This window comes from Phlebotomus papatasi, chromosome 3, assembly GCF_024763615.1.
Source record: "Phlebotomus papatasi isolate M1 chromosome 3, Ppap_2.1, whole genome shotgun sequence".
Lineage (NCBI taxonomy): Eukaryota > Metazoa > Arthropoda > Insecta > Diptera > Psychodidae > Phlebotomus > Phlebotomus papatasi.
In genome coordinates, this window is record NC_077224.1 from 89,496,192 (window position 1) to 89,784,549 (window position 288,358).

General features: G+C 32.9%; 5 protein-coding genes and 1 long non-coding RNA gene across 18 annotated transcripts; 3 read left to right on the plus strand and 3 right to left on the minus strand.

Annotated features, from left to right (window-relative positions):
• Positions 1 to 5,395: 5,395 nt before the first annotated feature.
• Positions 5,396 to 24,272, minus strand: LOC129806309 (ATP-binding cassette sub-family G member 4). 3 transcript variants are annotated; one of them, XM_055854785.1, is made up of 12 exons: positions 24,001 to 24,265; positions 20,574 to 20,762; positions 20,174 to 20,473; positions 9,346 to 9,653; positions 9,137 to 9,282; positions 8,830 to 9,068; positions 7,597 to 7,964; positions 7,281 to 7,326; positions 6,406 to 6,506; positions 6,179 to 6,334; positions 5,903 to 6,108; positions 5,396 to 5,843 (listed from the first exon to the last, which is right to left on the minus strand). In XM_055854785.1, exons 3-12 carry the CDS (start codon positions 20,448 to 20,450, stop codon positions 5,702 to 5,704), a joined length of 1,989 nt encoding a protein of 662 aa, XP_055710760.1. In that variant the 5' UTR covers positions 20,451 to 20,473; positions 20,574 to 20,762; positions 24,001 to 24,265; the 3' UTR covers positions 5,396 to 5,701. The 3 variants fall into 3 exon arrangements, with proteins under 3 accessions (XP_055710760.1, XP_055710762.1, XP_055710763.1); XM_055854787.1 differs by having other exon boundaries at positions 20,560 to 20,762; positions 24,001 to 24,227; XM_055854788.1 differs by lacking the exon at positions 20,574 to 20,762 and having other exon boundaries at positions 24,001 to 24,272.
• A 4,904-nt stretch (positions 24,273 to 29,176) lies between these two features.
• On the plus strand, positions 29,177 to 63,408 carry LOC129806315 (stress-activated protein kinase JNK). 5 transcript variants are annotated; one of them, XM_055854806.1, is made up of 9 exons: positions 29,183 to 29,343; positions 40,298 to 40,351; positions 41,396 to 41,558; positions 48,363 to 48,492; positions 52,191 to 52,388; positions 52,466 to 52,730; positions 56,794 to 57,077; positions 57,165 to 57,245; positions 57,425 to 63,408. In XM_055854806.1, exons 3-9 carry the CDS (start codon positions 41,446 to 41,448, stop codon positions 57,476 to 57,478), a joined length of 1,125 nt encoding a protein of 374 aa, XP_055710781.1. In that variant the 5' UTR covers positions 29,183 to 29,343; positions 40,298 to 40,351; positions 41,396 to 41,445; the 3' UTR covers positions 57,479 to 63,408. The 5 variants fall into 5 exon arrangements, with proteins under 5 accessions (XP_055710779.1, XP_055710781.1, XP_055710780.1 ...); XM_055854807.1 differs by lacking the exon at positions 29,183 to 29,343 and adding an exon at positions 34,733 to 35,123; XM_055854804.1 differs by lacking the exon at positions 57,425 to 63,408 and having other exon boundaries at positions 29,177 to 29,343; positions 57,165 to 57,399.
• Positions 63,409 to 65,091: 1,683 nt separating this feature from the next.
• Positions 65,092 to 77,928, minus strand: LOC129806681 (annulin). 2 transcript variants are annotated; one of them, XM_055855450.1, is made up of 4 exons: positions 77,140 to 77,928; positions 70,067 to 70,573; positions 69,609 to 69,992; positions 65,092 to 67,511 (listed from the first exon to the last, which is right to left on the minus strand). In XM_055855450.1, exons 1-4 carry the CDS (start codon positions 77,273 to 77,275, stop codon positions 66,208 to 66,210), a joined length of 2,331 nt encoding a protein of 776 aa, XP_055711425.1. In that variant the 5' UTR covers positions 77,276 to 77,928; the 3' UTR covers positions 65,092 to 66,207. The 2 variants fall into 2 exon arrangements, with proteins under 2 accessions (XP_055711425.1, XP_055711426.1); XM_055855451.1 differs by lacking the exon at positions 77,140 to 77,928 and adding an exon at positions 72,934 to 73,216.
• Positions 77,929 to 80,653: 2,725 nt separating this feature from the next.
• Positions 80,654 to 223,252, minus strand: LOC129805240 (uncharacterized). 2 transcript variants are annotated; one of them, XR_008752065.1, is made up of 5 exons: positions 223,208 to 223,252; positions 190,099 to 190,143; positions 131,832 to 131,929; positions 97,175 to 97,314; positions 80,654 to 80,700 (listed from the first exon to the last, which is right to left on the minus strand). It is a non-coding gene; the product is annotated as an uncharacterized LOC129805240 (long non-coding RNA). The 2 variants fall into 2 exon arrangements; XR_008752064.1 differs by lacking the exon at positions 80,654 to 80,700 and having other exon boundaries at positions 97,098 to 97,314.
• Positions 82,028 to 115,621, plus strand: LOC129805238 (serine/threonine-protein phosphatase 6 regulatory ankyrin repeat subunit A). 4 transcript variants are annotated; one of them, XM_055853014.1, is made up of 15 exons: positions 82,028 to 83,510; positions 86,765 to 86,866; positions 97,135 to 97,236; positions 99,935 to 100,051; positions 104,054 to 104,146; positions 106,067 to 106,576; positions 106,635 to 106,937; positions 106,997 to 108,961; positions 109,096 to 109,302; positions 109,441 to 110,134; positions 110,310 to 110,399; positions 113,387 to 113,598; positions 114,058 to 114,186; positions 114,659 to 114,788; positions 114,981 to 115,621. In XM_055853014.1, the coding sequence occupies exons 1-15, from the start codon at positions 83,148 to 83,150 to the stop codon at positions 115,250 to 115,252; spliced, it is 5,289 nt and encodes a 1,762-aa protein (XP_055708989.1). In that variant the 5' UTR covers positions 82,028 to 83,147; the 3' UTR covers positions 115,253 to 115,621. The 4 variants fall into 4 exon arrangements, with proteins under 4 accessions (XP_055708989.1, XP_055708990.1, XP_055708991.1 ...); XM_055853015.1 differs by having other exon boundaries at positions 114,659 to 114,770; XM_055853016.1 differs by lacking the exons at positions 110,310 to 110,399; positions 113,387 to 113,598 and adding an exon at positions 113,647 to 113,876.
• LOC129805239 (T-box protein H15-like) lies at positions 160,117 to 229,497 on the plus strand. 2 transcript variants are annotated; one of them, XM_055853018.1, is made up of 7 exons: positions 160,146 to 160,912; positions 165,866 to 166,035; positions 166,125 to 166,255; positions 208,138 to 208,423; positions 208,684 to 208,719; positions 215,032 to 215,276; positions 226,543 to 229,497. In XM_055853018.1, the coding sequence occupies exons 1-7, from the start codon at positions 160,786 to 160,788 to the stop codon at positions 226,964 to 226,966; spliced, it is 1,419 nt and encodes a 472-aa protein (XP_055708993.1). In that variant the 5' UTR covers positions 160,146 to 160,785; the 3' UTR covers positions 226,967 to 229,497. The 2 variants fall into 2 exon arrangements, with proteins under 2 accessions (XP_055708994.1, XP_055708993.1); XM_055853019.1 differs by lacking the exon at positions 208,684 to 208,719 and having other exon boundaries at positions 160,117 to 160,912.
• Positions 229,498 to 288,358: the final 58,861 nt, after the last annotated feature.

The window sequence follows — 288,358 nt, forward strand, 5'->3', positions numbered from 1 at the left end:
GTTGATAGAAAAAATTAATTATTTCTGAGACGTTACAGTAGTGTTTTTTTTAGTAAAATCTCCTAACTTACTTTTTTGTGTACAGCCCAAAAAATGTGTGTGAAATGTGAATTAAAACAAGAACAACAATTGATGAATTTTAATGCTTAATTAATACTAAACTATTTTTAAAGCTTCTTGGTATATTTGTAAACAAATGCCGAAGGAAACTCGTAAAGTGCTCGAACTCGTAAAAAATAGCTAATTAAACTCTCTCAGACTTTTGAAAATACCTTTAAAATGAGTCATAAATGAGCTTTCGAATATGCTATCTGAAATCAAATTCTAGAATGCAACCAGTTACAACTGGTTACTGGTTACTTCTATTTCGTTTGTTGATTGCCTGGTCAGTTGGAAATTTAGCCATAGACGATAAAAATTATCTCGTACAACACTCCATTTTGTATTAACCCGAGACACTTCCTTTTTTTAAGCAGTGAGGCAAAATTATCATTATAAAATTATTAATAAGTAACCAGTTAAATACTTACCTGGCTAAATTTCAGTTTATTTCATATCTTTTAGATCTACAGATCTTTTCTTAAGACTATATTAAAACTTTTGAATCTCTTGAAGACTCCTCTCTCTTGGTTACTCTCTTGAATTTGGAATCTCGGGTGGGAATGATAACTCCTCGACACTAACGAATCGATATTATCGATAAATCTTTTTCTATTAGAATAAGTGTAAGTCGATTTTTTCCGCATTGTATCGAAAATATGTTATCACGTCACCCATTTACCGTTGACGTCCCATAATGGCAAGAACGAATAAGAGGGCTATTCCATTAAAAATGTTATTTCTTGTAGGGGAAAGTGCCCATGCTTTACACGGTTCCAAGCTTTACAATGATTAAATTTTTCGTATGTTTTTCAATAAACGTGACTCATCTTTTCTATATTTTAAAAACTAGCGGAAAGTGTCGTTTTGAAAATATGTTGCGGAGTCGTATTTTTTCTGAAACATAGGAAAAATTTAGTCATTGTAAAGCTTAGAATCGTGCAAAGCATGGGCAATTTCCCCTATTTGTTTTTCACACATTGTTTTCACATATTGGCATCTCATTTATGTATTACAGTATCAAAGAAAATTTAATTTTAACTCTTTTCATTTTATTACTGAAATAATATCAATACCTCTTTCTATTCCAAAACCCAATTTCAGGAAATTTAATGAGATTAAAGAAAATATCAACAATTTTCTGAAGATCTTCATAAATCTAAAAACTCAAAAAGTGTGTCTTGAAAAGCGAGAAATACAATTACAGTGGGACCTCAATAGAGTCAACTAATTATTTCCAGTCCTGATGACTATTGGATTCGTTGACATTATTGGTGTCTGGAAAAATAAATTAAAATGAAAAATTTTGATAAATGGTATTATTTTATGTTTGTACTAGATCATTGATTAATGCAACACAATAGTAGAATATTTTATTTAATTAATCCATAAATTCTACTCCCTCTGGGCCTTGACACTCTCTTCCCTGTGAATATTATACCGGAAAGTTAATTATTTCCAAAGTTATAGGGTTATTAAATCTTAAAAATACTATACTCAGTAGTTAAGATCTCGGCTTGAAATCGCTCTCTTGTAAAGTTGGCCATTCTCGACTTATTCGTTTTATATTCTAAGCCGTCGATATTAGGTTTATAAATATTTTAAAGAATAGGAAGGGAGGTGTTTACGTCGAAAAAATTACGGTTTCCTCAATAATTTTTGAAAGACAAACTATATCATTCCAATACCATCCGTGACTAATATTGACCCAGTCTCCCCTACTTAAATTTTCTATAGGATGAAATGATGGATTATACTAAGTGCTCTCCTTTCGAGTTTGAGCAAGAATAAACGCCTTGTGAATAACTTTCCCATTAATTTTGTGTTATTCCAACAGTTCCATACATTTTCATTTAAAAATGGGACATTTTTTACTCTCTTCATGTTCAAATGTGATAAGAGAAAAAATGAAAAATAGAGAAATTATTGCTTTAGTGAAGCATTTTTTTTTGTATAGGCTTTGAAAGTCTTTGGATTATGTTGTGTATGATCTCCCTAACATAAGATTTCTTTGTTGTATTGTCTAGCACTTAAAATTGTCACTTTTATGCCTTGTGCTACTATTGTTTAAATAGAATGTAGGAAAGGCATCCAACACCTTACAAATTTTCTCTTGAAAGCAGGTACGGGAGAGCCGATATATTTGAGACTCTTTTTTATGTTTTGACTTTAAGGCATTATTACCAAAACCCAGTCTCTATTAGTGAAAATGACAAAAACTCTTTTAGTGATTTTCTCATATTTAATTAAAGAATAATCCACAGCGTCTCAAAAATGCAGGCTCTCCCCTATAAGAATAATTCACTCATAAGATCTTTTTAAAAAGAAATAAGACTTTTATCGCCTAAACCAATTAACATTTCCTTACACCAGATAATTTTATTGAAAGCTTCCTACAGATTGTCCAATATGAACTAGTTCAGCTATGTGAAATAATAAATTTTGATAAAAAATATCCTTATTTGTGCATTTCCGGAAGACCTTGTAAATATTGAACGTTAAATAATTTCTTCACAGGTGTTTGTTTCTTTCCTTAGCAATTAAACAGCTATTCTGCAACAAAATAGAACTATTACTTTTACTGTTTTACCATATGCATAAAATCTAACAAGATTTGCGAATGAAGAGGATTTTTTCTTCAATTTACATACTTGAATTGAAAAAATGCAATAATTTATGCATTCAAAATTGTATTGTTTAAACGTATACATAGCACAGATATAATATGAGAAAATTTCTATTAGAAATAGTTTTTGTGGGATATTAAAATCACTGTGAGCAATTAGTGTTAGTTAATGCAAAAGTTCACTAATAATTTCTACTATTCTACAACTTCAAAAAGTTCAAAGCACAATTAATGCATGTATTGCAATAAATAGGTTAATGAGCTTTTGTGTATTATTTCATTCATTTTTTTCCTTGAAAATTTGATGTGTTGGATGAGTAAGTTTTCTAATATGTTAATGAAATAAATGCTTTTCATGAGAGTTTTCGTGGAATTTTACTTCACAATGAACTAATCAACTATATGATAATTTGTAATAATAAGAAGACATTGTTGCAATAATTATTTAAAGAAATACATATCCAAGGAATATGTTTATCATTCACGGAACTTACGCAGTTAGGACTTTTCCATTCGCTATTGATTCTCTGGTATACTTTTTTATGGGAAAATATTGTTATGAAACTCCACTTAAGGTGAAGTTCAATGCAATGTAAACATAAGTTATTTTCATATTTAATGTTTAAATTTTACTGCAATTACTCGTTTGTGGACAAAATCAATTGTTTCTTTAAGTTATTTGAGCGACACTGTTTAAAATAAATACTTTCAGTTGACTAATTGAATTAAGCTTTTACTGTTTGAATAGTAGAGATTATAAATTATCACACACATTCAGTGATATCGCCGCGATGTATGTGAAAATTTTAAGTAAGCTCAACTAGAGCTTTTTGTTAACCCTTACCTTACGAACTTTAAGTTAAATGATTCCGATAAAAGAATATTAAGAGGTCTGCATCTTTTATAAATAGTAATAACAAAAATACTGTAGACTCCGTAATAATCAGTTGTTTTATAACTTATTTTTGGAATTCTTATCTGTATCTTTTTCTATTTTGTTTTATTTTCTTTTTAATTTTCAATATTTTGGGTAAATTTTTCCTACTTGTACACATTAAGGAGGGCATCTAAAACCACGCCCGTGAAAAAAAGGCTAAGCCATCTCAGAACTAAATCATATGTCTTTACACAAAGAAACAAACAGTAGAGTTACAACAACTTTATTACCGAGATGAATTAACTCGAAAAATATCGATGTTAATACTCTTTTTCTTCGTAAACTTTAGTTAATAAAGTTAAAACAACTCTACGAGTGAGTTGAATTAACTCGTCAGAAATCGATGTAGTTATTACACCTTTTCGATGTAAAATTTCGTTGTAAAACCTTAAATGGTTTCGTTTTAATCAGTCAAGAAGATTTTCGTCTGACAAAGTTCATATGGAAAAAATTGAAACAAATGTTCTGGATATTACACGTAAATAGAAGTAAAATTTACTCTAAAATATAATTAATAGAAAATCATAACGAAAAAGAGTTTTAATTTAACATAGTAAATTCTACTCGTTTATTTTTCTGAGTGTATGAATGTATGAGATGAATAGAAAAAAATAGATTATGCCACACTTGAAGACAAAACCTAATACAAATAAGTGCAATCTCTTTATTGTGTCTTTTAGCTCCACCGAAAACCAAATATTTTCACTGTAATCCCGTATAATTTTACGACCCTAGTAACAAATTATAATAAAAATAATAAGAAAAGGAATTTTATATGTAGGCCATCTGACGGATGATGTTGGATTCAAATCTTCCGGTGTTCTTCAGATGCAACTTTTTTATCAATTTAAAAAACAACACAAATTTTTCTCCAAAGCTTTCGACCCTTGATATGGAGCTTCCTCAGTAGGTCAATTATAATCTTTTAGAAACAAGAAGTTCAAAAAGTACTAGTGGTGATATATTGATGTAAACAGACTTTGACGTGTGAGTGATTGATGTGAGCAGACATTTGAGTAAAAGATTCTATTTGATCTACTAAGAGAGACCCATACCAAGGGTTGATAGCTTTGTAGAAAACATTTTAGTTCTTTCAATTGAGAAAAAGGAGCTGCTTTTAAAGAATACCGGAAGCTTTGAATCCAAAAAAGGAATTACTTGTTTCTTCATGACTTCTGGTATCACGATATTAAACAGACACGATGACGTCGTCACTAAACTTACCTCTATTTTTATTGAAGCCATACGAATACTAGTCAAAATCCAGTCATTCTGCTGATGTAGCATTCAACATGTAAGGGAAAATGCCAATGCTTTCCACGGTCCCATGCTTCATAATAATTAATTTTTTCACATGTTTTACAATAAATGTGACGCATCACACCCACATTTTAAAAAACTAGGGAACAATGTCTTGTTTTTAAATATATTTCTAAAAGTCACATTTATTCAGAAGCATAAGGAAAATTTAGTCATTATGAAGCTTGAGACCGCGCAAAGCATGGTAACATTCATCTAAAAATTATATCTTTATAACGTAATTTCTTGTCTCAAGTCACACAGTGCCATTTGGGAATTGCGACCCTATAACCGTTCCATTGAAACAGCAGTGATGTAAAAAAAATTATAAGCATCGCAAGGGGCGTGGATTATTTATTTAAATGCGATGTTTTGTTTGATTATTACCAGCTTTCAACAGTAGAGCAAGTTTTTTATTAAAACCATCTATAGTATTTGAATATTGAAATATAAAAATTTATTTTTTGACGATCAGGCACATCAGACACAAAACCAATGTAATTTAAAAAATTTTGGGTGGACGTTATTCTTTAGGCAAGAATATTCATTCGTTATTCTTTAGGCAAAAAATTTCTCGAGATTTGTCTTTAATTATTTGGAAGAAAAGGAAATAATTTCTTATGCGATTTTCCCTAAAATTTTTTTATTTCTTAAAACTACCAAAAAATATTTATCTATAAAATTTAACAATATAGCAATAACATAGTTATATATTTGTGCAGGTAATATTTAAAACTTAATTATCTCACAGCCCTTAGTTTGGCTCTTAGGAGTACATATGCCAAAATTCTGAATAAAATCATATTAATACAGAGAGCATACACATCAGTCCAGAATTGATCACCCTCCATTGAAATTTCATGGAGAAATCTTTTTGGGTATCTGTAAAGGAAATTTTTATATTAATCACTTTCACTAATTTATCTGAATTATTATTTTACTTGAAGTGACAATAGGGTTTGGCTTCACAGACTAGCGTTGCGCGATTTTCTCCGTAAATTGCACCAACATATCCTTCTAGGCCATATCTCAGATATGATATATAGCTTCCCCATTTGAGATATGGAGGTAGATCACGAAGTGTTACACCGAATCCTGCAAACATCATCATTGGAATTGAAGAGACTGGTGCAATAAATGTCCCATTCTGATAAATTAGAAAGAGAATTTTAATAATATTCAATTGCACTGATGACATTGTAAATTTTAATACTGACCACAACGTTAAACCAAGCACCGACCATTAGTCCAATACTTTGTGCAACAAAGGCCACCAATAGGGAAATGGTGAAAAACATTGCAAATCGGAAAACTTCAGGTGGTTGGTAACTCAAGAAGTACACAATTACTGTGTAAATGAAACAGCAGAACGTCTACAAAAAGTTGTTAAAAAATAATTTTTTTTTTGATTGCACGTGGATAATACTTTAGCTCTAAAACTTACCGCCATCGGGATATCCAGTAACGTTACAGATGTGTAATATGACTTTAGGGAATAATATCTATTGAAATGCTCCTTCCTGAGAATTGCCATTTCTGTAGGGACTGTAAAACAATTTAACAAATATATTTATTAATTTATGCTATGTTAAAAGCAAAATAACATATATTGTCACATTTTTAACGAAATCGTCAAAAGATTTAATTGTATAAATAATGCTCCTATTAAAAAAATCAAGAACAATAAATAGAACTCATTAATGAAAATTAAAATAGCTGCCTTATAAAACCAAGTATTAAGACAAGCCTTTAGTGCACTTTTAAGAGACAAAGTGAGAAATTTCTGTTGAATTTCCTATAGACGCTTTTAAGATTCTTAAGAGTGCGCCACTTTACTTAGAATAATCTTAGTGATGGAACCAAGAGCGTTATAAGCAAATAAAAAGATTTTTGATTCTGTAATGTCTTACTTAGGGGAATCTACAAGACTATATTAAGAAAAAATTGCTTCTTGGGTAGGAATATATTTTATATTAATATTACCCTGTCACAATTTACCCCATGTCTATTAATATTTGTTTCAGATTTTATGATAAGACCCACAAATTCATCCTCGAAAAATGTATTTTTCTTCGAGATAGAGGAATATGATTTTTAAGAAAAATGTATGCGTTGATTAGAAACTTCTTAATCCTTTTAGAAGACCATATAAAACAAATAAAACATTCGTCTTGTCACATTTTGCCCCATGTTTCACTAACAATTACGATTTTCTTGGATTAATAAAATAATTCATAAATATATTTCGAGAATTAAAAAAAGCGGTGATTCTTTGACGGTAAATGTAATTTTTTTGAATTTGAAATAAACTATACTTACATGTTAATACAGTCAACATCATTGTTGTCATGGAATGATGCATGAGCTGCAAAAAAATAAATAATATCAAAAGTGTTTCGAAGCAGATTTCAGGATGATTGTCATATTTGAAAAGAGATAAGTCAAATAAAATTTTAGAGACCCACGTAAATCCTCGTATTAATTGAAATTTTTATAATCTGTGGAAATGAATGATAATTTTGGACGAAGAATGTTGCTCTGTCAAGTTCAAGTTATCTGTTTATTTATTCCCTTATCAATATGTGAGATTGTGTGCCTCTAAAATGGTCTAACAATAAAACTGAGATTTACTCACATTGGCAAACATAAGATTGTAATTGTCCAGGACTCTGGAACCTTCATTGCCACCTTCTATGAACAGGAAGCCCAACATAACAGCAACAATAATATTGACACCAATCCTAAGATGTGTGAGCGTTGTATCTCTCTTGCCGCGGATTATTCCTCTTCTCATGAGAGTCTTGAGCTGATTCCATTGATTAGTGGCCTGAAGAATTGTGTTTTCCTTGGCAGGTCTCTGAAGTGGATACTTCATTCTAAGTGTCTCCAATTTGAGAACTTTTGAGGGATCTCCAAACCAATCCATGCATTCTCCATTGCCCATCCCGGCAACCATATGCTGAATCTTATCATCACCATGCTCTCCACAGGCCAGCTCAATGACTAACAAGAAAAAGAGCAGAAAGAAGAGAAAGAAGAAATAGAGAGATTGTATTGCGAATAAAGGTCAAGAATTGTTTCTCAAAATTCGCATCTAATCGCGGGATATTCTTTTTGTTTTAATAAACAAAAATGTGGAAGTGCGAATTGTAAGATGTGATATAATGTGGCAATGAAAATTTTCACCAACAAATTTTATTCCCCATTTATTGTAATTTCTGATAAATCAGAAATGATGAGTTTATTTTAGCTCACGTTAAGTGGGATTCTTATTAAGAGAATAAAAAAAGCTCATTAAAATTCTGTTCGACGTTCAAGCTGAAGAAAGTAGCTAATGATATGTCACATAAGTAAAATCTTTATTCGAGCATTAAACTAAAAATTGGCCATAAAAGATGTGAAAAAGAATACTGGAAAAGGAGCATTCATTTAACAAAATGATAAAGACATTAAATATTAAGATATCAACTGATTGAAAAACAAAAATTCAATAAAATTTTATAAACAACTTTTGTCTTTTCAAGGCCTTTCGTTCGCATTATCAATAATCAAATTTGGATAATTATCTTAAGAGTGACAACCAAAAATATATCCATTTTAGGAAAAATCAACCATTATTATTTGAAATTGAGAGCTTCGCTTTAATCAACTTGGCCATCCCAAAGACTCGTCAAAATAATGTATTCAAAGTTTTATGTTCTTTTCCTAATATTCGGAAACCAATTCGTGCTTATTCTTATTCTGAGACCATTCCGATTAATTCAATTTTCTTAGGGATTGCAATGTAGATGATACAATAAAAAACACACTTAAACGGGTTGATAATTTCTCCCATTAAATTTCTTTAAAAAATCCCAAAAATACTCACTGTAGTCAGCTGGATTGTGATACTTTGGACATGGAAGATTAATTGATTGCAGGTATGGCACGAGATTGCCGGTGCTACCTTGATAGAGGCACTCGCCAAGTGAAAGCACGTATACTTGATCGAATTCGGCAAAGAGTTTAGCGGATGGCTGGTGAATTGTGCAAATAATTGTACGTCCTTGACCAGCAAGTTGTTTCAGTAGATCAACAACTTGTGTGCAAGAAAAGCTATCGAGTCCACTGTAAGGCATAAAAAAAAAGTGCCATTAAGATAGTCATTCAAGGCAACTCAATACTGCTATTCTTACGTTGTTGGCTCATCGAGGAACATAATTGTTGGATTACTGATTAATTCCAGAGCTATTGAAAGACGCTTCTTCTGTCCACCAGACAAACGACCAGCGAGGGTAAATTGATGCTCATAGAGACCAAGAACCGTCAGAATGTCTTCGATCTAAAAGGAAAATTTTCAATAAATCTGAAAGAAAATTTAAGAGAAAATAAAAAGAAAAATTACCCGGGCATCTTTCTCCTGAATAGGATAGTGTGGTCCCAATTTGAAATCAGCAGCTATTCTCATATTTTCCAGGACGGTTAATAGTTCCTGTAGATGATCATCCTGCGTTATGTAGCATGTCATTTTCCGGAATGCATTCAAATTTCTGATACGCCCATTCACATAAATAGCCCCATTGACATTGCTCTTTTTGTAGCCGGAAAGGACATCCAGGAGGGTACTTTTGCCCGCCCCAGATGGCCCCATGATGGCAATTAATTGTCCACCGGGAAATTTTCCATTGACTTTGTGAAGAATCTCTTTTTTTCCTGCAATTTGTAGAACAAGAACATTAAATTCGATTTGCTAATTAAATATTCTTAAAGTAAATATTTGTGGAATATATTCTTAAATAAAAAAGAATATGTTTGTTTTAGTTCTTTAACAAATATTTTAAAAAGAACATTACGTTGTAGAGCGTGTGGCCTATTCGAAACATGTCAACCCAGTCGACGGCCACAACCCACCAATCCTAATCCTTTATTCCTTTGACACGCCCAACCCCTACCATCCTCATGGGTGCTGAAAGGTTGCTTTGGGGCTCTTACTGTTAGGTAAATGTCCTCAGTCTTCAGTGAGTGAGCATCAGTCGCCGTGGACGGTTCACTCTCATGAAGTGAAAAATGGGTGGCACCTTCAGTTCTCCAATTTCCCTCTAAGTTTGTATTCTTCTATTTAAGTGAGCCCCATCTGGGCTTACAAATTCAGAAGTGGGATCCCCAATCCCCAAAAGTGGATCGCGAAAAGAACAGTTGAATTAATTGTTACAGTTGTTGTATTGAGACTTTAATTAATCTTGCATTGTGGTCGAGATGTGTAAAGTTCAGTGATACTACGAGAACAAAGAAGATAAGATGGAGCATTCCTGTCGAGGAAAGTCTGCAGATGACTGGGGAGTCCAGCGGGATCACTAAGCCAACGCGGAGGAGACATCGTATTGTGGTGCCAGGAGATTGTGGAGCCTTAAGATAAGAGCGAGGAATTCTTTAAGAAAGTAATTGTGAGGATGGAGGTCTTAGTACAGAGAGATCATCGGAGAAAGATTTTCAGATAAGTCCATTCCAATTAAATTTCTAGAAAAAGTTATTTATATTGAGCAATCGTAGCTACAGATATAATGAGTGCCAATTTCATAGAAGTATATATAATATCAATCAAATATTTGACGTGTTATCATCAAAGGAAAAGTGAGGGATGATTTGCTGGGAAATTTGTGCAAACGATAACTAAAAATTATAAATATCATCTTGAATGTGTTTTAAATTTACTATGGATCTAAATCTAAATCATGACCACAAATGAAAAGTTCGTTAGTGATAATTTCGGATACAAGTCCTCCATAACTTCATTATTTAGTTGCATCTGTGTTATAGTCTTCAAAATCACTATTAGTCCCATTTTGATAGACAATTGTTTTCACGTCCCATGATGACCACATCTTTACGGAAATACATAGTGATCAATTTAATAGAAAAGGTATTAATCTACATTTGAGACAACTATTTTAATAGATCGAACGCGAGTTTTTCATGATTTACCAAGAACCACGTTTAGTGCGCAACTCAGTAAATTTATGATCGAGATCAGAGGATGTTAGCAAAATAATTTAAAAGTCTGTAGGGCTATGCAAGGGAGTTATTTCGTAGGATTATGCAGGTTAAATTAAAATATTAATTGAGCAAAAGTATTCTGCGGAACATTGGCAAATACGCTTTTCGAGGCGATCACGTACTTACCACCCTGTCGATGACGAATAAATATTGGAAAATTTAAGAGGTCAACGAAAAGCGAAAATTTCATCTAGTAATAAGATTATAACATTTCGGATTAGACATAGAATAATTGCAAATGGAACTTAGAAGCTGTGTCGATGAATGATCTGTGTGATTGTTGTGTGATAGAGGGCCCTCGAAAGCGTGTGTGAATGAGATTTTTCATTGCAGTTGTAAATTGAATCAAAATTGGGAATTTGGAAGAATTCGTAAAGACTTTATCTTAGGAGAAATCATAATTTTAGTTGTATAAGCAACATAAGTTGAAGAGTAGGACACATTTGAAAGCGAAGATGAACCGCAATTATAAATTTCAGAGGTTTATATTGATATCCATAAGTGATAAGACGTTTGATATTACATACGTATCTTCAGAAAGTTTACGCGATCAAGGATCAATATCACATATGCTTAACGAACATTAATGCGGTCACGGAATTGAAGGACATATTAAAATATTAAAAATTGGAATTCATAATGATAATGTTGAAATATAAGAAGAAAGGAAAGAAAATGATAAAGATGAGTAATCCATTTTCGAAAGTATGGGAATAACCCAAAAAAATGCTGGTAGAGAAGGGTACAAACTTAGGTTTATGATAGGGGCTGTAAAATATTGAAATATTTTTGCAGACAAAGGGACCCGACACGTCGGCAAACTTAATGTTATATTGAAAGGATGCGTTAGAGGAAATGGTCTAAATGAGTTTTTCAATTGCTTAGACCCAAAAAGAAATGCGTCTGGGTTAAGGGGCGAAAAACAACACCTCATTCAGGGATCATAAAATAAATGCAAGAGGATCGATAAGCAAATTAGGGAAACCCGAACGAACATATTGCAGGGACTCATTAGTTCAAAACCTCTCAAGAGAATTTGGGATTTTTTCAAATAGACATGTCGGCAGCATTGCAATTATTACAGAAAGGTTTTTTTTCAATTTTACAATATGTACCACTCATTAGGCGGGTCTTGGGATTTCCGAGATGGTCAGATACTCGGGTTGAAAACTTATCCCTTGCAATAAAACCCTCATAAATAGATATGTGTAATGCTTTTAAAATGTATACAGCTGCATACCACATTTTTCACAAATTGTAAAATATATTAGACATCGGATAATTTATTAACTAATTGAAGGATCTTCGAAAGAACATTATGTCGTGACGCCATGCCGAAGGAACTTCCCCAACTACATACATTTGGATCTGGTCAATCAAAAAAAAGGAATATTTTAGAATAAAAGGGGTAACTCAAACTTTAAGTAAACGGATTTCAGATAATTTAATATCAAGAATATTCTTAAGACGGCAGATATATGATAAATAAATAAGACGGGTAATTCAACGGTTATATAAGTCGAATTCAGTAACAATTAGATATTATTTTGAAAAAGTCTTAATATTAGTATAGTCTATTTAGAATTCTTAATACATACGGGAATACAGGGCTACGTAACATAAAGACACTAAATCGCGTGTAGATTTAGGTTGAGTACGATAGGGAATATAATCACACATAACCATATCGACGTTTATTTTAGAAAACATTTGCGGCATAGAAATTTACTTCAGTTGTGCAACACTCGCGCAGAAAATATAGTAGTTTATTGATTGGGAAAGGCTTTGTCGAACCATCTACATCAACAGAAGATCGTAACGTACAGGCGATATATGGAAATACTACAGATGGACTGTTCGTATTTTGAAAATGACTCCTTAGAGACTTATAGATCAATATTGCGAGAGAAGGAATTATCTAAATGGGAGGAATAGGAACACGCTGTCATTCGGAACATTAATGGCCTCTACACACTATAATAAATGTTCGTCAATATTTGCCATATTGAAGTAAATTGTTGATGCCAGGGAAAACCGTCAAAATTTCTTCAATAATGTAAAAGACATATATCACTTTCTCTAGCGTGTGGATCTCATAACAGTCACTGAATGAATTCTTCGTTTTGAATTTTTTTCAATCATAATTTGTTTACATGGCACAGTGAAATTACATGAAAAGGAAGTTTGTCCTGGATTTTACATGAAGAGAGAGAAAGAGGTGATCAAGTAGAGAACATGTATGATCTTCCACGAAGCTGGAGCAAATATGCGAAACCTATTTGTAAGACCGTCGGGTTATGCTTACCGTGTTATGCAAGATAATAAAGTAACTAGAAATTCTTTTCCGGCAAAGATGCGTATGACAATTGTACAGAAATGGTTAATCCAGGATAATCTAGGTTTTGAGAGATATAATATGTGATAGATGCGGATGGGTTAAACGTTAAAGAAATCCGAAAATTTTGGGAGTTATCTAAGAATATCTCAATATGACGTGTAAGCAATCTAGCATCAAAGCATTTATTGCGGCATCTGAGGATTCATTAAATTAGACAGATCTTGAAGGAAAAGAAGGTTATTTTTGATGGTCGGTTTTAAAATAGTCAAAGGACTTTTACAATATCTCGGGGATATCGAGTAAAACAGTTAATGTAAGAGAATCCCGACGTCTATCGCATGTTGTAATTCAACTTATGATTAATCGCATGTTGTAATTCACTAGAATTTAGTAAATGGAAAGTAAAGTATAGTTCAAAATAAACGCGTTAATTCAAGATTCGGTGTTAAGAATTTCAAATCTGTGAATCAGTGATATTTTATTACACTTTATGGGATGAATATTTTTAGTATTCAGAAATCAAATCATATTAAAGGTACACATTTTTAGGATCACGGGATAATGAGGGAAAAACCTTTTTCAGCTGTCGAAAGTGCACAGGTAGAAAGTAGGACAACATATTCATTTAGGTTGACGGTTGAAATATTCAAACTTTGAGTTGAAAGTAGTATCGCACGGATTCGCAAATAGATGGCGTTGTGTATGAACTAAACAGATTCTATGGAATCCAATAGGAGTACAGAAAAAAATAGAATGCTGAAGGGGTTTCACACTGAGGTTTTAAGGGAGATGGTGTACGAAGTAATAACAGTCGTTACTATAACACGAGATAGATGACACATAGGGGTACTATGGAAAAAGAAATCATAATTGTGAAAATTTTTAGACAACGTCATATTGTGTATATAGACATAGTGCGGACAAGATCATAATAGAATTAGACATGAACCAACTACCACAACGTATACGTTCGGAGGTCTAAAGCCAACATTATGTAGAATAATTTCCCACGCAAACTAACTTTTGTTTTGTAGGCGTGCTTCTGATGTTTCAATGAGAATGAGTGAGATCTAGGTATGTTCGTCTCTCTCACTCTCATATGAGATTTCGAAGGCATGTTTGCGGGACAAGGGTTGTTGTGCTCTGGACATAAGGGAACGGCATCAAGAAAACAATGGAATCTTCAACAGTATTTACGAAAAAATTAGTAAATGGGACTTCTACAAGATTTGACTGTCATGTATGAAAGGAGCAAACGAATATAATGAAACATATTTCGTGAAACACCTAGAAAGAAGAAACGGGAAGACAGGAATAGAGAAAGGGTGGAGTCAACGGGTTTTATCCAAGCAAGTAGAATTGATTGGAAGAAGATTAGGTGTTGAGACAGAAATTAAAGATGATGGAAAGTACTCTCTCTCTCGTAGAGTTCGAGCATTTGAAAATTTCAAGTTGAAACATATTTCACACCACGATAGATAGCAAATTACGCGAGAATCAGGACTCTGAATCAAGACGAGGCTTGTTGGAACTAAATGACCACTAATACTAAATTAAAATGATAGCATCACGTATAGTATTATGTTACACAAGACTGCGAAGGGATTATAAATTTCAACTTATCAATGATAGGCTATTTAATATTATAAGTAGGAAACGGTACTGAGGGGTATATTCAAAGAATAGGAGCGATACGTTATAAACTCTAAAGCACACGGTCGGTAAAAGATTCGCATGACGAAAACGGTAATCATGGGATAGTGGTATGATCAAATTCCTAGGTCCAGAGGTACGATCCAATTACAACAAAGCGGACAGAATCTGGCCAGGTGTATGATGCATATAATCACTACATCCCAAAGTTAGGGAACAGGGAACGAAAGCGCCGAATGCACCGAGTTAGTTCCTGAAGGAGGAAAAGAAGACTTCACATTGGAAACCAACAGGATCAGTATTCGACAGAGAGCACATTCTACAATACAGCGAACTTCTACTACACGGATGACATCTAATTCGAATGCAAGACAACAGAAATGTAACCAGTAGGACCGTTAAAGGATCCTTATCAGAGAAATGAACTACAACAGAAGAGACTAAATGAAAGAGTCGACAACACTAAACACTGAAGATATCAAGTTAATATGCGACAGGAGTTTCACGGGGTACAAAGGCATGGGGCAGTAGTATTCTGGATGCTGAAGATAATCGCGACAAAGAGTTTGTGACTAGAAATCACTGAAGTTGTTCACTTCAAAGACGTAATGCTCCCAATAGGTCACACTATTGGCAGGCTTCTACATGGATACTTCTGGTTGGATCAAAGGAAATTCAGTCAGAATAGCACCGAGGAATTTGATATTGGAGGAGTAATCAAAGTGATAAAACTGAACTGAGGTCAACGTCATGATCATGATCCAAAAGGAATTGCCATGAATATGCAGACAACAATACCAAAACAACAGAGCTCTGTGAAAGTAATTGTTAAAGGACAGTTGACGGATAAGTTAGCGTTGCAGATGTTTTTGAGGAAGTCAATCACAGAAACTTAGTGATTGGGAAAATGCCACAGGAAAGGACAAGATGTCCGTATACACAGGGGTACTGTGTGAGGAATGCGCATTGAGGAACGAGACTAGCTTGACCTACGTGGACTGTGGGTTTTCGGCCAGTGATGTGCGGAAGTGTCCACTCCTAATGCAGTGATTGGCTCCAACAGGTGCTGTGGGTTTTTTGGCTCTTCACGGGTATTTTAGGCGATCTCCAAATCTCTAGAATGCCCACGTCAAAGAATGTGATTTGCCCAAACAGCTACTCTGTTGGCTCGCGCTTCTCACGGGCACTTTCTCAATCATTGAGTCCGGGGAGTGTCACCCCTACAAATGAAGTGAGTAGCTATAACACGTTCCCATGTTGTAGCTTCTCGCGGGGCCTCCATTTCTGGTCGGTGGCAGACCAGGTCACAGCGCCTAGTAGTTAATAGGACTGTGGGATTAAGCTTGCTTAATCATTCGATCCATGGTGATAAGTGGATTCGAGCGCTCTATGTAACACGGAACTTAAAGGTTAATTCGCCTTCCTGGTATACTGGATTCCTAGGTGTTGTGGTGCTATGGGCTAAAGGAGCAGGTTGGTAGCATACGGTCCTGGCCTGGGGCTCCTACCATTCACCACGCTGCCAAGGGACGGCAGCTTTGTCAGGATTGGCCGAATTGTAGAGCGTGTGGCCTATTCGAAACATGTCAACCCAGTCGACGGCCACAACCCACCAATCCTAATCCTTTATTCCTTTGACACGCCCAACCCCTACCATCCTCATGGGTGCTGAAAGGTTGCTTTGGGGCTCTTACTGTTAGGTAAATGTCCTCAGTCTTCAGTGAGTGAGCATCAGTCGCCGTGGACGGTTCACTCTCATGAAGTGAAAAATGGGTGGCACCTTCAGTTCTCCAATTTCCCTCTAAGTTTGTATTCTTCTATTTAAGTGAGCCCCATCTGGGCTTACAACGTACTACTCTTTTAGAATAAAAATTTTCTCATAAGGGGAGACTAAAGGTCCAAAAATACCCAGATATATAAATAAATGTGACACACAACAATTGCTTACGGTGCAATGCCAAGTATAGCATTTAGAATATTTCATTCATTTTATTTTATTTATTTATTTTATTTTTAATTCATTTAACTTTTCAGACACAAATCTCTTGAAAGCATGTTGTAGAAAGGGAAAGAAAGTAATTAGCGTCCACCGCCGTCTTACAGTTAGTGACCAACCTCCAGAGCAGAAAGATGGAAAAGTTCTTTCGCAGGTTGTATATATGTCAGGAGAAAGACCATTAAGTGTGCAGGGTACGCGTTTCAATATTTGCACATGGAGTTAAAAAGTAAGATATTAAAAAAAAGAGTTCAAGATGCCAAAAAGGCTCGAATAAGCCACTGACTCTTCTTTATTTTAAACCTAAAACATCTTATCAACAAAATTATCTGCCAAACTCCGAAATTTTATCTGAAAATTTAGATATTTTATAATTAATTTAGATATTATAATTATTTTGAATGTTGCTAAATTTAAATATCTTGTCCTTGAATCATCTCTAATAATGTTTTCTCAATGTCATGCAAAAGACAACGAAAAAAAGAAAGATCATATTTTTTATCCAATTTGGTCAAGTCTTTGGAAAGGTCTTTGAATCCGCTTCGGATAGATAATGCATCGATAATAAATTTTTATCTGAAATTCAATTGTATTATTCCTGATCTATTTTTGGCAATCTTTTGTGTAATCTGTTCAAATTGGTTGTAATCCGATAAACATCAAAGGAAATAATTCATATATGTAATATACTTTGGGAAACACTGGAACTTATAAGCATTATGCATTAGGGTAAAGTGATATAATTTGGAATTAGAGTTACAAGTTGGACAATTCGCCGGTACAAGTTGGACATGGCTTTTTTCTTGATAAATACAGTACAAAATTTGTTTTTAAGCACAAGTAACCAAATTATAAAACTAAAGCATTAAAAATATACAAATAAAAATGAAGTACTAAATTTATCAAGAAAAAAGCCCTGTTTAACTTGTTCCATTATCCAACTTGTACCACTTTACCCTACCTATCAGTTAGGACCGCTAAATAATTTAATAAATTTAAGATCTAAATAAATTATGCCAAACTTAGGGTATGCACTTATGCAGCCAAGCATTCCGCAAAGCTAGCACGCTTTGTCATTCCTGTTTATATGTTTTACATTAATGATCTTCTTCTTATTGCGCCTAAGAAACTCAATTCATCTATCTAAACATAATGATTTTTTGGGGGAATTAATTAAATTTTGAAGACAAGTTTCTAACAAAAAATTCATTGTTCACTTGAAAAACCAAAAAAAAAATAAAAAAAATAAAAGAAAATACTGGTAAACGTCAATAGCAAAAACGATCGTGCAATCTTTTTAGTTAAGACCAAGATTGTACTCTGGACTTTAAACTTTTATAGCGAATTATTGACAAATTGTAAAGTGGTATTTCTCATATGGGTATGCCTCAATCGTGCCTCTGTCAACTATTATGAGTATATTACGTATGATACATTATCGCCAATGAACTTTTATCTCACTCGAAAAATTTAAACTGTGTATTTATGGAATAATTTTCAAGTAAACACCATTTAGTTTTGAATTCTTCATACTTTTATAGAAATAAATTTCTCTGCTTTTTACACTGATTTTAAAATAAACAAGAACTTTAATCACAATCAATGATCGTTTGCTTTTCTTCGATTATTTTTTTTCTGTGGACAGAAAAGTACATACATTCACTGAATTGATTATTGGGTGAAAATTTTGAACAAAGAGACGTGGTGGAATGATCTAATCTTAGAAATTCATAATCACAAAAGTATTAATTGATAAGTCAAAAGTGCTGATATAGGACTTTGTTGGAGCTTCTGTTGAACAAAGAATTTAAGTGATTTAATGGAGAATATTGGACTTTGTGAGGAATTTTCGTCACAGTTCATTTTGATGAATCATGATGGATTATTCTTTTTTATTGCTCGAACTCTACAGCGAGAGGCCAGAGTAGTATATATAATTCCACTATTTTTAAAAGTCACAGAATTTATCTGTCCGAAGTGTTCAGATGTTCAGTCTCCTATTTTAATGGAATTTTACGAATAATGACATCACTATCCTTCTCTGTCCGTCTGGTGGTGACCACGACTAGAGGTCAAACGACTTAAGACATCGACTTAGGGGAAACTGGGACACCACCAAACACTGCGATTTTTTAATAAAATATTCGATTTCAGAGGATAAGACTTATAGAAATTTATAGTCATTATAGGGATGCTTGTCCACTGAAGAAATGGTCGAGATAGTCCAAGTAGTTTAGAAATAAAAATTAGTATTTGGTGCTACCACGTGTTTTGTAGTGCCTCAGTTTCCCTTACAGGATTTTTGGGAACCCAATTTATCTAAAATTGTCTCAATAATATAACCTTAATTGTCCTTCAATCCCATATAATATTTTTCCTGAATATTTTGAAACGATTATATTGACTTTCACAATTTGTGGATATATTTAAAAATTGTCTAAGTTGATATTTCATCCATAAATGGCAAAGTTATTGAAAAACTCCTTCAAACAAATATTCAAAGTTAAGTAAAAAAGCTCTTGGATGAGTTTTAGTTAATTTAAAGGTTATCTTATTAAATGTAATTTTGAACTGAACAAATTTATTTGAAATTCAGTTATATCGTAATTTCGTCCGGGCGCTTCAGGAAAACTCAGAGAACTACTAGTAAGTCCCCATTTATGTCAACATTTATTCAGTGTTATTTATCTTATTTATCGTCATAAATAATTTTAAATACGAGAATAGAAATTTATTAAGACCGATTTGGCTTAAAGACAATATTGTTAACCGCAATAATAATTTTTATTATTGTTTTAAAATTAATTTGAGTCAATTTTGTGTAACAAGTTCGGCTTTTCCAATCTGAATAAAACAAACTTTAAAAGCTTATTAATGATAAATTATGTGAATCATCACAAAATTGTGATAGCAGCGTTATGCCCTAGACACACTTACGACTTAAGCCGAGAGACGACTTAGTGGAAAATTATGGAAATGTAGTTTGACCTTTATTTCTAATATATTTACGCTAAGCCGCCTCTCGGCTAATCCTCAGGTCTGCCAAAGCCCTCAGACTGATACTAGTAATATTCGTCAATACAAATAAAAAGGTACTAATTTTTAAAGATAATTGCATAGTTACAAATTCGAGCATGTTGCAAATCTACGAAGCTTTGTCACCCCTTTTTTAAATTTCTCACTGTTACTAACCTTGTCGGAATCCTACGTTGACACAGTAGGTGATATCTTTAAATTGGATGTCCACGGGATCTCTAACTGGAAGATTTGAGAATGATTTCAATTCCACAATTCCATTTTCATTTTGATTATTTCCCGTATTATTTGAATGTTGAATAGTTCCATTTGGATCACTTCCTTTGTCATATGGAATTGTGGTGGATTTGTACACTGGAGGTGCATCAGCAGCTGATGGTGTATTTGTTAGAGCAAATTCAGCTCTAAGTCCTTCTTGCACAAGATCATTCATCTTTCGGTGACACTGCAGAATTTCTGCAAGACAGAACAGCAATTTCTTAGGAAAATTGTCCACTTCACAAAAAGAAAAGCGAAAACAAATTTTGCAAAATTCTTATCACTTTAGTTTCTTTACCGCGATTGCAGTTGCACGCGACCAGCACGATCGAAGTCTTAAGTTGAACTGAGACAAGGCACTGATAATGGGCAAAGTGAACAGTGGGAGTGAAAACCCCGTCAATATTTTATCAATATCTGATAATTTCCTTTTTTCTTAGCTGTCTTGATAATAAAGTCTTAAATATGAATTTGTTGTTGCAAAGCACTTTGATGTATTGGCGGGAAACAAGTAGGAAAGAAAGAAATACACTTTATATAAGCTTGTTTTATAGGAATAGATCAACGTATGACCTTGGTTGTACGGTCTCCTGATTTGAATTATTGCTAATTCATCTTTTTCACATTCTTTGTTTTAGACAGGGATCAATGGAACTAATGCCCTACTTTTGACGTAGACTCAACTGAGACCAATGGTCAAACCTGCCCTCAACTTCCTGCATAAAATTCTTATGAATCGCACGATTTAACGATATGATCGAACTTTGAACTTCTCAGAAAATTGATATCACTTGGTGAGAATTGTGGATATAAACAATTCAAAGGTATTAGATATGGAATTGATTCTTATCTATGGTGTTGTTGAACAACGCTTTTCTAATGAAAAAATAATAGCAGAGTATCATTCGCGAAATGCTCGAAATCACAAGGGTTCCGAGAATTTTTCTGCATTCTTTGTTTTTGTTTTTTGGTGTACCGGTATATAACCGATTCTAAATTCAAACTGGTTAATAAGTCGTATTATACAGGCTTCAGATAAAAGATTTAACTATATAGCCTAAACTCTGTCAATCAATCGAGATTTGAAGTGAAACTGTCACGTAGGACTAGGTTTATAAGTGGCCCAGACACAATTACGACTTAAGCCGTGAGATTGTTTAACAATTATAATCAAAAAATGATTTGACTATTTTCCCATCCATTTCCCACTAAATATACCGTTTTTGACTTAGACTGAGATATGGATTAGTCAGAAACTGGTAGAAATGTAATCTTATCATTATTTCGAATATAATTACGTTAAGCCGTCTCTCGGCTTTAGTCGTAAGTGCGTCTTGGGCATAATATTTTGAAAACTTTGAGAGCTGGAGGCTGGACAAAAGCTCTTGTCTAACGAAAGCTTTACAGTGTGCCCGAAATTGTGCATAACTAATATCACTAACACATTATAATGAAAGATTATTAGTAACCAGTTTATTACGATTTTATATTAGGGTGGAATAACCGGCTATCGCCATGTTTAGGAAAAAATTAAATTCATTTAAACATAACTTTTGAATCCTTGTTACAAGATAAGTCAAATTTGACACAAAGTTACTTAGATGTATTGGCTCTAGATACGTGAAAACAATAATCCTAGAACATAACGCTGGGCTACTTAAAAAACTGATTTTTATTAATAATGCAAAAATAACCATTTGGTCGCCACTTTTTACCACTTTTCGCCAGTTTTGTAAAATTTGTAACCACTTCTCGCCACCCACTTGAAAAGAACCACACTCGGTTATTTTAGGCAATGCTATGAAAAGAATACATTCACCATTTCTCTTTCCTTGTGATCACTTTATTATTACTCTCTTTAAATGATTTTTCTTCACTTTTATTTGAGAAATCAAATTATGGGGCTTTTGCAGAAAGTAAACAATGCAGATTTGACAACTGAGAATGTACGAAGTGAAGTTAGCGTCGCCTATTGAAAAGATATGGTGACAGGTGGTAAAATGAATTCCAGAATATTACCACTTCTCGCCATGCCTCATTTTTATACAAAAATAATATAAAATGAAATATTAATTGACTAAATACAAATTTTATGTATTCCACAAGTGCAATTAAATATTCAATAGACAAATTATTTACCCAAATAGGTATTTTTGGCCTGATGAAAATTTGACGACACTTAGTACATTTATTAAGAGATGTTGGATTCGATGCACTTGCTTAAAATATTGCTCTAAAAAGTGATTAAAATCGTGAATCGAAAACGAATAATTATTATTTTTCGATTCTATGCGTAGAAGCAGAAACAATACAAAAAAAATTGCGACTCATTTATTTCATAAATTGCGAAAAATAGCGATTTCAATGTAAGTGGCGAGAAGTGGGGCACTGGCGAGAACTGGTGATTCCACCCTATATTTAGAACAATTTTAAACTTTTTGAAATCATGAGATTTTTTGCAAGGAATCAAGTTTTTACCAAAGTAATTTCAATATAAAGGTTTTAACCATAAACTATCACAATTCAAAGTTTAAAATGCAGTTTTTTGCCAAAAGCCAGTAAATCAGGAGGATCACTTATTAAAGTGAAGGATTCCGTCCAAATCGGTTGATTCCCCCGGTGTATTCTAATGTTTGAAATGTGTGCATAATTCTGTAAGGATAGGGAAAAGCGTGCTACCTTCGAATGACTCAACCTTCGGAAAACTCATTTTTTTTAGGTTTTTAATGGATTTGACCCATGGCTTTTTTCAGAAAATATAAAGCATTGGACTGGCAATTAAAAACATATTGAAAAAAATGAGTTGTTCGAAACCTGAGTCCTCCGTAGGTAGCGTACTTCCGCCTATATACTTTACGTCCTTTTCAAATCTCCTTCAGTACAACGAGTGAAACATTAAATTACTTTATCAATTTTCAATTGAAATTCTCAATAGTTAACAGTAACTCAATAATTTGGTTGATACTATGATATCTAACTCAAAATTAATCAATTATACATATCTACTGCTCTCACTATCAAAGTTCGAGCAATAAAAATTCCTTTCACAGGAAAATATCTTGTGAAAACACGCAAAACTTTAAAATAATATATGTTTTTGTAATCATTTTCATTAAATCTTTGACGTCACTTCTAGTAATCTTGTAATCTTGTAAAAAAATATTTTAGAATAAGAATAATTTAAAAAATTTAGCACAAAGTGCCAAGGTAGTGTTTCCATCTTTTTGAGGTCTTCCATGATAATCATTTTAATGTGGAACACAGAAAAAGTGAATAAAGAAGTACCCACGATTGTACTTAGTAATTATCAGTAATTTCTTTTACACTAAAATCATAGAGATTGCACAGTAATCTTCTTAGAATCATTCAGCGAATTTATTAAATATCTATTGCAGCTCGATTATGACACAGCGTTTAAATTGAACTTCCTTTAAAACAGAATTTAGCATTGAAACATTAGCACAGAATTTTATGTGATCGTATTAAAAATTTGCAAAAACAAAATGAAACATTTTCGTCGAATAAACTTCTTATCGTATTCTATTCTGAATAGAAACACATAATTGCAGCTCGTTTGAAACTCATATGAATATTCAGTAGTAGGTTCTGTTTAAAAATTTCCATCTTTTTTATGTTACTTCACAGCTGAATAAGTAATTAAAGAAAAAAAGCACAATTCTGTATATCACTAAAAAAATTGCTAATTTAATCGTTTTTCCACTTACATTTCACAAATTTAACCACAATATTTCTTCCTATCACCAAATATAACTTTTATTGTAAACTAATGCAATTTAAAATAGCTCAACTGGAGTTTAGTAACTTTGTTTGGTAAATTTTGGTGTTCATCGTACGAAATTTCAAGTGCGAATGAAGAAATACAACTTCGCGGGACACAAGTTGAAGGCAAACTGGAAAACGAACGTTGCGCGATCATGGGCTTTTCTTGATTATTTTCCTCACAACAGAATGCCTCATCGACACCTACCGATTGCACTACATCATGTCAGTTCCCCATCGAAAGTCCACCGAACAAAGTAATGGGAATAAAATGTGACGAGTCGACATTCTCTTTGTAAGAAATGGTTTATTTGATTTTTAACATTTGCAGGTACACTCAGAAAAAAATCTTTTCATTACTTAAACTATCTACAAATACCTAAAATAAACCTACATCCAGCTTCCAATTCATTTGCAATATCTATCAAATATTCAAGAAGATGAGCTACATAAAATCTCAAATAGTCATGAATAGCCATTATTCATGAAATTTGCCCGTATTATTGCAACATTGATTAATAAACATAAAGTTGATTACATACTGAACTTTACATACAACTTGTAGAGGTAATGAACAAATATATTATACTCCGCAGAATAACTAATACATTAGAAACGCAGATTATTTTTAAAATAATTATTCAATGTAGATTTTCCTGTTTAAAAAAAATCCAATTGATTATCATTTTAATAGGGGAGATGGGGGGACGTTTGAAATACCTCAGACTTTTTTTTATCAAGATCTAAATTAATGTATTGTGCACTAAATTTTATTTGTACTTACAAAAAATTATTTGTAAAAATATTCTTGTATCAGACGTAGCAGATATCTTTTTGTTGGTCCTTTCTTTCCCACAACCCTGTTGTGAATTTTCGGAATTTTCCAACATTTGCTGAGGATCAGGATACCACTAAAAGATTTAATATTTAATAAGAAATAATTTAATAAAGACGGTAATTAAAATATCAGAATAAATAAACAATAAAAATATCATAATAAAGTTTTTAATTAATAATATAATAATAATAAATATTGAAAAAATGAGTAAAATAAATAAAAAATAATAAAAAATAAAAAATCATAAAGTAATTTAAGAAAAATAATATAATAAAGTAAAGAAGTAATTAATGTGGTTAGTGAAAACGTTGGAATGATCATCAACATTGTAATTTCGATCAGTAAAAAATTTATAATTTGATTTTAATGCTTCCCGAAATCTCTTAAGCAGGGTAAAACCATGAAATCAAAATTTACGTTATTTTCCTTCACAAACCAAATAGTTTTTAAAACAAATTACCATAATTATTTTTAAATAAATAATTTTAAATAATAATTTTTAATATTGTATTGTAATTTTAATAAACAATTTTAATATGGCTCCTGTACAGCGTACACCTTTTGAATAAGGAAAATTTCATGAAATCCAAATATATATCCTTTTCTTTCTGAAACGTTTTGAATGTCTATCCCACTCTTTCGTACCCTTCTTCTTCTTCTAAATAAAGTCTAAAAGTTTTGACTCTAATTTATCTATGTCATCTGATATTAATGATACTGTAGAAAATTAAGTCCATTTATATTGATATAACGATAAAATTTGTTTCCCTACCAACTAAATTCAATTATTTTGCTGAACAAAATTCATATTCTTTTACTGACTAAAATAAACATTTTTAATTGTTTGGGGTTGAATTTACTGATCGAAATTGTTATTTTACTGATTAAGTTATTGTTATTTGTTCGAAAAATCTATTATTTTAGTAATCGAAATTGATTTTCTACTGAACAAATTCGACTAAACTCCATTGTTATAGTAATTAAATTTTGTTTACCTGACCAATTTAAATTTCTTATGACGCCGGCACACCTTTTAGATCAGGAAAATTTCTTGACTTCGAAATTTGCATGCTTTTCTATCTATTGGATATGTCTATCTCACTCTTTCGTATTCTTCTTCTTATTTTGAATGTCACAATGAATTCAAATTAGCTCAATCAAATTTGGAATGCACAAGAATGAGATAGGCATAAACAAAATGTGTGAGAAAGAAAATTATTTCAATTTTGATTTCATGAAATTTTCCTGATCTAAAAAGCATGCCGAGCCATTATTCTCACTTTGAATTAATATCAGACAATTTGGATTTCTGCTGGCCATCTTTACCAAAATACTGCCCCATACAGCCAAATATTGATTTCATCTCTGACATTTATATTAATTCAATTTTTCTCTTGATTCTAAAATCTTCTTTAAAATTACTTACCATTACATTACTTAAATAGCCCCGCGCTTTTCTCATTTTGAGCAAAACAATTTAGTGCAACTATATTTTTGCTGTTTCTTTGAAATGAAAAGTGGGAAGAATATTTTCTTATCACAATCGTCAAAATTAATTCTTTTTGCCTCACACCACACATTGAGTAATGGAATTTTAATTCATTGACCCGCAATCAGTGTTGATAAGCTAGACTTGCTGAAACTTCTCTAGTTTTCACAACTATATTTACTTTATTGATGCCTGTTAGTTACAATCTTTCGTACATAATATATGTATATTGCGATGCTGCACTTTTTGTTGGGGTAGAGTTTCGGAATTTACATTACATTTTTCTCTCAATAAACAATTGCTGTTCCTACCATCGCATTTTTGGGTTATCAATTACGTCAAGAACAAATGATATGGCTAAGAAATTTCACAATTTTTAGTTTGATAGCTTTAATTAGACTTTTTTTTAATTCTTGGTGAGAGTTCAGCATTCAACTGGAGTTTTCCTATTTAACCCTCTCACGACAAGAGGGTTATCACATGCCTCATAAAAAACATATAGCTTTCTTATAGCGCAAAAAATACCCAGGTAAATACTAAACAACTCAGGAACATACTGAAATAACTATATACTAAAACCGTGTAAATATTTGACACAAAATATTTAATAAATGATACAGGAAACATTTAAACTTAATTTAAACAAAAGGTTAAAACACATTTTGTAAATTTTTCATCGTAAAATCATGATTAAAATTTTGTAAAAAACATTAATAAAATTTTTCTATGCGCGCATGAAATAAATTAACACAAGAAAAAATGTCTTTTCTGTTTTATTATTTAGTTCAGAAAAAGCTCAGGTATTTCTTATAAAAATAGTGAGAACTCTGAGTCTTAAATACACGATTTATTCGAGTGAATTAAAACTTTGAACGTATAAGGAGATGTATGGAAGCTAATTATGGTAAAAATCTAAAGACTAGGGTCTCCTTTATTTTTTAAATATCGAATTTCAAATTTTTTGTCTGGTTACTTTTTATCCAAGACTTAAGAGCCACAAATGGATCATGAGAGAAAAGTATGTCCATATTGTTGCAAATTCACGGCTTGTGCAGGAAAAACTCTTCAATATAGACATAAATTTATATAATGTGTAGAGACCAAATAATAATCAGTAATAATAATGCAATTCTCAGTCAAAATTTCTCGAAAAATGTTAACTAATAAGGAATTATAGAAGCTCAGCCATATGTCTAAGTCTTAGGTCTAAAGCCTGTATTATGAATAGTGTGTTGATGTGTTCCCGAAGCAGGTCCAGGCACCGCGACCGGTCAGTTTATTATACCCACCGTACTATGATGCATTAAATAATATTTTTCACTGTACAAATTAGCAGTCAAAAATTAGATTTGACCAGCAAAAAGTTAAATTTGACCAGTATGCAATTCAGAAATTTGAAAGCAATGTCTTTTTTGTACAAGTTTTAGCAAAAAAATAAAGAACTTACCCAAGAAGCACTTTTGTAATAAAGTCCTGCGGAATTCTCTAAATAATGCGTTATAGTAAGAAAATCGCTATAATTGTGCTTGGTTCCTCCAATGAGATTGCTGAAAGCAAAGTTGTGCATACTTAAGAGATTTAAAAGCTTTTACAGGAATTTGAACACAAAATTCTCATGAAAGTTTTTCAAAGGTGCACTAAAAGACTTGTCAAAATTTGAATTCTATAAAGCAAATATTTTGCTTCTTGGGTAGATAAATCCAAACAATTTTGTAAATTTTGTAAGCATATTAGAAGAAACACATTGAATTGAAATTGAAATTGAAAAATATTGAGAATTTTCCCGATCAAAACTTAATATTTCTAGTCAAATATAATTTTTTACTCCTTTTTGTTTCTAGTTGTAAAATTTTAAGGAAACTCAAGAAGAAATTGTTTTACTTAGAATTTAAGAATATTGTTGTAGGAGGAAGTGAGGTACCTTTTAAATAAAATATCTTTGAAATTAGGCTATTTTCTCCTATTTTTAAATGGAACTGGGTCTTAATAATTTAGCTTCATAGAAAAATTCCCGATTTCACAGGTAATCCATTTCAAAGCTGCCTCACTACTCCCTATAGAAATATTTTAATTACAAATTAATTACATTTTTTATAAAATATTTAATATTTATCTACATATTTCGTATATTGCATCTTATTTTCTTAATTATCTTTTTTGGGAATGATTTTAAGACTGCAGCAGATTGGTAAGTATTATGGCAAAAATCATAAGTCAAAATTAAAATTTATAGTGAAATCTTATTGTCAGAAAGAAAATTAGTATCTTTACGAAATCGTACAGCATCTTTTTATAGTAAGAACTTTATTAATAATCATGTTTTAATTTTTGTTTAATAAAATTTATGATGTCCTGTGCGCAATAAAATTGATTGGAATTGAAGTGATTAAGAGAACATTCTTTATTAACTAATATAAGATCAGTATTTTAAAAGATCTGATTGCTTTGTGATCAGAATAATAATGGGTTAAGCAATATTGTGCAATAAAACGTTCTTTTAAATTTAAAAGTTTGAACTTACCGATCAAAATACTTGTATGCTAATAAAATAGTTTATATTTATAATGTATTTTGAAATATAGAGAAGGAGAGTAATCAAGGTAAGAACAGAGGGTTAAATGAAGGTTAATCAAAAGTCAAGAGTCAAGAAAATAATGAAATCACATTAACAATTGTAATAGATAAAGGGTCGTTCAGATTCTTATAAGAGATTTTGCAAGAAATGCATGCCAGTGGCTCTGGCATGCAAGTTAACCAAAAAGTGACTTTAACAGGTTTCTTTTATGGTTCTTTCGCAGCGCGGAGACCGAACCGAACGTCAATGGACGTGACAAATTCCATTTCTGTCAATCAATGCGTTCATGTTTTGTGTGGCAAATTTTTTGCATTTTGGTGTGATTTAAAGTGAAATAAGTCGTGAAATTGAACTTTGTTGTGTTCTGAGTCTTGCTTGCTCTATGGGTATGTATTAAAAATAAGTCAAATGGATTATTTTAGTTAAAAAAAAATTGCCTGTACAATGTCTTCTGGATATATAGAGGATTTCAGCTGTCACAATTTCACATTTCATTGCGAAAATTCAGGATATTATCCTTATTTTGCTACTTTTAACTACTTTGACCTTTGGCAAACTTTTGCGAGTACATATTTATGTATTTTCGTATTGATTTTTCAATAAAAAATAAGTTTTGAGAACATAAAATTGGTTAGGGGAGGGTGAGTAATTAGAATGAGATATTGATACTTCAGTGCATTATGGTTAATTTTTCCGACAAAATTTCTTATTAAATTAGCGTATTTAGAAGGGTTTAGAATTTTTATAACAAAGAGGTGCATAGTTTATAAAACTTCTCGAATGAAAATTTAGAAGAAAAATATCTTTTTTCTGTATTATCTGGTGGGTAAAAATGTTTCTTGTGGTCGGTGTGTCATCGATTTATGCGAAAAGAGACATTTAAGCAACTTTCCGGTTGGACTATTCACCAAAAGTTGTTCATAAACAGCATTTTGTCCCTGGTTTGGCTAAGGCCGGACTTTGGCTCAAATCCCGGCCAGTGGTTGTCGCGGAAATGCAAGAAGTTTATTCTTAAGAAGGGGTTGCAAGTCGGGAATATGTGTCATGGAGAGAGTCGTCGGCTCCTACCAGTGCTGCTCCCTTTTTGTATCCCAGCTGAAAGCTACTGATAAGCTTGTATCAGCTTATGGGAGCTGTGATTCTTTAAGAGCAAGTTCAAATAGTGCGCAAACTTTATAGAAACAGAATGTATCCTCTGTAAAGTACATTGTTACATTATTTTAAAAACACCTTTAAAAATAATGATAAAAAATGTAAAACGAGTACCTATGTGAGGAGACTTACCAAGCCTGAATCAATGAAAATTAAATAGTGATTTCAACGAATAAAAAGTTTTTCAAAGAGTTCAAAGTAGGATATCTAGAAATCAAGATCGATTTCTGAGAACTAGATCTTTCTAACTAGATCTTTCTTCTTTTCACTTTGTCTTTTACATTCTCACACAATAATTGACACTCAAAGACTTGCTGCAAGTCAGTCACTGAACAAATGACTCCAGAAATTTAAGGAATTATTTTTCATCTTATCAGTCGCGGTGATTTCTGGTGGCTTGTAGTATTTTAAATTTGGCAAGGAGGAGCAAAAGATCTGAAGACTACTCTGTGAAATTAAATCTTACGAGAACGAATCCATGAGAGACATCTCCATCAACTTCCTGGACAGTGTGTCAAACTCAATCACTGACTATAATAAGATCATCCTCTGATAAGCCTTTCCCGGATGGTCCAAAAATATTTTGTAATTGTGCAGAATCAACAGAACATAAATTTTCGTATCCAATTTGCCCAAGGTTATTCCGTGCAGAACAAACAAAATTTCACAAGAATTATACTTAATATTAATAAAATTTAATAAATATAAAATAAATGAGGGCATTTACTTACTAAAAATATGTAAAATCTTCTCTAAATTTCACTTCGAGGGTACAAATCGACAGCTCTAGAGATGTCGATAAATTAGTGGCGAGAATTATCGACACTAGCGATGGGACAATTAGAGAGAGTTATAATGTCACCCCTGACTTCGACTCCTAATGACATCTTATATGTTATGTGGTTACTGTAGCTTTAGACCGGCAATTTTGTCATAATTTATTTGTGAAATCACACGACTGACAATAAGCAACTTAGTTATCCCACTGGTGATGAGGATCCATTATAAGACAGTCTGTGATATGATTTTCATAGAGTAGTTCCCAGATCCAAGGGTTAGGCTTGGGGGTTGTGATTTGTCTGAGAAAATCCGATAATAAGGAATGACAAAAAGATGGCATAAAACGGTCTTTTTAAATTCAAAGAATTGAAACCTCTGATGTGACTTACAAAAGCCAACTTTATGGCCGGTCGGGTTTATTTTAGAAACACCTCATATTTTTGGAATCAGGATTTTTCAAAAGAAATACCCCGTGAATAAGAGTTCGATCGAAGGTGATTGTACAAATTAAATCATTACAATAGCTGTGATTGTGCAAGAATCACAGCAAAAAGGGTGAGACTCCATCGATCTGCGCCTTCTCACAGAGAGTCGCCACGTTGATGTGTGTGGGTGGGCGTGGTGTATTTATTGATCACCCGGTCACCCCTTGTTTAGGACTCATGTATTCCGGAGAATATTCGCCGAATACACAAAACACAGCCGCAGAAACGCAAACATTTTCACCCATAAGCACTGACTGTCATAACCACTTTCGCCCCAAGCTGCAGCCGTGAGTGCCTTCCTTTAGATTTTAACCCCAGCTTTCACTCCAATCCCCTACACGAAATCGCGCAGACATCATTTCTCAGAACTAGCAAACTCTTGCCGAAAATACAAATTAATTTTATGGGAATTTTCTTCAGTAAGGGTACATTTGAGTTTGGATACTCAGAGAAATCAGGGTAGGGTTGTACAATTTTTTTATATTACATGCAATATTTAATAGATAATAGAGACTTAAAATTAATTTGTTATTATCCACGACTTTAGATTGACGGTTACGCCAAACCGGCCGAATTACATCTCAATATCCAATAAGATTTCTCGTATCGACTTGAATTAAATTCACTTTATCACAATTTGCCACAAAACTGTGAAAGCGTATTTAAATGATTTTTAAGTACAGACAAACTGTAAACTTCTGTGAAATACATTCGGTAGAAGGCGAAATGTTGTTCATACGAAATCTCTGTGACTTATAAAAAACAGCATGAAACTGAATGAAAAGTTTAGCAAAGAACAACTAAAGAAAGAATTGGACCAAGCTTTTCTTTCAGATTATCCAGAAGAAACAAGTAATGGAAAAAGTTTCTGAAGGCTGGATTCATGTTAAAACTGAAGTTGCATTATATTCTTTTCAAAATCATCTTTGGTCCCTGTTTGCTCTTAGTATCCTCTTGGCTAGCAAATATTTCATGAAGTTTATTTTTAGACACCACAGAAAGTTAAACACGGTTTGAAATATTAAAATAATGCACTTAACCTTTTAAAACAGTTATCCGGCCTAAGTTCTAAATGAATCCTTACACTGCGTTGAAAATCTATGAGACTATATTCGGATTTTGGGACAGTCCAATCCAGAAGTGTGCAAGAACCGTTTGAAACCGAACAAACGTCAACTGAAACTTGTAAGTCAATGATCAAAATGCTACCTGAACAATTGTTCAGGTAGCGTATTGAATAAGTTTAATCTTATTTTGACATTTATTCGGTTTCAACGGTTCTTGCACACCCCTGGTCCAATCAATCAAATATTATTTTAATATTTGATATTATAATATGACCAAACGAGAAAGATTGAACTTGCTGTTTACAACGATAAAATTAGGATACAATGTAATTTAAACCGATGTAAAGAGCCTCAATGAACATAAATGGGATAATTAGGAACTTACCCTAATTATTTGGCATTTAATAAATCAATTGGTAGAGTTCCAGCTCTATAATACAAGTGCTCCAGGCCATGTTCCAAAATCCTTCCAATAAATAAATTTTTATAAGGTAGAATGAGATAGATTCACGCATGCATTACATTTCGAAAGGGCCCCGGACAAAATCCCAAATGCGTCAGAATCCCAAAAAGCGAAAATCTAGAATAGGTCAAAATCTCGAAAAGTCAAAATTCCGAATGAGTCAAAATTTCGAATGAACCAAAATTCTTTCTTTTGACTCTTTCGGGAATTTGTCTTTGTCAGGATTTCTGCCCATTCGAAATTTTGACTTTTCAGGATTTGTGCCCAATTGTTATCTTGGATTTAGGGAGTTTGGCCCATTCGGGATTTTGTTTCAGAAATTTTGGCCTTACGAGATTTTGTTGTTCGAGATTTTGGATTTCAGAATTTTGACTTATGAGATTTTGGCTTTCGGGGTTTCGATCCATTCGGGATTTTGTCTCTTCGGAATTTTGTATCTTTGGTTTGGCTTTCGGAATTGTGACTTTCAGAATTTTGGCTGGCACCGTTTTGAAAATATAAATTTTTGGGATAAAAATTATCCAAGAATTGTGCTTCACATTTTCAGAACGTCCATGCCCAAAATAAAGCATTGGGGCTTGGTTGATTTGAATATGGTTTATAATCATTTAGCACAAGAGTCTTTTGAATAAAAGTTCAGGTGTCAGGTGCATGATCGACGACTCAGAATACAAGTCGAACAACTCAATTTTTTACAAAATTAGTTTTATTTGCTTTCTGGATACTTCTTTATACTTTTTACTAGGAAGTCCAAGCATGAATTAATTTCAGATGGTATTAACCTAAAACATGTTTATCAAACTTTTATTCCTGAGTGTAATAAAGCACAATTTACATTAAGAATAAAATTACTTCCATACATATTTTGTTTTTCAGCTCTTGGAAAAACCTTTTTTTTCAGTCCCCTTGAAAGTAGACCGATATAAAATAACAATTTCGGAGATTGCAATATTACACCTATTTGGGAAATTGATTAAATTTGCGCGTGTGTTAGAAAAGATGAGGGGTAGTCAATGTAGGAGAAATAATCTCAAAACTATTAAAGAATACGACAAAGAATCCTTGTGTTACAGCACAGAACCCCCTGGAATGCTTTTTTGGCACCCTCTGGATTTAATGTTGATGGCAAGTGGAGGCACTGAGCCAACCAGAGCATTTCCTTTCTATGCCTTTTCCATTTCTCAATTCAGATGATTTTGGGGAATGATTTAGTGAAAATTCTACTTTTTGGCCTTTAAGTTTGGTATATATGTTGTTTAACTTGGAAGATTACAAGACGACAAAAAGGTTGTGCATAAAATTTGTATATTGAACATTGTATGTTGGTAGTCCCACCGGTTCTATCAATTTCTGTTGTAGATGAACCGCCGTTCCATTTTATATTTATAGGCAATATATAATGTGTATGGTCTCAGGGTGTAAGTGATGTGGAAGAGTAGATTTTACCACCCTGTTTGGAAAATCGATCGACCCCTCTGACGTCATCCCCCGGTGAATGATGATAAAAATCACACGATTTATATAACACCGGAATTGTCTAGTGACGCATGCGTCGCTTTTCACTCTCTCTCTTATTCTCTCCCTCTCTTGGGAAATTTTCCTCCCCCTGGAAAATGTGCATCAGTGTATTTGTACTAAAGCAGAATCTGTGAATAACTTTTATACCCTATTTACAATAGTGTCTGTTAGACATAAAAGAGAATTCTAGTAATAATAATCGAGAGAATATGGCCCAAAATAAGTAGAATCTTGAGAGAATAATGTAAAAGAGAGAGAGAGAGAGATGGTTGGGCTCAAGTAGGGGGTTGTTAGATGAAAATTATATATAGTGTTTGGCTGCGTTATGAAAGGGAGGAAAATTGTAGTGTGGAAATTGTGTGAAAAGCGTCGTCGTGTGTTAAAGTGAATTATTTTCTTGTGTGATTCGAATGTTTCGGAATTTGCCGCTCTATTCCGGCAATTTATTGCTAACTTTGGACTATTTCACACAATATTTTGTGAAAATCTAACGTGCTGTAAGTTTTAGTTAGTGAAAAATCCTTTCTGTTGAAATCAACTTTAAATGGTGCATAGGTCGCAATATAGGATATAAACTGTAAAGAAAACTCTTTTCCTGTTACCTTCCATAAAAAAATCATTTTTTAGTGCATTAATTCCACAAGCGTGCCGAAAAAGGATATATTTATTGTGGATTTGTGAAAAAAAAAATATTGCAGAAAGTGAGTTAAACTATATTTTGTTGTGCTAGAATGTCGAAACTATTTTAATGGAATGTGAATACTAAAAGAAAATACAAAAATATGAATTTTAAAATAATTTCGTAGTACTGCAGAAAATGTTAGAAAATGGAGTAAAATCTGCCTCAGAGACATTTTGAGTGAAATCCTGTTTGAAAAATTAACTACCAAATAAGTAGCAATCAAAAGGACTAAAAGTGTTTTAAGGGGAGGGAGTTCATGTCTTAAAATTGAGAGCTTCTTCAATAAATCAGTCGTATTTCCACAAAAAAGACAAAGCTTAACCTCAGATATATAGCTACGTATATATACACTGAGAGAAAAAAGTTTCCAACTTAATAATTTCTTCTTGATTTCTTCGAAAGTTTAAAAATCTTAAGGTTCATTTGTTCTTAAGCGTAATACGTAATTAATTTAATCAAATATTTTAACACCATCGTGTACTCTAATTCACTAGATCTTGAAAGCGTTTTAAGAATTTAAAGTTTTAATCAGCCATAAAACATCATGGGATTAAAATGTTTAATGAGATTCACTATATAATTACCTTTAAATACTGTATTAGGTGTGATTCATCCATAATAACACATTTTAATCTAAGTAAAATTCCATCATAGGTATATTTAACAACCCTATGTTGTTTTCATATGGCTTGTTATAATAATATTAACAATAACATTTTTAGTAGCAATATGACAATGTCATATGACATATGACCAATTTCAATTTTTATATGTACTAAATTCAGAAGAATTAATCGAAAATCTGATTTATAGAACTCCTTATAATGTCCTTTCGATGACTATAGAACTTTAATGTTGTTTAACGACTCATCGAATACCGTAAAATTAATCAAGAATCGTCGTGATCTTAAATATTAAGGCCGTAGATAGAGTTGAATTTAACGTAAGGCAACAGTAGTTAAAGATAGGGCGGTATTTAAAAGTTTAATTGATCCAAGGGCCTCTCTATCTAAATTCATTTTTCTATACGTTTTTGCATAGAAGCACTTTAACGTAATGCCAGGTGTTTTCCTAAAGATAATTGACTTATCAGTCTGATATTATTCTGAAATTGTGCATTAAAAACTGTCAAAAAATACATGTTTCATAATATTCGCCGAAATTAGACAAGAACTACGAGCAAAATTGTTTAAGTCACGGTGAAATATCTTCAAAAATTGTTGCAAGAAAAATGCGAAAAATAGCTTCACCTTTTTATTAGGCATAGACCCCTGGATTGATCCGCTCTTGTTAATCGATATATGTCGCACTTCACTTGAATATGAGTAAATGAGGTAAAATAAAAAAAAATATATTTAAAAAAAACTCTTAGTTTCTGATTTTAACTGCTCGAACTGCAAGAGAGAGCAGTTTTCACAATCGATTTTTAAACGTAGGGCATTGGAAGTTTTAAAGTAGGGCATTGCCCGTCAATATCCCCGTCCCCAGCGTTACGGTAATTAAGCCTCTTTCTTAATTTCCAAATTTCGAAAAATTCGGCGGTAAAAGATCAGTCCAAACTATCATACATTAAGGATTTAGGATCAAAAATTAGCGTTTCTTGACATTTCAAGAAGTACCCAAAAACACCCGAAGTAATGCTTTTTATTTTCAACACTGGTGCTGATGTCGCCTCATTTCCGTAATTTCACTAAACCTCATGAATTTAGAAGATCAGCCTCATCCTCCAAATTTTGGGCTGATTCCTAAGCCGATGCATATGTTTATTTTGGGCTTACAATGGGATATTTTACTACTTTATCCTTTAATAAATTATAGTTTTAGATTTTAAATTTTTTTTAGGTGACCATATTTCCCAAAATACTGCTAACCTTCTATTGTACGTATTTAATTTTGCAAAAATATCTTTTCTTGCTATCAGTCGGAATCTTACCAAGGTTAAATTGAATAAAATATCAAAGAAGATTGAATAAAAAAAGCGACATAAGGACTCTATTTCCGATAAGCATTATTTGTTTAAAAATAATAATTTGGGCTAAAGGTTTCAACAAAATGCTAGTGAATTCACATAAATATAGGAACAGTTTTCAACGACACTTCCGGGAGAAAACAGTACCCTCAAAGGGAGGGAAATATTATCAGTTTCAGTTATTTCTTTAAAATTAATTTACATTCATAATAAAAATGTTTTTTTTTTCGAAAATAAAATCATCTAACACTTTTGTTATGAAAAAAAAGCAGGAAAGCAATTAAAATTGTGAATGTACTGCTTTACAGTTTCCACTAATTGCTGGCCAATCAATCAGAAACTAATTTAACTTAATTCAAAGGAAGTTTTTACTTAGTTTTCAATTTTAAAAATAGAATTTTTGCGACGATCTGTTTACCCTTATAAACAGACCATTAATAGCGATATGTTTTTCTGGTATTGCCCGATTTTATGCCAAAAAGTACTATGTCGTCACTTGTAGGAATTGATAATGGGACTTTTTAATTTCTTTTTAGTTTTGTATAAAATAACACAGATTTAGGAAAGTGATCTTGATTAATTTAAATATTTTTTGGCGACATATCTACAGGTGTTGCCCGATTTTAAGCCTTAAAAAGTACTATTTCTTCCCTTTCAAAAATGATGAAAGCACACAGATTTAAGAAATTAAATTATACTTAATTTAAACAGTTCTTATGCTACCAATAAGTCATTTTGAACAAACTTTATTCTTTTTTACGGAACAAAATTTAATTTTCAAAAAAAATATTTTAGGAACTTGATTATTTCTCTCAGTGTATTTATTATACGTATTCAAAACACGAAATATGGTGAAAGAGATTTTCCGTGTAGTAGCCCAATGAAGAGGAAGGATTAAAATAACGCTTTATTGGTCAAATTTAGCTCTAGTGTGTCCTCATCCTCCTGGTGTACACCACTCTTGTCTCAGTGTTCTTATAATATTTGAATATTTGGAATATTGACTTGCGCAAATGAATATAGAGAATATATAGTACCCAAGTGTTTGCATTTCTTTTCACTCCAACGTTTAATAGGATAGCATTTTTCTCATGCAGAATATCATCACCATGTAGACGCATAACCATAATTCCTACTTTTTATGTCTCCTCCTCTAATGTTTTCGCTGGTTCCAAGAGATATAGTCAATTCGAGAATAAAATCCTCGTACATTTATCAAAATCTCAGTCACTCGCATTCACTTAACATCATGTGCATTCACATAACTTTACATTTTCACACAAATCTGCGGTTGTTTCCAGTAATTGCTTCTAGTTTTTGCATTTAATATGTACGGTATGAAAATATTTTTTTTTTCAAATGTAAAAAAATATCGATTGAACATTCACAATAGCCCTTGTACTTTCTCGTATGTATATAGCCAACACCACCAAGAACAACATGGGGATTTCTTGTCATTTTCCCATTTTTCTGCTTCTCCATTGAAGCTTTTTTTATACTAACTACATTTCCTTCCACTGGAAATTTGCTATATATTTTATTGATTGCTCTGCGGAATGTGAATAGTTTACAAACTTTGAAAGGAGTAAAGTTCAATACTACCCGATCTAGAGGAAAAATTTAACTTTAATATCTTTTTACTTAAACATAACCAAGGGCATGAGCATATAATCAATTCTTACTTTTTAGTATTAGCAATGTTCTCTTTTTAATGTGATAGTAATAATAATTTTGTTGAATATTGCATGATCTCTTTAATGTAAATATGTCCGCCGCCGTCTTAGCTCTGCTGGATAGTTACAGAAGTGAAAGGACTGAAATGCTTCTTCGCTGCAGTATAAAAATTGATTAAGTGCAATATAAATTTACAAACATTTTGCATAAAAAATTGTCTAACATAACGCAAAGGAAAAGGAATACGGAGTTATACCTATTAAACTATTAAAAGTTAAAACATATAATCAACAAAAACTCAGATTAAGTTTTCTTTTTAATGAATATTTGAATATAAAATTTAGGAGGCTCTCTAAATCCGGAGAGAAGTATCATGGAAAGCAGTAGAGCGAAATGATTCTTATATGAATATCCTGAAAGAAATTTCAAGTGAAATAATAAATAAGAAACTTTGTCTATATCATTGATAAATAATAGATTAGGAAATACACAAAAAAAACATAATCAAATTAAAAATAGCTTAATAGAAACACATTTCAAAATGTTTTAACATAGGTTAAAAGTATAAGGACAAATAAAAATATAAATTCGATAAATGTATATCATTTACGGGTACTTTCCCGATTCATTGCCAATTAAATCCGATGCTGTCGGGTTCGACATATCAAAATCTTTCTAAAATAAAAATTTTAAGCAAATCGATTGGTAAATAGACCCTCCAAAGAATACTCCTTTTCGAACATAGATGTTTAAGGACGAAATATTCACTTTGACGATCTCCAAAACATAAAGCACCAAAACATAAACATAATTGAACAAAAAAGAACGTTTCCCGTATAAAAACTATTTAACTTCAAAGCATGCGTTATATATTTTTGAAAAGCTTATTTTATTAGTATTTATTTGAACTTATTACCTTCTTCAATCTAGTTTTGGTTTCCAAAATCTCGGATTTTTTTCTTAAGACCCGCAATCATGGCTTTGACAATGTCATTTTCACGAGTTCTGACTACCTTTTTCCGCTTCTGAGTGAAACTTTTGATGTTCTTGGTTGGTTTAGCATTCTTTCTCATGTCTTTCTACAAAATACCCCAGTATCTCTCAATTAGCCGAATTTCTGGGCTACTTGGTAGGATGCATTGACTTATAGGGGGGTCGTCGAAAACCGTAAGTCGATATCTTTACCCTTTGGTCTTTAGCCGTGTCAAGTTGCTCTTCGAGTTCGAGCATTAAAAAAGAAATGTTTTTCAATTAAAAAAAAATAAAACATTTTTCGCGAACTCCTCTTTCAATTTTACTATATAAAAATTTTTAAACACCATATTTTTAAGTTCAACAACTTAAAAAGTAGTTTATCTTTTTAAACCATATTAAAAACTTTATCACAGCATACGGAAGAGTTCTTATTGTTTGATTAGCTGATATATTTCACATTCTTCGTTAAAGGATCTTATTTAAAAAATAAATAAAATTTTTAAATTTTTGTGATTATGTATTGTTTCATCTGTTGAATTTATTGTTTATTTATTGTTATTTTTATTTTATTTCAGTAAACAGTGTCACCCAAAGCATTCAGAAAATACTATGGGATATAGCACATTATGGTAAGTTTATCAACCATTCTTTTTAATATATTTTTTTCTAATGTCATAAGAGTAACACAAACAAATTGTAGAACATGTTTTCAATCTTAGTATTTCTCTCATCTCAATTGCTACATCACTTGATAGCATTTTGCGATAAAAGGTAATGAAAAAAATAACAATAGCTAATATTTCTTTTGTCCCGGCCGGTCTAAATAAATGAATCATCAAATATCGGGCGATTGACCGGAATTCTCAATCACTTATAGACTACATTTAATTAGGAACTCTGTGATAATATTTACTAAGCATTTATTTTTAGTATGTTCATAGCAATTGTTTTAATTTGTTAGACTTTTGGGGGTTTAATTTCCTTATGATTTTCCTTTCTATTAATAGCTGGCGGAGTTGTGTAACTTTATAAAAGATATCTTAAACACAATAAATCGTTGTTGATGTTTGTGTGATTGATAACGCGGAGTGGCACGTTGTGCTTAGGAGACGAATTACTCATCACAACTACGTCACGATACAATGACGATTGCAAGGTGAATCAGTCTATTTGTGAATGAACTAAGACGATTTGTCGGGTAGTAGTGTTATCAAGTTTGAATTTTTTTTCTCATTCCAACTTCGCAAGCCCTAGAGTGCGGACGCAATTTTGATAGTGAATACAATTTAACTTTTTCTTAGTTGTTCTTGCCATTAAACTTCACGAATAGTTCTGAAGAAGTCAACAACAAAGCCAAAATTATATATATTAGAATAAATTTGCGAATATTAAGATCTAGCCATACGCAGCCATCATAAGTTAAAATTATAACAGACAGAATAGAAACTTGAAGAGAATTCGTAGACACAATGACTCAGATTAACCGCGCGGTAAGTTCTGTTTTCCGCCAAAAGTTCCAACAACATTATTTACATTAAGATTCTTCTGCGGTGATTCTGTACATTAAGTGAAAAGTGAAATTTATGGTAGTAGCATCTGCCACATTGAAAGCAATTTAGGAAGGTTTTCTGTTAAAATTTTCTAATGAAATATCTCATTTGGTATATTTGCAGACAATAATAAGATTTAATATCGAATCAGCATTGTATTTCGTGACTTCAACATGAGTTCACGTCACGCTCTTTACACCGTCGAGGTGGGTGATACTAAATTCACAATCCTGAAGAGATATCAGAATTTAAAGCCCATAGGTTCTGGAGCCCAGGGGATAGTTTGGTGAGTGCAGCTTAACTAATTACAAATTTAAACATTTAGTTAGAGGATTATTTCCAGCAAATTTTACTTCTGCTTTAGCTCTTGTGCCTAACACATTTCTTTTATTTCCTTTTAACAATTTTTAAACAAAATTCGATAAAATTTAATACCTATCTGAAATCATGCAAGTTTGAATATTTAACGGAATTAAATTGCAAAGTTCTCTAAAACCATTTGCTTAAGGTATAGCTCGAATAAGAAATTCTATTTTAAAGTTATACATTTTCTCTAATTATTAGAATTTCTCTGAACATCCAAGCTTCTAATCAAGATTAAACTTATCAAAAGCATTCTTCAAAGTAATTTCTAATTCATAATTAGATCCTGAAATTTTACCTGATGTATGAGGCATTTAAAGTGAACTTAAGATGAAGATCTTATGAATAAAATTATCTTAAAAGCCTGTTTAGGCAAAGAATTATTTCAAAATGCACCTTACTGAACTACCTGTTTACAATTACGGCTTAACGCAATTATATACAATTCATTTTATAATTATAAACAAAATAATGATTAGATTACATTTTCATCAAATTCTGACTGTCTCTCAGCTTGTCCAGAACATTAGTATTGGAAAATTTCTCTAGTATTTTGCTTCTGAGATAAAATCACTCCTACCATCTCTTATAATACTTCATAAGTATATCTTAAACAAAAGCAATCAATTTGCTATCGCTAACTACTTGGCCACTGTAGCTCTAATAAGATCCGAACGGACAGATAGATTAACAGCGTGTTATTATTTCTCAGAAACCGCTTAATTCACAAAGATAATGCTAAAAAAAGAAATGATCATTAAGGGACTTATGCTCTTTGTATTTAGGAATGTTGCGAATTTGTATAAAGAAACATAGGGGGAAGTGGGGCACCTTTAAATTGGGAACGATTTCAAATTGGACTTTTTCTCCTATTTTGTAATGAAACTTAACCTTATCATAATAAATTTAGCTCCATAAACCAATTACAAAGGTAGATTACATTTTAATAAGGCTCAGTTCATTCAGTTCATTTAAATATGAGAGGCTTTAAAGTTATTTAGTACATCGAGAAAACTAAATAGTAAAGTTTGCCATCCTCCATACAACATTTTTAATAGCCGGATAGTAAGAAGAGTCACCCAGTATACAGTATATTAGATCGGATAGTCAAAAATTAGTAAATATATGCGCTCGTCTTTACGATTTACCATCTTATAGATAGTAAATTCTACTATGGAGTCTCCTATGAATAGTATATTCTATTGTCTTCCTTTAGATTTTACCTCAAGCCTCCCTTATATTCTAATATCCAGATTGTGTATCCAGTAATTGAATTTTACTAACCGGATATTAGAATATATAATCTTGGAAAAATCTCTTTTTTTTATTAATTTTTCATCACAATTTGGGCCTTGTGGCTTTTTATAGTTAGTACTTTCTGGATTCCTACACATTATGGTTCCATGTCCAAATTACTATCCCCTGTTAAATTCTACTGTCTTCAAGTTGAATTTTAATATCTAATATCCGGCTAGTAAAATCTACTATTCGGTTATTAGAATCTAGGAGAGGCTTGAGGTGAGGCTTACAGAGGATAGTAAACTTACCATCCGGCTATAAGGGGTAACTCATTTCGCAGAACTCGAACCAATCTGGCTAGTGATTCCTTGGGAAACCCACGGTACTCATGGGAAACTTAGGGAACCCACGGGGAACTCATGGAGAACTCGAAGGGCTCTTACATTTCTCCAAGGTACTCACGGGACGCCCGTGGAATGAATATACGCTTTTCAGGGAACTCAAACTCAGGGAGCTCTCCGGAAACCCGGAGAAACCGAGAACCTATACATTTTTTAGAGAACTTTTCGGAAACTCGGATAAACTCACAATTTTTTAAGGAACTCACTGGGAACTCAGGGAACCCGTATATTTCCTCAGGGAATCGGGAACTCGAGCCACTCTAAATGCTTGTGAATAACCCCCTGTCCGGCTATAAGAATCCAATATCGACAGGATAGTAAATTCTTAAAGTTCAAGTTAGTAGATTCTAAAAGAGAATATCTGTAAAAGCTGGTATTTTCTATTATCTTATGAGGCAGTGGAACTTAGAGAGATGATTTGTGGAAATGAAAATGTGAAAGCCGTGAACAAGTTTCGAATTAAAACAGCCTCGTTCGCCTCGTTTAAATGATCCTTGTTGGAAAAGTCCGGTATAGCAGCCAAAATAAAAACTGAGTACTAGTTTTTACGCATCTTAGTTTCGTGATTTATTTGATCACTTCCTCAGGCTCTGTACAACGGAATTACGCGAAACATTGATCAGAAAATTTTTGAAGTGACAAACATCTTGAACTTTAAACGGAAAAAATCTCAATTACAATAATTTACAATTAAATTTCAAACGGAAAAATTCTTCAATTACATTTCAAAGTCATTTTTTGTTAAAAAATTGATGGCCTAGTTAGTATAGTTTCCAGAAAAAATTGCGGTTTGTTAAATCTTTTGTATGGTCCTTAAATCATTAAAATCTTTGAAATAAATCTTTGAAATTATTGGTTCATTAAAGTTCAACTGTGTTCACCCAGAATATACCCTTATATCTTTTAAAATTGTTCTTATATTCGCTCATATCAGACATCAGACCATATAAATGTTATTGAAGAATTTTACGAGAAAAGTCAAAATAGCGTTTTTGGCTTGGATAATCGTATGGAGTTAAATTAGAGCTTAACGTCAATAAAAGAGGACTTTTATTCCCTCGTCTTAGTTATGATTTTCTTCATTTACTCTGAGAAAATACGTCTTTCCTTAATGTTTTTTTTTACAAAATTCGGCTGCTATGGTGCTTCTTTGTGACAATTTTACAAATTTAAGATATTTAATCCCTTTAATTACCAAATTTGTCAAAAAAAAATCACGTACTCTAAAAACAAAAAGCTTTGTTAAGCAGACAAACTTATCTTGTTAAAATTTCGTCAAAGGGATGTTATTTATCAATTTGATTAAATTTTTTCTCATATTTTACAAGAAAAAATATACTTTTGACAAACTTTTAACAAGATCCAGTTGGCCGATGATTTGGCAAACCTTTTTCTTATTCTGTATGGATAAACATCCTTTTGAAAACCATTTTTTGTTAATTTGACAAACCTTTTTTTAAGAATAGAAGAAAACCAAATAAATTTTTAGAAAATTCATATTTCTGTATTTTTTAATAAATATTCAAACTTGCTCACTGTTAAACCTTAAATTTCTTTTTGAATAATGTAATTTTGTAAAATATATGGTTATTTTAATAGAAATTTCAAAGACGTCATTCCTTTTGTATATTTTCATAATATCATATGTATGTATTATTCATTTTTTTTTAAATTAGTTACTTGCGTATTTTTTTTTATTTTGCAATGTTTTAACCCTAATTTTAAAACACTTAGCAGTTTTTTCTGACTACTAAGAAAAAAACATCACTCATCATATTGTTGTTTAATAAAATAGTTAGCAAAGGAAATTAGTTTGTTTGCATGTAAGCATGATAACAAATTTGTAATCACCAATTCTATGATTTATTCATTCACTACTATTAGCAGTTTTTCTTTATTCTTTTTTATTAATGTTGTATTTGCACAATTATTTTAATTTTTAGTACTTAAATGTGTCGTGGGTGTAGTTGAGCTTCTGTTCAAAAATCGTATTGATTAAAGCCGTGAGAAAGAAAAGAAAACTACAGCAATAATCTCTAGAGACAAAAGGCTATTGAGAGCCTAAATATAAAAGTGCTTGCCAAAAAATAAAACAAACGGCTAGAAAATTACCAAAAGAGAGACAGGGATCATCTCTTTCTTGAATTATAAAAAAAAAGTCGGATTCAACGTGAGAAGTTGAAATATCGTAGGACTTTTGCTTAATTTCTTATTCACAATCACAATTATACTTGTGCTGTAGTGGATGTGCAAAATGAGCAGAGAAATCGTATTTCAAAGATATCAATTTGGCGATACTGAATTTGAAGTACCCAATCGGTACGTCGGACTAACTGCTAGAGGCTTGGGGGCACAAGGGACTGTTTGGTGAGTACAAATTACCTTATCTTAGTACTTCCATTAAAACGAAGTCTATAAGAAGAGGAGAAGGAATTTTATCTGATTAAATATGTTGAATAATATTAAGTTACTAACGTTATATACATATTAAAATGCAAATTATTAAGTAAAAGGCCTGGAAATTACTTTCCATATCGTCGGAAAAAGAAAAAATATATATATTACCAAAATTAACTAAGGTTGAGGAAGAAAAAAGTGATAAGTTTTCGTCTTTAAGGGCCTATTTAAGCGAAGGTATTTCAAAACGTACCGCACTGACCGACTAGACTTGGGAAGTTCCCCTAGATGGTTCGTTTCCGGGATAAATATACGATGAGATCATTAGGAGTCTTGACTAATCTCCCTGCCGTCTATTATAATGCCCCGAAGTGTGTCTTGGCTAAAACAGAAAGTTTGTGAGGCTTTCTGCATTGTTTTATAAGAAAACATTGTCACGTTATGAAAAGAAGTATTTTTTTTAAAGGAAAAATATCAGGTAACGTAGAATTTCAGACAAATAAAGTTCTTTTCAAACTTGATAATAATTCGAATAATCTACGAAATATTCTGGAATTATATAATTATTAAATTCTTACTAGATTATCAAAATTTTACCCGTTAATGCGGAATTCCACACTGTTCAGAATTTTGAATCCTTACTAGATAAATCGAGCAGAGAACTAATGTAGAATGCCCATTCATTCGAATTTCATAACATCGGTCGCAGGATTTCATGACCAAATAAAAAAAAAATGTTTTAGCTTTTTATAGTATGTTTTGATTAAATTTTTCTATAAATTGCGAATAACGATAGGAAACAAATTTTTAAAGTGCTATTTGAATGATAACACTGAAGACACTTAAGGAATCCCCAGTTCAAGTATTCGTAATTCCACAGAAAAAAATATTTCGTAAAATTGTTCGTAAATGTTTGTGAATTCCTATTGGGGCATTACGAAATACTCGTAAATCGTATAACCTACAAATAAGTTCGTAAAGGTTTATGCTTGTTTCACAAACATTTGTTCGTAAAATGATCAGTTGACGAGCATTTTTCGTTCTTTTAAAAATATTTGTTCGTAAATGTTCGTAAACACACAAAAAAAGTTTGTAAAATTTTGTCATTTGTTCGTACATTTTTGCCAGACAAACAAAAATAGTAAATGTTTGTAAGCGAACAAAAAATGCTTATCAAATGATCATGTATGAACAATGTTTATGAAAAAAGTACAAACTTTTACGAACTTGTTTGTGAGTTATACGATTTACGAGCATTTCGTAAGTCCCCAGAAGAAATTCAAAAATATTTACCGACAATTTTACAAAATATTTTTTTCAGTGTATATAAATTTTTATCTCTGAAGAAATATCAGGAAATCCAGCTCTAAGTAGAGTTGAAATATTTAATTATAATAAATTATTTAGAAATTACTCTTTGTGAAAGCAGTCGGAAGCGACAATTTTCCAATTATTTGTTGAAGACACTTCACTTTCTTTAATTTCCAATCGCATTAATTCCACAAACTAAACAATTGATTTTTAAAAACACAATTCGGAGTATAAAGTTTTTAAATTTTGCTTTATTTGCCGCACGGAAAAACTCATTATGGGATTCTTATTTCGAAAAGGTGATTTCGTATCAAAATTCCCTCGTTTAAATAGGCCGTAACGTACAATTTTCATACACTTTGTTTAATTTCGTCTTTGGACATTTCCTTTTTAACATTTTTCATCTTCGATACAATTAGAGGAAAGTGTATATGATTTGTACTATCCAAAGCTTCGTGATGACTAAATTTTTCCTATGTTTCTGAATGTATGGGACTCCGCAATATATTTAAAAAATGGGCACTTTCCCCTAGTTTTTAAACTATGGGTGCGAATTATAGAAAAAATTAGTTATTAAGAAGCTTGGGATCCTACGAAGCATGGACACTTTCCCTTAATCCCCTGACATTTTTCAAGTTTAAAACAAAAGAATATCCGCAACGCTCGTACTTGCAATGGGATCAGGTTTCTTTATTAATTCTCTTATTTCAATATTTTATACAAAATATTTCGGTAATGAAATTTTCGGAAATCAAAATTCTATTAAAAATACATTAAAAAAAAAATGACCAAAGATGAGATTTTAGACAAATAACATTTGGAGACGAAAATTTCGCAAATCGAGAAAGAGGCCTCTACCCTAATTAAAAAACTCAAGATTCCTTAATGGAATCGCTTTCTAACACATGAATTGTGAATTAATCAAAAATAAACAAAGTTAATACAATGCCTAAAGAGAATATTAAAAATCGTCTATAAATTTTTATAATCCGCTGTTACTTACAAGTCTCACCAAGTGCTTCCCTCCATATAATCAAATTTAACTCCTGGAAAAACCTACCGATTATTCAGTGTTGCGTGTAGAATTTTACACGATTAGGTTTGAGGGTGGGTAGTTTTGTAAGCCCTGTGTCAAAATGTATGTTTCCATACTTTGTTCCAATTCCATAGGAGTAGATAGACAAGCAAGTGGCATTCCTTTTGATCTGTTCAAGCTTTTGGTGTTGCTATATACTAAACCTTTCCAGCATGCAATTTTCTGTGACTTTTTTTTTGCCATTATTTTTCCAGCATTATTGCACATAATGTAGAAAATTGAATTACATAAATTGGGGTTCTACTTTGTCATGGATTACATATTTTGTGATTTATTGTTGCAGCGCTGCTTACGATACAGTGACCCAGCAAAATGTGGCGATCAAAAAGCTGTCGAGACCATTTCAGAATGTCACACATGCCAAAAGAGCCTACAGGGAGTTCAAACTTATGAAATTAGTCAATCACAAAAATGTAAGTTATTTTCTTAAGCTAGGCTTTTTTGCGTTTTGAAATGGGGCATTTGATTTAATTTAGAGCTAGCTGGCGAGGAAATTTTATTGGGTTAGTAGCGGATTTTTTAAGAAAGAAAAATTAAATTAAAAAAAAATCCAAGAATGTTACTGAAAGATTGAATACAGTCAGTTATCAATCCCTTTACCAACTAACACCTTGGTTAAATATTTAACAAGAAGTTTAATAAAAAACTAATTAATATTTATATTCATCAATTTAAAACATGCTCCTTTCCCTTCAAAACTTAAACCATGCTAGATTCGCTTTCAATATTCAGGTTAGAAAAAGTGAAAAGTGATTTTCCATTAAAATTGGTATACATTTTTTGCTCAATATATCCGGAAAAAAATAATCTCAGAAGATAAGAATCCCTGAGAATACTTGTAATCGTTATTCTAATGAAATTAAATTGTATTCTCGGTCTTTTGTGGATAATTTTGAGTCAAGAAACACGGTATAGACCTTTTTTAAAACTTCTCTATTTCCTCCTGTACGACGTTTCGGAGATTGGTTGTCTCCTTCCTCAGGTATGGGTAGGTATGGGGAAGCTTTTATCAGGTTTCTGGGGAATTACTCTGACAATTACATACACTTGGACTTCACAAGACACTTTCTGGGACGATGTCACCATTTGGACGGTTTGACGCGGAGGTTCTGCGTCAAACCGTCCAAATGGTGACATCGTCCCAGAAAGTGTCTTGTGAAGTCCAAGTGTATGTAATTGTCAGAGTAATTCCCCAGAAACCTGATAAAAGCTTCCCCATACCTACCCATACCTGAGGAAGGAGACAACCAATCTCCGAAACGTCGTACAGGAGGAAATAGAGAAGTTTTAAAAAAGGTCTATACCGTGTTTCTTGACTCAAAGTTATTCTAATGCTTATGTTTCGGAAAGTTATTCCCACTAGTATAGAAAGGAGAATTTTGGGACGGAGGTAGTTTAGGACACCAAAGATTTTTCTTTAATAACTAGGGTAAAGCGGGGTAATTTGGAATTTTGAGATTTTTTCACTGTTTCAAATGGGCAAAGAGAAAAAAAACCACGAAGAAATACAAGACTTCAAATTCGATAGTATATTTCTTCGTTGCTTTTTCCTTTTCCCATCTAAAACTGTTATACGGGTTTCAGACCTATGGCTTAGCCATATGGCTTTACTTTTCTAATTTCTTCTCAGTCAAGATTTTTTTCGAAGATTTTGAATTAGGATTGAATTATTAAAGGCGAATGATCTATTAAATTCTGAAGAGTCACTTTAATTGCTTGCTATTAAATATTTTGATATCTTCGGGAACTAGACAGAACGTCTGGTCTGAAGACAATTGCAGGACATCTCACTGTTCCAAATTAGACTAGACATCATTCCAAATTACCCCATATTAGCCTAAAATTTTGGTAAATTCATTTAAAATAAATGAAACTAAACCATAACGCTATTGTCGGCAGAGTTAAGATGTAATTTGACTAATAGAATTGATATCCCCGGTTTCATTGTTCAAAAAAGTATATAGGTAATAACTAATAAGTAGGTGAGATTCTTCTAGAGGTAAAATTCCGTAAAGAACATTCTTTTTTCTGTCCCAGTGTACCCCAATTTAGGGATGTTATACGGATTTCTGACTAGAAGCTTAGCCCAGTTCCAGAAGCTCTTGAAATTCTAATAAAGAATTTTCGTAATAGGGAAAATGGGCCACCTTTAAATTGGGGTACCTTTGAAATTGGTCTTTTTTATCCTTTATTTTACTAAACCTTACCATGATATAATTCAGCTTCACAAACCTATGTTGAAGCTAAATTACAACATTGTAAAGCTCAGTTCCATTTAAAATTAGGTGAAGAAAGCCAAGAAGAAAGCCTTACTTCAAAGTTTCTTCAATTCGAAGGTATCCCACTTCTCCCTATATCAAGATCTAATGGATCATTTACTTTTAACATCCAATACAGGAGCAAGGAAGGAACCTCCTGGCGTATTTAGAGTTATTCTTAGAGCTAAATGGGTGCTCCTGGACAATCTCACGGATTGATTAATCGTTTATTATTATTATAATAATTAATACAATCCCAGGTCATTTTTTCCAAAAGCCTTGTCTTATAAGAAATGAGTTCATTGCCCATAAGAAATAAGCTATCATACTAAACCTTTGGTCTGAAACTCGCATTATAAACAAAATGACAGATTTAACATTTTTGTCTTTACAAAAAACCTATTTATTTTCACTGTTCCATCGGGTCTTTTTAATAAAGTCCCTACCACTGAATATACTATGTGACATATAAAAATCTAACACACTTTCTTAGATTGTTAGAATATCTTAAACAATTTATAGGTGACCTAAAAGTAGCGAACAAGTAATATTATATATTAATGATGAGCCGCTTTTTCTTAATGGAATCTCGGGCTTAAGTTATCTATCTAATTTACTTTCATCTCTTTAAATCCCTTTCCTCAACGTTCCAATGCAAGACCCTGAATTTTCTTCAGGCACCTTCGTTTATAGTTCTATCAGAAAGTCTACGTCCCTCCACAATACTTTGAAAGCTATCCTGACTCTGCTGAACTTTCTTTATTCGTGTTAACACGAGGAAGGAAGTTCTTTTCTTATAGCTCCCCATGAAAGGTAGTGTTACTTACTCGATCTTTATGTGTAATTCCCTTGGTTGGAGGAGTTTAATCTCTGTAGCCTCGCGATCTTATGATTTCGATCAATAGAATTTTCATGACCATAGATGAAGATGGGAACTAACTCAGCTTTAAAACCGATAAGCCGAAGAAGTAATCTAGGTTGTCAAAACTATCAAAAATGTGTAAAATCTTGAAAAATATTTCTAAAAACAATTTTTGTAATTTATATCAGGAAATTTAGTAAATTCTCTTTACAAATGCATTGCAATCTCAAAATCGCAAAAAGAAAATTAGCCCCTTGTAATTTCAGCGGAGCGATATTAAATCGGACAATACTACTATAATAACTTTATTGAAAATATTGTATTTCGTGCCAAAAAGACCATTTACGATAAGCTTTATTTTTCTATATTTGAAAATAAAACTGAACCATAGCGACTGCTCAGAATAAGAAACGAATAACTCGCAGTAGACAAATTTTACAGAAGAGCGATTTGAAGCTCAGATTTTACATGCAGACTATAGGATTTTTGAGATTTACAAACTCTCTTTCAAAATAATTATGTTTCAAGTATAATATTCACAGGGAAGGCAGAGGGTATAAAGAAGTATCCAAAAAGTGAATAAAACGATTTTTGTGAAAAATCGAGTTTTTCGACTTATATTCTGAATCGTCGATAACACGATATTCGATTGCTGCGAAAGTCGACTTGTAGGGGATCTCTTCGAAGACTCTGAATGGCTAACTTTAACCGTATGGCCTCTAGTTTTTATAACAGTCAGACGAACAGAATTAATCGTATTGTTATTTTTCACAAAGCGTCTGTTTGGGAAGGATATGTAAATAATTGTAGCCTTGGGTGGTAGTTGGTGAAAATTGCAACGTATATAGAAAAATGTAGGAAATCCTTATTGGCTTCCTTCTGCGGATTTTGAACAATAAAATGCGCTATCTCCGTCTCAAAATTAGCAACTGGTCTATTTAATATTTTCCATCATATGGAAAAAATACCAATGAATTACTATCACTTCCAGATCATTGGTCTGCTAAATGCATTCACGCCACAGCGCACACTTGAAGAATTTCAAGATGTCTATTTGGTCATGGAACTTATGGACGCAAACCTGTGTCAGGTTATCCAGATGGACTTGGATCATGAACGAATGTCATATCTACTATATCAAATGCTGTGTGGGATAAAACATCTCCACTCGGCGGGAATAATTCACAGAGTAAATAATAATGATTGGAATTGAGGTAGGAAGTGGATGTGACATTTAATAAACCTTTTTGTGGTTTTTTTTTGCAGGATTTGAAACCATCCAACATTGTGGTAAAGTCCGATTGTACATTAAAAATCTTAGACTTTGGATTGGCTCGCACAGCTGGTACAACATTCATGATGACACCGTACGTTGTCACACGATACTATCGAGCACCAGAAGTGATTCTTGGCATGGGATATCATGAGAATGTGGACATTTGGTCCGTTGGCTGTATAATGGGTGAGATGATTCGTGGTGGGGTTTTATTTCCGGGAACAGACCACATTGATCAGTGGAATAAGATTATTGGTGAGTTTACTTTTTAAATCTTTTCCCCTGTATTTTATTGAAAAGGTTTGTAACTTGTAACGCTTTTTGTATTAAGTTCGTTAAATGAATGTTCTCTTGACAGCTTGCCAAAGCTTTTCATTACGTTGCATGGAAGAAAATCCTGGCAACAAACAACGTTATAAACCTTTTCTTTCAGAGTTCTGAATGACGTTTTTCTGTGATTTCGCTGCGATAGTTGAACTCAAGACTCTAAAACCATATATAAATTCAAACACGATTATTAGTTTGTGGATTGAAAACATTGAGTGAAAAATATAAAAAAAAACGAGCAGTAGATATTAAATTTTGCTTAGTAAAAAATCCAAATATTTAAAAAAAATGGTCTAATACGATTGCAGAAAACAAAAGCAATTTATATAGTCATTTTCCAAAATTCGCATGATAATTTCACTGCTTTCAGATCCCTAGGTTATATGAAAAAATAAATTCCCAAGCGCACTGTCCATCAGTGAATGCCCCTAAGGAACTTCTTGCGAAAGAGCAAAAGTCCTTGCAGACAGATTCAAAAAGCCACCCAACCCCTATTTCTTTATTATCCTACCTACTTTTCAAGTTTTCCTGATTAATCCTTGAATGTTCTTCAAAACTAGGAAAAGATTGGCATATGGGGTCATGTGAATCCCATAGGATCAAGCAACGTCATGCAACCAAAAAAAAAAGAATAAATTAGTTTAGGGCTCGAAATATTCTCGTAAAGTCATCCGGGCTTCTACGCACAGAAACCAGCTTATTTATTAATTCTCCAATAAATAAGAAAACCTCTTGATATCAGTTAACTTACTAATAAATTAATTACTTATTACAATCGCCGTTAAAAAACCTTTATTCTGTATCAATAAATGTCCTTTTCTCCTTGTAAAGATCTAGATATTTTAGTAACTGATAAAATTTATAACTTGCAAACATGCTTTTCTAGAGCAGATTTTTAGAAAACCTTTTTTAGAATGATTTTTACAAACTTAAAGAAAACCTGAAAATCTGTAACTTCAAAGAATAAAAAATAATGATTGCTTCAGAGCCCCGAAATGTTAATATTAAAAGCCCTTATGAATTTTCTTAAAACTATTTAGTACTGTCTACTGACGGTGAACACAGGAAATATACTGAATTATTTTAGTCAGAAATTAATAGAACCTTCAGACGTCATTTTCTGACTTTGAGCCTAAGTTTTATCTGACTTATTAACTATTACAAATTAGCTGGTATCTTGTACATAGTGCCCTAGTCGCTATTTTTTCCATAGTCTACTGGATAAGAGAAGAATCACATTGACAGTAAAGTGCTCACCGTATTTCGTTAATTTACGCATTTTCATTGCAATTTTTACGCAAATTCTCGATTACCGTATTACCTTATCTCATACTCGGTGGCACTAGGTGAAAATAGTATAAGAAAATTAAAGAAATAAAATGAAAATTCGATAAACGGTGAGCAAAAAAAAACTGTACGATTAATTTCTCGTACAGTTTATTTTTCTCACCGTTTATCGCATTTTCGTTTTATTTCTTCAATTTTCTTATACTATTTTCACCTAGTGCCACCGAGTATGAGATAAGGTAATACGGTAATTGAGAATTTGCATAAGAATTGCAATAAAAATGCGTAAATTAACGAAATAGGGTGAGGCTACGGCGAGCATTTTATTGTCAATGTGATTCTGCCCTAAGGGAAGTTTTTCGAAATAAAACAACTGTAAAAACACACAATCCTTTGACTACATTTAATTTTTTTTTAAGAATTATTATTAGAAAAATCTAGAAAATTGTAAGGAAATTAAAGAGGCAATGTATATGGCTTGTTCTATGGAAAACATTCCTTAGACATTCTCTACAAATCAATTGACACGATCGAAACTAAAAACAAATTATAAAGAACGAATGATAAGTTTTTTTTTAAATAATTTTACACATTTCTTGAGACCATTCATCCAAAATGATTAAACTCATTTTTATTGAATTTGAATGACCTATCAACCTCTCGCAATCATCCTTAATTGACTCACAACCGGCAAGACAGGCTCCCAGCTCCCAGGTCCAGGAAAAACACCAGAAGTCCTCTTGTAGACTATTTTTACTTCACTAACATATTTCTACTCATTCTACTTCATTTTCCTTTAATTCCTGTAGCCAGATGGGACACTTTAGATACCGAGGATAAGGAGGTCCTTATCCACAAGATCACCCTCAGCTAAATCAAGGTGTATCTTTCAGAAATCGCCTACGTAAATACCGAAACTCAACTCAAAATTATCTGAACTCAAGTGTTAAATATTGCACTCTTTTATGACTGCAACCGTAAGAGGAAATGGGGCACATTTGGAATTTTTATAATTTCTAATTTATAATTTTAATAACGTTTCACGCTTGTCAGGAATTCCAATACCTTTCCAAAAAGCTTATAATAATACTATTCGGTTGAGAAATGCACTCACTAGTGTCTTTTAAACATTTTACCTTGGAAATTTGCTATTAGATTCAATGGTATTTTCCTATAAGGACGAATATCTGTCCAGGTTAATTAAAACATATCTAAAATTGAAAAAAAATGCGCAACGCGTTTTCGAGTAATCTCAAAAAGTTGGTTTTGAAAGGAAAGGCAAGGAGTGGAGGTATATTGATGGTCTTAGGGGCAACGGATGGCAGTCCCCCGAAAATCCCAAGGGTTCCAAGTCTCTAAGTATAACCGTTTGAGCTCTAAGCGTCGTAACGGCCGAACGAACTAAGGGACAAACAGCTGGACATTATTTCTCAGAAATCGTCTGGAACGCGAAGATATGCTGAGAAAAGTGGTCTCCGGGTGGAAGGTGATAATTTTGGGGGTGAAAAAATTGATGGATTGCTACTTTCTTTGAAATTCCAGCAGTACAAAAACAATTAAAAAATTCTTGGATAGCGTAAGAGAAATATAACAGGTTAAGTTATTGAATCAGCATCATCATCATTTTCAATCGGTTATCTCTATTGGGGAATTGAATATAAATGTATTATTATTATTATCGTTATTGTTATTGTTATTGAATATAAATCAGATATCAAATAGATTATAGATATACAGAAATATTTAAATAAAATATTCAAACAGATTCCAATCACATCCTTTAATACATTTTTTTATTAAATTTATAATACCCAGCTTTGCGATTTAATCAAATAAATAATGAAAAATCATAATTTTTTGGTTTTGAAAGGTTAAGCGTAAATTTCACGACGAATTTGATAAGAATATGAAGAGCAGATTCATTTAGAACTCAAAGTTCTAGCGTGGTATAATTATCAAGGCGTATTTTCTTTCGATTAGAGAGAAAAATGTTCTTCGGCAAACTTGTAAAGCGGTTAATTTCTTAAGAGATTGTACTGGTTAGAAATACAGTGCGACTCCAATAGATTCAACATATTTGATTCTTATATATCTGTAACGGAGTTATCACATAAATTGGTGAGAAAATTGTGGCGCAGAAACTACCCGAATGATTGCAATAAAGTAGTACCTAATGAAAATTTAATGAGCAAATTTTGTTCATAAATTTGCTCACTTCTCATTAATTTGCTCATTAATTCCCAATCGTATTTATGCTATTCTAATCTATTTAAACCAATTTTTGTAACTCGAGTCCACTTTTTTGTCACTAAATGAATCGATTTCTAAAAGCTCTTGACGAAAATTGCTCATTAGGACACATATCAGAAATAATTAATGTGAATCACATTAAAATTTTAATGTGAAATTCTCTAGTGTGATGCCACGGTAATATTCTAAGTTATTAATATTGTTCTAGTTACTATTTCACTCGTTAAAATACGTATCAGATTTTTACTTATCAAGAGTGGCTTAAAAACGTTTTCTTATTTAAATTTGATTTGACTGTTCTTTTTAAGTTTATTAAGTTGAACTATTGAAGCGACACGCAGAAAAGCCTCAGTATTAATTTAGTTTCTGAAGCCTAAAGCCAGTTTGTAGTGTAGAGACTTTAGGATTTAGAAGTATTTTGCAAAGGGACTGATATTGTTGATTTTCTGTGCAGAACAACTGGGCACACCTTCAGCATCATTTATGGCGCGCCTTCAGCCGACTGTTCGCAATTACGTGGAGAATCGACCACGATACACTGGCTATCAGTTCGATAAGCTCTTCCCGGATGTCCTCTTTCCGAGTGACTCAAGTGAACACAGTCGCTTGAGGGCGAGTCAGGCTCGAGATCTCCTCAGCAAGATGCTTGTCGTTGATCCTGAGCACAGAATTTCAGTTGATCAAGCTTTAGTCCATAGTTACATTAATGTCTGGTATGATGAGAGTGAGGTGAATGCGGTGAGTACAATATCTTTAATCTCTTTCATTCGTTTATTTTTTTTTTATCGAAAAAATTGAGCGTGATGGTAAATTTTTTGTAATTAGCCGGCTCCTGGTCCATATGATCACAGTGTCGATGAACGTGAGCACACTGTTGAGCAATGGAAGGAACTCATTTATCAGGAGGTAATGGAATATGAAGCACGCAGTAATAATGCAGATACTACCGATGGTAATCCACGGTAGAGGGAAATTATATACAAAGGAGTGACACAGTAGTGATGACAATTTGTCCGTGTCCTCTAGCAATAGTAATAAAAGATTTAAGTGTACATAATAAGTTTTTTTTTGGATTATTCATAAAGAATCATGGATCAGAAGCAAAACACACAAGGAAAAAAGATCTTGGTGAAACTTAAGAGGGCATTTGGCGGAGAGGCAAACAAGACACGTAAAGCTATTGTATTTTAAATTATAAATTACCACCTAAAGTAAGTTTATTAATTGTAAAAACAAAAAAGAAAAAAAAACAAAAGAAAACAAAGAATTCAGAAGCGACTTCACTTTGTTTTCAGTCATCCAAGAAGTTTGAACAAAATGCAATGGTTTCACGTTTGAAACACAAGAATAGGACATTTAATTAAAAAAGATGAAAAGTTAAGAACGATCTTTTCCAGCAGACTATTGTTAATCATTTTGGAATTTCTTCAGATGGGCGTAATTTTCTTTTATAAAAAAAGTACTATATTTTGCAAGAAGATAGTGTTGATTTTCCTGAGAAAGATGCATCGGAAAAAACAAGCCACGCCTTCTGCAATGGCTATGGGTTATCAAAAAATAAATTTTTGTTTTGCCAATGCACTGTTCAAGAAGCCGATAATATACAAATATCTGGAACGGCTATTTCTATTAACTTCCTCAAAGGTAAAGAAAGTAGTCCTGCCCATTGATAATTTAACCACGCCTTTTAGAAAACTTACAAGGGCGTATACTTCATATTATTAAGCCCCACCCTTTTTCTGCATTGTTCCTAAGCAAATTTCTTATTTTTATTCGTATTGTCGTAAAACTGTTTGAAATAAAGAATAACAAAAAACGCCACGCCCCTTCTGAAACTCCGCCTTTAGAATTTTTATCCTCGTTAGAAAAGAATGGAGAATAAGACAAATAAGTTGATTCCTCGCCCCTTCTGATGCCCCGCCCAGTTGTACTTATTCAAAGTCACTAATATTAGGACCCCTGTGAATCAGTGAAGGTCTCAGGTTTAAGACTGATCAACTTCAGATTTTCTTTCTATTGTACCCTCGGTTTTGCATACGTCCAGTGCTTAAATGAAAATAATACTGATAAATTATTTCCATTTACATTAATTATTTTGTGGAGGTGTGGTCTATTTCTTCATCAGTAGGGGACCTTTTGAACTACGTTTAATATTACACTATCACCAAGAATATTAAGCCTGAGCAGTATTCTAACCCTTCATTATTCAGTTTTGAAAAAGAAAAAAGATACCTTTTTGAAAGGGGCGTGGCCTAAAATTATACTCTATTGAAGCTTGCTTGGGACATTCAGTAAAATTTTCCCGCAAAGTATAAGACGTAAGATAAGAAACTACGCTCATCTGAAGTTACACCATTATTTTATTTACAACAAAAGATTAAAAAAAAACTCAAAAAGTCAAATAGTAATATTTAAAATACCAATAGAATTCCTGATGAAAATAAAAAAAGTATACTTCTTTGGTGAATAGAAAAGTAATTTAAAATAAAAAAAATCAGTGCAATAGAAAAGGATGAAAAATCAATAATTGATAATAAGATTAACACACAGTTTGTATTAATGAAGATGAAAATAATTATAAATGTGATTTTATAGTGCAACAGTGATTATAGTAAGAAAAAAAAGATAAATAAAAAGTATCTGCGGTGAATGACGGAAATCAGCAACTTTTAATAAATTCTCAAATTAGAGCAAAAAAAAATAAAAGGTGAATTCCATAGACAGTAAAAAACAATTCAAATCTTTCGTAAAAAAAATACTAAGGATAAAAAAATGTAGTCCTATTTTGAGGAAAGGATTTACTTACTTTAAATATTCATATTGTGGCATTTGCATGGTGAGGAATTTGTACTGATTGCATTTTGGTGAAGAAAATTTTAGGTATGTCCTGGTCACATTGTCCAAAATATATTTGGATCATGTGGACTGAGCATAAAACTGAACGATTGATTTTAATTGAGGCCAATACGACAATCAGGCGTCCAAATAATTCAATATGGCCACGAAATATTTGAAAAAAATATGAAATTCTTAGCCCAGAATGAGAACACAATTAATGAGTATTCAGTCTTATACAAAATAAAAAGCAAGAAAAATACTTTACAAGATATAGTAGCTTCAATTCTGGAAATCCGATCAAGATGGATATCAAGTGATAAACAAAAATTTTGGTATTTCAATGTTATGAAATAATAAAATATTCGTTTTAGAATTGTCATTCGAAGATGATCGAGGAAAGTTCGAATTATTAAAAAACAATTCTAATGATAAATGAAAAACTAGTTTTTTTTCAGATTCCATAAACAATCATTTTGAAGAGTACTTTAGTCCATTGTCGTAACTGATGGATATCAAATATTATCCAAAAATAACCATTTTTTTATCTTTTTGTAGTAACTTACTTCAGAATTAAGCTTAATTTCTTACGTACTGTAATAACTTTCCCGATGTCATTATAATTTATACCGTACCAATTCGAAGGTCTATTGAGGAGAACTTACCTTAAAAACTCGTTAGAAGTTCGAAAATTTAAACCGACGAGTTGCACGGAAGTGAATAAATTCATGAAAATTTAAGTGATTTGCTATCTTGATAGTCCACTAAACAAAAATTCACTTTTTGCAAGTATAACCAGTGTTGTCTAAGTTGTTGACTATTAAAGTGTTAAGAGTTCCGAAAATTTGAAATGGAAGAACAGCAAGCGCTGATGTGGCGAATATGTTAACCTCTACTTTAGACTTCCAATAGATTTTCGAATAGGTTTTGCTTGGGTTTGTAGTCGCTTTGTGGAGATTATTACTGAACAGAGCCATCCTGAAACAAAATCGAAATACTTCGAATTGTAAAATGAAGTTCGAACAGCCGGGAGAGTCAATTTATTTTAAAATAATTCGAAGCAAAAAATATCAGTAATTAATTTTTTATTTCTTTTGGTTTTAGTAAAACAAAAATTAGTGAAAAATTATGCAAACTACTAAAAATAAAGGAAATATTTTAAATTGAATATTCTATTGTTAGGGCTCAAGAGAAAAACATTTTAACTTCAATTTTTAACTTCCGGAAGATCTTCTAATGGATGTGACAATGTTTGTGAATTTTTGAAAATTTATTGTAAGATTACTAAATGGAATTATATAAAAAAATCAGCATTTGTAAAATTTCTCAATTTTCATTTTGTTAAATCAAATAAAGAAGACTTCTTCTGATTTTGATACTCAGTTTTATCTCTCTATTTACTGTTTGAACTCAAAGAAAGAACAATATAAATATAATCTGAACCTTTTTATAAACTGTTTCCTGTTTTTTTTTTTCTTTTGTATAATATTTATCTGTTCTTGGAATTAATTCACTTGAAATTAAACAATCTGATCTTAAGCTGACTTAGTGTACTTTTCTAAAATAGACAAAGAAATGAAATAAGATAAGCCGAAACAGAAGACACTTCAAATTATAAACATTCTCTGCGAATATCATAATTTGCTGACAAATTATCAAAACTTTTCTTCTCGAATGTCAATATTATAAGATTTTTGATAAAATTAACTTTACTTTCTGTTGATATTAGACTTTGTGCTGGTACTGATCCGGCTTAGTTCAGACATTCATAAATAAAATTGTGAATGAAATTAGAAAAATAAAATTGTGAATTGAAAAATGTAATTTTCTAAATAAAAAAAATATTTCTATTATCTATCAAAGTAATGATTTCCTATTAAATTCAATCAGTTTATTTATAATAATTCGAAAAAACATAAACACAATAAAATGAGAAAATTCGTTTCAAGGTTTCCGATTTTTTACTGAGGCAACATTTTTGCTTTCGTATTTGCAACTCCCAAAATATTTGAAATTGCTTTATTGGAAATTTTTGTGGTATATTCTTATGGTGCCTATATACTAGATTCAATTTTCATTAAAAACTGTCTTGTAAAAAAAAAAGAAATTGACGTTTCTGTCCACAATGTTAAGGGAAATTTTCTTTTAAAAAGCAATTTTTTGAAATTTCTCCTAGCGGGTAGAGGCATGGTTAATATATTTGTCAATTTAGTCAATAAAAAATTGACTTTTTGTGCTTGTAACTCAAGAAACCATCTTAAGTAACTTATAACCGATATTTTTCAGGTTATGCGTACTGAAATCCAAATTAATTTTCAAATTGATACAAAGCAATTTTCAAGATTTTCGTTTTCTAAATATTTTGAGTTACTCTTTCAAAAATTTCTATTCTTAAATTTTTTTATACATTCTTAAATTTTGGATACACCGAAATTCTTAAATTTCCTTGATCTCTTGATCTCAATCTGAATTTCAAAATTGAAGCTATAAATTCAACAAAAAAAAATGTAAAGAGAATAACAAAAAAAAGAAGACAAACAAAAATTAATTTACAAGATTTAGTAAACTTAATTGTTGTTTTAATGTTTTTGTAGAAGAAACTCATGACAAAAAGAGTGAAAGAGAATGCGTCTCCTGGTGACAGGGGACTCAACTGGATTTATAAATTAAATAAATTATACAATATAATAATTTTTAGATATTTGTAGCCATACAACAAAAAAAAACTTAGTATAGTAATAACTTATACTAAAAGAAAAGAAAAATGAAGAAAAAAAAAGATAATGACTAGCCACATACAATAAATAATTTTAGGTGAGATGAGAGAAGAAATCATATTAATTCATAAACAGGTATCTGATATGTTTCCTCATATTATTGGGCATTAGATAATAACAAAATACAACACAATTTAGTGGGTGTATTTGCATAATTTTATTTTGTGAGTAGACTATGTGTTTGACTTCTTTGTGAAGTCCCCAAAAATAATTATGAAAGACGTAATAATTCTTTTTTTTTTTTTTGTAAAAGAAATAGACAATTTTGAAAGAATCTCAATTTAATTCGATAACATTTTTCTACTGATGATTTTACTTAGGAGAAAAGGAAATATTAAAGAGAATGCATTATTAATTTTTTTAACATGAAGAACCTGTTGTAAATAGTAATGGAGAAATATGGCAAAAAATTCTAATTGCATTTACACTTAAACTGCTTACTTACTCAACATGTGAACCTTTTCATTACAAAACAAGACATAGATTCCTAGCAAATATTTAAAAAAAAAAGAAGTATTTAGTTTTGAGAAAGAGAAAACAAAGGAAAAATAACAAAAATTGGAAGGGATACAGTTTTTTAATAGTACTGTAAAGTCTTCCTTCTCCACAGAAAAAAATGAAATAAATAAATAAATATTTACGTTAGTATTTCGTCTGGAAAATGGGTCAATATAATAAAGATCATAGTGAAAATCTAATAAACAATGCATAAGTATCTTAATATGAGAAGTAAATCACAAAAGATTATAGGAAAAAAAATACAATGACAGAACAGTCACGTAAAACACGATAGTGAAGAAGAAAAAGTAATGAAAAAAAATTTATATAAAGGAAACATAAAAATATTTAATAAACGTCCAATTATAGATGAGAAAAAGAAATAAAGAAAAAGCTTCATCCACAGACATTACATACAATGGAGAGAGTAATGTAACAAAAAAAAGAAAAAAAAACAACAAAATAATAAATTGCAAAATTTGAAATAGCAAGTATTTTTAAATATTCTCAGCTGATTGACTTTACTAATAAATTTTAACACGTGAGAAATCCTTAAATCTAGCGAAAGTACACTTTCACAATTTAAATTCTTCTTCCTCAATTTATTTCTTCAACTTCTCTAAATCTGTTTTCATAAATTACTTCAAAATGTAGGAGTTTGTGTAAATTGAGATTTTGGAATAGATGAGCAAATATTTTTCTTTAATTTCCTTTTATTAGAAACACTGGCTTATGTTGAAAACAAAAAAAAACAATGTTGAGAAAATTTAGAATACCTCAATATTTCTTTTTTTTTTAATTTGAAACTTACTACTTTTAATGATACAGTAATTCTTATTATAAATTTACAAGTTTAAGGAAAAGATGAAGGAAGTCATAAAAAAATACTTGAGATTGTATGTGAATAAATAAAAGAATGAAAACTTGATGAAAATATTCTTAAGATTTCAGTAGAACAATTTTTGTAGTTTTCAATGGTTCTTTTCGACTTGTCTTCCCTTTGGAGTTTCTCAATTGGGGAAAGTACTCTACCTCTGAACGTTTATGCATTCGAATAATGGGAATTTCTTTTATTTTTCTTAAGGCACTTAAGAGAATTATCAATGATTGATAATAAGCTAACTAGTGTTTAAAAGAAATGTGTAAGTCTCTTAAGAAAAATAAAAGAAAATCACATTATTCGAAGGCATGAACGTTCGAAGGGAGAGTACTTCCCCTACCGGCTCAACTATCTTTGATATTACCTGTAGTCCTTTGAAAATTGTAGCTTTTGGAATTAGTTTAAAGCCTTCAATTTATTGGGTCTTTGTTTTTTATCTCCCTTGCATACCTGAAGATGAGCTATGTCTCAAATTTTATGAGACAAACTCCTCAATACTGAGTTTCCCAAAGTACATAAAACTTTAATTTTTTAGGTAATTAATTTGAATATTAAAATTTTTTAATTCTCTTCCAATTCACCTATTTTTATTAACTTTTATTCAGGAAAAATTCTTATTGAAATATCATGAAATTTTCATTGTTTATATTTTATAAAATTAGACATTGAATATAATATAAATTTGATTTTTGTTTGCACATTTTGTGGGAAAATATGTCCTCTAGATATTTTTTTAAATTTACGAAAGCCCGAAATACAGCAAATCAAAACATAATACCCCATGTCTGGTACTTATTTTCCCTAGAATTTTTGAGAATTGTCACAAAATAACCTTTTAGATAACGGTTTCGATAAATGTCTTTCCTTACAAAATAGAGGAAAATTACTTTCACAAAGTTGTAGAGCGGTAAATTTCCTATAAAAGTGCGCTAATTAGAAATTTCTAAGTTGCTCGATAGCTTGTAAAAAGGATAGGTTCCGTTTTGTGACTTTTTGCCCCAGTCTCTCTATATAGTCTCTCAAATCTGAATCCTTAATTTTGAGGTTATCTTAAAAAATCGTGTACTGTTAAATACCATAAATGCGGTACTCAGAGTACTTTGTACCCAGAGAGTAACTTTCTTCTCTTGCCTTTTGTAATCTTTTCTTTAATTCTAACACTTAAAGATTATCTTCAGACCATCTTCAAGTGCGCTTAAGGTCACTGGACAAACAAAACAAAGTTCATGTTGACGTTTGAGACATTTTTTCAAAATTCTTTCAGGAAGAATTCAGCAATAACGCGGACGAAACTATATAAGTGAAAATGTATTTTAGGCTTTCAAAACTGAAACCGATCTTTGGATGCCTTTTGTCTTGAAGAAGCTCCGGCTGTGAACACTATTATTATGGGTATTATTATATTTTTATGAATAATTTTTAATATTATTCTAATAATCAGTTTTTCATACTAAAGTGTACTACTTTAAGAAAAAATTTACCTTTTTTATTTTTAAATAATTTTCCATTAAAAAAAATTTGAGTTAAAAAGATCATTAGTTTTAGTACAATTTTTGTGTTTTTAAAACTTATTTGTAACTACCTGTTGCGAGACCCCTGAACTTATGAATTTGTTTCCTGAAAAGGTGTTAAATGCTTACGACAATAACTCATGCAAATGACGAAATGCAACTATCATTGGCGATCATGCTGATAATGATATCGTTTTTTTTGGAATATAATTTGATTTTAATTTATTTATTTGTTTTTGGAAAAACATCACAGTAAGTCTAACGCAATTTTTAATTTCTATATAAAACATTTTTATTGCAAACTTTTATAATTTCTTACATAAAAAATCGACATACCTATTTATAAAGCTTAAAACTTATATAATTTTAGTTACGTTTAATGGCCTTTATTAGATTTTTTTATTATTATTTATTTACTATAAATAGCATTATAGGCTTATTTTGGCAGAGATTTTTAAAGCAAATATTAAAGAGAGATTCTTCTAAACGCTTGAACTTGTAATCTCTTATTAAACACAGAAACCTAAGGTTTGTTAATAAAGTTTGTCAAATGGAGTTTCTCTTATTATAAAATAATACAGTTTTCTTTTTTAAATGATGCTAAATTTTTTTTAATGATGCCCATCGATACAGCAAAACTCTTTGGAAAATAAAGAAGAAACTCCAATTAATAAAATTTGACAAACTTTCTTTATGAGTCTCTGTGCTTAATAAGCGACCACAGCTTCACAAAAAATGTTTATCACCCTGTTTGTTAAGTTTTGTCAAAACCTACGACAAAACTTTTTGATAGTCCAAGATGAACAACATTCTTTTGACAAATTTCTAACAAAAATCTTTACAAACCTTTTTATCAAGGCGGGAATTCGGTCTGTTTTATGTTCTTCATTGAGAAAAAAAGAGGGTGCGATTAACATTTTTTCCTCAGAAATTTAACACTTTTAGGTGTAAAAATATATCAACATTTTTAATGTTAATTTTACACATTATTAAGGGTAAAATTAACATGAAAAGGGTACCTTTAACCCCTAATACATCTAAAAAGGGTAATATTTACACTGATTTTGGATCAATACTGCAGGGTAAAATAAACATTTCCGGAATGTTATTTTAACGTTTTTGGATTTATCTCAGTGAGTTTATTTTCGAGAGGAGAATTCCTGAAAAGTAGTGCTTAACATATTTCTGATCATTGTTCACCGGGATATTTAATGCCCTGAAGAAGATCCCATTCAGAATGGAAACTCATAAACCAGGCCGAATTCCCGATTTGATGTATTGAATTCCACACGGTCGACATCCAGAAGAGAATCAATTTTTTTATTTTAGCACAAATTCCTTAAATCTTACGCACTTGGTTTAAAAGTTTATGGGATAACATCCCTTCTGGCCACAACCTCGTTCATCCTTGGATGATGTCCATTAATGAGGTCCTCTGGTCGGGGTTGAATTTCAAAGGCCAGGAACCCATCGACATCGTCCAGTTCTTTGGAAGTGAATTTGGCAGCAAGTGTTCCTCTTCCAGCAAATGGCGGGATGTATTTGAATGTGGCTGCAGCTGTTCCATCAACAGGCACCTCAGCGATCTTGAACTCAAGAGCCCCATCGAGTCCTGTGCCTTCAACGTGGAACACCCCTTTCTTCAGGGGCATTGGCAAGGGATTCTTCAGTCGAATGATCACACTCACAGTTTCCCGAGATACTGGAGTGCCCTGGAAACTGATCTTGATATCTGGCTTCCGGACTCTAAAGTCATCTTGAGCGAAGTAGTCATAGTCCGTATCCTTGACTGAAGCCAGGCAGGAGATGTTGAAGGCTGACTGATCAAGGAGTTTCCCATAGTATTCGCTGAATTGCACCTCATCCCGAACAATTTCCGTAGCGCCCGGCTTCAGCTCTCGCTCAAAGTGCACCACCTTAATCTGTTCCCTATTCTTCCCTGTGTACAGAACTGTATCAATATGCAAGCTACCCTCCACACGATGACTCTTGCTCGTAGATCGATTTGTCACCTCCAAAACCACCGTGAAATTCTGCCCTATGACAATATCATCACGCAGTTCAAAGTTGAAGTGAACATCATTGAAATCCTCATTGAGGTAGTAGCGGGAATAAACGCTGTTAGCCTGTCGAAGAGCCTTGAGCATCGTAGCACGTTCCTCATTTGATTTCTCATCGAATTTGTAAGATTTCGTTATATCCTCCCGTTTCCACTCTCCCACTGCTTTCGTGCTGATAAAATGCCCAATTCCCAGGGTATCCTTCCGGATCAACTTCAGGGGTTGATTGACTCCCGCATAGCGCCAAAAGAGCTTATCTGCATTGACTTCCGAGTATACAAAGTCACAATCGTAAGGCTTAGTGATCTCTCCCATCTTGACAGCCTTCACTGGAGTCGGACCACAGCGATACATCTGGTCAGAAAGTTCCTGCGGGGTAGCATCTACCACTTGCCATCCCCCATAGGAACCCGCAGCACCGTAGCCCAAATCAGAACGATCCATCCAAACCTCATTCCAAACATGGTAATTCCAGATGGAGTCAGAATTGAGCTCTTCCATCACCTTCCCTTCCTCATTCACAAAATAATCCACCGTCATGGAAGAGTGAGTATCATGAGCTGAGGCATAGTTCGTTATAATTCTACTGGGGATTCCCAAAGCCCGTGCAACTGCAATCAAACAGGGCATATAATGTACTAACTCTAAAAGGCATAGACGATCCGATTGGGGTGAAATACTCTTGAATTGTCAGGGATTGTCATCTTAGAGAGATCGTCCGGGAAGCAGCATTTGGCAGGGAAAGCTATCCCTTATGGCGTCTACACATTAGTAGAAATTTTTTAAAAAAAATGCTTTTTTAAAGAAAATTTCCCCTATCCTTGTAGACAGAAACGTCAGAAAAAAGGCATTAAAAAAATCTACTAGTGTGTAATAAATAAAGAATAATAAAGAGTAATAAAGAGATTCCAGATTATTCCAAAATGAGGTAAGCCTTCTTTTCAAATGGGATCAGATTGCCGGGCTCCTCGTGGGTTTTTGGTATGCTTTCTGGATTTTTGCTTCCCAAGAAGAGGGGGAGGGCTTTACGGTAGCTTACACGAATTGAATCACCTTTATCTGGGCTGTTTAATCTTATTAGCTTCTAAAAAGCCCAAAAGCACTTAATTTTGGATTAAAATAGATTTTTAGGAAACGCTGTAAAAAAAACTCCACAAATTGGGCTTCTGGATAGCTTTCGGAGAAGCTCTTAATCAATTTTTCAATTTGAATTTATCACTACTACTACTACTGCTTTTGAACTTGGTCTTGAAAGCAGAGATTTGACAGAGGTTACCAAAGAAGCCAACGTTTGTGTAATAGCGGCCACTGCCGTCTTAGCGTTGGTAATCAACCTCCAGAGTAAAATGGTAGGAAACTATCTCAGGTTGTATGGGCTATCACTTTTCCCAAAGAAATTTACACTGTGGTCTTAAAAGAGCCTTTAAAAAATATCTGAAGCTTTCCACATCTGCCCAAAATAATCAAAATCGGTTTAGCATTGAATTTTTCAGCAAATTTATAAAAGAAACTTTGCAGAAATGTTTTAGAAAATCGTAAAGAGCATTTTTCATTCAATTTTTCATTGTTTTCAGTTATTTTCTTCTAGTAAAAGTCTTTTTAGTGTCTTTAGCAAGCTTTTGACTTACGAAAACCGAGACTATCATCAAAATTTTACGTATAAATTGGATATTATTTAAACATTTTTTCTTTATTGTAATATTACAAATTTTATTTGTATTTTTGGCCAATTTCCTCACTAAGAAAAACCAATTTAAAATAGTTTATTTAAAAATTTTTATGAAAATGTTTTTGTTTTTTAAATATAATTTGTGATCATTAAAATCGGATTAGAAATAAATAAATGGTGAATTTTAAACAAAAAAACTCGGAGAAAACTTCTAAATGAGGTTTCAAAGAAAAATTGATGCTTTTTTCATCTCTTTTCTTTATAAATAAAAAGCTAATATCCATTCTTTTAAAAACTAATGAAAACTGTTTATCAGCCATCCGAACTATACTTTAAATAAATCATCAAAATCGAATCTAATAGGATTTATGCCGATTTTTCAAGTAAAATCTAAAAGAATTTTTGGACTTCCAATATTTCTTTTGTGACATTACTCTTAAACACTCAATTGTATCCAAGGAAAGCTACTTAAAGCTATGGGAACCTTTTTGTATATTTGTTTAAATCCATCCTAATTGTCAAAACCGGTACAGAAATGGATCTGGGATCTGAAGAACAGAATTTTTTCAAAGAATAATGGGAAAAGATTTTGTTTTTTATCTTCTAAAAATGTTTCTTTGGGGAATAATGCTCCAAAAAAGTCACAAATACCCTACTGAACTATTGTAAACTCCCGAGAATCATTAAAAAAAATAAAGAATATATGCAGGACCTCGGGAATCCAAGAAAAATGGTCAATAATCCTTGAAAATCTAAAGAACCCATGAACGGAAAAGCGGATGATTTTTACCTCTCATCCCTCTGACGATTTCCAAGAGTACCCAATTGATTCCCTAAGTAGCCTAGCTTGATTACCACTGATTGATTCTTCATACTTTTAATAGAATTAGGTAACTTGTTCAATTTTTCAAGACCTTTCATTTCAATCTTTCCTGAATAAAATCTGTTGATAAGAACCGATGATAGGGCAGGGTAAAAAAAAACATTTCGAACAAAATTTGGAATTTGCAACAACAATACAAAATCATTTTGCACTTACTTGTCGTGAGTACTCCTGCGAAAATCCAGCACTGCCCAAATTTCACGGGCTTCCTTTTCTTGTAGAACTTCTGGAGAATCTCCACAGATCCCACCCATTTAGTCGGAGCTGTTCCCCCTGAGAAATCCTCACTCCAATTCCCCAGAACGACCCCATCGTCATCCGGAGAGTTGACTGCAGCTGAAAGGGCTCTTGAGACACGAATTGCATTTCCTCGATGAATACCACTAACTTTTCCCACTTCTGCAATCACCAGCAAAGCACACTCCAGCACGTATCTATCGAACTGCCCGAGTTTCCATACAGATGGTCTTAAGCGATTGTAGGAGCCTCGCCAGATGAGTGTAGCATCAGATAGAACATATTCCTCAAGAAGATGAGTATCTACAGACGATAATAACGTCTGATCATGCAGAGGAAACCCCATTCAATCCGTTGGAGATCAAATTGCGACTTACCTGGCATGTAAACATCATCATCCGGGCACCAAGGATTGAAGAGAATGGCAATGGGATGGCGGAAAGTGAAGACACGGGATCCTCCAGAATTCAGCCTCGTGTCGATGTCTACGCGCCAAAAAGTGACTGGAGCTGAAGCTGGTGCTTTGACCAATACCTCCAGAATATCCCCACTAATCTTCGACACTGCTGCTCCCCATTCATGAACATCGCCCAGGTCAGTCTCCCTGAACTTGAGGGCAGATCCGTGGGTGTGACCCGGCCGAGTTTCATCGTGAATGGTGAAGGCAAAGCTGAGACTATCTCGAGATCGATCGAATGGTCGATGGCAAGCAATTTTCAGCCGAAAAGCCTGACCACGGCGGACGACAAGCTGAGCAGATTCACCTGGCACAGCATCACGTTGCATTAGCTCAAAGCGCCTGGTGCGATGATCCGTGCCATTTTGCTCCAGGCACAAATCCACATGACGCACCGTCAAGACATCGCCTCCGTCCCCAGGTGAATCTGCAATTAGCATAAAATGCCTTTCTTCAATCAATTGGCAAACAATAACACGATTATGCAATTCCCAACTACACTTTTAGCGCTATTTATACATCTTCTGAACAAATAATCAACAGATTGACGGTTGCTGGCGAAGATATTGAGAAGCCATGTCCTTGGGGATTTCTCAAATTCTGCCTCCAAGCCATCCAAGAGGCGATCAACTAACGCCTTTACTAACGCATTCTATTAAATTAGATTAGATATTTACGTAATACGAAAGGTACAAAGATTTGGTTGCTACTGCAGGATAAGGATAAGGAAGTTCATTAGAACTAGAGAGTGGCTGTTCTCCTGCCAAAGAATCTATAATACTTAAAATCAAAATGTGGGTTCAGTCTCAATTTAAATTTTTGTTTTATTTCTAATCAGATGCTACATGTTATTATACCCATTTACTGGATCACAGTTGCAATTTCTGCAGACTTACCCTTTACTAAAATATGTATAATTATTTAACTACTTTTAAAAATAGTTCGAATAGAGATTGATCAAAATAATTTTTACTGATTAAAAAAGGTGGCAAAATGTCCCATACTTTACGAAATGCTAAATCTGTTTATCAATTAACAACCGATTTAAATCGGTTCATTACCGGTTCGGAATCGATTGAAACTGGTTCAGTTGAGACTTGTCAGAAATTCCTAGACCTTTCCAACGATCGCAAACACGATACCATTCGGTTGAGCAATACGCACTTTAGAGCCTCTCAAACCTTTGGCCTAATTAATGGTATTTTCTCTGTTTTGATACCAATTACAAGGCATATTCCCTATCATGTGACTCGTTTATCTTTTGTAATAATATTTCATAATATAAATTTAAAAAAAATATAAAGCACATATAGAAAATAGTAAAAATATAACATACTTATTTTTCATAAGATTTTAGAAAGGTTATTCAAGACTGGTTGTCGATATCTCTTACCGTTTGCCCTCTACATCGGTAAAAAGACCAAAAATCTGCGAAAAATAATATTTTAAAAAATATTACCTGTGCTTTATAGATTTATTACTGATTAAGATAGTTACAATCGGGTTTGAAATTTTTAAACCTCTTCAATAAATGCAAATTCGGTAAAATCAATTCAGAAAAATAAGCCACCCAGAGTGCTTGAATAATTTAGAATCGTAATTTTTCCGATGAATTGAAAAACAGAACTAGAACGCTAAACAATTTGTCAGTTTTTGTAAATTATTTGCATCATCGAGAGTGTAATGAAACAATTTCAGTAAAATTTACTAAAGTTACTAATTTTAAAATGAATAAGTACTTGGAAGAAAAACACTATTCATTAAGTATGCAAAGATAATTCTACAAATTTGATAAATTCAGTTGCAGTGTCCGATGTTTCGCTCAAAGTGGGCGATATTGCAAGCTGTCCGAAATAATAACTCATTACTGAATTGACTTTCTTTTTATTCTAAAATTCGAAAATCTAGAAATATTTAAAACAATTATTCAGATGTCTTGAATAAGAATACTCGTTATGCTGGCATGAAACTACTTCATGCTATTCTTAAGTTATTTGTGATTTTATTAATAATAATAGTCCTAGCTCCTAGTTGATCTATACCTTTAAGGCGTTTAAGGCTTATTATCTTTCATTCCTGTTTCCAGATATGAATATGATAGAGGAGCAATTTAAATAAACGTGGCATTAGATAATTGAATAATTGTTCCAAGCTTGGAAATTACACGCCCCTTTTATTTAACTATATTTATAAACAAAGCCTTTGGTGCTTGAATTCCTCAGTGTAAAATTTGCCAAAACTTTTGGAAATTTATCTTACAATCTCTATTTATTTACTACTGTTTTTTCCACAACATTAACTTCAATGGTAATTTTATTTAATCACCAGAAGCACTTTATGTAGCCTTTAGTGTGTCCCCGGACATCCGACATTTCATTTAAAATTTATTTTATGAAAAGCAAAAAAATCTAATATTTGCCCTACTTTGTAATTGATATTGACGCAGATGCTAATAAAATCAAACCACAGGAGAGCACTTTTCATCTGTGAAGTCCCTCAAAAAGCTTCTTGTGCGAAAGGTGATGAGTGAGATATTTCAAAACTATCAGTCAGTGCTGACAGTTTTAGCTTAGATGCCAATTTATGAATCAGTTTTATATATTTCAATCTTTTCATGGATATTAAAAATAGACACAATTAAATTCATTCATACGGATTTGGAGTGAGAGGCGTATGCATGTAGGAGGCATTTGCCTCTGCAATTGATTTACAAAGACGCTTTTGCTGGAAAATGTCATGCAGAAAAGCGAATATCTGGTAAAACAGAAACTAAATTGTAATATTTACAGTATCGAGACACTGGTAGCCGGACATTTGTCCGTCCTATTCCATAAACTCTCGGTCGACGACGACGAAATCTTCTTGGAATTAAACCACTGAACCAATTGCCAGCAGCATACATTTAGACCGATTAATCACTTCACGAATTTCCCTCCTAAGAAAATGGATAATGTTTGGAAGAAGCTAACTTTGGAATTTGAATCACTTCGGAAGCTTCACTGATTTTTTTTTTAATTTGTTCTACTCTCGAGCACTTCTTTACACTGTAAACGCCAAACGAAGACTGATCGTGGAACTACTTACTAGCAATCTACTAAAAGGCAGTCCGTTGGAGATCAATTGATGGGATGGGGATTTAGCTGAAGCCAACGCGAAATGACTCTCTGCGTGACAATGTGGAGGAATTAGTTAGAAAATAGCAAGAATATCCTTGATTACATCCACATTACTTCTCAGTATTTACGCTGTTATTTTAAATTTACTCATAATTGCACACTGCACAAGTTTCCTTAGTTGAAGATGCAAAGTACTCAGACGAATCATTTTAATGAGAAATGTAAACCATATGGGATATTCCATAATGAGTATACCTGCTCGCTTAATCACTCAATTAAATTTCTCCGATTTAAGTGCTCAGTCTTAAAAAAAAGAGAACTAAATGCAATTTATATAGTTATTGAGCTAAAATATCCTTTAAATTATTTGAAATTTTAGAAGAGAAATTGTGCATTTTGCTCTCTCAAATGTAATATGGAATTCCAATAAAATTTGATCCGAATTTAGAAAAAATAAATAAATTTAAAAATTGTGGTTATTTTTTTTCCATAATTGTCAGAATGTAAAGATCCATGATTTATATCATTACTATTATTATTTGTAACATTATAAATCAATTATCAACCAAAAGATCTTAGAGTCTTCGAACTGATTAGGAATTGAACAAGATTGAGCACTTAGCGAATTTTCGAATATTTTTCTTCTTGTATTCAAAAAAAAAATGCTAACCTCTAAATTTTATAAAATAAAGAGGGCTTGAAGAATAAGTTAAATATTTATTGTAAACATTTAAAATTTCCTATTCTGAGTAGAGAAGGCTAATATTGCATCTTATTAGAATATCAGCTCATTTTTCTTTTAGAAATTTGATAAATTTAAGAATCCTGGTAACCCTAGTCACAACCAGCTTTTAATAGGTTGTAGACGCGATTGTGGCTACAAGAAGTGAAAAAAAATCTGTGTCTGATGCTCTGGAATTTCAAAATACAAAGTTTCTGGACAGATAAAAAAAATATAAAACAATTTTCAAATGTTTAAAGATATTTGTAAAATTAAAAGCAATTTAACGTTTTGAAATTAAAGATTTCAGCAATTTGATAAATATTTGCAAATTTTTGCCTTTGTTTTTAAATTAAACATCTTTAATACAAATTACAGTACAGTTTTAGTGTATAATATAGAAATTATAAGCTTAAAAATTTATATTATTACGTAAAAAATATTTAAATAAAACGTAAAAAATAAAAAGTTATTTTAGAGATTTATTTAAAATATTTTTTATTATTATTCAATTTTTTTTTTCAAAAATTTCATTTTGAATCTGCAATGTTGAATCTGCAAAATTATTAAGAATAGAGTATATAGCCCAGAAAATTTTGCTACAAAGGATCAGGCATAGGAAATATTTCCATAGAATTTCTAATTAAGGGACTTAAGCCTCAAAATAAAAGGTGTGATTAGAAAAGGAATCACACCCAAAAATAACTGGGTTGATCATTTTCTGGAATATTTTCCGCAGTAAATACTCTCGAGGAACAGCCTGTGCCTATTCTTTACCCTTATCACCAAATATCTCAAAAATTAAATGAAAAATCTTTGTATTAATTTGACATAATCCTTGAGACTTTAATAAATTTTATAGGCGAGACTGGGGCAAAATTTATCAAAACAGATAAAGGAAGAGTAAGTCAGTCGATTTATAATGAGTATATTTTCTTGTACGACGTTTACTGCTCTACAGACTACTTTCCCCTATCTTCAAGAAAAATGTGCTTTTCAAGCCATTTACTAAAAGTCGAATTTATGGAGCTTCTCAAAATTGTTAGGCTAAATTTTGTTTGACCACGAAAATGCAAAGATATAAAATTGACTATTTTTTCTCTATTTTAACACCTTATAATTGCTTTAATTAAGTTAATTAGTATTGATATATTTTGTGCAATAGAGGAAAGTCGGCATGCTTAAGACACTTTTTTATGTTTTAACTTTACGGTAATATTTCTAAAACTCAAAAAATTATCTTAAAATTTTGCATAGTGCTTAGTATACTCATTATTATAAAATTAATTAGTGTTTTTCTCATAATTATTTAAATAATCAAGGAATAATCCACCGCGCCTCGAAGACTCTCCTCTACGGGCTTCAGATCTAATGTTCGGTACAGATCTATGGCTTCAGCCAAGAGACGGCCAAAATGATGAACAGACTATATTCCATCAGTTTCTCACAAAGCCGTTTCTCGGCTTAAGATTTAAGTCCTTTTATGAAGTAAGGTTTAGCCATATAAAGATGATTTAACGACTAAGAGTTGTAGAACGACTTAAGGGTTTGGAAATGCAGTCCGAAAATTCAAAGCAACATTTTGATATTATAATACGATCATCAGGCTTATAACATACTGGACACGTTAGTCAGGATGAAAGAGCAAACAATTAGGACTAATAAGGAAAAAACCCATAAACTGTCACAGAGAAACGAAACACTTAGAGCAACAATCTCCTGGTCACTTCCCAGATCAGTAAAATTACTTATTATTTAAGATTTTGAGACATTTGAGCACTAGTCTAAACCTCTAGCCTGAAGTAATTTTGTTTTCCACACTCTTTTCTTGTACCTCTTAAAACTAATTTTTGCACGTTTTAAGGAGTTTCATGAAAATTATCCTTGGTATAAATTTTACGTTTTTGCCTCTTTAATTTTAGAAAATATTGAATTTTGAAATATTTAATGTGATAGATTATGCTCCAGTCTCCTCTATTTAAAAGATCAAATTCTTTAACAAATTCTTTAGGTATTCGTCATTACTAATATTAATAAACTCTGATTATCTTCTAAAAAAATATTTTTAACTTACATAATGTAATCTTCAATAAAATCGGAACTTGCACAATTATTTACATAATTTTCAAATTTTTAAAATAGAAAAGAATTCCTAAATTTAATTGCAAATGAAAATTTAAAGAATTAAACTAATAGAGGGAAGTGAGGCACCTTTGATTTGGAGCACTATTAAAATAAGCCTTTTTGTTTTATTTTTAAATTGAACTGAGCCTTATCATAACGTAATATAGCTTCATAATTGGTTTGTGTAGCTAAATTATATCATGGTATGGTCCAGTTCCATTCAAATATAGGAGAAAAATCCTATTTTAAAGTTGCCCCAATTTAAAGATGTCGCAATTCAAAGATGTCGCAATTCAAAGATGCTCTACTTCTCCCTATCGTAAGGTGTAGCTATCCTAAATACAATCCATGAGTTTTTCTGTTCTAAAGTTTGACGTACTCCAGAGATAATGTTGAAATAATTCTCTACATTTCTGTGGCACAGAAACCTTTGGCACTATTCCAAATTAAAATTTCCTAACAGCTTGATTCTTCTCTTCCAACAGTTACTGCTGAGCATAAATCAAAATTTTGAACCATTAAATCTATTTTACTAACTCCAATCAGTTTTTTTTATTGGTTCATTTGGAGAAAATGCAATTTTCCAAGTTGCAAAAACACCTCCTGCTTGCTCGTAAATACCTAAAATAATTTATTGTGAGAGGCATTCCACAGTGTCTTGCATCTCTTTAACGCTAATAAAATATTTTACAAGTTCATTGACGAGGTCAGTATGGTGTTGAAATGGAAACCCACTGCGTGAATCAAAAAAAATCGTCAGATTTCAATGAGGTCATAAATGATTCTCTACTCTCTTATTCATTCTCCGGGAATTTCATCTTGAGAACCATATCAATGAGCAATTTCATCTGGCACCATTAAATCAGAGTTCACAGACGATAGGGTGATGGACTCAAATTTTGTGAATTTAATCAATTAAGCAATGTTCAACTTGTGTACTAGGAAGGAGAATTATTCATACTCCTTTTTCTCGAGAATTTTGCAAATTTACAATGACGTACTATTTGATAACCAAATATTTAGTCAACGCACCTAATTGGTCAATACTGTTGGCGGACAAATGCGCTGGAGGAAGTGATATATCCGCTGATTTTCCTTCATTTGGTGACCAACACTTCTTAAAAGATGAACCACATTTACACTTGCAGCATGAAAAAATATTTCCCATTCTTCTTTTTTTTCTATTTTTTTCCTATTCACAGATTGAGAGATTTTATGAGTTTTTCACAATGAACACAGCCCAAATGGAAGATGATGCTTTTTTTCTTACAGCTGTTTTACCAGTCTACAAATAGATTCTTATATTTTTTTGCAGCTAATTCTTCCAGAAAATTACAATTGGAATATAGCTTTTAATGTCTATCACCTTGAAGCAGGTTTCGCACTAAAGCACCATAATGTAAATTGCTCTATGTTAATAAGCAATTCAACTGCCAATCAATTATGTGCCTTATGACGCAACACGTGTTAGAAGACCACTTTAGAAACATTGAACTTCACTTTCACTACCGTCTGTGAGTACTTTAACTAAACATTAGTTTTTTGTTGGCAAGAAATATGACACCGAATTGTGATATTTTGTATCTTAATAGCTCCTCTCCCACACGCAGAATTACACCATTTAATTCGATTCTCTTGTAAATTATGGAGCTAAAGTCAATAGAAACCGGTTTTCATTCAGTTTTTTTTATATTGAATGCGTTTTCTCTGGGTTTTCTCAAGGAGCCAACTCTTCACAGTGTATTCTTAACAGATTTGTCTGAGACGAAGGATGGCGCGCAACTAAAGTATCTGCCTCGAAGCACTTAACCTGATACTCACACTGAACTCGCTCTGTTAACTTTTCGAGTGATTTTCAAACATGAAGGAGGGAGTAAGAAACGATATTGCAAAATTATCAACAAATAACTATTCATTTACTATATCAAAAAACTGTGAAAGCAAAGCCAGTGTTTGATCTTCTCCTTGGAAAATTGCTCATAGATAACCGCTGCACTTAAATACAAAATAATGTCATAATTGCATTAGGAACTTATCATATAAGAATCAAAGTGCACAAGAAAGCTCTTCTGTATGCAGATCAGTTCAAGCATTGATAATTAAATTGATTTCAATTGAAATTCACATGTGTTTGTACATTAAAACATTACAGTTCTCGCAAAAATAATAAATCCAGTCATGACATTGATAGAAATTAAAGAATTTTAAATCAAAAACCGATTAACTTCGTATTACTAACATTCATTTAACTTGAACAAAACTTATAAAATAGAAATAAATATTTACAGTACCTACAATTTAAATAACAACTATTTGGGTTACGTTTATAGATTTTAATCAATATTAAAACATTAGCATAGGAACTCTAAAACACACACATTCAAATAAAACTAAAAATAAAACGTTGCTTTCGTAGGCTTGCAGAGTAAATAATACCCGGACGCTTCTTTGCTTTTGGCATTTAAGTACTTTCCCATTTAAGAAACCCTAATTGCAGTATTCAAAAGGTTAATAGATAATTTTGTTAGCTTTCTAAATCTATCAAAATTAGGATAATCTAATGAAAAAGTTGCTATACAGGGCAATTCTTTGCATATAGCACTTTCTTAGGTAATAATTTTCAGCTAAAGAAACCTTTCACTGGTAAAAATAAAAGGGTCAAATTGACCTTTTTCCAAAGGATGGATCATATTTGACTCTTTGAAAGGGTCACCAGGTACCCTTCGAAAGGGTCACGGTTTTGACATCTATTTAATTCCGGAATAAACGAATAAAAAAACAATGAAAAAGTGATCTTTGGTGTTCGCTCAGATGAGAGAAATATGATATCAGTAATAAGTTTACAATAAAACATGATTATTCGTGATAAATGTGCACACTAAATTTCAAGAGATACAAAAGTGAACCTTTCAAAGGGTCAAATACGATCCATCCTTTCGAAAAGGGTCAATTTGACCCTTTTATTTTTACCAGTGTTATCAGATTTTTTAGAATGCTTCTAGATAATTTACTGAGCTTTACTTATTGAGCTTCGAGTAACTTTGACACCCCCCCCCCCTGTTCGTAAACTTTTCTTCCTTTCTTTATTTCTAGAACTTAAAGATGCTCTTTACCGATCAGACATGGTATCTCTAATTCCTTTATCAAGGAATCTTTAAGATTACTTCAATGAATCTGACCAACGTATGGCTTAAGTCACACATTTCCTGAAAAAAAAAATGTCAAATTAACTAAAGAAGTATGGAAAAATATACAAAATATGTTCGAAGTCAGAATATGTACGAAGCCTGATAGCTTTCCCTATTTAAAACATTTTCATATAATTTTCATAATACCAAATCTATCGAGAATCTGAAAACTCTATGAAATTTTGATTTACGGTAATTTATCTTGTAAAACATCTTTTTCAAAATTGGAGTGAAAAATTGAATTAAAAATGAATTTTACATAATATTGCTCTATGGAAATTACAATTGGCTAACTCATTTTGAGCAATAGTTATCCAAAGTTAATGCCTGTACAAAAAGGATTTTTTTTTTTAATTTTCTATTCATCTGAGCAATAATATACATTTTTTTTTTGTATTTTTGTCTTTCAAAATATGTTTTTCTTATGAATTGGCTCTCTGTCATTCTAAATGATGGACAATTTTTCCTGAAATAACAATGACAAAGGATCAACTTGCTTACCTTTGAAAACCTATTTTTAAATAAAATTGAGCTTTCTCGTGATATAATTTAGTTGCATAAACAGATTGAGAAGCTAAATTGTATCACGGTAAGACTTAATTATATTTAAAAATAGGTGAAAAATCCCAATTTCAGAGGTGCCCCATTTTCAAAGGTGCCCCACTTCCCCCTAACAAACCTATTTTGTGCCCCTTTACTAAACAAAAAAAGTTGCGAAATCAATTGGAAAAAGAGTAAAATTTAGAAAAATACCAGCAAAAACTCTTAGTGTGTTGTAATATCTGAAAATTTATTGATTTTTTTATGAGTGCATAAAAGTCAAAAAAGTCAAAATCGCAAAAAGAACTTTATTAGCCCCTTGTAATTTTCAAAGAGCGATAAATTATATAAATAAGGGTGAATAAGTGCTTTTTTACAAATTTACAACTCACAGATAACAAAAAATTTTCTAATGAGTCCTTATTAATAATATTTACATAGATAGATTGAGAAACGGAGTGTATATGAGTTAGCAGGCGATTAAACATCTAGGCTCTTTTGTGCCGCTTGATCTACCTGATAATCTCTACTCCAATTCTGTTAAAAATTCAGGTTATAAATAGTATTTAATAAAGACTTAAATTCTAAGACCAAAATAAAGAACTAGTTCACTGAAATTTCAAGCTATTAACGCGTCAAACTTCTTATTTTCTTAAAATAATTCCCAGGAGATCTCACAGGTGCTTGAAATTATCAAGATACTCACAATTTAAAGGGTATAGCATAGCATTTTTTTTCTCTAAATGAGGAATATTTTTGTAGGGTGTTCAATAAGGATAATAAAAACTATATTTGACTCACCAATTTAACAGAAATGGTGCATGTTCTAAGATGTTTGAATCGGCGAGTAATACCATGAGAGTACCTGCAAAAGAATCACACTTAGTATAACCATTTGAAAATTTATCACCACAGAAACAAATATTTCGCAAAATTCTTCGTAAATGTTTGTAAATTCCTACTGACACCTTACGAAATGCTTGTAACGTGTGTTACCAACAAAAAAATCGTAAAGGCTTGTACTTTTTCACAAACATTGTTCGCAACACTATTACTTGAAGGAGGTTTAAAGTTTTAAATTTAAAAAGTTGATTTTTAAAATACAAATATTATATTTCCCATTTCTTATTAAAAATTGTTCAACTAATTATAATTCCAAAATAAAAATAATTCAATAGTATTTAATTTAATAACTTTACTATATTGACAGCATTTTTTATGAAAAAAAATCAGACGAACCTATTATTTTTGCAGCGACTGTAAGTATTCTTGAAGAAGACATACGCACAGCATATAAACGGCAGAGGATAAAATTATGACTGGTGAGAGTTATAATTAATACACTCAACGGCTGATATTTGAATCCATCGTGTGAAGGCCCCATAATGTTAGCAAAGACACAAACCGCAGTGGAAAGGTATTAGAATCCCAGTATACAACGGAAATAAAAAATAAAGCTTTTTCTCATTCTCTTTTCTTTTGCATTCCATTCAAAAGCTGCCGCACTATATATAGCACATTGGAAATGAAAGACTGGAAGTCTTCATCTTAAAAATTTGTTGTTTACCGGCTGAAAAGCCGTTGTGAAATGAGGAGGAAAATAGGAGAAATATACCTTTCTATGGTGAAGAGCCCCTTTTCCGATACAAACTTTCTTCGATTAAACAAAATAATAGCAACAGTGAAATTTACTCGGCAACCATGAATATCACGCTAAGAGCTTTTTGCGTTACATTTGGCGTCGTTGGTTCTAAATTTGCAGAAAAGTGGAGCAGTGGTGTGAAGGTGGTCAGTTCTTGGTGAGTTCTTTGGTGGAGAAAGGGAGATTAATGGGTTTCACCTGGTGCGGTCAGTGCATTTTGTAAGTGAGGCAATCGATATGTGGAGTCCTGCATTCCTGAGACGCTCCCTTTCCACCTTCTTGGGGAACACGTGCAAAGAAATTACCATGTTGGCCAAGGAGTAAGTGAGAAAGCCCACAACCAGAGAACTGTGAGTGACTTTGGACTCCCGGAGGAGGATTTGCTGAAGAAGAAAAGCCCTTAGTGATGGAAAGTGCGCAGGCTTTTCCACATAATGTGTGTATTGGTTCCAGTTGGTAATGTCTTGAGCAGCGCAAAAATCAGAGACCAAAGAGTCCAAAAATCCTTGTTCATATTTCCACCAGCCTCAGATTACTTTGAGGCAGCAAAGTGAAAAGTATCAAAGTGGATAAAACTCTGGGGACTTTTCACTCCTTTTTCCCATACAACAATTCAGTTTAATCTTCCATTAGTTTCCTTTTTCAAAGTGTTCTCGTCTTTTTTTTTGCTTTTCTATACCAAAATATAACCCTTTCATTGAGGATTTGGGATTAATTCTGCAGCTTAAACTATCTTTTTCTACATCGCAGTGGTAGTTTATAAAATTTCTAGTGGAAATCCTCGAAAAAATTGTTCAATAATCCTGAAACTGTGCATATCCTATGTGGAATTTAGAAAAAAGTGCCTTTAAACCACAACTCAAGGAAAATTCTTCAATTTGTGAAACTTTAGTGAATATATCTGCCTTCCACCAACCCAGAAAACCACTTCAAGTGCCCGGAATTTTCTTGGATAAGTCTATTATTGCAAAAGGATTTGTGAAAGGATATTGCAAAGTGTTACAAAATAAAGAAATAAGTGCAAAGGAATTTTTTCAAAAATTATGAATTCTTTAGAAGAATCCAATTGATCTGTGTTGGACATTTTCGATCTCAAGTGATAACCGCTAGTTCACTTTACGTAAGAAATATTATTGAAAAGATACAGAAAAAAATGTGTTTAATTTATTAAGTGTAATAGATATTTTAGTGGAAAAATTAGTAAAAACAAATTATACAATTAAAAAAAATTGTGAGGAAAAAATCAACTTTTTGATAGTGCTTTCTGGATTAATTTTCATTCTGTGGAGGCGTTTTTCAATTTTTTTTTAATAAAAAAAATCTTCAGGAATTGATTTTATCGAATAAATCAGTATAGGTGTGTGTGTGTGATCCACTTTGGATTTAGTAGAATTCAAACCTCAAGGATACCTGCCGAAATTAGATGGAAATGGCACCGCAACCAAGAATAACGCCAATAAAAGCATACCACAACAGAAGCCATCAGCCCTTTAGTAGCCCCTATCAGCAAATATATTAAGTGGCCAAGGAATTAAAAATGTGGCAACATCCATACGAAAAAAGCGCGTGTTGGTGTTCGAGGCTAAAATATTTGCTGTTTTATGCAAATGATGTAAAGTCATAAACACTTTGAGTATCAGGCCGCGGAAAAACATAGTTTTCCATTGACAATGTCACAACCGGGCGGAAAGAAGGGTGGTGGCCCAAAGGGGGCGGCCAAGAGGGCTGCAGCAGCAGCCAAAGTCGACGATGACTCTGCTGCTGCCCCCACGGCCAAGGCTCCAGACGCTGATGCCTCGAAGGAGGATGCAGCGTCAGATGGTGATAAACGTGATAAGGGTAGTGAGGGAGATGCTCCTGCCAAGCCCCAAAGTGCAGGAGCCTCCACCAGAGATGCCGCGACAAAGGTACTCAATCTTGCCCTCAAGGGCGAGTGGACACCCGTAGAGCAAACCCTCAAGGCCCTGGAGAAGTCCATCGCAAACGCTGGGGAGGACGCAAATACAACACCATTGGCTGGCGTCATGGATCCCGTAAGTAAATTCCAAATCATAAAAATTTTTTCGGCTACCAAAAACGAATAAACGACCTAAAAATTGCAAAGTCAAAAATTCTAAAACCACCGCAATCTCATTAACATTAAATACATAATGTAATTCTCGCCCAGCTGAGTAATTTTATTGCTAGGCATAAAACAAATAGAAAAAAACAGCAATCAATTTCTAAATAGAACAGAGAAGTATTACGGGAGAGTGAGGTTACTCTTGATGATGAAATTATATGGCTGTCTGCTAAAAGTTCAACAAATGAAAGCTTTCCCTGTATTGTCTAGGGAAATTTTCTTAAGAACATTAGAAAATTTTCTTTAGAAGTGTATAACAGATGAGATCAATTGTAAAGAAGGTATCTCAAAATGATCCCCATTATAGACCAGTGAGTCTTGGATAATCTCCCTTGATGGTTTAATCCTGAGATAAAAACTAGTTATTATCTGTTATAATCTCCTAAAATTAATCTCGGCTAAATCAGAAAGTCTGGAAGATTTTCTATTTCGAAAAGCAAAGTATTTCATGTTTTTTATTTATTTTTTACGTATTATAACTAGTTGACAAATTTATGCAAAAAAAATGCAAAAATAAACCTGGATAGAATTCAATGGGATATTTTTACTCTGAAAAAAAAAGAAGATGATTTACCAGAACCGACCTCACTAGATAAATGGCAGAAACCCTTGATCACAGACCATTATATGCCAACTCATATAATCAAGTATAAGTAAATATAAATAAATTACCCAGATGGACATTTTGCTCTTATAAGAGGAAAAAGGCTCTAGAGAGCGCAATTGTATTTTATTTGGGTTCGTTGGAAAGGTCTTGGAATTCCTGACAATTCTGAACTAATTCCAATTGGTTATAAACGGATAATGAACAGGTAATGAACAGGTTATGAACCGATAACTGATTTTTATTCGAAATTCAATTATATTACTCCTAAGCTATTTTGGGCAATCTTTCTATTGATTTCTAATTCGGTTTAAATCGGTTATAAACTTGTAAATGGTATATGATTCGAAAGTACTTTCGAGGTATAGCTTATAGCACCTTAATCACGAATTCGAGCATTTCGCAAAGCATAGGACGATTTGCTATCCCTTATTTCAGAGGTGTGCAAGAAACCGTTGAAAGCGAATTAACGTCAAATGAACCATGTACGTCAATGGTCAAAACGCTACTATAACAAACTTATTTTGACGTTAATTCGGTTTCAACGGTTTCTTGCACACACCTCTGCCTTATTTGGTTAATTTGGTTTACTTAACGATGAATTCGTAAAAGAAATTTTGAAAGCTTTCCGACTTTGAATAGGGAAATGATTGTGCCGAAAAAATAGATATAAACGACAAGTTTAAATTCAAGATGGAACTTTTATCTACTAGGGGAAAGTTCTCATGCTTCGTACGATCCCAAGCTTCGTAATGACTAAATTTTTTCCTGTGCTTTTGAATAAATGTAACTCCACAATATATTTTGAAAACTGGGCATTTTCCTATAGTTTTTAAAAGAAGCGTGCGTTGAATCACATTTATTGAGAAACTCATACGGGCTGCAGACCTAAGGTTTAGCAATATGGATTAACAGATCTACTTTCTTATTAGTCAAGATTTTTTAGAAAAATTTAATTTAGGATTCGACTATTATGGGCAAATGATCTATTCGATTCTGGAAAACCAACAAAATTGGTTGTTATTTGCGGTTTCGAGACTTTCGGAAAATGGGCTAGTCTGAAGACCGCTTTAGGAAAAATTTGGTCATTATAAACCTTGGGATCGTATAAAGCATGGGAACCTTCCCCTAAAGAATTTTTAATTAAAATTTAGCAAATTTTTTCATCGAAATAAATTAAATTCTAAAAAGTTAAGTTTAAGTTTCATAATTTTCGCACAGAGACCTGTACATAGGCTCATCCTTAAATTCCTAGATATTATTCACATATAATTAGACATTACATCCTATAAAATATTAGGTGTGATTCTTACACAATCACATCTTATTTGTTCTACCCCATTCTCTGATTATCTAGAGCCAAGAAACATTCAAATCTGCGAATTTCTCGAGTGAACTAAATTTTTCTTATATTTTAATTCTCAAGCTTTTGGAAGAAATGCTCTTTGAAGTCATAACACAAATTCATATCTAATTAAACCCCGCTGTCCTGTATATAACAGGCGATTTGTAGTAAAATAAGAATTAAGGGAAACACTCGCGAAGGTCATGCCTTTTTCGTGCGTAAGCTAATAATAAAGCTCTGTGCAACTTTTCCTCCATTTACCTTAATCATTTGCAACAATCTTTGACATCCACGTAAGATTACAATTTTTTAGAGGTTTTCACCTAGCAAAAAGAATAAGGTGTGTTTGGCGTACGCAAAAAAAAAGTTTTCATGCTAAGGACTTTCCTTGCATGATATAAAATGTATAATTAACAGGTATATTTAATACCATTTCTCGGTGCAACATCTCATACAATATACCATATAATTTTTGAGTAAATATTGAGAATGGGTGAGAAAAGAAAACTGCACCAAAATAAATCTTCCAAGTAATTAAATAAATACTCTTTTCCTGTGAAACACGAAAATGTCAAATTCCTTTGGAACACTCACACCACAAAAATAAAACAACATTATTCTTACTTTTAAATCCAATGGACGTGTGGTGATGAAGTAAAATTAGATTTTATACTAGGAAAGTTAAAGAAAAAAATCTACACCTTTTGTTCAAAGGTGTAATTGCAACACGTGACTTTTAGCTTTATATGCTACCATAATTGCGACAGTGGTTTTAATTGCAATAAGGAGAGCGTGTCTTTGCAGCACAACGGCCTATTTTTAATCGCACAAGAAAATAACTACAATAACCAACAATCCTTTCATACATCCTTATCAAACGTCATCTCTTGAAAACATTTTCAAATAAAATGTTTTATTTTTTATTGATTTGCGGTTTTTCCTAACTAAAATAACATATAAAAAAAAACATAAAAATTTAGCTATTAAAACATATTTTCTTTTAATTAAGACTTTTCTTGCGAAATTATTTATTTTAGCAATTTCAATATTGCATATAAAGGAAATGTATTCAACCAAAATTTATTGATTTTTCTGAGATTGCGTTGCTCGGATTTACAGTGACGCGATAAATAGAGAAAAGGACAAATATTTTTAACTTAACAGAAAATTTAAATTCAGCACAAAAATAATTACTAATATATTTATTTTTGCGTAGACGACTGGAATGACACCGTTGATGATGGCAGTTAAGGACAATCGTACGTCGATCTTGGATCGTTTGATCGATTTGGGTTCAGATGTTGGAGCCAGAAATAACGTGAGTATTTAAATATTTTAAGTCGACTAACATTGGGTTATTTGTTATCGTTGTTATATTTAATAAAAAAATACTCGACTGGTACCGATATATGTACCTAAATGTCGCTGAACTTATATGTATTTCGACTTTCGCAAAAACAAAATGGCTGCTTCGTAGATCTACTATTTCTTTTTATAAAGATATTTTTTATTGAATAATTAAACAAAGAGTACAAATATTTTTGAATAGCATAGCACCATTAGAAAGGTCTTCGAATTCTCTACTACAAACTTATGCGTTTTTCCTTAATTTGACCTTGACGTTATTCTAGCGACAATTTGAAGCATAGACTAACATTTTCCGTGAAATCATATTGAAGAGCAAATTTGCGAATCTTAATTCTTTCGGGTCTGGGATTTGCGTTTATCTTACTTTTTGGCATTAAAAAAAAATTAATTAGATTAAACGAACTAAATTGAATTTCTTGTTCAAAAGAAGAACAATAGTGTCAATTTAAAAGAATTGGATAGTCATATGCAAAACGTCGGAAAAAGAAAGGGATGTGAATTTTAATTTTATAAAATTTTCCTAAAATTAAACCAATTGTGAAGCTAAATTATATTATGACAAAGCTCAGTTTCATTTTAAAAATATGAAAAACGTCATATTGCAAAGGTACCACAATTCAAAGGTATTCCATTTACCCCTACATAGGATAACAAAATAATGAGACTGTATAGGAATGAACTTATAAATATTATAAAAATTATAAATTAAGTATTTTTATTCTATTTTCTTCTAGTTTTCTAGTTTTTTCTTGTTTCTAGTTTTTTATTATAATGTTTTTATAAAAATAAGTACACTTTTTATAACTTTTCTTGCGCATTTGATTTACTATTTAAAGTGAAATTGAAAAAAAAGAACTCATAGATAACCTATATCCGTTTTATTTTTAAAAATTAATTGAACCAGTCTACCTCTAGGTCGGTACCGGCCAAATACGAAAACCAAAATTGTGAAGAAACAAAATCTCGAATGATTCGAAATCCCGAAGAGCCAAATTCCGAGCGCCAGAATTACGAAAGCCTGAATCCTAAAAGAGTCAAAATCCTGAAAGGGATGAAATTATACGGAGGATGATGTGTAAAATAATTTCCCAAAATACTGAAAATTCCCTTTTTCCTCCAGCAAGCGCGAGTGGTATCGTGATAATACCTATGACACTTTTAAAAATTCTGGATTTTTGCGTTCAGGAATTTATTTGGCTTTTCGGAATTTGACTTTTCAGGATTTTGTTCCATTTCGAATATTGACGTTCGGAATTTTTGCTTGGAATTTTGGCTATCGAGGGTTTTACTCTGAATACTCTTTTAGGTGCATATTCTCATTAGATTTTTTTTATGTTTTTTTATTCTTTTTAAATTTCTCTGCTTTAACAACTTTTAAATAGATTTTAATTTCTCTTTTTAGAGCACATTATTGTTTGATTATTATAAAAACTTGCGTTATTGGGAAGAATTTTAAAGCTTTAACCAATAAGAGAACGTAATGGAAGTAAAACTTTTTATAGAATTAAATATTCAAATACATGTAAAAAACTTAAGAGTTCAAATTTAGAACTGTATTTAAAACTTTAATTTAGGTGAATTAGTATTTAAATTTTTGCCGTAAAATAGTAAAAATAATTTTCCTCATAAATTATCTTTTGTGAAATATATACAAAGTCGTTAGGTAAATTCAAACTGAAAGGAAAAGTGTCAAAAAAATGATTATCTTTAGTACATCTTAAATTTTAGATAAGGATAAATGCAAAAACGTCGCAAAATATGTTCGTTCAACAATTGAATTCATCATCAGCTGACATAGATTTTTTCTCAGGGTACACAGAGAAAAATTACCCTCTAGATTCAAGAAAAAAATACTCTAAATAAGGCTTCGATTTTGCTCCAAGCAATTTTTTGCTTAAATTTTGCTTAAATTAAGAAAAAATTTCTATAAGAGCATTTTCTTAAATTTTAGAGTACGATGGTTTTGAAATTCAGTATCTTTGAATCTAGACTCTTTTACTCTTAAATTTAGAGAAAAATAGTTTTGAATTTGTAGCAAAAATGGTTTTGATTTTAGAGTATCATGGTTTTGATTTTAGAGTATTGTGGTTTTGACTTTAGAGTATTGTGGTTTTGATTTTAGAAAATTATGGGTTTGATTTTAGAAACTTATGGGTTTGATTTTAGAGTATTGTGGTTTTAATTTTAGAGTATTGTGGTTTTGATTTTAGAGTATTGTGGTTTTGATTTTAGAAACTTATGGTTTTGATTTTAGAGTATTGTGGTTTTAATTTTAGAAACTTATGGGTTTGATTTTAGAAACTTATGGTTTTGATTTTAGAAACTTATGGGTTTGATTTTAGAAACTTATGGGTTTGATTTTAGAAACTTATGGTTTTGATTTTAGAGTATTGTGGTTTTGATTTTAGAAACTTATGGGTTTGATTTTAGAAACTTATGGTTTTGATTTTAGAGTATCGCGGTTTTGATTTTAGAGTGTCATGGTTTTGATTTTAGAAACTTATGGTTTTGATTTTAGAGTATCATGGTTTTGATTTTAGAGTATTGTGGTTTTGATTTTAGAGTACCATGGTTTTGATTTTAGAGTATCATGATTTTGATTTTAGAGTTTAAAGTCAAAACCATGAAACTCTAAAATCAAATCCTCAATACTCTAAAATAAAAACCATGATACTCTAAAATCAAAACCATAAGTTTCTAAAATCAAAACGACAATACTCTAAAACCAAAACCACAATACTCTAACATCAAACCCATAAGTTTCTAAAATCAAACCCATAAGTTTCTAAAATCAAAACCACAATACTCTAAAATCAAAACCACCGTACTCTAAAATCAAAACCACAATACTCTAAAATTAAAACCACAATACTCTAAAATCAAAACCATGATACTCTAAAATCAAAACCATAAGTTTCTAAAATCAAACCCATATGTTTCTAAAATGAAACCCATAAGTTTCTAAAATCAAAACCACAATAGTCTAAAATCAAAACCATAAGTTTCTAAAATCAAACCCATAAGTTTCTAAAATCAAAACCATGATACTCTAAAATCAAAACCATACGTTTCTAAAATCAAACCCATAAGTTTCTAAAATCAAAACCATGATACTCTAAAATCAAAACCATAAGTTTCTAAAATCAAAACCACAATACTCTAAAATTAAAACCACAATACTCTAAAATCAAAACCATAAGTTTCTAAAATCAAACCCATGAGTTTCTAAAATCAAAACCACAATACTCTAAAATCAAAACCATGATACTCTAAAATCAAAACCATAAGTTTCTAAAATCAAACCCATAAGTTTCTAAAATCAAACCCATAAGTTTCTAAAATCAAAACCACAATAGTCTAAAATCAAAACCATAAGTTTCTAAAATCAAACCCATAAGTTTCTAAAATCAAAACCATGATACTCTAAAATCAAAACCATACGTTTCTAAAATCAAACCCATAAGTTTCTAAAATCAAAACCATGATACTCTAAAATCAAAACCATAAGTTTCTAAAATCAAAACCACAATACTCTAAAATTAAAACCACAATACTCTAAAATCAAAACCATAAGTTTCTAAAATCAAACCCATGAGTTTCTAAAATCAAAACCACAATACTCTAAAATCAAAACCATGATACTCTAAAATCAAAACCATAAGTTTCTAAAATCAAACCCATAAGTTTCTAAAATCAAAACCATAAGTTTCTAAAATCAAAACCACAATACTCTAAAATCAAAACCACAATACTCTAAAATTAAAACCACAATACTCTAAAATCAAACCCATGAGTTTCTAAAATCAAACCCATAAGTTTCTAAAATCAAACCCATAAGTTTCTAAAATCAAACCCATAAGTTTCTAAAATCAAAACCATAAGTTTCTAAAATAAAAACCACAATGCTCTAAAATCAAAACCACAATACTCTAAAATTAGAACCACAATACTCTAAAATCAAAACCATGAGTTTCTAAAATCAAACCCATAAGTTTCTAAAATCAAACCCATAAGTTTCTAAAATCAAACCCATAAGTTTCTAAAATCAAAACCATTAGTTCCTAAAATCAAAACAACAATACTCTAAAATTAAGACCACAATACTCTAAAATCAAAACCACAATACTCTAAAATCAAAGCCATGATACTCTAAAATCAAAGCCATGATACTCTAAAATCAAGACCATAATAGTCTAATAGAATTCAAAACTACTATACTCTTATTTTGAAACCATGATTTCGCTAAAATCAAAACCACAATAGTCTTAACTCGAATCCTCTATACTCTAAAATCAAAACAATGACCTTCTAACTTTGAAACTTCTGTATGCTCTATCAGTGTTCAAAACTGCGATTCGCTAAATTCAAACCCACTGTTCTCCTATTATTAAGCACAATTTATTCTATTTTTTAAACTATCATACTCTTTTAGAGAAATTCAAGCGCAAAATATCTCAATTATAGGGGAAAATAGTTTGAAATTCTTGTACTCTTGATTCAAAACCACGTTTCTTAATTTTTTCTAACTCAAAATTTTTCTCTGTGTATGAAAAAGAAAATCGTTGAATAGGGGACAAAAGAACTTGAAATGGGGGTTTTTGGCTACGTCACATGAAAAACACTACACATTTTAATATTAACTTTACGACACATTGACCCAGAAATTTAACAAATGATACCCATACATTCATCAGACTCACAAGATATCACACACTCCACAATTTAGGAGGAGCTTAGCATAGAATTTTCCTAGAAAACAAAACCATCTCAAAGGTGGTAGGAGTTTAAAGTGCATTACATGAAGCAATTGTTGGCAATATCCTTAAAGCTTTATCCCTTTCTCATGCTCACGCGGGAATATGTTGTAACCACTACGGGCTAATATATATTTTTCAGTACACTTTTTTTTTTCAATAGACTTTCTTTTATTCTTTTTTCTTGACCAGCCTCGCCGGTATAGACCCTGACCTCAATTTCATGAACCCCCGCACCGAATAGTGAGAAAATACACACACGAAAAGAAAGTCAAGAGGCATATCTTTGCTGTAAATCTCAAGACTTGACCGTCGACCAAGTGCGGCCAAGGGGGTGAGAATTAGAATTGAAGTTGGAGGGAAATAATTTTCATAACTTCATTCAATTTCTTTTTCATACGTTTCCATTTTCTTTCTCCTGTCCGTAAACGAGTATTTAAAGAAAAAGTAAAACAGACCAATTCTTATGCGCCAGAGGTATGCTATCTTGCCATATGATCTATGTATAAGAAATCTGAATCTCATCATACTAACCCCTAACCACCTTTTCTCTTGTACAAAGTGAATGAAGTATAAAAGAAAGTGTTGTATATTCGCGGAAATTATGATACAGAAGAAGTGAGATTTTCATCAGTCGCAAGTTCTTCTGAATAAATTATCATGAAATTAACCCATATTTGATATTCATCACCAATGAATTTCCATAGAACTTAAATGATTCACCCATTTCGGCCAATTCAATTGGTGCTCGCACCTAAGGAGAGTGCCTATTAAATATCAAATAAAATTTCATTAGACTCCTCGTAATTAACCCTTACCTATCCAAATGATCTTATATAGAGTGATGCCTTTGCAAAAGCCCATAAGAATTAAGAGCGACAAAAGTAAAAGTAAGTCACTCTTTGCGGAATGCTCGAATTCTATAAGTTCCATTCTACAGTCTAAAAACGGAAAAGTTATAATTGTATTATATACTCCTTCATAAATAAGCAAGATTTCAATATTAGTTCTTCTTAATATAAATGTTCTGTTATGTATATTGCTGAACTTCACATAATTATTAGTAAAACTGTTATAATTTTATGTAGGACACACAAAATTATCACAATGAAATAATAAATTGTTCAGGATTTCGGAACAGGAAGGTATAGCGGTTTATGGTAGATATTGATCATACGATATTACATGAGCGTATCTCCAATCACACAATAAATCGAGTCGGTTGAGTGAACTGGTAAAAATAAAAAGGGTCAAATTGGATCATTTTTTTGTATTTTCCTTGTACAGAGGACAAATTGTCCTATGAAATATTAATAAATTGAATTGAATTGAATTGAATCATATTTGTATGCACATTTCATAATTTTTCTCATCTGAGAGAACACAAAAGATGACTTTTCCATCACAAAAACTACACTTTTAAAGGATTCTCGGTAATTCATTTATTTTTACCAGTGCAAAGTGAATTTCATACTACAGATTACACCAGCTCATGGGGTTGTCCGAAAACCCCAAGCCGATATCTTTAACCGTTTAGCTTCTACATCTCATAGCAAGTGAATGAATAAACAAATAGCATTACGTATTTTGAGCAAAACGTCAAATTTGCAATATTATGATAAAATATGATTCCCCGGAGAAAGCATAAACTTCCAAGCTTCGAAAATAGAAGGATTGTACATATCATTCTCATTGTGGAGTTCGAGCAATAAAAAGAATAAGCCTCGTAAAATTGTCTTCGCAGGAGGAAATTAATATATGGAAAATATACATAAATACCAATAATTGAGAAGGTTACCTCCACATCGTGGAAGTGTGACCTCCAAGGAGCTTTCACACACATAAAAAATCACTCCTGATAACGCAAAGGCCATCGTGAATGAGTTCAGAGAGGACTCCCTTAGCACCTCTCATGTCCCGAGGTTCATGAAAAAACAACAGGAAAATTATATTGCACTCATTTTCAAATTAATTAACTGGGCAGGTGAAGGTTAACCGTCATTGAAGCATCACTACAACATATAATAGAGCTTTTATTTTACACGAACTTTATTGCAGTAAATTGATGTTGTCCATCAATGAATATTTTCATATAGCACAAATAATCGGAGATAAATAAATTCTTAATTGGAAAATTTACTTTTTGTATAGAACTTCATTCCAAAACTTCTATTTTGCAAAAAAGCAAAAGAAACTCATTTAGAGCTTGGTTCAAGGCTCAATTCGGATCAGTACATAATTTTCAGGGAACAAAGAACACAAATAAATTGCTTCTTTTGTCAGAGAAAATTTTCATTACGCATTTTTTGGATTTTCCCAATGAATTGTTATGAGAAAAGACTCTTAAGAATGATTACAAATGATGTGGAAACATAGAAAATTTTCCAATTTATCGCCTGTAATTTTTGATAAATCACCCAAAAAAAAACACATAAGGAGAGAAAAACATTAGACAAAGGAAAGGAACCCATGAGCAAAAGCCTAAATATTTCTATGATGAAAATCTAACACTCACCAAAAATTCCATTAACCTACCCCTCATTGGGGATATTGGTGCGCGTTGGTATAAATGCGATTTTAATTAGTTACTTTTATGAGTTGTTGAAAAATGCTCGATGATGAATTTGCACTTTTTCGTCCCTTTTCTCTATAAGGATAAAAATTTCTGAGAAGAAGAAAATTACATATATCACTCTATCAAGCACCCAACTCTACTACCATGGCGGTACTTTTCCTGTCTATGAATGGTATAAATTTTCTCTTTCCGTTCTTGCCCATACCAAATAAAATAAGCCAACAACTTGCTGCTGTCTCCAATAAATTGCAACTTTTTTAATTAAAATTCTGACTATCGCGGTAAATTCTGAATGTCTGCCCTACCAACTATTTCTTCATTTGAAAAATACAACACTTCACATGGTTGAGAAAGTGTTTGGTTTGATAGTACTCTATTCTTGGCTGTTCTAACTTAAATGCTTTATAATCACAGCTTTTGTGCGGCGAAGAAAATTTGGATTTTGTTGGATTTTTGGTGTTATTTACATGAAAAAAAAATCCATTATAATTGTCCGGAAATTGTATAGCGAAAATTCAGAAATCTTAGAAATCTTCCAAGAAATCCTGAAATAGTTGAGCAAAACTCGAAAAACATGATAAAAGTATGCAGACAGATATAAAGGAATGCGTTACCTTTAGAATAATCTACATTCTTAGACATAAAATTGAATAACAATTAGAATCTAAAACACAATCGTTTATGATGGCGCTGGCACACCTTTTCAGTTGAGTAAAATTCAATCGTTTGAAATTTTACCTCTCACTCTTTCAGACTAAAATAAGATATGTTTATCTCTTTCTCTCAAATAAAATTTGAAATTGAAATTTCAATTTTCATTTGACAGAAAGAGATAAACATATCTTATTTTAGTTTGAAAGAGTAAGAGGTGAAATTTCAATCGATTGAATTTTATTCAATTGAAAAGGTGTGCCAGCGCCATAAAGAAAGAAATCTTATGAATTCTGTCATCATTAAAATTTGAAAGCTTTCCATATTAAGCTTTCTCGATGTTACAGCCCGTAAGGCATTTAAATCCGTATAAAAAACGGTCAGAGTGTTCTTTTAAACCTCCTGACTTTGGGATCGGATGGAAAATTTGTTCTCTCTTTAGCTCTTCCATGCTTCATCAGAGTAAAAGATTTACTTTTCCCTCTAGAGCTTTTAACTCTTAAGTGGTCTTCAGACTCGAGGATCAGCCCAGTTCCCGAAGGTCTCAAAATTTTAAATAGAAACCAATTTAATTGGTGCTTCAGAATCTAATAGAACATTTGCCCTTATTAATTCAATTTTAAGTAATTAAAAAAAATCTTGACTGATAATAAATTATAGCAGTTAAGCCATATGGCTAAGCTTTAGGTCTGAAATCCGTATTATACGGACTACTCTAATTTATCAATAAAGATTTTTAAGGACAAATGATATATTGGATTCTGAAAAAGAAATAAAATTGGTGGATATTTGAGATTTTGTGACCACCAAGAAACAGGGCTAAATCTCTAGTCTCAAGACCACTTTACTAATGTGTCTTTCCCAGAGGGATGATATGTTTTTCTTTAACTCTTATAACAATTGTACAGTACATCTTCTTTTACTTACGGTTTTTAAAAGGAATAAATGCAGACGAAGACCGGAAGATCTTGAGAACGCATTTTTAAACTTCGTTAATTTGTCATAGGTAGGATCAAGGTTAAGGGGTTACGTGGGTCACGCAGACTAAAATAAACAGTATATTTTATTAACATCTTTTTTTTTTCAACATAAAAAAAATAATTTGAGATTATAGGCATATAAATGTATAATATTTTAACTTCATTTTCTGAAGTTTTCTTTTAAAAATTTTAAAAATTCTAAAGAGAAGTCTGTAACTCCATTTACTAAAATTTTGTCAAAAGGATATTTTTAATTAATCCAATTTTTAAAATCTTATGAACCCTAAAACTGAAGGTTTTAGTTTAATTGACACGATGCTTTATACCAAAAGTTCTAACAAGTCTGACGTTGACTGCAAAGAATCCTTACTACCATAGGATTATCAGCACCTATCAATTTTATTCTGGTGTGCCCTCCATCACACTGTATAGCCAAATGGATGTGGTGCATTTGGTTAGAGAGGAAAAGTCTGGCATACGGAAATTGCATGTTTCTCCATGTGGTTCACCGATTTTCACATATAATTAGGCTAATGGTGTGGCTTTGAAAGGTGGGCGCGAGCTCAAGAAGCAAAGGAGAAAAATATAAAGATCAAAATAGATGAAAATTGACTTTATGTAGTATGACTCTGACCAAATCAGTTTTAGGTAATTCAAGAAATATATTACAGAACGTGATAATAAATTAGAAATAACTTATATTGTTCGAACTGCATAGAAGGTTCGATATAGAGGAAAGTACGTTCATGCTTTCCAATGGCATTAAAATCATCTTTCAAATTATGCATTGTTCTCCGTTTCATTTCGGTTGCGAACTTTTAAGCATTCCAATTCCTCAATCTCTAAAAAAAATAATGCAATCTTTACCTCTGACTTTAATGTTTCAATCACGTAGAAAATTGTATAGCAAGTGTTCTTGAAAAAATTATGAGCCTCAAACCTTGAGTCCTGCAATTTGCCAAGACACCCCCTAAGTTTGTCATGTTAAGTAGGTGGTGCAGAGTGAGTCCTCAACTTATCATCACATGATCTCATTAAAATTTAATATGACTTCTTGTAATGTGAATTGTCACACATTTGCTGGAAGCGACACAAACACTTTACTAATTAAATAATGACACAATGTCACGATAATGGGCAATTTTAATTATTTTTATATTGTATAACATTAATTATGACGTTTTCTTCTTTTTAAGGATTTGCGTGCAAATATCTCTCTTGTTCTAATTCCCTTTTTTTATTCTGTCTATTCATCTAGGATAATTACAATGTTCTGCATATTGCTGCTATGTACTCACGTGAGGATGTTGTTAAACTACTGCTGAACAAACGTGGTGTTGATCCATTCTCAACAGGAGGAGTAAGTTTTTGCACTATATTTTCTCTTCCATTTGTACATCCAAATGCCAAGTATAGATTCACCAAAGTATATCAGTGTCTGCAATATAAAAAGAAATCACACTCCAATATATATAGTTATATTAAGATTTAGTGAATATATGAAAGATATATTTGCTAACAACGCGTGACACCTTAGTAACACCCCAAAGGTTTTACTTATTTATTCGATAATGATAAGATTTTTGACCTATTTTTACCATTTTCTTAGAGCGTACCTCCTGTTTTCAATGCACTGACAGTGAGGAATTCATAAAGTCAAATTGTATCGTGAAGGATTTCGATAAATTTACGATGACTATTATTGAGAAAATATTCCATGGCACTTAATATTTGAAGTAAACAATGAGTGATAAATATATATATCAACATAGATGTCTGTAGTAGCTGTATATAATATGAAGACTTTTTTTTTGCAAAGGAATATATTTTTACATATTCACACGTTACCTTCATATCTCTATCAATAAAGAACACCTCTGCACACCCCAAGAATTCAAATATAATTTAGTTGATATCTTGGATTCTAACGCAGAAACATACAAATTTTGCTCTCTGTGACTATCACGATTAAATAAAGCCAAACTAGTAAAGTATTAAATTTAATTAATTTTGAAGGTAAATTTAATATTTCTTTTCCTTTGGAAATGCACCAGTAATTACCCCTTTCGTATAAAAAATTTCATTAAGTCATCAAGTTAATCCATATACACAAGGAACAATAAAATATTTTCCTCCTTCAATGTCATTCAATCATAAAATTATCATTAATATTTATTGATGAGCATAATCAACCCATTTCTTCGGATTGCAAAACCAATTGAATAATAACGTAAACAAAATATTTGATCAGTAAACTATTTTATTCAATGGAAATAATTTTTTTTGTTAATGATAAAATTTAATACTTAAGAATTTGTAGCAAGGAACACGTGAAAGCTGTAACAAAATGTGAAATTTTAATTGTTTGTTATTTTATGGAATTAATTAAGACTTTACTACTTACGTTTAAATAATTCAGTGCAACCTTTAAAGATTGAGCTGTCATAAAGGATTTGAATCTCAAAAATCGGAACAAGTTAGATGTTTTCAAGATGTTACTTTTAGTTCTTATAACTAATAAAAGAGTTTTCCACCGTTTTGCTCTGAAGTTTTGATACCAATGCGAAAGTAGTCAGTAATAAAGAAAATTAAGTTATACGGCGATTTTTCAATATTTAGTAGATCAATTTCCAAAGCAAACCGTCTTTTAAGAGGTTATGTTGGTCAAATAGACTGGAAAGCACTACATTTTCTCTATTTTTTTTTCAAAATAATAAATTTTGATTTTAATTTAAATTCTTAAGCATGTAAAAGTGCAATATTTTAATAGATTGAGAAGCTTAATTACACTATAATATGACTTAGCTCCACTTAAACATAGGAGAATAATCCAAATTTTAAAGGTGCCCCACTTCCCCTTAACATTGCTAAACCTCTTATTGTGATCTTAAAAGAATGTGACGGTTGATAAAAACTCGTATCACCCATAAAAGTGTAACTGTCATTTAAAAATTTCAGAATCGACAGTCGATACGGTCGATACTATCAAAAAGACAAAATTTCTCTGAATATATTCATATGAGATCAAAAAACTTAATATTTTCTGTTAGCTAATGACTTTATTTTTTTTATTTTTTTAGTTTTTTATTTGCAATTATATTTGAAATTTTGATGGATTTTTATATAAAAATACAATTTTTGGGGTATTTTATAACACGTTTTGTTTTGTAAAATAAGTTATGATCAACGTAAATAAAATTCTACGGTTCAAGTACGAGTTTAACTTATCAGCTGACAGAAAATATTTAGTTCTTAGTGTCAAATAAATATATCCTGAAAAATTTTGTGACGAAAAAATAGTTTTTTTTTATTTCAGAAAATATAGTTAAAATGTTGTAGATTTACATACTTAAAGCTTGATTGAAAGATGTTGTTTTATTATCTTGAAAAAGAATGTCAAGGAAATATGCTGTTTGTTTTCAGTTTACGGTGATCCACGTAACCCCTTAAGAAATTAGAACAGTTAAGCCATAAAGATAAACCTTAAGTCTGAAAACCGTATAAGACGGAGATGGACGAAATAAACAAATAGTTTTCACATTAGTATCTTGTTGTATTTTTGAAGGATATATAGAGAGATAAACACCTCTCTATCTTAAGGTTCTTTAGCTGAATTCTTTAATCAGCTAGACAAGCTAACCTACATTTATTTTATTACCAAATTAAACTCCATCCACTATTTTGGTTTTATTGCTCGAACTTATGCATACAGTAGACTCTCGCTCAATCGGCTCTTTTTCAATCGAGCGAAAAAAATTTGTTGACAATTTTCACGTTTAATTATGAAGCAAATTTGCTCAAATTCGCTGTAATTTCTCTTATTTAATTATGATTTTTTATAATTTAGCGCTTTTTGTGGAATTTACAATGACTTTTACGCCAAATCTATCGATAATTTTGATGACATTTTGCCTCATTATGTCCGATTGAGAGAGAGTCTACTGTAATCCATAAATTTATTGAAATTATAGAAAATAATGTTTAAAGTTATACCTAATTGGCTGTGATTACAATCATTTTTCATTATTAAATTATTATAATTTCTTTGGTAATTTCAGTCTCGTCAACAAACTCCCGTACATTTGGTGGCTAGCCGACAAACAGGAACAGCGACCAGTATCTTAAGAGCACTCTTGGCTGCAGCTGGAAAGGATATTCGACTGAAAGCTGACGGAGTGAGTTCTTGTGCAAAATACAAAAAGGACTTTGCCTTGGTGGTTTAGCTTCCTGGGAGTTGGGTAAACAATTGGGGGAAACAGAATTGCGTGCAATAGTACACTTTTCACTTTACAAAATAATTCCAGATTTCGTTTACGGTGCTTATAAACAAAGACAAAGGGGAAGACGGTTGTCCCGAAAATATTATAATTTTCCTTGACTGGAGGAAAAGTCAATATACACTGGGGGACAAAATTAAAAGAACATCTCACAGAATTCTATTTTCACTGCGATCATTGGCTATATTGCCAGTCAATATTGAAATTTTAATACCTCTTCACCAAACCTCCAAGTTTTCCACAAGCCTTTCTTCAAGTCGAAGATTACTTTATTTTATGGCATATTTCAACGCTCGTGTATTGAATATCAATGGCCAAACATTGGGGTATATCGTATTGAATTTTGCATAACATTGAATGATAAATTGCTATAAAGTAAAATACACCACGAATTGTACTATGGAAAGTTTGGCCCGAATACAGTTTCATTCGTTCGATAGTGATTTATTTTTCGTAGTTAATTTATAACATTTTCATTCTCAATTTTGATAATTGTCCTGGGATTAAAGTTTGCAATGGAAAAGTACTGCCAACAATGGATGAGTCCTAGCACGACATAATCAAAGTTAAGTAAAGATTTGATTAGCGTGAGTAAATTCACACGAGACTGAACAATAAACACACCCCAGAGGTGAAATTTAGGTCTTGTTTGCAAAAATTACTCATGAGACTTGCGAGGGTGAACGTGTGAAAGAGCTTTGCATTTGGCGCTGCTTTTTTTTTGGAATTACATACATACATATATTTTTATTTATTGCTCAAACTCTGAGATTTTACAAAATTATGTGTATAGTCCCACGGCTGTTCTATGCCTCAAACATACCCAATCGCCAGATAAATTATTAGTATAGAGGAAACTGGGGCAGTAGTAAACATGAGACAGCAGTAGACACTTCTATTTTTTTAAATTAAATATTAGACATCAGAGGACCAGGTCAATATGAAATTATAGATACTATAGACATCCTTGTCCATTGAAGAAATACTCAACATAATTCCAAGTAATGTAGTCGTAAAAATCAGTGTTTATAACTACCCCATACTGAATTCCTAAATAGTGGTGTTTTATCTGTATATTGTTTATGGGCTTCATAAATCTACGTAGGGCCCTGTGCAGACCTGAATGGAAATATTTATTAAAATATATTTCCTTTAATTTTCTACCAAGCCCAAGTTCAAGTCAAATGTAGCAACATTTAACTTGAATTAGTAATGAGGTCAAGAAGACGTAGTTCGCACGTAATTGAAGTTACTCTGGCATCTGTTTAATCCTAAACTTTAAAATTACGACGTTTTTACTAAAACTAGTCACTTCAGAACTGAAAATATCATTAATATTTCGAGAGTTTTATTTAGGAAATTTTTGATTGAAATAAAAATTATCATTGGTATCCTCAGAAAAATTAGTTGAATTTTTAAGCTTTTTTGTCACTATCGTTCATAGAGGCAAAAAACAAACCGAATTAGAAACTCTTAAATTTTGCAACGTTAGATGTAAGGCGTTTCACCGATTTTGTTTATCGATTTTAATTTTTAATGTTGATTTTCAGTCAGTTAAAAGTGTCTCGTCCTTGAAAGGCTAAACATCCAAATTGATGAATATCTTAAGAAAAATAATTTTTAAAATAAAATAATAAAAATCGTGTTTAAAAAACCTTAGAATATAAAAATAAATCAAAGAATAAATACAAGTAATTTAAATTTAAAACAGAGATGGTTCTATTCGCGACTGTTCTTTTTCTAATTTAAAAATGTATCAAAATATTTTTTATTACATAATTTATTTAAAAATAGATAATCCTAGAATTTTTAGTATCTATTTTTTTTAATAACTTACCTATTTATTAGATTTGTTCACTGAAATTGAATGATTGAATATTACACGGTCATCATAAGTGAAACCATATCTGTTTTGAATTACAACTATTTATCGTTTTATTATCAATATTTTCTTTTAATTTTTTTCTTGTCTAATCTTTATCTTTCAAATATTTAATAGTTTTAATTGTTGGTTTATTTGAACTACACGTAATTTTGTTTTTTGGCGTTTATATTATATCAAGATTTAAAATCGGTTATAATCCGGTAATTTAATGGTCTCGAAATTATAATTTCTCGAGCACTCTGCGAATTAACCTTAATCATTAGTTTTTCACGTGAAATTTCAATGCATGTAAATATACTGAAAAGAGATACAAGAAACTTTTATCAATTCGTTAATAATTTTTGTGAGTTAGATCAATACTTGTAGCTCTATCAATTTCTCGTACAATGAATCAACAATTTTATTCCGGGGTTAGTTCTATCTCTGTCTCTTGCTTTATAGCCCCCAAGAAGTAGTACGAATATATTTGAAATCAGTAAATATTATGGAAAAATACTCATCCATTGCATATTTTGGAGGGGGGTGAGGCCAACATAAAAAACAGTCAAAGGTCTCACGATGGAGCTCATATAGTACTTTGTTGAGGGTTGATGTTAGGGGATGAGCACGAAAAAAAGGAAAACAACGATAGAAAAGAACTTATAATACAATTGCAATCGTTTGTAAAATTATGAGACAATTTTGGAAGAAGTGGCTGCGCATTTTTTCCCAATATATATATTTGGAAAAGCTCTTATACTGGGTAGTCGATCACTAGGCGACGAATGATAAACAAATGGATTATTTATAGGCTTTTATGGTGCATTTAGAGTAAAATATTATGAATATAGATGAGAGAGACATGCGAAAAGTCAGGGATAGCTTTGTCTAAGCTTATAGGACTTGTGATTCTTTCGGCGCAAATTCGGTTTATACATAAACTTGATATTATCCCTTGAACTAGATTAAAATTTTGTTTAATGTTTTACGTAAAGTATATACGTATTGGGAAGCTTACATTATAAATAAATAGAAAGTTAGGTTAATAAAAAACGAACAGTTTTTTTTTTCAAAGAGTCGGCCGGACGTATTTCTCAACTGATCATTTTCGGAATTCGAAATGTTCAATAATATAAAGGACAAATCGTCGCCATGATCACTAAATCACTTATAATTTAGGTCCTTTTCATATTAACTATACAGGTCATCTATGTAAGCTCCACAGCTAATCACTGTAAAATACCGTAAGTCTACGTGATGGTCTTTACCGATCCGATCTACCACGTCTGATCGGTGAGAACCGTTCTTAAACATTAGAATTAGAGAAAAACTTACGTACAGGAGGGTTCCAAAGTCACCTGGACTTACGGTATTCCTGTTAGCGATACATATGGTTACCAAGATAGCCCTAAATGAGAGTAGTACGCTCTAAGGAGATGTTTCCATCATCAATTAAATTTTCTAATGATTTTAATTCACCACGAGAACCAATATTTGTCTTACATCCCTGAATGTTTGAGATCGATCAGGGGTGCTTGACTAAACCGAACGATTGCAATAGCTGTGATCACAATAGAATCAAATCTAAAAAAAAACAACCCTTTGATAGTGAAGACCCTGAACAGATTCACGCGCTGTAAATCCTCTCAGTGTAAAGATGGACGTGAAACACAGAAGACATGTCCTCTTACGCGGAAAAACAAAAACTTTGGCGGGCTGCTCGGAGTCAGGCTGGGCGACAGGCGCAACAGACAGCGGCCAAGCAGGGAGATTCTGGTGTCAGTCCAGTCAGTGCGTCCCTTGTGACCATTGATCGGTTGCAACCTATCCCAGATGACAGTGTCCAACTAATTCGGCAGGAGATATCGAATTTGGGGGAAGTTAGTTTGAATCTGGGTAGTGGTGGGATCCCAGGAGGTGGTCGAATCGCCACAAAGTCCTCCCTGCAGAAATTAGCCAATCGTTTTGCCGAAATCAAAAGAAAACGTGAGGCAACGTCCTGGCATTCAGTAATTCGCAATGCTCTCGATTTGCAGAAAGGAAAGGTACCTTTGCTCCTCGCCGTGGAGGCTGGTAACCAGTCCATGTGCAGAGAACTGTTGTCTGCTCAAACTGCTGAACAGTTGAAGGTGAGTATCTCTGACAATTTCTCACTGTAAATTGGGGTTTCTTCTGCAAAACTTGGTTGTTAACTATTCGATTTTATTGGCAGTCAACACGAAAAGTCCTTTACAGATAAATCTATATACGACGGTTCCATCCTATTCTAATCTATCACAGAATGTCTATGATATTACCATGTTTTGAATAGTTTCAAAATAGTTTTGATTTTAAACTCGAAACTTCTTTTTAAAAAATATTTAATCAATCTTTATCAAACGTATGGTTAAAAAATGGAACAGAAATACCAGTACTTCGGAAGTATTTTAAAAATCAGAAATTGTTTTCGAGACTTTTTGCACTTCCTATATTTAAAAAAAAAAGCGTGGAAAAACATCACAGGTTTTGAGAAATGCTCGAATTCGTGCCTTCTCAAAAGTACTTTCGCATCATTTACTGTTCTCCAATTCAAAACCGATGTAAACCGACTCATAAATCACTCAAAATATTCCCCAAAATAATTTTAGGAGTACAATAATAGAACTGATTTTCGGACAAAAATTACTTATCGGTTCATAGTTCATAACCAGTTCATTGCTAGTTCACAACCGATTATAACCGCTTTAAAATTTACTCAAAACATTGCCCAAATAACCTTAAGAGTAATATAATTAAATTTCGAATAAAAATTAGTTAACGTTCATGGACCGGTTTATTATCGGTTCAAGACCGATTTTAACTAGTTCATTTTTATCGAAAATTCCAAGACCTTTCCAACGAGCCCAAAAACGATACCATTCGGATGAGAATTAGTTTTCTAGAGCTTTTTCAACTCTTGACCTTGAAAAATCATTATTAGAAATGATTCAACGAGATTTTCGTATAAGGACGAAGTTATTTAAATTTTTATTCAGTATAAAATGGAAGAAAAACCTTATACAAGAAAATTAATATTTAGTTGTTGTATCATCAGAGATCTAACAACATATTTTTGAAAGCTCCTACATTTTCTCATAATTATTGATAAATATTCAATAAAAAATAAATTCTTACAAAAACCCTTATAATTTTCAAACAAAAAAATAAACAATATAATTTAAAAATAATAAATTTCTCTAAGTTTATTTTGAATAAATGATATTACTAGGTCCACAGACATATTTCTCGGAATAAAGCTATTCAAAAAGGATTTAGAATAATATTGAATGGAACCATCGATATATTGGTGAGCTTTTGCCAATATGGAAAAACCCTCAATGGTAAAATATCACCAAAAGTTCAATAAAACTGCCAGAGTCGAAAGCTTTCAACCATCGAATTGTATCCTAATGTAATGTGTTGAATATTATTTTGTAAACAGACCATAGAAACGACTTTCCTGACCTAAAGACGTGACTGATGTAATACAGAATATAGTAAAATTGATTTGCAATCCATTGCAATAATTGCTTTAGTGGAAAATTCCTCTAATCATAGCGACAACCAATTCCGGAGGAATTTCTTGTGTTTAGGAAAGTTTTGTGAATAGGAACTTTTGCTGAAAAGTGTAAGATATTTTCCTACAAGAATTTATCAAAGTAATTTGTGAAATTTCCACTGTGAAAAGTCTTATTAATTTCCCACTCTCCACTTCCCCAAAAAAGCCCTATCAAATAATGAAATTGTTGTATGTTCAAAGTTGCAAATTGTGGTTGTTTGTGGAATTTAACTTCAATGAATGTTTCCTTCAGAGAAGTGTTTTTCCACCCCTTCATCGATATTTTCACGTGTTGCAGAACTTTTCCGCACCTCATACCACATTATCAAACCACATTCTCAGCCCAAAGCTCAAAGTTACTGTGCCAAAGGACAAACTAGTTACTGGTTTTACGGAGTTAGCTCGTACAACACACCCATCTTAATCCGATACACTTTTTCTCCTCTGAATTTGTACATTTTCCTTTTTAAAGGCGACAACAGCCAATGGCGATACAGCGCTTCATTTGGCCGCTCGACGAAGAGATGTTGACATGGTGCGGATCCTTGTGGACTACGGTACCAATGTGGATACGAGGAATGGTGATGGACAAACTGCCCTCCATATTGCTGCCGCCGAGGGAGATGAAGCCCTCGTGAAGTATTTCTATGGTGTTCGAGCATCAGCCTCAATCACGGACAATCAGGATCGTACACCAATGCACTTAGCTGCCGAATATGGACATGCGAATATTATTGAGATATTAGCTGATAAGTTCCGTGCCAGCATTTATGAGCGCACAAAGGATGGCAGCACGCTGATGCACATAGCATCCCTCAATGGTCATGCCGAATGTGCCACAATGTTGTTCAAGAAGGGGGTGTATTTGCATATGCCAAACAAAAACGGTGCCAGAAGTATTCACACAGCAGCTCGTTACGGACACGTAGGGATCATCAACACCCTCCTGCAGAAGGGAGAAAAAGTCGATGTCACCACAAATGTTAGTTATAGTCATTGTTTCCTATTTCCATCCAATACATAAGCTTCCCTCTTTCTAGGATAACTACACAGCGTTGCACATTGCTGTGGAGTCTGCAAAACCTGCTGTTGTGGAGACACTTCTTGGGTACGGGGCTGAAGTTCATGTCTGTGGGGGTCGCCTTAGAGAGACACCACTGCATATTGCAGCCCGAGTCAAAGATGGCGATAGATGTGCTTTGATGCTACTGAAGTCAGGTGCAGCACCTAATCAAACTACCGATGATGGTCAGACCCCTGTCCATGTCGCAGCCAAGCACGGGAACTTAGGAGCATTGATGTTCCTATTGGAAGACGGAGGTGATCCTTTGTACAAATCACTGGTAAGAAACTGAAACCCAAATCATCCATATGTTTCAAAAACGGTATGTATCCTTCACAGACTGGAGATACCCCTCTTCACCTGGCCTGCCGAAACTGCCATCCAATGATAGTGCAACATCTAATTGAGAATGTCAAGGATAAGCATGGTGCAGAAACAGCTACCAACTACATAAACTCTGTTAATGAGGATGGAGCCACTGCCCTTCACTACATTTGCCATGTGCTAAAAGAAGAGGTTAAGATACCGCAATCTGATAGGGAAATTGTGCGACTTCTCTTGGAAAATGGTGCAGATGTTGGCCTAGTCACCAAATCAGCAAATGAGACAGCCTTCCATTACTGTGCTGTGGCGGGAAACAATGATGTCTTGAGTGAAATGATAAGTCACATGTCTCCTACGGATATTTCCAAAGCCCTCAACAAACAATCTTCCGTTGGCTGGACTCCACTCCTTATAGCATCCCATCGGGGACATATGGAACTGGTGAACACCCTCCTGGCCAATCATGCTCGAGTTGATGTCTTTGACATTGAGGGTCGTTCTGCCCTACATTTAGCCGCTGAACGTGGTTACGAGCAAGTTTGCGATGCCCTACTCACGAACAAGGCCTTCATCAATTCAAAGTCACGTGTTGGTCGTACAGCCCTTCATCTGGCGGCCATGAATGGCTTCACGCACCTCGTGAAATTCCTCATTCGTGACCACAATGCCGTGATAGACATTTTGACGCTGAGGAAGCAAACTCCATTGCATCTGGCAGCGGGAAATGGACAAATTGAGGTGTGCAAGTTGCTGCTGGAGCTTGGCGCCAATATCGATGCCACAGATGATTTGGGTCAGAAACCCATACACGTAGCAGCTCAGAATAACTTCTCCGAAGTGGCCAAACTCTTCCTCCAGGCCCATCCAAATCTCGTAAATGCAACCAGTAAGGATGGGAATACATGTGCTCACATAGCTGCCATTCAGGGATCTGTGAAGGTGATTGAGGAACTCATGAAGTTCGATCGGCAAGGTGTAATATCGGCACGGAACAAAGTCACTGATGCCACACCACTTCAGCTGGCAGCTGAAGGTGGTCACGCAGATGTAGTTAAGGCACTTGTTCGTGCGGGAGCTTCGTGTACAGATGAAAATAAAGCCGGTTTCACGGCAGTTCACCTGGCAGCCCAGAATGGTCATGGGCAGGTTCTCGACGTCATGAGGAGTTCTAATACACTCAGGATATCCAGCAAGAAACTCGGCCTTACTCCACTCCACGTTGCAGCATTCTACGGTCAACAGGACACCGTTCGGGAGCTGTTGCTGAATGTTCCAGCCACGGTCAAATCAGACCCACCTAGCGGAAATTCTCTAGTTCCAGAATTGGGGACAGAATCCGGCATGACTCCCCTTCATCTGGCTTCATACTCTGGGAATGAAAACGTCGTACGACTCCTGCTGAATTCAGCTGGAGTTCAAGTAGATGCAGCTACAACTGAAAATGGCTACAACGCCCTCCATTTGGCCTGCTTCGGGGGACATATGAGCGTTGTAGGCCTGCTTCTCAGTCGCAGTGCTGAACTGCTTCAGAGTACAGATCGGCATGGGCGAACAGGGCTTCATATAGCATCGATGAATGGACGGTATCAGATGGTTGAGGTGCTTCTGGGTCAGGGAGCCGAAATAAACGTCAATGACAAGAACGGATGGTCACCACTTCACAATGCCGCCAAGGCGGGACATTTGGATGTCGTTAGGTTGCTGTGTGAATCCGGAGCTTCGCCAAAAAATGAAACAAATTACGGCTGTGCCCCAATTTGGTTTGCCGCTTCTGAGGGACACAATGATGTACTGAAGTATCTCATGCACAAAGAACATGATACCTATTCCCTCATGGAGGACAAGAGATTCGTCTTCAACTTAATGGTCGTATCTAAGTCCAACAACAACAAATCAATTGAAGAATTTGTTCTTGTTTCCCCTGCACCAGTTGACACAGCCGCCAAATTATCCAACATCTATATAAATTTGTCAACAAAAGTAAGACAACCGGAACATAAGCATTAGTGCTTTTATGCTAAGATGTGGACGACGAAATGTAATGTTCACTTCCTGGTGTAAAGGTATTAGGGGCATAGGGCATAAACATAGGATTAACGAATTGTTCTTTGCAGGAGAAAGAGAGAGCAAAAGACTTAATAGCAGCTGGAAAGCAATGTGAAGCTATGGCCACGGAATTGTTGGCTCTAGCAGCTGGAGCTGATTCTGCTGGAAAAATTTTAACTGCCATTGATCGGAGAAACGTCGAATTTTTAGATGTCCTCATTGAGAATGAACAGAAGGAAGTGATAGCTCATACTGTTGTTCAGAGATATCTTCAGGTAAACGATAGGTAAATGTAGGCAAAAAATCACACGATTAGAAGTTCACACTCCAGTATTTAGCATTGAACGCTTGTTGTATGCTTGAAATTAGGATCTCAACTTTGATTGAGTCTACTAACTTTTGAACTTTTGCAGGAACTGTGGCGAGGAAGCCTCAATTGGGCAGGATGGAAAATGATGTTACTTCTTGTGGCATTTATAGTCATCCCACCTGTCTGGATAATGTTCACCCTGCCACTTGGACATAAATACAACAAGATTCCAATTATTAAATTTATGTCATACCTCACATCGCACATCTTCCTCATGCTTCACCTAATGGTCGTAGGGATAACCCCAATATACCCTGTTGTACGGCCTAATCTTGCACCCTATTGGTACGAATGGGGACTCCTAGTAATGTTGAGTGGACTTCTTCTATTCGAACTCACCAATCCCAGTGACAAATCAGGCCTAGGCTCTATTAAGATCTTAGTGCTACTGTTCGGAATGGCCGGGGTAGCGGTACATGTAGCAGGGATGATCTGGGTAGAGAAGACTTACTGGCCTACTCTCATGTACTGCCGGAATCAGTGTTTCGCTCTCTCCTTCCTCCTGGCCTGTGTTCAAATTCTGGATTTTTTATCATTTCACCATTTGTTCGGACCATGGGCCATCATCATTGGCAACCTCCTACAAGATCTTGCACGCTTCCTTGCCGTCTTGGCGATCTTCGTATTTGGATTCTCCATGCACATTGTGGCATTAAATCAATCATTTCATAACCTAACGCCAGCAGAGATCAGAAGACTGCCTAGAACCACTAGGGATGCTGGATACTTTAGCGATGGTAAGTTGGATACTTCAATTCCCAACAATGTTTCCCAATCAATGCCGCAATTATTGATCAATAACATGAGAACCAGCAAAACTTTCTTACAGCCAACTAACCATTGTAACTATATTGCAATTCTTTCCTCCAGATACTTTAAATTCTTATTCCACTTCTCTATATATTTTGTTAGATTATGTAGGAGCAACTGTGAGGACCAAACTCAAATATCGCGAAGATCGTTCGTATTACACGGACTATCGACGCAAACATTCCACAGAATGTAAGTTGGATTCCTTCTAAATTGTGTGTCTTATTGCATCAATTCAAAATGGAATGGCAAAAGGCTAAAACTCACACTTTGTCTTGTTTGAAAAAAAAAAAAGAAAAATAGTGGAAATGCCATGGAAAGTCCAGCTAGAAAAGTGCCGTCTGGTTTGCCGCCTGTTATCTCTCTCTATCTGTCTGTTTAATGTCTTTATCCTCTATATTTTCTAAACGGTCCTCTAAGAGTACCTCAATGTTTCTCAGTGTTCTGCATTTTATGTTGACTTGATTATGCATTACTGTCTCTGTGTTTCTATATGTGATATTCTGTCTATGCTGAATGATAAACCCATCAATTGTTTTAACTTTTTTATCAGAGTCAAAGCATATTGTGAGATAAGCATCTTCTCTTGAATCTTGAATCCAATTCCATTAACTTATAAGGCTCAATCCGAGACATCTAGCTAATTAATTCTAATTGATTTTTAAGATTTAAAAAACTATATTCAAAATTTTATATTTAACTTCTTGGTGGTACATTTAGTTCAACATTAGTTACACGAAATTAGCTGTCCATATTTAGTTAATAAAATTGTTTGAAATTTTCTTTAAGATAAATTAACAATTTTTCAATGTCATACGTTTAAATATAGGTTTTAAGGCATATTAAGGCTTATTTTAATTATATTTCTGTATCCCTTCGCTAAAAACTTACAGTAACAACAATACGTAGTCTTCGAGCCCGTTGCGTCTTTAACCCAACTCTGTTCCTTTGCGGTTGTCTCCGTCCCCCATACACCCCCCCCCTCCTCTTGTCAAATGATAGCCTCATGCCACAAATTTTTTTAATTTTTTCTTAAGTTTATTTATTAATTGCATAATGTACTGCAAACTACTCGATTGTATGAGTGGCATATACGACCTATTGAACCGGGATTTCTGCCGTTTATCTGGGGATGCCGGTAATGGTAAGACGGCGGCAGACGCAACCATGTTACAGAGTGGGAATAAAAAATTAACTATCAATATATTATTTAAATCCAAATTAAATTAAATTAAATTAAATTAAAATAATCTGCTATCAAACATTATTAAATTTTAATTCAATGTTAAATTGAATTTAATGTAATCGTCATGTATCATATCAAATTTTTAATGTTCAAATCTAAAGAAAACTATGACTAAAAATCAAATGGGCTTATTTATTAAATGTTCAGAAAATCACTGTTTTGAAGACCTTTCAGGATATATTTTCCATCCTATATATCGTCTTTTAGAATCCTATAAGTCAATCATTATAAAGTCATGGATTTATAAACTTTTCTAATATCAATAAAAAAAAATCCTTTTAATTAAAAAAAAAACACATAATAAGGGACTTAAGACTGTCTAAAATCTCAAACCCTTTTTATTAGCCTTTTATAAGACAGATTAAAAACTTTTAGACGTATTAATTCAAGATAGCTGTTCTGCTTTTTGTGGAAAAGTAAAACAATCCGTTTAATTCTCTTATCCAAAAGCAAAGCTAAGCTAGTTAATTAAGTTAAATTAAGCTAGTTCTTGAATTGAGCATTAATGGCAAAATAATTGTAACACTCCACTGCAAAAAATCTGGTACAATTGGGTTTTATTGGCAGAATCACAAAAGACAAAACCAAATATGAAGGTGTTTTAACTCACTATTCTTCATATTCAATAGAAAATATTTTAATTTTTCCTTTAGTTCATAGAAGGTGATCGCTGCATTCGACTTATCACCAAAAGCGTTCTCTGATAATATAGTTTTTGACATAAAACCAATCACATGTCAGTGTGCTACTTTATTCACCGCCGTGCTGCTGTGAAGAACGCCCAGCCATGAATGTTTAAGCCCCCCTCAAGATCCATCCATGGACCATATACAATTCATAATGTTTTTGTATTGCCATTCAGAAAACTTGGTACGTGTATTTATTAAATGCAAAAGTGTCAGATTGACATTTTTAAATTGTTGCATTGAGCATGTTGGTGTTTCACACAAAAAAAGTATAATATTATTGAAAAACAAAAAAGACAAACTTGATAACTGTGGCATGGAGAAAAGAAAAATGCTTCTGCCTCTTTGATGTTGATACACTTGATCTGACTTTCAGTTACACTTGTCCGTTATTTTGATTATTTAAACTGTGTACTTGAGAGAAATTTGTGCTGTCATGCTTCTTTTCTCCATAAATTTTTTCCTTTTTTCTTGTGTTTCGAAATAATGTATACAGAAATGCTCGATTAATGTGTTAAGTTGATTTAGAGGCTGTGTGCTGTTGCTGCTGAGGAATGTCTAAATCAAGAAATGAAGATACATCATTGAATGATCACAGGCGTGTGTTTTATGTTACTACACGGTGTGCGAGTGTCCTTTTCTTAAAAGCAACATAGAATCACTTTTGTTTTAGAGACATGTGACTACTGTTTTACCAAAAACGAAGTATATTTAAAAACGGAAAGTTCAGAAATCAAATGCAAACTGAAAATTCGAAGACAGAAACTTTAAAGACGAATAGTTCAGAGACGAAAAGTTCAAAGACAAAAAATTCAATGTAGAAAATTTGACAAGTCCAATGCATCAAAGACTAAAAAAAGTACAGAGGCGTATAGTTCAAAGGTAAAATGTGTCATAGATTAAAAATTCGAAGATGAAGACTTCAAAGACGAAAAGTTGACAGATCAAATGTATCACAGACTGATAACTCTAAGATAAAAACCTTAAAGACGAAAGGTTCAAAGACAGAATATTCAAAAGCGAAAATTCATAAATATCACGTTTAAATACAAAGTATATAAAAACGAAATTTCGAAAACCCTAAAAAAAACATGTTAACAAAACAAAAGTTATTTTATGTGCACAAATAGCTGCAAAATCTATACAATATCTGCCTGAACTTTAGCGCAAATCTCATCGCATCGCAGGAGAAGAAAATTTGTCAGAGGAAATTATCCAATAGATATACTAATAGAGAATTTCTTTAGCCAAAATGACACCTTGGGTGGCATTTGAACGACTGTTTTTCGCCGTCTTTGGCCAAACAACACCGGATGACATCAATCCTATGCGCGGTACCCGGCCAGAATGGACAGAGAATCTGTTTAAGCTCGTTTTTGGCGTATATTTGCTGGTCTCGGTAGTTGTTTTGATTAATCTCCTAATTGCTATGATGTCGGACACTTATCAGCGAATCCAGGTAATTAATGGTGGATCATCCGCCCGTGTTCTCCTCTTATCATTGCAGTTCGCATGAATCCCATCCTATCGTTTGAACTCCTATTCTTTGCCGTGTTTGGCCAAACAACCACTGATCAGACACAAGTTGACCGTATACCACCAAATACGGTCAAAACCCAACCCTATTGGACTGAGTATCTATTCAAGATTGTCTTCGGCATTTATATGTTGGTGTCCGTGGTTGTACTAATCAACCTCCTCATTGCTATGATGTCTGATACTTATCAGAGGATTCAGGTATTTGAATAAGCACAATTTTTCCAACACCTCTCTACACTACGGATCTTCATCAAAGTATCTCTCACTGTTTCAATTGAAGAGAGTATCTTTAATTTTTGTACATAAGTTACTTTCTTATTTGTGATTTTTTTTTTGCGGAAAATTTCTGATCTTCAATACAACTGGATTTCTTTTGCAGGCACAATCTGACATTGAATGGAAATTCGGTCTATCTAAACTAATTAGAAACATGCATAGAACGACTACAGCTCCTTCCCCACTGAATCTCATCACCACATGGTTTATGTGGATTGTAGAGCAAATTAAGGTACATTACTTCAATGACGCTTTAATCAACAAGTGTCGTATAGTATTTTATTTAATTAATTAAAAATCTGTGTAATATTCTTAATTTTTTCTATATTCTAATTTAGTATATTATTCATATAAAAACTAATTTCTTAGCTTTGTAGCTTTAAATTTTCAAAACGCGTAACGGGCACTTGTTGGAAGGAATATAGAGTGGAGTCATCACTTATGGACGTTATAAATATATGGATAGCAAGGAAAAATCTTAAGTTCTTATCTAAAACAGATTTTGAAAAATCATAAAATTATTAGTTTATGTTGTGATTAATAATGTTGTGATTTTTCGAAATCTGTTTTAGGTAGGAACTGAAGAATTTTACAAACTGTCTATAAGTGTATAACATCCGTAAGTGATGACTCCACCCTACGATTTTCAATAAAAAAAAAAGAAAAGCTTAAAATAATGCTAAATACTCTTTTTGTGCTTTCAGGCTAGAATGACGAAGAGAAAGCGACCAAGTCTCGTCCAGATCATGGGACAAATGAGGCAAGCAAGTCCACGATCGAAAGCTGGTGCCAAGTGGCTGTCGAAAGTAAAGAAAGGTCAGGTGGCTCCAAAAGGTTTGATATCAGCGCATGAGCTTTTATATATTGGTTATTTTTAAGACAATCTTAGATGATTAGTTGATGAGAAAAGTGGAAATTGTAGAGACTTTGGGTGCAGCTTCGTAGATAGAACAACATTACGAATTCAATTTTAAACATCATAATTATTCGGAATATTAATGTATGATCTGTTCTTCCTATATTTAGACTCAGTGGCACTTTCTGTGGTGCACCTGTCCTCACCTCTGGGATCGCAGGTGAGCTTCAGTCAAATGAATCAGAATCGTATCGAAAATGTGGCCGATTGGGAGGCAATTTCGAAGAAGTACAGAGCTCTTGTTGGAGACAAATCCGAAGATTCGGGATCAATGCGTGATTCCGAAGCTGATAACAATTCAAATGTCACCGAAGCTCCTCCTGCAGCTGCAGCAGCTGCTCAAATGGGCAACAATATCAATGCTGCACAGAATCAAGTGTAAAATTATAGATATTGTGTGTATTAGTTAATTAAAATTGAGAAAAAAGTGAAAAGTGCAATTGAAATAATTAAAAAAAAACAAATATAATTTGTTAGAAATTTAATAAGAAAAAAAGTGTAGATTTTAAGAAAATGTGTGGGCCTTCTGAAATGTTTGTGCTTTAGTTATAACAATATATTCTAAATGTGTAAAAACTGGTAAAATCAAATTTATTATACCTGTATAGATCAAATCCAATGAAAATTCTTTTGTAATACTCTGTATGAGTTTGTATTTATGATATAAAAATGCACAGTTTAGCTAAATTTATTATATTATAATTAGATGAATAAGAAAAAAATCGATTATGGAATATACAATTGTTTTGTAAATAAATAATCATATAGAGAAAATTTATATGAATTTTACCTTGGAATGTTCAAAAACTTTTACTACAGCCTGTTCGAACAAGAAAGCTTCTATCCGAGACACTCTCTAGTGCGGACACATGATTAATGCCTACAAAAGTATTCGATGTGTTGGTTCGAATTAGTACTTTATGAGGAATTCGTTGGAATTTTGAACCAATTTATCACCCAAGCGCCTTTTGCTTTTGACCATAAAAATTCAAGATGTTCAGAATCACCGCGGGTGATCTTCATGCTCATCCAGGTGAATTTAACTCCCGACTTTCATCCTGGAACTATTACTCGAGAGTCCTCCATGGAAATCAATCTACTAATATGAAATTTGAGAGTTATTTAGAATAACAATTGGAATTTTGTAAATACGCAGTCAATAATCCCTGACATGGGAAATTTTTCACTCAGAAAAGTGAAAGAGAAAATGGAGAATTGTGGTTTATTTTATTTTCTGTAGCATCTCACACGCATTGTACTCTCTAATATCTCGAATATTATCACGCGGTGTATTTTGACTGCCGGACAAATGAGTGCCATTTATTTGGTGGGAATTCTTGGTTTTTTGGGTGCATTTTTATCCCTCATCCACCGCAGTGTGATTAGGACACTCATTATAGTGTTTGGCCTCTTGATTAAATGGGGCCCAACATGACTAATTACCAAATGAGTGGCGTGAAGGATCGTGTCTTCATGACTGTGAATCACGCTTTTAACGATTTATTATAAATAATTACCTCACAAAATTTGCTCTTTAACACCACACTACAATATCTACCTTGAGAATAAATTGTCTCAAAGATACAGAAATATATTTTAAAATTTATACAAGAAATTTTATGCACGAAATAAACCCCACAGCAACATGCTGTTCTTCCAAAGTTTGCAGAAATTACAATTTTTTAAAAAGTAAAATGCAGAAAAAGATTATTTTGAGAGGGCTTTACCCTTATGCAACTAAATTAATTATGGTTTTTTACACAAATTTGAAATCAAAGATTTAGGGGCAGTTGAGGTTACATTGACATACATTTTCTTATCGTATATTTCTATAGAAAACTGAGCCGTAATATAATATAAAGATAGACAAAACAATTGTGGATATCAATTAATATATGATTAGGCTCAGCTTCTTATCAATGTAGCCCCACAGCTCAAAGTAGCCCCACCTCCCCCCTACTAAAAAGAGAAAATTGAGACAAAATAAGGCAAACCCAAAATTTCAAAGCTATACATAATCTGCAAAGTAAAAGAAAATCATCTAAGAAAGTCATCTATTTTCTTCATGGGAAACCTTCAAGAACTTGGTCAAGTATCCAAAGTTCTAAGGCACTCGTTCAATAAAATTGACAAAATGTAGAAAATCAAACGTATTTTTAGCCCTCTTTTAAAAAAAAATTTTCTTGCAAGATATATAATTTTTTTAACCAATTTATTTCCCGAAATTTATTGATTAATGGCTCATGCACACCTTTTAGATCAGAAAAATTTTATAAAGTCGAAATTCACATCCTTTTCTATCTTAAATTGTATATGTCTATCCAACTCTTTTCCACTCTTCTTCTTCTTCTTCTTTTAAACATCACACCAAATTAAATTTTAGCTCAGTCCAATTCCGGGTCCGAAAGTGTGGGACAGAATACAAACCTTTTTAGAAAGAAAGAGACGCGAATTTTGCTTTCACGAAAGTCTACCAATCTAAAGGGTGTGCTGTGGAAGCATTAGTGAACATTTTCTAAATTTAGATCCGCAAGCACAAATCCATTCATTTTAGGTTTTTACAAAGAGTTTTTTTTTTTCAAAAACCCATGGTTTTTGGGTGTATACTAACGTAAAATTTAAAAAATTATCGGTACCTACTTAATCGATTCATTACCGATGAAGACCACTGCAGCCTGAATCGAAATTTCAAGACCTTTCCAAAAAATCCAAATTTAGCAAAATCGATTAAAACTGGGCCTTCCCAAAGTGATTGAAATTGACCTTCAATGATTGAAAATGGTGATTTTTCCAGTAATAGGTATGTATGGACGAAATATTTTCCTAGGCTGCTTCTAAAACGTATCCGAATAAAAGAAATTAGTGGAGTCGCTTTCGAAATAAACCAGAAACATGGTTTTGAAGGGGTTGGAAGGGGGTGCGAGGAAAAAGAAAAAAACACCTGGACATAATGTTTTTTTTTTTTTATTGGGGGTCATCGAAGACCAGATTTGGATATCTTTTACCGATTACACTCTAGTCTAGAGCAAAGCGGTAAAAAATTGCAAAAAGCGTATTATATGTATAACTGCTCTCTCTTTGAGTTCGTGCAGTAAAATGTTTCTTCCTTTACTTTTCAAAGGCAGCACTCATCTACCCTTTCTAAATAGGATACAGAATAGTAATACCAACCCACTTGCAAGTTGCCTGAAATTTGAAGCTAGTTTCTCATACTCGCACTTAAATTTATATGGGAATTTTTTTGCACTCGCTACCGTTATGCTAAATATTTATAAAGTGAGAAGTTTTCCCGTATTATAAGATACCTTTCTGTATGGAGGGATAAATATACTAAATTTTAGTTTAAATAATTTTTTTCCTCGGAGCACTGTGAGCTGAGTCCGAGATCAATTTAGGAATTGGCTTCAAATAACTCCATATAAAAGGCCAACTTGCCAGGCGCTTGACTAATACTATGCCAATAAGAAATTAAAAAAATCCTGAGCATTTTTTTTTAGTACATGACTGTTCTCATATGATTCTGCGTAATCTACTTTCTTTCTGTGAGTACCTGTAACGCTTGTTTGGTGGTTTTAGAACACTACAAGGATTGAGGAATACAGTTGTGATTCATGTACTAAATAGCCATGTACTAAAAAAATGTAAAAGAAAAGGATTCTTCTTTTCAATTTTTCATTGGAACAGCACCATAATATTGGTGGTTGTATCTGAATTTTCAACAACTTTTTGGAAAATTATTTCTGCAGTACAATTTGTATTCTCAAAAATCAGCTTTGAATGATCTAGGAATTATCAACAGGGATATTGATGGATAAAGGATAGGAATGGCCAAAATATTTTTTATTCATAAAAGAAGTTTTTAATTTTCTTGACCAATTCTTAATACACTTTTGTCGTATGTCGTATATTATAATCTTTTATAGCCACGCGTAAGGTAAAGTACCCTGTAGTCGGCCGGTTTCTCAACTCGGCCAGTGCGACTATTTATTCAATTTACTTAGATTTGTTATAATATGGTCTTACCGATTTAACATTATAAGGTGTATTATATTATATATAACGTAAATCAGAAAAAATTTCATAGAAGTTGACTATAAAACGTTAAAAAACTGGTTAAATAATTCAACTGGCCGAGTTGAGAAACCGGCCGACTAGAGGGTACTTTACCTTATATAAAATTGAATAGGAATTATGTCAGTCACGTCAAGTGACTACAAAATTTTTATCAGGAGTGACATGATAACTTCTTTGTTAATAATTCCTTCTTTAATATAAATATTTATCAGAAGTCGTATTTTATTTGAAAAACGGTACGTACAATTAAATGTTCAATAATGTTTAAAAATGGTTATTAACCTAATTTTACAGATACTAAATTAACGATAGTATAAAATATTTTTCTTTTGTTACTAAAATAAAGAATAATGCAGTATAGACCAAGTAAAAAACAAAAAGTCTTATAAGTTTGTCTGTGTGACATCAGAAACCTTATACACAGCCCTACTAAGAAGCCAAAATTTTCACCAATGAGAAGGGAAAACACATGTAGAATTGTACACTTTGCATGTCTGAAGCAATTTATCAAATGCAAATTAAATTGCTCGATTATCAACGCATTATATAGGCGCGCATAATTAGCAATCTCAAAATGGTAGAGCAGAGTCTCTTCCTCCCAAAGCTCCAACATCGTATATATAGATTGAGCATATAGGATTGGTGGTAACATGTGCAGAGGTTTAAAGTCAATTCTTTGGCTTCTTCATAGAGTAAAATTTTGTTCTTTGATTTCATTCATCCATTTGCTCAATTGCAATCATAATTGCAATGGAGTGTGTGTGAATGGGCAATATTAAAAGGAAATGGGGAGAAAATATTGCAATGAAAATAAAACACCTAAGTAGTGAAGAATGAAGTGAAGCTGCAAATTATAAAATAATATACTCTCAACACTATAATTTTTTTTTCTATTCTTGCAAATTTCCTGCTCATCACTGACCTCAAAGTGATCACTATGCAAACTCTATGGGGATCGCTAATACTCTAATACAAACCAATCCAAGAGATGAGTATCGATAGGGAAAAGATTTATCTCTTATTTTACTGAATTCAGTGCTTGAGAGATTAACATGGACTGCGAGAAGATCGCAATCACAATCCACATAATAGCTATGCTCACAACTTTGGATCCACATACGTACAAAATGCGATAGTGATCTCTGTGGCAAATCATGGGCCACGGAAGAACCGCTAATCCAGAGCTACTGTCTGTCCACTGCTGGATCAAAGAATCTCATCGAGAGATATCTTGTCACAGTTCTTTTGCTTTTCTCCTCACATGGCTTTTCCCATTGCTGCCCACTTTGTCGATTCCCCGAAGGCAATTTGAGCCATGTCTGCCACTATCTCGGAGATGTCATCTCGTTGCACTATATAAATTTCTCTAGGATAATGCGTATACCATTTAAGAAATATCAAAGACAACCACAAAGACCCCACCTGAGGCACTACTTTGAAGTATTTATGTATTCGTCATAGATCACGCGTGAATGAATACCTCCAAGCATGTTAAAGTCGATAAAAATATTTTAAATAGCTACATATTGTCATATTTTTTAAATATTTTGTAATCTCTATCCGCTTAATTATAGCGTGAGATACCTTTTTATATTGTTTCAATATCTTGACGAAATTTCGGCAAATTCAACCATATTGCTTTCCTAGCAAAATAACAATAAATTAATTTATACTATCCAGAGCAGGGGAGTGACATTAGCTCTGAAAAATGCGACCAGTTTTAGTGTAATTTTTTTCCTGTTTTCATACACATTTCTCGAGATATCTCCCAAACTACGTAGGTTGCCAATTTGGGGTTTTCGGTTGACCATTCGATATTAAATTGGCTTGTATTTAGTATTTGTATTTTTTGATAATTTATTCCACAATGACAGAAAACACCGAATAAACTCCAAAGTTTTTTTGGCACGCTAGATGGGAAACATAGGAAACGTAATGCCCCTGGCCTAGAGCATTTTAAACTCAATTAAATTGTGTCTATTGTCTTCGGCACACCGTTTGGATCAGGAAAATTTCGAAATCAAAATTGACATCCCTTTCCCTCTTTTACGTTTTCCATGCTATCTCATCCTTAGGTACTTCCAATTCGATTGAGCTAAATTGAATTTGTTGTGATGTTTAAAAGAAGAAGAAGAGTGTGAGACAATGAGCTAGAGATATGCAAATCGTATGAGAAAGAAAGGGATTCCAATTTTGATTGTATGAAAATTTCCTAAACTAAAAGGTGTGCCAGAGCCATATGTCTCCGACACAGCTTTTAGATCGGGGAAAATTTCATGAAGTCAAAATTAGTATCCCTTTCTTCTCAAAAGTTCTGCATTATGTATATCCTACTCTTCCACACTCTTCTTTTGCTTTCGGACATCGCACTAAATTAAATTTAGCTCAACCCAATTTTATGTTCGAAAGAATGGGATACCTTATGCAAATAACTTAAGAAAGAAAGCTACATAAATTTTAATTTCATGAAATCTTCCTGAACTAAAAGGTGTGCCTAAACCATTAGAAGCAAAATATCAAAATACGAAAATATAATTTTTGCAACATTCTATAAAGACCTCAAGGGCCTCAAGGAGATTCGTATTCAAGACACTTTCATCATAGCCCGAGTATCATTAAACCATTGAATGCTAATATTATTAATATTTTCACTTGGCAAATTTTCCATTTTAAATAAATAATATAAAGAGGCAATTTTAAAATCTTTTATTAGGTTTCACCAAAGAAATACTTTTAAATTTGCATATCATCGGTTGTATCGGCAATTGTGATAACTGCATTTACTTTGTGTCTGCTTTAGGTACATGACTTAGGTATCGTTGCGTGTTATTTGCAATAAATGCAGACACAAAGCAAATTCAGTTAACACAGTTGCTAATCCAATCGACGCGAATATATATTTTGTAAATTTATTTATTTATAAATTACATCTGCAAAATTTTCGTCAATAGAAGAATCATGGTTTTATTGACCATTAATATTAATCGATCCTAGAGTTATTCGTTCATTTGATTTTACTTTTATTGAACTGCCTTAGGAGTGTCAAAGAAGAGATTCTTCCATTCTTTTTTATGATGTTTCGTTTAAGATTTAATGAAATGTTTCTATATTAAGGTGCATAATATCATGAAATAAGATTAATTGAGGCGATTGTACAAATAATAATAAAAGTTGAATCACCCGTTTGAAAATTGGTAACAGTGGAGTAATCACGTATGGACGATAAATAGCTTTTTGCAGAAATCTTAAGTTCCGAATCCAAAAGAATTTGAATGATTTTTTTTTCGCATTATACAAAATTAATAAAATAAAATTTCAGTTCATGACTATTCTCACCAAATTTGTTCGTGTGACAATTCTCACTTGTGTACAGAATCTGCCCCCATGTTTCCAATTAATCTTTTTGTTTTTTAAATTAATTTTGTGAAAATTACATCGACTAATGGTAGCTTGGGATAAAATGCAAATTAACGTCGGGAAAACACTCTTCTAAATGATCCATTTGTCACAATATTGTCATCAGTGCATTGATGATTTTCTCAGGTTGATACCCACACTGTTTTATCCGCAATTCCCTTTTGTCATGCCGTTCATTCTGCAGCAATCCCTCTTTCGCACTATATTCGCAAATTGGATGCTGAGCATCCGCTCTGTAAAACGATTTGACCGCGGCGCGATGAAGGTGTGAAGCAAAGCTACGCCGACCTGTAATCAGGCCGCGTTAATAGGCGACTTCATCGCCAGCAGCTAATTACCTTCTGGTGTTGCTCTGGCGTCGATGGGAAGCGGGCTGAACCCCAGAAGAAGGGGAGCCCTCTCCTCGGCAAATTCTTCTTTTCATGGGATTTCACCTTCATTTTATTGCAATTTGCGTATAATCATTTCACGGCTGCTCCAACGAAATCGCCGTGTGAGGACAGAGTCCGATGGTGCCCTCAGAGAGTGCGGTAAAATTATTGTTATTTGGTGTATTAAGGCGATGATCAATTAGGAGGATTTATCATTGAACCTCTCGATATTTAAGGGATGTTTAATTAGCATTCTTAATAGTCGACTTCCATCGTGCATTGTGGTATAAAGGATGATCCTACAGAATCTTTTCCCATATGATCTCAATTTAAGTCATGTATCAATTCATGCCAATACTACAAACTCCCCAAGGAGCATATAATTCTCTGAAAGATCTTCCGAAAAAGTTATAGAGTTGCAGAATAAGGCTAGCGAATAAATTCCGTAAAGCTCTAAAACAAGACATAGGATACCTACTCCTTGATTTTCAGGAACGTAAATGCAGGTGACTTTACACTCCGCGCATGATTTTGCACAAGCTTTGCTTTAAAGTCACCGGCATCTACGTAATCTCATAATGTTTAAAGTTAATCACATCAACGTAATTAACCTTCAAACGACCTTTCTCAAATATGAATCGAAACCGATAAAACTTTCATGGGAAAATAAGAAGATATTCGGTACGGGGTAAGGGTTTAAGGTTCCTGTTCGCTCAGACAAAGAGATATTATACGGTTCGAAAAATCTGTAGTAAGGACAAATCCAATGATCGCCAGTGGAAATTTTGTTTCACCTCAACAAGAAAAAAATCTGCTTTCGGTTTGAGCTTTCGGTTTGAATGTGGAACTCGAACAATGACAGAAAAATTTTACAATTTTACCTGAAATTTCATTAGTGCTACATTTTTATGCTGACGCTTCTTTGATAAACTCTCTTTTCTACAGTTTCTGAAAGAAGCAACTCAATTGATAACCAACAGAAACTAGGGGAACGTCTTTATAAGGTTTTGCGAAGAATTGAGAACACTCAGATCAGGAACAATTTCGGAATAGTACAAGTTATTGAAAATCTTTATAAACACTTGAGAAACCTTTGAAATTTTTCGGATCCCTTGCATGGAAACCCAGAAAGAACGCTTGGGAACAGTTAGCTTCGGAACCCATAGTTTTTTTTTTGGAAATCACACTCCTAACCCCTACAATAGGGGAACGAGAGGAACTCTATTACGCTCTGCAAATGCCATATGACAACTTTGATTCGAATGTCAGAAGAGCGTTTTCGAAAAAGTGACTCTCGTAAGGTCCCTAGTTCAAGCCTGGGTGGAGGTGGAAATTTCTTCTTTTACGTATCAGGGTGAAATTTAAAACACAAATACTTTTGAACTCCTTACTTTTGAAAACACAAGTTCTTTTGAACTCCTGTTCAAAACACACTCTTATTAACGAAACTTTTCGTCGCTTAAATCAGCAATTGTCGTCACTCCTTTTAGGCAGCTTTTCAAGAGACGAAATTTTCAATTCAGCTTTATTTTCTTAAAAATGATCACTGTAGTATACTAATAAATTTTAAGTTAACTGTGGAAAGTGATCTAATAGCTGAGACATAGAGATATATCGTCAGTTGCATCGAAACTTGTCGTAGCTGATTGTTTTTTTGTGTCAGCATTTGATACAAGAGGTGCTATTTGTCTTGTCATTTACATCACATGTAATTGCAAAACAAATGCAAATATCGATGGCTCCATTCCACACAACTCTATCTCGGAATGTACAACTTTTCGAATCATTTGATGTTTGCGATTTCCTACGCTGCCTGTGTAATTTTTTTCGCTACAAGAACGCCCGGATGACCAACAAATTTTCACCAGTTGTGCATCTCGGTCCTAGGAACAACATATCTCCCGGAGTAATAGTTCTAAGTCGACTTAGAATAGTTCGGAATGGAGCTGTCGATTTGATAACGGTCGATGCAACCGACGATATGTCAATAGAAATATAACATGATTTTATCGTAACTTCCATTACCTGTAACTTCTATTTATAAAGAATTTTAAAATGTTAAATTAAATTGTTCTCCAAATTGGGAGCAATTTTTGTCAAAAACTGCATTTTTATAGGAAATTTCCTGCAGTGCTATAGGTAGAACTGTCAAAATTCTGTCAAGAATGTAATTTTTAAGAAAAATATCTCCCAATGTGTAGAGGCCTTAACAGTGATCGTCTTTATTTGACAAAAATACCTTATTGATATTCGTATAAGCTGTTTCTTGAGTAGGAGTCCTGTTGAATATTAATATGTGCGTTGCGTTGCATGTTTTATTTTAAGTCTTATATAATTTTCTTTTTGTCACGCGAGCTTAATAAATAAAATTACAAATATGTCATATATGAATGTATATATCAAAATCGTAAAAATGAAGTTACGACAAATGCTGATTTAGCTGACGTATTAGAGAACTAATATGTTTTCGGTTTTATAAGTACAGGTAATACGCTACTTGGGATCACGCACCAAGCACGATGGCAATTCGATCGCTGCATGCGCTGCACGGCTATCGGCGCATGAATTAGAACGCGCGCAGATTGGAGGGGGCGTGTCAATCGGTTGCCGACAAAGCGGTCGGTCATTCGCAATGAGAAGGAATTGCAGTGCAAAATGCATCCAAAATGCGCCGCCACAATGGTGAGCTAAATGATGAAAGGGCAAGAAAAAAAGGCGAGCAAGAAACCTGAGGAATCAGCCACCAGCCTCAACACATCGCTCTCACTTTGGCGCATCGTAATGTGACAGATGAGGTGATGGGGAGACCCGAGGGGGGAGGTACGTAAAAGACTTCGAGAAGACAAAGTGAGGAAAATTACGCGCCAGCCGTTCACTTTATGCCCCTCAGATAAGGGACATTAAAATTAATTAGCCCCGGTCTGCCTATTGGGGGATAGGCCCTTTTTTGCGCTTCTTTTGACGGTTTTTCCTCTGATGCGTCCGCTGACATGGCGATTTAACCCCCTCACGGATACTCAATCACAATACTGAAGCCTCATTAGCGAATGTCCAGCTGCACGGAGATAAATTTCATCCTATTCTACTCAATTAAATTTTTTATCATTTATTCTCTGGAAAAATCTGTACGACTAGATTCCGGACATATCCAAATTCGAACTTTTATAAGAATTTTCTTTTTGTTCTAAAAATTTTAAATATTTTTTTATAGGATTATAATAGAAAGATTTCAAAAATAAAAGAATTTCTTTTGATAATTTCAAGATCCTAGCATACTTTTTGAATCAAGAAAATTTTATGAAACCCAAATTCAATTCAATTCAATTTAATTGAAAATTCAATTCAATTAAAATTCGCATCTCTTTCATCCATAAATGTTTTACATACGTCTATCCCACTCTTTCTCACTCAAAATTAAATTGAACCTAATTGAATTTGCTGTGATATTCAAAAGAAGAAGAAGAGTATGAAACAGTGAAATAGACACATAGAAAACATTTGAGAAAGAAAAAGATATGAATTTTGAAAAATTAGAATACAAAGTTATTATTATTTGAAAATAGTTTTAACAATCTTTTTTTCTATTATATCAAATATGAGAATGAAAATTATTAATAAAAAATGTATAAATCTTATATTGTTCACAACGAATTGTTTTCTGGGTGGAGCATTACTAAAATTCGCAAAATTTTCGAAGAAATATATTCCACATTTGAGATATGTTCAAATATTATACAAAAAAAATCTGTTTTTTGGGTAAATAAATTTTTATATGTTAGTTGTAACCCTTCGTATTACGACTGTAGAAAATATTCTTTCTCAGAAATAAAATAGAAAAATTATGATTTTTAATAGTAGTATAGGTTCCAGCTTTTATGTAGTCTTTGCAACCTGTTGTACAATATATTATGTACATCCTCCAACATAAAACCATTAATATTTAAAAAAAAAAAGAGGAAACCATAAGAAAAAAAAAGAAGACCTTTTCCAAGTGATATTCTATTCGCAAGATGAACAGAACTCCATCACCTTGTGTTCTGGCAGCAGAATAATTTGCACCATTCGTAATCAGATCAACAAGTTCTTATGGAGAGGGAGGAGTAGACGGTTCTGGAAAACGTGGTTATATGTTTCTATGCGGTCTCGTGGGTAGTCTCTTATTTTTCCTTTTCATTACTTTAGCTCGCTGTAGAAAATTTTTGCATCATATATTTATTTCCGTTTGCAGCCACCTTTCAACTCTTATCAAGATCACTATGCTCGCAAATTTCTCTTTGAATTCCGCCGATTGCATCCGCATCACAATAGCCTTCCAGTGCTTAGATCAGTGTTCTCACAACGAGCCTCCATTAATACGCCCTCTTTTCACCCCCCGTTTCGCGGATTTAAAGCGAACAAGATATTCATGTGACTGAGCCCCATTTCAATGATTATCCTGGTATATGCTTATGTTAAGGCATATAGAAAAACATGTTATCGCACATATTAATTTCTCAGATGATTTACGCAACTTTAAACACCGCTAAAAGTGAAGCATGTAAGCACACCAAGAATGTACGTACACGGTTATTCAATTATTTTAAAACTCAAATTCATTTAATAAAGGGGTTATACGAAGTTGAATAAATTATTATTATTATTATTATTTAAATAAATATGCCCAAGGAGTCTTAATTAAGTTAATACGGCACTAGTTTAACAATAGAAAAGCATCATAAGAAAATTAAGACTATCTATGATGCAGATGTCACTGGTTCAAGCGACGAACCGTTTCTAGAACTTGGGAAAAAATTGTTAAACTTATAACATCATTCCTGGATCATCTGGTCAGGCACTATCACTAGACACAACGGAACTTCATAAAGAATGCATGAAAGAAGGATCCCTATTAATGGTCAGTCCATTAATAGACTGATTTATCCTTCCAATATGAGAACCATTCAAAACGAACGCATGAATGAATAAAACACTCGACACGATTTATAAAAATTAATCTTGAACACCTGGATTTTATTCAAAAAGAGTTTTATTAAAATTTTTCAAAATAATTACCGTATAGAGATGAGGGTGACTGCCCCTGCTTTTAGTAAGCTATTCTCCAATTCTAGAATTTAACCGATTTAAACGATCAGACATTTTCGATAGATTTGGTGAAGAGCATCTTTATTTGCTAGAATTAGAAAATAAAGCTTACAAACAACAGGATGGTAGGGTAGATGACCCATTTAAAACCATTCCCCCTTCAATTCTACTTCTGTTAAATTGATATGTTTACTTTTAGTTATTTCAATTCAATTTCAATTTCAATTTATTGATAGCACACAAAAAATAGGGTAGTTCTCTCTTACAAATTTGTGGCAGGTGAAACTAAAAAAAAAGTAAGAAAAAAATTAACAAAAACAAAGATAATACAACAGAAAGAGAAAAAGGAAAGAGAAAAGTGAAGTACATTAAAAACTAAAACTAAAGAGAAAGAAGTTGCCCACCATGTTCACTCTGAATATAATCCCGAATTGCATCCGGAGATCTTCGATTTTGTGGCGCAAGAGAGCTGTAGATTTGTATTTCAATATTGAATTTTTTACTTACCAAAAATATTTTACATGGTATTAAATAGATCATCTAGCCTAAAGACTCGTAAGGTAAGATTACATTAAGAATAAAAATTCATAATATTCTATGATATTTTAAAATGCTGTAAACAGGTATCAAAAATTATTTTCATAGCCTGAAAGATTTTTTTTAAAAAAATTACAATAGCAGAGATTTTAGTCTCTTTGGTTTATGCCATGGCTAATCATTTTACATATTTTTAATGTTCTTTTAAGCTTAATATTTTACTTTTTTGTAACATCAAATATAATTTAGGATAAAAATTTGTATGTTTCCGCTTTGCTTAAGTTTTTATTCTGTTTTCCGATCTTGAAATTTCAATTTTTTTTTCATTTCATTGAAGGGATTTCGTTTTTAATATATTTTATATCTAAATTTCCCTTTCAAAATAAAAACCTTAACTGATCTTTCATCGATTTAATGTTACAAACAAGCAGTGTTAACATATTCCGAATGCAATGGTACTCCCGGTACTCCCTAAATTGCAAAAGTGAAGAATAACCCTATGCATTGAGATATATTACAAAAGAAAGGTGTTTTTCTACCTTGTGGATTTTCCTGTTCTAGGATCTCATCTTTAGCTCTTTTCAGACACCTTGAGAGCCCCAAGAGATTTCATGCGATGCCACATTTTGTGCACCATTCAATACAATGGCAAGAAGATACCCCAAGGGTGTGGGGGTGGTCAGAAATTTCTCGTATTTAAAATGCAATATTTCATTCATTCAAATTACACAAACTCGTGAAGGTGATACCTGTGCGTTTTAAAGACCATCAAACACGAAAGTTTTCTCCAATGGGAAAAATCTGTAGGTAATCATACGTGCCCATGTCTGTTTGTGCTGAAAAATTGAAAAGTCACAGAAGACCAATTTATCAGATTTTCACTCCAACCCCTAAAAAAGTCATCCTACATATTGGCGAAGAAGAACCCCTCTTTGGCTGTACAATTTATTCCTCATCGGAAATTTAGGAGTCACAATATGCAAACACAATATCATTTGTGATGGCCAAAAACTTGGCATAATTCGACCATTTCTATTCAAATGTCCACTTCAATAACGACAGCAATAAGATTTCTGGCTCTTACACCGAAACATACCGATGACCAACAATTTAACCCACAGACTCAAGCCAGAGGGGGAGAAACTTCATATAACATAACAACAATAATGCTATCTCTGGTACACCGAGATAAATTTTGTTGGAATTTTGTAACAATTTATGCATATGATTTTTGTGCTCCAAAAACTATCAGAAGATTGTAGAAAATACTAATTTCCATAAGAAATTTTATTTTTTTTAATTAAAAACAGCGAACAAGATTTTAGGGTATTCAAAATTATATCAGCTCTTTTCAGTACTCAATTAGGTCGCAGAGTTCAAGTGCCTCGAGTTCAAATCCTCTTTAACTCATCAGAACCTTTTCTAACTGTTGAAGATGTTCGAATTACATTCAGTCAGCTTTTCTTAAAGCTGAAACTTGGCTAAAATGTCAGAAAGATTTTTATTGCTCGACCTCAACCTAAATTTCCACCTTCCCCTCGTCCAAACTCGGAGACCACTCAACAGGCTGTTTGTCCGTCCGTCTATCTGCCCGCGCGGTTGTCCCCAGCTCCAGAGGCCAAACGGTAAGAGATAGAGACTCTGGACCTTCGGGGAAACCCCAAAAAGCTGTCCCAAGAATAGTTAACATGACCCTCATTTCCCCCACTACTCCCTTTTCGCTTTTTTGGAATTGATCAAAAACGCGTCGCGATATTTTTTCCATTTTTGGATATGTTTAAGATATGAACCAGGCGGACATTTCGTCTTCATACGAAAATACCATTGAATCATTCCTAATAACGCCTTTTTTAACCCTTTATAAGAGATTGGAACAACGGTGTCACATAAAGAAAATAATTTTTCCTGACTACCTAAAGTTATTTTTTTATTATGTCTGCACATAATTGTAAAGTAGAAGGTTGAAGTAATCTAGAATATTTTTTGCAAGTCTCTGGTTATTTGCTATGTAGTAAATATTTAAGATAAAAAATGGCGAATTTTTGAATTCTCAAATTTAATCGATTTTATTTATTTTTTATACTTCCAAATTTTTTAAGTAAAGCCCTTTTGGCAATAAAAACTACAATACTCATACGTAACATTTTTCATTAAAGCGAAAAATATTATTTATTGGTATTGTCAGAAAAATTACTTAAATTTTTGGGCTATTTTTGTCCATATCGTTCATAGAAGCACAAAATACATCGATTCAAACTCTGTTGGACTTTCCAAGGTTAGATGTAAGACTTATCATTGATTATGTTTCTAAGTTTAATTTGTTGTTGATTTTCAGTCCGTAAAAAGGGTAAAAAGTGTCTCGTCGTTAAAGGGCTAAGGTCAAAGTTTGAAAGGCTCTAAAGAGCGCATTTCTAATGTAATAGTATCTTTTTTTGGGATCGTTAGAAGGAAGGGTCTTGGGATTTCCGACAAAACTGAACCAATCCTTTCTGAACCTTATTTGGGGCAGTTTCAGACATGTATGACTAATTCCGAAAAAAGTCGTACATTTTCTCATACAAAATGTACTAGAAAACGTACGATTCTTTTCGGAACGGAGGGAATTTAAAATTTGACTTATAACTGAGATTATTATTATTAATCGCGTCGAGGCCAAAAATTAAGTTTGTCTCGCCCAAAAACGAGCCACGTCAATGGCAAGTGGACTTGCCGAATTCACGTGTTCGCCGTATTCGCGTGTTCTTTCGACATTCAATTTAAACCTCGTGGTGGAAGGATCAGTCAGTCCCCGGAGACTGTCCGGGAGCACCGATTTAGTTCCGATGAAAGTTCTAAACACGCTTGGAGGTTCTTGAAATTTAGTTTCTTGATATTTCCCTACCTCCGCTTATAATGTTCAGGTTATACTTCTATTTCTAAACGAATTAAAAATTTTCTTTATGGAAGTTAGTAGTTTCTACTGTACACTTTCCTCTGTGTACCAGAACACAACATATGAAATGGAATAAATTTCACATGATATCGTTTTTCCACTTCTCAGAGCCACCCACAAATCTCTGGTTGTCCAGAAGTACTGGGTAACTTTTTTTGGGTGGTGATCCAAGAAATACACCCTCCTGAACTCGGTCTCGTTGTGTGACCGATGGTAGAAAAAAAAACCATTTTGCAATATATATCAAATGATAAATTTCATATCTCACTCTGGGAGATTATATAGCATTTTACAGTGGTAAATGTCCAGCAAGTTTATTCCTCGTGAGAAGGCAAGAAATTTCATAAATAGGGGGTTGGAAGAGACCGAGAAGCACCCCTTTTTTGTCCTGATTCGATTATTGCTGAGCAGAAAATATGATTTGGTCGGCAAATTTGAAAAAAGATATGCGGAGATGGCAAAGGGAATGGTCATGAGATTTAGTGCAGAAATGTAAATGGAATATGACATTTTCTGCTATGCTCTGCTCAATGCTTTTTACAACTCACCTTGATTCCTTCCTTTATGCCGCCGAAGAGACACCTCCCTCCTGGGTTAACTTCTTTACAAATGGCGCATAAATAAGGCATGCAATACTCCGAAAAGCCTGGAAAATAAATGATACCACAGATAAGCAATACGTCATATTTAGAGAAAAAGGATAAAAATTTTGTTGAATTGAAATTCCATGTCAATATCATCATTAATTATGGCAGCGAAAAAAATCGTTTCCAGAGAATTTCAAATGGAAAACAACTAAAGTGCTTCTCATGCCGCGTTAAAGCAATTCATGATTTCTCAAGTGTCTAAGAATGGACGTATTATAGAAAAATTCTTGAAATAAGGATTAAGTATTTGGTGATCAATCAAGATTACAAATTGCTTGTGGCGCATGTTAAATAGCCAGTAGCTCCGGCACTACAAAAGTCACCAATAATAATTGTTGGCAGCAAATAACGAAAAGTGACTATCTCAAGAAAAAAACGTCCCTATTCTGCCTTCTGGCTCATCCTTTTTTTATCCCATTAGACTATGAAGTTTATTTCAAAATATTTTGGTATCTCTGCAGTTGGTCTAGTGATACCTTTGCTATTGTCCAAATCGCTTCTTTGCCTTTCAATGTAAACAAGTTTCTTCTCCTTTGATAATTCCAGACAAAAGGACACTATTTCTTTTACTTTTTTTCATATTTCTATGCGACTTCTCAGATAATAAATGTTAAAAGGTAGAGTGAGAGGAAGAATCTCAAGCAAAGGTGTGCACATTTCCAATGTCCACAACTATTTTGAACCCTCAAAATGGGGCGTGCTAACAAAATTGAACAAAACCCTATTTATGTCAAAAGAAAACCACAAGTTATAGGAAATGGAGTTCCATTGAAAAAAGAATCGATGGCGAAAAAAGTCACATGTAATTATTCTGGGAAAAAGTGTCACCCATGTCACCACAAGTTACTATTGGAGAATATGGCTGCACCTACATCTGAAATTTTAAAATTAGGACATAAAAATTATTAAAAGCAAGTTAGTGGAATTGGTAATAAAAATAAGAAATTATTGATTTTTTTTAATTAATTTAACATTATCGTTCTATTTATGATGTAAACTATTTGTTTCTGGATTTCAACTATCTAATTTCTATAAGTTCAAAAGTTTAATAGCAAGAAGTTGAAATTAGATCAGCAAAATATTAAATTTTGTCAGCATAAAACCCAATATTAAATTTTGAACAATAAAAATTTTATCAAAAAAGAGAACACATTAAATTAATTACCAATTAAAATTTACTTTAAGTTACTTCTCGAATTTGATTTAATACCTCCTACCCACCTTTTAGATCGGTAAAATTTCATGAAATCAAAATTCGCGTCCCTCTCCTTAAGAGATTTGCATAGTCTCTCACATTCTTTCAGATGTAAAATTCGGTTGAACAAAATCTAATTTAGTGCGATTTTTAAAAGAAAAAGGAAAGTGAAAAGAATATGACAAACATATAAAAATCGTTTGAGAAAAAAAGGAATATGAATTTTGGTTTTGCGAAATTTTCCTGATCGAAAATGTAAAAGCCATAAGTGTATAAATTTAATTTTAATTACACGAATTCAAAAAGAGAGCAATATAATATCAGCGTTTTCAAGGTCTTACCACTCTAGATAGAACATCAATGGATGAGACAATCTTTATTTAATTAGTTTATTTAGTTTAGGCATATTGAAAAGACCTTGAAATTTCTGATAAAACTGAACTGGTTCTAATCGGGTATCAACCGGTAATGAACCGATTCATAACCGATAACTAATTTTTATTCGGAATTCAATTGTATTACTCCTGAGGTGTGTTTGGAAAAATGTTGTGAGTAATTTATAAATCGGTTCAAATTGGTTGAGTACCGGTAGTGAACCAGTTATAAACCAATAAATAATTTTCTTCTATTACTCTTAAAAATATATTAGGAGATCTTTTAAATGAGTTATGAAAAGGGTTAATTCGGTTAAGAACCTGTGATCTGTAAATGATGTGAAAGTACTTTTGACGTATAGCAATCTAAGTCACGAATTCGAGCACTCTCGCAAAGCCTAGAACACTTTGCTACCCCTTTTTATTTAATTTTCGGTTATTATGTTCTGGAGGTAGTCCAAAAGAGATCACCCTGCAGAGCCTATTTCTTAACATTTAACATTTCAGTCGAATTGATTAAAGGACAATGGGCAAAAGTGGTATATAGTGTGTCCACCATCAATAAGACCTACATCATTGAATAGGAATTGGTATAGGTAACAAAAAAGTTTCAAGAAGCGTTTTCCGAAAGTACATTTAAATAATATCGTTTCGAACTCTACTGAAGTCAGGGAATTAAATTCAAATTTTACATTTGTTGTCTTCACGACAATGTTAAGAGCGTCTAATCCCATGAATATGAACATTAAAATAAACAAACATTTTCATCAAGCTAAGTAGAGAAAAAATGAGTAAGAATGGAAATGATGAAGTGCCAAACGATTGAGAAATGCCCACACAGTTATCATCCTCCTACGTGATCATTCCAAGGAGTATCGCATTTCTCAAGAAATGTCTCTTATTTGCAACTGCAATAAAACTCTGATTTTCTAACCAATCCCAAGCAGCTTCCTATACCACTAAATAGGAAACCTGTCTTAAGAAAGTAGTTTGAGACTATAAGTTAGACCATGTATGGCAATTGGAGCAACAAAGTATCAGAAAAAGACTTAGTGTGTGGTCCAGAAGGATGTGGAGTGTCGAGTGCCGGTCATAATGATTCAATTCCCGCCTCTTGGTGATGTTTTCTCATTCTTAATGTTCATTCTCAAAAATGTATTATATATGGCAGTAATGTGTGACTATCCCTCATCTTAAGCGAAATTGTTATGAAAAGAAGGCATTACAGTGTGAGGCATTAGTAACAATATCTTCAATGGACAAACTTTTTGTCGTTCCAATTTTTTTTTCCTTAATAATCTTTTGCTGCCTTTTCAGAGCATCTTTCGAATGGGCATTTGTTGTGCCAACAAGAAATCGTATTAAATCACCAAAATAGCTCTCATTTCGGAAGTGAAACCAAGAGATTTTTGTTCAAAAGTCATGTGTGGCAAGTCAAAAAAAATTGTGAAAAGGAGCATGTCTTCAGGTTTTTTTTTTGCTCTATTCTGTGACTCAGAAAGCATAGCTATAAAACATAAGAACTCAATGGTCAATTAGAAGAGAAATCTGCAAATCTTCTGGGTGGTCTTAAAGATTTTTTTTTTCAATCTATATTCTCTCCAAACAAAGTCCTTTTGCAGAAATATTGATTGCGTTTATATGTTAAGAGTAATCTGGATTGATTTTAAAAATAATAAACGAAAAATCAAGCAACAGTCTATCAAAAGTATGTCTTTGATTTTTAAAATCCACAAAATTAATTATAATTATGAACAAAAAAATATGGAATTGTATTTTATGTGTATTTCAAATCTTAATAAAAGAATGTTCTGGAAAGCAATGGAACGTAAGAAAATTTTTCTTTTGGGAAAATACTCAGGGTTTCGTCAAGAAAATAAATTAATTGGACAATATGGTATTAAACAAATACTTTGACATTTAATGAAAACATTTGTAATAACTTTCGATTATTACTATATACATATTAATATAGAAGAGTGTAGGGGAAGCTCGCTACATTCGGATGATACAAGATTCGAACACCTCTTTTCTTCAACATGTTTTTAATTAAGTTGATTCATTATAATATTGTATTTTAAAAACTAATCCCAATGTTTCAAATTTCCTTAAAAAAAAAGAGCCAGGGGTCAAATATATAAGAAACATTGAAAAAGAATTCAGTTTTCCAATGCTTGAAATGTCCGAACAAGGCGGGTTTTCCCCTACATGTTCAATAATTCCTATAAACTCATTGAACAAAAATTTAAACCGGTAACACTTTCAGTCCAAAATTGATAATAAACCAAGATTGTTAAGCGTATAAATGTATTCATTTTCTCTCTTTGCAAGCAATTTACAGAGATATTGCTCTGTCTTTGATGAAATTGAGAGGGTTGGGTTTCATAACAAATTCAGGAAGCATCATAAGTGTTGTTGAATATTACAAATTCAATGCCATACATTTGATATTGCTAGGGACTGCCTATGGAGATTTGCCATCATCGAAGACAACCCTCAAATAATTCCAGAACTAAACTCTTGAATACCATATCTCTCTGAGGGATTGACATTAATTCAGATGAGTTTTCCATTTGGAGCACAGCCACTTAATAATTTGAAATTCGGGGCACAGGAATTGCAATAGAAAACATATGCTCAATGCTGTAATTGAATTTTCCACTATTTCAGCAATATTTAGTTTAAATCCCTACATTGGCACAGTAACTGCCAGTGCTGTAATTTTTTTTCAGGAAAATCGTATTGTTTATTTTAGGGTCAATGAGAGGAAATTTATCACCCTTCCACAAATCAACTACGAATATGCAAATGAGCTGGGAAAATTCAAAACTAAATGTTTACACATGCCAAAATATCTCAAATATTTTAATCTCTCCCCATATCCCAACAAACTGTTTCATTTGTCTATGCAAATAGTGAGATTTCTCATTTGGTGGCATATTTATTAATTTCAATTCAAATGCTAATTTTTAGGCATAACAATATTTTTCTGAGTGAAAATTCTCAATATTTCTAAAAGTTGAATTTTCTGTTCAATCTTTCCTGGTGCGAAATATTTTTTTTTGTGATTAATTACACTAACAGGAAAAGAATTTATCACTCAAATGCAAAGAGTTATTTTAAAATTCGCATAAAGTTTACACCTGAGACCATATATTTAGTAAAAAATGTTCATAGTCTATTTCTCAGAGACGTTTCTTGATTATGTCTTTGCCGCTGGTTTTACATAGAAAAGAAGAGCTTAAAAACTTTATAACTCAAACTCGTCAAGATATTAACAGGAACAGTTATAATGTAATTCATAAAAATCAATTTTGAATAGGTAATGATTATGAATAATATAGTATAGAATCTATAGGGGAACGTACTCTCCCCTCGAACGTTCATACCTTGGAATAAAGTGACTTTTTTTTATATTTTTCCTAAAAAAAAATTAAACATAATTATCACATAATTATCAATACTTGATAATAAGCAAACTAATATTTAATAAAAATGTGTGACTCTCCTAGGAAAAATTAAAGAAAATTCACGTTATTCGAGGGCATGAACCTTTGAAGGCAGAGTACTTTCCCCTATGTATAATCACATATTAGCTTTAGATTATTCAACTTATTGGATCCTTTATAAGGTAGTTTTATTGATTAAAGAAATGGTTCCTAAAATCTGTAATATATTTTTTTTTAATATTTCAATTGACAGTTTCCTTTTTGTTTCAAAAAATGGACAAATGTGTTCAATATATCTCAGCAGGGGAATTATCTACTTGTTTAATATTTTTATCTCTTCGATATTTATTAGAAGACAAGTTAAATTTACTAATATTGTAAGGGGGAAGAAAAAAAGTAAAAAATACACTCTACTGTTTAAATTTAAAAACAGAGTTTCCAAAACGAGTAAAACTGATGGTAATAATAACACCTTTTAGAAAATGAAATATCGAAAGTTTAACACGCCTGTTGAATTAACAATGCATTACCTTGCCGTTAAGTAAATTAATATTGTAAAATTAATGCACACTTTACTTTCACCTCAATGCTGTCCCCTTACTAGACTTTCCCTTATACTTTTATAAATACTTTTTCGGACAGTCAGCAAAGTGTCACACCTTTCCTTTTTATGTCATTTCAAGAGCAACCCACATTTTTATCCTCAACAATTCTTCTCCTCGAGGATTTTCCATGGGGTGGATATTACCATCGTCAGGAGGAGTGAGGTATAAATTGAAGAAATGAGAAAAAGTAATGGAGAGAAAAAAAGCTTTAAGAAAAAGCTCAGGTGTATTTGGTATTTTTATTAAGACAGTTTAACCCCCAAAGTAGATTTGGATGAAAAAGAATGAAGGAAACTTTCCTCTCTACCTCTTGATTATCCCACCCACAATATACGTGAAATGCCAGGGAAGAAAAAAAACGCACGGCAAGAAGAAACTTTCGAAGGAAGATGGACAAATTACTGGGAATCCTGTAGGAGTCCTCGCGTTCTCGACATAATCCACATTTAAGTCTAAGAAAATTGTTAGTTAATCCACCCTCAAGTCTCATGAAACCGAGAAATTGGATAAAATGCAGACAGTTATGACTGAGAGTTAGTAAAATATCCCAATGACAAAAAAAATCTTCTGAACAAATCCAATTTGATATGAATACCCAAATACTCTGAAGATTTACCTTTTTGCTGGCGATTCGACAAAACTTTTGCTGACCATACTAAATAAACTTCTTACACTAAAAAGTAAGGGATTTGTCAAACTGAAGGTAAGATAAGTCTAAATGTAACACTTGGATCCACACCAAGCATGCGTAAAATTGACACCTTAAGAAATCTTGTGCAAAATCTAAGCTTAAGCACGTGAAGTTTTAATAATAAAGTTATAGAAATTACGCCATGTTTAAGAAAAACTTTCAACCCCAAAATCAAATAGATAACTCGAATTTTCATAATTTTATGGAAAATCTATCATCACTTGTTAAATATTAGGTTTCATCACTTCCGAATGAAGTAAATTTAAGGTAATTAAAATTAATCTAATGACAATGGGAAACTCATATGCAATCAGAATTGCTCGATTTCCCGGTTCCCTTGGGCCTAGTGAGCCCTCTAAGTTCCCCATAAGTTCCCTGGGTATTCCGAAAATAAATTAACCATTGTCTATAATAACGTGATATAACAGTGAACTGAAGATATAATTCAGGAATAAAACTAACCAAGATCGAAGACATCGCTAAGAAATAATGACATTGTTAAAACGGTGGCGGCCAAAATTCTGAACGCTAAAATCCCAAATACCAAAATCCCGAATGACAAAATTTCGAAAAGCCAATATCCCGAATGGCTCAAAACCAAGAGAAGCCAAAATCCCAAACGCCAAAATCCCGAAAACCAAAATCTCGAAAAGTCAAAATCCCAAAATGAGAAAATACTGAAAGTCAAAAATCCGGAAAACCCCGAAAAGACGATAATATCACAGAGATCTTATTCTTATGGATTTCACCAGCTTCTTCCTTCACATTCCTTCAGGACTGGTCAGATCCTGCTTCCTCCAAGAGATGAATTTCATGAAATTTTTAAGAAATGTTTATTTTTCTGGTTTTACTCATCTAAACTGATTGAATTGGATTTAATCAAAATAATGATAATTCTTATAAGTAAAAAAGAGAATCGTTTTAAAAAGTGGTAAAGTAAATTCTAACATAAGGTAATTTGCATTTCTAATACTGCAAAAGCGTGAGTCAACTTACTTTCATTTTGGGACAAGCGAAACCAGGGCAGAATTAGTCAGGGTTAGATTTATTATTTTTATTATTATTATTTATAATAATATAGACAGTGAGATGTTACAGTTTTCCTTACAAAAATTATTAAGCAAACTTGTTTAATCAGAGTTAACTCCCTATTTTTCACAAATTGTAGGAAAACAAAAATTTCTTTTGGGGGATAATTCTGCTCCGGTCTTCTCAGTTGATGTATATTGGTAGAAAATTCAATAGACTTTTAGACAAGTTTTTAGCGAAATAATGAATAAGATTTGATTATTTTGATTTTACAATAAAATGTCGAAAATAACACATCAATTTGTGTATATTTTACACACAAATTTCTTATTGTTTATTCGAGAGTTTAATCCACAAGTTGGATTCATAAAGTCATGCTTAATTATTTAGTAAAACTTTCAAACAGAAATACAAATTTTAAATATTCCTGGCTAGCAGGGTTTCGCTCGATCACCCCTCCACAATCAGCTCCAAATTATAGAATTGAGTGTTTAAAACAAACCCTGATTTGTGCATAGTTTTTACCCATTTTTTTTCAGTGCATGCGATGATTTCTTTTTTAGAGGGAGCCAAAAGGTGGAAGAAAAAAGGTAAAATTTCTACTTTACAAAATTTCACCTGTGATGTTTTTTCTTCTTCTACCGCGTCCACAATTTGGCAGAGTAATTTTGTGCTACGGTGTAATTTTAACAATGAGGATCTTCAGCATGGAAGCAGTGCTATTATGCCACAATTTAGTCAATTTGCATGCAGAAAATAGTGTGACAACATCTGTTAACCCCCGTTCGTCGGTTATTGACGCGAATGTTGTATGACACCCTAATTAGACAAAGTGTGAGTAGCTTAATTCGATAAATACAATATTCATCCTCTTGAGCCCAAAAGGGATAAACATTTAAATTACGTGTCCCTTTTTGTGGTGTTATTTTTCAAAAAACGCCAAATTTACTAAGAAAAGCCACTAAGTACGGGTAACGACACAAAAGGCGTCCATTCAATTGATGAAGAAGTACTTCTTTAATTTCTCCTTTTGTCCCATCGAAAATTTGTCCAGTCACTTTGTGGTTGAGCTTTTAGAAAAATTGCATCAATGCATTCTTTTGCAGATAGTCAGAGGACGAATCTCTCTTAGGATGTGGTTTGTGGTGAATGAATTGAATAAATTAATAAGTGCAAGTGTCACGAAAAAGATGAGTGAATTTGCAATTTATTATTATTCCTCAACATAATGTGGAAGATGAAATTTTGCGGTATTAAATATAAAATGCAACTCAATAATATGAATTATCAGCCACTAATCACCCCATTAAACCATCTGGGAACAACTTTGGCGATCGAATGCACCATTTCATAATGCAACCAGCTACACCCTTCAGAAATTTAATTTTATACAGAAAAGTATTTTTATAATAAATATATTGGTGTATTAAATGGACAGGACAGGAGTGCTGGAAGATATAAGAACGCAATTTTCCGTTGCTTAATGAAGACGTTCGAATGGAAAAGTGGTTTCATGATGAAATTTTATGGCATTTCCACCTGCCAAATTGATCAGGAGCGCTCAATAGCGTGGAGCCTGTGGTTGGATTATTGATTGATAAGCTAATGGATATGGCTAATTTTTCTTTGTAAATTTTGGCTGGAGGCAATCAGCCATTAATAGGATTTAAATAATCTTGAATTAAGATATTCTAACACCATCTGATGTTATGTAGAATACCCAAGAAACATTCTTTTTTTTCGTGATCCCTTTATAGTAGAAATCCATTTATTATCTGTATAAAACGATGGATAAAGGGAGGTAAGGCTATATTGATATACGATTAGTTCGTATATTTCTAAAGGTAGCTGGGCCTTACAATTATTCTAATTACTTTTGGAATTGTTTTCTCTATATCTAAATAACCTTACGTTTAAGACGAAAATCCTTTAGATATATGCGAAATTTTATTTTGGAATTAACCATTAGGGAAATGTGTGCTACCTTCGAACGACTCATTCTTCGGACAACTTAATTTTTTCTTTGACTCCATTTTATTTCATCCATAGCTCTTTTTTGGAAAATTGAGCAATGGAGTTAACTATTAAAATATAACACTAAAATGGGCCAAATTTAGTTTAAATACATTGAAAAAAAATTGTTCGAAGCTTCAATAGTCCGAAGGTAGCATGCTTTCCCCACAGAGAAAAATAAGTGACTAAAATTAAGAAATTTTTACTAAAATCATACTAAAATCAGGGTAAATTTTGCTCCAAGTAATTTGATTTCTTAATTTTAGGGTAAATTACTAAAAGTTTGTAGGATTAATTTAAGTAATTGGTGGGTCAAAAATTTCTAAAAATCTTTATATAATTTTAGAATATTACGGATTAATAATAGTTTAAAATAGGATTATTTCTAGAATATCAAGAGGATTAATTTTAGTAACTGTAGGATTAATATTAGTAACTATCATGATTGCTTTCAGAATATCCAAAGGGTACATTTTAGTAATCCAGGGGGTTAATATTAGTAAATTTCAGGATTAATTTTAGTAACATTCAGGATTGATTTTAGAATATCGAGGGGATCAATTTTAGTAACCTTTGGGGTTAATCTTAGTAACTTTCAGGATTAATTTTAGTAACATTCAGGATTGATTTTAGAATATCGAGAGGATCAATTTTAGTAACCTTTGGGGTTAATCTTAGTAATTTTCAGGATTAATTTTAGTAACATTCAGGATTGATTTTAGAATATCGAGGGGATCAAGTTTAGTAACCTTTGGGGTTAATTTTAGAAACTTTCAGGATTAATTTCAGTAACATTCAGGATTGATTTTAGAATATCGAGGGGATCAATTTTAGTAACCTTTGGGGTTAATCTTAGTAACTTTCAGGATTAATTTTAGTAACATTCAGGATTGATTTTAGAATATCGAGGGGATCAATTTTAGTAACCTTTGGGGTTAATCTTAGTAACTTTCAGGATTAATTTTAGTAACATTCAGGATTGATTTTAGAATATCGAGGGGATCAATTTTAGTAACCTTTGGGGTTAATCTTAGTAATTTTCAGGATTAATTTTAGTAACATTCAGGATTGATTTTAGAATATCGAGGGGATCAATTTTAGTAACCCTTGGGGTTAATTTTAGAAACTTTCAGGATTAATTTCAGTAACATTCAGCATTGATTTTAGAATATCGAGGGGATCAATTTTAGTAACCTTTGGGGTTAATCTTAGTAACTTTCAGGATTAATTTTAGTAACATTCAGGATTGATTTTAGAATATCGAGGGGATCAATTTTAGTAACCTTTGGGGTTAATTTTAGAAACTTTCAGGATTAATTTCAGTAACATTCAGGATTGATTTTAGAATATCGAGGGAATCAATTTTAGTAACCTTTGCGGTTAATTTTAGAAACTTTCAGGATTAATTTTAGTAACATTCAGGATTGATTTTAGAATATCGAGGGGATCAATTTTAGTAACCTGGGGGATAAATTTTAGTAAACGGAGGGGGCTTAAGTTTAGGCAGTTTGAAGATTGATTTTAGAATAATGGGGTGGGCAATTTTAGTTTCAAAAGGGTTATTTAGAATAAAATTATTATTGTTATAGCGACGACTAAGATTTTTTTTGTTATCTGGGTTTACATTTAGATTTAACCCTCTAACGTTGTTTTCTTTACTATGCGAAAAAAAAGTTCTAAAACAATGTTTTCTATGATAATTATGATCCAATAAAGTCGAAAAAACCATCCATTCTTCATTATCTTTTTTAGTTTAGGCGCTAGGTGAGAAAATATAAACATTTTTTGATACTCTTTTTGCTTCTAAATTTCACATTTTTACTTTTTTCAATTTTTTTAAAATAAAATATACAAAGTAGAATGACATATCTTTCAGTAAAAAATAAGTTTATTTTAGACAGATAACATTAAATCGGTATTTTTCTTGAAATTGGAAGTAAGTTTTTTTGCACAAATATTTTTTGTTGCTTTTTCTCTGACATGTCACACAAAACTGGGAATAGCAACAAAACGAAGAGTCAAAATGAGTTCAAACTTTCAAGAGATGTTTATAAGACTATTACCGTGGTCTCTATAGCACTTTTAAATAAATAAAACCTTTATTGTAGCTTTAAATGTGATTTTTGTGAAGACCTCCTGGAGGCGGTCTTAGCCGTTACAGGGTTAATTATATTGTGGCGGTTTATTTTAGAGTATCAGTTATATTAATAAGACCGTTGATTTGACATCACAGCAATTTTCTTTTCCCGGAGTGAAGCACATCTACTGGGTCTTCACAAGGATTTCTATACGCAGCCCTACAAGTTCTTCAAGATCACTCAGATTGCCAAAACCTTGAGAATTTTAAGAAAAACAGGAAATAATGTAAAGATTTTTGACATTCCAAAATGCACTGAACTGTTTTCTTTTGTAAATTTGCTTATTTCACTGAAAAATCAAGCAAATTTCACTGGACCTGATCACTGATCATTTATCAAAATTGCGTTTCAATTTCACTGAAAAAATAGTTTAAACAGTGAAAACACTTACAGTAGAGTCTCTCGCTATAGTCCATATTTGGTTCCAAATTTGACACTTGGGTCGCAATATAGTCCATGTTATTCTTTTAATTATCAACGACTTTCAGTATTGAAATTGCTCGGCTTCCACTTTCTTTGCCATTGTCCTCGCTCTCTTCATTATGGATCACAATTTATCACCACAACTAATAAATAAACTTTGTCAAAAATATTAAAATAATTAAGACAACATTCCATGTCGCGTACTAAAAAATATAACTCAACTAAAGATCAGTGTTTTGAAATCAACGGTCGATAAATTGTGCACTATAGACTTCAAACTTCCTAAAATTAAGCCCCCTCCGTTTACTAAAATTTATCCCCCAGGTTACTAAAATTGATCCCCTCGATATTCTAAAATCAATCCTAAAAGTCACTATAATTAATCCAGAAAGATACTGAAATTAACCCGCAGGGTACTAAAATTGATCCCCTCGATATTTTAAAATCAATCCTGAATGCTACTAAAATTAATCCCAAAAGTTACTAAAATTAACCCGCAGGTTACTAAAATTGATTCCCTCGATATTCTAAAATCAATCCTGGATGTTACTAAAATTAATCCTAAAAGTTACTAAGATTAACCCCAAAGGTTATTAAAATTGATCCCCTCCCTCGATATTCTAAAATCAATCCTGAATGTTACTAAAATTAATCCTGAAAGTTTCTAAAATTAACCCCAAAGGTTACTAAAATTGATCCCCATGATATTCTAAAATCAATCCTGAATGTTACTAAAATTAATCCTGAAAGTTTCTAAAATTAACCCCAAAGGTTACTAAAATTGATCCCCTCGATATTCTAAAATCAATCCTGAATGTTACCAAAATTAATCCTGAAAGTTACTAAGATTAACCCCAAAGGTTACTAAAATTGATCCCCTCGATATTATAAAATCAATCCTGAATGTTACTAAAATTAATCCTGAAAGTTTCTAAAATTAACCCCGCAAGTTACTAAAATTGATCCCCTCAATATTCTAAATTTAATTCTGTATGCTACTAAAATTAATCCCAAAAGTTACTAAAATTAACCCGCAGGTTACTAAAATTGATCCCCTCCCTCGATATTCTAAAATCAATCCTGAATGTTACTAAAATTAATCCTGAAAGTTTCTAAAATTAACCCCAAAGGTTACTAAAATTGATCCCCGTGATATTCTAAAATTAATTCTGAAAGTTACTAAAATTAACCCACAGGTAACTAAAATTGATCCCCTTGATATTCTAAAATTAATCCTGAAAGTTACTAAAATTAACCCCAAAGGTTACTAAAATTGATTCCCTCGATATTCTAAAATCAATCCTGAATGTTACTAAAATTAATCCTGAAAGTGTCTAAAATTAACCCCGCAGGTTACTAAAATTGATCCCCTTGATATTCTAAAATTAATTTTGAATGCTACTAAAATTAATCCCAAAAGTTACTAAAATTAACTCCGCAGGTTACTAAAAATTTACCGTCAATGTGTTCTGAAATCGTTCCTACGAGTTACTAAAATTAACCCTCCTGTTACTAAAATTAAACCTGGCCTGATAAAATTATAATCAATCCTAAAAGTTTCTAAAATCAACCCCGAAAAGTACCTAAAATTCACCGTTTAATCATAAATGTTACTTAAATCAATCTCTTGATATTCTAGATGGAACATTCTAGATTTAACTCCGAATTATTCTATAATCAACCCACTGATATTTCTAAATTTAATCCATTAAATATACTTAAATTAACCCTCTTGCACTATTTTTAATCCTAGCAGAAGGTTAAAATGAGTAATTGTTACTAATAAAGAGGTAAAAGACGACCAGACCCAAATTCAACCCTGAAATATTCTAACTTCAATCTCAACTGTACTAATAATTAAGACTGCATATTTCTACATTTTACCCTATTTGAGGTAAATGTAGGAGTATTAGAAAAAACTTTCTAAAAATAAGTCAAAACAGGGTATTTTTTACTTACTCTTAATAGGATTAATTTTAGAAACTCTTACTTAACTCAAAATTTTTCTCTGTGCCCTATAATAACATATAAACCAGATGTTCTATATTATTTATTATATTTCAATATAACTTCTAATATAGAACTTTGTCAGAATTTTTAGCACACCTTTAAAGATTTTCACAAATTATTTAATATGATCATTTTTAAGAGCCTAATATGAGAAATCATAATAATAATATAATAACTTGGTTATTTGAGATAAACCTGATACGCTTCTTGGGTAAGTAATTTTTGAACAATTTCTAGGCAATTTTTTACACAGCAAAATATTTACCTCAAACTGTGAATTTTCTGCAAAAACACATCCTCTTCGTCTAGACAAGACTATATCTATTCGTAAATATGCCAGAAGAGATCCATCTTTTAAAAATCACAATAGGTTTATCTCTCTAGAAAGTGGAATATTTTTCAAGAAACTTGCAAGATGTTTCTCAGCATCTTCCACTAAAGACATCCCGCTGTCATTGAGTGGGTGGCCTTTTTAAAATTTACTATTGACACTTAGGGTGTTGCCCTTCATCGTCTCTGTCATCATTAAATGTCTCTCTTTCCATACGTAAAGTCTCTTTCGAATCCCATCGGGACGTTAATACCTATACTAAACCATAAAAAATGATGAGAAGGGGAGAATATCATGAAGATTATAACAATTATGTGAGACAATTATGATTTTATCTTCAATGGAAAAAGAAATAATGATGTATAAAGGTATTAAATAGAGTTTAGTTGGGCTATTACTTTGCAATACCAGAAGACATAATTATTCCCAAATAGAGATGTTGATGGCAAATAAACCTTTCAACTATTTAAAATTTCATTTAAAATTGAAAGACTTAAATGTACACAATTTTGCAAAATAATATTTCTCCCCACTTAAATTCACACTGAAATTAAATACCATTTCCTTATGATGCACTTGAATTTTCTTCGCTCAATTCACACACCTTGAAAGAATAATACCTGTTATAATGCGCGGGAATTAATAGGTGCAATTGCATTATTATACCACCAAGTAAGATTACACTGGGAGGCCTACATATGACCAAAGTTGGATATCCAAATAAAATTATATCGCCTTGCAATCTCTCACAGAGTGGAAATAATTGAGGAAATTCTCTGCAGAACGTGGTCTATTGTCGAAGGTGTTACTGAGAATGGCAACTTGACCAAATTATTATTTTTTCAAGCATAAGAAATCGTGAAATTGTCTTACGGCAATGATGGGCTTTTTACACTCAGAGAAAACTATCAAAGTTTAATACACGCTGTACAACAAATGCAATAATTTATTCAATTTATTACAATTTTTTCAAGTTAAAATTCATACAAAATTTTCTCCATTTTCATATTTTTATGAAAAACATGACATGAAAAACATTAAAATACTGGTCAGTATTTTAGTAACAGTTTAGTAAAAGATTCAATTTTATTAGTAAAAACTATTTTTGATAATTATGTCTTTATGCGATCGAAAAGAAAAAAAGTGATTTTTTTAGGTTATCCCGAGATTTAGGGTGGCAGCATTACTTGTGGCCTCTGTCTTTACTTATGGCCTCCTCGCAAAAAACTTTACAACGCCACAAATAATTTCGAAAAACCTCAAAATTAAAAGTATTTGATGTGTTATGATAGCACATTACATCATTAATGGTGTCCGCTTCTTCTCAAGAAAATATATTCATGTTTAAGGTTTACTAATCTTTCAGAAACAGTTTCTTGATACGCATTGGCATTTATTTGACATCTATCTAAGAACATGAACAGAGAGCAAACATTGACTGTGTACATGGAGTCCTGATATTATGCACTTCGGGATTATTCACACAAAATCATGCATGTTTACCTACCATTGGGAGCTAATTTCTTTTAAAAAAAATTGAAAAACCTCTAACTGTATTATCACACTTACACATTAAAATTTTAATATGATTCACATTAATTGTCGCTGGTGAGAGTCCAAATGTGTAATTTGTGTGTTTGAATCATTTTATATTCAAAATTTGATCTATTTGTTGATAAAAAGGTAGACTTGACCCGCAAAATTTGATATGAATTGTTTATAGCATTAATGTGAAAAATTAATGCGATTTTCTCTTTAATTTTTTAATGTGAAAAATATTTATGCTTTAGGTAAATTTAATCTTATTATTTCAGGCCAAGTGCACTTGTTTATCAATAAATAGAAAAACCCCAAATATTAAGTGACTCAAAGACACAAATAACATATTTGGACGCTTACAAGCGACAATTAATGTGAATCACATTAAAATTTTAATGTGCAAGTGTGATAACGCCGTAAAAGTGTATACAAATTTGAAAAATTGGCGCCATTTATATTTGGCTTTGGCATACATCACGGCGTTCGAGAGAAAACTCCTGGAGCATATGCAAATTTCTATGGGTGCATAAAACCATTTCGCGCGGTTTTCTGTGGTTCCGGAAATGTGCATAATCCCGGGACCCCGTGTATTTTTTTAAAGACTACTTATGGGTAACTTGCCTTAAATATCTACTTCTAAGTCAAAATTTTCCTAAACATTTTACGTTGTAGAAAATTTGAAGTTAAGCCATATGAGTAAGCCTTAGGTTTGAAGACTATGTTACAAACGATTGTGCGTTACTTCTAATTTGAAATCTTATCATTATTTTAATTGTAATTACGTTGAGTCGCCCTCGGCTAAAGTCGTAAGAATGTTTAGGGCATAACGATATCTCCTTGAAGTTTTTCATAAAAATATTTTCAAAACAAAAGTCATTAATGTTTCCCCGTTAACCAAAAAAAAAATTAAAAGACTAAAATTCTACCAAATATGACAAGTAAACCTCATGATAAACTGCATATGTTTTTCTCCGAGTACACGCACTAAAATCTTGAATTAGGCATAGGTCTTCAATGGAAGTTACTCAACCGATAATCACACACTTGCTCTTATTAATCCTGAAGCATCTGTATTTAATTTTCATGCCCACCCCAATTAGTCATATGTAATCATGTATTTTTCTCAGTGTATATTTCAACATAGTGTGTCATTATTTGTTTACCTTTAATTCTAATAAACAAACTCTTGAGGGATGGCTTCCACTCCACCCACATAAATACTTCCCGGAATTGAGCTGTCGTCACAGAACTCAGCTCTTTATTCCTCCAAGAATATTTCGACTTGCATTGATATTAAGAATAAAAAAACAATTCTGTCGACTGCCCTCATCATTTCTGTGAAAAACATCGTCATACTGAAACATAATTCATCACGACAATGGCTTTCATGCACCGCATAATGGTTTTAATTGTGGTGAAAAAGAGAGATGAAAAACGATTTACATATTAATTGCATATTTTGTGAAAAAAAAACTCCAAGATAATGTTTCAATGACGAATTCAGTTACTAAGTGTTGATTAGTTTTTTTTTGTATGAATATTTAACATGAAAATTTTCTCTCAATTATCATACAATTTCCTATTAAAGTGTTTAGCATAAACACATAGGGAAATCATTTCTTGCATTTTTCAATGAAAACACGGTGCGACAAAATTTACCTTTTTGTGGGTGTCTTTGACGAGAGTGCCAAAACTTGTTAGAGGGTCATTTAAGGACCTCAAATCTGCAATCCGTTTGTTCGGGTCACCTCTAGATTTTTTTGAAAAAGCATTTTTAGTTTTTTGATGTTTTATAAAATTCAAAAATTCATATCTCCGGTTCTAATTATCCGGTGGTAGTCACATAAAGCTAAACTGACGCGTAATTTCATCCTCTATAACTCTTGCGAACATATCAAGCATCTACGATGAAAATGTAGTATATTTTTTAAAGATTTTTTGTAAAAGGGCACCTAAAATGGTGCATTTTTCTGTGTTTTTTCCATCTTCTAGTAATTTTCCCACTTTAATAGAGCATTTTATATGTCAAATAACTATGCCTAAAAGTTAGAGAATTTAATATTCTTTCATATCTTTTTGGTTTAAATTTTCTATCCTAATTCGTTTATTCACAATAATTTATTGAAAATAAAATGCATTATTATAAAAATAAAATCTCTTATTATATATAATTATTTGGTATCTTTGTCTAACCTACAGAAGAGCATTCTCTTTTGCACTCTCACTTACACATTTCATATAAAAAGAGGCGAAATGAAAAAAAGAGACGTATATAGAAATAAAGAGAGAAGAATAGTTTTTTGGCACTCATAACAGCTATTCTTCAATCTCTATTTCTATATACGTCTCTTTTTTTCACTGCACCTCTTTTTATATGAAATGTGTAAGTGAGAGTGCAAAAGAGAATGCTCTTCTGTAGGTTAGACAAAGATACCAAATAATTATATATAATAAGAGATTTTATTTTTATAATAATGCATTTTATTTTCAATAAATTATTGTGAATAAACGAATTAGGATAGAAAATTTAAACCAAAAAGATATGAAAGAATATTAAATTCTCTAACTTTTAGGCATAGTTATTTGACATATAAAATGCTCTATTAAAGTGGAAAAATTACTAGAAGATGGAAAAAACACAGAAAAATGCACCATTTTAGGTGCCCTTTTACAAAAAATCTTTAAAAAATATACTACATTTTCATCGTAGATGCTTGATATGTTCGCAAGAGTTATAGAGGATGAAATTACGCGTCAGTTTAGCTTTATGTGACTACCACCGGATAATTAGAACCGGAGATATGAATTTTTGAATTTTATAAAACATCAAAAAACTAAAAATGCTTTTTCAAAAAAATCTAGAGGTGACCCGAACATACGGATTGCAGATTTGAGGTCCTTAAATGACCCTCTAACAAGTTTTGGCACTCTCGTCAAAGACACCCACAACGTGTCGCACAGTGAAATTGCCACTAAGTCCTGTTGAAATCGATGAGACATGAATTTATTGCTTTGTGAAGAAACCACAAATCAAATATTATCCTATTTAAATAGCATCACTCCCTTATGAGGTAGTTTCACAAAAGAATTTCTCAGGATTCAATGTAGTAGCAGAAATCATCCTGAAACCATCGTGAAAAGGAAGAAAAGGACTTTTAAATGCAACAAAAACACATTAATTGAATATTCTTCAGCAGAGATTTTGAAAGGAAAAGCCTAAGGATGTGGCATAGCAGAAGAGGATCAAAATTATAGGTTTTATTACACAATGAAATATTTTCAGCTGACTTTGAAATATATTCTTCGAATAGACATAAACGACACTTAAAAGGATTTCTCTATGCCAAAATAAAAATAGGAAAAGAATGCTAAAGTTTGAGTTAAGAGGTTCATCCGATGAATTGCATCAAACATTGCGATTATTTCACCAAAAAGGATAACTCATACAAATTTTATTATCCCTTCCATGGAGGTCTGATTTTTTTTTATTATTTTGCCATTGTCCCTAGTCTAAAGGACTGGCTAACGAAAAAAAGTGTGACAATGCGAGCCTTACTTCGCAGTATGCTCAAATTCTTTGTCAAACTTTGATGACGATTATAGTATTCAATTTTGTGAGAACTGCATTAACTGATTTGAAATTGAGTATAAGGACGAAATTTCCCTCTTGATAGTCTTCAAAGTTGAAAATACGTTCGAAAATTAAAAAAAAAATCGTTATAGAAGTTATTGCAATAACAACAAGGACGAATTTCTAACCGATTTGAATGCAGCTGAATACATATGTATTTTCAGCTGAATTCTGCTCCTTAAAAGGACACTCACGATCCAGTGCCATTTCTATACATTTGGTTAGCACTTCTTGTTCTAGAACTGCTGATCGGTCAGCATATTTTTGCTGATCGACTCAGCAGAAATATGCTGAAAGCGCTATCTTTTTCAGCTAACTGTGCCCGCTGAAGAAGCACAAAGATAATTAGAAAAAATAAGTCATGGAAATGATGTTCCGATCTTCCTCTAATGTTCTAATTCACTATCTGTAACCGTTTGACCTCTATAGGTCTACTAATACTCATACGGACAAATAGCGTAAGGTATTTTTTCAGAATTTCTTTGATTTACAAATATATCATAACAAGAAAGTTCCCGAAAAGTGAAAAGTGGAAATTTCGAACGGCTGAAAAATCCAGAGATTATATCGCTCCTTGGAAATTACAAGGGGCCAACTAATTTTCGGCCATTTTTCAGGAGACAGTATGAAAGATTCAACTTTGTGTAAATAAGTATCTCAATTAAATGACTGAACAAAAACAATTTATTTCTATTCTATTTGTATGAGCCCTAATGTAAACATCGAAACTTTTATATTTTTACCTTTCGAAATAGGCTTTTTAATGTGTTAGCTTCTTGTCGTTCTAAATTATGTGCAAATTTTGCTGAAATTAGAATGACAAGGGATCAACTCGCTTGAGTTAGTCCCCTGTTTCATAAAAATTTGAACGATGGATATATTTTGTGCCCGTTTACTTCAAACAAAATTATGCAACTAATCAAAAGAATTAAAATTTTGAAAAACTATTCTAATAACGAAATTTAAAGACTTATATCATCTGAAAATTTATTAAATTGTCTTTCTAAGTGCATTAGAATCTCAAAATCGCAAAAAAGTGAGTTGACCAATTGTAATTTCCAAGGAGCGATATATATTTACCCTCTCGTTAGAGTTCGAGCAATAAAGGAAAAGTATTGTGAGTGATGTTGGATATCAGATTTCTGTGAATCAAAAGGACTTCATCAGGATTTTTCCAACACTTCCGCTAACAAAAGTCATCACTCCTTTAGTTAAAATGCTCAAGTATTATTTTTCATATAAACTTTTGTCATACGGGGATAATCATTAAGCTGAATTGAAATTTATGAAAACCACTGCAGAGAGTCACACCTCTTTTTCTTTTGTCATGGCACGAAGATGACATTGAGACAGCCACAAGAGGTCGAGGAAAAAAGAAGTTCCTGACTTTTCTGCTACGATGCTAAATGAGCAAACAATTTCTGATTTTATTTATGACTGTCTCGCCATCAGCATGATCCAGGTATTCTTGTGACTGTTCAACCATTTCTTTGGCCACACCATTCACCTGGACAAGATGGGTAGGTTGGTGACATGTTGCTGCCGCTGAATTGATTATAAGTCTTCATTTTTTTCCCCTTTCTACGATGATTATTTTATTTTCCCAAAGAACATAAACTAAATGCAAAGAAAATACTCAAGCAATTGGCCGACCGATTTACATAGAAATTTTTGCGAAAATATAATGCAAAATATATTATTCGTGGGAGAAGACGGTATTTCAATTTGGTTGCATTAATTCAGCGAATAGACACTTTCTCACCATGAATCTGGACAAGTTAAAGTGCCTATAAATTTACTCCATGCACATGAACAGACTTTTAATACAATTTAATTTATTTACATCTTACAAGATAATTGGACGCGATTGAAGAACTGGTTTCTCTCAACCTCACGTAAATATTATTTTAATTTTCAGAAAATTGCAATGCCCAATCCAACTGTATTTAAAATTAAATTGATAAAGATGTTGTGTGAAAAAGTTCACAGAAAATTAAGATGTAAGCGACATTTTGGTCAATAATTGCTTAAATTTTGATAATAAATGGTGAGTGATATATTTAGCATTTTTCTTACTAAAGTTTTTTTTTAAATATAGAGTGTGGTATTTTAAAATCAGAACTAAATTGGAATTTCGAGATATCCTCACGATTTCAGAAGGATAAATAGAACAATAGACCACGAAGACAAGCTTTACACTGAAAAGTCCTTCTTAGGTGTTCTTTAACAGTGAGATCTCAAAATTTAATTTTTTCCGATTCTAAATTACTATTTTTACCCTACAAAAAACATTAGAATTTGGTGCATTTTCGTTTGTTTTATTTTTTGGTTGAAATTTTCGAATAATACATAAAAAGTAAAAGTTGGAGTACAGTTGGCAGCGCCACTAACGGGTGAAAACAGTGCCCTCACGCGGAGGAAAAATTATGCGTCTCACTAAATTCTTAGAAATTTATTTCTATGTTCCTTATTGTATCCAGAATAAGATTCTTACCGCAAAATGTTGAAAACTGCATAATTTTTTATTCAAAATAGCAAAAAATGTAAAGAAGTAAGAATGGTGTAATTCGGGACAATTGGGTATTTCGGGACAGGCAAGAATCGCTATTAAGCAAATAAATGTGACTGAGCCTGACTATTTACCTTTAAGTAGAGGGTCTAAACTTCACTCTTTCATAAAAATTTTGTTTAAATTTCGCTTGCAAAGTACTTAAATCGAAAAAAAAACTTCGCACTGTTTGTGTTGACATCTGTAATTGATCGCACTGAAGGTTTTGTAAAAAGTGGAATGTGATACAATTCACGCGTATTTCACACTTTAAATTAAATAAAATTTCAGAAGTTTTATGTTTGTCTGATACGTAAAGAACTTAAAATTTCATATAGAACTTAAAAATAATAAGAAAACAAATATTTAGAGGATTTTTGATGTGTCCACATCCAGAAATACCCATATTATGTCCCGAAAAGCACCTTGTCCAGAAATACCACACGTTACCCTATTTAAAATCTTAAAAAAAATTAAATTCAATTAGAGTTTTTCTTAATGTTTTAAAGTTGCGACTGTTTTAAAAATTAAAAATTGTAATGAATTAATTTAGCAAATATTCCTAAATGTATTTCAAATGGATTGCAATGTGTAGATTTTAAATATTTCCACCACAGAGTATTTGTATGAGATCAACAACTTAAGAAATTTGAGACTTTGCTTTAGAGAAAAAAAAGTAACATGTAGTTGCTACAAATCTGCTGAAATGGCTTTCAGGAGGAAAAGTTTTGGCAAAACTATCACCTTACGAAAATCATTTGTTCCTCCCTCACCATTTTCTCCGATGAACTTTTCTTCAAGCATTTCGTAGCCATTTGGTGGTATTTTAGATATCGCCTGTGAACCACCCCTCGGAAATGCAAATGCCCTGGCTTTTCATTTGGCTCATTTGCATTACAACGCAACACCCTAAATGCACATTTCAGCGCAGAAAAGTTAGTCGTCTGAATGTGGTAAAAATCCCATTTTCTCTATCAACATTCGAGATTTTCCATGGTGACTTCCTCCCTGGCCTAATTTACATTCACATCGAGCCAAAAGGGGTGGCTCTTTTTTCTTTCTATTTCTCATTTTGGATATATAATATATATATCTATATGTATATAGATAAATATATATCTTGAGTATATATAACACATTGACGCCATTTCACCATTTTGGAGGGATAATTTATAATTCTATTTCTGTTGAAATTTACACTTATTAGAGCATCTTCCACGAGGATGCCACAACATAAATCATTAGAAAATATATCGATGGCTTCTTCTGAAAAATATAACTCAATTTCAGTAGCAATATAAAGAAAATCTACCATTTAATTATTTTGACTGATTTTTCTTCCTCTTCAATTGGCGTTCAAAATTGATTTTCGGGTGAAAATTTGCGAGTATCTGTTGAGAAAAAAAAGTGAGCCACAAGAGAGCTTCAGCAATAAATCTTCATTTGAAGAAAATGACTCTGAAACTGGAGGCTTTAACTAAAATACCGTCACGCTTTGAAATAAGAAACCATTTGTGTATTTTTGAGGACCGACAATATTTTCTTAAAACCACCAGAAAAGCCCAAATTGTAGTGTGACGCTGTTTATGAGGTGAAACTCTCAATAACAGAATACACGAGGGATAGAGTATGAGATTGAAAAGACAAACTTCATCCCCTAAATCACTTTTACTAACAGCAAGGGGTTGTTCAATATGTTTTTGGCATTCGTTCATCACTTCAATACAAAAGATTCAGAGCACTACAGTCATGAATCCTTATTGTTAAATTAGAATATTAAAATATTATTCCAAGATTTCCGTAAATTGTTCAAAATAAAATTTTAGGCCACGCCCAGCTCCGCTTCTTCCATGAACTACAGCAAATAAAATCAGAAAATTTGAGTTTTTTTTTTTTTAAAGGAAACATCTTTAACACATTTCTAGGTAACAATCCCCATTATGTCATTTCGAAAAGGCCTCATATCACCTTCCCATGAAATATAAACCACGCCCACTCGTAATTGACAAACAAATAAATTTCCAGTGATGTAAATTCCACAATAATATAAATACCTATTTTTGCATTTGAGCTCTGGTATTTCAAATATAAGCAGTTAAAGCTCTATTGTTTCATTTTTCATGACGTTGCCTGTTTTATGATGGGCGAAAACCTTTAGCTTCGAGCATCACCATTAAATGTAATTAAACATTAAAAATTTCACATGTAAGTAGTTATTCATAACTCACGAAGGAGGAATAATCTGAAATTATTCTCAACCTAAAATGGCACAGTAGGATCGATAGGGGGAGGTGGGGCTATTTTGAGCTGTGGGGCTGTATTGATATACGATTTTTTTTGCATAGTTATAAAAGTAACAAGGCCTTAGAATTATTTTATTTAGTTCCATAATAGTTTTGTCTATCTAAATTACATTACATTGAAACCTAGTTTCATTTGGTATCTGAGAAAAAACTATATATCAATGTAGCCCCACAGCTCAAAGTAGCCCCACCTCTCCCTACATATTCCGAGCAAAATACAGCATACCGAGATATAATAAAGTAAAATAAAGCATACCGAATATTTATGGTAAAAACATTTAAAATTTACAGTGAAAACCCCTCGATTTAGGCTAATACGTTATATCCTGGCATTGTTAATATCGCAATATCTCTCAGGAGGGTTAACTTTTGTGAAGCACCGAGAAAATTGACAGAAATTTATAATTGAAACTTGTGTATACGGACTGAATTATTTATAAAGTTTCATAATTGCCGTCGGCCACGTAGAAAAATGTGTATTGATTCCTCCTAGAATCAAAATCTGTTCCCAGAGAAAAAAGACATGTCGCGTCTGAAATAATAAAATCCATTCAATCAGGGACTTTTTTTTGCTCCTTCAGCCACCGCGAATTTAGTCAATTTTCGCGGATATTTGTGCCGTCGCCACAGCCAAAATTGAAGAGGAAGGCAACCCTTCAATTTTTCAAATTCATAATTGACTCACACGGAAATCACATTGCACCAGAGATAATACGATAAAATTTTCTGGTCAAATCCAAACCAATTTGCTGGAGGATGAACATCTCCCAATTGGGAGAAAAATCCTCTTTTGTATCCAATAAAAAATTTAATGTGAGTGAAAAAAGTTCCAACACGAAATCAAAATGCTCTCAAAAGCGTCAACTCAATATACAAGCGAATGGATAATGAGATATGCCATTAAGGGAGGATGTTGGAAGGCTCCATACCACCCACCAGGCGTCTCCATTGCTCCCCATACCACAAAAAAGCTCCATTGCCACGAAATGTGACAAAAAAATGTTCCCTACAGTCCAACGATGATTCAGATGGCATTCTTATATCACACCTATTGTAATCAATACGAAAAGTGATAGTTATCGAATAGATACTGAAGTAGGGGAGGAGAATGACTTCGGTTCACTTAGTATTAAAAGTGATAAAAACGAAAATATGATAAGGCCAACCATTCTATTTGGAAATTTGTCATGTGATTCATTCGTATTTTTTTGGAAAATAGAACTGTAAGAGATATCGACTTGCAGTTCTTCGTAAACTTTTCTATTTTGCCTTAGAATGTACATTAAGCAAAGTATTAATTATAATTAAAGTGAGAACACATCCTTATATTCTCTAAAAACTTTATAGGGGAAAGCACGCTACCTTCAGACGTTTCAAGCTTTGGACAAATTTATTTTTTCCTATGTTCCTAATGGATTTTACCCATAGTTTCTTTTCATTTGAGAATATTTGAGGCATTAGACTAACAATTAAAAGATGAGTTGTTCGAAGCTTAAGTCATCTGAAGGTAACGCACTTCCCCATAAATTTAATCCTATTATAATACAATTTAGAAAAAATTCACAAAATGAGTTTAAAATCGTATTTTTGGATAATAATGATATGTCTTTTATTGAAATAAATGGAACTTAAACACCCCTCGGGGCAGATATAGCCAATCTTCCTGGGAATGCTAAAACAACTAATGTTTCTCTACTAATGAGTGGATAATAATTAGATAAAAAACTATTGATATTTGATATCGTTTTGCTATTTAGAAATGACCATACTGAAATGAAATTCCTCAGAGAGTTCCCATCAATTTTGACTTAATTAAAAAAAAAACGGCATAAAATGATATTTAAAGCCTTTTTCTTTAGGTTTAAATGAAGCATTTAATTTTAAAGGGCTTAAGTGTACTTGGCGAAATAATCTTTGTCAAGCCTAAAATTTTGACTGCAAAAATGGTGGCTGTTCGTGCCCCGAAATTGGCTATATTTACCCCGACCGGGGCACATATAGCCAATTTGTTATACTTTTTCTTTATTCCTCCAATAAATCTTAGAGCTTTGAACTATATGGTATCATACAGACAATATCCTAGTCTTACATATCAGCAAAAAAAACTTTAGAAGGACCGGGGACAACAATATACCCCGGTCTCCCCTAATATTTTATTTTATTTACATAATAATCTACTTTTTTTTGCCCCTTAAAATTTTCATCTTAAATTCCTTAAATTCTCAATTTAATTCGACATATCGTTGCGAATTAAACGAATTCTGATACTTTCTGTTCGCCTCTACGTCTGACAGTTGCCAGATCTACAGGCCAGACGGTTAGAGATAGCAAAACGAGGTTTTCCTGAGACCACCACTTATAAATCGATTTTTGTTTCATTATCATGACATTAGTTCCCCTCGAATCCTTCTCTTATTAACAATCAAACTCTAACAAGACCAGAACATTTATTGAACTTTTTAGAAATGTCTCGAAACCCTGAAGGAAAACTTACTTATAATCGTATGCGAAAACCAAATTAAAATGATTAATTCATTGTAATTTTATAGAAAATATAGATTAATAAATAATGGTAATATTTGTTTGTGGACACTCAATGGGTCAAGAGCACTCGCTCTATAATGCAAGTGTGCTGGGTTCGAATCCCCTTAAGATCACCAGGAATTTTTCTGCCGTTAAAGGTGTTCAGATTGCATCCAGTGAGCTTCACTGCACTTAATTCCACGGGCATGGGACTGACAACCTCATCCCGTACAAGAAAAAATAATAATGCATGTCTAGAAATCCCCTTGCGGTAAGGCCAAAATTCCTTCATGGAATATTGTGCCAGCATTATTATTATTATTAATATTTGTTTTAAGTGACAAACATATTACTTTTCCTATAAATTGTGATAAAAAGAGAAAATAATAGAAATTCAGAAGATAACTAAAATTAAAAAGAAAAGATAATAAATAAATCACATTACAATTTAAAAAAAAGAAGAGGAAGTTCTTTAATCGTACATGACAATCTGAGATACAGAATCCCAACCCGAGTCCCTGAGTTTCAACTCTTCATCGATTTCTGGTAATTTTAAGATATGTTCGCCATAAGAATCTCACCTACGATAGGCTAAAACGAACACAGAATTGATTACAGTGAAGACCTCAAGTGGAAAAGCTCCCTCAAATGGGAGATTCACTTGAACCGAGAAATAGGGGTTGATTTGAAACACCCTGTGAACACTCATATGCTGCTTATACATAGAATTAATTCACCACATCGCGCCCTTCGTTGGCATAAAAGTCTGTGTCTCTCTTTCCCTCTCCCAAAACTTTTAGATTGACTGAGCAATACAATTTACACACTGACGGCTCAAGCACCCATGTACAAATCCACCCCTGAAAGTGCTATATACCACAAAAGGAACCCTCTCTAGCACCCACAATTGGGCGCCCCATTCCAATGCATTCTGGGCTGAGTGAGAAGTGTATAATACATAAGAGGAGGCAAGTGAAAAAGGTACATAAATACATGTCAGAGCGTTGAAAGCGTTAGAAAGCTAGCGCCATAAAATACAAAATACTCCCGGGAACCTATAAAAAGCGGTGCATATGCTGCCAATTAGGTGACCCCTCCACATACTACCTCCACTTCCAATGCCTGGCCCCGGAATCCAACTTTCACACCCGCCCCGTGTTGTGTTGCCAAGCCAACAAACACCTAGATCTGCCTCACTCTGACCACTGGACCTGGGTATAAGGCAGGGGCATAGGAGAGATCCAACTTCTGTTGCTTTGCCTTCCCCTATCATTCCCCCGTACATAATGTATAGTCTGATGTTGGTTCGAGCTATAGTTCGGCCTCTTACTCTCTGACAGTCCTACCATGCAGCTGTCCCATTCGGTTGTTCAGCTCGATGGGAGGTGCTCTTGAGTTGAGGAGAACGTGACGCCTGAAATGAGTCGTGTTGTTTGCCCATCGAGCCGGAATCCAACAGCAGTCAGTTTGGTATCGTATGCCTCAAGGCTCGCACGTCTCTTTTGTTCCGTGAACATCGTCAGTGGTCTTGGATCAGTGTTCCGTTGGATCCGTGTGTCCGGGAACCGTCAAATACCTTCAACCTGACAATTCCGCCAAACTACCCACCATATCAACCCTCAAATGTGGCTCTTGTGTGAACCCCGTGCGCGATATTTTTAGTGTTTTATTGCAAAGAAATACTGAACAAATTTTGAAATTGAACAAGTGCAGTAACTACAAGAAAATCGCGTGAAATACTTTTCCAGTCGCCTGAACATCGCAACGCGATGGAAGTGAGAAACATTCACGTGTTTGTGTAAATATCTTTAAAAAGAAAAACCCGCGAGCTATTTAACCCAGAGGAGCGATCTTTGGCCTCACTGATTGATGCATCGAGTTGTGAGACCCGGAGTGACATTCTCTGTACCAAGTGATAATTGAATTGCTTGAATAAATCTCACTTGAAGTTGGTAAAAAAAACGTTGTAAAAGTGAAGACATATAGGAAATTGTTGAGACTCCAGAGTGTGGAGGGCAGTGGAGGACGGTGCTCACCTGAGTGTTGTGAAGATATGCTCCTCGGCACCCAAAACCACTGCGGCGCCAATCTGGCTAACTCGAAGGGCGCCACGGATTTCTCAATTGCGGCAATCATGGCTCGGGGTCCCTCAAGTCGTGAGCCTTCGGAACGAAGTATTAGTAAGTTTACTAGATATTGTTCTATCACGTATTCCTTAAGAAGTGAGACTCTGATCCTCTTTACAAACTTGTGGATTAGCCGAGTAATGACTAAGGTTAAACAATATCTCAAGAATTTTGATAGTATTCTTTGGTGTTCGATGGTATTGATTTGGTATAGATTTCTTATATCTTCTAGATTCAAAGTTGAAGAGTTCTAACTTCACAATAACACTTAATTCCAAATAAGTGTTTTCTATAGCCCTACTAAAATAACCAATTATGAAGGATTAAAAATTAGTACACTATTTTTATACATTTTTCTCTAAAACCCCTACGAAAAGTAGAACCAGTTGAATTGTTTATTCGGATATTTTTATTAATGCTCTGTGCTCTGTACTAGTTCTCTTTAAGGTTCTGAATGCTACTTGATCAAACCCAATTTTTTCGCTATATTCTGACCCTTTAGTAGGTGGCACATGAAGTTTAGATCTCACTTCATATTAAATTATTTAAGTAGATTATTGAAGATTTTTTGGATATAAACCGGGGATTGACTTTATGTATTGGATACACCTGCGACCGAGCAGAGAGATGACTTAATGTAAATATAAGCAAAATAATAATTAAAGTCGGCTTAAGCCATAAGTCTGTCCAGGGAATTACATACTCACGACTTAAAACAATGCCCTTTACGGTCTGATATCGAAATAAAAAACCCGGTTTTTAGGATTAAACAGGGGATGTTCTAGTTTTCCCTAGAAGGAATACTAAGCAAATTACTATTTATTCAGAGTAAACACCTCTATTCCTAATTATTAAAATATTATTAACCTGATATAATTTTTTTTCCAAATTATGCGTAATAAAAAATTTAATTCGCTTGCTAATCTGCCTCGGTTTGCCCTAAAAAGATTTAAAAATCCTCAAAACAGTTTGAGTACGCTGAAGGATCTATAATTGTTATCAAAGTTTTCGAATTGATCTTTTTAGACCCCAGCAGGACCTACGGCTTTAAAATGAACCTAGAAGCTGAGGGATGGTTTGGCTAAAAATTGATGGAAATAAAATTTAAAGACCAATTAACCAGTTTTAGATCTTTACAGAATTTAGTATTACGTGTTGGACATAAGTTTCAAAGTGATTACATGTGTGCAAATATATTTAGATTTTTATTTAGCTCTGTTAAGAGTGTAAAACACTGATCCTTATCAATTCCATTTTTAGGGTATTTTATTTGATCCGATATAAAATCTCTTATTTAAGAAAAAAAAAAATAAAACTAAGAAAACTGAATCATTTTTGTAGGTTTCAGTAATTCATCTCTTATTTAATCATCTACAAAGTGCTGATAAATATCTATTTATACCCGGTTTAATATTTTTTTATTATTCAATTAAGTTTAGCTAAATGTCGGAAAGGTCGGTGAGTTTGAGTAAAATCTTTAAGATAATTTCTCTACTGAAAAAGCTTAGATATTTCATTCCAGAAATAAGTAACTTTAAATCTGTATATAAGTATGAATAAAACATTGTGTTGCAGATACAAGGCCTAAAAATATTCTAAGGTATATAACTCTATTCATTATTTTCTGGAACTTTTAATATTTCCCCTTACTAATAGATTATTTAAATTCCTCACAAAGTAAAAGAAATTGTGATGAGAATAAAAGTGGTAGCAGTGAAACTTTATTGCAAAATAAAATCTTATTTACGGCTAAGAGATAATTAAATTGGAAATTGTTTAAAACTTAAGAAATATTTTAAATTTATATAGCAAGGTGTTTTCTGTCAGGTTAAAATAATTAAAAATAAAACAATATTACAAAAAATTCATAAAATTCTGTAAAATACAGGTTACCATTTTAAATAATTATAACAAGTAAATCAACAAATTAATGTGGCTTTTCTAAAGGATACCATTTCCAAAATTTTTTTCTAAGGTAGTTCATAACTGAATAAAAAAAATTAAACTATAAATAATGTTTCTTGGAATCCCAATCAAAATTCCGAAAGCCAAAATCCCGAAAACTAAAATCATGAATTCTTCAAAGGGTAAAACCTACTCCCACGTTTATACCCCCGCCTGTTGGAGGTAAAGGGAAATTTTGGGATATTGTTCCACACGTTAATCTCTGTGTAATTTTGTCGCTTTCAGGATTTTGACCATACGAAATTTTCGACGTTTCGGGATTCTGGCCTTCAAGATTTCCGCTTTTTGTCTTTGGGATAATAACTGACGTAGGGTGGAAGAAACACCTATTAGCACTTTTTGTTCTGTACCCATTTAAGATGCAAAATTCTAATAACAACTATCCTTATAGGAAAAGACGTCATATTAGGGGGAAGTAGGGCACCTTTGATTTGGGTCACTTTTAAAATAAGGCTGTTTTCTCCAAGGGGTAGATAAATGTGCCGCTCACGGTTCATTCGAGTGTCGATATTTTGTAAAAATTGTGCTGATTTGCCGATTTCGCACGAATTTTGTCGATCTCGTACCGGTCTGCCAAGTACGTCTAGAAGATTAGTGTTTCCAGTACAGTACATTAAAAATTACCATTGGAATTGTCTATAGGAAATTTATGATGTCATACGAGTTTAAACGAATTCTATACTTCATTTAAATCAATCGATACTTCGCTAAAATTGTGCCAATCTGCTGATTTTTGCTAATGAACACGCCAATCTGTCACTCCTTAGCAAAATTGTGCCGATCTGTTGATTTCTTAATAAAATAATGCCGATCTGTCGATTTTCAACTCCAGATCGGCATTATTTTTTCCGATCACCGCTCACGGTGCACACTGAGAGCCACTTATTCACCCCTTGGTTTTCTCCTATGTTTAAATACAACTGGACACTAGCTAAATGTAAAAACTAAAATACATAGTATTAAGGCCCAGTTTTATTTAAAAGTAAAAGAATAAAACCCAGTTTTAAAGCTGCCTTAATTCGAAGGCGCCCCACTTCCCCCTATTTGCATTTTATTAGATATATTAAATAAATTTAAATATTTTGACGAAACTATCAAGTGTTCCCTGTCAAACACGTGTTCCTTCAGCCCTACTTAAGGGAAAGTGCCCATGCTTTGTACGATACCAAGCCTCGTAATGACTAATTTGTGACTCCGCAATATCTTTTAAAAACAGGGCACTTGCGCTCAATATCCTTTTAATTATATTTTAAAGAAAATACTAACCATTTTACTCATAAATTTGACCGCTTTTTGCTAACTTTCAATAAAAAACGGATCACTGGAATCCATGTCTATGAACTTGTACTAAATGGAAAAAGGTGGAAAACTATTGCTTTTAGAAGTTTTAATTATTCATTGATCTACAAATTGAATTCAAATTTTTCCAAGTATACAATTTTCACGTCAAAAAACCAGTTGAGAATTTTTCTTAAGAAAACTTAACACATTTGATGTAGCCTATCGTGATAAATCAATTTTTTCTCAACGTGAAAAGTTGCGAAGACTCAATTAAATTCATATATAAAAAAATTTATAGGGGATTCTACAGCAGTGCTAATTAAATGTTTTCAATAAAGTATTTCCTTGTATAAGGTCTATCGTTTGCAACTATCTGAGTGAGAGGTTATTAATCGATTCGATTCACACTTCTATCTGACTCTTTAAGACTGAATAAATTACGTGCTTGTGCAATTCAGAAAAGTTGAGAAAAATTGAAGTGAAATATAATGAAAGATGAAAAAAATTAAAGTGGGGAAAGAATACATATTGAGGAAAGAATCTATCAATATAATGCAGTTGTTGGCAATCACTAAGTACACGATATAGGTATGTAATATCTGGAAGATTTGTTGATGAGTTAAAAACAAAATAAAATATGAATTTCTATACCGTATCGTGTGCAAAATTCACGAATAATTATTCTCCTTTTTAGCAACACTGCAATAAATCATATATAAATGCAATTACATCTGGAAAATAACTTTTAAATTAATTACTTATTAAGATATTCTTATCTATTCCGCCCCTTCTTTTCTCTCTCTACTGTACGCAAACTGTTTGAAGAACATTTGGATTATAAGAAAAGAAAATTGTGCGTGGAAATTTTTTTTTAAGAAAGAAATTACAATTTTATTGCATTTAGAGATATTTCGTTTGATTAATTAACACCGACAAAGAATTTATAAACACTGCGGTTTATTGCATGTTTCAGCATTTTTTTCTTTCTTTTTTTACTCTTTTCCCCTATATACTCTTTTTTTTTTTCTTTTCTGCACAAAAATTGTTAAGGAAACGCAAACCGCTAAATTATCTTTGATGTGTATTGTTGTTTGAGAGGAAGAAAAAAGATCTCTTCTCAAACCTACAACAACTTAATTAAATTAAAGAGTGTCTGATCAACTGCGCATTGACTGCAATATAAAATATATTTATTAATTTGGAGCGCAGGTGAGAAGGAATTATTTGTGGAAATATACGGTAGATATAGGCTTGTCTGTTGAAGAATTCCGGAAAAGTAATAGGAAATGACAGCAAGGGGCAGCTCATACTGAGAAACCTGTGGCAATTGTCAAATAAATCTGTCACGATACTCTTGAAACCGAATATTTGTTTTACAACAATCGGGAAACCTAAAAGTCAACGAAAACAAAAGAATTAATTTTCAAAACTTGGAAATCACAATATACGAAAAACCTAAAAAAAATATAGTCAGGAAAGTCTTTAGGAAGATTGAGGAACTCAAGAAACCTTTAAAGTCTTGCGAAATCCCTTGTCAGTGGGATATAAAAGTAACTCACCCCTTGACTTGAGAGAAAAAATGTTAAAAGAACCGCTCTTCAATGGCGATATGTGACCTTAAGGGATTGTCTGTCAATCAAGAAATACATAGCATGACCTCTTTAGAATATAAATGCATCCATAGCCTATGAATTTTTAATTATTTGCAAGATGTCCTGATGAAAGAATTAGCCATTTCAATTGATTCATTTTCTCGCACAGGTCCAATTTCAGTAGATCGCTTCCCAGAAGGTGACGACGATGTAGATGTGGATGTAGAACAGTGTAGTGATTCAGAGGGCCCTCCTAGAACACCTAGAACTTCAAGTGCAGCGCTGCCTACACCACCAAGTCCCTCCGATGAGGACAGATTGTCCCCCGAGCCAGTTCAGGTGAGCTTATCTAATTCAATCCCCAATTAAAATTCACAAAATGTAACATCTTCTTTTTCTCCATCTTCTTCCTCCCAAAAATACAAAAGACACGACCTGGTTTATTGGGATCATGTAACTGTGATGAATTACGGCCCGTCCAATGTCATTTGGAAACAAAAGAATTATGGGATAAGTTTCACGAATTGGGAACAGAAATGATCATCACGAAAACTGGAAGGTAAGCTTGCCTCATAGAACATTTAAAAACTTTTATTGTAAAACCATGATCCACCCTGTGACCCCCACATTAAATACTCTTCCTAATTTTTCATGTAAACTTCCATGAATTAACCTAGGAACAAGAAAACATTTCCCAGACCATTTAACAACAATTCATTGGATAAACAATGTGTAATAGTTCAGATCAATCTTAAATATTTTTTATGGGTTCAGTTGCTCTATGTTGGCACTACATAAGACCTCCAAAAAAGCAACACTAAAAAATATATATAGCACTGTACCCACAAACACCATTGCAAGGTGCCCAATAATGAAGATCTTCAGTATGTTAAATGATCATTCAGCTACCGGAGTCAAGAATTGATAAAAATCTCCACAATGGTGATTAGGACTAATTTGAAGATTCTCATAGCATTATTCTCGTCTAGCAATAAATTTAGGCACTGTGATTTATTCCCTTAACTCTGAACATTTTGTGCCTCTGGTTTTTCTTTCAAGATGTGATGTATTGGTTCCGAATTATGCTTTTGTTTCTTTTTTTTTTGTTTTTTGTTTTAATATTTTGTGGTATAAAAAACACAATTAAATTAAAAATAAAAATTTAAAACGCCAAAACGGTTAAAGATATCTCGATAAGTTAAAAATTAGAGATAATAAGTTCATTAAAGTGTAAAAGAATAGACTAAAACGTTCTTAAGACTAGAGGTTTAAACCTAATATTTCTAAAGGTAGCTGGACCTAACCATAATTTAATTTATATCCGCAATTGTTTTATCTATTTGAATTACATTACGTTGAAGCCCAGTTTCAATGTAGTTTCTGCTCAATGTAGCACAATCTTTCCCTAGATCTCAAACGATTTTTCTACTTAAGCTTGACAGCTTAAGCAAGCTTCAAATTGGAGATTTAAATAGCTTGGATGACAGAAATCAAAGAATTTAAAACTCCATTTGAGAAAGCCTTACTATTTACTAGCCATCAGTACGTTTTATTCTTTTTAAGGAATCGTATTTTCTCAATTTTTAATTATTATTTATTAAATTTTAAACCTCAAAAATGTTTAAAAAAAAATTCTTAAAAATCTAACCTAGTACTTTTCAATATTTTTTTCCAGTTTTTGTCATTGCTTTTGAAAACGTCATCTATGTAAGATCTAATAGCCACTACATACTAGAGAAATTCATGTTCAATATTGAAGCAGATTCCCTACGCTTCTGTAGGAAAAATTACCAAGTATGGACATATTTTTATATAGTGTGTAGAGGTCATAAAATAAATTTCACCAATACAAATTTGTCAAGAAGTGCTCTTTAATTTTGAAAAAATGTTAGTTTAATATTTTTTGTCAATGTACAATTACAATCTTTTTAGATCTATTTTACCTAGAGTTCTAAACCTCAAACAAAAGTTAAGATTATTCTTGGACTTCTAATTTCAAAACTGAAAAATTTTAATAAGGTGTAAAGTAGGGGAAAACTTTCAGGTTTTGCACATATTTTGCCTCGAACACTTCGTATTTTTCAATGTTCCTTTAACGAATCTGACTTAATGACTATAGATTTTATGATCCAGTCTAAAGTCACACATTTCCTGAAAATATTAAGTTGTATTCTTATCACTTATGAGCTTTTGATCCCACCAATTTTTCGTATAAGAAAATTTTATCGAAGTCTTTTAATGCATAAATAATTTTTTTTTTAAGTTCAATCCGGAAGGATTTTTTAAGCAATTGTTCAAAGAGATCAAATTAAATAAATATGTAAGAAAATATGAAGCGTTTGAAGCCAGATTGTGTACGAAGCCCGAAAATTCTCCGCTATATATAAATACTTAAAACGTATTTGTATGTTGAAGCCGTTTTATATAGTCTTACTTTCGGTATATTTGACTTTCAACACTGTCGGACTTTTACCAACTGATATTATAAGGCTTAGGATAAGTCGATCTTTAAGCACTTTTTGACTAAGGTTATCTTTTGTTTTATGCTTCATCATCAGATTTGCGTATTTATAAGGCATAATATCGGATTATTACGTTTTGAAATAGCGTTAGTCCTAAACAAAAAGTTGACAAATTTACTGAATTCGGTTTCGTTTGTGAATATTCTTCACGTAAGATTTATCCTATTTATCCTAGGATAAATATTGCTTTTCAGAAATGCTATCCCAGATTTTAAAATTTTTTAGCACTTTCAACTTAAGCTGAAAGACGGACTAAAGTAATTATAATCAGAATACTGTACATTCTCATCAGTTTCCCACTAAACCGTCTCTAGACTTAAGCCGCAAGTCTGTCTAGGGCATTATGAAAAATATCACATTTGCCAAAATCGGTAAAGCAATTTTGTAGGAATTTTAGCAATAAAGAAAAAATGTTCTACAAAGCCGCTATGATCTTGTTTTGTTTTCCAAGTCATCAATGATAATGGCACACATTTTTTTTATAACTTGGACATTACAATCGGAGAATATCATAAATATGACCACAAACTCATGAACGTATAGGCCCCTATTAATTGGGCTAAAGAAGATTCTATTTTTGTGATATGTCCATTAGACATTACCTTTTGCATTAAAGAGGTATCTCATTGATACCTCATAGAAGATCAGGTACTGAATGAAAGTTGCACTACAAAATCAACTTTAAAGTTACACTTTAATCGATTGTGTGATAACTTTCGGGAAAGTTCAAATATTGGCTGAAAATTTAGCAGGAATATAAACAAGAACACCTCCCATTCTCTTTGGTGGAAGAACAGATGAGCTAGAGTGAAATGAGAAAGACATTAAACTGAGATTCTAGAATATCATAATCATGTCTTATATCCGGGAGCTCAATGAGTGTCTCAATTTTTTTCCTGCGGCCCTCTTATGGTCTCCTCTTCATTAGCTTCAGATGCAATGGGTGTCTGGTGTTATATTAAAGACTTGGGCGATGTTGTGCGTAACTTATGGAAGTCATTAAAATTATTTTTGTAACATTATTATTAAAGTGAAACACAAAGTTGTGTCAAAATTCAATGGGAGGGAATATGGAGAAGTAAGATAAACCGACGGCTGTTTTTTTTCCATTCATCTCATTCCCATATGACTCTTTCACCCTTCGTGTGCACTTAATATTAAATGCACTAAGAATAAAAAAAAGTAAAATTGTTAAGGAGAGTACATCACTTGTAGAAATATCCATTTCTATTTGGTTCTTTTTTTAAACAGGAAGAAAAAATGGTACTTTGTATTATCATATTAGCTTTAAATCGTTTACTAAGAAGTCATGTAATCTTGCATAAAATGTATTTTTTATGAAAAATAAAAATTCTACCCACATTTATTACATTTTGCCATTAGAAAAAAACTATTAAACACAAAATTGATTATATTATTTAGTTGAAACACTATTTTTATGTAGCGTTACATTAATTCCGATGCAAAAGTGAATTAATGATTAGCAGTGTACATTTTTACAATTTATGCAATTTTGTAAGTGTTATCCTCATGGGGTGGTTTACTATTCGAGTATTCCTCTGCGGAAGAATTCATATAGACAGCTTTTAACACTGTACATAGAATTTAATGGTGGTATATAAAAGTGGCAAAGTTGAAGCGGGTGTGAGTGATAAATTGCTGCTAAAGTTACTCGCGCCACATGCTAATTAAGCCATTTCATCAGAATCAATTATTCATATTTTGAGGCTATCACATTCAAACCAGACAAACACGAGTAAATATTTTGAATTGGCTTTTCCAATGCGCACCAATTTCCCAATTTTAACCCAGAAATCCTACAGTTAGATACCAATAAATTTTCTGTACTCCTTTCAATTGTTCAACCCAAAATCTTACAAGGACAGTCGTAACATTTGTGCCTAATGACCTCTATACACTAGAAAAATTTATGTCCATATTGAAGAAAATTCCCTACGCTTGTTTAAAAAAAAAATCTTTAATGGTTTCGTTCAGTAATAACCATTCAAAAAGACAAAGCCAAGCCAAACCTATTCGAAAATCTACCGAAAGCCTAAAGTGTAAGTTCACGTACTCGCCGCTTTAGCGCTGATTATTCTGCCATTTCGAATTTCGGTATTTTTTCACACTCCAATCGCCAACAATGTCAACAACACTGTATAAACATTTTCTGCAAAAAGTGATTTTTGTGTAGTTTTGTGGAATTTGAATTGAATTTGAATTGAATTTGATTTTCATTTTTACTAAAATAAATTCTCTTATCATGAACTTGCTCAATTTTATGTAAGTCGTCGGTTTAAACGTTCGAACTTCCAATGGACTTTTAGGTAAGTTCTCTCTGATATACTTTAGAATCGGTATAGAAAAAATCATAACCGGAGAGAGCTCTTAAATCGGGCAAGTTATTACTGAACGAGAGGAATATGAACAAAAATTTTCTAGTGTGTAGAGGCCATAAAAGATTCAGGATTAAGAGAAAACCCTTCAATACTTTAAAAACCTAAAATTAAATACAAATACATGTCACTGACCGTAAATGCTGCTACATTTTCGAAATCATAAATAATAAATGTTCGAATTTTAAATTCTTATTGAATTTGTCACTTATTAGTGGCGTCATCTATGTCAGAATAAACAAAATCTTCTAATTTAGTCAAGAATAACCTATATTTTGTATTAATTTTTCGCAAACTATATAATATGAAAGATATGTCCAGTTATAATATTCAAATTCGAAAAACCAAAGAAAAACAGTTTTAGTTGGAAATCTTTCGATATTCTAAATTTGAATTAGACGTATACGCTACTTGAGTGCAGGTACGGTATTGCAGGTTTACGATGTCCGAATCAATGATATTCGGATGAGCTGTCAAATACTGAGAGAAAAATTGTTATCAAAAATTAGCTAAACTTCGATAACAGTAAAACTAGGCTTTTTTTTTTTTTTTTTTTTTTTTTTATTTAGGGGTCCATCTGGAAGATGATTGCCCCGAAAACTAGGCTTTTATCCCAAATGATTCGGATACTGCAGAATTTTTTGAATAACAATTTACGACTAAAACGATTAAAAACAATATTACAATATAATAATACAAAATTAATACTAAAATTAATTCATTCCCAAATTTGAATTGTAAGTTTTTTGATTCTTTAACTACTACTGAATGAATTGAAACAATTTGTTTAAATAGTCTGTTTGATTATTATCTTCATCCAATTTTTAATTGACAGTATCATTTTACCACAAGTCTTTGTGACACAGTAAAAGATGATCAATTGGGCATCAATTAATATTTAAAAAATGTGGTTTTAACAAAATTAGGTGGTCTGATAGATAAATTGTAGAAATGTTCAAAGAAGAAAGTGTGTGAGACAGAGAGAGGAGAAATCCAATCGTCTGGTCGACACCCTCCCCAAAAGGCCGCCCACTCGGCCGCCCAAAAAGCTCTCCAAGAGCAACATACATAGCAAAATATATCACCATCTGCAGAATGTCCAAGTGTCAATGTTCCAGCGGCAAAAGCTCACACCCATTCAATTGCTGAGCGTGTGGAAATTATTTTTCGACGTGATACAAATTAATGTTTGTGCCACTTTGAAATTGCATTCGATTTTCCTCGGAATTTCCCTCTCTCCCTCACCATCATAATTGATTTCCATTTGCGCTACACAATCGCGAAATGCCATCATTTGTATGGCTTGGCTTGTCACTGTGATTATTGCTGCCCATAGTTCTCTAGCTACCTCACAATTTGCAATCAAAGTGTCATTTCTTTTCTAAGGCCATTGAGGGGTGTGCGTGCTAGCCCAATATATTCCTAGTAAAACAAGAAAATTCATCTTCATTTAATTGAAAAACAATTGAACTAGTTTGTCTCTACATAATACATTAAATTTTGCAAATGTTTGTGTACACTGCTTTTAGGGAAGTGAAGGGCAAAATCGCATACAAATTTCAAGTTCTAGTTTACGAATAATAATATAAAACATATTTAATTGGACGAAATAAATATTAAAGTACCATTAAAATATTAGCATTATAATTATCATCTTTATAGGATCAATAAAAATAATCTCATTTGACTGGTTTGGAACTTAATAATGACCTTACGGTTTTAGTTACTTTGTTATTTTAGCACGCAGTACTAAAATTGGTTTTAGCCCTACGTGAAACAGCCCCATCTTCTCCTATATATTCAGTATTCCATTGCAAATCAAAATAACTTGTACATTGTACATCAAAATGACGAAGGAGAGGGGGCCCTTCAGTCATTTCTATATTCAAAATAATACGCTAAACGGTCTGTCATTTTCCAATCAATTGTAGCGTAGCACGAATCGAATCGTTAAATTGCAAAGTTTATTGCCCAACCAATCGCATTTACGCACCATCAGCATTCATGTGGAAATATGCGTCTGGACTCCTCAATTTTCCCCCTCACAGACTTTAAAGATTATTTTCCCTGAAAATGTTTCAGTGAGGAAATTGTGAGAAAAATCACATCAAGAGATGATATTTGGATGCTGAAACAAGAGCAACGTTGATTTTTTCTCACAGCATATCAATTTCTCTGAATGTTGCAAATATTATTCATTAAATCAACATTGTTTTGCACGCCAAGATCTAAAAAAAAATGAAGAAAAGTACCCCTCATGAGATGCTGGCAAATGTCAGATCACAAGTTACAAAAATATCTCTTTTTTTCAAATGGCATCATTGTGAAAAGATGCACGAAATTGTAATTGGTCCTGACCCTCGAGAATGACAATCAAAGACCTCAAATGAGGTGATTGTAGTACCAGTTCCAAGTGTCCTCTTGTCACCCTTAGTGAATAGATCTTCAATTTAGGGCTTTATCTGTGGTCCATGGGAAGAAGAATATTTTTCATTTCCAAATGGCACAACAATAAAAATATTGTGAGTTAACCGACGGCAGTTTTACAGAATCGCTAATAAACATTGAGAAGCCCCCTTGTTTTTTTTTTCTTATGCGGGAAACATACATTACAACTTATACGGCAACCACTTTTCCTTGCGTTTATAAAAATGTAGGGGAGGGTGAGGTATTCGAATTTCGAGTCTTACACCTTGATTTTATGTCACTAACTTATTTAACATTAGATTTAAAATTAAAAATTAAAGATTTTTCTTAAATAAAAAGTTAGACTTATGAAATGCAATTTTAATTTGTAATTGCGAATTTAAAATTCAAATTTAATTACGAAAAAATATGTTGGTCAACCTAACAAACAATGTTAGTTAACATTTGATAGGCTTTACGTTAACGTTCTTCTTAGTATCATTTAAAAAACATTTTAATAAAGTCTGCTAAGTGACATTTAGTAAATTAAAATATCACTTAATCCTATTTAAAAAATATTGAAAACCACAATCATTTAAACGAGAAACTATATTTATCAAATGTTCCAAATTGAATATGGTACCAAATTACCCCATATTACCCTAAGATAATTCTATAACTACAAATTAAATAAATTTAAGGAGGTTTAATATTCTTCACAAATGTTTTATATAATTAAAACTAGGTGCTACAGTAAATATCAAAAGCAAAACACTTAAGGTAATCATAATTGTGCTTTGTTGTCTTAAGTCGATATTAGCAGAAAAAATTGGCATTTCACAAAATAAAAGATATTATCAAAAAAATACTTCTTCTCCATCTTTTCTTGAATTCAGAATTCTTTTAGGAAGTTATAAAACGAACCTATTCGTAAAGCACCGCAAAACTATGTGCAGTGAGTCACAGGGCATAGGATTGATAATTCGACTTCTGTTTAAGAAAGATAATAGTTTATGTACAGAAATCATGTTTGCGAGGAAACCGGTCTCCTTTCGAAATGTTGTGCTAGCCAATATTCTTAAAGTCTGCTTTCATCACCCTTTACTTAGATAAAAAAATAAGAAAACCCGTGCAGTGTTTAAGCTCAAAATTCTTTTTATTAGCTTTTTAAATGTATAAGACAATTAAAAGTTTAATGTGTTACACTTCTATGCTTTATGAATGTCTTTTTAATACCCGATAATATATTCCGATTATAATACTTAAGTAGTTTGATACATTTCCTTTGTAATTTTAAATTCTAATAGTTGTAGGGGAAACTGGGGCACCACCAAACACGGGGTAGCACCAAACACTAATTTTTATTTCTTAAATACTTGGACTATCTTAATCATTTCTTCAGTAGGCAAGCATCCCTATTAGTGCCTATAAATTCCTATAGGTCTTGTCCTTAGAAGTCGAATATCTGATTAAAAAATCGCAGTGTTTGGTGCTACCCCATGTTTGGTGGTGCCCCAGTTTCCCCTAGGGGAAGGTTTTCAGGCTTCGCACACATCCTGGCTTCGAACACTTCATATTTTTCCCATATTCCTTTAATGAGCAATCCATTGTGAGGAGGCGTCGATGTCGGGGCAGGCCTAGGACAAGGTGGCTGAATTAAATGCAGGATCTTGCCTTGGAGCGCCTTGGTATCAAACCCAAACATCTTCCTGAAGTGACGAAGGATCGATAGGCGTGGGCTTGATGCCATAGGCCCGCGACCCCAATAGGAATAAGCGGTTGAAAATGATGATGATAATTTCTTTAATGAATCTGATCTATCTAGAAAAAGTGTCCATGCTTCGTATGATCCCAAATTTCGTAATGACTAAATTTTTCCTGTTTCTCAATAAATCTCATTCATCGCACCCGTATTTTGAAAAACTAGGGGAAATTACCCAGTTTTTAAAATATATTACAGAGAAACATGGAAAAAATTTAGTAATTACGAAGCTTGGGATCATACGAACCCTGAGGCATACTTTAATAGCTCGTCTTAAGTTGTGCATTTCCAGAAAAAATAGATCTTATTAAAGGTATATGAGAAAAACATGAAGTGTTTCAAGCCAAAATGTGTGCGAAGCCTGAAGGCCTACTCCACGAAAGGGTTTAAATGTAACAGTAGCATGGGTTAAATCAACAATATCTGGTGTTTATTGATGGCCTCAATCCTTGTACAATAATAATTCTCTCTTATTTGGCCTTCAGATCTAAGGCTCGGCCATATGGCTTAACTGGTCTAATTTCTTATCAATAGCGATTTTTGGAAAAATATAACTTAGAATTGGATTATTAAAGATATTGACCTATTAGGCTCTCAAAAGACAATAAAAGTCTCGATATTTAAGATTTTGAAACCTTCGAGAACTGGGCTAAACCCTTAGTCTGAAGACCGTTTTACCTAAGTTAGTAAGATAGTATTTGATCTAACACTTTTCTCTTTCTTTTCAGGTAAGAGGAAATATTTTAAATGCTTGAACTACTTAACAGACTCTTAGACAAGGTACTGTAAAATTTTGTGCTCTTTCAATTTCCAAGCAATTGAATCGAGATCACATGGTTTCGAGGAAAAGGCTTCTTTTTTTTGAAAAAATTCTTGAGTTTTGTAATATTACGGATCAATGATGGATAGAAGATCAGACACGAGAGACATTTCTCGCATTCCTCCATACAAGCCGGTGTCAATTTTCTGAGTGGAGAATTGCTCTTATGGAATTTCACTGATGACTATCTTATTTATATGTGTGGAATTTAATCAAGATTTTTGAACACAATATTTACCGTGAATTAATGATGCTACAATCCTCTTTTCTCCTCATTCTTCCAATGATATATTCCATCTGTATATCATATCATTCCAGAAGGAATATTTAAATGTAAAAATCATATATTTTTCAAGCTCACTTTTATACCATTTAACACACTCTTGATGACGAAATAAAATATATAATAGGTAAAATCATTATTTAATATCGATATTTCTCATACTTTCCTAGCACCATATGATGCCTGAAATTGGTGTTATATTAATTTGAAGAAAACTCATTTTATACGGCAAGTAATACCTCGATATTTCATACTGTCTCAATAAAAACCAAGAGGTATTTTACTGAAACCAAATAATTTAATATGTGCAAAATATTCGCAATATCAATAAAATAAATAAAACAAGTAAAATACGTTACTAAGAATTTTTAAAGTAAAATAAATTGTTTATTATTAGGCAAAGTTTTCTATATTCATTTTTTCGCCATTATTTGTCAAATATTTGCAATTTTCGTTTGGCAGTGAAATGCCCCCTTGATATAAAACACTTTTCCCCATGGAAAGTGCAATAATCAAGAAGGTGTATACGAAATGCACTCTTAAGAGTACCCAACAGCCTTATGCTCACATAACCACGGCCTTGTCGCTGTGCCGCCGAAGCTGGATGCGGTGTAATTATGAAAATTACATGCTTCACTTTAATATTTCAGCTTAATATGTTCGCCTGTGTACTCTTTTTTTATAACTCTTCGGAAGGCAATCCATAATTTAATATTATGCGTATTATATAAAAAAAATATTGATGTTAAACATTTTATTGTGTGAAGGAATTGAAAATTTAACTCTATTTTTCACACTCTTTTTACGGCAAGCTAATTTTAGTCATCTCGCGATCTTTAAACTTCCACCGAGGACTATCTGTATAGCCTACGGAACTTACACTTTGACCGCCGATCAACACGAACGGGGATGAAGTAATGTTGCATGCCAGTGAATTTTCAAAAAAATAGTATTATGATTTTTGTGAATTAAATTGATTGTTCAAGAAGTCCATTTTTTTAATACAGGAAGAGGCATAGGGAGAGAAATAAGGGAGGAAGTGAAAAAATTGAGGAACATTAATGTCTTTTTAATTGCCAATTTTTATTATAAATGTGGCTTTCATCGATACCACAAAGAGGCTTAATAGTCACTACTTTAACGCAATGATGGGCGTACTTGCGGTTTAGCGTTTTGTTTTTTATTTTTATTTTTTTTTTATTTATAATGTGCACACACTGCAAATATTTCGCACAACTTTTGCGTGAGCTTGCTGCAAAGTTAATATGAGGATGTGTTATGCAAATCGCACGATGAGTATTTCATTCATCTTCTAAGACTGAACTCACGCGGACTTTTCAGATGGGAAAGCAGATCAATATAAACATCTTTCTTTTTAATTTTTCACTGAGAGAAAATATTTGATGAATTGACAAAGCTTTGTGCTGATTTTTTTCTATTTGATACTTTTTCAGTTGATCTAATCACATCTCAAAAATACAAATACACAGAATGAACAAAGAGTTTCGTTATTTGTATAAACAAAACTTTGTCATAATTGATAAATGATTAGTTTAATCACAAAATATTTTTTAAAAGAAAGTCAAACAAAACGTTGGAGTTTTTAACGAAATACGAAAATAAAATAAAATTTAGGATAGACTTAAAAAATTAGGAATATTTGGCTTATTATTTGTAAAATTTAGATATTCCATAAAGTCTTAACGGTCTTAGTTTTGAAGCTTTCCCGATAAAAGATTGGAATCAATAGGAGAGCGTTCGTATGGAGAGCGAGATAGGCTTGGTCAAACTTCGGGAAGGGGAGCATCAGTCCCCATGTTCTGAGCCTTATGTCCTATACACACTTACTACTTAAGCCGAGAGATTGCTTAACGTAATTGTTATCAAAATAATGACCAAATTACAATAGTTTCTGACCAATCTAATTTCTGACCGGTAGAGTTTGCATTATCAAACGTTTAATTTTTTTTTCGGTTGGTAACAATGACCCAATTTTACCAATAAAATATTTGTTGAATTGACAAAAATTTTGTTGTGTAAACAAATCAAACACTAAATGTTTTAATCATCATCATTATCATTTTCAACCTATTATCCCTATTGGGATTGCGCGCCCAAGACATCAAGCCCACGTCTGTCGGTCCTCCGCCACTTCAGAAAGATGTTCGAGTTCGATCTCAAGGCGCTCCAAGGCAAGATCCTGAATTTGATTCAGCCACCTTGTCTTAGGCCTGCCCCGAGGTCGACGTCTCCTCACAATGGCTTACATAGCTTTTCTAGGGAATCTTTAAAATATTCTCATAAGGCCAATATTTTTCTCTCAGTGTTGTCCACTCGATGTTTCACTGAAGAGACGTAGATAGAGTGCAAGGGGAGAAACAATGTGCAAAAAGCTACTTATTATTGCACCTATCTTTCATTGCACTCTAACTGTGATGATGATGATGATTTTTTTTCGTTACTTCATTTCACTGAGTTGGAAATGGGGAAACATGCAAATCGATCATTATGAGCGGCAAATGATCGTCAGTCCTATTCAGCGCCTATTAAAAAGCACATGCCGGAGTTGGTAATATCTTTTCTCTCTCCCGGCCACCAGAGATAGAGGAAACTCTTATGATGGCACCCAGACACAAATGACTCTGTCATATGTGATATTCAATAATGCAGAAAGTGCAGAGAGTGTAAATTTGACAGCTAATACACCTCATTGCCTCAACCTTTTTATACTCAAACCGCCATTTGCCGCCACTTTGGTTACTGCACTGGCGGTATGTTGCACCAGCGGCCCTCGGAGACTCGCGAATAATAATTATAAAGCAATTAGTGAGGTGCATTTCGTGAAATTTACGAGGTGCATAGTACAAATTGGCCATGGCACAGCTTCTATCCCGATGGGCTCCTCATCTGGGTGCCATTTCTAACAATTTTCCCTGCATTTTGCCACGGAGTGCAAATAAATTTTCAATTAGGCATCTCTCATCTCAACCCATTATACTCTCGGGGGCACCAGATATTTGTGCCTGGTAACTTGTAGGGAACCCCTTCCATCTGGTATAGTAGGTTTACTCTTTCCATCCTCAGGGCTCTTATTTAGAGAGAATGTTACACCGTGAAAATGTGTGAAAATTATTTAATTGGCTGAATCTGATTAGAAACTCACCGGCAGACATTTCTTCCGTCTTTCTCATTCCATCCCATTAAGTTTGCCTTTTTTATATACAATTATAAATTATGTTGCACTTTGCATTAGGAAAAGTACCCATTTGATACAACCAATTAATGGTTTTGTTGATTCTGACGATAATCAAATAGTTTATATGCTAATCACTTTTGCATACTTTATGCATCTCACACCTCTAAATACAAATCCTCAATTGCATCAACAATTTTAACACTCGCGGCAAATATGATTTTACACTCAGAAAAGTCGATGGCAAAACATACTAACTTTGCAGAGTACTAGAATTTTTAACATTGATCATGGTTTTAACATTTAAAAATTTAAATCAGTCTCTAAATATTGATTATGAACGTTAACCATATCATACTAGAATGATGTGGAAGACTAGAGGAAACTGGGGTAGTAGTAAACATTGCGATTTTTTTTAAATTGTTACACTTCAAAGGACAATATCTTTACAAATGCATAGATACCGTGTAGAGATCCTTAAGCACAAAAATCCAAATATTGTATAAATATAACTCAGTTTTTAAAACTACCCCATGTTTACTACTTCCCCAGCTTCCCATACAATTTTCTGGCTATTTTACCGCATAAAAATGATCCATATTCTGGTAATTGAGGAACATTACATACGGCACTTTATTTTGGAAATAATCGTGTCATTTTAGGATATAAATTTCATCTACTACTTTGAAGGTTGGTCACCAACGTTAAGACGGCAGTGTCCTGAACGCTATTACTCAAACAGAAAATTCTTCGGAACGTTTATCTGTGAAATATGCTTAACACTATAAATAGTATTTTTATTGAAATTTAATATTTTTGTTGAAATTGAAGTTAATAAGTTAGATAAAATTTATATTTTCTAGCATATGATCTAAAATAAATAGGTCAATTATTCCATAAATAATACGAATCAGTGATAAAAATTCATAGAAATTGACATTCAAAAATTGTCCCACCGGTCGAGTCGAGGAACCCGGTCAAGTGAGGGCACTTTACCTTATTAGGCTGATAAATATTTTAATTAATAGGAAGGGAGTGATTTTTCTTTAAATAATAAATAAATAATTCCTACATTTTCCTTCTAAGGCAAACTATAACATCCCACTATCTAATTCTTAGCAAATTTGCCCCTGTCTCCCCTATTTGCCAATCTTATTGAATTAAAATGCAAAAAACTTCCCAATAAATGAGTTTAAAAGGAAATTACCACTTTATCTTTAATTTTAAAAACGAATGGAGTAAAATCGAGGGTGAAATTACTATAATTGCACCAACCCTACTTAATCAGTCACCTATTTTCCTAATAATATTGGTCAGAAGTATTCCACGAATTCTAAATACTATGGTCGCTCGATGACAAAAGTATAATCGATAAATAAATGTCCACCCTCATTTCGTCTCTTTGACACCTCTAACAGCAAAAAGAAGTGTTTAGAGTCATAAATCTCTCAATTCACCTTTTGTGACTATTTGTGGTGTTAACATTCTTGATAAAAATTCGATTTTTTCTTATAATTTATTGAGCAGAAGGTGGAAGATATGTAGAATGTTGACAAAAGAGCCACTAAATTTATTTTTACTTTTCTTGCAATTTATACACAATTTTTATGAGGCACTAATTTATTAACGTCCTTTTTTTTGTACACAACATCTCCCTTCGTCTGTCCCGGAATCAAAAAAGAAATACGCGTGCTTGGAGAGCTCCTTTCTTTGTGCTATGGAGGAATACAAACGACTTGAGTGTCTGGTGGGATGACCAGGGAGACCAGAGGGTATATATGGGTTTGGATGGCAACAAAACCATCGTGAAGGTGTTTTACAGTGTCCCGCTGGTTTCGTTTATATATTTACCTTCTATTAAAGACACCAAGAAAGTCAGAGTTAACAAATAAGTTGTCCAAGAACACCGTAGGATTTTTAGTGGAAAAGGTGATGCACATTTGGATGTCTTAGCATTCAGAAGATGAAATACGCGGGCATTTATTTCGTCCAGCAGGGGGAATATTGGCAAATTTGCACAGTGCAAAAAAAACAGTTGATGGTACACTAGGAAAAACATCAAGGAAAATTCTCCCGCAATTAGTTTTGGTGAAAATATTTTGAAATAGTGTTAGAGGTATGGCTATTGTATACCTCCCAATGGGATTTTCAACGGATAATTGAACATGTCAGATGATTGATTATAAATGTACCATGACCACTTTTTTTGGCTTATTCTTTAGCCTCTTGCCTTCCTTGACTTTGACAGCTCTGAGAAGCATTATACAATTCCAATCTTTTAGCCATATCGAAGGACTTAAGAGCGATAAACAGGCATGCTCGATAGATTCCAAAATGCATTCGACTCATCAAACTCCCGAGGAGAAAAATCACTATTTTTTTTCTTCGTCCGAAAGGACTCTGGGAGATTCATCCCAGGATAACGATGGGAAAGAAGAAGGAGAATTTATGACATTGTTGACATTTTAGATATAACACAAATGAAAACACCATCGAGATATCTCTCAAGCACCTGAACATTTTATTCACTTTTCTTTGAACTGACCTCTTCGTCTGGCCTGGTGGAAGCTCCAGGAAAAAAAGAGACCATCAGATGGTGGAGATGCTTGTGTGGTCGATTTCAAAACTCTAAAGCGGCAATTTTTCAGAAATTAGACACAATGCTTAGGCATCAAGAGATGGAGAAGAAAAATATTGTGAAAAATTGAATACAAGTGATAAACATCCCGCTGAGTGTCAAGGTGCTGCACAAAAGCTAATTTTTTCACGTGTATTATTTTCACCGTGAAATTTTTTCTCACATCTTTTTGGGAGCATATGCCATTGAGGGAATAAAAGAAAGCCAAAGACCGGGAACGAATATGGAAGAGAGAGATATATATTCCAAAATGGAATTAATTTCAGTGCTAGTGACAAGAAATTAAAGGCACCTAATCACACGGTGGATTATCCTGTCAAAACACCAAGTTGAAATCTCAGGGGAAGTCCACACGATGCCCAGAGTTTGCCTGTTCACATGCAATTAAGGTTGCAGAGAATGTCCAGACAGGAGAAAAAATGTTCCTGAATATTTCGCCTTTTAGTTAAATAAATCATTTTATTCAACAATTGAAGACACCTCTCCTTTTGGATGTCTCATGCAAAGTAGCAAACTCCCACATGATGGGTTTTGGAGATTATTTCTCGATTAATGTTTTACATATGAAGCAGTTTTATTGAAAGAAATGCGCTGAATTAGAACAGATGTGTACTAAAAGAAACCATATTTTTTTAGTACATGACGGCCTCATGTACTTTTGCGTAATTGATTTTTCTTTGCGGGGATTTTTCTTGTCACGACTGTTTGGCACTTTTTGAATACAAAGAGGACTGGATAATAGTCGTGACAGGAACCAATACAAAAAAATGTCGATTATGCAGAAGCACATAAAAACAGTCATGTACTAAAAAATGTTTTTTCATTTTCATTTTTCATTGGAACAGCACCATAATACAGCTGAATATTAAAACAGTATGCATATTTCATTACCGTTTTTAAAAAACAGAAATATTATTAAAAAGTTTTAAACGCATTATCACACAGTTAAAGATTTTTTGTGGATGAAAGCATTAAACGTGGAGTCATTTTCAGTAAAAGCACACCTAATTAAAGAGTATAGGTGAATTAAATACAAATTATGCAGTTTTACGATCTTACAGATATCTCGAAAAAATTAGAACAGACGTGTACTAAAAAAATTTCTGATATTTTTAATTCTCTCAATAGTGGGTGCAAGCGTGATATACTTATTTCAATACATTTTGAAGGATCATTAAGACTATTAAAAATATGTCGGATCAATTTTTAATGGATTTTGAATATGGTAAGATTTTCTTGTACTAAATTTCAACCCCTTTGGAAAATTATTATTTCAGTCGAATGAAAAATATACGCAAACGTTGTAAATGGAAATAAATTCCTAATGCTTCATTCATTTCTTCAACATAGGGGGAAGTGGGATTACTTTGAGCTGTGGAGTTACATTGATATATGATTTCTTTTGCATATTTCTTAAAAAAAAGCTGGACCTTACCATTATTTAATTTAGATATACAATTATTTTGTCTATCTGAATTACGTTACGCTAAAGCCCAACTTTATTTAGAAATATTTGAAAAAAAATGCAGGGGAGATTGCGGCAGTAGTAAACATTGGAATAGCATGAACCACTGATATTTGTGGAGCTCAGAAGCAAAATTGAACATATCCTATGCTTTAGCCATAGGATATGTTCAATTTTGCCTCTGAGCTCCACATTTATGTCTACACTACTTGAATTTATGAATTTATATAGGTCTCGTCCACTGAAGTCTAATATAGTAAAAAACAAGGATAGTCGTTGGATTTCTTTCTTTTTTGCCACTTTGGTATTTCTTTGGTATTTCAGCAAAACGTGTACTCTGCAAATGTGTAATTTAAATGTAATGGTAAACTGTGTAACCAACTGCGAATGATTACACAGTTGTGTACATTTTCTTAGATATTTCGTGTAAAATTACACATCTTTCAAACGAAATGTGTACAAATTACACAAATGTGTATCAGTACATACTATACATGTTTATGTAAAATTTACAATGAAAGTCATGGTAAACTAGCTGAAAATTTTTTACTGTGTAATTAAAAACAATCCAGTGTTTACAACTACCTCTTGTTTACTGCTGCCTCAGTTTCCCCTATATCAATGTAGCCACAAAGCTCAAAGTAGCCCCACCTATCCCTATTAACAACCTAATACGCTAGCATCGTTTGATTTTTCTGAGTGTACTGCGAAAAAATCAAATGTTCATCAATCAAGTCGTAGGTAGATCAATCTTGAGAGATTCCAAACAGGACCCTGATAAACCATAGTCAAAGAGAAATGATTTCCAATTGGGCATCCTGAGGGTACATTTTTCTGTGAGTTGACATTCCCTCAGGTGAATGGGATTGACTGTGGGTACCAGATGCAGGTGAGTGTTGAGAGGAATGCCACCACTCTCGCGTATCAGGGCGTCCAGAATGCCACAAATTATGGACCACCCGCACGCATGGATGCAATATATTGCGAGAGAATCGCACTGCTGTCCGACTGCCGTGAGGCAATAGATTTCAGGATGGTGCGCAGCTTGACTGAAGCAGCAGCAGATCATCTTCAGCCCAGTGGAATCCCGGGTCTTTGGAAATAACTGGGAATGGAAGAGAGATGAAGGCACAAGAGAGTTCTTGTGGCATCCGAGCTGAGGATGTCACATTATTTAAACATCGCCGAGAAATTATGAGTGATATACTCGTTTTTATTTTCACGCTTTTGCCTCCATTCCTCTCTCAATGTAGATTCTTCCAGTATAAGATTCTACCTTTTTTTCCTTCTGTTATTTACGTCGATGATGGAATTTAATTAATTTATTATTTATTGCGGGCTTCGATGTTATTTGGTATTCAGTTGCAATGACCCGGACAATTTATGATTATTGGTGTAGAGACTTACACATGAGAGGTATAAACAGGCGAACAAATGAGGCAAAAGGAGAGAAGAGATGAATCAGGCTGAAGACGCGAGGTATTTAGCATATTTGACCAAATATTTTGTCTTTCGAAGATAAGAATTTAACGTAAACTATTTCATCGACCAATCACTGAACAAAACACTTAATTAAAACTTAAATTCTCTCTGTAGCACATGTCGATCGATGTTCTATTAGAATGTCGTTGGATTTGTCGTTTGCCGTCTCAGAGCTTTAAGAGGAACTGGGGCAGAATAAGCCAGGGGTAAAATTAAACAGTGTGATGTTATAGTATGCTTTCGAATCAATTAAATATTTAGTAGTATGACTCAAACATTTTTTATTACAATGCGGTTTTTATGCTGTAAGAAAAATTTTATTTGCTAACTATTTCTGCCTGTGTCTCCCCTATTCATTTTATAAAATACAATATTAAACTCATGAATTCGAACATTCTGCAATATTCAGATGTTTATTCACCCTTATGTTTTATATGTTGGCAATTAATAAAACATAATAAAATTCATGGAATTTGTTACGATTATTTATAAGAACAATTATTTGGTTTTCAGTAGTTTTCTATGTCATGAGCTACCAATTAATCAATTGAGCGAAAATGCACATTATCTCCAGAAGTAATTGAGGAAGATAGATTGCAAGTTGATTGAATTTATTAAATAAAAAAAAATATAATAAAATTCTTTTCACGCAATTCAGTGATTAAGAATCAATTTTCTCCTCATTTTGACCGGACAGTTGAAACGCGAGATTGTGACAAACTACTTATAGCTCAATTTGTCCACCTTGTCCGGAGAGTCAAGTCATCTTGGTGTTAAAGAACAGGTGTTGGCACATGATATCTCTCCTTTGTACCTTCTTTTTCACGCTTAGTCTCCAAAGAGATATCGATATACTGATATACTCTCATGCGACATTCTCAGATGATGATCATCACAGTGTGTTATTTTCCGAAAAAGTAAATAAAATATTATTGGTATTTTTTTAAATACAAGATTATACCTCTAATGCCAACACTCGATTGAAGAGGGATATTTCAATATTGGGTGCTTCTGGTAGATGTTAGTTTTTGGAACCACAGGTGAGCACCTGCTCGGTCACTTTAATCCCATTTAATGAATTATTTACCAAAGTCGAAGACGAGACAAGAAACATCTACATGAGGTGAAAAAGAAGCCACACTTTAGTCCACGGGGAAATTGAAATAAATTTATAGTGAGAGTCAATTGTAATTGAGATCCACCGGCTCTTAAGTGAAATGCCACCAAAAATTTCTTTCCATTAAGTAGCAGTTGGTTCGAACAACCAGAGAAAGGAAGCACCGGAAGAAATTGCCAAGTGAGCAGCAATTGAAGTCAATTACTTGCATATTATTAGAACAAATTGCTTGTGGTTCTGCCTATTTTGCATTAAGTATATCTCAATTTACTGAGATAACTAACTCTTTGACAGTTCCAGACAGATGTTTTAGTGTTAATCTAAAAGTCAGGAAAAGCGGCAAAATTAGCAAAAGTAACTCAGACTTTGGGGAATGCTCGAACTCTTGTTACTTTAATGGTAATGACCATGAGGGATTGAAAGGAATTCTAACTGAAGCAGTTCAAATATTTCTCAGAGTTGCTTCTATGGTTTATAATTAATTTCCTATCTTCATTACCAATTACTACTGCCCAAGAAGTAAAATAGAATGCATTAAAAGACTGATAAGTCTTTTAATAGACCTTTAAAAAGCTTATAATGAGAATTTTGTGTTTAAATTTCTGTAGAAACTTTTAAACCCCTTGAGTGAACCACTTTACTTCTAGAAGTCACAAAAACTGAACGAAGAGCAGTATAAGCAGATTATGAGAATTTTGGTGCTATAATGCCTTACTTAGAGAATGATTACAAGACAATATTGAGAAGAAATGGGTTTTAGTCAATTCATAATCGATTAAAATCAATTCATACTTATCCGGGACCTTTTTAAATGAATCCAGGCTTGTATAAATTTGTTTAAAACTAGCCTATTTAGTCCTTTACAGCGAGAAACCGTTTAAAGGAACGTCCTTAACGATTATGGACGATTTGTTCACATAAAAATTATAACAAAAGTTATGTTATAGATCCTAAGGAAAACGGAGGCTTTAGAACAAATAAATTATTTTGAGAAATCTTCTTAAGTTATATTTAAACTCGCAATAATTGTCACTACACTTTATACGTAGACAATCTTTGATGATGTATGGAAGGTCCATCGAAGACTTCAAGTTATTATTTCTAAACTTTTGGTCTTAATATAAGATATAGGATCAAATCAGTTCCGGTTAATATCCCGAAAGCCAAAATTTCGAACTCCAAAATCCTCAAAGCCAAAATCCCCAATGGGATTACTGCTTTCGGGATTTCGGCCGGCACCGCGACAAACAAGACTTATTTCAAATATTATATTATTATTATAAGACTTATTTCAAATACAAATAAGACATAAATTTCTCTATACACGTAGAGGCCATTACAACACTTCTAAATGAACTTCAAAATGACTTCTAAATAAAACTCCTTGTCCCTGTCCAAAATAGAAAATGGCTTCTTTATTACTAAAATTATTTAAGTCTTAAGATTTTACTTATTTATTAAATTTATTTAAATCGGTCTAGAAATCTCTAAGCTCATTATTAGCAATTTCCTCTACGAGTAATTCCAATTATGATTATAGAAAGATTAATGATTAGAAGAGGACTTCAGACCTAAGGCTTAGCTATATGGCTTAACTTCTATAATTCCTTATCAGTCAATATTTCTTCGAAAAACTTGTCTTATAATTTGATTATAGAGGACTATTGATCTATTGGATTCTGAAAACCTTATTGAATTGATTGCTATTTAGTAATTTGAGACCTTTGGGAACTGTGTTAAACCTTTGGCCTGAAGATCGTTTAAGAGTATATGGTTTTATAATCCCTTTTGGAGAATTCTACAACACGATACGAAGAAGATCATACTTCTTGAATAGGGAGTATCTGACTGAAATTTTATATTGCACTCTCTGTGGAGTTCGAGCAACAATAAAGGGTGCACTACTATAGTATGAAGAATTTCATTTAACGATAATATTGAGACGTTATACGATGTGTAATAATTAAGAAAAGAACACGTAATAGCTATACTTAGGATCTCTTAATTGCTCCATTTCCATATTTTCTGATCACTAATTTAATTCAATTGGTGATGCTCAGTGGCTTGCAGGATCTCTTGGATAATTCAATATGAAAAATTTTAACTGATCCCATTTTGATCCGTATTATGTCTACCTAATTAACTCCTTCTCACACTAAAGTATTCAGTTATGCATTTTTGGGTGAGAATTTTTGTGTTAAATGGAATTAAAAAGTGTTGTGGAGAATATAATAAATGCCATAACGATTCAATATAATGCCTTCTGAAGAGGGGAAATCATGCTGCTTCACCACAAATGATCATACCCAGAGAATATATGATTCCAACTAAGCTATAAGATGGAGAAGAAGAAAAAAAAGTCTTTTCTTAACACCCGAGAAAAGCCATAAAAAATCACTGAAATTCATTTGAAGTCGCACCAATTTGATCGGTCAACATATAAATTATGAATATTTAGTTAGGAAGAAAATCAAATTAAAAAATGTCATAAAATTTACATTCAGAGTCACGGGTGGGAGCCACATGGGATTTAGGGACATATTCAAGATAAAGAAGTGTAAGAGATTTTACCGATATTTTCTCTTCTATTCCATTTCTATTTCGTCTCTATTATGTCGAAATGTTTTATGGTGCAAGAATTGCCCTAAGGCCGAAAATAATGCATAATATGGTCGTCAGCACGTCGGCACAACCGTCAGAAAACTCGTTTAAAACACTCGATGAGTCAATTGGTTTTTATTGAACTTGACGTATTTTTAATATGAGATTTTCTTTTTCAATTTTGCCTTACTGCACTGCGCTAAGATCATGCTCAATCATTTAATATTCTTAAAATTGTTTTGAAAATCGAACTTAGAATTCGGATAAAAAAAATGGATAGAGTTGTTTTTACATTGTGGGACCTGGATGCGGCTGCCACCGACTTACCAACACCGGTCTTATTAGGAAAATGGTAGCAAATGTAGTTTATAGGCCTTATGAGTAGCTTTCTAAACAGAAATTTTGCTACATTTTATAAACTGAGTTATAAAAATTAAAGACAAAGTCGTTATCTTTAACCGTTTGCTCTGGACTAGATGAAAGAACTGCCTGACCGATTATTACATAATTCTCGCGTCATTATGAATTTAGTGACAATTCTAATCAAATGGTCACTGCAACTAAATAAGGGGGCATTAATCTCAGCGGGAGTGTCAAAAAGTGGTAGCTAAACGGTTGACCGTTGTGTTTCAGCACGTTTCACTTAAAGCAAATCTCCACGTCCAAGTTAATTGAGAATTTTAACAAATTTAGCCTGTAACAAACATAAAATATTTTTCTCACTCTGGTGGTATTTCTCTGAGTTGTCTTAAATGCGTTAAAACATCTTTACAATCTCCTCAATGGTTCGGTGAGTTGCTCCCGAAAAAAAAAGAGCCAACAACAAAGAACCTAAGAGTGAGAATGATGAGTTAAAACATCCCGTATACTATCATAATTTTCCTACCTTAGCAAAGATACTTTACATAAAGAAATATAAAAATAAAAGCAAAAATATTAGTGAGACTTTTTCACTGAAATTTCGTTACATTTTGGACGAAAGATCTCTCATTCCTGGTTATTTATGACGATGAAAATGATATTCATAGCAAATTCATAATTTTCATTTTTTTTTCTTTATCTCTCCATCCGTAGTAATAGACAAGTTTCACATGTAATTTGTTAATAGAACAACTGAATTTATTTCGATAAAAACCCCTGATAATTGAAATTTATATCCAAATACCATCCGCTGCCACTTTTATACCTTTTTTTTCTACCCAACACGAAAAGCGGTGGACGAAAGAGAAAAATATTGAAATACACGCAGAAAATTGTGAAGTATTTTAAAAGCCAATGAACACGGTGGGTTTTATTATTAGACTGGCGAATGGCTAATTTTGATCATTTGAATATATTTAGTGTTTTTATGAAACTAATCTGCATATGCATAACAATAATCATAATAAATGAATGCATAAATAAACGTTGGCACTTTAAGGTGCTTTTATTACACAACAGTATTAAGAAAAAAAAACGATCTGAGACGAGATCAACTGTACTTGAAGATCCAAAGATGGCACCACACTTTTTAAACGCAGTTTTTGAAAATAAAGTCATTAAGTACCAAATATGCATTGAGTTACCGGTTCAATATTGAGGCATTATTGATTGCAAGCGGTTTAATAAATTTGTTTAAAATTCCAAGACCTTTCAAGTAAACCTAACCTTGTCCTGACCTTGAAAGGGTTTGATGTTTAAAATAGAAAAATTAAAATCAAAAAATAGAGTTACTTACCACGCATGGACGAAATCTCTTTTTAGTCTACCTCCAAAAAATTATCTGAAAATAGAACAAAAACTATCGTTAGATCCCGTTTCGCAACTAATAAAAAATATTTTTTATATGGTAAATCAAAACCCGAGGAGAGGCTCACTATCCGTTTGACCTTTTAGGCTTGAACGAAACTATGAAAAACATCAATAATGAATCGTCATTATTCTGAAAGCACCAGCAAGGGAATTCTATAACGATATGACAATGTCATATGACAAATTTTGAATTTTTTCAGGGAGCAAGATCAAGAAAACTATTTGAAAATGCGATTCATATCAATTACTGAAGGCTTTATTGATTTCCTTGCAATAGCCATTCGATGTTCACTATGCTCTCGAATTTACCACCAAAATTTGTCATATGACATTCTCATATTTTTACAGAATACCCCTTTAGGTCTACCACAAAATGAAGTCAAAGTATAACATTTTTGAGTTGAGATATAAAAATATTTAAAAGATGAAGGATTATGCAGGAAGGTGGGACAATTATAATCAATCAATTTGATATTTATGAATCATGTTTTTATTTTTATACACAATATCAATTTATATTTAAAAAAAAAAATGAAAGAATGCATCCTTAAACATGCCTTTACATCGGATACCAATAGCCTTACCGAATACTGTACACGCGTGTGCTTGAATAAATTGGCAGTTTGTAATTATTGTTATTATGAGTATATCCTTCAGAAATACATTAAACAATGTAGAGAGTCTCATGAAAACATACCCCTTTTTACGTAAATTCACAAAATGCATTTTTCCCTCAATATCTGTGAGTTTTCAAGAGATGAAAGAATATTTTGCAAAGCATTGTTATGCTGAGCCACTGTTACATGTCCATTAACTTGGCAATTTCACCATAATTAGGTAATTTAGTTTAACACGTTTTTTTTCTTCCTCTGCCAAGAAGATAATAGTGGAATAAACTTTGCGAAGTGCGCGATTTCGTGAGATTGATGTCCTATTAGTTTTGCATTAATCAATCTGATAAAATCGAATCCATTGCGGAACCATTTGAAGATGCATCAAACTCATTTGATTATGCGAAATGCATATACTTTTTGCATTCTTTTTCTTTTATCGATAAAGGCTCTTTAAGTGTTTCAAAACCTTTCAAAATCATCCAATTTTGTCTAAATCGATTAAGAAATGCATTCATCAGAGCAGTTTAAAATTTCATTTTTGAAAAATTATGAGAAACAATGATGGAAGAGTACTAAGTGAATGACCGAGTAACTTTTAAAACTTATCTAAAAATTGTAAAAAATGTAGAAATCTGTCCTGTAATTTGTTAAAGATGCGATGAAATCTAAAATCGATAAAGCATGTTCATAGCTGTTCCAAGTGTTCGAGCAAGATACAAAACACAAAATTTCAAAGCAATAAAAACCTTTATAATTTCCCAAATTGTTTATCCTACTAAAGTCTTTCTCAAAAGCAATTATTGCCAGATTTCGATTTTGTGTTGGTTATTATTCGCTTTTTTTAAACAAAAATTATGTCCAAAATTTGTTCTGTAATTGCCCTGTATGGCTTGATCAAAGAAACCCAGGGGCGGGAATGTAATACCTCAAGAAAAGAAATTGAGAGGGAAAGGTTATTGGGGTAACATGCAATTGATGTGGATATTAATTAAAATCGACAGTATATATGTCCAATTTTTGTGATAGCCCAGAACACCACGGAGGTAGCAATTTGTTTAAATTCTTGACATCATTTGGTAGTCTGTCTGACACTAAATACATTAGTGAGCACATATCCGATTTTCGACCCACATTGGAGAAGTTCTGTGGCCTCCGAATGAGACACATACCGGAATTTACCTGTAACTATGGTAACCACCTGTTTCTCCCCCTGAACATATTCCCTGAATTGCGCTCTGACTCCAGCTTTAGGGTAGACATTCTGCTCTCTTTGATACTTACTCAAGTCTCCATCATTTTCCAATATGTCGAATATAGCATCAACAGTACCATTCCATAGTATTCTACTTCGAAATTTCAACATACCAAGAGAATTCAGTTAAAGATAGGAAATTTGTAATACTTGTATCATTTCAGTTTTCAAAGAAAACTGAATATCTCGTTACCCGAACGTTCCATAGTTCGTAAAATGTTCGAAAATCACCTTAAAATAGCATGGAAAGGACTCATCGATATGTAGGAAAGGTTGAAAGGGCATCACAGAAGTCGGTATTTGGTAAAAAGAGCTGTTGCTGTCAAGTTGATTGGGTATCAACGTCAAGAAGAAGATGTGAGTGAAAAAACAAAATCCTGAATCTTGAAAAAATAAGAAAATAAGGGACACGTGCGAAAGGGGTTTAAAGCACATGCAAAATCACCCAGATAAATGTAGGTCAAGCGGACTAAGTAACTATAATTTTAATAAACACTTTCGCTAAAATATCAAGTAAAATCGATCACATGCTAACGGAAAAAATTAACCAAGAGCCAACATATGGTAATTGCTCAATTCTTCAAATTATATCACTCTATAAAACTCAAAAAAAACCCTAGATAGACTTCGTGTCACACTACAATTCCGCTGTTTATTTTAACAAATTGCTCCAAAAAAAACAGATAGTTGGATAATTTCTAGAAAATAGTAAAAACTATAGGGAATTTAATTAAACACCTAGAGCATAATTATAGAGCTTGAAAAAAAGAAAACTAACACACGGTTGAAACAAAAGTCTCATCCACCAGCACCTCAAATATTATGACAAGTGATTGTGACATGACTTGTAGAAATTTTACCATTTCTTATACCATCCTTCCATTCAAAACATTATTACATTCATATTAAACTGGATAGTTTTTCTCTTTTCGAAGAGGTATTAAATGCTTAGTATACAGTCACTGATAGAACAATAGGGTCAACCAGGTTTTCAGGGATATTTCTTCGTAGATGGATCACAGATTAACTTTAAAAATTCGAACCTGAATCTTTTAAAATACTAGGCTAATCAACACTAGGGTAAAATTTGGAAAGGCGGATACTTAAGGGGGTTCCCCTAATTAGGAAAAAAACGTAATTAGCTAAAAACGTAAGTATTTTTCCAGGTTTTTTTATAGAACAAAGAACGGACCAATTTTACTGAAATTTTTAGTTTACGGTTATGCATATTTAAAATGCTTAAATATTTTTTTTTTAGAAAAAGATATTTAAAAATGGAGGACTAAAAATAGTTAACTGGAGTGTTTCGTCGTACCAATACTTAATTGGCGGGATATGTGCAGCTCGTAGTTCCTTCTCCACACTAAGAAATCCGAAAAATCGTAAAATCGTAACTTTTCTCTGTGTTTAAAAAATATATTTTTGGGACAAAATTTTGACTTTAACATCCAGCAAAAGATAGGAAAATAGCTTTACAACAATTTTTTTTAGTTTAAATAGAAGATCTTTTAATTGCGAAGAGAAAAAAAAACCATTAATCGGTCTATTTTATTTTTTGATATCCTGCCTGCTAATTCAACAAAATCTTAAAAATCAAAAACGGAAAAAATGCGCTTCAAAGTTTTGGATATTCATCCGAACGCTTGCAAATCTTCTCTGAGCATCTTTGGTTTAGATTCTCTATCTTCAAAAGCTCTTCAAATAGTTTTCTAAAGTTTTTAATGTATATTCTTGTTTATCTATCTATCTTAGCAATAGATAGATTAACTGACACCAGTTTTTTCGAGACTTTTTGACGTCTCTGAATGCGAAATTTTTGTAACGCGTTCCCTGCACACTTAATGTGTTGCTTCTGGCATACAACCTGCAAAAGAGCTTTTCTACCATTTTACTCTGGAGGTTGGTTACCAATCCTAAGACGGTGGTGGACGCTTGTTACTCCTCTCTTCTCTTTCCTTTGCTACCACACTATGATTTCAAGAAATTAGTGTCTCAAAAGTCAAATGAAATAAAATAAATAAAAAAAATATTAACTTATTTTGGCTGAATTAGGAGATCCTCCTTAAGAAACAGCTGAACTTCGATATGTATTTTTGTGCTGAATCCATCTTTCACAGCCTGACTTTCAGAGCATCTGACTTAAAAAAAATATTCTATTAAATTCAAGAAAAGTATGGAAAAATCAGGAAAATATCTACACTCAGCTCTTCATTCAGAAGACAAAAAGACATTTTGAGTTTTTAAATCTTGTCAACGGTTTTTATATTTCATGCCTTGTAGAAGATCAACAGGATATTCTTCGTGATGTACTAATGTGTCATTTTTTATCACAATTGTGTATCAAAAACTTCGATAAAATTAAAATTAACACTATAAACTGGACAAAATACACGTTTCATTAAAAAAAAGTTTTGAATATGTCAACTGTCAGAGTTTGACAGCTGTCAGCCGGTTATCAAAAGAGCAGTTAACAAAGTGCTTAGTGTTTTAGAAAACTAACTTTTTGTCTCATACTATTTATCATCGTTTCATGTTAAATTTTTTTCTTATTTTTTCTCATTTAAATTTGTATTTTAAAATTGTTTTTTCAAATTCATTACCTCAGATTTCAATTAAGTTTCAAAATTAATAACAATAGGTAATTTCTTAAAACTGAGTCTATCATTTTTATAACGACTGTGGTTAGTGGAGTCCCCTCATAAGGTATCTCTTAACCTTCTTTTCATCATTTCAAATTTTCATTCAGTCTTTCAGACCCATTCATTCATTTATTTAACATTAGAGTGGAAATGATTTGCACATTTTGTCACGAAAACCCATCATCTCTAATATGATGGGCCTGGTGGTAGCTGAAATCCTAATTAACCCATCGTTCAACTACCGGTTGTCGTGCTAGATGAAGGAAATTCAATTAAAAATCAACTAGAAAAATTAAGATAAAATTGACACTGATACATGAATAATCCATGAAGGTGTGGTGTTTAAATTGAAAAGGTTGTCCGTTTTTGAGTTAGTCCCCCTTCCGATAAAAAAATTATTTCAATGATTTTTTTTGCAAAATTGCGACAGAGAGTAGATTAATAAATAAATCGGAAAAATTTTCTGTCGCATCGCAAATTGAGTCTACAAATAAATTCTCTTTTGTTGTTGTTGTGAATAAAATGTCGAGAATAATAAAAGCCAATTATCACGAAACATTATACCCACCCACCCTCCTGGTTGAATATTTGATGTGAGCCCATCGTTTGTCGTGAATAATACAGATCCACACTTTGGCTTCTGTGGCAGCCGACAGAAAAAATTGTGTGAACTGTCAGTTAAATGTCAGTCAGAGGGGGATAGAGAGAAGAAAAAAAAAACGACAACAGGAGAAAGAGAATGAAATTATGTGGTAAAATCAGTGTGAAAAATATTAGAAACGAAGATGTCAGTTACTTTGCTCATATTGTCTATCCCAGTTCTTGTCAGCGATCCCTAACACACGACCAACCACACAAAACACTAATCAATTTACCATTTGAGAGAAGTTTCGGGAAGTTTGCCATATCGCAATCATCAGCAATGGTATGCCCATCACGGGGAATAAATCTAATATTCTACCTTCTCCATGGAACATCAAAACATTCAAAAGTGACGGATAAGTACGACAGTTGCGTATTAATGTCGCACAATGGCAACCTCATTCTGTTAATTTCGACAATTCAACGCGTGCGTCTCACAAAAGGGGGTGACTTACATGATACCAAGCGACCAGGTTGGCCCGATGATGTTTTGGGTAGGGGCTCTAGAGTATCCCAGGAAATATGTTTGAAATGAATCCGAATTATAGAATAGACATCTTGTATAGCATCATGATTCTATGCTCAACCCTCGCACATGAGCATAGGCACGAAGGTATGCGAATACCATTGCTGTCTCTTAAATACAATAAAATCTGATAGGGTAGATGAAATGATTGTAATGTAGGGGGTGCTATGTGTAAACCCAGTATGAGATGAAGTAAAATGTATTAAATGGGGTTCTCATCTCAATCACCACCATTGCTCATTCTATACTACATGGGCATAATTCATTCTAAACTTTTGAAAGTGAACATTTAAAAGATATCCTAGTACATTGCAAAAATATTTAATTAAGACAAGATTCAATACATTATAAATATTAATTTCTCAGAAATCTTTGTTAATTATTTCCGAAAAAAATGTATTTAGGCACTTTAGATACGTAAACTTATAACGAAAATTTCAAGAAGATTTATCGTTTCTTTATTTAAAAAAAATCGCGAAAAACAGCTTGATTTTAGCTTCCTAATTAGGGAAAACCCCTTAAGGGACTTTGGAATTTAAACACAAAATTCCCATTATAGCCTTTTACAGGTGTATTAAAATTTTTAAACATTTGTCTTGTTTCTATAAGACAGATATTTTGCTTCCTGTAGGGGAATTCTATAACAATATGACAAAGTCATATGACAAAACTCACTCACTCAGTGCTTAAATTCGGAAGCATTAATCAATGCTTCCCAATGATTGAAATGAGTCACATTTGCGAATAGTCTTGCCGAACTTACCACATAAAAAAACTCGGAATTTGTCATATGACATTGTCATACTGTTACAGAATTTCCCGACTGGGCTCTTTCCAAATACCTCATTTTACCGTAAATACAAATCTAAAACCAAAAAATTGAATTGTGCCCTTGTAATATTGAATGAGCGAATCACAAACAGGAGAGAGAAGTTGAGTTTGGGTCCCTGTATCTTCACACGATGGCACCTTCAACAAGACAAATGAATGACGTATTGCGTCAGTGGGTGGTAACTACCAGAATGAGGATGAGGTTTTGTGTAATCTGTCAAGGGTTAACGATTGTATAAATTATCATCACACAACCGAATGAGGTGCGGTGTTGGCAATCAGTTTCACTCCCTCCATCTTTCATCCTCATCTACATACCAACTTTGATAAACTTAATACCTCCCAATCTACATTCACTTCAATTAATTGCAAACCACCTGGTTGAGGGTGGGTTATTTGTTGAGATGAAAACATCCAAAATTATACCACTCACATTCACTTCACAAAACGTCACATATGTCATCCAAGTTTCACAAAAAAAAATGGGCAACATTAATACCGGGATATAACTATCATTGACCCAGGGAAAGTGAATAGAATTTCGTTAAGTTGAGGGAGGGAAACAGAAAAAAGTCCATAAATATGTCAAAATGGCTAATTTTTTGTCTAATCATGCCACTATTGCCTCTTGATGATATTAATACCCTCAATTTGGTCTCCGAATACCTCACTAAAATTATCAAGCATAGAGTCTATTAACGGAATTATGGGTGCTCAGCATGAATAGCGCAAATTTATTATGCATATGACAAAGGAGTTTAGCTATGTCCTCTAAGGTGTACCCACCAAACTCCTTCAACGAGGAAGTAATTGGGATCTAATGAACACTTTCCTTGTATTTTAACTAAAATAAATATACGTAACTTTGCATACTACCGGCTTCAAAGCAACAGACCTATACCCTTGTAATTTTATAATTTTCAATTCGGAATCAATGCTGTTCGAAAACCCTCTGAGAACGATAAATTCGATCGATTTTGGTTTACTGAATTAAAAACACAAAAAAAAGGAAAACACAAAGAGTTAAAAAAAAAAGAAAATTAAAGACAAAGGTTGCAATTCATTTTCATTCTATTTACAACGCGTTGATGTTTGATGTCAGGAATAGATTTTGACCACCATCATCACCACCCCCAATCCTATCCACACTCCATCCGGTCACCCGTGCAGAATCAAAAGCCTGGCATGGACACTGGTAGTGAAAAACACAATCCAGTTGAGTCTCGTGGAAAAAATCACACCTCATTACTTGCCAACGAAGATGGATGAGTTGCTTGGAAGGGGTGGCTTAAAAGTGCCGTCAGTACTCGCGTTGGCGCCCCATGAGGTGGCACGCCATTGACCCAGCGCAAATAGCGTGATGACTTGTCGCGGTGATTTAGGAAATCCCCGTGCATACATTAATGAAGCGTTCGCGATGTAATTTAAAACTCCTCGACAATTTAACCGCCAAACATAAATTTCTGGTTTCTTTCACACCCCCTGCATTGCAAGCCACCCTATTGGATATTCATCCATCCCCCCAAATCAATCGACACTTCAATATTCACGGTTTCATGTGAATCTATACTGCGTTGGAATATCTGACAAGTCAATTTTCTCTTCAAAATCATCCCCCCTAAGTATGGATGAGCACAGGAAGGAGGTGTTGTGGGAATTGGCATTGGACACATCTCCGGTTTCAAGCAATGTTGCAACAATCATTTTCATAACACGAAGTTTAAATAAACCGTCAAAATGTATGCACATTGAAAAGTGTTGTGTTTATTCTTTGACACGCAAACATAACCACCACCTTCGATATGTCAGCCACCCAAAACCACCCATCGTGAAATGGCATTATGAAGGTTTAAGAAATATTACAAAGTATGTGACATTCTATAGCTTTTCGTTAAGAAATAGTCGAATGCAATCTAAAAATGGAAATTCCTTCTAAAATTTGTAAAAGTCTATCACTTGTAAAAATAAAGGTTCATTAGGGCGATGGCAGCCAAAATCCCGAAAGCCAAAATCCCGAACGCCAAAATCCCGAAAAGGCCAAAATACCGAAAGCCAAAATCCTGAAGGCCATAATCCCGAATGTTCAAAATACTGAAAGGGATGAAATTATGTAGAGGAAAATATTCAGAATAATTTCCCAAGACACAGAAGATTTCCCCTTGCCTCCATCAAGCGCGGGTGTAATCGTGGGCGTAGCTATGACACTTTTAAAAATTCGGGATTTTAGCTTTCGGGATTCTGGCCCATTCGGGATTTTGGCTTTCGGGATTTTGGCTTTCGGGATTTTGACTGGGACTCCGTTAGGGGTTTTTCGAAAAAAAAATCATTGAGTAAAAGAAATATTTTTCATCAAAACATTTTAAAACGGTAAACCAGTTAAGGAGAGAGCCTGAATTACAAGATTAAAATTTCGTTTTTTTATTATTGCTCAAAAATAGATAGATAAACTACTTAAGAATGTGCCACAAAATTTTCACAATCCAATTCGAAGTATATTCGAAGATACAGATACCAAAGCAAAAAAGCACCAAGCAAATTTGCGAGCACTCGATTTTGTCGAACTGCCGGGAAAGATATAAAAACGAATTTATTTACCGAATATTTGCAAAATCACATTGACAGTAATATGCTCACCGTCACCGTCAAAGCCTTACCGTATTTCGTTAATTTGCGCATTTTCATTGCAATTTTTCCCCAAATTCCCAATTACCGTATTACCTTATCTCTCACTCGATAATACCGGGTGAAAATAATATAAGAAAATTGAAGAAATAAAACGAAAATTCGATAAACGATGAGCCAGAAAACTGTAGGAAGAAATTAATCGTACAGTTTTTTATATCTCACCGGTTATCAAATTTTTGTTTTATTTCTTCAATTTTTTAAAATTTTATTTTCACCTAGTTCCACCGAGTATGAAATAAGGTAATACGGTAATTGAAAATTTGCTGCAATGAAAATGCGTAAATTAACGAAATACGATGAGCATTTTACTGTCAATGTGATTCTACCCTAAAACTAATAAATAGATATTGTCTTCACAATAAAATTCCTTTTAATTGAACTAAACTAATTTTTGAAAACCTATTCTATTCCTTTTTAACATCATGCAAAAGTTAAAATTTTATTATAAAACCATAAAAGTTCTGATTTCAAGATTTTCTTTCTTAATTTAACTATATGGAATACACTTATGAAAATTAATATTTTTAGATTTTTTACGATCTACTCATTTTCCACCAATTTGAGGTTATCATGGAGAAGAGCTGAAGTGAAATACTCATTAATCCGAATTTTGTAATCTTTTTTCGAAAAAAATATAATATTTATGCACTTTAAATATTTATAAAAAAAATACCAAAAAAATTCAAGAACCTTAAACGTTTTTTTTTGTCTTCCAAAACATCGCAAAAAACTGTTAAGTTCTAGTCTCCTAATTCAGGAAACCCCCTTAAATCCAAGTATTGGGTACCAAGCTGGAATATTTTCAAAATTTCATTACAGTAGACTCTCTCTCAATCGGGAATATGGGGCAAAATGTTATCCGGTTTAGCGATAGAATTTAGCGTCAAAGCCTCTGTAAATTCCACAAAAAGCGCTCAATTATAAAGAATCACGATAAAATAGGAAGAACTACAGCGAATTTGAGCGAATTAGCTTCATAATTAAGCGTGAAAACTATCAACAAAATTTTTCGCCCGATTGAAAAAGAGCCGATTGAGTGAGAGTCTACTGTAATTTGAAACAATTTAAGAGACTAATACTTAAGGTTATACATCAGAAAAGTAAGAAATCTATGAAGTGTTCGAAGCTAGAATGTGTGCGAAGCCTAAAAGCCTTCCCCTGTTTCCGAAAATATCAGAAATTTTCACCAATGTTCATCAGCGATTTAATGAGCAAATACTCCCTCAATTGTCGTTCGATTTGTCAGGAAAAAAAACACTTGGTTGAGCTCGTTGAGCTATATAGCTATTTACATTTTACAGACTGATTGGGATCTCATGATCACAATCACTGTTAACACTCGTGTGTCTATAACATCAACTAAATTTTCACATCATATTGTACACAATTATTTTTCAACACTATAAAAACATGTAATACAAAGTGAAAAGTAGCATATAAATATTAATAAGTTTTCACTGCTTCTGGAATGCTGAGTCTGATGTGAAGAGTAAAGTACGAAAAGGCAATATGAAGACTTATTAGGTGAGATTCTTAACAATCTCACCTACTATAATCCTAACAAAATTTCATGTCGTCCGATCGACCTCAAATTTGGCCAAAATGTGTTTCGCCACTTCCTGATTCCGAATATATATGTGGCTAAGTTACGTTCCCGGCCGGCCGGCCGGCCGGCCGCTCTTTGGAGCTTAATAGCTCCTAAACTAAAAAAGATATCGACTTGCGGTTTTCGGCAAAGGTTATATATCGGGTGAAAATTGCAACTTGGTGCATTGACCCCCCACCCCCCACCCCTCCTTCCGCCATTTTGAAGACCCCCCTTTTTTTGTTTTCTCAATAGCTCCGCCCCTATGGCATTCAGCGGACTCAAATTTTAGTATGTTATAGCTGGGCCTTAGAGCTTTCCATCAATACCAAACTTAAGGTCCCCCGACCCCCCTGACCCGAGCTATAAGGGTCCAAAAAAAATTTCTTAAAATGGCCATAACTCCGGTTCTAATTGTCAGAATTTAAAAAGTGAGGCCTTTTTGGAAAGCTCTCGTGAAATGCCACTTCCCCTTCTAACATCGCAAGTTCATAAAACCACCGCTAGGGGCGCTTTTTTTAAAAAGAAAATTTTTAAATCTTAAAAGTTAAATAACTCAAAAATTCCATTGTGCATCGGGCTGAAAATTTAGTATGTTGTAGCCGTTGATTATACCTATCAAACAAAAAAAACCTTAAGTCGATCTAAAACCCCTGACCCGAGCTATAAGGGGTCAAAGTTCGAACATTGACCGGCCTCTATCTCCGGTTCTAATTAACATAGCGACCTAAATTTTACCTTTTTGGTTTCGTCTCGATGAGCACTTTCAGATGGAAGTTCAAAAAGTCACCATAGGTGGCGCTGTGATAGCGTCAAAATTCATCGAAATTCAAAGTCATTTTTCTCAAAAACGGCATTGTGCAAGTTAATGAAATTTTAGTATGTTATAGTCCAGTCTAGGACGTTTCCAAAATGGTGCGTATGCGTGCTGTGGTTTCAATAGAACCGGAGATATGAGGGGTCAAAGTTCACGAAATTCAAAAAATCATATCTCCGGTTCTATGTGACCGATTTTGATGAATGAGGGCTTAAACGAAAGATCTCACCAAATGCTACAACTTTCTAGAATATTTGAACTTCGTGGGACCAACACCAGGGGCGCCACAGTCGAAAAACCAATTTAAATATCACATAACCTCAAGTATCTCGACTGTCGCTGAACCGATTTTGATGATTACTTCGACATAATTGTAGAGCACATTTGTCTCTACATTTCGTCCATACATCATTTTCCGATCAGACTACGCTATCACTCCGATTTTTCCGTTTAAGTGTGAAAAAATTGATTTTTCCCATAATAACGCTTTGAAATCACTCAGATGCCAATTTGACTGCCTCTACTCCACCAAGACACTTAAAATATGGGTTTAAATGGAAAGTCCCGCAAAATACAACAATTCTTTGATTTAGTTGAAGTTCAATAATGAACACTTGGGGCACTCTGGATGAAAAAACGAGTTAAGAAACAAAAAACCTCGCTTATCTTGGCTTCTGAGTAATCGATGAGATCAAGTTCTACGGCAAAATTATAGAGAACATTCTGGTCTACATTTCACCCATATAACACTTTTCTGTCAGTTCATCCAAATCCTTGATATTTTGGTTTAAATACAAAATTTGTATAATTTCACGAATTTGATTCAAGATAACTGAATGGCGTCTCCCAACTTCAGCTCTAAATCGAATTTGCATGCACTCCGAGTTAGCTCACGTTAAGAATCTCACCTACATAAGCCGGTTAGGATTATCTGTCCCTTTTGAATTCAATTTCAGCACTTTCCGGCTTACCCATTCTATTTTATGTGCATCAGCATAAAAATTTTGTATAATTCTTATCTCAAGTTGAAATCGTAAAATTTTTCGATTACACCATACATCTATACTTTTGCCATAAATGTCCTCAAGTAAAATGATTAATGTTTTGGTCTAATAAACTCTCATTCCTTCTTTCTCTTACACACAAACACTCCACACTTCATTCAATACAATATATGCGCTCTCCTCGGTAATAGCCCATATTTCATTATTAAGCACAAAAACCTTAGGAAATTCCAAAAAATATATATATATATGGAGCGCAAAAGTTGAAGAATGGAGCCAATTTATTGTCTCATGAGTGCATGAGCAGCTTAAAATCCGACGTGATAACAAGTGATTGATTTATTTGCCCATTTCTGAGGTGCCTTTGTACAAAAGATTATATCCCCTTCAAATATTGTTGTCAAATGATGTTGTGTAATAGAAACAATAAAACACAATTAGTCTAAAATCGTAAACATAGTGGAAGAATATGTTAAAAAGGTAAAAAACACCCTGTTCTCAGCACATTAAGAAGTGTGCGGCAAGTTGCGTTAAGAAATACAGGCAATGAGAACCTTAAGAAGTAAAAAAAGAGTTTTAATGAAAAGAAACCGAACATGTTCGCAACTTTGGTACGATGGTCAGATAAGGATTTGTATGTATATTAAATGGAGGAAATGACTGTTGTACTATTTTATACACACGTTTTATAATAAAAATTCATATTCCAGCATTATATTTTCTTCGGTGAACATTACATTAATTATGCGGCCAAGTAGTTAATCGCAAGAGAACAAAATGACTTGCCAGTATTATAATTCTTTTCTCTCCTGCTTGGATTCCACCATAAATACACATCATCGAAAGGTATGCTCTTGAGTTCCAAGACCTAATAAAAAATTCCACCCAGTTTAATATACATTTTTCCTCAGCATTTTTGGAATATTGTTAGTCTTAAGTTTCGGGATTGCTCAGCACGCATTTGTAGATGCCTTATACTTATATTCTGCTCTGGGTTGGTGCATAAGTTTTACGACTTAAACATATTATCCGACAAAGGCTCTTTGAATAAAAATTACAAAATATTTAAAAACAAAAAAGTACATGGGGATATTGATAGAGCAGATGGAGCAATTAACTAAAATTTAAAAAAAAATGAAAAAAAAGTAATTCAAGAATCAACATTTAAATTATCGTTTGCATCATATGCAGCTAAGCCTTACGCCCAAGAGATACAGCATGACTAGAAGCATTATGTTACGTAATGAAGACATCATTTGACCGTCCTTATGCCATTTACCTATCTCAAATTATATTAAACACAAATAATACTCAAATTGTTACCAAGAACGAATTTTTAGTTACTTTGCTTCTTCAGTTACGTAGCAAAAATAACGTGACAGCGATGTAAATAAATTTTCTTGTCCCTTGTTTGCTTCGCAGAAAGTTATGCAAAGTTTTTACCCGACGTGATGCACAGAAGTCCATTGCATCGATTTTTATAATATTTTCCTACTTCTTCCCTCCTAATTTGAATTCTAAGTGATAAATTCTTTTCTTATACAGTTACACTATGTAAATAAATGGTGTTTGAAAAAATTTAATGCAAAGAATTTAAATTCAGTAACCATTAACACGCGTATTTTGTAGTGCCATCGCGTAACCCTTTAATAGATATTCCAGTATTTCCAGTAAACTGTTCAAATGGATTAATGGTAACAGCAATAAAAATAAATGTAAGATTTTACGGTGATTATTAATTATGGAGTGTTTTGCGACCATAAAAGTGAAAGATCAAAAGACTAAAATTTGTCTGTCTCGGTATTATCATAAGACTTTCAAGGGTCCTAAAAATGATTAAATCAAATTAAATATTATACCAACAATTTACAGAAGCATATACCGATTCTTTTTTAAGACTCCAGTATACTGTCGGATGCATCTACCGTTGTCGTATCTGATTTTCTTTTGTGTCAGCATTTCACACAAGAGGCGAAGTCTGTATCGTAACTTGCACCAAATGCAAATATAAAATCCAATTTTGCATTAGCTAACAGTTTTCACTTTTATCGATCGATATGTATTAACCTTTAGACTTCTTTGCTTTAAGTTAAAAAAAAATAAATAAAATTTTATCTTTAACAAAATCGCATTTGAAACATATAAAATCATTTAAGTTAAACATAAAATATTATGCATAGTCTTGTGAAAGATGAATATCCCCTTTTAAAGACCTTCATTATGTGCCTTTTACTACCCAAAACTATTTGACTTTTGTCATAACGTTTGTTTATTAAATTCACATGATTTGCATTTTATGATGTTGTACACCATTTGTCTGGAGATTTCATTTTGTTGTATATTCTCTCCCAAAAGACTTTTCTTTTTTTTACGATGTAGTAACATGATCACATTGTCCTATCGTACAAAAATCAACCGACTCTTAATACCTGTGACCACTAAATGATTGAATATACTGAGAAGATTGACTGACATTTTAGGAATTTTGACTTGAAAGTCATGAAATATATTGTTGCCACACTGGAAGCCGGAGGACATCGTGTAAATGTCAAAATATCAGCAAATTCCCATTTAATTTCATGTCAAGTGGTACTTTTATACACTTCTGTAATTTGTAAGCTCTTTCTCATTCTCTTATGTTTTTATATCCCCTGAAAAAAAAACATTTTTTTTTTTCACCTTTCTCTCATTTCGACCACACCAAAAGTCAACTCGTAAATAATTCTATGTGATGTAATTAACATGAGCGATTTAGTTTTTTGATATTCCTGCGTTGAAATTCGCAACTCTACACCTTTGTATGAAATTCACGTGACTCCAATTGCCCACATTTTCGTAGCAATTTCCACCCTCATAGAACTTTTACGGTAGTCAATAAGCTTCTTATAGAGTCGAAAGAGGAGGAATATCAAATTATTTTGTTGATGATTGTGGTGCTTAGCCAAAAAAACGAAAAATAGAAGAAAAAGAACCAACACCCACGCTAATCCACATAAAATTCACCAAAGAAATCGACATAAAACCACGTTTATATCTCCAAAATAATTTGGATTTAACTCAAAATAACGAAGATTTCAAAAATTGTACTCCATAAAGGATCTCACTGTTTGAGCAGTTTGACATTTTGAATTTCAATTTCTCTTTTCGCCCTGAGTCTAACTTGTCACTTGCTCAACCTAGTTTTCATTTAAAAAAAAGTCTTCCTCCATCTTCAAAATCAAATCCAATACTGATTTGATGTAATTAGAGCTGGACTTTCATACTATTTTTATTTGTCTGAAAGATTCTTTCCGAACACACTGCAAACAATAATCTTACTAATCTTCTTAATGGCAACAATAGACCTGTCAATAAATAAATACATTAAAATAATTAATAAAAGCAAAATTCCAGAGCGATATTTCAAATTATGCCGAATGTAAACTTTTCGCAAACTTAAATTTAAATAATAAAAAAATAACATCGAAAAATTTTCAATTTCAAAATAAAGGAAAATGTAGATCTTTTATTTTACATTATTCTTTGAAAATGGAAAACTAAGAAAATGCGCTTAAAGATTAATTTTCATATCCCTTCTTGATTTTTAAGAAAGACAAACTTAACGATTCATCCCTTACTTCGGTATAATCGAGCTGGACTTTTGAACTTAATTTTAATCCAATTTTCTGATCAAGACTTCAAGTATAAACGTAGTCATAGAGAAGAATGAGAGAGGAGAAGGCATAATATATGAAATATTTCATCGCTCGACCATTTTTTGAAAAATGTACGTCCACAGGTTTTCGAATTAACGAAAGAGAAAAAACCACCTTTTGATGAATTGAGTTGACAGTTATTTCCTGCCGCCATTTTTATTGCGTGTTATCGCGATCAAAAGCGCGAACCTCTCTATTTTCCCTCCTGTTCGCCATATATATTTGTATTCTTTGCGGGAAAAGACATAAAAAAAAGTTTGGAGACGAAAAAAAGCACTTCAAGAACTCCACTGTGAGGAACTCGGCTCTATGCTTAATTTGGGAGTTACACATTTCACCTTAATGTGATTATGTCATAGTTCTGAAAGTGACAGGGGACATTTTTTTTTAGGAAAATTGACCCAATTTTCCCCCTTTTTTAATACCACCAAATCACGAAACATTGAACCTTTTAAATTCTAACATGTGTACAATTTAATATGCCATTACTTTGCCTTAAAAATCTCAATTCTACACCAAAACCCAAGGGGTAAGTCAATACTATTTCACAATGATTTCACTATTCCTTGAAAGTTTTTTAGAATTGGGATTTAGAATAATATATTTTTATACTGGTAAGGGGGGATCTGGTTTTATAATTGAGAAGAGCCGACAGATCCCTGGCTCGAATCTTGTGAGATCGAGTCCTGTCCGGTGCCAAAAAATTAAACATCCAGTAGGGGAATTCTGTAACAATATGACAATGTCATATGACAAATTTAAATTTTTTTATGTGGTAAATTCGAAAAAAGTAATTATAAATCCGTCACATATCAGTTATTTTTAGCATCATAAAGCTCATTGCAAAACTGAAAATTTGTCATATGACATTGTCATACGGTTACGGAATTCCCCTTAAGAAAAAGGGACATTTTCTAATAATAGTAAAAAGTATTAAGATAAAGCAAAATCTTTTAAATAAATAAATATACAATATAGTCCACAATGGCCCATTACATATTCTGAAAATAAAGTTTTGTTAAACAGACATATGGATCTTGTTCAAATTTTGTTAAAAGCATATTGTTTAAAAATTTAACAAAACTTTTTCTTACATTTTGTATGTAAAAACATTCTTTTGATGAACTTTCAACAAGATCCAGTTGGGTGCCGATTTGACAAAACTTTTCCATATTCTAAATGGAAAAACATCTTTTTATAAACTTTTTTTTTATTTGACAAAACTTCTTTGTTCAACGTATAGTTTGACATCTGTCAAATGCTTTTTACAATTTTCTGTCCATTCTTTTATGTTTTAAAATGTCTTTTATAAACTGACGGTTCGGTCAACTGCCGATTTTTTGCAATGAACGTGCCGGTCTGTCGATTTCGTCGAAAAATAGTGCCGATCTGTCAATATTGAGCTCCAAATCGCCACTTACGGTTCACTCTGAGAGCCACTTATTCACCCCTTGTAAGGATAGGTCCACAATTCAATCATAATTAAACGCAGGATTTCCTGTTGTTAGTACTATCCGTTTTGAGATTTGAGTACTACTCATCCTTTACAGATACAGAAGCCCACGTAGATTTTACCCAACAAGTACCAACTTAAGAGATAAACTACCTATATAGATATTGCTCCTCTGGTTTCAGAATGATGTGTATGTAATTGCAATTTATCTTACAATTGCAGGCGGATGTTTCCCACGTTGAGGGTGTCCTTCAGTGGTCCTCTGCGTCAAGCTCAACCCGCCGATAGATATGCGGTACTCCTAGACATCATAGCTGTCGACTGTCGAAGGTATCGCTATGCTTATCACAGATCATCGTGGCTGGTAGCTGGAAAAGCTGACCCACCGCCCCCACCACGACTCTATGCACATCCCGACAGTCCCATCAGCGCCGAGGCGCTTCGCAAGCAGGTTGTCTCATTCGAAAAGGTCAAACTCACCAACAATGAGATGGACAAAAATGGACAAGTGAGTTGGATTTTACAAAATTCAGTACTCACACAATTTGCTTTAAAATTATCCCCTTGAGAGATTTAATACATAAAATTGCCGCCCATTTTCTGATAATTATGTCCCGATTACTAACCATTGAGGTAATTTTATGACTAACCTCCCGTCAATTGCACTAAACACCTATATACCTTTTCAATTAACTTATATTGAGAAGGATATTATGTATTTTTAATGGCTAAAATTCCAATAATCCATATCTTTTGCTCAATTTGTAGCCTTTGCGTTATTCTACACAACAGAAATTAGCAAAGGTTAGTGATTGATTATTATAGTGAATACTTTGCGAATTAAGTGCAATATTGTGCAAAATGTTCTTATGTGAAGAAATTAGTTACATTTTTAATTTTTAATATTTTGGTTCTCATTATGTGATTTTAAGTTCATATTTTGAGGAATCGGGGGATGGCGTCCTAAGTAGCAAAATTTTGCTATAGTGCATACGTAAATAAGGTCAAGAAAACGTAAATCACAAGTAATGGTAATTTTGATTGCAATCTTTAACTCTTTATAATATTATTCTCCATTTCGAAAATTTTACTTGTAGTTTCCCAAATATTTACTATGATTAGAAGGTAAAAATAACGTTTAGCTTACTAGATTTTGCTACTCGGGATAGTTTTCTTATATTTCGGTTTTAACAATTTTTCTGCTCATTGAGATTTTAGTTTTAAATTGCAAAAATTTTTATAACAAAACACTCATTAATCATAACAAAATCGAAATGACAAGTTTTAGTTAAAATCATTTCATTCAAAAGATAAAAAAGGTAAAAAAAATAAGTGTACAACTCCCGCACAAAATCAAAGTAAGAACATATTGCACAATACTGTAATTTATATAAAAATTAAAGTAATATTTTGTGAAAGATGATTCTATCCAATTTTCCCCGATTTTCTCTTCTCAATGCAGAATTTATGAAAATTCCTTCTGGTATAGCTTTTTCTCGAGAGACATTTTTTTTCGGTGTTTGGCAAAGAAACCGCTATATATCTCTTTATTTTTCCATTTTCAAAAGTGAATATATATTTTCTGAAAGTTCATTTTTGCAAATAAGAAATTGCAAGAACCAGAGTATAGGAGATCATTTTTCGAAATTTATGTATATTTATCCAGTGAGAAATTCAAGTGAGTGAAAAATAGGAGAAACATATTCATCCATTGTGTAGAAGAATAAATGCATTAATAACTTGGTATGGTGGCTGCAGCATAAATGCAGCAGCTACCACCCGGTTTAAAATATTGACGCGAATTGCTGGTGGCGGAGATAAAATCCAAATTAATATTGGTTGAGGAGGAGTTGAAACATTTATTCACCTCAGTATGGTAACATTAAAACAGTGCAAGAGAGTCATGCTATATTGAGAAGTATGGTAAAGAATAATGCGCAGTGAAATTGTCCTGGAAAAATGAAGGTGTCTTAATTGTTGTGTCTCATCTACCTAGCGCCAAAGTGACTTCATCACGTTTCAAATATGCGATTTTGCACACGGAATTCATGGGGGGAATTATTTATTTTGTTTAAGTTCTCTGCGATAATGATGATGACTATAAAAATCAGTGGTGGGATAGTTTTTGCTGTCATTAACACCTAATTGGCGGATATAATATACTCACCCGGCGTCAGTTTTATAAAAGACTTTGATGGTATAGATGAGAGTTAGGGGAGGGTCAGGCTATTTTGACGGTAAACTTTAAGGTCAACTTCGAAGATTTCTTTTTGTCTTTCCATAATTCTTTATCTTCTTTTACGAGTAACATGGTTATTTCAATTTCGTTTTAGTTTCTGAATGAACCAATTTAAATCATTCGCAAACTGGAATTAATCCGAAAATTGTATGAAACGGGTACCTATTTACGAAAATCCTTTTGTGGAAAACGTAATATTTAAAACTATTCCTGGTATTTCAAAAAACTAATTTTCACAGTTTTGCCATCTTAGCGTTGATTCCAACCTATTCCGGGTAGGAAACGACTGAAAATCCCTTCTTAAAGTCGTATGTATAGCCGTACGTATGGACGTAGGTCACTAATTGGGGAGTAGAGTATGCTCACAGAGAGAGAAACAGAGTTTGATAAAAACCTAGTAATTTAGATTGTTTGGTTTTCTGTTTCACAACTAAGGGAAGAACACCATGGATCGCATGTTAAGAGAAATCATCCATGTTTAGTTCAAAATATAACTTCAAAAACACAATTTGATATTTCTATATATGCTAATCAGTAGATTAGTGATCCATTTCACTATTTTTGTGCATTTATTTTAGAAAAAAAAATAATTTGTAAAAATAAATGTGATTACCAATATGTAGGGGAAAATTTTGAATGCGACAGCCTTTGAATGTTTCAATTTTTACCATATTTCTCAAAGTAAAAATTCTATTCTGTCAAATATAGTTAATACTATTAACTATTTTCTATTAACTTGGATTAACAAAATGGAATTTTAGTTTTGGGAATAAGAGAAAAATTGAAGCATTCAAAGTCTGCCGCATTCAAAGGCAGGCCTTTTTCCTCTACCTCGGACCCCTACGTCGGACTGTCCTGAATTTGATCAGGTATCTCACGAATAATTGTTTTTTTTAATATGAACTAATGCAGTGCATTCTTGTAAGAGTTAAATTGTACAATATTGAATAATTTTTAAAAATTAATTTTAATTTGGAGCAACAGTATGGGGAAAATCGAAAAACGGTCTGAGGAACAATACCGATCATTGGTGTTTCTCCCGTAAAAATTAATTCTTGAATTAATGAGTAAAAATATTGAAATGATCCATTAAATTAATTTCATAGCGATCTTAAAAGATTTATGCTAAGTTTCTACTGGATTGTAAAAGGCCATTCATCGAGCAAATCATAAGAAATTTTGTATTATAACGTGAATATTACAAGACTAATGGTGTTATTCCAATGAAAAATGAACATTTTTTTTAGCACTTTACTGTTCTCAAAGGCTTCTAAATAATCGACTTGACTTTGTACTACTTTCTGTCACGACAATTTTGTCGTTTTAGAGAACATGAAGAAATCTGGGGAAAATAGTCGAGACACGAACCAACACAAAGAGCAGTTGATAATGCAGAAACACTTAAGAACATCAAAATGCTAAGAAAAAAAACATGATTGTATTTCATTGAAATGGCACCAGAAAAACTCACAAAATCTTTGAACCATTTAAAATCCGATGAGAAAACCATTAAAAAATTTAAACGATTTACAAGATTTTGATCCCATAGCCCCCTTACAACATATTTTCAAAAATCTAGTGTAATAATGAAGCCCTGACCAACATAACCCCATTCTCCTCTATATGAAAATTTCCACACAAGTTTCTCTCTCTCCCTCTTTCGACCAAAGAAGTGCAAACGATATGAAGTTCCCATGTTTTGATGAAGAAAAGACTCTGAAGAATCACTTTTATACGCTAAAGATAAAACATACGCTACATTACAAGTATGAGGTGAAATAAAATTCAAGCTGGTTGGACTCCCACGTCGTCCAGTGGCTTATAAATATTATTTCACACGACGACGGGTGAAGTCAACATTTTACTCCCCTTTTATTTCAAAAACCTAACACTTTTAGCTTTAATACTTTTTTTTATTTTGTCATTTATCAAAGGGTTTCTTTTTGCCTCCTTCCTTCTTCTTGGTCATTCCATTCAAACTGAAACCGTAATGCACCTTCTCAGGTGAGAAGAGTTACAGGAGAGAAATGTGACTCCCCATTGAGAAAAGTCAAGTGATATTCAAAACTTATAGATTTACTTCTATTGGAATTTATTCTTAGACTCCTTCCCGGTTACCCCACCTGTGGATCTTCCCTGTGTTGTACCTTGAGAAAAATTGTCACTATCGTAAAATTGAAAAGCTATATTACAAACACTTAATATGTGGTCTAGGGAGGTAAAAGGCATTAGTTAATGTGAAAAATGTCCAATTGGTCTTTCTTTCCCAACCAACTCACTAGTCATATTTATAGAGTCATTCAATTTTTAATCATAAGCTTTTCTTAATACAATATTTTCCATTTGGGCATTTACCACATAGTCCTCTCGACAAGATATGGGAATTTAATATTCTCCCATATATAGATGTATGTGATTTTATCTCACAAACCATTGGCATGTGTAAATTTCACACCAAATCCACACAGATTTTTCAATATAATATTTCACTGAATCACTTATAAATTTATTTTGTCATTAAAGTGTCGTTCTCCTTCGTGTACTTTCACGTCTTTTGCCTAAGACATCTACTAAAGAGGAAAAAAACAATCATGTTTTATTGAGAAATAATTTGCAATGTCCACTGTGAAAATGATGGGACTTACATTGGACAATAAATCCAGAACGCACATCTAAGCAAAAAAGCTAAAATGAAATTTATAGCAATTTTTAATGACTGAAATGTATACCTAATGGAGAAATAAATACAGAATAATCGTCATTTCCTCATACAAGGTTTTATCCCGAAATGTATATCTTTTTGTCTTCATGGTCTATCAATCTCCACGTGGTGTTCATTTCGCCATTTCATCCTTTTTCACAACTTTACGCTGATCAATTTTGTTATAGGGAAGATTAGGGCTATTTCGGATACAAAGATTTGAAACACTCAGAGTCTTAAATCATAGAGGTTAGAAGATGAAACAGTAAAAAGTTTGAAATTTCGTGGTCATATCTTTCGTTTCTTTTACAACAAATTCAATTTAAAAAATGCTTTTCGTATTACTGGCATGCAAGTTCGAATTTCGAAATTCGAAAATAAGACCAAAGCAAAAAGTAGGCAATATTCCAATTCCATCAGATAATTTCACATAATTATTCTAGATCATAATTACTTAGTTCTTAGAAACGTCATTCAAAAATTTGTGGAACTCTGGAAAATGGTACCAGTACCATTTTATTTTCTGCACTTGAAAAAAATCTTGACCGGGTCTTATTCAAAAAGTCCCGAATAACAAAATTGAACATTTGTGTGGTAACTCACACCTGTTGGAGAATTTTGTAACTTTATGAAAATGTCATATGACAAATTTAAAAATGTTCATGTGGTAAATTCGGAAAAACTAATTAAAAATCAGATTCATATCACTTAGTAAGAGAAGAGCTCCACAGAGCACTTTGCAATGGCCATTCGATGATCACAGGGGCTCTAATGTTGTCCTGTTCCCAAATTCATCACGAAAATTCGTCATATGACATTGTCATATCGTTACAGAATTTCTCTACTGCTCAAAATAGTTAGATTTCATGGTTCTTCAAAAAATGGATGGGTTCCCAAACGTTTCCCGAGGATTCTCAAGGGTACTCTATGAGTTCTCAAATATTCCCTGTAAGTTAGAATGGATATCCAATCGTTCTCTGCGGATTCTCATGTGTTTCCAAAGCAACTTTGTGATTTCTTTGTGTTCCTGAATGGTCATTTTCAGTTCTCATAGGCATCCATGGAAACTGTTCCCATGTGTTCCTAAGTATTTTTAAGTTTTTCTCGTTCGAGAACTTAATAAATATTTTAATTCCATCATAATGCCTCATGAGTTCCCAAAGTAACTTTGGTTTTTATGCTTTTTCTTCACTTCTCATTAGTATCCAATTCAACTGTTCCCATGTGTTACCAAATATTCTTAAGTGTACCATGCTCGAGAATTTAATTTTTTTTTTGTTCCATCATAATGTCCCATGAATCCTCAAAGTATCTTTGTAATTTCTATGCTTTACTGAATGTTCCTCTTCAAATTTCATATATCTAAGGTAACTGTTCCCATGTGTTCCCAAGTATTCTTAAGTATACCTCGCTCGAGAATTTAATATAAAATCTTTTAGTTCCATAACGTGTCTGTGATAGGTTTAATCTCGAAAGTAATTAAAATTTTGGACTGTCGAATTTTAATAGTCAAAGAGTTTTGAGTAAGATATATGTTTATAGCCTTGCTCTCCCCTATATTCAAAAGAACACGTGATCCATAGAGATTGTGATTTGATAACCGTGTTTTACTCGTTGAAATTTCTTGAAGATTTTTCAGCAAATTACGCTCTGGACTAATTTAAATAAAATATTATCGTTTCTGTACTTTTCATAAAATACACACAGAATGTCTTTGGAAGTAGATTAAGTGAGTGGGTGGTAAATAGAGAGGGAGACAGAAAGTAGGACAAAATGAATAAAGGGATGTTTATTGAGACATCATCGTCTCTAAGGTATATATCTAAATTACCTGAAGCGGAAACACCTTGAAAGTTCCCTCATTAATGGAGACAAATTAACCATCAAGAATGATTGCAGTATTATCAATAAATTATTCTCAAGTGTCGTTGATTGAGAATTTTTGCCATACACCCAAGCGAACCGCATCAATTATTCACCAATATAAATTGACGTTCTCTACATCCCACACTAAATTAAAAGTAACGATTGTAAAACAGTTGTAATTGCAGATAAATTGCTAATCATTTTAGATCACCATAATTTCTCAATAAGAGCATGGTGTTTCAGTTTAGTTGCAATGAAAAACCCCATTGATTAATTTTTTTCCTTCTCTCTCTCTCTTGACTGTTTGCAGATTGTCTTAAATTCAATGCACCGATACCAGCCACGGATACATTTGGTGCGACTGGGACCTGGACAGAACATCCCAGTTTCACCGAAGGAACTCCAAGAGGTTGAGCATAAGACCTTTGTATTCCCAGAAACGGTTTTTACGGCCGTTACCGCCTACCAGAATCAACTAATTACCAAATTGAAAATTGACTCGAATCCATTTGCAAAAGGATTCAGGGACTCGTCTAGACTTACGGATTTCGACAGGTGAGATTTCTTACATTTTTTTTATTATTTTACCCCATAGCGTAAACGTCTGCATGGGTTACGCAATGAGGAAACATCAGTGGAACATTCCGAAATGTCCACAGAAATTTCTGTTGAAGGTATAGGGCAATTCCATGACTCGTCTTTCTAGAAACAAATGGGATTATTTCTAACCTATTATACGATCAGTTCTATAAGAACTCATCATTATTTTAACACCGTTGCAGATCAAATTCAGTGTTACTTTATAAGATTGTTTTCGATTACGTCCTAGAACTAATCCTACAATGGACTTAAATAAAATTTAAAATATAAAATTTCATGATAGATTAACTATATAGTGTTTTTCCTCTGTGTAAATCACAATTCCTGTGGTTTATGGGAAATTTCCAGCGGAATAGTCGAATTTTCCAAAGAAATTCCACGGAATTTCCCATGTAAATATGCGTTATGGGGCTTAATGCTGTCTACCTCACTTTCTTTTCTCTTATTATCTCTGCTCTTATGCGCTCCGCACATCCATGTGTGAAGTTCCTCCGCCCAAAATGCCGGTCTAATAGTTTTTATCTGATGTGTTTTGTGGTGTTTATCGTTGTATATCGTTTCACTGAATCTCCTTCCACAAACACTATTTGTTTTTTTTTCCTCAATATCTCCTTCTCTTGGTTTCCCTTGTACAGCATCTTCTATTCACCTTTGCTTCTGACCACTGAAATGCTGAGGGAATTTAGCTTTTTTTATCTTTATTTTATATTTCGGACTATACAGATTTCTCTCCCGCGCGCTTTAATGTTTTTAACCCATAATGCTATATCCACTTCCACTGTGATCCGTAAAACATGTAATTTTGTCGACGTGCTCAAAATGATTTATGATACGATGAGTGTTAACTTAATTACCTTTTATCGAAAATTTCGGGATTTCTAATTGCTTTCTCACACCATCTACCCAAAAAACCTGTTAATTTGTCCTCAAAATATTGCAGGAATTCACAAGACCGCCTCTCACTCACAGATTTTCAGGCTCAGGTGAAAAAGAAACTCCTCGGGCTTACCTTTGATTGTACCCGCATTTTAGGCTTTCAGATATTATGTCTAGGAAATCTGCTATTAAACCGTGTTCTCGGTTAATCTTCTTTCTGTAATCTTCTTTGGAAATCCGGAGATCTCAGTCTTTAGGTTTTAGTTTAGGAGTTGTCGCTTCCATCAGCAAATATCGTAATTTCTTTTATCAACGATATGAAAGACTAGTTAGTAATAACGTTAAATAAATTTGATTGACTGTCACTTGATGACGAAACATCAATTTTATCCCAATTCAGACTCTATACGAAATTGCCATATGAAACTTTTGCTTGACCTACGACGACGATTTTCCAGCGATAAAACGGAAACTCACTTGATAGAACTCTCTGATTTCAACTGTTTACTATAGCAATCATTTAAAAAAGAAAACCAAGAGTTAAAAAAAAGAATTGTCTGACTCTTAAAGCTCTAACATTAATATGTCTCCATTTTATGGTTATCACATGCAATTCACCTTTTATTTGCGTTTATCGTCGAGCACTTCAAAGTAATAATTCTGCAAAAGAAGAGATCCGACCAGAACAATGGTGGCATCGCTAAAAATGTGTGAGAATTGTAATGGGAGTTGTTAATTAAAATTCAATAATAAATGTCTCGGAGAATGGTGTGGAAATTTTAAGTTAAAACACATTAAAGATCTCTTCCTCAAAATGTCGAGAGAATTTAGCTTTAACGGTTAATTGCACGATAAAATGTATTCAGCTAATTTATCATTGTGTGCCATCATTTCTCAAGATCTCATCGAGACAATTTAATCTCTTTCTTCTTTCATCATACCAGACCTCCTTTTCATCTTTCAACTCTCTTATATTGATTCTCTGTATTTTGAAATCTATACAAAAAGATAGCTTTTTGGCTTGATCCATAAGTAAGATAGGAAGACATTTTCCATATTTTGCGAAAAATTAAATATCATAAGTTCCATTTAAAAAAATAGTTCATTTTCCTCTGGGACTTATGTTCAAATAATAGCTCTTCTTATAGCTCTTCTTCTATAGCGTCCACTGCCGTCTTAGCGTTGGTGACTAACCTCCAGAGGCAAACGATAGAAATCCTCCTTCGTAGGTTGTATAAACCGTTGCAGAAAATCTGCTTTTTACAAGGGTATATTATGCAAAGAATTACGCAGTACAGGGGATCCCAGGATTATGCATACAATAGGATTATACAAACTTTTTAATGCATTTTGCCTACCATTGGGAGATAACTAGTCAAGTCATTTTTGAAATGCTCCTAAATGTCCCAACGAGCACCAAATTGTAACTGATTTTAATTCAGCTGAAAACATGTGGATTATTATTTATTTGTTCATTATTATCTATTTTAAAATATTATCAGGCATTTACCCTGGAAGGCATTTGGAAGACAGGTTAAGACACTGAGACGACAGCAGACGTATTGAAAAATTTGAGATTAATTAAAAAATACTAGAAAATGAATTAAACTGAATTGCATTTAATTATTAAAATATAGAATCGTACTTAAAAAATGAGCCATATCTACAAATTTTATTGTAATGCCCTAGACATACTTATGACTTAAGCCGAGACACGGCTTAACGTAATTATAATCAAAGTAATGATTTGATTAAATTCCCATCAGTTTCCCACTAACTAAATCGTTTTGGGCTTAAATCGTAAGTGTGTTTAGAGCATAAGACGGGGTATTAATTTTCTTGCATACACAAGAGTTTAGATAAAATTTTATTGACTATGTTTACATCGACAAAGTGTTTAAAAAATCTATGAAATTCAGTATAATTTCATTCTTCATTCAAGCCCTAATAGGACGTGACGTGTTCTATTATTTTTAAAGGCAGGGACTTATTAAACCAACCTAAGATTGAATTATTAAATGAAGAGAATGCAAAAATGCCAAATACAGTATAACTCCAGATAAGGAGTGACTTAATAAGAATATTTTTTGAAGCTTTCTCCCAAAATCCAGTACTACCCTTCTGTAAGTTATAAAGGCAAAGGAAAAACAAGTTATGTTGATCTGAAGTTATACCGAAAGATGTTATTTAACTATTAAAACAGATGAGATTTCTCCCCTCAATACCAATGGTTCAGCGCATGAGCAGAATGTTGTATGAAGTGCTTGTGATGCAAGAATGGATGCTACTGGTGTCTGGCCTGGAGAGGAGACCAGTAGCAAGGCATTTTATGACTTCCCAACCACAAACGCCTCGTTTAAGCCAATACTTCTCCAATGAATCCGACCGTGAAGATTTCTTTATTTTCCGTCTCATTTTTCTTATGCGGTGCTTAAAATTGAAATTATCACACAAGGTGAGAAGTTTTCATTGCCAATTAATTTGATTTTGAAAAAAAAAAACATGCTATAGGATGCACTAACAGCTCTTCTTTACACTTTGCCGTGCTATCTCAAGTATGGCAGGAAAAAACAAGAATATTGCCAAAATAATCTTTCCGACCAAGGTGTCGGGAAGCATGCGCATCTTTGTACTATTTTTCCCCAAGGAAATGACAAAAATTTTCACGAATCTTGCTTATGAATCACACATTTCTCACCACCACCTCGCGCGTCGTCAAGCGAAATAATATAATGTGAAAAACCAACAAACTCCGCCCATTGGCTTTTCCACAATTTTCACACTTACACAGAAGAACATTCAATGGATACAGAGATAAAAATGTATTAAAGCAATAGCAAAAAAAAGTTAATGTAATATCGGTAGTGTGAAAACTTTCAACTTTTGTATAGAGTTTTTGCGAGTGAAAATTTTCGTGTCATTCTAGTGAAGCTGAAAATTACATCTGAAAAACTTTCACGCTGAGCTTTACCTTCTAACACTTTATTTAAAACCGCCCTTTTTTAACGTGAGCGATGTTTTTCTATCTGTACACATTACATCGCAGTGTTATTAAGTTACACTTGACCAGTGTATTATTTACACCGAGTAATAAATTCGGTAAAGTAAAGGTTGTTCATTCACTTTTCTCAGTGTTTTTTTAGCAGTAAGAAATCAAATTTGGTCGATAAAATATTAAATTTTGGTTAGCAAAAAATCTAAATCATAAACATGGAGTATAATTTTTAAGTATTTATTAGGACTAGTAGGTTCAGTCGTCGACTATAAATCTAGGATGATTAACTAACGGATGGAGTATTTTAATTCAGAAATGGTATATTTTTCTTAAATTTTTTATAATTTTTAAGTCTTAGATCCCACAAAAATAAATATAACACGAAATGTTAGGCACATGTACGGAGAATATATTTTTATTGAATTTAAAATGTTACTGGTGTTACAAATAAAAAATTTCTTAGAAAAATTCAAAAAAATGCGAATTTTACGTCTTTTTCATATAGGTTTTAGGAACTGTTATACTCGTGCAATCATTATAAATTTTGTGCTAATAACTTAATATTAGATACCCAGTCATTTAGTAAAAGTTTTAAAATGATTGCATTTGGTTTTGTACTAAAACTATAAAATCACTTAGGAAAAAATATACCATACTTTTGTACGGAAAATGTATGAGAATGCACCGCCTTGCTATAAATAGTCAACGACCTGTAGGTTACCAATTTCCGTATGGGCCATACACTTTACATGATCATTAACTTTAAGCAGTTCATTTCATCTTATAAATAAAGATATAAGATTGTAGCTAAAACCACTAAAACACTAATTTTTTATCTACGCTTAGGGTAAGGTGGGGTAATTTGGAATAATGTCTATTTTGGAATTTTCAATTTTTTTCACTCTTTCAGAAGATCAAAAAGAAAAACAAAATAACGAAGAAGTACAAGACTTTACATTCAAGAGTACTTCTTCGTTGTATTTTTTCTTTTGCCATGTAAAATGATTAAGAAATATCACAGTTCCAAATCAGACATGATTCCAAATTACCCCATCTTACCTTATTGTGGAAACCTGTAAATTTTCACAAATTTATCATTTTTTTTTTTAAATTACTTCTATATGACAATCGATCCCAGTGCTTCTATTTCACACAGCTAACGCTTCGACCACTCATGTTTTGAAATTTGAAATTGATGTTATTATTTATTAAAAGACGCGTAATTTAATAGCCCTTCAATAATAATTACCAAGGAGTTCCTGATTTTAATTTTATGCATAAATGTTCTCTCACAGTATCAATTTGTCAAAATATTCAGCAATATTATGCGTACGGTGAGTGTCGAGAAGATGAATTAAATGGTGTAAGGTAGAGACTTGATTTCTTAATAATTTTGCCCTGAGGTGTGATTTCTCGCGTCTTAATTGTCCGATGAAAATCGATTGGGAAGAGAGAAATTGAGGGTCCGCAGAGCCCCAAAAAAGACACTGTTTCCTACCGCTCTGACCTGTCCCCCAAGTTGTGGTGAGGTCTGAATGGCATGGAGCAAGTGTGGTTGGAGGGCACGCACCATTCTTGGTCAATTCTCTAGAGAGAGAGATGCCATGTCTCCTTTCCCCATCATATCCATGGATTGCATATTAGCTGTGGACGCGTTGTTCGCGCACGCAGGCGAATATATGAGTGGTGTGGTCTGTAATTTAGCCACAGAGCCGCGCGCAATTTCAAATTATGTCGATTCCACTGTGTTCTTCATCTTTAACACAATCATTGAGCACCTTTTTCCTCGCCTCGGCGGCAGTTCTTATTCTTATTTTTTTTACCTCCCCATAAATATGTGGCGCGACCACGAAGTCTCAGCAACAACATCAAATTTCCAAGTTCTCAGCTCCAAATTGGGCAACTGATGATGCACTTAAGACACTTTACTTGGGTTGTATGAATGAGTGACGCGATCACACGGATACTCATCCTTTGGCCTTCTTTTGCTTGCCCCTCTGGGCAACCCCGCCGTTTTCTCACCAAAGCCATTCTTCATAAACATAAAAGCTCAAAGAATGCCCGCGTGAGTGCGTAGTACAATCCCGACTGACCAGTCGTAATTGGTTTATACCCATTAAAGAATTGCATAAATAAATATAATTAAAGCCTGAGAAGTATAATTTACGCCGTTTGGCTTTAATGGCTGGTCACCAACGCTAAGACGGCGATGGACGCATAGTATTGGGAGTTATTGCAAAAATACGTGATGATTAATATAATGGCAAAAATATAATACAAATAATTATTATTAGGACATGTAAGCATCACGGTATGGGCAGTTAAGAAAAATTCATGTTTTTCCAAAGCTTTCGGTTCAGAGAACCCTTCCAGAAGTCGTCAATTCTTTTTCTTTCCTTACTCTGGCATAGTATATTTTCATAGTTACTCCACAGTTACTTTGCAATTTGGGGGATGATTTTACATCCCTGCTTTTCATAAACTTTTCTTTAATTCTAGCATTTAAGGATTGTCATTAGACCATCTAATCAGTTAGAATTAAAGAAAAGCTTACAAAAAGCAGCGATGCTAATTACTCCCGTCTACGGTAGTATACTATTTCGGTGGCTTAGTAACAAATTATTGGAAAATCACATGCATACTAAGAGGGGCATGGCATCATAGTATGTCCAGATTAAATTCTACTTTATTCAGTTAAACAGTTTCAAAATACTAAGACAACGAATTCTAAAAGTAGCATTCAATGGTTACTCGACTCTACTCTAGTAGCAATTAGCAATACTTGTTAGAACCGTAGCTCCTTCTTAATTGAATGCACTCTCCAGGCTAACCTCCCAGACAACCGTAGAGCACAAATAATGTATCATCAAAAAGGTAAACGGACTCAAACGAGTTTTCGAAAATATATGCGACAAACTTCACATAACTGTTCATATTTGAATTATTATACCAAAGAGGGTAAGAAATTGCTAATCTTATGCCATAAACACACTTACGACTTAAGACAAGAGACGGCTTAACTTAATTAAAACAAAGATCAAATTACATTTCCATCGTTTCTGACTAACCCGTCTCTTGCCTTAAGCCGGGAAACGACTTAATTGGTGGGAAACTGATAAGGATTTAGTCACATCATTATTTTGATTATAATTACGTCAAACTGTTTCTCGGCTCAAGTCGTAAGTGTGTCTAGGGCATTACGTACTAAATATTTACACCTCTTACTGCTTACACCGAAAGTATACGTAAACGAAGGCACCTTTTTCAAAAGCAGTGCTAACGAATATTGGGTACATGTATCAAATTTATGATCAAGTGAAAAGAAATTCATGGTTATCCGGGATGGGGTGTTTTTATGCTCCTCAGGTGAGATAAGCACTTTTAACAGCGCGCAAAAATTAATGCGCAAGACAATGACGAAAGTGGCTAATTAGGGTGCGAGGCGTAAATTTGTGAGATCGTGTTCTTAGAGGTGCGCAAAATTGTGCCGAGAAGAAATTATCGCACGATGCAACTCAGATAATTTCTCCACAATGCCGGAAATATTGGCGTCGAGAAGCTAATTTGCTGCCACCGCAACGACGACTATCAACACCTGCCAACACTTTCCGCATTTATTCAAGAGTAATTATCTCAATGGAGTTGCCTCAAACTGCCGTGATTATAATATTTTCACACGATAATGCAAATTATCCCAGGCCCCCCTCACCATATTACAACTTTTGCCATCTTGCTGGATTTTTTCTCTGACATCACGAATGAGAAATGTTTATTTCAATGGGCTGTGGTAGTTGTGATTCCTACCATTACCACTAAATTGTGATGGTACATTGCATGATATTCATTGGACTTTTGCAGATATTCTTGGCATTCTTGTAAAGTGATATTGAACATTTTTTTTTATTTTGATTAATTCAAAAATAATACTGTGTTCAACTCCTCAAACCACAAGCAAATAATAAATTTTACACAAGAAGTTGTAATGAAAAAAAAGAGATATAAACTCAACACTTACCGCTCCGACGGGTTGATCTGGCGGTTTGTGGTCACGGCATTTTACTAAAATAAAAAAAGCAATAATTTAATTTATTAGGACCAATTGCAAATTAATACGAAAATTAAAATCATTTAAATCATTGGAATAGCATCATAAGGCACTTTTCAAAGTAATTACAAAACGTTTCGATGAGTAAGAAGTATCAGACTATTTATCATTTTAACCAAGACGCACTTGGAAGATTATAACAAACGATGAAGAGATTTTATCTCAGAAACGAACCACAAAGGAGAATTTAAAATTTCCGGAGATCCACTATTGATAGCACAGTTAGGTGTATTTTGGAATAGGGTGAAGTGGGGCCACATTGAAGCGGGGGCTACATTAAGAACGTTATTTTTTGCATATTTCTTAAGGAAAGTGCTCTTTGCCATAATTTAATTTAGATCCAAAATTGTTTGGTTATCTGAATTACACTAAGCCCAGCTTTTTTTTATAAATATCGTTTTCAATGTAGCTCCACCTTCCATATAGCCCCACTTCAATTTAAAAAAAAAAACAATATTTCTCTATCTTCTCTGTAAATGTAAAAACAATCACAAATTTATAGTAAATTTTAGTAAATCTATTTCAAATTAAAATCCGCTGCAAAGTGAAGAATAAAAGTGTGGTAGAAGCCAAAGCATCATTCTCAAAAGGCAATTTGTGTGAAGCATAACCCAAAAAATCGCCAGAAAGTCTAGGGCAAAAATTCTCTTCTGATGATGATCAGTCATGCACGGGACTTCCTCCACACAGTCTGCTCGGTAGAAATATGCCACTTTATAACCTGGTGAGGGTATATATCGCGATAAAAGCCCTCAGAGGTGTAATACGCAAAAAGGTGAATAGATATTAAATAAATCTCTGAACGTCTTCGCTCCATCTCTTCCACAATGATGATGATAGCAATTATAATTGGGGCTCAATTTGTAGCGTGTGAGAAGAGGCAAAAATCATCTTTGCTGGGATTGTGAAGAAGTTTAGAGAGATTCTGGATGAGAGAAGAGACACCAAGAGCCCTGGAGGTAGAGTCTTGGAGCCCTGCAGCTCATATCATCGGCAGTACAAATTACAGGGCGGCACTACTTTGATGCCAAGAGCCGTACTCAGGGATGCATCAGTGTCGCTCAATGCATCTTCCTATTCTTTGCCCCTTTTTTTCCACCAAAGGGGTCTCAAGAGAGAGGAATATGCGCTGAGATAATTGCCATTTACGTGGAAAAAGTGATTTAAGAGGTGTAAAAATTAATAAATAATTGCGCAAGTTATTAATTCCTTCTCTCACCATTTTTGTTATGAGTCTTTTTTTTTGCTACCCACCAAATGCATCATTGCTGTGGGTCGATTGTGAGGAGAGAATATGGCAAAAAAGTGATATTTTTATATGCAATTTTTCATTTTAATTAATTACACCCAGAGATCACTCCCTGAGTTTCATTTTGTCGGATGTTGCAGAATCACAATACCATAGACCTTAACACTTTCCGCTTAGGTGAGAAGTAGTAGAAGCCTCGGGGCTGCGAATTATTTTAATAAATGATCTAAAGCAGAAGAATAATCTTGGAGGATCGCAAAATGATCTATTTTAATGGATCAACTAATGTGGCGGCTTTCCAGAGAAATTTAATTGGCTCATCCCAAACTTGCGTGCATCTTTGGGTCCTACACTCAGAAATATTTTAGAAACTTTTAAAAATGAGATTTTATGTGGAAATATATCGATGTTCTCTCAAGCTCTTTCAAGCTCTAGAGGCCAAAAAGTTGGAGATAGGCTTGAGACCTTCGGAGGACCCCCCTCATAAGTCTATCCGACACTGAGAAAAAAGGGGGTGCGATTAACTTTTTTTCCTCGTAAATTTAACATTTTTTAAGTGTAAAATTAACATGAAAAAGGGTAACTTTAACCCAATAATGCAGGGTAAAATTAACATTTCTGGAATGTTATTTTAACTTTTTCAGATTTCTCTCAGTGGAGGATTATTAACTCTACCCTCATTTTTCCCCCACCGTTCTCCTACCCCACCATCTTTTTGGGATTACTCGAAAAAGCGCCACGTGATTTTTTTTTCATTTTTGGATTTGTTTTAAAGGTCTCAGACGGACATTTTATTTTCAAATAGAAGCAGATCTTGGTTCAATTTGCAACACTTTCCTAAATCAGGAAAACAAATACGATAGCTTGAAAACAAAAATATCTTATCTGAAAATGTTTTTATTGTTTTAAGAAAAATGGCATCTTGTTAAATAGATTATAATTATTTGAAAAAATAAACCGAAAATATCCGACTAAGAATATATCTATCTAATAAATTCTAATATCTGAATTAGATCCGAGTATAATAAAATTTACGACAAAATCACACGTATTTCAAAGCGCACCTAATTCATCCTTCCTTCAACACTAAAATTGATATACACATAATTGAATTTGTTGTGATGTGCAAAGGAAGAAGAAGAAGAGTGAGAAAGAGTAGAATAGACAGATGCAGAACATTTGTGATAGAAAGGGATGTGGATTTTGATTTCATAAAATGTTGATGATCTAAAAGATGTACCGCAACCATAAAATAATTTAACAAAATACACCAGTACCATACGAGTAACGCTCCTGGCACACCTTCTACTCGTACATCAAGAAAATTTCATAAAATCAAATTTGCATCCTTTTCCCTCTGATTTTGCATATGTCTCTCTTTCGCACTCTGCTTCTTCTTCTCGTCAGCTTCAAAACAAATTAATATAAAAATTTAGCAAAATTAGTAATTTTAGTCGTTTTACTAAAAAAAAAAAACAAAGCTTATAAATTTAACAAAAAAGGTTATAAAATCAGTTTTAAGCAAATTATCCGGGTTAAACTAAAAGTCAAGTTTAGCTTCTTTTTCGCTGAGTGTATTCGAAGATTAGCTATGAGGAGATTTTAGGGAAAGGATTTCCAAAGGGAATGGGAGAGGTGGTGAGATAAAAATCCAATCTTCACCAAATTGAGGCCAATTTGCACATTCCACTGTTTCACACTTGTTTAGTGGCCGCGTCCTTTGCTTCCCTGACCAGAGGTGTGAGACACCCATCCATCCATCTGTCTTAAGAGTGTGAGATATCTCAAAGATTTTTCAACGCTTGTGCACAATTGCAGAGGTTGGGTGTCCAGCCGAAGGAAATGACGATGGGTGTGAAGTGCAAAATTAAATAATTGCTCCGGCGATACCAATCTCCAGCACCGTGCAGACACGAGATGTTGAGAGATTTCTTTGAGTCCATTCTTCTCACATTGGTATCTAACTCCCTACCCCTCTTCTGGTTCTATCTTCCAGGGATCCCATGGATGCATTGCTGCTGGAACAACATCTCCGGACCCCACTGCGTCTGTTTCCGGAGCCCCTGCTGCCACAATTCCCGCAGGATGCCGATGGGGCAGCATTGCTGGAGAAGGCACGTCAGCAGCTGCAGATTTGGGGCCGATCACCCTATACGGAACTCCTGCTGCCACAAGTATATCAACGTCCAGGTTTGGGTGCTCTAAATCTGGGTCTGTGGCAGGGCCAGTGGCCACCACAACTGTCAGCTGGATTCCTCACGTCTGCCGCTGCAGCTTCACGAACTCCACCTCCCTCCGTTTCAACACCCTCCAGTTCCGGTTCCCCCTCACCTGACATTCGCGCCAAGCACTTCTCGCGCTTTAGTCCCTACCAGGTGCCACCCCATCATCCGCCCTCCTCGCGAAGCCCACCCAATTAGCAGCGCCCCCTCGAGGCCCGTCTCAGGGGTCACTAAATCCGCGCTCGAACGTTCCCAAAGACAAACTTATATTGGGTTGTTGGACTCTTATAATGTTGCAAAATATTTGGTAAGTTTTTAATTAAAATTTCAGTATACAACAAAGTTTGTAACTATTTTGAATGGACCTTCAAATTAATTGTTACGGATCGTTTATTGACAAACTGTTTCAAAAGATTTGTTTCTTTGTTTCTCAAAAGTTTGTAATAATTGCCAACAAATTTTGTGGAAAATTTGTCAAAGTGATGTTCCTCCCCATAAAACACAAAAAAAGTATTATTAAGAAATAATGTCATTTTGAAAAATTTACATTATCCACTCAGCTACTTTACAAACCTTTCTTTTCTCAGAATAATTCAATTTAATTCTAAATGTGCCGTATTTGAAGACATTTTAAGAATTTCAACCCAATATAATAATATCATTTTCCTGTGAATATTCAAATATAGCGAATAAACTGTAATTTATTTTTGTAGATGTATCTCATTGTGTACATAATGTAAGCGTAAATTAAATTCAACGTGACGAATTTTCATTTTAACGACTCCCTCAAACAATTTTTTATCCCAAAAATCCACAATCTTAAGGCTGTTTGCAAATGTTTTCGATTGAGTGAAATTTTTAATTCAAAACTGAACTCTCTGTCTTAAAAATACCATGAAAGCACTGTGATAAAATTGTCACTATCTTTTTTTTCTTAATTTGAAAAGTAAAACTATAAAAATAGAAAGTTTTTAAAGAAATCTTGAAAAGGAAAAATATTAATCACGAAAGATTTTTTTCAAAAATCTTTAATTGATTATTGGATCTCAGATTTTTATTTTATTTTCAAATTTTCATTCTGAATTGATAGTGTGTCAAAACACTATTTAAACAAATAAAGTTTCAATAATCCATATTCATTTCATTTACAAAAAAAAAAAGTAAATAAAAATAGATCTCTCCGTGAATTATTTTTTAGAATGATCCTATAATGCTTACCGGTCTACCAGCGATTAAATTAATTCATAAATCACAAAAGCATTTCAAAATCAAAAATTAATAAAGAAGTGATCAATCTAGAGGGTTTTGGTATGATCTACAAACATACAAACAAACAAAGTAAATACAAAAGAGATAAACCATTTACGGATAGGTATGTTTGGATGAAATGTTCGTCTAGACCACCTCCAAAACATACCCAAAAATTAATTATAATATTCACGGTGTTTGCGACATTTGCAATATTCATTTATATGATATTCGCAAAATACTCTGAATATTGCTAAAATATTCAGAATATTCGCAATATTTGTAGAATTTGTGCTCTTTATCCCTTGATAAGGTTCCCTTTGCTTTCATCAGACAAATAAAATTTCAATTTTAAATGGAATCTACTCTATATTTATCGTTATCAACTAATTGAATTTCACGAATTCGAAAAAATATGCATGCAGCATAAGATTTTTAATGAAAATTTTCATTCAATAAATTCTGGCTAAAAATTTATAAAAGATCAGAGTGAGTATGTTATAGAAAAAAACGGCTTCATAACCATAACATATGGTTGACTTAGGAAGAAAAAAACTATAATAAATTTGTCTAAATCATTTATCAAATGGAAAATAAACTGTTAATAATTTAGCTAATAGTAAACTATACTCGTACTTAATAAAAGAAGAATGAAAACTTAAAGAAATCTAGAGCATCAGTATTACGTATGTTTAATGTAAAAAAAATGAATTGAAAGAAAAAGAACAGAAATAAAATATCATTTTTAATTTAATATTGTGGATATTCGTGTAGAAAAAAAAACCATTTGTGAGTTGGCAATATGTGTTTGTTTTTCTCTGTACATATAGTTCAAAAACAAAAAAAAAATAGATATGTAATTTAATATTTTGTAAATATTAAATTATGACAAATTGTCTTGGAGAAATATGTTGTTTTTTTTTCACCATAAAACATTATCATAAACACTCCAACGTGACACAGAAACACCCAAGATATTAAATTGTGTTCCCAATTGACAGGTTGAATGAAAAAAAAAGAATTATATTCATGTTTAAGGAGGTCAATTAATATTTGTCTTTCGTTTATTTCTCTACTGTTGATCCAAATTTATATTATTTCATGTGATTATATTTTTTGTTGCAGAAGAAATTATACAATAGATATCTCCAAATTGATTTTTTCAACTTGGTCTTACATTCACAAATCACGAACGCAATGACAGATAAAATTAGACACGGTTTGTCAATGTGAAATATTTATGGTATTAACATACGCAGAGCCAGAGTGTTTAATTTCAAAAAAAAAATAGTAATCGTGCAAGAGAAGAACAATTTATAGTGAAAATTGTATGATGGAAAATGATAAATATGTAAATAGTGATTAAAATTGCCTATACTATTTGAAATACAATTAACTGTGGGATGTAAATTATAATTAATATTACACTATATATAGAAGAAAAAAGTATAATCAATAAAATATTTAAATGATATATCCATGTTGTTCTCCTTTATCACTCACCCAGCCCGATTGATCTCTTTGAGCCCGTTTCTTAAGATGTAGCGTGAAAAAATGCAGCTATGATTATGAAATTCCTCAAATTTTACAGCCACATAAATTACCTCTCGGACAATGTGACTTAGTAATTTAATGTCTTTTATATCATTTTTCTCTCCAAACCTCTTGCCACGATCATCTCTTTTTTCCAGCATCAGATCCTCATTCAACAAACAGAAATTCTTCTGAATTCAAATACTGTCAGATGATTCAATTCGATTAGTTTCTCAATTCTGAAATGCTCTTTTACTTAAATACAGATACACTGTGAAAAACCCAGTTACTAATTATCGATTTGTTCGAGAATTGAATTTTAGATGAAATTTGACGGTACCAAATAAGCACAATCGGATGAAAAAGTAAGATTTTCAGCGTATTTTTGCTGAATTGGTGTAGTAACTAGTTAGCGATCTTCAAATAAAAATTGCTAACCGTAAGTATGAATGTGAGACAGAGAAATCGGAGGAACCAACATATAAGGAAAAAGTAGTTTTTTATTTCATTTGGTAGTCGCCAGGATTTGAAAAACGGTCCCCAAGACTGTTTTTTAAACACAAATTGATGAAATTTCAAAAAAAAAATTGATAATAATATGAATTAAAAGATTTTTAAACGTGTTTTGTGGCATATAGAGTCGGAGGAACGTCTGTTCGACAGGGAACCCCTATTGACACTTTTGCCAAAATGTTGAAAATTATTTAATGTATCTAGTAAAATATAAGTAATATAACGTTTTTTCTGTAATATACCTTTTACTATAAACAAAGATGTTCAAATTTCATATCCCAAATGGTACAGAGTAGGGTGTCAATAGGTGCTGACACGAGTTCTTAAAGTGTCAATAGACGTTCCTTTCACCCTAATAAACTAAATACGGATCGCCCAGTGAGTTTGCAAAATCTAGTAATTTGTAGAAAATGTTGAAAATTTTGTTTAATATCGATAATTTGTGAATTGAAATAGAAAATTGGTGAATTTTGAAAGCATGTGTAAGTATTTATTTTTTGATATTTTTTCCAGAAGATCCATGGTAAAATACCTCAAAAAAGTGCTTGTTCTGTTAGAAGGAATGTACCAATGCTTAATTGTCAAAATGAAAATAACAAAATTTGTAATAATATTTTCAACGAAATTTTCTATTTATCAATTTTAAATTTAATTTCACACAGAAGTAGGGCAAAAGGAACACCAATTGAGACTTTAAAAACTTTTGTCAGGACATATTGACACCCTACTCTGCACCATTTGGGATAAGAAATTTGAACACATATAGAAAAAGGTATATTACAGAAAAAACGTCATATTACTTAAGTTTTATTACATACACTAAATAAATATCAACAGTTTGACAAAAAAATTCGAAAAGGTGTTCCTTCGATCCTAAGTTGTTTCCGGTAGTAAATTCATCGAAAATTATTAAAGAAGTATCCATTAAAATTTTGACTGTTTTTTTTTTCTTGTGTTTTTAAGTGTAAAAATTGCCCATATTTTACATCTCTTTTGAGCCTTCTAATGTTTAATCAGTCACCCGGACAATCTATCTTCTCTGGAGGGGCCTCATAAGTTCTAGGTAGACTTCCAGGCAATCTATGTGCTGTTGTGTAGCCACCATAAACACAGAAATTCTTTCTTAAGATCACTGACGCAAAAGAAATTGCATTTTATCCTTTTAGTAATAAAAAAAATGAATATTCTTTGTTTTGTAGTGATACTTTAACAGTTCCTCTTACTGCTCGATCGCCCATTGCATTATGTTCAATAAAAAGGGGTGGAAAAGCGTCCCAGGCTTTATTAAATGCTCGAACTCGTGACTTAGATGCTCTACCTTAAAAGCACTCATACGTATGCATCATTTACTGTTTACCGGTTCACAACCGATTGGAATGCTTTTTTTTCGAAACTGTTGCTTCAATCAGTAATAAAGCATTCGAGTAGGTTTTCGAAGTCAAATTAAATTAATTTGAAATCAGTCTGAAAGCTAAATGTTTAAGTTCACATGTTACCGTTTGGGTACTTATAATATTTTCGTTATATTTGGCAAATAGCTTAATCGCGGTGTTTGTTTTTCATATTATTAGGGTAAAGTGATACAAGTTGGACATAGTATTACAAGTTGGACAGGGATTTTTTCTTGATAAATACAGTACAAAATTTTTTTAAGCACAAGGAACCAAATTATAAAACTAAAGCATTAAATATATATAAATAAAAATGAAGTACTAAATTTATCAAGAAAAAATGCCCTGTCTAACTTGTACCATCGTCCAACTTGTACCACTTAACCCCACGATAATTTTCCACATTTGCGATAAAGAAAATAATTTTGAGAAATACAATATTTGACGGTGATATTTGGAATTTTCATGATAAATCTTTTGGTTCTTACTTTTGTCCAAGACCCGAACCCCGATTCTTCAATTGGCTTCATTGGTTCCTGGGGTTCCTGAAATCAATGATTAAAACTGTGTTGTTACTTTTTGTTTAAACCTGGGTATGAATTCTGAGATGGTGAGTTTTTCACGTGAGAAATTCACGGCTCTGAGATCACCTTTAGAAAACATTTTGTCCAGCTTTCGTAAAAACTTTCATGTAAATTCTTAGATGCTGTAAGTGTTGCACGTGACATTTTTTTGTGAAAGTTTCATCAAACGCGAACAGGAAACGGTCTAAAAACCGTGAGTTTCTCATGTGAAAAACTCACGCATCTCAGAATTCATACCCTGGTATATCAAAATATCCGAAAAGAAAACCGGGAAATAGTTTATGAAAGTAATTAATAAGCTCTAATAAGCTTGGTAGTAAGAGTTTAATTTCTCTCAGTTGTAGGCAATCGCACCGATAACCGATCCATAACCGATTTTATAGCTCACATCGCTTTGGTGGTAAAAAAATTATATTAGCCGAGATTTAGATTCACAGTGTACACCAGCTGAGCTACCCACATTCCTTCGGGCAATCAACACTAAATTTTTTAGTATAATTTTCTATCTCAGATATTGGCAACGTCTTGCATGCAAAAGATTGTGATGAATAGTTAACCAAAAACAATCCATCAAAGCAAATCGAAGCTCAAACATCATTTTAGTACCAATCGTGAGCTTTTGCTTCATCTGTGACGCTCATAAATGCATAAATCAATTAAATGTGTGGGAATTAATTGAATTTCTCAATATCTTGCATAAAAATCAATTTTCATACCGCATTTTTTTGCATTAAAAACTTATTTGGAGAATAAGGAGAATTCTTAGCCAAATGAGTAAAGCTTTTTTTTCGTATGATCTCACATGTTATTTTCTTTCTTTCAATTTTCCTCTTGGACGATCACACGCAATTCTCCAATTATTGTCCATTAATTGCCCCAACCACGAGAGATCTTTCGTGTTTTGTTAAATGATCCTGAATGGTGTGAAGAGTGGAAAATTTGTCGAAAAGATCACCTTCTAAATTGTGATTGAATTCAATTTATAGGTTGCCTCACTATATTTCAACAGCACAATCGTCAGTGATTAATCGCTGAATGCTGTTTGATGGAAATCATGAGCATATCTTATGGGTATCTGCATCCATCGACATAGCCAATACATATCACAGCATTATTGCTCACTTTTATTATTTCTTCTCATTTTGGTAGGTAAATGCGCCTGTGTGTAAATTGACTTATAAAAGAAACGGGTTATTGGTTTTATTGTGCGAGCATAAATACGCTTGTCGATCGTCAATAAATTAACGATTGTATTAAAAAATTCCAGTTGTATTTATGAGTCAAACGCTATAAATACCTTGTTATACAGACGCAACAACCATGAGGATCTCCTGGCATTTTTTTTTTTTTTAGTTCGACCGCTTTATATGACTTTACTGTGTCTTTTCTTGAGAGACTTAGAAAACGCAATTCCGTGACATGCCAATGGGTCTCTTTTATCACCTCCAACCACTTCTTCAGATCCAGGAGGGGGTCAACAATAAAGACTTTCGTGGATTTTTCATCTTTTACGTGTTAACACAGCATCCCAACACACTAAAAACCACCGAGACATTCACCTGGACAAATCGATCCACCAACAGATGCACTTTGTAAACCAAGGAAACTTAAGGAATCACAGATTTCTATTCAATCCAACAGCCAAACAATCTCATCCAACGAACCGATATTTAATTGTTCAGAAGTGTCTTGGCTAAAAGGTAAATTTCATTCAATGTGCACAAGATGTCGTTGATGTTCGAAAAATTCAAACTCAATTCGAATTTTCGTACTAAGACGTTGATAACGGAAGGAATATTTGTAAGGAATATTATAAATAAGACAGGAATAATATGGGTATTTTTGCGTTCTTTGTTCCCAAAGGATGATTGACACTGGTTACACGCAAAAGCATTTCGAAATTCTAATAGGAAATAATACAAATTTGCAAACAGACGACACAAGGAGTAAAAATATCTTGCTTAGCTTTCGAACTCGTTCGAATGGAACTATGCTATGCGTTTGATGCTAAGCAAACTTTACAGTCAACCTAGAACTATTTCCTTCTTACATTGCGACGACATAAAAACGCATATAAAATTTTTAATTCATTAATACGATTTACACATTGATATTATTTCAGAGATTTTTAACATTAAATTGGTCTTTTTGTTAAATAAAAATCCAATAATATAATTCGAATCTATTTAAATAGGTATTTATTTGACTTAATCTTCCAATAATTTTAGGTTTAGTTTAGAACGACCAATATTACACATGCACATCGAGCTTCACAAATACGAACAACAACAGAAAATTATTGCCTATCATCCAAATCTCAATCAATCGCAATATTTGGTATTTTGAAATAAACTTGAGAGTCGAAAGGACCAAAAATATACGTGTTTTTCACACTTCATCGCTTATAAAATCCCACACAATATTCCCTTTTGTCTAATAACTCTGTTCTCAGGACATACTTTCGAAAAAGTCCCATGGAATTGTGGCCACACTTCTCCCAAGAATCCTGTGGATCACCAACCCAGCAAGGTGTTTTGGTAAAATTTAAACAAAATGCTCAACCATTTATCCCAATTGTTGGAACACTTTCTCAGTTTCCTTCAATTCTGGCCACTTCTTTTGTGATGGAGCGTGAAGGATGGAGGAGGAAAAAAAAAGTTCTGGCCCATGGAATAAATTGTGATTTGTTTGACTTGAGGATATTGTTTGTTTGTTTGTCATTTTCTTCCAGAGAAAAGAAAATATATGTTTGTATGAAGAAAAAAACTGAGAGAACTCAACATAAGAGAGACACTTTGTTGAAAATGTGTCGTTTTGACTCTTTAAGCTCACACAACAGAATCAGCAGGGAGTCACCAATGATATATGGACTATGTGTGGCTTGAGCAAATTTTTACACTCTACCTCAAAACTCTTTTTTTTCCATATACCCCAAACGAGACTCATATTTCTTATCCTGCTGATGCCTGAAGAAAAAGTTTAATTTCTACAAAAATAATGGTGCTATTACACTAGAGAATCGATCAAAAAAAAATAAAGTAATTGTCATTGTAAATAAACTTTTAGTACATGCATATACTAATGAAGTTGATTATAGAACTTGACAATTTTCGATATCAAATACGAAAAACTAAGAATGAATTTATAAATTTGTAAAAAAGAATCCAGCAGACGCATGTACTAAAAAGTTGTAGAGATTAAAATTCGTAAAATAAACAAATCTAATAATACTAAATAATAATAAGGATAATATATTTTCGATTCACGTCCCTGAACATGGTTTAGTACAATAATTGGGCTGTACATAAATATAATAAATATTAATGTTTAATTTTAGTTTATAAGTTTTGCAATAGTTCTGTGAGAGCATGAGATCCCTAGCTAGTAATATCTCTTGCTGATAATGTCTAAATATGTAATACAGTTGTACATAATTTGTACTATTAATATATTTGTTTAGCACATGCATGTACTAAATAAATCACTTATAGAAATTATTTCATAAGCTCTATCGAAAATTTCACTTGCCTTATACTATTTTTATACAAATTGTGCTGATTCAAAATTTTAAAATATCATAAAATTTACACACTTAATTTTGAAAACATAATACTTTTGTCACGAATTCTTGTAATACTTTTGATTTTGTAGCAAATTTAGTGTAAAACTTGCAGTTTTTAGATTTATTTAGACATGTGTAATCGAGGTTATCTTGAAATAAACAATGAAAAAAAACTAGATTTTTAGTACAGACATGTGCTAAATATTCATCTTTGCTTTTGAAGCTTTTAACCCAAAAATTAAGTACCTATCGATTATGAGAAGTTTCAAAAAAATATTTGAAAAACAGAAGTAATTCTACAAGTCTTTTAAGACTGTTTAAATATTTTTCCATGTGATGGCACCATAACAGCGCCTGTGTGGCATTAAAGGATGAATATCCTATAGAAATTGCGACTGTGGCATGGTTCTATCACCTGGCCTACACAAGGCGACAAATATCACAAAATTCATTTGCATATTGGCGAAATATATCATCCATTTCTCAATGCAGGAGACACAAGATTGCCTTCTGTGGAAGTTTGAATTTTTTTTAACTCATCATTTCCGCACGCTCGAAAAAAAGGAGAAAGAAACTTTTAGCAGAGTGATTAAATAAATTGCAGAATTTCAACAAAAATTAACTGGCGACCCCATGAAGTCCAATTCTTCAGAAGCAAAAAAAAAAGAATATCCTCTAGAAGTCACAACACAAAAATGTAGATGAATGAAGCTGGCGTAAGAAGAAGACATTAATTACAAAATGATTAATGATTTCAAAACTCTATGACTTTCCACTTGACTTGAGCATTGGGTATTTGTGTGCGGTGCCCCCGAAGAGCCCAAACATATCCATGGGTAGAACTAATTTTCTATGGATGTAATGAGCATAGCGAATCGATATAAAAACATTAAACATATCTCAATTTCTCGATGACATCTCACTCGCACGATCGAATGGGTAGATTTTGCACTATTCCTTGGAACACTAATTGCCCCCCTCGGTGATTGTGCGCCCTTGAGTTTTTACCTGGCCATTCCAACATCTAATTATACCTGTCAAGCATCATGGGGATGTACAAGACATTGAGGAGGATTTCTGCATTACTGATTTGAATAGCTTCCCATTATTCTACGCATCACTTCAACTACACACTAAATGCTGCTCTTCCATGGCATTCCCAAAAACACGCAGTTTCTAACAGTGTAACCATAATTCTAAATTAATATACCTTTGTACTAAGCCAAATATTTTAGTAAAAATCGAGACTGATAACAAATTATGCCCTAGACACTTTTACAACTTAAGCCGAGAGACGACTTAGTGGAAGATGATAGAAATGTTGTTTAACCATTATTTCTAATATAATTACACTAAGCCGTCTCTCGGCTAATCCTCAGGTCTGTCAAGACCTTTATACTGCTTGAAAAATGGTATATTTTAAATTTACGCTATTCTTTAAAAATCAGTTTCTAACCCGTTATTTCTTTTTAATTTGTAATTATAACTTCCAATAAAAATACCAAAATGTATGCTAAAAAATATTTCAAAACAGGTAGTTCTGAAATTAATGCTCTTATTTCATTACAACCATCATACATTTTTTAACAGTTAAATAATAAATTTTTATAATTTAAGTAGTTAAAATAAAGGGAAATAAATAAATTGCAATCAAATAAATATGCCAATTTAGATATATCAATAAAAGCTGTAACTAATAAGAGACTAATTTTTATAGCAATACCATCTTATCCAATCAGGAAACACAAAAGATAAGAACTTAATTTTTAACTGACCGAAGATAATTAAATATGAGCAATCACAGCTAAATCTACAAAAGTGATAATACATTTGAAGATTGATTTCGAAAGCCATAAAGAGAAAAGAATTTAATTCTGATCAAATTTCGAAGTGTTTCGAGTGTCATCCTTTCTATGACAGTTTATAAAGGATCCTAGTAACGTATTCTTTCAGTCCGGTCAACAATGTATATTACTTTTTAATCAATTTGTTTTCCAAAATAAAATAACTATTTCCTTATTTAAACTAACAAAAATCGACTACACTAGGGAAGGCTTTTAAGCTTCGCATACACTCTGGCTTCGAAAATTTCATATTTTTCCTATATTTCTTTAAAGTGTCTTATTTACATAACTTTTTAAAAAATATTTGTCTATAATACTGGTTATTAAAATATATTGCTATTAGATCTGATTCAAGAAAGAAATATGGGAAAAATATAAAATTTCGAAACCAGGGGGTGTGCGAAGCCTGAAAGCCTTCCCCTATACTATACTAATTCTTAATTCTTTGAAAAGGCAAATAAATTCAATTTAATCGTTGCAATAATAATTACCGAAATTGATTTAATTCGTGTTTAAGCAATTCTCAATATTTTTTATCGCATTGTACGAAGATCCTAAAGCCAAATGGGATTTCTTTTGGTGTGGCAATCAGAGATGATAGCCCAAAACCACCCGTTGTGTCGATATTTCATCGAAAAATTTATTCAAACAGAACCTTTTGACGAAAATTAATTTGCTCGATTATCCCCAGAATTGATGGATGTGCACAACATTGCCTAAATTGCTGGGAATTGAATTCATCGTGAGTGGTGAGAGTCATCAGGTGGTTGTTTTAATGTTGAGCATTATTAATGCAATATTTGCTTTTTCAATATTACCAAAATAATACAGATGGAAAAAATGCTTATTTAACCACAATAATTCCTCTCGAGGGACTTTTGAGAGCCTCTCTAAAGAAGTATTCCTCAATTCTTTAAGTATATTTGGTGTATACAAAAATTTTTATTCTTCTCCTGGGTGATGAATGATGGTGTTAAGAGTGGCGTCTTGAGATGCTCCTCAATCCTCTCACGGTGTGCCACCAGGTATTGTTGTTAAGAATGTTGATTTGTGTACACAATAACTTGTAAAAAAAAAATTTGAGGGACTATGGTTAATATAAAAATCAATTTTCAACCGTATAAAAGCCATTGGGAATTGTAGACATCGCGAGAAGAAATTGAAATTGACAAATCGCCTCCGTGATTAAGTTCTTAACAAGAATTAATATTTTCCTCCTCAGTGAAATATTGCTCGTATTTGACCACCAGCAGTAGCTTGTCTGCTCTTCCATGGTGGTTATGTGTGAAAAAGTTCTCAGTTTTCTCAAAATGTACTCGGATTAATGAGAGATTAGAGCAGTTGGATACGAATATTTATCAAGTTGGACCTCCTCATTCTCATCCATTCTAAATCGCTAACCGTTTATTTGTTCCAATGTGAAAAACGTTTGCCCCTCTTACATTCGAATATCTTTCTACTAGGGCTTTCATTTTGCAGTTCATTCGAATATTTCACTTGTGAAAATATTCCCATGCGAAAAAGTTAAAATTCGAAACTGAGTTTGAATTCTTCGATAATTAACGAATTTTTGTGCAAATATAGTCCCATTTACCTTTTAACCAAGACACTATTGGAGAATCAAACTTCACTTGTGTTTGCATCCATTATCAGGTTTCGAACTCGCATGTGACAATGTCATAAAAAATAGGGTGGAGTCTACACTTATGGATGTTATACACTTATGGACAGCGTGCAAGAATCTTAAGTTCTTACGTAAAACAGATTTCGAAAAGTTATAAAATTATTAGTTTATGATGTAATTAACATTTTTTTTTATTTTTCGAAATCTGTTTAATGTAATAACTTAAGATTTTTGTGTTGTCCATAAGTGTGTGCAACTTCCATAAGTGTAGACTCCACCCTACAGAATTTCCATTCATGATCCGTGTTTGTGAGATAATTTCAAATTGAACCTCACTATCGTACGATTATCCCTTATAGTTCTATTCTTATAATTAATCTTCCTGCAAACTGTTATAATCACTCAAGTATGTCTCGGCTAAAATATAGAGACACGTAAACTTGCTATTTCCTTATAGAAAAAATCCTTAATTTAGATCGAGTATGACAAAAAAAGAAGTAAATTTAACATCCCAGATGATGTAGAGTTCATTAGGCAGAGGTTAGGTTGTCCATAATCTTTAATACAATTTTAGCATAACCTCAGTTTTTTACTCTTACATTGGAACTAAGTTATGAAAATAATATAATTATTTTTAATAATGAGTTTCACATTTCATCCCATTTCTCATTTTCAAATTTTTCTCCGATTTGGAGAATAAGGGCTCAAAATGTAAAATACGTTTGTTGAGTTACTGTTGAATGCCTCGTTGTGGTCAGTTGGTGAAATTAAAGTGTCAAATATGAATTTACAGAACAAATAAAGTGAGAGGAGTTAAGAGACACAAATCATCGCAGTTCTTATCTTAAGTCTCTGGGCTATGTTCGACTGTGGAGTACTCTGAGGAGAGGGCCGCCCTTTTCGCGTGTGCCAATCTACCTCTAATTACTTAAGCGTGTGCACCATGTGACACCTGCCGTTGTGAATTCGAAAATTGTAACATTAAAATTGATGAAAACAATCCACAACTAAATTTATTTTTTTCTTTCGCCTCTCAACCCTTTGCTTGGGCAATTAAATTCCATCACTTTTAATTTATTGCTGGTGTTACTTTTGGGTTGTTTTTGCTTTATTTTTCTTTAACAAAAATTTCTCTCTCATTGATGAACGAAAAAAAGAATAAATAGTTATACGAGGGCACAGAGAAAGAAAAGAAGTTGATGAAGAAATTGAGTGATTGTGAGGTCAACGGTTTGAACAGGGAATGAGAGAAAAGAACCCATAGTTACAAGTATTCTAGACTAATTTTTTAATGATTCCCCATCACAGTGATTACCTACGGGAATGAGGGAAGAATAATTGTCTTCCATTGAATGGGTTTCCAAGTGTGATTGGTTTAAGTGCATTCTTGGCATATTGTTTGGAACCAAATGAATTGCATTGTTCTGTCATTGATAACGTCCAATTTGTGATGGTATAAACTTAGAAGAGTGTGGGTTACATTATCGATCAATGGTCTCACTAGTGCACTGTCCCATTTTCAGCTCGCTTTTCTTTTCTCCAGAGACCAGAAAAATCGCCTCAATTAATCCAATGCTTCAGTGGAGGTGAATCTGTCTCCTGGTGACTTGCCGGGCGAGTGATTAAAGACAAAGAGTCTCGAAAGAAGCCACAATCACTTTTTTCTTCTTTGCAAATTCACTTTGCAATTTGGCTCTCACCTTTTCGCATGTTTTATAAGTTCCATCTAAAATCTTGTTGAATTTTTTATTTGCTCGATCTTCAAAGAGAGAGCACTTCGTATTATATAATTCATCGAATTCAGGATAGCTACAATTCTCAGCACACATTCCCATCCTGACAAGTATGCTGACCCCTCCTTTGGTTTTTCAAGTTTTTGGAAAAATATAATTCGAGATTTAATTCGCCCTTTACTAAAACCAGATGCCAAACGGTTAAATATCTAGACTTTGTGTTTTCATGATGAAAAAGGGAGCACTAGAAAAGTGATACGGACCTTAGACCTAAAGGATAACCACATGGATTAAGTCAATAATTAACCCAAGTAAAGCATAAGATAATCATGACGCAAATTTTAGTAAGGCTGACGTATTGACGTAGTTATATTCAATTCTATTGCAATTCGCACGACTGAAATGAGAAATCAGCAAGAAGTACTTCAAGATTATAACCGAAAATACTCTTGATAACTACCGATTCTAAACCGAATGTTAGCACTACTGGTCATGTTTGTTTATGTCATGCTTGCTGCGCCAAACGCCACTCTTGTCAAATAATTATGTCAAATAGAACATGACCTAATGTCGCGCACGTAAATGTGCTGCAATTTATTTTTATGAATGCAATTCACCCTCAAATCCTTAAAATTCACTCATTTTTTCTTTAACTTTGTAAAAGCGATATCTTCGAAAGAAGGGTAAACCTTTAGTATGAAACCCTTGCAGAGAATAGAAACTATCGCTAGAATTTTAATTTCACATTAAAAAATAAATAAATCAAGTAGATATAAAATAAATAAATAAAACAATTGTTTTCTTTAATAGAAAGTACTATCAGCGTATTGAGGGTAGTAGTAGTAAAATAATATTCAATCGATATCACACAAAGCACATTTTGAAGCACAAGTTATGCCTCAGTAACTTTGAATTAGCAATATATTAAATAACCATAACCATATTAAATAACAACGACTCCATTGGTAATAAACGGTTGCAAATGTAAGAATGAATGATTTTTAAACAAGTTTCAATTGATTTATGGTGACTGTGTCATATTTCGGACAGTTTGCAAAATGGGACTCTTCTTTTGTTTCTCAAAATTCAATAATTTTTTTTTTTTGGATTTCGAAAAATATAGTGTAAAAATATCCATGGAAGTATTTCGGAAGGTCATGGAACTTAGAGAAACCAGGTGTTCTATATGGCATACAATGCAATATCTATATTTTTATTCGGTTTTAAATGTATCAAGAATAATCTAAAATTAAAAAAAAAATATGATAAACTACTTTTGTAATTGCATTTCAAACGTTTGACTTTGGGGCTTATATGCAACATGTCCGATATTTGGCACAACTGTAGCATATTTGCAGTTTCGATGCAATTTGACATGAGTTGGGATTCTAAAGATAGTATCAAAGTCACGAATGCAAGCATTTCACAAAGTCTTTTCTACTTAGCCATCTGTTTCTTCTCCCCTTTTTTCGAACACCTCCAGACAATTCACACGGAACAGTGCCTCAAGGAGGTGTTTTCTTAAATGTATCTTTTTCTAAAGGGTTGACCAGTGACACTGAAGACATTTGCGATTGACAACACTATCTAATTATCGATAATTGCTACTTTTAGCATTTTTTGCATACAACTTGCAGGAAAGCTCGCACCTCAGAGTCAGGTTTTTTTTCCGTCGAAATTATTAGAGTCAATTAAGCAAAGGAGTTAATGACCTTAACTTGTTCAGAAACTAAATTAAATCATGCTGTGGCACCCTTTAATTCCAAGGGGCAACTTCAGACATCTTCTCTGGACACTTTGGGGAATTCGTTAAAATTGAGAAATAAACAAGTGCAGGGTGTGTGAAGTTAAGAGGATTTCTGTGTGAAAAAGGGGTGTTTAGCATTGATTTATTTGGCGGAACAAGTTGATTTCACAGCCCCTGGAGGCTCAATAATTTTACACCCCTTTTCCAACATTTCCTCATTGACAATATCTTTAACATTCTCTCTACGGAGAAGTTGTGTCCTAACCCCTTCTGTGATATTCCTTCAATGTAATACCAATTTGAACATCCTTCCCCTCTTAATGCGCGATAGATTAAACCACTCGCTCCTTTTGAGTATATTTATCTCAGTGAATGTGATTTAAATGGTAATTTGGAAGCTATCGCGGGGATATGAGGAGATTGGGGTGTTTAAAGGGTGAATTGTGAATGTTTCGTGATTTATGGAGTCACCATCCAACATCAAATCATTGCACCAGAGCGCCTCATCATATTTTTCTTTTGCAGGATCTTTTTTTTCACATTCTCGACAACACTCAATCTCTGAGTAAGGAAATTTTTTAGGCAAAAAAAGATCTTCTAGATGGATCACAAAAAATACCCAGATACTTTGAGTGTCTATTAAATCGCACGAAGGAATGAAATGTACCGAATTTCCTTAAGCTAAGAACCACGGAGTCAGTTGTGTGGTAAATTGCCTGGTGACTCTTCGTATGCTCACAACCATGCAAACTAATTAATTATGTCCCGATGAAATATGCGGCCTTGTTAAAATTTCACACTCTACCAACCGAAATGTGCACCCAAGATGACGATAGATCCTTGCAGTGCCTTGCATTATGAACATATTTCAACTTGTGGAATTTTCGAAATTTGAAACCGCACCCAACATCATCGCTGTGGGTCTCTATACTAACTTTTTGGGCGTATTTCTTTTATAATCACAGCTTCTGTAATGCTTGAATTCTGACAATCTTTCCGAATTATGTACATATTCACGATTACGCATTTTAACGCTTATTAACAACCTTTATTTCGAAAATCACCAGCTGGTGAAATTGATCAGACGACTAATCGATCATATCATCCTACAAGAGAAAAGTGTTTTTTCTTTTAAATAAATTGCTTGCTTGTATGCAATGAAAATTTGAATTACAAAACTTTTAGCTAGGAAGGAACTTTTAAAGAACAGTTTTTGTTATGGTATAAGACCGTCTTCAGACTAGAGATTTACCCTAGTTTCCGAAAGGTCTCAAAATCCTAAAAGCAACCAATTTAATTTGTTCTTCTTATTCAAATAAATTAATTCTCCCTAAAAGTACATTTCTAAGGCAAAATTTTCCAAAAATCTTCGACTGAAGAAATTAGAGAAGTTAAGCCTTAAGGCCCGTATAAGTCATATACGGTTACAAAAGTATTACAAGCAAAAAAGATAATAAAATAAATTTGGAATAATATATTTTAATTTTTAAACCAATTAGCTCACTCGTGTGAAATTTAGATATTCGAAAAAAAATAACTTTATAACTCATCAGTTTTTTCTAAATTCCTTACTGCTTAATTTGTCACCGATCTAGAGATTTTACGGTAAGAGATATCAACTTCAGGTCATCGGAGACCCCTAATAAAAAAAAAACATTATCTCAAGATATTTTTTCCTTTTTCTCCAGCCTCCATTGTTCCCCATAAATGTTTTTTTGGTTTATTTCGAAAACGTATCCTACGATTTCTTTTTTTTTGGATATTTTTGGAGATAGCCCAGGTGAACATTTTTTCCACGCATATGACTGAAAAGTTTTTAACATCGAATTTTCTAAGGTCAGAGTTTAACCAGTCTGAAAGGTATATGATTTTTTTAAAAGGTCTTAAAATTTCCAATCTAGATACCATTATCGGTTTTAATCGATAATGAATCGATAAAGTACCCGTAATCTACATATCTTTTTTATTTGTCCGAAAGTTTGTTACCGGAATAGAGATTAAATGATAAGAGATATTGACTTAAGGCCTTCGGTGACCCCTCTCCCCTCCCAGATGAATTAATATTGTCTCAAGACATTTTGTTCCTACTGTAGCCCTTCCGGACTACCGACGCTTACACTCAACAGGTGGTGGCCCTCTTTTTGGGATTCGCAGGCTCAGCATCCGCACTCTGAGCCTTCCCATGACACACTGACTCCACCACACATGGCGCCAGGGTGCCATACCACTCACTCTGAAGCAGGTCAGGGAGGCAACCTTGAGATTGCAATAGGAAGGGTTGCCAACGGCGAGGAATGTAACGACACGATCGCTACTTAACCGTTTGTGGCGGAAAAATCTTCTACACTACTTTATTTTTTCTAATACTAGTATTTCATTCAAGAACGAATATGTTGTAGACTTACTCGAAATCCATACGCAACGATACTGTACCTGAAAATTGAAAGAGAAATGTGTTAAAAATAAAATATTTTTTATTTCATAATTTTAATTGGGAATTCAAAAAATATTTAGGCAGAATAATATTTGAGGTGTGCGACATAATGTTAATAATAACTTTTCTTCAAATCCCTCAGATTACTTATACAAAATACATTTTAAAAAAATCAGGTTCTGTTTTCTTTAAATTTTTTTAATGGCTAAAAAACTATTTTAATGTAAACTTGTCACTTTTTTTGAGAATGTAAGGAGCCAAAGTTGATTTTAATTCAAAGGGAAAATCTGGAGATCGCCAGACATGAGAAGGTTCTTTCCAGAATAAAATTTCTTTTCTTTTCATACTCTTTTCCAATTTCTTTTTCCTTTCTTTTTTTTCAGTAAATCCCGATTTTCAATAAAAGAATCACTAGGCCTATAAGTTGCAACAAGCTTATCCCCAATTTTCACATTCCAGCATCTCCTTTTCTTTTTGGTCCTTGGTTTAAAGGTTTGGGTGATTTAACCAGAGGAGTTATTACAACTATTGGCCGGCTAATTTCAAATCACTATAGACTTAAAGCACATTTGTATCGTATCAATGTTGTAGAGGATCCGCTGTGTCAGGTGTGTAATGTACATGAGGATATTGATCACGTCCTCTTTAAATGTCCGCGCTTCAGAATTGGAAGAGATGAGCTAGTGAACTCCTGCAGCCGTATATCCCCTAATCTTTGTGTTAGGGACATTTTAGGGCTGTGTATGGAGCACAAGCTTCCAGGACTCTTGAAAAAGATTGTGGCGTTTCTAAACTGTAACGACGTTAGAATATAATTGATTTTATTAAGAACATTTGTAATTTGTATAATTGTTAAGTGTTTGATTATAATGGGATCTTGGTCACAATAAGCCGATAGGCTTCAGACCTATATCAAGGGTAAGGGGGGGATCAAAAAAAAAAAAAAAAAAGCATCTCCTGTAATATTTTTCTATGACTCTGGGCAGTTTTTTAGGATCTTAAATTCATAGATCCAGTAAACCACTTCTTCAGGAGGAAGTGAAGAAAGTGGATCGAATCGTAGCATAACAAATACTTTATTCTTTCACCGAATTTTGAAATATTGCTGTTATAGATGGAGGGAAGCACTTGACGTTTTCAAGATGAAAATTATGTATATCCTTAAACTCAAACCATTTCCGATTGATATGGGAAGAGAATTTGAGAGAACAATAATGCGATTTATTCACAATTTTCTCCTTGACTATATTAATTAGTTTAAGATATCACATTACTGAAGAGGAAATTGGTCTTTTAATTATGTGACAGTCATTCAATAAATTACAAATCCAATTAGGTAAAATGATTAATTGCCGAATATCGTGCTGTGTGCGAATAATTACGCGAAAAAAAGACAGTAAATTTCGTATGACGATAATTGCAATAATGCATCTAAAATTGAAATGTGGTGGGCGGTCTTTGGAATTTATTTTTGGATGCAATACCCAATGAGTATTACTTTGTAGGGCTGCTCTTTTTTTAATTTAATCTCATGGGCATACGCTTAATACAATACAGTTTTTTTTCCTGTATAATATGCCTTGTTTTACGCGCTTTTAATTTGAGAGTTTTGCATTTTGGTTGCAATATCGCTGAGGAGGTTGGGTATTAAACAAACGTTGAATGAATTATGTTCCGTCAGATAATAAAATAAATAAAATGAGTTGCTTTTTTATTCATTTAGAGCAACCCCCAGAATATTGTGAGAGAGAAAAATAAAGGCAAAATAGATTACATTGTTAATTTTTTAATGAAACGAACACGGTAGTTCTTATACTCCCCACATTGATTCAGCTGCTTCACCTCCCTTCGATTCACCTCTTCATTAGCTTGACCCTTTTCTCACAAATATTAAAAGTTACAACCTCCTAATAGCAGATGCATCCTTAATGTTTAATAATAGTGGTCTCATGAAAGGAGCTGCTCAATGTAATAATTCTAGAAAGATATTCTCTCTTGCTGTCTTGATTATCTGACCGGAACGGAGAGAATCATAAAAATCTAGATAAAATTTATGGATTTTGAGACTCTGAGATATTGTCGACAATGTAAGTTGTCGTGTTGAACAATAATCGAAAGCAAGTTGTATAATATCTCAAAATCGCCTTCAAAAATTGTGTGAGAGTCAGTTAATCATAAAGTCCCCCGTTTTGAGGGTTCATTCAGGTATTTCCTACACTCTACAAATACCTATAAAATTCCCATTCACTGGAACTATAAAGAACTTTTAGGGAAACGAAATTCAAGGCAGTAGGGTAAAAGAACAACTTTTAGTCAGTTATCATTTTCGATTTAAATGGTAGAGCAAAATAATATCAAATAAATACAAATTATTATGGATCTGCACTACACATGTTTTAAATCAGGAAAATTTCATGAAATCAAAAATCAGATCATTTTCTCTCTTAAACATTTTGCATATGTCTATCTCACTCTTTCGAGCTCCAAATTGGATTGAACTAAATTAAATTTGTTGTGATGTTCAAAAGAAAAAGAAGAAGAATACGAAAGCGTGGGCAAAACGATTGAGAAAAAAAGAATGTGAATTTTGATTTCATGAAATTTTCCTGATATAAAAGGCATTCATGACCAATTATGCCTCTGGCACACATTGGTAAAAATAAAAGGACCAAATTGATCTAAATTTAGTCCTTTTGCAAAGGATGGATCAAATTTCAAATTTTAAATTTGTCATAATAGAACATGTTAATTTGATCCATCCTTTGCAAAAGAATCAAATTTGGATCAATTTGATCCTTTTATTTTTACCAGAGCACCTTTTAACTCGATATAATTTCATGAAATCAAATTTCGCGTTCTTTTCTTTCTCAAAGGATTTGCATAAGTCTATCACACTCTTTCGGTCTCAAAAATAGTTTGAACTAAATTTAATTTCTTATGACGTTTAAAAGAAGAAGAAGAGTCCGAGGGATGTGAATTTCGATTAGGGTCGGAGGAACGTCTGTTCGACAGGGAACACCTATTGACACTTTTGTCAAAATGTTGAAAATTATTTAATGTATCTAGTAAAATATAAGTAATATAACGTTTTTTCTGTAATATACCTTTTACTATAAACAGAGATGTTCAATTTTCATATCAAAAATGGTACAGAGTAGGATGTCAATAGGTGCTGACACGAGTTCTTAAAGTGTCAATAGACGTTCCTTTCACCCTACATGAAATTTTCCTGATCTAAAAGACGTGCATGAGCCATTAATATAATAAATTTAAATTCACTATCGAAAAGATGTTCATAAAAAGCATTATGAAATAATTTGTTTTAAAATCTTAAACAGAATATAAAATGTGCCTCAATAGAAATTCACTGTACACAAATTCCTAACAGATCGTTCCCAGAGAGCACGCTTAAGATTCCCTATAACAAATATGAGAAAACGGCACCCATGTAAGACATTTTCACTTAAGGCTAAAATTCATCCGAACAACACTGATAACGAAAATTTAAAAAAAACATCTGGTGTTAGAATTTTCCTTCAGTTTGATCGTAAACGTTAAATTTAGTCTAATACATTCTACAATTAAAATTAAATTTGACACTCTTTTAAGCGAGAAAACCAATATTAGAAATCAAGCTAATTTTTTGCAATATTTTTTTTTTTTAGAATAAACTGTATTTTTAGTCCTTATTATTATGTATTTTTATCTAAATCAGATCAACCAATCACACCAACCACTCACTTGAGACATTTTAACATTTAAAGTAACCAGAAGTGTAGAGTCAGCCCTATAAACTTATTAAAATTTGAAAGCGTTATCGTAAATGGCGTCATTCTTCTACTTTTGCTGAATCGAACAATCAAAAGGTTGATTATAAATACATTTACAGCAGTTGCAAATTACGGCAAAATATCGAATTGTTATCAATAAATTATAAAAATTGAAGTTAATTACACATTTTAATTGCGTGCTTCATCCACTTCCACATCACAATATTGAGGCCTCGATGGTGCAAATGAAAAGAATTATTAAACATACAATGCAGAAATATATCGTTTTGTAGTATTATCACAAGGAATACCTTTCAACCACGAAGGACGCATCTGCATTTTTTTAAAACCATTCTTCGATGGATTATATATGTTCGATTGCACCACCTGACCATTTGCTAGATGTTTCTGTTCCGTGCGCCTTTTCGCCATGTGAAACAGGTGATATTCTTTTTGTTGAATCATTTAATAACTCACAATAAAGTTGTGTGAATGAAGGTGAAGGAAGACATATGATGAGATCTATTAAATGCCAGATTTCATTTGTTATTAAAGAACAATTTCTCTCCTTTTGTATATCATCTCAATTCAATAATAACAACTTCCGTCTTTTTAATATGTGTCCCTCTCTCCCAGAATCAAAAACCCAATAATTAATGTCAGACACCGATATACCCCACAATTTCCTTCCTACTAAAATTCCAACATTTCAACCTATTTCCTTCCTCCCTGTTTCTCATAATGACTTCAGATACGGGGCGTCTATCTTCTTCTTTTTTTCGTGTGTAATTTTATAGTGTGTACTATTTTGAAGAAAACACTCATCATGGGTGTCTCATCTAGGCTCACTGGAAATCTTTGCAGGACCACACACGTGACAGATGTCTCAATTTTCTTCAACTTATTTCACAGCTAATGAGGCCTTCCCCCTCGTCAAACTTACTTAGTGGGATATTCCCTGGTATAACTTTTTCAAATAACACGAATAAATCTACCTCCCACAAGTCATGAGTGTTAGGGTGAAAAGGTTGCTACCTAACTACAACTTCTCAATTTCTCTATTTCACGCGGTTTTTCTCCAATCTCCAAAATATTTCTTTTTTAAATCCTTAATTAGGATATTTTTTTTGCTCGAACTTGAAGCGAGAGTAATGTATTGCAAATTAATTGTTTCGATTCGTAACCAATGATGCATCGTATTTTCGCACAAAAGTTCTTAATTTGTTTCAAAATCAAAAGGAGGTTTACCTCATCAAATACTCAAACAGCAGGCTAAGTTAACCTAAATCTCGAATTATGGAAACTATCAACCACTACTCCCTGGATTATTTATATGAAAAAACATACGCGATGCCCTCCCGAAGTATAGGCTTTATTGTAAAACTTTACAAATTTTGAGTGTAAGCAGTAAAGGATCAACCAAAACTATCATACACTGATTTACCTGATCCTTCATCGATAAATTTTACAGCGTAAATATACTTGGAGATCAGCCTAGGGAAAGTGGGGGAGATTTAAATGGGGGGGCTTTAAGATTAAGCATTTTTCTTTTATTTTTAAAAGGAAGTGGACCATATTGTAATGTAATTTAGCTCCACAAACCATTTGTGAAGATAGATTACATTAAAATAAGCCTCAATTAATTTTAAAAATAGGAGAAAAAAGTCCAATTTTAAAAGTACCCAATGTGTCTAACTTCTCCCTAGGCTGATTTTCAAGTATATTTACACCATAAAATTTATTCATAAAAGATCAGGTAAATCCGGTAAATCAGTGTATGATAATTTTGACGGATCCTTTTCTGCTTATACTTTAAATTTGTAAAGTTTTACTATAAGGTCTATACTTCGGAAGAGCATCGCGTATGTTTTTTTCTTATACATAATCATGTGAGATTTTGAAAAAAATTAAGTCTAGGGCCTGAAACTGTGGAAAATCCATAGATAACTCTCTAAGAGTGCGAGCAGTTAAAGCGATTCATAGGATCCACTATCGATCAGCAAACATAAATGAAGATGACTGAATGGAAGACTCTTCGCGAAACGCTCCAGCTTAACCATTGTTTCATGATTAATTTCCTTCAATTCAATTAATTTTTAGTAACGAGTTTGAGTATTCAGCAAAGTCTATGTCACTTTGCCATCATCCCTTTCAGTAGCAGCAAATACAGCAAAGTTGTTTTATACCATATTGCAAGAAAATTTACGATGTAAATTACATCCTCGATGGAAATGTGACCAAAATGAATTGATTTGAATAGCTTTTCAATCAATACAAACACAGCAGATATTGATGGTGGAAAAATGGTAAATTTCCACGGATTTTACACAGTATTTTTTACATTGAACAATGAAATAGAAAAACAGTATGAGAGAGAAAAAATCAATATTTCAGTATTGAAATAAAATGTATCATCTCAATAAGCATCGAATGCCTCCCATCGTGATTCTCCACTTTCCACTCTGGAAATGCTATGTGTTCACTCTTGCAGCGATAAATCATTTTGACTCTGTGAGTGAATTATGGTTTTTAAAATATATGTAGTGTGAAAAAAGGAAATGGTGTAGAATAAATATGTGAAAAATTGAGATTGAGGGTCCAATGCACTATTAAAGGCCTTGCAGTGTCTAATGAAATTTTCCTTGTTCTAATTTCCCATCTCAATTGATATGTCACAGTGCAAAAATGCTGACCAAACAGATGTACAAACAATTACGCAGTAATTTCCTTATTCACTTACCCAACTTAACCTCACCTCCCCCTATATATTGTCTCTTTTTCCCGAACGGTATCACCGTTGGGCTAAAATGAATTATCAATTTTCAATTGCCACCCCATCATCAATATTTCATTTATCTATCGTCTTTTTATTGTTTTTCCTCAATGTTTTCTCATGTGGGAGTAACACCAATAAATTCATGGAACGTCGCAACGCCTCAGCAATTTGTACAATATATTTCATGTACCCGCGACGACTAATTTACACGAATAAACCTCTGACGCGCGAGTGACACAAAATTGATGACACGTGCGATCCACGTGCATTAAAACTTGTTCCCAATGTTCAATGACCATCTTCTCACACCCTCTTCATAAGGACCTATCGCACCCCAAAAATCCTCTCCTGACGACGAACCATGCGCAAAATTTCAATTGAAAGAAGTGGTGAGTAATCACTTCTTGTCCGTGAAATTTAGCTTCTGAATTGCCACTCTCCTGCACAGTTCCTGGCATCGGACTCAGTGGAAGGTGTTATTAAATAGTGAATAATATATCGAAGAAGAATACCTCCAGAACGAATTATGGCTAGTGGCGAACAAGAAGTGCGATAAAATTTTCAATGATACAGAAGAGATGATAAAATTATAATCTATGCTATATGTACAATCTCATATTAGTATAAGTATCACCAGTCAAACTCAAAGGAGGCTGACTTAAAAACCTCATTTCCAAATTGATAAAAAATAATTAAGACGCGTAAAAAATCTGCAGAATTTAAGTATACACAGTGAATAGGTTATTTTTTAATGATTTTCTCATTGTAAATTTACACAAATATGTAATTTTCACATATTATTGTAATTGTGTAATAATTGTGTAAAAATATACACAATTAATAATGTACTTGTCAATTTATCCTCACGTCAAAAAGAAAAGGGTTATGAAATAAAGTTTCGAGTATTTCTCAAGTTATTATTATTATTATTCTTTTTAAAAATTTAGTAATGAGTTGTTTTAATTTCTATTTCAATTTTAATTTATTAATAACTACTTTTGAGCGGGTATTCTCCGAAGCATATTTAAAAAAAATCATATTTGAGTAATAGCGGCCACCGCCGTCTTAGGGTTGGTGATCAACCTCAAGTGTGAAAACAGTCGAAAACTCTATCAGGTTGTATACAAATCTTAGAATAAACCGCTGTTTCCTCTCTCTAGAAAGTTCGTTCTAGAAAGTTCATTCCAGAAAGTTCATTCACTAAGAGAAATCCGAAAAAGCTAAAATAACATTCCGGAAATGTTAATTTTACCCTGCGGTATTGATCCGAAATCGGTGCAAATATTACCTTTTTTAGGTGTATTGGGGGTTAAAGGTACCCTTTTCATGTTAATTTTACCCTTAAAAAGGTGTAAAATTAACATTAAAAAATGTTGGTATATTTTTACACCTAAAAAGCATTAAAGTGTTAAAGGAAAAAAAGCTAATCGCACCCTCTTTTTTTCTGAGTGTTGAGTATACGAAAGTTCATCAGTTTTGCAAGGAATCCCCGGATTATGAGAGGTTCTTAGGATTTTCAATAGTTTCTCAAGGTTTTTTTCAGGGTGTCCCGTATTTCTCGAAGGTTATGGAGGCCGTACCGAGTTATAGGGTCTCCTGTGAGCTCTTGAACATTTCATAAACTCTAGAGAAATTCTCTGGATTACCAAGAGTCTCAGGGTTTTTAGGGAATTTCCAGAGCTTCTGAGAGTTTACTAAATTTCCGAGAAAACGTGATCATTTTCGTAGCTCATTTACAATTATATCGTTTAGTATTACACAGAGTTAATGTAACACACATAAAAATTACACAGTTTTATAAAGTAGATAATTGTGTAATTTTAAAAGAATAATCATGGTAAAAAAGTGAAGCAATGCAATGGCTGTTCTTTTGATTTTTTACCGTGTACTATCAGTATGATACAGAATACACAATATTGACTCTTTTACCATAATTTTCGTTGTGTAATAAATGTTTGATTTTTGTATACTGCTACACATTTATGTCATGTCAATATATATTTTTTTAATCCATGTAATTTTAAAGAAAATGTGTGACAAAATGTACACAACTGTGAAATTAGTTGATAATTTGGTCATCGGATTACACATAGTACCATTACAAAAAATTCCCTGAATTTATTGTTTTATAAAGCTTTAAAATATTTTAAAATTAAAAAATTCTCAGGAAGGTTTTTCAAATAAGAATACCGATTTTTTCTTTAATAAAAATAATACTAAATATATTTATTTATATATTTCGTATTATCACAAAACTATTATTTAATACTTTTCGCTCGAAGTAAGTGAAAACTTCATTCATTTTAGTAAGTTTTAATTTTAAAAAATCCATTTGGCGCAGATTCTGAATTAAGCTATTTTACTCTAAATTCCAAAGCTGAATATGGAAATGAATTTAAAACAATTGACTATTCATACATTAAAAAAAATACTAAGCTCGTTTTTCCTAAATATTTAAATAGCTTTTTATATCCTAATTTAGTCAAAATTCAGCCTTAAGCCAGATATTTTCATAACAAAGTTAATTTACTTGCGATTTTTCAAGAGATTAGCGAAAAAAAATTGGTACGCGCCAAAAGCAAAACGACATTTATGCACATTTGATGTTATTTGCACGGTATGTATCCGTTGCATGTGGATAATTTCACCTCTTTTCGCACCAACATCAATCTCTCGTCGGCAACATCTCTCAAGATAGATTTTAAGCCTCAAAAAGTGTTAATATACTCTGAGTAAGTTTCAGATATGTGTGAATCATTTGTTTCAGCTGAAACATTCATCATTTTGCTGTATTTCTGCACGCCCACAGTCATTTGTAAAAATTTTCGAGTATGCTACATCGAAAAAAAAGGCGGTAAAAACCACACCATCATCATCAAGGGAATTTACTGTGAGTTTGATGGCAGTTGGAGTGTTTTTGCTCTCACTTGGCTGCCTTCATATCTTCCAGCCAACATAAAATCCACCCACCCATTGGATTTGGGGCACATTTTTCCACCCTGCCACCCTGTGGTTTCACTGTGTTTTTTATTGACTGTCGAAATCAACCTGACAACCCCACAAAAATCCTTCAGGGTACGAATAATATACATTTATGAGTATACCAGGCGCAAAAAAATTCAACATACTTCTACCACCATATACCACAGTCATCATTTCACATGTCCAAAATGTCAATCATGTTAATTTCGGTCTTGAAAGTCACACAACTAGACATTGATCATGAGAACTTTAGATGAAAACAAAAAAGAAGTTCGAATTACAAGAGTTGAATTATTAAAGGAACTTCAAGGGTAAAAACCGTTCATATTCAAATTTGAACAACTCTGACAGATATTGTAAGGGATTAGGGAAGAGTCGGGCTGTTTCACAAATAGAAAATATGCTGTATATATTTTAAAATATACGATATTTATGACAAACTATCTGGACTTAGTTAGCTTGAATATAGTTTATTAGCATTCGACAAAGATTTTAAAAAAATACAGCTTCCTGTAATTGTTCCACCTTCCCTTACTTGAAATTGGTGCGAGTATAAGGTGTTCAATTTTATTTAATTTCTCACAATCAAAACAGTGCACTTAATTATTATTAAGTTAAGCTTATCACAATCAAGAAAATTTAAGATTTTCGTATTCCAAAATCAAAAAAAAAAAAATTCAAGACGTCAAATCTGTCTAAGGTTTCGGAGTTTTGAAATGAAAGTCACGAAACATTTGGATTTCAAGATTTGTATTTCTAGAACCAATAATCCTTTTTTCTTATTTTTGAAAAATACAAGAGACCTCTGAGATGAATTAAGTTGTCAATCCTGTTTTCCGTGGAAACTAGTGAAAATTCAAAGAAAGTTCAGGCATTTTTCCAAATTATTTACTAAAAAAAATACTAAAATTCACCCATCTTTCAGACTTTAAAAACGTCTGATAGCCGAGAAAGGATTTAAACAAACACTTGGCCTTTGCATAGTAGGATAAAATGGGGTAATTCGGAATCATGTCGATTTTGGAATTTTGAGATATTCTCACTCTTTCAGATAGTCAAAGAGAAAAAGAAAACCACGAAGAAGTACAAGACACTACTCTTTCGTTTTCTTTCATTTTGCTATCTAAAACTGTTAGGAAATCTCAAAATTCCAAATTAAACATTATTCAAAATTACCCTATCTTACCCTAAAATAAATCCTTTTCTTTTTAACCCTGTGTTGCGACCAAATTTGTCTTATTTCTAATTTGACAATTATTTATATGCACATAAAAATGACAGTGAATCCCTTTCACAGAAATTCAATTAGCCAAATTTGCATGAGGAAGTGAGGGAAAGATTTATCAGATTGAGACCATCTTGATAATGATACTAGTACACCAGTAAAGTGTCATCCTCTTTATTAGGGGTTGAAGCCAGTAACAATCATCGCAATAAATTTCGTGGACACTATAGAAAATCGAGGGATAAAAGGTCCAAGAAATACGATGGTACAGCATATGATAAGACATAGAGCATGATCACTTCACAATTTGCCATGTCATCCCCCTATTGAATTGTTTCCAACCCTCAAAGGGGGTGGAAAAACACGATAATCCAGGAGAGCAAGTGTCAGAAATTAGCCAAATTGAATTGATTCTCCAACTCTCCCGTCATACAGCCTTTTCACTGCTGCATTTGGGATTGAATAAGGGGTGAACAGTCTGTTCCATCTCGGAATAGTTTACCACAGGGATTGCACATCCGTACGCCACATTAGCTTACGGAATTGAAATCTGAACAAATTGGATGAGGAGCTTTTCTTATTATTTGCTTGAGTGAAGCACCAATTGCAATCTCTTTGTCTCTGTTTTTTTTTTATTGATTAGGAGTTAAGGATAAGGAAGCTCGAAAGTCTTTCAATTGAGTACTAAAATAGAGCTTCGATTTAATGCATTTTTCCAATAAAATAAACAGAAAATGTTACATTTCAATCAGCGAATTGCAAATTATATTATTGACACACTCGAGTACATATCGATTTCTATAAATTTCCATTTGAGTGAGATAAGTAGGGAAACATGATGTGTTCGAGGGAGGGTTTTCCATGTGAAATGAGAAAAATGAGGTGATCTTGGGGCAATACTTTGTGCAATATAGAAAAAAGGGCGAGCAAGTGTACATATTCCAGGATACAATCAACCATAAAGTCATTCAGCGAGAAATCAGCAAACCCTCCATCGACTTTATTTATTGAGATTTATTGGTGATTGTGGGAAATTCTGGCAATAATTTTCCACCCCGTGCAAAAGTATCTTTCACACACAACATGTTATATAGGGAGTTCACCCGTGAAAGATATGAAATCGAACCATCAATTGGTAATAAATACAAATTGCTATATTCACTGTGGATTGTATTAGAGAGGGGTGGATCAAGGGGTGTAGCTGTGAGGAAGAAAAATGGTATTCGATGATGAGTTGCGAGGCTTTCTCACCAACTTTTCCCTTTCACACTAATAACACTTTAGAAAATGAAACAAGGAATAAGCCTTGTCCCGACTGACCATCAATTCATTCAATAAATTGATCAAAAATCAATTCTGGGTAAGTTTGGTTAGTAGGTTGCTTTAGGGATTGCTGAAAAAGATATTTGCAATTAAATTTTAATTAGTCAATCGTCCGCTTCACTTTTTTATAATTTAAAATCGCTTGGAAAAGGAATAAATCTTCTTTATTGAGACGAAACGATTAAAAACAATGGGTGCAAAATACGTCTATTATGTCAAATAAGAACTTGAGGTTACCTTTCATTTCAATTCATTAAAAGAGTCAAAATTTGCTTGTATTCCGCCAAGAAAAATTAATTTTAAAAATTAAATACTTTTAAAATAATGTTCATAAATAATTAGGGAAAAGCGCGCTACCTTCGGACGACTCAAGCTACGAACAATTAATTTTTCAATGTATTTTAAATAACTTTGGGCCATTATAATATTATATTTTAATAGCCAGTCCAATAGCTCAAATTTCCAATAGGGGAAACTGGGGCACCACCAAACACGGGGTACCACCAAACACTAATTTTTATTTCTAAACTACTTGGACTATCTCGACCATTCCTTCAGTGGACAAGCATCCCTATAATGCTTATAAATTCCTACCGGTCTTATCCTCTGATATCCAATATCCGATTAAAAAATCGCAGTGTTTGGTGGTACCCCGTGTTTGGTGGTGCCCCTAAAGAGTTATGGATGAAACCAATAAACATAGAAAAAAATTTTAGTTATCCTAAGCTTGAGTCTTCCGAAGGTAGCGCGCTTTCCCCTAATTTATCTTGTCACTTATGTTTATGGGACACTCTGAAGTGTTTTCATATCATTCCTGCATTTATATATTTAAAAATAATTGTGATTATGTAAAAATCACACCTAATAAAGCGCTGAGACACAAAATAATATGCAGTGCGCTATTGGTCTGTCGGGGTACAAAAACCTATATTTTTGAATATCGACCGTTAGAAAAAATAGACTTCTTTTTTTTTAATCCTTCTCCATCCATTACAATCAATGATTATCTATCTACATAATTCTCAATGCTATTGAATATTTGAAATATTTGTGTAAGAGCCAAAAATGAACAGAAGTTTATCATTCGTGCGCCATAATTAACAAACCCTGGAGGAATCAACATGTCACAATTTATTAAATGTCAAAAAAGACATGATTTCTTTGATGCTCAGGTGGATGAGTGAAAAAGGATTGTCGATTCTACGCGTTGATAAGGCGGTGACCCAGAGGAAAAATCATTCTCAGCCTGACTTCAACCATGGGGAATTTTATGTTGATTTATCACTTCAAAATATCAACATGACATGAAACAAAAAGCTACTGATTATTGAAGAACGTCACGCTGCGAACCACATTACGAATATTTTACCTCCTCCTTTTGCCACCAAACACATATTTTGGATCTTAAAGAGTTTTTAGGAGCAGCTCAAGCAAAAAAAAAATCAGTTTTGATGCTGAAGATGCGGTGGAAAACACACCTGAGGGATAACCTGACAAAATGCTTTAAATGCCACAAAACCAACCTGATTTGAGAGTTATGTATCTCGAAGTGAAAAATCCCGCTCAATTTATGACTTTCATTTCTTGTTGGGGAATCATAAACACGACAAGAGAAGAAAATTGGTGGAACAACAGAAAAAAAAGCGGATTACATACATGTGATTTATATACATAGGTTTTTTTTATACGTCCTCTTCGTCAAGTATACAAGTAAAATCTGTCATCGACTATTCAAAGACTCACTGCATATTGTTTTATAGACTCAGCAGATCTCAAGATCGACAAGAAAGCGAACCGACGAGAAACTTGAAGAAAAATCATTCATGGTAAGCAAACGAACTGACGATGAAAACGGGTGGCGTTTCACATTTCAAAAGGACCACAAGCAAAAAGACTCGAGTAACTTCTGGTTTTGTGTGTAAATTTGATTTACACACATTTATTATAGACACATTACAAATTTCCTCCCTTTTCAGCGTCCGCCGAAAGCCTCAACATTTTACGGGCAACACAGAGTCCCAGAGATGAAGAACTTGTGGTAATCCCAGATCAACTTATGGTAGATGAGATTCTATAAAGGCGACTTAGAAACCTATGCTCAGAATAACGATAATATGGGAAGTTTTTTTCTTCCAATTCCTACTGAGGAGTTACATAATGCTCAACCCACAAAAAGTTTGTAAAAGTTTATAATTTTTTTCAAAACAATATTTGTAACATGATCTTTTGACTAACATTTATTGTTCTTTTATGGGCAATTTTCTTTGAGAAAATTTCAGTTTTTTGTAATTCTCAATTCACACAAAAGTTCACAATAAAGCCCAATTTTAAATCCGAACATTTCGTTGACATTTGGTGATTTTGGTTTAGCTTCTTGGTAAAAATAAATGACAACAACCAAAACCAACACTGCTAAAGGATATCTTTAGTCGTCTGATATGCAATTTGAAAGATTGAAAGAAATAATAAAGGTAATTTCTAAATTTTACTAACATTTTTTTGTGTGTCAACGAACATTTACAAACAAATGTTTGTTAAAGTCCAAAAAATGTTACGAACACTGTTCGTAAAAAATACAGACTTTTACGAACTTTTTGTAGTTTACACGATTTACGAATAATTCGTAAGTCCTCTTAACACTAAACCTACCGACCGTTTTTGGTCGCTTTTCGGTCAAATGACAAACTGCGGTAGGCTAGATTACTCAACACACTTGTTTTGGGAAAGTGAAAAATATTAAAATGTGTTATTCTTAAACCGGTCAATTTGACCGGGCCGTGGTAGGTTTAGTGTTAAAGTCCGTTAAAGCCTGTTTAAAATAATATGATATTAACACTACATTTCAATAATGATTATTTTGTTATTTTTATCGATTCTTGACTCTTATTACATTATTAGATTATATAATATAAAAGACTTAAGAATATCATTCTTTAATTTTAGTCTATTTTATAAGACCTTTAAAATCATTGTACGTACTAATAACTCAGCTGTTTTTTTTTCTTAAAATATTTCCTAACCTCGTTTTTGACATTGCACAATACTAAGAAAAAAGTAGTATGACTATATGCGATTTTCCGCGAGAAAGCAATTTTTTCGCTTTTAGATTATAATTCTTGTGAGAAACGAATATACTTGAAACCATATAAGGGTACAACATTTTACATTATTTTATTTTACAATAGTTAAGAAAGCTTTGAGTTGAGTTTGAAGATCTGCAGCTGTTTGTCCATGGGCAACCTTTGAAAGAACTACCCCGGTTCGTTCAAGGACGATCTTATAGGGGAGAACCTCTCTATCCCCAGTATGTAAAGTGGCCCATCTGGCCCCCAGGAATTAAAGGGAAATGAAGTAGAAAATGTATTTGAAATAAAAAAAACTGTTTTCAAGAAGTATTGTGGTGGCTTTCCTGGAGCTAATCTAATGGCCTGGACACACTTACGACTAAAGTCCAGGGACGACTAAGCTCGTTTATAGCCAAGTCAGTTCCTGACACACTACAAATGAGGCTTAACATTTTCTGGCACTCACAAAACATAACTTTCGTGGATTTTAAGCAAATATTTCTACTGAAATGCACTAGTAGTCCTCTGAAAATGAAACTACTTGTAAATTTACTTCACAATTCACGTATAGCAACAAGTATTATTCACTAGAATAGTTAAAATTGCCTTAAGTCGCGAGTTAGCTTCCACCTCACAAATAATTGTAATTAACATTAATTATTGGACGTGTACTGAGACATGATTACAAATAGTTTCATTTTCAGAGGAGTATTAGTGCATTTTAGTACAAATATCTGCATAAAAACCCAGGAAAGTTATGTTTTATGGTGCTAAGCCTCATTTGTAGTATGTCAGGAACTGACTTGGCTATGAACTAGCTTAGTCGTCTCTGGACTTTAGTCGTAAGTGTGTCCAGGGCATAACTATTGATCTAATATCAACCCCATTAGTTTACACTTTTTGGATTCAAAATTATTAAGTTAAATATTGAAAGGCTCTACTAAGACCACTTTTGACAGATAAGTTTTGGCCCTCTAATTCAGCCTTCCCCCTTAAGCAACGTGTTAAAATTTGAACCTGATTGGTCAATTTTAGCTTTTACGAAAACGGCAATTCGATATCTTATACCATTCTCTCTTCAGCGGTTGTAATAAGAATCACAGAATTTCAAATCACCAAAAATATTTGTTTGATGGGTATCACAATCTTAATAAGTAAATATCAAAAACATTATCTCTCAAATTTTGGATAGATCATACAAAATCGGGTTTTAGCACGAAATACAAAAGATGGGATTGTAAAAAGTAGCATCTAACTTAACAAGATGCCGAAATGTTTCTTTCTTTCCAACTCAAAAAAAATCACTAAAAGGAGCATTAGAGAAGAGGGAGAGATGTGAGAAAGGAGCATTTAATGCCGTGAAGTCTCATGAATTTTATGAATTTCCAAACATTAAATTAATGTGCACGTACAAAACGCAATATTTTCCTCATGATTTTCCTTCTCTCATATTTTAATTAAAAATTTCATGGGAGTTTTATGAATTATTTTTCAATAATCATATTTTCCAAATTACGCTTTTTTTTAAAGCAAGTCGTCGATTTTTAGCTTTTCAATGAACATCCTATAAGAAAGCAATCTACAAAATATTACGTAGCGTCATCCTGAGAAAATTAATTACACCAAGGTATTATTAAAATGAATAAAGGAAGGTGTATTCTAAGCTCTATATAGCAATATCGAGAAGAATTCAATAATTATAGAACAAAAACCGCACGGTAATTACAAGAAGTAGTCCAACAATAATTGCAATCAAAAATGTTCTCAGGTATAAAAATGGGGGCTCAATCGTAAAAATTCAACCGTGAATTAATATTAAATATCACAACACAGGGTATATCTTGTGTATATTGTTCAATAAACCCTATAATTAAGCGTATCCATACTCGAGGCTAATAATTTTCACACCTGTAATATTTCTCAAATCAATCAGTCAATCATACCCATTATATTGCGTTTTGTGTTCCGTCGCGTTTCTTGCATCAACATCCCAACACTTGAGTGGCTTCTCTTGTGGTACTATGTTATGTTGAAGTAAAATCCTGAGATTTACAATATTTAATCCCACTTGAAGTTTATACTTTTTTACCATCCGTTTTCATGCTTCTTCCACTCTTCGAGTGTCACTCAAAAAGTGATTTTACACTTTTCCTTCCATTCTTCATCTCTTTCATCTCTCATATTTATTGTTTTGTTGAGTTCATATTCACTGGATATGGACTTGAGAATTGTTAAAAAAAAAAGAATAAAATCCATGATTTTTTTCTGAATCCTTCTCTTATTGACTCCCATGAGAAATTGAATATTATTGTACAAATCAAAAATGTTATCAGGGAATTCAATCGTCGAAATCAATTTCTTTGCACAGTTGTCAATAACACTGATTAATTACACAAAATTTACATTATGTAATAAATGCAATTTCCTTAGTATATAGGCGTAAACTACTTTTGAAATATAATACGTCATTTAATAACTCTCGGAGGTGGCATATAGATGGCGCCACTAATGACAAATCCATAAGATTTTTACAAAATATCAAACTTCAAATGATATGTGTCACTATTTGAATAAAGCTACTTTTGCAATTTTAAAATATTATATTTAAAACCATTTCGAGTATTGATTTAGCATTGATTTTAAAAGGGAAGAAATGTTGCGATATAAATTATAATAAACTGAGAGACATCTGCTGGACGTTTTATAAATTAACAACTCATTAACGAGTAATTAAATAATTGATTCCCTAAATATTTAAAATTCTCTTTGAAGAATTGATCTAAAAATCTGTTACTTTTGTAAATTTACAAAAAAAAAATATTTTTATAATAATAGTAATGAATTTAGCTGAAGAAATATTTTACGCGTAATTTAAAAGACCAATTTGATACATGACTCGACTGAGTGGTCCCAATACCTTTTCTTAAATTTAAACACCTGTTTCTTATGTCGATATAATAAACATCAATGAATTGGGAATATTGAAAATGTTAAAAGTATTAAGTCACTGTGTCATACTTTTGTTATGGTTATGCTCTATCATTCAATTGGTGAGCTCCCAGAGTGAGAGCCTTTCATTATATGGAAATCTTAATCTCAATTTCCCAAGAAATCAATATTCTTTCAACCCCCTATCTTCTTGTTTAATCTCAAGTGGAATGTCGGTAACAATTGACAACATTCTTAGTGATAAAAATTCTTTCGGCACAGAAAACATGCATTTTACACGGGGACCCCACAAAAAAATAATCTTGACGATGAATGGGACATAATACATTCTGTATTTTAGCAAAAAAAAAGGAGAAAAAGCGAGGAATTCCTTGGTGAAATATAAATCATGTCATCGCTGTTTGTTCTACACACACCTCTGATGACCTGTTGGTTGTTATTTTTGATCTGTAATTGCTGTGGACACATTGCTATGTTAATTCACTGTGCAGTCTGGTAATAAAAATTAATTTTAATTGCAATTTCCAGGGATAATTTTCAATGAATATCCGAAATTCCCAAACCAACAGTCAACGCGGCGATCATTAAATTAATTCACCGCGAAATTATCACCAGGCAAAATAATTGGTAAACATTTGTGCATGGGGATGTGTCCATGGTAGTCATTTGGTTTGTCTACACTGGAATACGCGTAGAGAAATGCGTGTGGTCAGTTCATCATCATTCCAACTTGGCAAGTGCAAGCTAGTGTATCATCTCTTGTCATTTTCATTGATACCACGTATGCTACCTCTCATGTAACACAAGACGAAGGAATGGGACTTTTTTTGTGCTCCAACTGCTATTTCCTTGTGCAAAAGCATAAACTTCTCAATGAAATTCACTTCTTCAGTGGAAAAGACGGAGACACTTCACACTCTGGAATGTTGCCACCAATTTATGGAGCCAGCAGTGGAAGGATGGGAGCTGTAAAAATTACATATGTCGACTGCAAGGGGTATTTTATGCGAACCCAGATGATTTCTACCTTAATTTGAGCATTGCAAATGCCAAATTATTTAATTATTTCACGTGTTTCAAAAATTACATTGATAAAGCTGGCAAAGTGCAAACCCCAAAATTAATGCATATCCCATAGACTTCTCAAATAATTAAGGTAAGTGAAGTAGAGATCAACTGGTTAATAAAAATGTTCCATAATGTTAAAGATAGGGTAAGGGTACCAAATTTCGACCAGCTTGAAATTCCGGCCCCTGTTTTATTCCTCAAATTTACATGAATTTTTGTTTTTTGCATACTCTAGTATGAAAGTATGAATGAATTTTCGAAAGCGAACAGGATCTTATGCAATGATTTATTATACGTCCCGAACCCGAACATTTCTAAGAATTGGCCCCTTTATCTAATTTGACAATACTACAGTATTCAATTAAAATTCTGCGCCATCTATAATTATTCATATTAAACTAACTGAGCACTATAGAATTCCTTTTATCTTGATTGAAAAGAACTGAAATTATCGTTTGATTCTCAAATTGGTCGGAAAGGATAACCAAAAACTAACTTAGAAGTCTCACTTTTTCTACCAATGGATATCTTAAGTCTGTAAAATGTATATAATTTTGATCGTACAAATGATGATCATATCTAGATACATAAGTGTCTTTAAATAATGTTTGAAGACCCTCAAATGGCAAAACATGACTAGAAGCACATAATCAAGTTATGGAGACGTCGTAACAACGTCTTTAATGCTGCGTCAGCAAAATGATTAAAATGTTGGTTTAACAATAAAAAAAACGGATGAAAATTTAGTGTCGAAATGCTTATATCACATAATAGACGTATTTGGTACGTATTAAAAAGGAACTTAAAATTGCGGTCAAATGTCAGGAGGGCTTTTTCGAAAATGTGACTCGTGAAAAACGAAAATATGACGAAAAAAAAGCCGTGACATTGTCATATATTTGAGGTGTCTGGCAATTCAAATGATAATGAATTCCATCACACAAATCAATCAAGATGGACTATACATACATAACATCATTGAGTAATGAAATTTCAATAAAAAAAATCAATGGATTGTGTTTTCGAACTCATGTGATATTATAAAAAAAGTTCGAGTGGGATTGTCAGGTTTCGAACTCACGTGTAGCAATGTCAGAAAAATTACAGAATCACCAGATAGTCTTTTTGACGATATTCAGAAAGTTTGGCGTTGTATTGTGGTCCTGACGATTCACCAGTCACATGACTTTTCAGAGCCTCTTTATAGACTGTATCAATACGTCATGCGTACTAAAATCTGAATAGTACAGACTAGTTTTTGCTACTTGGGACCTTAAAACACTTTGCTTAAGATTACTGGTAGTTTCTGTATCAACATTTAGCTAATGCCGCCAACTGCGGACCTCCACAGGTACCGCCGTTCTGGGTGGGCACAAAACGTAGAATAAAAAAAGGAGGATGAAACAAAAGAGTTGAACTTGAACAAGAATGAAGTATTTCTCGCAATATTAAATAATTTCTGTAGAATTTCTCCTTATAGTCAACGCGCAAATTTGACAAAAGCACGCAAGACTATTAAATTATTCCTTCAGTGGGAAATTAATATGAGACGATGTGAAATAAGTTTTCTTTTCTTGGATTCTTTATCGTGTGTCTCCTGCCCACAAGAATGTCACACAATATTGACTCATGGTTAATAGAGTGGACATGAAAATTCAGGGTGGATTTTCACTAGAAAAAAAAATGTTGAAGAAAATAAGCAAGAAGAAATACTCTGTCAATATTTGAGCTATTGGAAGGTGAACATGATGGAAATTGCATGATTTATTACTATTTTATGGATAATTGCCTTGTGAATGTGTTAACACACGCGATTGCAATTTTCATGTTACAAATTGTCCACGTGGAAAATTCAAGGAAAAATTCTCTTCACTCAAAAATGATAGCCCTAAACCACCGTAACCTAAAAATACCGCATCGAAAAGGTTTTGTAATAATTTATTTCGTGCAGAATTTCCATGTGATAACCTCTCAGAAATGTGAATGAAGACTGGGATGAATAATTAATTGAAGTCAAAAGATGAGATCTCATCGCATTTCTTGAAGTTTGAAGATGAAACAGAGGTTAAGGGGAAAAAAACGAACATCCCATGATTTGAGGTGCTGTCATCATTTTGCTATGGGAGAGAAATATCTGAGAAAATCGAAAAGAAAAGATATCGAAGGCAACCTCCACCATTCGTTTTATGATGGACCTGGATACTTTTTTTTCTGGGGGCTCATCCAGCCAGCAGCCCAAAAATATTTGACCATCACACGCGCATTCCAAACATCATCGTCACAGTGCGTCAAAAGGAGTTTAAACGAAATTATGAACGACCAAGCCTTGTGGCGCCCCGCGCCTTGGGCCTAAAAGCTCTAATTATAGCATGTAAAAAGTTCTGTATTAAAGTTCTAAATGGGATGTAGGCGATAAAGGTCTCCAAATACTGTGAAAGGAAAGGTTTCTTATGCGGAGAAATAAATCTTTTTAAAATTTTATAAAAAGGAAGTTGTTTCCCAATATGACAAAACTTTCTCTAACATTATTTTCATTTTATAATAAAAAAGAAAAACATCATTTTGACAAACTTGTCTTCTTAATTTGACAAACTTTATTTCCAAAGTGCAACCACTATTATAGCACTATTATAGTGCATACTATAGCACTACTATAGTGATATTAAATAGTGTTATTAGTATTGCTTATTAATCCAGAAAATAAATAGGATTAAATTAGTTGTAGTTAGCCAGGGATTGGTTTACCCGATTTGTCCCATGATATTATTATTCACGATTCTTTTTAAACTACCGTACGTACGGGTGACTTTGTCCCCTCCAGGGACTTTGACCCCCTCCTGTTCGTAAGTTTTTCTTTAATTCTAATGTTTAAGAACGGTTCTCACCGATCAGGCATGATAGATGGGATCGGTAAAGACCATCCTTAAGTTCTAGAAATAAAGAAACTCTTACGAACAGGAGAGGATCAAAGTAATCCGTACTCGGTACGTTATTATATATGAGCGGTAAAATTGTAAGTATGACCCATAATCCTAGGTTAATCAGATAATCATCCTACGCTGGGGCGTAACAACTAGGAGGTAGGGGTATATTACCACGGATCGTACCTAGGATTCCTAGGTATGTCCCAACTATAAGGAATCTGAAAAAATTGTTGTGTCGGTTGTGTTAGTAATTTATCCTGGATAATTGAAAATTTAGTTCTAAAACATTCAATGACCAATTCGTTACTTTATTATAATTGTGATATGCCATTAGACGATCTACTAACGAACATGCCTAAGTTCTACTAAGTAAGAACAGCTAACCCTTAGGGGTTAGTTGTTAATTTTGAAGATACCTTCTTAAACCCTATCAAATTTTATTCCGATATCACCAACCATTTAAAAAGAACTAATTGTTCATTTTTCAGTTCCTCAAACAGACAGACGTACAAACACACTAGACAAATATATATATCAGATTTGTGTACAAAAATGTTTCTATATGAAATATGCTTTCTGTCAACGAAGCATCAAATCTGTTAAATGAGGGTTCATTAGATTGGACCATTTGTTTCTTTCTTCGTGGCTTCACTTTTCGTGCACTTTGCTCCTCGTCTTTGGCCAAGCACACACACAACTCTCCAAAAATTTGAATAACTAATGAAATTATTTGAATAGTTTTTTTTTTTCAAAATATATACCCAAAAAACTCCACAGCACTATGATTTATGGCATACCGTCGCGAACAGTTCACTGCTCCATTCTCATATATCTCGCGTGAAAAATCACAGAGTGGAGGCATTCCACATGTATCAAAGCTAATCACAAGAAGTTGACCAAGAATTTCATCCTTGCAAATTCTTCCGCTTCATTTTCATAAGCACTTTAGCACAAGAAGCTGCAATTACAGGAAATATATTACGCGGGAAAATTTCTGATGCAGAAGTGTGTGTACTTTATGTAATTGGCATTAGAAACATGTTTGAAATTACAGCAAAATTTTCTGTTCAAATTCACTATAGTCTAATTTATTTGCTAGCAAAAGATCATTGGGTAATTTATCGGAGTTGAAAGTAAAATTGTTGTTTTGCGTAACGACAGTAGATTTGTCGATTTTTACCAACTCATTTTTCTTCACAATATTCGTGATTGCTGTCGGAGGCACAACTTCATCAAATATTAAATCCATTGGTTAAAAAAAATCAAAAAGATATGACGAAAGATGAGAGGAAGAAAGCCAATGATTTTGCAGTATGTTCGAGAGACAGAATTTTAAACTATTTCGAAACCTGCAAATTGAATCGAAATTCGGAAAACTGTTTTTTGCAAAAGCCCAATTCGTACATATACAGTAGAGTATCTCAAACTTGAATGACGCGACGGTTGAGTTCAAATTGCAAAGGTGAGGTTATGTTAAAAAAAATTGTGTTGTGGATAATCGAGAACCATATTGCCTCCTTCTTCCTGAATATTTGCAGACATTATAAACGTGTAAATTGAAAAGGAAATATAGGTCAGCAGTACGGGAATTCTGTAACAGTATGACATTGTCATATGACAAATTTTGAATTTTTATGAAGTAAATTCGTGAAAACTTTTTGAAAATGAGATTGATATTAATTACTATGGACTTCACAGAGCTCCTTGCAACAGCGATTAGATGCTCACTGGTTTTTAATGTGTCGAATTCACCACAAAAATTTGTCATATGACATTGTCATATCGTTACAGAATTCCTAATTTCGCAGTATATTTTTAAAAAGTTTCATTGAGTATTAGTCAGGTAGTGATAGTTTGAAATTCACGATTTGAAGCCAATCTGTCATACCAAGACCTAGATGATAGAATCCTAATCCGACATAAGCAATGCATTTTTTATTACTTAACAATCCATGTTTATATTTTCGAGATAGACTACTCATATTCAATTGCAATTTTTTTTAATATCAGATCGCTAAATTGAATAGTTCCTTAATCCTCTTGCAAACCGCCCAACTCTCTAAATAAAAGCCATTTTATTCTAATTTTCTTATATTTTCTCAGTGGAATACCTAAAACCGACCTCGAATAGACTGCGTGTTTGAAGTGATCAGCGATTCAATCATAAATTCTTGATTGGCTAACAACTCAACAGACAAATCGTCAAGTAGTTGAATCTATGTCCAAATGGTTTAACTTGATGTCAGACGTGAGAATGCGGAGGAATACCTCGATAGCATTTGAATGTGGTCAAAAGGAGGACGAATAAATGGGCCTATCATTCTGTCAACTGATGATTCCTTCGACAATGACCATCAAAAGATGAAATTAGCTGGAATCCACTTGAGCATGAGTGGCCAGGGCTATTGTTACATAATAGAACATTGCTTTTTAGCTGCTGGTGCCACAATAGCCACCAAGTCATCGTGAATTCCTTATGAAGTAGCCAAGAGAGTTATATCTTTTATGTATTGAGATGTGTCGAAGATTTAATAAAAAAAAACTTAAGTGAATGACGAAAAGATACATACAGTTGCCAATTGCTCGAAGGCATTTCTTCTTACATTTCCTCTCTGTTCATTCTTCAATTCTGATTTATCAAAACTGACACTATATTAGTTGCATCTCAAATTGTAAGTTTATACACGAGGAATAAACTGGATTTAATTTATAATAGCCCGGTATATTAAGAATCTAGATCCAAAAATAAGATTTGAATAAGATATTGGGTATAGGAGGAAGTGGGTCAGCCTTGAAATAGGGCTTTTTTCTTATATTTTTAAATGGAATTGAGCCTGTAACTGAACCTTATCATGATATAATTTAGCTTCGCAATTGCTTTGCGGAGAAAAAAGCCCAATTTCAAAGCAATCCTAATTCAAAGGTGCCCAGGGTACCTCACTTCCCCTAAGGATTTAGCTTATTCGCCGCAACTGTTTCTGTTTTCGCCGTAACTGTTCTCAATTCGCCACACAAAAGCAGCGCCGCGCTGTGGAATAATTGTAGTGACTTTTGAAAATTGCCTTTGCATAAAAAAAACTTTTTCATGTACAATTAAATAAATATTATTATTACAAATTTATGTCTATAATATGATATTAAATATTAAAATAAATGTGGCTGATATTGCCCCGATCTCTCCTAAACTTACTGAACTAAAATTTAACCCCTGATCAGATTTTGTTACAGAAATTGTTTAGAAGATATAAACGTAGTCAAAACTTCGCGTGGAGAAAGATGATTGAATGATTTTAAAGAAGAGTTTAGAATTAAAAAAAATGGTTTGTAGAAGAATTTTAGAATTGGAAAATTTGATTGTAAATTAATTGCTGTGAGGACCACACACTTACCACCAGGCAAACAATGACGAATTCAAGAAACCACATAATGACAAGCGAATGTCAAAGGTTAAAATTATGGCAATTTATTTATTTCCCGAAGTGATCTTTTATCTCTTTTACACTTCTTTTCATTCTCTCTAAAGCATAAAACTCTATTAGTTTTGTTTGTTTTCTTCAACAGCCTCCAACCATGAAGAACCACCAGGAATCTCGTTGGTCTATAGCATCTCCAGACAATAAAGTCTAAATCTTTCCACTTCATCAATATACTCACTTTCCCGCACTTTAATTTAAATTGACATACCAATGAATTGTTAACTCAATATACGCTCATTGTAGATTGTGTGTATAAATTTCGTGAAAAGCCATTTGTCTTGCTGACGTTTGGGAAGATGCGAATGAAATAAGACATTTCCTTGAGATGATTTCGAAGATATAGGCAAGAAATACTGAGGGAGGGTGTGTACAAGACAAATAACGAGCTTCTCGAACAGATAACAGACTTCTGCTGACGGGAGCTAGATGTTCAAGTGCCAAAAATCTGTCCTAGAATTGTGACACTTTAGCACTTCTCCCCCTTCCTTAAGTTGCATAATCTACCAAGGCGAGGACACTAAACCAACCCAAGATAAAATTATAAAGTAAATGATAACACAACCATGGCTCCCAATTACACACAGAAAAAAAATTCATATGTTTGTAAATATGGTCGAAAAATCATGCTCATGAATTTATTGAACGAAAAGTCCCAAATATACTAGAGGTCCTTGTATAATTTCCCTTGTCTGATCCTTTGCCATCAAATTTGATGGGTTAAATATTCGAGGACCTGGATAAGTCTATTTAGGGTTTTATTGCCAGATATCTAATGTGTTTAACCCCTTGAGGACGAGTGGGTCATCCATCAGTAAAAAGTTTGATTTTGCTGAACAAATTTAATTTTCTAATTCTCAATTGTTTTTTGTCTTTAGAAGTATAAGTAAATGGATAAGCTAATTGTTCTCAAAAGGTTTACAGTAGGCTCTCGCTCAATCGGCTCTTTCTCAATCGGGAGACAAATTTTGTTGACAATTTTCACGTTTAATTATGAAGCTAATTCGATCAAATTCGCTGTAGTTCTTCCTATTTTATCGTGATTCTTTATAATTGAGCGCTTTTTGTGGAATTTACATTTACAATTTACAATTTGACGCTCAATTCTATCACTAAACCGGATGACATTTTGCCCCAAATGCCCAATTGAGAGAGAGCCTACTGTACTAACCTCAGGAGCGTTTTAAAATAGGATAGAACCCTTGAAACTCCAAAAGTATTCTCACATCCATAGTTTAAAAAATTCGAAGATTAGTTTTTAAAAAAAACCACGAAACCTTCTATTCACCTGGAGTCTACACAAGGCAAAAAACATTCGAAGATCGGTGTCAAAAGCCAAAGAAAACATATTTTTACTTCTCGCTTCGTCCGAGTGATGGCGTAAATACTTCCTGTCCTAATTTCAAAGTACGTCGAGTGTCAACATGTTTGATGAATTTAATAATAGCTTCTTAGAGTGATATTTCATAAAAAATTTCCCAACCTTGTGCGAAATTTTTGTTTGAAAATTCGAAATTGAGTTTTTCGAGCATTAGCCAGGACAATATTAGAGAAAGAATAAAACTCCAGCTATGAATAAGCGGAAAAAATGTATTGACTTCCTGGTGATTCCGTTAGGTGGCTCATACAATATCCTAATCGAATTTCGAAATGTCAACATTTATATCTTTTGTTGTAAGAAGGATCAAAGCTACAAGGTTGACAATAAATTCTCTCACATTATAATTTCAAGAATAATCACAGAAAAAATCCTTGCTATATTTTCTATATTGTTTCGACTTTTCGAACATCAACGACATTTTGCGCAGATAGAAAGCTTTTTACCTTTTAGTCTAGACACTTTAAACATTCGAATTTGCAATGTGTTTACACTATGTTTATTGCTATATCTATCTAGTTCAAGCAATAAAATAAAATGATAACACAATCATGGCTGTCAATTATAGAGCCATGTTAGTGAGATAGGAGATCTTCAAAAAAAATCTCTCTTGAATTACTATCGCGAATATCTCCACGCTTACTTAATAAATCACAGTTAAAAATTTTATGCGAAGACAAATGGTTTATAACGATTCTATCATTGCAGATGTTAGACATGGTGTTCATGCGAAAGGAATTTTCATCAAATAATTTCACAGACGGGTGAAAATGAAGAAATGCTGAGGCGAGTAAATAGAATAAAGAATGTGCGAAAAAGTGTTTAATTTAATTAAGCCAAAATGTCATGAGATGGAACGACAACACTCAAATTTATAATATAAAATGTCTTTAAAATTAATCTGCGAATAATTGTCACGTTGGGAAGTGATGTCTGCGATGATTAAAAGGTTGGCACGATGCCTCAAAGGAAAAGCCGTCGATCTGTTTTCTCAACCCAACAACTCTTCGCGCGCCGAGTCTCAAATTTGAAACTTAATTAAATGGTTTTCGCGCCTCTATTAATTTTCACACCCAAAAGGCTGATGGCACCAAGTCATGCCTCTTAATTAATATTTTCTTTTTGTCTGTTTTTTTATCCATCATCCCCAAGTCCTATACAAAAGATTCTGTCTCACGAGGAAGCATTTTCGACAGATCACATCACTTCACACTCTCCTCAAGTGTTAAAGTTGCAAACTCTATTACACTTTAAACAATATTTCTAGTCAATGTTTGACACAAGTTTTCCTTTTTTTTTGTGGGTGGCGTCACTGTAATTGAGTAATTACTCCAAACCCTTTTTTATAACTTAATGATTATTAAGTGATGGAAATTCTAATACACTTCGGGCGCCATCCAACTTCCTTTCTAAGTTTCTAAACTTCAATCAACACTTTCACAACTTTAACTACAAAAAAAAACTATTCGAAATTACTAAATTGAAACGATGGAAAATGATCATCAAGAGGAAGATAGAGCAATTTGACTTAATATGGGCAATATTTGGATCTCAAGAAGATGATATTGAACTGATGACGTGTACTCATTAAAGCAAAATTACTAATTTTATAAATGTGTTGTTAGTTTTGAAGTTCAACTGGGTGTAAACTTTTAATTCTAGTTATGTTACTAGTACACTTCTGCGTCTAGTTCAATCGATTAAAACCGTGCCTAATACTAAATTTAAATACCTATTTCCAAAAGAAATTGCTATTGAATTTTATGATGTGAAATTGAAAATTGCAAAAACCTGTTGACATCTTCCAACAACCCTAATTGCTTTATTGTACTTTAATAGCTATCAAATAGAAGAAAAGTTAATTATGTAAAATAATAAGAATTTTGTGCTAATTTCTGTTCATTTTACACACAAAATCAGTTTTTTATTTAAGGGGGGAGTCTGAATTAGAAGGTCAAAAATTAGTTATTTTTTAGTTTTAAAAAAATTAAATATTCAAATGTGCATTTCATAGTCCAAGAAATCTAAAGAAAATCGTAAAACTGGAACTTTTTTTTAATGAGTTTTTCTTAAATACGTATATTGGGATTAAATAATAACTAAAATTCTGTGAAAAATATCAAAAAAAAATTAAAGACCATTTAGGTTATGCTAGAAGAAATTTTAATTCCGAAGAGTAAAGCTGAGATTATAAAGAATCTCAGCTAAACCCTTGAACATTTCAATTGGTCCATAAATATTTTTTGCTATCTTTCTCGTCAATTCAACAAAATCGTAAAAATGAGACGTAGAGAAAATGCTTTTCAAAGTTTTGGATGTTTGGTTTGGTTCAGTATGGCTATGTTCAGTAATACCTTTTCGAAAAGACAAAGCCACTCCAAAGCCAAGCCAAACCTGTTCAAAAATTGGCCAGAAGTCTAAAGTGCAAGTTCGAATCGGTACAGTAGGGTCAAAGGAACAATTTTCGACAGCGAACCCCTATTTACACTTTTGTCAAAATGTTGAAATTTATTCATTTTATCTAATAAAATTTAAGTGAAATGACGTTTTTTCATTAATCTACGTTTTCTGATAAGTGTTCAAATTTAGTTTTCGAAATAGTACAGAGTTCCTCGTATCAATAGGTCCTGACACGAGTTCTTAAAGTCTCAATAGGTGCTTCTTTCACCCTATAACTTCAACCGGAGAGAGCCCTCAAACCGGAAAGGCTATGACTGGACGTGAGGTCTTAATATCTTAAAAAATACTTGGAATTGGGTTCTGATTTTTTGGTTCATTCTTAGATATTATCTAATAGTTTATTTTATTTTTTGATTTAGGCGATTAGACAAATCGTGTTTTTTTCACCATGTAACTCAGACTCCCCCCTTAAGGAAAATATAGTTCAACCAGGAATTTTGAAATAAAAATATAGTTTTATTTTACTTCGATGCTCCTTATTAATTACACGCTCTCACATCGTCTATTAAAAAGTTTACTGGATATATCAATACAATCCTTTATAAAATTATAACGAATACATTTCTTGTTTTTCTTTTAAGTTTCAGTTTTCTTTAACTGGTGCTTTACTTAAACAGAATTGAATTTGTGTAGAAATCTTTAAAAAATTTTCTCACAAATATTTTTATGTATTTATACCAAGCTTTTCCCAAAAACTATTCTCATTATTAAAATTTCATTGCTTTTGAGCACAGCATTTACAACATCATTAAAAATGTTCATGTCCAGGAAGCCGACACGTAAAAGAGAGCGAACATTTTCCCGCCATGCAAAGTAAATCTCTCAAACAATAGCCCAGTCTACCGATTAAAATCATAAATCATTTTGCCCCTGTGATCGTTATTAATGCGATTTTAAACAACTTGCAACTCCAGCGTTCAACGAATCATTTGCACGCCTCTATAATTACACTTTGACGCTCTTTCTTTCTCGCGCCTTCGCACCCTAACCAGTGTCACTTTCCCAGCATCTTCACAGCATCTTAAATCACAATCACCCTGTGCTAGTTGCACGAAATTTTCCGAGGTGCAACAGTTTTTCACTCAGCAGTGCAGTGAAAAATGTTTTACGCATTCTTTCATTGGTTCTTTTTTTCCCTTGTTCTAAAATCTCGACGCCGCTGAAGATTTCTCTCCTCTTAGAATGTCTCTGTGAGAAGATCGCGTCTTAATTACTTTCAAAGTATTTCGTTAGACGATTTATGAACCTACAGCTCCCAAGTCATAGACCACACATTCAGTTTCACTTTTACCCACCATCTCACACTTACGTCGAGACGTCTCAGTGACTTACAAATTATTCTTCTCCTTCCAGCCCATTCTAATTGATCATTCTCACTGGATATCAGTCATTTCAACTCCATATGATCTCTTATACCAATTAACCGTGACGGCAAAAAGGAGTTTTTGGCTAAAGTCAATTTGCTGAATTGACTCAGAATATCTATATAAACCGCATTGCCTTTAGACGATTTACACACAGAAAAATCTACAAAATCAATTTTGTGGATAAATGTAGGGAAACAAAAAAAACATTAAAGCCTTACTCTTTCTCGATAAATCAATGAATCAATTCAAAATCAAAGACGTGAACACTTAATCGACGACTTGATTTTAGGAGCAATTGTATAGGTTTCAGACTGGAGATTCAGCCCAGTTTCTGAAGACTTTAACACTAAACCTCTAGACCGTTTTTGGTCGCATTTCCTAGCAAGCAGTCAATCAAATCACAGACCGCGGTAGGGTAGGATACTCAACAAATTTTTCTTGGAAAAGAGGAAAAAATTAAAATTTACACATTAAAAATATATATTACAAGCATATTTTAAGAAACTCATAAAGTTTGATAGTGCTATTGTACCGTTTAAATAAATGTTAATTTTAAAAAGTTTTTAAACCGGACATTTGACCGGGTTTTGGTGTTAAAAAGTCGCCTTAGTATTCAATCCTTATTCAAAATTTTAGAAAAACAAAATCTCACATGACAAGAAATTACAGCAGTTAATCCATATGGCTTTATAGCTAAGCCTTATGTGTTAGACCTACGATTTACGATTACGATACCTATTATTTACGACTAAAGCTTGTTGATAGCCAAGTTAGTTCGTCAAGTCTATAAACTTAAGGGCTTAGAACTCATTGATACCCACAAAACATAACCTTCGTGGGTTTTTATGCAGATTGTGTGTAATAGTAAGTGTAAAGCCTAGCTTTTAGTGCCTTAGACATCAAAGGCTATGAACGAGTTTAATCGTCTTTGGATTTTAGTCGTAGATGTTCAGTACATTAAGTATAAAGCCAGTATTATCCGACTAATGGGGGCTTTTTACTCATGGCAAAACAACTTCTTCTCAACTGTCCTCTGCAGCCCTCAACAGTTAACATCATTGTTGTCTGTGATACCTCCGCTAGAGGGCCGTTGACTTTATGTTATAAAATGTAGAAAATTAATTTGATGTGGAATAAAACTTATCCTTGAACCTATCCTTTCGCCTCTGAAAAGAGGTCAGTAGGTCATGGTCTTGGGATAGATTTTTATTATGAGCTAAATTCAAAATATTAAAGGTAATAAAAGTAAAAGACTTTCTTAACACCTGGAAATATTTTAAATCTAAACAACTATCAGTGTGATAAATTTGAGTACACATTTTTCTGTATGTAGCAATGTGGTTGCAACTTAAAAGATGTGTTACTCTCTGCTCGTGGTGAGGGTAAAACGGAAAATTTTTGGTAATTACCAGATCTTATCGAAAAGCTAATTCCCCACACTTTTGACTCCCAAATGGAACGAAGTGAGGAGAGAATCAGAAGAAAAAATTGTTTGTTTATTTATTCAAACGGAGTTTAATGGCGCTGAAGAACAGAAAATGCCACGGATTGGTCACATATCAATTACAAACAAATTAGACACTGACTGTAGTTAGTTTAACACAAATCATTATTTGACAACAGGGGCGAACTAGGGGAAGATTAAAAAGAAGTTTCATTTAAAGAGTTTCTTCTTTAAAATCATACCACATCAAGTTTGGCCTGGACTTACGCCTTAAAAAAAAGCAGTTCCAATTTTTTTCTCTGTGAACACACATTAATTTTTTTTAGTATATTGCAAAGTGACATTCACTTGTGCCTCTCTTAGTTCCACCAAAAGCAATCAACTCCTCTATAATGTACAGAAAAAAAATTATCTAAAGATAATATAATTTGACGAAACTACACACCAACAAATATCTAATCGTCCTATGGTAATCTGATGATAATCTCTTCAAATTTGTGCCCCATGGCCCATAATATGGTTTCGTTCCAATAACCCAAAAGTGAGACCACTATGCTCACAATAAAACAAAATAATCGAGCTTATCAGATAAAAGGTGTGTGCAGTGTTTGTGTGTGAGAACATCATTATTTAGGGATGAAGTTTTTTTCTTTCATTGCGTGTTTAATATTTGTTCCACAAGTAATTTTTCTATGACTTTGAATGTGATTGGATAGATATGCTCACTACTATTGGGTAATTGCTATAACAACGGAACAATGAAGACGGAAACACACGACTTTCCTAAGGCCAAGCCTGTTGTGAAAGAAAATCTTGAAACACACAAATCTAAAGCAATTTGCGCACAAATTGATCTTAAGTAGCAAGAGAGAATTTCCCATCAACAATTGTAAAGTTTCAAGGTGTAAATTTGTATGGTCCATTTAAACAGTAAAAGTAGATAAAAACTTAGAATATTGTACAACATGGAAGTCCGGACAAAAGAATTTTGACTTCGAACAACTCTCTTAAGTGGACGACTGGAAATACCGGTGTCCCAAAACCCATTTTTCTTGATTATTTAAACAACATGATAACTTTCTATAGTCAAAAAAAAAATTATTATTTTCGGAACAGCAGTGTCCCACTGGTCCTTATCCCTTTAAGGGCGAATGGAATACCGATGTCCCAAAAATAAAAACTAGTTTTTCGGAGATCAAATAACTTTCCATAATCAAAAAATTGTTTTTGTTTTTTAGACATCCGTATCCCTCATTCTTAGAGGGTTAAAAGGTTAAAGGTTATAATAGTATGTCTTTGTATAAGGGACTATCCAAGGACATTTGGAAATTTCGATCTAAATGAAAAATGTCTTTTTTGTTTTGAAACTATGCGCAGGTTAAGCATTATCCGCTACATATTTTAAAGTAGATTTTAATGGCAAAAAACAAACGATCAGTAAAAAGTTCTAAATGGGCAGTAAAAAATTAAAAAAGAGCAGTAAAATATCTAATTATGATCAGTAAAAACCTTAAATCTTTACAAAAATGGACCTAATTTACATACTTAACATTTAAAATAGTTCCATATAAAGTGTAAAGTCCTTTATTTTCCCTTTGCCAAAATTTGGACGAAAATATCACTGTTTCAAATTTTTTTGTTACTGTTCAATTTTAACTTTTTACTGCTCATTTATTCAATGCCGATTTTAATTAAGATCTAGATCCCCCAAAAAGGGCCTATCTATTGCAAACTCTAATTGAGAATGTTTGTAAAACTGATCATTCGGATTTTTTTTTAATTTTTTCGCCCATTTCACTTATTAAATTCTATATAAGACAAAATCGTTTTAATGAACGATTTTGCCTTTTTCTCAAAAGTTTTCCTCAAATCTATATCATATTTTCGCTTATAAGTTTAGCTGAATGGATGGAGCGAACCCAAATGACTTTTTATATATTTTCGCAAGTGCCATAAGATTTTTCGGTCTCACATAAAGATATTCTTAAGAAGAGAGCTATGTACTAGATAAAACCGTTGTAATGGAAGTTGAGAACACAAAGATTATCATCTCCAAAATTAGGTGCAATAATATTTTGCAATTTACAAGCTCTTGGAATTGGTTCAATTTTTTTCTCTTATCTCAATGGTGATGTTCCTTATCTTGTTGAGCTACTCTCGAGATGAAATGAGCACATTTTGGTGTATATTTTTTTGTCAGGACATTCACTGAAATTTTCAATGTAATTCCCTTCATCGCTTATCCAAGTAAATGTTCCTATGCTGAATATTCTTGAGCTTTATTTTCTTTATACTGGGTCGCTCAATCAACCCTCTATTTCCCTCCTCTTTCACCACTGATCACTTAAATGGCGGAAAATTGCAAGAATTTTCCCCCCTGGTTTCTCATAAAGTGAGAGAAAATTCTCGTACCATATCGTTCCCCATCAACTCAAATACATAACAGCTTCAGGATGGAAAACTTACACAAGCTTACATCAGTTTTATGATCTGTTGCGCCATGAAAAGTATTGATTTTCCCTTCAGGGCTCAAATGCGAGAATTTTCTCCAGCACCACATTCACACTGCCAGGAAAAATGGTGTACACGTTGACGAGGGTGCCTAACAAAGGCCACAGCATTTTCTTTCTCTCTCTCCCTCTCTGTAGTGGAAAGAAAATCTTGGGGCTTTTGCATATTCGCACTGTTGCAATAGAAAAGACATAACTCAATTGTAACAAATGTTCAGGATATCCTACATAAATAACACCTTCAATTTATTATTGGTGATATTTTCTCAATATTTATCAGTTGAGTCACTAATTAGAAAAAAAAAGAATTAAAAATATAATTAGAAAAAAACAGAAAATCACAGGAAAAATCCAGTACTGCAGGAGAATTCTGCGATATGACAATGTCATATGAGAAATTTTCTTTTCAAACATTAATGACCACTGAGTTCCGAATGCTCATTGCAAAGACTGTCTATAAAGCTCTCAGTAATTGAGATAAATTGCATTTCCGAGCAATTATCCCGAATTTGCCACATGAAGAAATTTTATTTTGTCGTATGACATTGTCATACTTATTACAGAATTTCTCTTCTGCCCCTTCCATTGCAACTGTGCGATATTTTCCAACCATCTTACGAAGTTCATAGTTCCTATCCTTAAAATGGTTCAAGTTAATGGGAGTGACAAAAGTTTAACTTTCCACACTGAAGACTTTACCCATATAGTCTTGAGCTAGGATTTTTCTTTGGCCCTGGTTGAGGGAAAGAAAAATTCAATATGATTTTCCGCAAGCGTTTGTAAATGTAGCAAAATAGCATTATAATGGTTGGGATGGAAAAGAATTCCAAAGGAAACCACTGCTAACTCCTTAATGTCAGCAAGTTTTGCAATATAAGAAAAGTTTTTCTTTTGCATACTACCACATACCACATATATATGTATGAAGGTATGATGGGGTGAAGAAAATAGAGCCAAGTTTAACATCAGCAGTCTCTGCAGAATTTTCCCACTCAATATACTTTCAACTGAATTCCATCGTCATTTATGGTTAATTTTCTCGACACCCCGACGAATGGAAAGTCGATTATCTCGGGGTAAGAATATTTCCCTCACAAAATTAGATGAATGCTGAAGGGAAAGAGATGTAATTCGCAAAATCGGGGGAAACTTTTCACTGGTTATCGAGTTAACCCTTGTCACTTTTGGCATGGGAGTTAATCAGAAATTAAGCATAAATGTGTCGATAAAATTTCGCCACACTCTCATAGCAATAATTCTGGTAGATGTCTACAAATTTTGTTAGGGTTGCTCAAATACCACCCTCTGGCACTTTGACCTGCGCACCACCAATACTTCTCTGTTGGGGATAAAATTCATCTTAATTGCTGCAACATGAATATTCTTTTAACCCTTTTAGTTATCTTTTTAATATCTCGAATGCATTTTGATAATATTTTATAAATTTGAAGTTTTTATTGTATTTTTTTTATTGTGTACTTTTTATTGCATACAATATAGTTGAAACAGTTGCAGAACCTTGCTTATCATGAATATTAAACCTTTAACTAAATCTTTTACATTTATTTTTTTAAAATTATTTTTGCATTCCACAGAGTACCGGCTGCCAGCTGACACATTAAGTACTTATTAAGTACCTAATAAGTTCTTATCGCAACGACTTAATGAGTTGGAAAACAAACGTTGGCGCTTTGTGGCGAGTAGTGAAATTATGATAACATGGCTCAACCTTAACACTAAGTACTTAATTAATGTCTTTGTAAAAGTCCTTAATTAAGTAGTTTGTATTAAAGGAATGAAAATACTTTCTAATAAGGACATCCGACTAAGCACTTCTTAAATAGTCACCCTGACGACTTTGAAACACATTCCTCTCCCGTTAAAAGTTCGAAAGTTTAGACCGACGAGTTACATGAAAGTGAACAAGTTCATGAAAACAACATTTGAAATTACAGTAGAGTCTCTCAAATCTGAATCTCTCAAATTCGAACGACGTTTGGATTCAAAATGTCAATTATGGGGTTATGTTAAAAAATTCGTATTCTGGATGAACGAAAATCATATTTATGTGCTTCTTCCTGAATGCTTATACATACATTGTGATCGTATAAAATGAAAACAAAGTATGTTACCACTAAAACTTGTGAAAAAACACTGGAATTTGATTCAAAGTACAATTCAATCTCACAAAATATCGTTAGTTTTGAAAAAATCGTTCGAATTTGGGAGGTGAGAAATGTCAAAAATACCCCCCGAGCGTTTGAATTTAGGAGACTCTACTGTATTTATTGAAATTCCACAAAACTACACAAAAATTCACTTTTCGCAGAAAAGGTTTACACGCTGTTTTTGACATTATTGAAGATTGAAGTGTCAATAATGTTGAAATTCGAAATAGCAGAACAATCAGCGCTCAAGCGACGAGTACGTGAACTTGCACTTTAGGCATTCGGTAGATTTTCGAATAGATTTGGCTTGGCTTTTGACTGGCTTTGTATCTTCGAAAGGTTATTATTGAACGGAGCGATTTTTGTTATTTACATATTTTCTATTCCAGTTTCCACTTTTTTTCATCACATGCCACTACTTTCGCCCAAAAATGCCTTAATTAAGTGCTTAATAAGAACTTTTAAGGTATTATTTTATACATTTGGGCAAAGCTTTTATTTAGGAGCATTGACAATGTCTTTAATTACAGCATTACGTGTAACCTTGTATTAGCCGGGTTATTAATCCATATTCTATCGAATTTATCGCCTAAATATTTTTTTTAAATTCAATTTTCCTACGGCTTAACCCTTTAAGGACTAATAGATCTCCAGGGATAAAGCAATATTTTTTTGACTATTAAGAGGGCAAAATAGCTTTATAACTTTAACTTGAAAAACAAACTTTTTTTAAGTCATCAACGACCTACTGGGCCTTAAAGGGTTAAAGAAATTATAATTTAGTGTTCTAAAAACATTAAAGAAGTGCATAAATCCCAAATGTTGAATGATATGTGAAAAATCCGGAGAAATGCTTGAAATTCAAAATTTTTTCTGTGCATAGAACTTGTAGAAAGGAATGATGTGAATATCTTCAACTATATTAATAAATGTCTCACCTTGCATTTGATAAAATTAATTTTAATCTTAAATGCAATTAATTTATCCTTAGCAATATGATATTAAGAAAATATTATTGGCACGTGTACGTGTACAGTGAAAATGAACTTTTCTTCTGCATCTTGGCAAAAAGTATGACAATCATGTGAAAATAGCAACGAGAAATTGTGTGAAATTTTCACAAGTTTCTTATTAAAATACATTGTTGCACTCTAAGTTGCAATACGTGCCCAATTAGTCGTTAAATTAATAAATTGGCACAATAAAATGATTCCTTCAACAATTGTCATTTCGAAATAATTATTTGTGGTGAGTCTAATGTGAATATTTATACCGGTTTAGCCAATGATAATTTGTACGTTGGCAAAATTATAGTTAATTGTGGGTTGCGAGATAAACAATTTGTGAGCTTAGCTTGATCATTTCCTCTCACACGTTTATTCCCATTTTTTTTTATTTATTCACCACCTAAATCATCACAATTAGTTGTTGGTTTTATTTTTTCACAGAATTAAAAATTATAGCTTAGCTACTGGAACTTATGTAGACAGTGCATCTTTAAATTTTCATTGAGAACTCTTAAATTAAGAGAATGATTTAACTCCAAGATTTATTGAGTAATTGTTTAACTGTATCTTGGAAATTTTTAAGGATAAAACAGTGTCATGAATACTCATACGAAAACCACTGAGAGCTTAAAAAACAAGGAGAAAAGTATTGTGGGCCAACAAGCTTTTCACCCACTCACTAATAACTCTTAAATTATACAAATAGCAAAGTCTAGCACAGATGGTGTGAACAAAAGTGAATATATGTTGCCTTTTTGTTCTTTTGTTTGTCTCGTTAAGTTGTAAATTGCTGGAAGGTAGGAAATAGCATAATTTGTATTTTACGAAACACAATCTTTTATAACACATAAACGTGAATATACCGCCACAATCGATTCACATCATTGTTGTACCTTCCCCAAAAGCACTTCAACATATTGATTTATATTGATAAATAATTTTCATCAATTTATTGTTCACCACACAATCTCTATATACTAAGAAGATTACAGCTTTAGAGATTTCTTTCACCAATTGGAAGGAAAATAAAAGAAACTTTACATTGTATTTTCTACTTTATAGTAACCACCCAAGAAAAAAAAGTCCGAAGTAGCTCATTCTTCTACTTAATTGTGCCTCCTTTCGTGATTAATTTCATTTCAATACATGGTATTCTTCTCACTCGATATTGTATGTCTTTTATTTAAAACGGAAAAAAATGCAGCCCTCACACTTTAAGTACTAATGCAACATATAATTTAAACAAATAAGTCCTATTCAATTTTATTCCTACCACAAAATATTCAATATTTGAGGAGGGAATTAAATAATTGAGACACTAGCTTATTTTCAAGAGCGCAATTCTCACTACAAGACAAATAATGTATAATTTATTTAGAATTGAAATTGCTTTGATAAATAAATAACTAATAGAATGGCAATTTGTGTGGGCGGACAGTCCTCATCGAAGGGATATTGACTTTTTGAGGTTATTGGCACAGTGTTTTGATATATTTCCAGTGTAATTGCTTTAAATGAAGTAATTATTGGATAATGCAACTCTGAAATGCTAAAGATTTTTCCAAGTAATAATATTCAGGTTTTGAGACCTCATTTTATTTTATAAAACATTCATTTTATTGCCTGATTTATGGTGATATTTCAATAAAAATGGATCATGTTTTTTTAGCACATGACTGATCTCAAGTATTCTACATAATCGACTTTTTTATGTCAATTCCTGTCACGACTGTTTAAATTTAAAAGTTTTGAAGCACAACTAGGACTAAAAAAACAGTCGAGACAGAAACCTACACAAAGAAAAGTCGATAATACAGAAACACTTGACAAAAGTAAGGTGCCAAAAAAACACATGTTCATTTTTCATTGGAATAGTACCATTACACCAGAGAACATTTAAAATACAGTAGACTATAGCTAATTCGGTTCTATTAAGATCGCGTGACATTTAAATTTGAAAAAAAATGTTGTCATATTTCAAGGTTGTTTATAATTATCAAATGAAGCAAATATGGTTTTTCTAGTATAACTTTTCTATTTTTTTTTAAATTCAACCAGACTTCTATCTTCCGCACATAAAGATCCATCCAGAGACCCGTGTGTGTCTGACAACTATCACCCGAATACCGAAGAACTAAATAACCAGAAACCCTGTATGCGTTACGTCAGTCAATAAGTCCGTAGATTAAGTAAGAAAAAAAAATTATTGATCAAATTCAATTCTAATTGTCATTTTATTTTTAATTTTTATAATTGTTATAATTATAAAAATTATATAATTTAATTTATAATTTAATTTTTTCTTTAAATTTCTTTTTATTTGTGTTTTAGTTTTATAATCTTTCATTTTATTCACAATTAGGAAAAGTGACATTGAAAATGACATTAGAAGTGACAGAATTTGACATTTGACACCTTTGAAATAGGAGTTTCTTTTCCTATTCTTAGATCTTATTGAGCCTTATCATAATTTAGCTTGGCAATAGCTTTATAAAGTTAAATTTTATCATAATAAACTCCAATTCCATTTATGAAAGAGAAGAAGAAACCCTATTAGAAAGTGCCCCAATTGAAAGCTGCCCCACTTTAGAAATTAAGGGGTTTCTCATCTTAAAAACAATTCCCCTATTCGTGGAACTGTAAAATGGTTTTTTCCACATATTTGACAGTTGAATTTACTCTGTGAAAAGAGCAATGAAATATATGAAGCACATTTTTGCAATTACCTGACGATACTTCATTTTTATGCTTAACCATTTCCAAGTACATAAAATTCGCAAGTTAGATGAACATTTCACATGGACCCATATTTGGATTTTTCATAGCACAAAACGCAGAAAATTTTCTCGCTGTTTTATGTTGCTACATTTTACATACAATGTTCAATTCACAAAAGTGTTGCTCATTTTTTTTTCGTACATAAAAAAAGACATGGTATATGTATGGCATTTCACTGCTTTTATCAACCTTGTGAAAACTTTTGCCATGTCGGAGACAGCTTCCCGGGAATTGAACATAAATTGGCACATTGTTGTTTCTGGGAACAGTAGCAAAAGAAAAAGAAGAAAAGTATGTACATAAGTATCTTCCCTCTACCTTCTGCAAACATACTTTTTTTATATCTCCAGTAAATTCATGTTACGCATTAAACCTATATGAATGGAATGCCATTGTGAAAAGGGTGACGAAGTGGATAAGACTTCGTAGAATAGTCGAATAGTTAGATTTTATGCTTTGATAGTGGATTAAAACGTTAAAATTGCATCTTCATGACTTTAATATTGTACCAATAGTCATGTTGTACCACTTAAAAAATTATTTGTTTTTTAGATTAATTTCTGAGAACGTCTAAATTTATAACAACTATTTTTTCAGCCATTGTGATTGTAATTTTTTTTATTATCCACATAAAATAAAATTACTGTGAAATTTGTTATAATTAATTAAAATTCTTACGGTTATTATATATTTCTTGGTTTTTACCAAAGAAAAATTATCAAAAGCCATACTATTGGTTTATTAACTAATTTTTAAGAATATAGAAAAATTTGAAAAATTAGATTGATCCAAATAAAACAAGAATTAGAATAAGAATTAGAAATTAACAATATATGTAAAGCTCTCTCTTTGAGATCGAGCAATAATAAAAATGTGTAAAACAAGTGAAGAAGATGAATTTCAGTACCTTGAATATAGCCTCGGGATATCCATGTGGATAATTTTTTTCTTTACTCAATACCGACTCCCCCTCTATTGGGCTCTTTTTAATAAATTAACACTCCGTTAATAAATTAATTAGCAACATATTTACAAAAGCATTCATACACTTTTTTTTCAGTTATGCTAACTTTTCCACCTTCTTTGCGCCTCGCCGCAAATGGTTAATGCTACCTAGTGGGCGTGATGGGTGAGAAAAAAAAGAAAAGGCTGAAATATTAGATGAGATCATATATTCTGTCAGTAGAAGAGGTAAAAAGTTTGGAGTGGTATATCTCAGCTCCTGATGAACATAATTGGATGAGTGAACTATTGTTGGAAAGCTTGGTTCATTAGCTTTCAGAATCTGGTATATGTAATTGGCTATGGGTAAATCATGGTCATCCAGAACCATTTATGTCGAAGAAGACACTTTTTGCAGCGTCATTTTTGACCATCTACTGCTGGGACCAGGAGTAACCCACAATTCTCGCACTTGGACTGTTCGTTAGAGGAACTCAAAGGGTATAATTTGTAGAAGAAACTTTTTTTTTGGACATCTTACTTTTTTTTATTCATCGACTTTTGCAAGAATTTTAAAATGTTTAACGCAAGGAAAAAATTGCAGAAATCCTTCTATTCCATTTTCTGGACAAACTAATGAAGATATCGACTTGGAATGTTCTGAGTACCCCCCCATAAGTTGATCCAAGGAATCCAAATGTCACTTCAATTTCATCCCCACGTCTATCCTTCCCCTCCAGAAATCACTCCTTTAGGAATATCTCAAGAACCAGACCATCGATGCATTTCATTTTGGGATATGTTTTAGAGAGTATCCTGGCGGACATTTCATTCATACATCTCAAAGACGTCCGACCTCTTCTTCTTGCACTTGCTAATAATCTGGTCAGACGAGCAGAATTTCTTCTGATCAATTTTCTGACCAAAGAGACAAAGTTAGCGACTTTTATTGTTCTGAGTACCCCCCCATAAGTTAATCTAAGGAATCGAAACAACACATGCATTTGCCTCTCATCCCACTCCTTCTCCTCCAGAAACCACTCTTTTGGGAATATCTCAAGAAATAAACCATCGATCCTTTTCATATTTGGATATGTTTTTGACATGGCCAAGGCGGACATTTCGTCCTCAGACACCAATATCATCCAGGAATTTTTTTTTTGGAATCTAGAAAATAAGTGTTTAAACTTTTGTACCAGTGAATTTCAACATAAAAGAAATACTTAACCAAGTAAAAATTGAATAAGCTTGTAAAAAATTTAAGATCTATCAAATAAACTACATTCTGTCTAAATCCGTTAAAAATACACTCCCTTACGCAGTCTATTAATTGGCCTTGGAAATTCCAAGAATAAATTCCTGGATGATATTGGTGTCTGAGGACGAAATGTCTGCCTTGGCCATGTCAAAAACATATCCAAATATGAAAAGGATCGATGGTTTATTTCTTGAGATATTCCCAAAAGAGTGGTTTCTGGAGGAGAAGGAGTGGGATGAGAGGCAAATGCATGTGTTGTTTCGATTCCTTAGATTAACTTATGGGGGGGTACTCAGAACAATAAAAGTCGCTAACTTTGTCTCTTTGGTCAGAAAATTAATAAGAAGAAATTCTGCTCTTCTAACCAGATTATTAGCAAGTGCAAGAAGAAGAGGTCGGACGTCTTTGAGATGTATGAATGAAATGTCCGCCAGGATACTCTCTAAAACATAACCCAAAATGAAATGCATCGATGGTCTGGTTCTTGAGATATTCCTAAAGGAGTGATTT

Bases quoted from the DNA above. Each gene is read 5' to 3' on its own strand.
- LOC129806309 (XM_055854788.1), bottom strand. From the start codon at position 20,450: ATGAATGATCTTGTGCAAGAAGGACTTAGAGCTGAATTTGCTCTAACA. The intron at 9,654-20,173 runs GTTAGTAACAGT...TACAAATTGCAG, and splicing joins CAACGTAGGATTCCGACAAG to GAAAAAAAGAGATTCTTCAC. The intron at 9,069-9,136 runs GTAAGAATAGCA...TATGCCTTACAG, and splicing joins TTCCTCGATGAGCCAACAAC to TGGACTCGATAGCTTTTCTT.
- LOC129806315 (XM_055854803.1), top strand. From the start codon at position 45,521: ATGTGCAAAATGAGCAGAGAAATCGTATTTCAAAGATATCAATTTGGC. The intron at 45,643-48,362 runs GTGAGTACAAAT...TTATTGTTGCAG, and splicing joins GGGGCACAAGGGACTGTTTG to CGCTGCTTACGATACAGTGA. The intron at 48,493-52,190 runs GTAAGTTATTTT...TATCACTTCCAG, and splicing joins AATTAGTCAATCACAAAAAT to ATCATTGGTCTGCTAAATGC.
- LOC129806681 (XM_055855450.1), bottom strand. From the start codon at position 77,275: ATGGGAAATATTTTTTCATGCTGCAAGTGTAAATGTGGTTCATCTTTT. The intron at 69,993-70,066 runs GTAAGTCGCAAT...TATCGTCTGTAG, and splicing joins TGATGATGTTTACATGCCAG to ATACTCATCTTCTTGAGGAA. The intron at 67,512-69,608 runs GTAAGTGCAAAA...GTTTGATTGCAG, and splicing joins CGCAGGAGTACTCACGACAA to TTGCACGGGCTTTGGGAATC.
- LOC129805238 (XM_055853014.1), top strand. From the start codon at position 83,148: ATGTCACAACCGGGCGGAAAGAAGGGTGGTGGCCCAAAGGGGGCGGCC. The intron at 83,511-86,764 runs GTAAGTAAATTC...ATTTTTGCGTAG, and splicing joins TGGCTGGCGTCATGGATCCC to ACGACTGGAATGACACCGTT. The intron at 110,400-113,386 runs GTAAGTTGGATT...GAATTTCTTTAG, and splicing joins ACGCAAACATTCCACAGAAT to CCAAAATGACACCTTGGGTG.
- LOC129805239 (XM_055853018.1), top strand. From the start codon at position 160,786: ATGCTCCTCGGCACCCAAAACCACTGCGGCGCCAATCTGGCTAACTCG. The intron at 166,036-166,124 runs GTGAGCTTATCT...AAAATACAAAAG, and splicing joins TGTCCCCCGAGCCAGTTCAG to ACACGACCTGGTTTATTGGG. The intron at 208,720-215,031 runs GTTAGTGATTGA...GACTGTTTGCAG, and splicing joins CACAACAGAAATTAGCAAAG to ATTGTCTTAAATTCAATGCA.